This window comes from Carcharhinus amblyrhynchos, chromosome 29 (assembly GCF_965287045.1).
Source record: "Carcharhinus amblyrhynchos chromosome 29, sCarAmb.v2.hapA, whole genome shotgun sequence".
In the NCBI taxonomy this organism is placed as follows: Eukaryota; Metazoa; Chordata; class Chondrichthyes; order Carcharhiniformes; family Carcharhinidae; genus Carcharhinus; species Carcharhinus amblyrhynchos.
The window spans coordinates 6829050-7037246 of record NC_137352.1 but is presented as its reverse complement, the minus strand read 5'-3'; the positions used below and the strand labels follow the sequence as shown (position 1 = coordinate 7037246).

The following is a 208197-nucleotide window of genomic DNA, read 5'->3' as shown; positions in this document are numbered from 1 at the left end:
TATATATATATATCCAGCCGCCTCTTGAATACATTCAATGTTTTGGCATCAACTATTTCTTGTGGTAATGAAATCCACAGGCTCTTTAGCTGAAGAAATGTCTTCTCATCTCCATCCTAAATGATGTACCCTGAATGCTCAGACTGTCACCCCTGGTTCTGGACTCCCCGACCATCGGCAATATCCTCTTAAATTGCCCCATAGAGTACAAAGGTGTGCGGGCTTGGGAAATTAGCGGAGTAAATCTTCAAAAGTGAAACTTCCACTTCCTGTTTCAGGAGGGACTGGAGGAACAGCACTTCATCTTCTGACTAGACACTTTACTGCTTTCTGGTCTCAACATCAAACTCAACAACTTCAGTTGATTAACTCTACTCCACCTCGGCCCCTTTGTTTTCATTCTATTTTATCTAATTTTTCACTGTTCTCTACTTTTTATTTCTTCATTATCTTTCTTCAGTGATGTTATGGGGATAGGGTCTGGGTAAGATGCTCTTTGGAGAGTTGGTGCAGACTTGATGAGCCGAGGTAAAATTCCAGCCAAAGTGAATATGGCACTGGGTGTTAGTTAGGGAGGAGGCAGACATATGTAATGTTGCATTCTGTAAATAAATCTAGCATGAAATAAAAGATTTGCATCTGACTTTCTATTTCACCATCTGGCTTCAGAATTGATTAACGTATGGGTCTCTGGAATGGAGGTCATGATGTGGAGATGCTGGCGTTGGACTGGGGTAGGTAAACACACAGTAAGAAGTCTCACAACACCAGGTTAAAGTCCAACCAGTTTATTTGATAGTAAACCCACAAGCTTTTGGGGTTTGCCCCTTCATCAGTTGAGTGACCTGACGAAGGGTCAAACCCCAAAAGCTTGTGGGTTTACTATCAAATAAACTGGTTGGACTTTAACCTGGTGTTGAGAGACTTCTTACTCTGGAATGGACACTTTGGAGACCGAGGTGCTAACTGCGGAGCCACAGTTAACACACAGTTCTCATGGAGAATGACAGCAGGTTATTTGCTCATATCTGGCAATAAGCCCATGACCTTCTCCATTAAACATTTATACAGTCCACTAACCAAAGTTGCTTGATACAAATAATCTGATAAACTAATTACTTTTAGCAATTAAAATCCGATGTTTCCTGTTAATTACATTGCTTAATTAAATTACTCAATTATTTCACTCCTTTCATTGCAAATTTTCAGTAATCTGCAATAGATTCACAAAATGAAGTGCTTCCACCATAAATTATAAGCTCAAAGGTTCTTTGAATTTGCAGATTTTATCTTATACTGTGATATCAGTTAAGAACAAGCAATGCTGTAATTGAATATTCAAAGTCTTTAGACTTTGCTGAAAGTAAACTGATGTGATGTTTGCAGCAATCACTAGTGGACTTGTGTCCAGCAGCAGCAAGGCATCTCACACTCAATCAAGAAACTTGTTCATTGAAACTGGCAGACGGTCAGGCACAACCAAGGGCAGCTCCATCTTTGAAAATGAAACTTCCACTCCCTGTTTCTGGAGGGATTGGGGGAACAGCATCTCATCTTCCGGCTGGGCACTTCACAGCCTTCCAGTTTCAACATCGAATTCACCAACTTCAGATGATTAACTCTACTGCACCAAACTCTACTCAACTCAGTGGCAGATGGCACAACGGTTAGCACTGCAACCTCACAGCGCCAGGGACCTGGGTTCAATTCTGGTCTTGAGTGACTGTCAGTGTGGAGTTTGCACATTCTCCCTGTGTCTGCATGGGTTCCCTCCACGTGCTCCAGTTTCTTTCCACAGTCCAAAGATCTGCAGGTTAGGTTGACTGGCCATGCTAAACATAGAAACATAGAAGATAGGAGCAGGAGGAGGCCGTTTGGTCCTTTGAGCCTGTTCCACCATTCATTATGATCATGGCTGATCGTCTAACTCAATAGCCTAATCCTGCTTTCTCCTCATAACCTTTGATCCCATTCGCCCCAAGTGCTATATCCAGCCACCTCTTGAATGCATTCAAGTTCCTGTGGTACTGAATTCCATAGGCTCACCTCTCTTTAGGTGAAGAAATGTCTTCTCACCTTCATCCTAAATGGTCTAACCCTGAAACCTCAGACTGTGACCCCGGTTCTGGACTCCCCCACCATCGAGAACATTGCCTCTTAAATTGCCTCTTAGTGTGCAAAGATATGCAGGCTAGGGAAATTAGTGTGTTAAATACGTGATGTTATGGGGATAGGGTCTGGGTAAGATGCTCAGTTACAGCGTTGGTGCAGACTCGATGGGCCGAATGGCCTCCTTCTACATGATAGGGGTTCTAACTGACACAACCATAAAATGAACTAACTGGTTATCATTCATCTCCTTTTCTTATTTTGTGAGATTTAGCTACAGGCAAACTGGTTGGCACATTTGCCTGCATAATAATGACAAGCTTCCAAAAAAGTAATCATGGCTATGAAACATTTGGCTCTTTCTTTTTAAACGTCTTTGAACAGTATTGCGGTAAGTTTAGACTCTGCTGTTGAAATAGAAAATGTCGTGAACTACAGAACTGTACTTAGTTCCTAATATTTACTGAGTTAACTAGTTATACACAAAAACATCAGATTTTAGTCGTAACAATTGCACTAAAGATGGAAGGATTGGTTCCATATATGGAGTTAACAGAAAAATCTGACATCAACAGTTCAAATGAGTCTTCCACTGGTCTAACTTTCCAACATCTGCAGTGAGAGCTGAGAATTGCAAAGCCTCTGTTCGCAAACAAGTTACAATACAAATAAAAGCTTGCATTCTCTATTATCCAGCGTTAATCCCTGAAAGAACAAGATTTAATACCAGTGGGAGTCATCTAGCAGAGAGTCATTAATACATACAAATCTGGACTGCAGTTCCACAAAACACTTTAAAATTATTCTCTGCAAATCTTAGCTTACAAATGTGCATTTGTGTGTAATCTTTTTATCCTCTGTTTTAATGGAAATGTAAATCATATTTTAAATGGATCAACTGCTCAAGTGAAATAGCACCAAGTGCTCAGACTGCAAAATTTCACAATCAAATAGCAACGGACCTGTGGAATAAATTGCTTCTGAACTAGACGATGTAAATTGATTCAATGTACAAGTAAATGCATTTTTGCAAACAGTAAAAATTGAGGATAAGGCAAGAATAATGGCAGACGAGGTGAGAATATATAAAAACAAGACAGGATTATAAGGTTAACCAGTCTTTTCTTTGATAAACTGATGCATTATCTTTAAAATTATAAAACAAGATAATCATAAATTAAGATTGATTTTATTTTTTAAATTGCGAAACCCAGTTTAGGCACTGTGGTGTTCAGGATATTATAAAGATTGGAAAACACACAACATAGATTGGGCAAATCGAAAAGAAATATTAGCTAAGATTAGAAATATTGTAGATAATTGGCTGGATGGGATGATAATCAAGGGAAAACATTGAAAATGAATAAATGAGAAAAGGGATTGTAGCAATGAACTCTGGTCAGAGCACAGAGTGAAGCAGTGAGCAGGACTTTGCGAGATATTGATCTTACAGCTTAGAAAGAATAAATCTGTAAAGTTATAGGAGTATTGGCTGTAGCAACATTGATGAAATTAAGTCAGGGTGCATTAAATGTTAACGAGCTTGAGGTTGAATCTCTTTGACTGCAATTAATCCACGTTGGAAAACGCCCATAAACGTAACCAGTTTCTTTTGTTAGTCCCCAAGAGGCATTGTCTTCAGATAGGTAATCTCTCTGAGCCATATCTGGTAACAAACATTACATCCTCACTTCATGTACTTCATGCAGGTCGTCAGAATTTGCAATCCATTTAGTTCCCGGAGTTCAGCCTTGTGCCTGAACACAGCAAGATAAATGTTACAGCAGAAGGAAAACCCATTTGTCAATTTCACCAAAAGCTGTTTGTTGTCAAAATGTAATATTAAAGTCAGGGTCTTTGGCAGCTTTTTGCTCTTTAAGACAATGGTTGTATCAAATGTACCAACTCGAGATAGTGCCTGATCTGAGCAGCTCTGCGGATGTCAGTGCTCACCAGCCAGGGGAATTTTGTTTTTATTCATTCATGGGATGTGAGCAAGAGCATGTGGGACAGTTTTTTTCAAAATGGTGTCGGAGCGATGCGACTTCTTACAAGCTGTGCCCAGCATACCTTCTAATTCTATCTTTTACTCTTGTTCTATGCTTCTAAAACCTTATTCTAACTCTTTTAAATGCTCTAACAATGCTTTAATTCAACTTCTTACAGATTTGGCGATCCTTAAGATATGACTGTAACACTACATTCTGCACTCTCTCGTTTCCTTCTCTGTGAACAATATGTTTTGTCTGTATAGCACACAAGAAAAAATACTTTTCACTGTATGTTAATACATGTGACAATAATAAATCAAGTCAAATCCATTTATTACCTATCCTATGAAGGTATTCACACAAATGGATGGGATAGGTAGAGACTCACAGTCATAGAAAAGTTACAGCAAAGAAGGAAGTGATTCGGCTCATCTTACCCTTGCTAAGCCAGGAACACCCAGATACCCTTTATAATTCCACCTTCCTGCACCCGGTCCTGTGCTTACAGCACTTAAGGTGCGGATCCAGATTCTTCTTAAAAGAGTTTAGGGTCTCTGAATGCATCATCACCTTAGGCAGCAAATTCCAGACACCCACAACACTGCGTAAAAACATTCATCCTCAAGTCCCCTCTACAGCTTCTGCCACTTATCATAACAGCAGAACAATCAAATTGAGCCCAATGGCTTGGCTCCATGCAGTCAACTTGATGTAATGTTTGTAACGAACCATCTTAAGAACTTCACTCAAAAGGTTGGCTAAACACTAATGTTAAAGTGTGAATAGCATGATCAGATTTCTGGAAATATTAAATGGTCAGTTTAAATGATTTGCATGATTATGAAGATGGATCACAATGATGAAATGGGAATTTTTAAAATTTGAATCCAATCAGTTTCATTTACACTGCCGTCCATATGAAACTCAGATATAAGAACATAAGAACTAGGAGCAGGAGTAGGCCATCTGGCCCTGTGGACCTGCTCCGCCATTCAATAAGATCATAGCTGATCTTTTTGTGGACTCAGCTCCACTTACCTGCCCGCTCACCATAACCCTTAATTCCTTTACTGTTCAAAAATTTGTCTATCCTTGCCTTAAAAATGTTCAATGAGGCAGCCTCCACTGCTTCACTGGGCAGGGATTTCCACAGATTCACAACCCTTTGGGTGAAGAAGTCTTCCTCAAATCTGCTTCCCCTTATTTTGAGGCCATGCCCCCTAGTTCTCGTTTCACCCGCCAGTGGAGACAACTTCCCTGCTTCTATCTTAGCTATTCCCTTCATAATCTTACATGTTTCTATAAGATCTCCCCTCATTCTTCTGAATTCCAATGAGTATATGTGCTAATCCCTGAATGTGGAGAGTTAATGTTAAGCTTTACCTGGGTTCTGCCAAGCAAAGTTTACCCAAAGCGATTGCTGCATTCTGTTGAAGACCACTTTCCTTGGCATCACCACCAGCATGTTTCAGCAGTGTTCTGACAATGTCAGACTGGAGTAGAGATGTAGCAGCTCCCGGGATCTCGAAGCAGTTGGAAAGGGAAAGAGCAGCGTTCCCCACTACCAGCTCATCATCCGAACACAGCAGCTTCCTTAGAGCCCTGAACTCTGGGACAATGGAACAAAAGAGACAGGAACCTTTAGTGAAAGTGGATGGGTTTTCTAAAAAGATAACACGTAGTACATAACTCCATTCTGCTAAATTGAGCTGAAAGATTTATAAGTTCATAAGATATAGGAGCAGAATTAAGCCATTCGGCCCATTGAGTCTGCTCTACCATGCAATCATGGTTGATATCTTGTCATTCCCATTTTCCTGCATTCTCCCCATAATCCTTCAACCCATTACCAACTCCTGCTTAAATTTACTTACCATTCCAGCATCCAATAGAATTCCTAGAGTGCAGAAGGAGGCCATTCGACCCATCAACTCTGCACTGACAACAATCCCACCTCAACCCTATTTCTGTAACTCCACATATTTACCCTGCTGGTCCCCCTGACACTAAGGGGTAATTGAGCATGGCCAATCAACCTAAACTACACATCGTTGGAGTGTGGGGGGAAACTGGAGCACCCAGAGGAAACCCACGCAGACATGGGGAGAATGTGCAAACTCCACACAGACAGCCATCCAAACTGGGAATCGAACATGGTCCCCAGAGTTGTGAGGCAGCAGTACTAACCACTGTGCGGCTTGGTTCCATACAGTTAACTCTATATAATGTTTGTAATGATACATCTGAAGAGTTCCACTCACTAGTGTCAAAAGGTTGACTAAACATTAAAGTGTGAATTGCATCATCAGATATCTGGTAATAGTCAATGTTAAATTTTAATGATTATGAAAATGGTTTAAATCATTAAATGGAAATTTTTTAAATGTCACATCCCATCAGTTTCATTTACACTGCAGTCAATGTGAACCGCAGGGAAAAATGAAAAGGAGTTTCACCATCAGCACTAGTCTGGAGTCCTTTTGAATCACAGAATCATAACGGTGCAGAGAGGGCAGTCATTTGGCCCATCATATCTGCACTGGCTCTCCAAATGAGAATCATGACTTTATGCCATTCCCCTATCTTTCCACCTCCGCCTAAACATTATTTCCATTCAAATAATCATCTAATATCCTCTTGAATGTGTCATTGAACCTTCCTCCACCACATTTCCAGGCAAGGCATTCCAGACCCCAATCACTTTGTATGAAGAGGTCTTTTCTCACATCACATTTGCTTCTTTTGTGAATCACTTTAAATCTGCGCTCTCTCATTCTCGATCCTTTTAGGAGCAGGAACAGTTACTCATGGTCTATTCTGTCCTCATGATTTTAAACATCTCTATCAAATCTCCTCTTGGCCATCTCTTCTCTATGGGTAACAGTCCCAACCTCTCCAATCTACCCTCAAAAATCCAAGACCGCAAGAAACTACAAAGGGTCGTGAACAAAACCCAGTCCATCACGCAATCCAGCCTCCCATCCATTGACTCTGTCTACACTTCCCGTTGCCTCGGAAAAGCAGCCAGCATAATCAAGGAAACCACGCACCCCAGACATTCTCTCTTCCACCTTCTTCCGTTGGGAAAAAGATACAAAGTCTGAGGTCATGTATCAACCAACTGAAGAACAGCTGCCATCAGACTTTTGAATGGACCAAACTCATATTAAGCTGATCTTTTTCTACACCCTAGCTATGATTGTAACACTACATTCTGCACCCTTTTCCATATGCACTCTATGAATGGTATGCTTTGTCTGTATAATGCGCAAGAAACAATGCTTTTCACTGTATATTAATACATGTGACAATAATAAATCAAATCAGTAGCCGGCGATGCCAATAAAGTAGTATTTTTAAAAATCCATACCTGGTACTCTGCAGGCTGTAGGGATGGGTACCAAACATTGTTTCTGTTGACTTCAGCCATTATCAGACAACATGCAAAATTAGGCTGATAATTGAGTTATCTTCCTTTTTCAGGTGCTTATTAAGTGCGCTCCATCTCCACATTGCTTTTGCTTCCGATTACTGCGGTTAGTGTTCTTTTTAAATCATGATTAGACAATGTATTAATAATGGTAGTGTACAGACCCACCATTATAATAATGTTCTGTTTACTGCTGATGCTGGGAACAACACCAGAGTGCTGTAATTATTATAGATTATAAATAGATTGTGCTATGTTTCAATATACGGAGTCCACCCACTCAGCTCGATGCCCCAAGCTTAGTGACAAAGTCATTTTTTTGAAAAATTGCTCAAAGCAGAAACTAATTATCACGTACTTTTATCACATTTGACAATCTCTTCTCGGGCCTGTTCGCTATTGCTGCTGCAAATTGCCAAGGTCTTTGCAGCATATCGTGTTGTTGTCTTCCCACCCGCCTGAAACACAAAAAAAATCAAAGTGTGGGAGTCAGGCAAGCATGTGAACCAAAACTCTGATGAAGCATCATTCTTTCTCCCTCCCCACGCACCCCCTTGGTCACTGCCAAACACAACATTGCTCTTACCTGATGCTCACACACAACAGTTCCCAACTGGGTAGGGGAGGGGGGTAACTGAACAATAATCGGAGCACCAAAAACAAAGGTAGCCCTAAGACCAGCAGAACAATCAAACCTGAGAGCTGACTCTTGCTTCTCTTTTTGCATGTTATTTACCTTGGGGTGGCATGGTGGCACAGTGGTTAGCACTGCTGCATCACAGTGCCAGGGACTCGGCTTCAATTCCTGGCTTGGGTCACTGTCTGAGTGGAGTCTGCACATTCTCCACATGTTTGTGTGGATTTCCTCCAGGTGCTCTGGTTTCCTCCCATAGCATGAAACAAGTGCTGGTTAGGTGCATTGACCCAAACAGGTGCCAGAATGTTGCAACTAGGGGAATTTAATGGTAACTTCATTGCAGTGTTAATGTAAGCCTTACTTGTGACTAATAAATAAACTTTAAACTTTTGTTTTCCATTGTCCAGCAGGAAAGATACCCAGCTGAAGAAAAACTAAACCATTGATAGACCAGGACTAAAGTTGTTCATGTTGAAACATAGAAGGATAGGACACAGAAGACAACCTTATGGCATCATGCCAACTGTTTGGTATTATTAATTAATCTCCTACTCCTGCTCTTTTCCCATATACTTGCAAGTAGTGGTCCAGGTCACTGAAGTAGCAGAGCACAAACCTAGAGCAGTGTTCGTGGGTCTTTGGCTTGAATCCCACCTTGGTAGATAGTAAAATCATCCTGTGGGCAGCATTGTGGCACAATGGTTAGCACTCTGTCTCACAGCGCCAGAGACCCAGGTTCGATTTCCAACTTGGGTCACTGTCTATGTAAACATGCACGTTCTCCCCGTGTCTGCATGGATTTCCTCCGGGTGCTCCAGTTTCCTCCCACAGTCCGAAAGACGTGCTGGTTAGGTGGATTGGCTGTGTTAAATTCTCGCTCAGCATATCCAAACAGGTGCCGGACAATGGCAACTCGAGGGTTTTCACAGTAACTTCATTGCAATGTTAACGTAAGCCTTATTTGTGACTAATAAATAAACTTTAACTTGTGGCAGTCAGGAGTGAGCTGGAAAGTATGTACCTGCAAACATTTTCCCTTAAAGCTATTAACTAGTCTTAATTTAAAATTTACTAATGAATCTGCTTCCGCTTTTAGGCTGGGCATTCTAGGTCAGTCATTGAGTCATTATGGTATAGGAAGGAATTCAGTCCACCGAGCTTACAATGCAGCAAACAAAAACTCCCTTATGTCACCTATAATTATTTTTCCAATCGTTTTAAATCTGTGACCTCCGGTTACTGATTGCCACTGGAAACACAATTTCTTGATTTGCTCAATCCAAATATATATTTTAAAAGTTGATTCGTATTATGTACTAAAGTTCATCAGCGTTACTACCTTTACAAATTTGAGCATCTTTTTCACGATTCCTGCACCCACTGCTTTTTCCACCGCTTCAGCGGACTGATGGAGCACATGGCTCAGAAGCCCAGCTGCTCTCTGCAAAATAACCAAAAAAAAGACTAACTCTCAAAGCAACAACAAGATGATCCTAATGATTCATTAGCAGCACGATAGGCCTCTGTCCTAAAACACTATGCAAATTCCTGTCAGGGTAACTGTATTCTATTAGTGACTGAAACACAGCAGCAATTAGGCCAGGAATGGACTGTACTTACTGTGAGAATGCCACCATCTGTGCTGTTCAGCAGGAACATGCACCTTTCTGTAATGGCTGGAGCTTTTGCCTGAAACACATAGATAGGATGTAAGGAAGGGAAAGCCAGACACCATAAAAGGATGAAGTGAAAACAAAAAAAAGTTGAAAGAACTCAGCAGGAGAGAGTTAAATCTTGAGTCCGTATGCATCTGCAGAATTTTGCTATAATATCATGAAAGGGTGATTTATTTACTGCTTTGATCTAATTTTCAAACATTCTGATACAGATTCCTTTATTCCTTCTATCCTTTTGAGCTTAGGAATTGCATGCAAACGCTGCAAAGTGATTTATCTTTCATATAATTTAAAAAATTAAATTGAAAGATGCACTTAAGTTGACTTAATTTAGTCAATTCTGTACCATCGTATCTTTTAATGCCTTAACCAATATATGGTAATATACTAGAGATTTTCCATTCAGTAGTAATTATGCTAATAGTAGGGCTTGCTGCCAAAATTACCACTCTGTATTAAATGTTGTGCAGCTGCTGGCATCGCTGCAAGCAGAGCAAGCTTACTTAATATCTTTTTTTTCAAAAATCCCACTCATCCAAGGAAAATAGGGAGAGCCAACATTCGATTCCCAGTTGATGCAGAATTGGCTAATCTTCGTACATTAAAGTGTCCCAAGGACAGGAAGGATCTCATTCCTGACTACTATCCAAATAGCCTTGTTGGAAAGTGTACATGTGAATATCAGCTGCAGCCTGGCTCAGAATTGACTCTGATGCCCTACGGATGAATAGCCTGCCAAATGAATCAGTCACACAAACACATGAAGCTCAGTTGCGCTTATAGGAATCAAACTGCCATTGCCTTCAGAGCTAATGCGAGCAAATGGTTTAAAAACAGCAACTAAAGATGAGCATTTGCTGACCTTGTCTTTAAATTCCTACCTGGATGGTGCAGCATTGCTCTATGGAAATATTCATCATCAGGCCCAGAAGAGCATATAGCATTTCCCTGTACTTCGCCTCGGTGACAGATGATATAGCCTCATCCTATGTGAATGGAGAAATGTTGTTCAAAATTGGGTGACAAAATATTTCAGAGCTTCAAGTCACAGGCTCAGAAATCAATGGGATTGATGCCATCAGAAAGAAAACCTCAGTTTTATAATCAAACTAAATCAAGGTAGCTTGAAATAAATAAAGAGTATTTTTATTATCTATTCTAACCCAGTCATTCCACTATTTCAATCGGCCTTTCAATCCACTCCTCCAATCCTATATTTCTGAAGTTTTTCCAATTCCTGTGAGAATCAAACATTTTAATTACAGGATTGATCCTGCAACCCACCACTGCCATGACACAGCTGGACCGTAACAGTACGACAAACTGGTTAAAACTGATGTTAGGAAATCATAGAATGCCACAGGACAGAAAGGGGTTGTCTGAGCCAGCACAGACAACAATCCCACCCAGGCCTCATAAACCCATGTATTTACCCTGCTAACCCCCGGCACTAAGGGGCAATTTACCACGGCCAATGAACCGAACCTACACACCTTTGGAGTGTGGGAGGAAACTGGAGCACCCGGAAGAAACCCACACAGAAACGCAGAGAATGTGCAGACTCTACACAGTGACCTGAGGCTGGAATCGAATCGGGATCCCTGTGAGGCAACAGTGCTAACCACTGTGCAACCACGTCATCCTAAATGCTTTGTCATGCAGAACGGATAGAGTGTCTGAGTGAAGTGATGGAAGCAAGGAGCTCATCAATGAAACACCTGGATGATGTTACTGGAGAGGGGAGGGTAAATCTGATGGGTGAGCTAAGATGACCCTCTACATTCACAATGTGCGCTTGTGTCCAATAATCTATCCCACCCAAACCCACAGCATGTTTGTACATTAAAGATTAATTTCAGCAACATAAGGTGCAATTTATCTTTTCTGATCACAGAAGAGAGAGGTGATGGCGCTAGACTATTAGTCCAGAAACTCAGCTAATATTCTGGGGGCCTGGATTTGAATCCTGCCACGGCAGATGGTGAAATTTAAATTGAATTTTTTAAAAAATATCTGGAATTAAGAATCTACTGATGACCATGTCAATTGTCGGAAAAACCCATCTGCTTCACTAATGTTCTTTAGGGAAGGAAATCCGCCAACCTTCCCTGGTCTGGCCTACGTTTGACTCCAGAGCCACAGCAACGTGGTTGACTCTCGCGGGTGACTAGGGGTGGACAATAAATGCTGGCCAGCCAGTGACACACCCATGTCCCATAAATGAATTTAAAAAATCATATTCACCCTGATTATAACCCAAACGAGAAAGAAAGACTTGCACTGATTCAATAACCTTCACAATCTCAGAATCACAAACCAAGACCTTTTCTTGAAAGGTAGATGCTATTAAAATTCTGGCAAACACTAAATGCACAAGAAGGCCCAACATGCAACAAGATAAATGACCAGATAATCTTTCTTTTAATGGCGATGTTGGCTCAAGGACAAATATTGGCCAGGACACAGGGAAACCACCCTTACATCTGGAAATATTGGACTTTAAATAAAACCCCAAGTCTTTTCAGTACACACAAGCCACTGGCTGAATTACTGCAGAGAGAATGGAGCCCCACTCTGTTGCCAGACAAGGTATTTCTAAAAGCATCCAAAATCTAACTGCCAGCTTCAATTAAGACAACGGGTTCAATTAAGACAATGGGTTAAAAGCCAGCTGAAAGCCAACCAGATGTGTGCTCTGTGAGAACAAGTCATGGAAGCATAACACAGAAGTGAAAGCCAGCAAACATGCTCACACTTCGCCTCACAGCCAGGGATATTGCTATCTGCAAGTATATTCATGATCTCTCTCTGACCATTCAACCAATATAATTCGGGAGTCAACAGTTAACCTCTTCACTATCAACTACATGGCCAATTCTTGAGTCATCTTCAAATTTCTCAATCATACCTCACACATTTAAATCTGAATCATTAATAACAACAAACAGCAAGGACACCAACACTGAGCCGCTGGAAACCATTTTCCATTCACAAAAACATTCATGTCCTTTGTTTCTTATCACTGAGCCAAATTGGAATCCAACCTGCCTCATTCCCTTGTATTCCATGAGATCTCACTTTTCTGACCATTTTGCAATGTGAAACTTTGTCAAATGCCTTACTGAAATACATGCAGACAACATTCACTGCACTACCCTCACCACCTCTCATGTTGCTTCCTCAAAACATTGTTAATAAGACACAATCATCACCTAACAAAAACTATGATGTCTATCCCTGAACAGTTGGTGCCTTTCTAAAAGGCAGCTCATTCTGCCTCTCAGAACTGTTCCCAATAATTTGCCCACCACCAAAGTCAAACTGACTGGCCTAAGGTTTTCTGGTCAATCCTTTTATTTTTATTCATTTATTGGATGCGAACATCACGGGCTACACCAGCCTTTACTGTCATCCCTACATGCCCTTGAGAAGGTGGTGAGCTGCCTTTGTTAATCGTTGAGGTCACTCAGATGTAGGCACACCTACAGTGCTGTTAGGGAGGGAGTTCCAGGATTTTGACACAGCGACCCTGCAGGAATGGCGATATATTTCCAAGTCAGGATGGTAAGTGACTTGGAGAGAAACTTCCAGGTGGTGACATTCTCAGGATCTGGTGCTCTTGTTCTTCCAGATGGTAGCGAACGTCAGTTTGGAAGGTGCTGCCTAAGGAGCCGCAGTGAGTTCCTGCAGTGCATCTTGTAGATAGTGCATACAACTGGCACTGTTTGTCAGTGGTGGAGGGATTGAATGTTTGTGGAAGGGGTAGTAATCAAGTGGGCTGCTTTGACCTAGGTGCTGTCAAACTTCCTGATTCCTGTTGACTCCAGTTTTGCTCGTACACTTTGATGCCATACTCAGTCAAATGCTGTCTTGATGTCAAAGGTAGTCACTCACATCACCTCAGGCATTTAGCTCTTTTGTCCATGTTTGAACAAAGGCTGTAATGAAATCAGGAGCTGAGTAACTTCTGAGGAACCCAAACTGAGTGTCTGTAAGGAGTTTATTACCGAGTAAATGCTGCTTAGTTAGCGCTGTTGATGATCCCTTCCGTCACTTTACTAATAATCAAGAGTAGGCTGATGATGCGATAATTGGCCAGGTTGGATTTGCCCTGATTCTTGTGTTCAGGCCGTAGGTAATTTTCCACATTGCCAGGTAAATGCCAGTGTTATAACTGTTTGAACAGCTTAGCTAGGAATGCAACAAGTTCTAAAGCACAAGTCTTCTTGCTGGAATCTGAAATAAAAACAGAAAATGCCAAAAAAACTCAGCTGTTCTGACGGCATCTGTGAAGAGAGAATAGAGCCAACAGTTTGAAACAACATTTTCTGTTTTTGTTATCTTCAGTACTACTGTTGGAATATTGTCAGAGGTCATAGCCTTTGCAGTATCCAGTGTCTTCAACAGTTTCTTGATATCATGTGGACAGAACCAAATTGGCTGGAGACTGACAACTGTGATCTGTGACCCCTGGAGGAGGCTAAGATGGAACATCCACTTGGCAGTTGGTTGCAGATTGTTGAGAATGCTTCAGCCTTATCTTTCACACTGTTGTACTGGGCCCCTCCATCATTGAGGATGGGGCTATTTGTGGAGCCTCTTTTTCCACTAAATTGGTTAATTTTCCACCACCATTCATGACTAGCTGTGACAGGACTGCAGAGCTTAGCTCTGATCATTGGTTGTGGGATCATTTAACTCTGTCTATTATTTGCTGCTCATACTGTTTCACATTCAAGTAGTTCTGCTTTGTAACTTCACCTGCAAGCCTGGTGTTGCTCCTGGCATGGCTACCGGCATGTCATTGAATCAGGGTTGATTCCCTGGCTTGGTGGCAGTGGAAGAATGAGGGGTATGCTGGGCCATAAGGATACAGATTATGGTTGAGTACAATTCTGCTGCTGTTGATTGCCCACAGTGTTTCCTGGATGCCCAATTTTAAGCTGCTATATCTGCTCAAAGTCCACCCCATTTAGCACAGTGGTTGTGCCACACAATACAATGAAGGTACTCCTAACACGACTGCCTCCTACCTGTATACCACTGTGCCAGCACCTCAGCTGGATCTGTCTTATTGGTAATACCCAGGATATACCCAGGAATGGTGATGGTGATGATATAATTCCATATGACTTATGTCAGCCTGTTGCTCAACTACTCTGTGGGACAGCACTCCCAATTTTGGCACAAGCCCTCAGATGTTAGGACTCGCTGTTGTAGTTTCTAGTGTCCAGGTCAATACCAGGTGGTCTGTCCGGTTTAATTCCTGTTTCATTTGTAGCAGTTACAACTGACTATCTTACTTGGCCATTTCAGAGGGCAGTTGGGAGTCAATCATTTTGCTGTGGGTCTGGAGTCACATGTGGGCTATACCAGGTAAGGAAGACAGATTTCCTTCCCTAAAGGACATTAATGAACCAGATTGGTTTTTTACGACGATAGTCATTTTAGACTTTGAATTCCAGATATTTTGTTGGGTTTTTAAATTCCACCATCTGTCGTGGTGGGATTTGAAGCCGGCTCCCCAGAGCATTACCTGAATTTACTAGCCAAGCGACAATACCATTGTTATACCACCTCTCCATATCCCTTGCAACCTTTTTAAATACTGGTACTACCAAACAAATAGGTGACAGACCACAACATGCAGTGTGTTATGCCCTTGCTTATATAAATCAGGGCCCTCACACCAATTCCAGACAGATGCCCCAGGCAAATACAGGAAGTGCAGGGTGCAGTGTAGAATGGGCATGTTGTATTGAGTCTTGCAATGCTCACATTTGACCCAAACAAAATGGACATCATAAAATCAAACCGTCTGACTCTGAGATAAGAGTGCGTCACAGAGCCAAGGCTGATGCTTGTCATATAATTCCTCTAAACTATTCTGCCATCTGTCACACGATTCATATTATTTCAGGGTTAACAGTGAAAGCCACTTTCAAATCAAGACCATACGAAATATGTCACATTTCCAACAGCTTTCCATGTGAAAAATTAAACAAAGTCATTTTGAATATGTCAACCCCTGATAACGAGCATGGTTGTGTGTCACAGAAGAGATTCTCATTAATTAGGTGTTAATGTCCTAAATGGACACTGGACATTTCTGACTCAAGACAAAAACGGAAACATCAATATGGAAATTCAAGTTGCTTCACGTTCTCAGGAAACTTACGACTGCAATTAGACACGATTCCCAATATTCTTCACTTTGTGCTATTTGTCCAGATATTATCTTGTCAGATGCAATAGTTCCGCTGACTGATATGCACTGTGGAAACACCTGCTTGTTCACCAACTTCAGGTTTTTCTGTAAGTATCAAACCAGCAAAATTAGGATGTGCGTAAGAAACAGTAAAATATGAATGAGTTAAATGAAAAATACTTTGTTTGAAATTCAAATATTACTTGTACTGAGCACTTTTTTAAAAAAATCATTTATGGAATTTGGGCATTGCTGGCTAGACCAGCATTTATTGCCCATCCCCAATTGCCCTTGAGAATATAGTGGTGAGCTGCTTTCTTGAATCTCTGCAGTCATGTGGTGTAGCTTACACCCACAGTGCTGCTAGGGAGGGAGTTCCAGGACCTTTACCCAGCGACAGTGAAGGAATGGTGATATATTATCAAGCTAGGATGGTGTGTGCCTTGGAGGGGAACTTCCAGGTGGTAGTGTTCCCATGTGTCTGTTGCCCTTATCCTTCTAGATGGTAGTGGTCGTGCGTTTGGTAGGTGCTGTCTGAGGAGTTCCAGTGAGTTCCTGCAGTGCATCTTGTAGATGGTACATACTGCTGCCACTGTGTGTCTGAGAAAGGAGTGAATGTCTGTTAATGGGGTCCCAATCAAACAGGCTGCTATGTCCTGGATAGTGAAGTTTCTTGACCATTTTTGGGACTACAATCGCCCAGGCAAATGGAGAATATTCCATTACACTCCTGACTTGTGCCTTGTAAATGGTGATGTGAAGATGCCGGCGTTGGACTGGGGTAAACACAGTAGGAAGTCTTACAACACCAGATTAAAGTCCAACAGGTTTATTTGGTAGCAAACGCCACTAACTTTCGGAGCGCTTGCTGCTCCTGATCCTTTCGGAGCAGCAAGCGCCCCGAAAGTAGTGGTGTTTGCTACCAAATAAACCTGTTGGACTTTAATCTGGTGTTGTAAGACTTCTTACTGTAAATGGTTGCCAGGCTTTAGGGAGACAGGAGGTGAGTTACCTGCTGCAGGACTCCTAGCCTTACTTGCTCTTGTAGCCACAATATTTATATGACTGTCCAGTTCAGTTTCTGGTCAATGGTAATCTCCAAGATGTTGACAGTGGGGGATTCAGCGACGGTAATACCAATAAATGTCAAGAGCGATGGTTTGATACTCTCTTGGCATTGACTGGCATTTGTGTGGTGTGAATGTTAGTTATCACTCGATAGCAGCACAAGCCTGGATATTGTCCAGGCCTTGCTGTATTTGGACACAGACTGCTTCAGTATCTGAGGAGTCATGAAAGATGCTGAACATCATCTATCATCAGCGAACATCCCCATTCCCGGCCTTATGATGGAGGGGAGGTTATTGATGAAGCAACTGATGATGGTTGAACCTAATCTACTATCTGAGAGACTCCCGCAGTGAAATCCTAAAAAATGAGATGACTGACCTCCAACAACCATGTCTTTTGTGCGAGCTAAGTGTGATTCCAACCCACCCAACTCTTATTGACTCCAATTTTGCAAGGGCCCTTTGATGTCGTACTGGGTCAAATGCTACCTTGATGTTAAGGGTAGTCACTCTTATGTCACCTCTGGAATTCAGCTCTTTTGATCATTTTTGAACCAAGGCTGTACTGAAGTCAGGAGCTAAATGAATGGCTCTATCCAAACTGAGCATCAATGAGCAGGTTTTTGCTGAGCAAAAAAACTCCACTCACCTGATGAAGGAGCAGCACTCCAAAAGCTCATGATTCCAAATAAAGCTGTTGGACTTTAACCTGGTGTTGTGAGACTTCTTACTGTGCCTACCCCAATCCAATGTCAGCATCTCACACTGCTGATAGCACTGCTGATGACCCCTTCCAACATTTTACCAATGATCAAAACTGAGGAACTTGTCCTGCTTTTTGTGTACAGGACATAGCTGGGTAATTTTCCACATTGCCAGATAGATGTTAATGTTGTAGCTATACTGGAACAGATTGGTTTAGGATGCAGCAAGTTCTGGAGCACAAGTCTTCAGTACTATTGCTGGAATAATGTCAGGGCCTATAGCCTTTGCAGTATCCAGCGTCTTCAGCCATTTCTTGATATCACATCGAATGAATCAAATTGGTTGAAGGCTGGTATCTGTGATGCCGGGGACCTTTGAAAGAGGCTGAGATGGATCAATCACTTCTGGCTGAAGATTGTTGCAGATGCTTCATCCTTATCTTTTGCCCTGAAATGCTGGGCTCCCCCAAGATTTAGGATGGGAATAATTATGGAGTCTCATTACTCAGTGTGTTGGTTAATTGTCCACTGTCATTCATGATTGAGTGTGGCAGGACTGCAAAGTCTAGATATGATCCATTGGTTGTGGGGGTTGCATAGCTCTTTCTATCGCATGCTGCTTACGATATTTGGCACACAAGTAGTCCTGAGCTGTAGCTTCATCCGGTTGACACCTCATTTCTAGGTATGCCTGGTGCTGCTCCCAGCATGCCCTCCTGCACCCTTTATTGAAGCAAGGTTGATTCCCTGGCTTGGTGGTAACTTAGCAATATCAACAAATAATCCTGGATGAATTCTAAATATATTGTCAAAATATACCTTCAAACACACACAGATTAAGTTTAAGTGGCTGGTGAATGTCAGAAGCCTCAACATTAATTCCTTACCAGGAGACCTTCAAATGATGGTAACACATTGACTGCAAACTCACTTCGACAATGCTTTTTAAATCTAAAAGGGAAGAAATCAAACATGTTATTGTCAAGAATGCTCATCATTTTGATGTCTGTGTCACCTTTCAATCTGAGGTTTTGGGCCCAGGAAAGGTTTTTAATAGTCCAAATTTATCAATTCATCCAATCACAGAATTCGTCTGGTGCAGAAGGAGGCCACTCAGCCCATCGAGTCAGCACCGACCACAATCTCACTCAGGCCCTATTCCCGTAACCCCCACATATTTACCCTACTAATCACCTGACACTAGGGTCTATTTTGCATGGCCAATCAACCTAACCCACATATCTTTGCACTGTGGGAGGAAACCAGACCACCCAGAGGAAACCCACACAGACACAGGGAGAACGTGCAGTCTCCACAGACAGTGACCTGAGGCCAGAATTGAACCTGGGTTCCTGGCGCTGTGAGGTAGCAGTGCTATCCACTGTGCAACAATAGTGTCCCAATGTATAATGTTGAGTATTCAATACCAGCAATCATTGTGGAATAAGCATTCATTACAGTTTTAATTGGAGCCTTTCAACTGTCCATCACCAAAGTAGCCAGATAATACTGGCCTGGCTAATTTGAGACACTCACCACCCACCCTCCCTTCTTGAATTTTGGACCTCAGCTGTCTTAGATATTGTGCGTCTTGCTGTTTCTTTGCCTGGCTGTGGCTATGGAATGTTTAGTGAGCTGTGCTTCAGTGTTGTTCCTCCCTGCTTTGCAACAAACATTGCAGTTGCTGTTAGCATATCTTCACAGCCACACGGTTTTCTACTCTTTGGGGAATGTTGGGGTCGGGGTGGAGGGGAATGCTGGGGTCGGGGTGGAGGGGAATGCTGGGGTCGGGGTGGAGGGGAATGCTGGGGTCGGGGTGGAGGGGAATGCTGGAAGGAGCTCGAACTGATTATCAACCTGTTCAACCGCACTGAACGCTCCTTCTGTACTAGCATTGCATTCAAACCCAGAGCCTCTGGTCCAGCGGTAGGGGCATGACCCAAATTGTGTATACTCTAACACAATGATGAAAGGACACTAAGAACTTGTTGTCCTCATGCATCAATTGCTGAAACTAAGCACACAGGTACAGCAAGCAATAAAGAAGGCAAATGTATGTTGGCCTTCATAGCAAGAGGATTTGAATATAGGGATAGGGATGTTTTGCTGCAACTGTATAGGATGTTGGTGAGGCCACACCTGGAGTATGGTGTACAGTTTCGGTGTCCTTATCTGAGGAAGGATGTCGCTGCTATTGAAAGAGTGCAGTGAAGGTTTACCAGGCTGATTCCTAAAATGGCGGGTCTGTCATATGAGGAGATACTAAGTAGGTTAGGATTATATATATGGGTTGATGGGTTTTTGATAAGCGAGGGGATTAAGGGTTATGGGGAGAGGGCGGGAATGTGGAACTGAGCCACGACAGATCAGCAATGATCTTATTGAATGGCGGGGCAGGCTCGAAGGGCTAGATGGCCTACTCCTGCTCCTATTTCTTATGTTCTTATATTCACTGGAGTTTAGAAGAGTGAGAGGGGGATCTCATAAAAACTTATGAAATTCTAACAGGATTAGACAAGGTAGATTCAGAAAGGATGTTCCTGATGGGTGGGGGAGTCCAGAACTAAGGGTCATAGTTTGAGGATAAGGAGTAAATCTTTTGAACTGAGGTGGAGAAATTTCTTCATCCAGACGGTGGTGAATGTGTGGATTTCACTACCATAGAATGTAATGGAAGCAAAAATGTTGTATGATTCAAAAATAAATTAGATATAGCTCTTGGGGCTAAAGGGATCAAGGGATATGAGGAAAGGGGGGATCAGGATATTCAATTTGATGATCAGCCATGATCAAAATGAATGGCGGAGCAGGCTCGAATGGCCGAATGGCTTACTCCAGCTTCTAGTTTCTATGTTTAACCGGGGTTATCCGCGTCTCCATGCAGCAACTGAGATGGTCTTAAAATAATGGATTTATTGGTCCTATTGTTTTGTTTCGCTCTACCTGTGAGGAAATAGCTAGTCAGATTCGATAACATAGCACAGTAACAAAACTGAAATATAGTCCCATTATTCAATGAAGAACTTCCAGGGGATTGCTAATGGTGAGTACAGGATATAGAACATTAGGATGATTGGCTATACTAAATTGTTCCTTAGTATCAGGGTGACTAGCAGGGTAAATACTTGGGGTTAGGGCCTAGGTGGCATTGTTGTCGGTGCAAGTTCGATGGGCTGAATGGCCTTCTTCTGCACTGCAGGGATACTATTCTATTCTGTGACCACGTTTACTGTGTGTATTTCTGGTCTCCATTTTGGAAGGAAGGGATATAGAGACATTGGAGAAAGCTTTAAAAAACTTTACAAAGCTGATACCGCAACAGAGAAGCTGTATCTTTTAGGAAAGATTGACAGTTGAGACTTTTTATTTTAGAGAAGAAAAGGCTAAGAAATGATAGAGCCTTTCAGATTATGATGGGGTTTGGTATAAGGTAGATGTTTCACTTGTGGGGAAATCAAAACTAGAAGCATAAATATAAAATGACTAATAAGATCAATAAAGAATTCAGGAGAAACTTCTGTACTATATGTCTAGAATGTGAAACAAGCTATCACAAGAAGTAGTTGAGGCAAATTGCACGAGTGCATTTGAAGGGGAGATAGATAAGTGTAAGGGGGGGAAGGAATAGAGGGTTATGTTGATGACATTCAATGAAGTAGGAAGAGAGGCAGTTTATTAGAAGGACAAATGCTAGCACAGATCTGTTCGGCCGAATGGAGGGCGGCACGGTAGCACAGTGGTTAGCATTGCTGTTTCATTGCTGACCTGGGTTCAGCTCCTGGCTTGGGTTACTGTCTGTGTGGAGTTTGCACATGCTCCTTGTGTCTGCATGGGTTTTCTCTGGGTGCTCCAGTTTCCTCCCACAGTCCAAAGATGTGTGGGTTAGGTTGATTGGCCATGTTAAAATTGCCCTTAATGTCCTGAGATGCATAGGTTGGAGGGATTAGTGGGTAAATATGTAGGGATATGGGGCTAGGGCCTGGGTGGGATTGTGGTTGGTGAAGCCTATTTCTGTACTATAGGGATTCTAAGTCTAAGTAAGTTTCTGTGCGGCAAATACTATGTAATTCTATGTAAACTGTCAACTTTCTATGGCATGGATCGTGGATTACAAATAGGAAATCTCAATAGTGTTCATGTCAGGTAGAAACACCAACAAAAACAGATCCATTAGTGGACACTGGAGAATAATGGTCTCTGTTTCTGTAATCTGACTGGTCAAATTACTCAATAACACAACACTGCACAATGCTTTAAGAAAGCAAGATGTAAAAATTCTAAGCAGATAAACAAAAGAAGATTACTTATTTTCTGGCACTAGGCCGGTGAGGATTCCCATGGCTCTGTCAGCAGTTCCATCAGTACAATACATGAATCCAATTAGGATCTGCATCAACCTACAGAAAAATACAATTAATATCTACCAGTCAGGAAAGAATGAAGTCACACTTATTTAGTTTCTCATCACAATCGCAGAACATCCATACATGTCTTAAAATCAATGGATGAACATATTCACATGCGGTACAGCGGCACAGTAGTTAGCATTGTTGCTTCATAGCGCCGGGGACCCGGGTTCAATTTCAGCCTCAGGTGACTATCTGTGTAGAGTTTGCACATTCTCCTCATTTCCCATTAATAAATCCTTTTTTGCATCATCAAAAGGATCAATGTTTACCTTAGCCACTCTTTTTCATTTTATGTATTTGTATACTTATATGGGGATCGGGTTGGGTGGGATTGTTGTCAATGCAGGTTCGATGGGCCAAATGGCCTCCTTCTGCACTATTACGGATTCAATGGTTCAATGATGATTCTATGCTTACATGTTACATGATACTGTTGCTATAATCTAGGGTGCAGTGTTTTTACTTGATGAACTAGCAGTAACAAAACTTCAACTCTTTTCACACTAAAGTTTAATATTAAATGGTTTGACAGGGTGGATGTTGGGAGATTGTTTCCCCTGCTACAGAGTTTAGAATTAGGTCATTGTCTCAAGATAAGAGACATTTAGCATTGAGATGAGGAGAAATTCTTCACTCAGATGGTTATGAATCTTAAGATTTCTCTATCCTTGAGGAATTGAGAATGCTCAAGCATTGGGTATATTAAAAAAATAAGTAAAGAAAGACTTGGACTTATGTAGCACCTCTATGCAGTACCTTCCAAAGCACTTTACAATGAAATACTTCTGAAGTGTAGTCATTATTGTAATGCAGCCAATTTGCACACAGAATACTCTCACAACCCACAATGTGATAATGAACAGATAATCAATTCTTTAGTGATAGTTACTGAAAGATAAAGATTAACCAGAATAACTTTCTGGTTCTCCTTTGAAATAGCACTGTGGAATTTTACAGGGCCACCAGAAAAGAATAAAAGCATCTTGGTTATTGTCTCATTCGAACAACAGAGATTGATAGATTTTGGAGCATTATGGGAATCAAGGGATATGGACAACAGACAGGAAAATAGAGTTATGCACAATACCAACTATCATCTTACTGAATGGTAGACCAAGTTTGAAGGGATGTCCAACCTATTCCTACTCTTATTTTTTAATAGCTTTCAAAATAGTCCTAGTGCTGAATGAAAAAAAATTATTGTTTTTTATTTGATGTACTCCTTTTACAGCTTAGGTACAAAGCAGAAAAATGCTAGAAAATTCTCAGCAGGTCTTACAGTATCTGTGGCAAGAAAGTAGAGCCAATGTTTCGAGTCTAGATGGCCCTTTGTCTCCAGCATCCACAGTATTTTGCATTTTGCGTAGGATCCACTTTTATTAACAAGATATTAATTAGATTTCCAGCAGGAAAGCGGAGGAAAAGGAGCTTTCTTTCCTGCTAAACCATTCATGCAAAATTAACACAGTAACGTCTTGGAGCCACTCCACTGGAGGGGGAAGGGGTGCCGCAGGAAATGGGTTTGAGATTCAGGAAAGAATAATGTCAGACTGGTCATTCCAGTATATTTCAAGGCTGTCATTCTATGATAGGATTTTCCTTCAGGTGAAAAAGCAATGAACTCTTGTTTCACTAGGTCAGATTTCCATGACCAGCATGTTGCCACCTGCTTCAAAGCACATTTGACTAAGTGAATTTTTCACACTCATTTCAGTGGTAATGGAAAGAATTCTAATAATGATTAAACTCATAGATATTCAGAGAATCCTACAGTGCAAAAGGAGGCCACTCCATTCATCAAGCCTACATCGACCACAATCCCACCCAGGTCCTATACCAATAACCCCTCACATTTACCCTGCTAATCCCCCTGACACTAAGGGCCCGATTTTACCAAAAATATGGTAAATTCGGGCATCGGGCCTTTAATGCGATCTGCACCCGAACCCGAGCAGTATGCGGCTTTACTGATATCCGATTCGGGCACGGATCCGGTGCATTTAAATCAATTTAATGAACAGCGCGCCCAACTCTCCCACCAAATCCCGTTAGCGACCTGCTAAATGGGTGGGGGGGGAGAGGAGGAAGGAGGTGGGTCAGATGTATCTCTTGAGGGAGGGGGGTGGTGAGAGGGCTGATCATAGTCTGGTGGTGGGGAGGGAGGCCCAATTGCTCACTGATGGGGGGGGTAATGGATGTCTGGTGGGGGGGCATTCGTTCCTCCGGTGGGGAGGAGCGATTGCCCACAGAGTGGCAGCGGAACCACCCCACCCCCGCCAGAGATACATTTGACTGGAGCTCTAGGTTCAGTGAATTGCATTAGACAGGACAGCAATCAGATTATTAACTCTGCTTGAAAATCCTCTCCTCTGCCCAGGATTAGCATGGATATTTTGATATAGATCGATAAGCAATCTCCTCTCCATGAGAAATGCCTGCAAGATTCATTTGTCTGATCAAAGGTTTATAACAGTGACCTGAGACAGCTAGCTATTGTTTTCTGCCTTCTTTACAGCAGAACCTCTTTAAAACTCACAGGCTCTCTTTCACCTAATCATGGAAGTCATCACAGGGTTACAAGATTCCATCTTTCTGTGACTACCAGAACAAAATTAGCACAAGAACGACTTCCAGTGCAAGGCACATCAATGATCCGTATCACTGACGTGCCTCCTCCTCTCCACCCCCAAGGATGATGTGTCAGAGAGCCACTCTCTCCACTTTCTGCTGTATTTTTCTTTCCCAACCTGGGCACACTTTTTCAAATTTTTTTCGAACTGCCCATGTGCAGTTCAGCGCTCCGATCGTTCCAGCAATGCTAAGCCCCGCCCACAGCGCAGATCAGACCAGAGCCGGCAAAAAGCATATGGCTGTGCTGCAAAGCAGATTCCAGGCTTGGATCTGTATTACGCCCGGATCTGGCCCTTAGACTCCAAACGGTAAAATCAGGCCCTAAGGGTCAATTTAGCATGGCCAATGCAACAAATGCGCACATCTTTTAGACTCTGGGAGGAAACCGGAGCAAACCCACACCAACACAGGGAGAAGTGCAAACTCTGCACGGACAGTGACCCGAGGCTGGAATTGAACCCGGGTCCCTAGTGTTACGAGGCAGCAGTGCTAACCTCTGTGCCACTGTGCCTCCCATCAAGACTCCATCAAAAATCTTTGAAACTGATGGGATTCAGAATTAAGAAAGTATCTTAGTAATTCAACCATCTCTCCCCATGTAATAAGACTTCAATGCACTGGGAAACTGAGATCACCAGGTCAAGTGAAAGCATCAAAATTGATGCTTGAATTGATGAATTGAAAATTGATGAAAGACCAAAAGACATCGGAACAGAATTAGGCCACTCGGCCCATCAAGTCTGCTCCGCCGTTCAATCATGGCTGTTATTTTTCTCATCCCCATTCTCCTGCCTTTCCCCCATAACCCCTGATCCCATTGTTAATCAAGAACCTATCTATCTCTGTCTCAAAGATGCTCAAAGAGCTGGCCTCCACAGCCTTCTGTGACAAAGAGTTCTACAGATTCACCACTCTCTGGAAGAAGAAATTCCTCCTCACCTCTGTTTTAAAGGATCGTCCCTTTAGCCTGAGGTTGTGCCCTCTGGTTCTAGTTTTTTCCTACTGGTGGAAACATCCTCTCCATGTCCACTCTATCCAGGCCTTGCAGGATCCTCTAAGTTTCAATAAGATCCTCTCTCATCCTTCTAAATTCCAATGAATACAGACCCAGAGTAGGTATATGCCAATTATCCCTTTATTAATGCAATGCCTTCTTGAAGTGCATTTGAACTGCAGTCACATTCTGACAAGTTCACCATCTCTTTCTTCTTTAACCTCACCACAAAATAAAATTTCTTTGCTGATTTACATGGGTAATGGAGAGAATTACCTGGTTAAATTCAGATTGCACAGCAGTAAACCTTTTCCATATTCTGATGATAAGTAAATGGATAGCAGGGTTAGACACTCCTTGTAGATTTCACTCTCCTTACATGACAACAGATCCAGTAACTGTTCACTTGTACCAGAAGAAGTGATAAGTAAACGCTGGTTTTCCTCTATAAACAAAAGAAAACATTCCAGATTGAAGAGGCAAACAAAGTTTGCTCGCCACTTTATTAACCCAGAAACTCGTAATATGAATGCCATTTATTTCACATTATTTGTGTCCTCTATTATTAAATGGTGTGGGTCCTGGAATTATTCTTATCTCTTGTTTACTGGAAGACCTAATTCATAATTTCACCCTGACCCCAGAGAGACAATAATTTCAGTTTGCAGATTATTACAAAATATGAGAATATTCAATATATGAGAAATAGAAGCTACTCAGCCCATTGAAAAGTCACTTTAGCACCCTAACTCTGCTAGGCTGGCATGCTGAACATATATCCAAGTCCTTATCTGTCAAATTGCTTCAAAAATCTACCACCTACGGAAAAAAAATCACAGTTTTAAATGTACTTCTTCTGATTTATTTTCTAACAATTATTTTTGCTGCACCAGTTAATTTTTTTATATGCTGAGGTTCCACTGCCTTAGCCCTCTTCTCTTCTGGGCTCTGCAGCTTAAGGCCTTTGAATATTCAAAACATGATTTGCAATCAACAGCTTCACTTTTCATAAATAAAAATAGAAAGTGCTGGAAAAACTTAGCAAGTCTGGCATCATCTAAAGATGATGTGGGTATGCCGGCGTTGGACTGGCGTAAACACAGTAAAAAGTCTGACAACACCAGGTTTTAGTCCAACCGATTTATTTGATAATAGACTCACAAGCTTTCGGGGTTAGTCCCTTCGTCAGGTGAATGGAGATTTCAGTAATCTCTAAACTGTCTGTGTTTCATATGCTCTGTCTGAGGCCAGAACTCTCCATTCACCTGACGAAGGGACTAACCCTGAAAGCTTGTGAGTCTATTATCAAATAAATCGGTTGGACTAAAACCTGGTGTTGTCAGACTTTTTACATCATCTAAAGATGGCATCATTATGAAGACATAAACAGAGTTAAGATTTCAACTCTTTTACTTTTTCCTCCTATCCTTTCCTCACTTAGACGCAGTGAATGAACAAATTAAAATAAATCAAGTGCTGATCCATTACAAAAAATAACTTATTAATTATAGACATAAAGATAAATTTAATTACCGTTTCCACGAGATACTGCCTGCCACAGCACAAGGACACAAACACATAGCTCCACCTCAAATGGTTCCTTCGTCGTGCTGGTGAGACTCCTGTTAAAGACATGAATTATAGAAAAATACATATTTCTGGCCTTTGCAAAATCATGCAAATAAAAAAACTTTGGATGCTCAAAATGTCAGAAAAACAGTGATTCCTTAAGTAGTTTCCAAAAGGAAAAAACTAAATAAATTCAATTTGAAAATAGCTACACAAAAGTAAATTTATGTCAATCTTTTCATTAAATATCGTGTACTTTTACAATTTTTCAAAGTGCACTTACTAAAGTACATATAGGGAAAAAGCGGGAATATAGGGGCTTTTATCGATATCTGTTGCATATGGTTAGTTCACATCTCAGTTACAGCTTCTGAATCTAAACTGTATGTGTGCTCACTAAAATAAAGGCAATTGAGTCTAAGTGGGAGATGGGGAAGCTGATAAGACTAAGGATGCTAAGGATGCTTGAAAGCTCAAGCTGTATGTGGCCTACCTGCTATGATTTATTATAGCCATATATATTAGTATACAGTGAAAAGTATTGTTTCTTGTGCGCCATACAGACAAAGCATACCAATAATAGAGAAGGAAAGGAGAGGATGCAGAATGTAGTGTTACAGTCACAGCCAGAGTGTAGAGAAAGATCAACTTAATATGAGGTAGGTCTATTCAAAAAAGGCTGAGAGGTCATATTACAATGTTTGTCAAGTCTTGTCCTGCTGTCAAATAAACAGTTCTTTCACTGGTGCAATGCAGAATGCACATGGTCCTTATTACTAATTTCTATTGACCCCAAATAGCAGGCACTGTCATACCAGGACCAGTGTAAACTGTAAAGATTAACAGGTGCAAAATCTACTTCAATGTCGCTTTGCTGTTCTTCATTTTCAAACCTTTGGTCAGTCTCAGTGTTGGTTTTATCTGTCCCTGGTACTGAGAATAGTCTAAGTCCCTTACCTCCTTATAATCTCATTGTCATTGATGATATTGAATCCATTGTTTGTTCTAAATAAAGTCTGTTCAGTGCCTGCAACAGCAAATAAAGGACATACTCATGTCAAAGTTTAAAAATAAACAAATGTCCTTCGAACTTTATTACAGGCAGTAATGCATCAGATTCAAAAAACAAGGAAAGTCGCAAAGACTTTTTTCAAAATTGCAAATTTGAAAGCTATCCCCAATTGTAAATTTAAAAAATGAATTAATATTCTAATTATCAGGACCATACTCAGAGATAAGCAAGCCATTTTATGGGCTCAATTGAACAAACAAAGGTGGAGGGGAGAGGTGGGGAAAGACCAAGTTAAAGTAGAAAGTCAGGGTACAAACCTCCTATCACAAAGAAACAATTACAAACCTTATTAGGCTGTTAATAAGTTTTTAAAATCTTAGATGTATCAAAAGCCCAAACTGGGACTTACAGGTGTTGGGAAAGTAAAGGTTGTTTTAAGGGATATATATTTGTACTGGTAAACATTGGCAATAAGGTATAGTCTTAAGTGGGTTTAATTTAATGTTTCTGTGCCTGGAAGGGTAAAACGTATAGTTAGATTCATGCTGGACAAAGGTGTTTGCATGCATGGAGATTGGTTAGATTTAAACAATGTTTCTATTGTGCTTAGACAGGGCTACGGCTGGGAGAATAAATAGACCAGCAGTTGTTCCTCAGCAACTGGGAACTTGTAAGGTAGAGAAGCTTTTAAGTTTTAGTTTAGCTAATCTGATTGTTTTAGAGGTAAGTAGCAGGAGAGAAGGCAGCTCTCAAGCTCTGCCAAAGGCAGCTGTTTTAGAAGGCTGAAGAAGAAATATCTCTCTCAGCCTTGCTAGAAGAAAAACCATACTATTAAATAATGGTTGAGAAAATATGCTGGAAGCCTTACATTGTGAGCCGCCCTGACTCCCTTGAACTCCGGCTTCCACAAGGATAATTCAAATTTGCTTTCAAAAGTCACACTTTCAGATCTTCTTATAAATCATATTTTCTCTCCAGTGCTTTCATCAAAGTTTCACTTTCAGGTTTTACATGTCTCCCTTCAAGTTTCCTTTGTCTTCAAGATTTTTACGCAGACTCTGAGGTCCAACAACTGATTTCCACCATTCTTTTAAATAATGTCTCCCAAACTGTAGTAACTTCTTACAAACCGTAGCACTGCTGTAGATATTTTTCTGGCCTCATATGATCCAATGCCTTTTCAACCCTCAATGACTTAACAGAATAAAGGAAACTAAGAACCAGAACAGATTACTGTTCAGTAAAATCCAGACTTCTTGGAAACTTCTCTTCATTTCTCTTGTATCCTTAACTGCATTTTGGGATCTACCTGTCCAGTTATAACAACAATTGGGATCATAATACAAGTCACAACCTTCTGGCTCAAAATTGAGAGTGTTGCCTATCCAATGAGGCAAGCTGCTGCTTAATAAAGCAAGATTCCACAAAGTGACCAATGTCCATGAAACTGTTCCCCGCCAAAGAAGGCACAGCACAGGGAATGGACAAGAGTTTTTTCATCTACGCTTGCATAGCAAATAGGTCATTCATTTTGATTAGTTAAAACTCTCAAATTTTTTTCCATCCGCATGTTTTTCTTTGTATTTAATACTCTACAAAAAATGATTAAGGGTGACATTGTAACCACACTGAGAGGATTAGGTAGTGAACAACATAAATATGGGATAATAGTAAATTACTGCAGATGCTGGAATCTGAAACCAAAAGAGAAAATGCTGGAAAATCTAGGCAGGTCTGGCAGTATCCATAGGGAGAGAAAAGAGCTGACGTTTCGAATCCAGATGATCCTTTGACAAAGGACTTGAAACTTCAGCTCTTTTCTCTCTTACAGATGCTGCCAAACCTGCTATCATAAACATGGGGACTGGTTATTGGGATTATTTTTATGGAATTGTTAGAAAAGACTGGTGCCTTGGCAGATGTGAATCTGGAGGTGATAGTATTGCAGTCCTAGGATTGCTTTTTACTTGAACTTGTATACCCAAGTCAGTAGAATCTTCTCAGGTGGATTCCCCAATGCATGATAAATTCATTGAATCTTGCAACAGAAAAGGCCATTTGGCCCATCTTTGGTTGGCTCTTTGAAAGAGCTCTTCCGTATAATCCGTACACAAACTTTCTCTCCCTAACCAGGCAAATGAGTCCTCTTCAAAATAGTAATTTCAAGTTGTCTTTTGAAAGTTTCTGTGGATTCTACTTTGCAGGCAGCATGGTACCACACAGTAGCACTGCCTCCTCACAGCATCAGGAACCCAGGTTCAATTCCTGGCTTGGGTAACTGCCTGTGCGAAGTTTGCGCATTCTCCCTGTGTCTGCGCGGGTTTCCTCCAGGTGCTCCAGTTTCCTCCCACAGTGTGAAAGATGTGCTGGTTAGGTGCACTGGCCATGCTAAATTTTCCTTCAGTGTACCCGAACAGGAGTTGGAGTGTGGCGACTAGGGGATTTTCACAGTAACTTCATTGCAGTGTTAATGTAAGCCTTCTTGTGATACTAATACCTAAACTTAAAATATGATATGAAATCGAGACCCACACACCAGGAACAGGTGAGCTTCAAATCCACACTTTATGCTGAGTAAGTTGATCTCAGCTGTACCAGTAGTAAAGGCTGTACGACAGGATTCAGCCCCACAGGAGAGAGAAGAAAAAGATCCTGAAAACTATTCAGAGACATATGTAGAACAGTAAACACGACTGAATATAATTATAGGATTATAGAATCCCTACAATGCAGAAAGAGGCCATTTGGCACATCAAGTCTGCACCAATAACAATCCCATCCAGGCCCCCTATCCGTGTAATCCCATGTATTCACCCTGCCAATCCCCTGACGCTAATTTAACATGGCCAATTCACCTAATCCGCACATCTTTGTGCTGTGGGAGGAAACTGGAGCGCCCAGAGGAAACCCACACAGACACAGGGAGAACATGCAAACCCACACAGACAGTCACTCGAAGCCAGAATTGAACTCAAGTCCCTGGCGCTGTGAGGCAGCAGTGCTAACCACTGTGCCACCGTGAATATATGCTATATTCTTTGTTTATAATGCCGTCTCCCCTAGAGCGGGGTAGCCAAATGCAGAACGACTTACTGAAACCTCCATTCAGTCTGCAAGCATGATCCTGAGCTTCCCTGGTCATTTTAATTCTGTCACCTATGCACTATGTTCTCTCTATCCTCTGCCTATTGCAACAGAAGCTTAAGCAAGAGTGCCTCATCAACCAATCAGGAAAGAAAAAACTCGCATTTACATAGTTTCTTATTATAATCACAGAACAACCATAAGTGTTTTAAAATCAACAAATAGAAACATTTTCAATGTATATTACATGGACACCACAGGCAGAATTTTCTAGCCATTCAGGCCAGCAGGGTTTCTGATCCCAGTGCAATGAACGGGGATTTGGCTGAGCGCCAAATTCTCCAACCTCACTTAAGGCGATGGCGGGGCTTGAACAGACAGAAAATCCCGGCTACATTGTTGAATGATACTAGAGTTGTGACCTCCCAGACTCAACACTGAGTGCAACAATTTCAGATCACTGCCACTTGTTTTTTGACAAGGTGTGGCAGGTCCTGGTTAGGATCCTGCTATTAATTTATTCACTCCTGCTTTCCGCTCTGTCACAGATCTTAACACTTTCCAGCACTGACAATAGATCACAGGCTCATAAAGTTAACTACTCACAGATACTTGGCAGTACCGACAGTATTTCCTATATATATATAGATATACACACATGTATATAGCACCAAATATGCCACTTATTTGGTTGTATAGATAGCATTTAACCAATACTAACGCTACCATGATGGGAAACCATCTCAAAAATAAGTGCATCTATGTCGTTCTATGACAGTTAAGGGTATCACTGCACCTTCAACTTACACTCCTTCATCAACTCAGTCAGTAATCTCACACCACCAAGGTAGAACAGCGGAATCTGATTAGGGCTGGATAGTTTTTTGAGCACGTCGTGGGCTGTTGTAGTGTTCACATTGCCCCGTTCAAACTCTTCCACAACTTCTTTCTCCTGTTGCTCCTTTTTCTGAGCCAGCTCCAGTAAATTTGTATACTCTAAATTGTAAAAGATTTTCTAGCAGTTAGAAATGTTAAATATTATAAACTACAGTACATAAATCAAAACAACCTGTCCTGGTTTCCCCCACCCCCCCTCCCATGCTTACATTATAGTTAAGAAAGCCCACTAATGCCTCTAGTTTCTCAGAAGATTAAGGAAATTTGGCATGTCAACTAAGACTCTCACCAATTTTTACAGATGCACCATCGAAAGCATTCTTTCCGTTTGTGTCACAGCTTGGTATGGCTCCTGCTCTGTTCAATACCACAAGAAACTACAAACGTTTGGGAATGAAGCCTAGTCCATCGCGCATTTCTCAAACAATAAAGAGACAGAATTCAGAAATGAGATAGAGAATCTGGTGAACCAGAGTAGTAACAATAATCTCTCCCTCAATGTCTACAAAACGAAGGAGATTGTCATCAGCTTCAGGAAGTGCAAAGGAGAACATGCCCCTGTCTACATCAATGGGTACAAAGTAGAAAGGGTTGAGAGCTTCAAGTTTTCAGGTGTTCAGATCACCAACAACCCATCCTGATCCCTCATGCCGATACTATAGTTAAGAAAGCCCACCAATGCCTCTACTTTCTCAGAAGAATAAGGAAATTGGCATGTTAGCTAGGGATCTCACCAACTTTTATAGATGCACCATAGAAAGCATTCTTTCTGGTTGTATCACAGCTTGGTATGGCTCCTGCTCTGCCCAAGACCTCAAGGAACTACAAAAGGTCATGAATGTAGCCCAATCCATCACACAAACCAGCCTCTCATCCTTTGACTCTGTCTACACTTTCTGCTGCTTCGGCAAAGCAGCCAGCATAATTAAGGACCCCACACATCCCATACATTCTCTCTGTCCAGCAGGAAAAAGACACAAAAGTCTGAGTTCACATACCAACTGATTCAAGAACAGCTTCTTCCCTGCTGCCGTCAGACTTTTGAATGGACCTACCTCGCACCAAGTTGATCTTTCTCTACACCCTTGCTATAACTGTAACTCTCCCCTCAATCTGGTTTCCAATGTAGAGTGCCATAAGGTAGACAAGGGTCATGGGTGGAGAGGGGACTCACAATGTTGAAATGGCGGCGCGGGCTCGTTGGGCTGTGCTGTGTTGTTCTTTGTTCTACATTCTGCACTCTCTCATTTCCTTCTCTATGAACGGTATGTTTTGTTTGTACAGTGCGCAAGAAACAATACTTTTCACTGTACACTCATACATGTGACAATAATAAATCAAATCAAATAAGGTTGTTCATATAGTTTTCCCAATGGTTCAATAGGTAAATGCATTGTGCATTGTAATAAAGGATTTTGAAAAATCAATTCAAGGGATGTAGTCTTCGCTGGCTCGGCCAGCATTTAATCCACCCCTTACTGTACTTGGGCAATTCCCAGGTTTAATATCTGTTCTCTTCCAAGTGGCAGTAAATGGGACTCAATGGTTACAGTGCCGGAGAAACTCAGTCAGTCATGGTTCTTGCTCCAGGTTACTATCCAGTGATTTTATTGAAAAATGTGCCTGTTTTGGGATCAGTAAGGCTGAGATCCTCAAACGGCCCCACTGAGCATAAGTTTCTGAGTCAAAAATTAACGCAGCAGTAGAGACTGGATAATGATCCCGAGTCAAAGATCTACTGATTTTTTTCATTCTGAACTCCGGGGCACTAAAACTTTAAAGACCATTACAGGAACCCTCTAACCACTATTTCCAAAACACGAGACAGGCAAACAGGAATAATACAGTCGAAGCAAATAAGTGCACATGGATCATTCTTTATATTTTGGAATGTATAATTGCTCAGTGCTTCTTAAAAAATAGCAAACATTTCTCATACCTTTAACCAGCTTCTCTCGGTTTGGGTCAATTTCTAAAATCTTCTGATAGCACTGCCGAGCCTGGTGAGGAACAAAGACTCATTCACATTACAGTATTGCCCACTTTCAGCAATACCTTCTGAAGACACGGAACAGGAGGGTGGGGAGGTGGTTGAGGGAGGGAGTATCACTGTGGAGGGAGACGAGAGGTTGGGGGTCGATGGGGAGAGAACTTTGGGGGAGCGTAAGAGGGGAGTTAGCACTTTTGGACAATTACTGTGCAAGTGCTTACCTGGGGACATCTAAGAAAGATTCCCCAGTGCAGCAAATCTGACATTGGGGAACTCGGAAGCAATGACCCAATGTATTTCTCTATTGCAAAAGTCAAGCCATGTCCCTTCAAACCACAAAGACTAACCCCTGTTGAGTAAACACTGGGTGAGCTCAGAGTTCAATTGCTTTTCAGCCAGCAGGTCACAACTAGCTTTCTTCCCCTTTTATTGGGTCTGATTGGTAAGACCACATATTATATAAACAAATATGGTCACATACTAGAGTACTAACAATGAGTTTTGTCACGTTTGAAACCATTTTCAGAGTATTTCTATAAGCTGCAGTTTTGATCAGTAATTACAGTAATTCCTAATTATAGGTTTAATTTATAATTCAGATAAACAAACAGAAATCCTTTCTTTCTACTTTCAATGCTTTCCCACAAAGTGGTTACACTTTGGAAATGCATTATGGACACACTTGACAGTAAAATGATTATAAACCTTAATTGTATGGAGCACTGAAAAAAGATAGTCGTGTGCTCTCCAAAACTGGAAGTTATAATTAAATAAATGTGAATGGTTAAGTGGCTCAAGTCTATTTGAATCCGAAACATCTGTCTAGTCTTTATTTAGCTGCGGCTGATTGGAGAATCAAAATGACAAAGGAAGATTTATCTGTAGCACGCAGTCTACTGTTTTGCAGGCCAGAAGTAAAATACAAAAAGCAACTTCATTAATTTAAAGCAATTAGATTTTTAATCTCAGATTCATTGCATTAAACATCTACAGAAAGCAGTGATAATAAAAGTATATTACTGAAACAATCTTACCTCCTCATACTTCTTTAAACAGAGGTTAGCCTTTCCCATATGGACGTATGCCTTTATACAGTTCTCATTGCACTGCAGTTGTAAAGAGCAGCATGTTAACTGACCAATTATTCGATTCCAATAACCCGCCCAGGCCTATTTAACTGCAGCAATCACCCATTACGTTGCAGTTGTACAATGGCACAGTGATTATCACTGCTGCCTCACAGCACCAGGGTTAGATTTTCAGCTTGAGTCACTGTCTGCGCGGAGATTGTGCGTTCTCCCCATTTCTGAGGGGGTTTCCTCCCATAGTCCAAACAATGTGCTGGTTAGGTGCATTGGACATACTAAATTCTCCCTTAGTGTACCCGAACAGGCGCCAGCACGTGGTGACTAGAGGATTTTCACAGTAACTTCATTGCAGTGTTAATGTAAGCCTACTTGTGACACCAATAAATAAAATTTAAAACTTGTAGGGTTTCTTTCAGAAGAGCAAAATTTCAATTGGCACTTCAGTGCAGCACTGAGAGGGTGCTGCCATGTCAGTAGTGCCATCATCTGGCTGAAACATTAAACAGAGGCCCTATCTGGCTGTTCAAATAGTACAGCTGGGCATCTGAGATCTTGTGGCAATTTTTGAAAGACAAGTATGGAACTCTTCCTCAATTACCACCACAAAAGCCATGAATGATCGAGTCGGTCATCTCTCTGTGAAACTGTGCCCATATAAAACCTGACTATCATAGTTATCTACAGATCAGCAAAAGTATTTCAAAGTAATTATTGTATGTCTTATTGTAATGTTTTGAAGAAACATATAATAATGTTATATTGATGCAAATCTGTCCTTTAGTTTAGCCATGCAAATTGGACTCTTGAATAATCATTCACTGCATTCAAGGGATCAAAGCAAGTATATAGTTCAGGATAAAGTGGAAGGTTACTGTGGAGTCATGAAGTCATAGAATCATAGAATGCCTACATTATGGAAGGAGGCCATTCAGCCCATCAGGTCTGCACTGACTTTCTGACAGAACATTTTACCCAGGCCCACCCACTCCCCTATCCCTATAACCTCTATATATTTACCCGCTAATTCCTTTAACCTACACATCTAGGGGCACTAAGGGACAATGGCCAATCTACTGCAAATCTTTAGACTGTGGGAGGAAACCGCAGCACTCAGAGGAAACCCACGCAGACACGGAGAGAAGATGCAAACTGCACACAGACAGTCACCCAAGCAGGAATCGAACACGGGTCCCTGGCGCTGTGAGACAGCCATGCTAACTACTGTGCCACAGTGCGCAATGAGTGCCCAATCATTCTCAACATGATGAAGATTTATGGAGCCAAGATGGCAAAACATTGCTTTATTTATACAACACATCCTGTACTGCTCGGTGGTTATATAGTTCATAAATAATAAGAAGAATAATTGAAATAAGAGCAGGAATAGTCCAATAAGCTCCTCCAGCCTACTCTGCCATTTACTCAGACCATGGATGATCATAGAATCATACAATCCTTACAGTGCACAGCACCCGGAGGAACCCATGCAGACACGGGGGAACGTACAAACTCCACACAGGCAATGACCCAAGGCCAGAATCGAACCCAGGCACCTGGAGCTATGGGCGGCAGTGCTAACAACCACTGTGCCACGTGCTATCCTATCCCCGTAACCTCAACATAGCTACATGACCTCAACGCCACTCCCTTCCCTTAGCGCCATACTCCTTGATGTCTAACAAAACACTTCTGATTTATCTTCTAATTCATCCAATTCAGATTTGAATTTGAGTGTTTCATGATAATGCAATATTTAACCCCGCTGTAATGAAACTAATGACAGATCACCAATGGAATCAATGGATCTAATGACAGATCCACCAATGGAGTGGGCCTATACTTTTCTCAGCCATAATTGGTTTGTGAGCCGGGGGAGTAAATAAATGTTGTAGTTTTATTGGCGGCCATCTTTGAAATACTTTATAAAAATGTGAAATAAAAAAGTGTACTGCAAACACTTGTCAAACATTCCAAGGCAATTCACAGGAGCGATTATCAAGCAAGATGTAACAGAGTCAGATTATTGAAGGTTGTGCTTCAGATACAGCTTGGAATGTGAACGGTTGCCGAAAACTGATACCTGATTGTTGAGTATATTCATAAAATTCGCTGCAAAATTGTGGAAAGAAAATGCATTTTCAGAAGAACCTGAAATTGGAACAGTTAGCCACACACACATTAGAAACATTAAAAAAAAGATCATATGCTTAAATTTGACTATTCTCACCTTCAGGGCCCACTCACAATCTGTAATTGCGTCTTCATATTTTCCTAATTTGATATATGCCTAAAAATAAACAAACAAGATATTTGGTCACAATGAAGGAAATTGAACTAAAGTATGGCAACTCGGTCAAATCCTAGGGACACATCAAAATTAGGAAAATGAAGCACAGCCTATACCGCACAGCTGGGAATATCATCCCTCAGGTGCGACTGGGGGTCCCATCTACCTGTTTTGGCCTTTTAAAATAGCATTAAAGATTCCCTGGTAAAATTTGAAGAACAGCAAGGGATTACCTCATATCATAGTTGACAACCCATCAAATTAAAACCATCGAAAATAGATTAACTGGTCCATCACCTCACTGCTGTTTGTGTGATTTGGTGTGCAAAATAGCAGTCATGTTACCAATCCAACAATCACTAACCTCAAGGTAATTATGCCTTGAAACAGTTCTGGCAAAGCACTGTACCTAAGCCTTACATCTCTGACAAATCAGCCTGTAACAGTAGCAACAGAGGCCAAAGGAGTGGGCCTATACTTTTCTCAGCCATAATTGGATTGTGAGCCTGGGGAGAAAATAAATGTTGTACTTTCACAAAAAAATTACAGACTAAAACACCCACCTTTCACCAACATGCATATTCATAAACTATTTTCATAAAGTAACAATTCCAGAGCACAAGTGACATTGAATGGTTAAATATACCTGTGCTCGATTGGTGTACAGGGCCTGAAAATCTCTCAGCTTTTCCAAGCCATCTGTATAGTACTGCACGGCAGTTTCATAGTCCCCCTTGTCGAACGCTGCATTCCCCTTCTCTTTTAATGCTGCAAAAGAAAATATTAATGTTCAAAACAGAAAAGTAGAATGCTTTTGTCTTTATGTCGACTTTTACAGAGTGAGTTAAGGACCTTAACAGGCGGTGGAAACTTCTTTGGCCTTCAAATGCTCCCTTAACCTATCCTGTTCCTTCCATGCCTCCAACAGCCTGTAGCTTCTATTCAATGTATATTTCCTCCTCCCTTTCAAGAAACACATTGAGTCATTTCACTGCATTAAGGGCTTTATTAGTACAAGTTACAGTGTACAGGAGCGCAGAGTCTGCATGTTCTCCCCATGTCTGCGTAGATTTCCTCCGGTTGCTCCAGTTTCGTCCCATAGTCGAAAGATGTGCTAGTTATGTGCATTGGCCATGTTCTTCCTCAGTGTACCCGAACAGGCACTGGAGTGGGGTAACTAGGGGATTTTCACTGTAACTTCATTGCTTACTTATTACATTAATAAATAAACTTTAAACTTTAAAAACTAGATCTAACTATAAATCTGTAGTGCAAAGATCCACGAGGGAAATTTATAGAATCATAGAAGTGAGTCAAGTATATTCAATTGGTGGCTATTAAACACTCCTTAATGGAAGACTTTTTAATTTGTGGTTGGGCTTGACTGCGGAGCAGACTTGACGGGCCAAGTGGCCTAATTCTGCTCCTGTGTCTTACTGTCTTATGTGTTAGGCTTCTATATAACTCAGAGTACAGCAAGAATCTTGGTTTGAATAAAAATATTATTGATGATAATAATACAGAGACAGAGCAATAAAGTGGAGTTCAAGTAAAAGGTCAGCCAGGAACTTATTAAGTGACAGGCTAGGCCCAAGGGGATGTATGGCTTACTCCTACTCCTGTTTCTTGTCTAATAACAGTTGCAGTATTCAAAATTGCTTACCACTGGCGAGCTTTTGACTTCTCATTCGTCTCTTCATTCTCGCCTCTGCATCCTTCTCAAGAATTGTCATGAAATCCTCTGAAGAAAAAAGTCACCAATATTTAGCAGAATCAAAAAAAAATCCCAAATCTAAACCTGTTACTATCTTGTAAGTGGTGTTTTCCAATGGTGAATCTTTTGTAAAGATGTTAATGCTGAGGGATGGAATTCTTTTCAATTTTGGCACTATATCAGTATTTAGCACCATAGGTTCATATAGCATCGTGTGCCTCAGCACCGACCTCAGAAAACACCCCCTACTACATTAACCATCCCATAACAGTGGCACAGTGGTTAGCACTACTGCCTCACAGCGCCAGGGATCTGGGTTCGATTCCCAGCTTGGGTCACCATCTGTCTGGAGTTTACACATTCTCCTCAAGTCTGTGTGGGTCTCCTCCAGTTTCCTCCCACAGTCCAAAGATGTGCAGGTTAAGTGGATTGGCCTTGCTAAATTGATCCTTAGTGTCAGGGGGACTAGCAGGGTAATTGCATGGGGTTCTGGAGATAGGGCCTAGGTAGGATTGTGATCAGTGCAGACTCAATGGGCCGAATGGCCTCCTTCTGCACTGTAGGATTCTGTGATTCTATGATTCTATAACAGACTCCCCAAAACTCATTCCGGTCGTGGGAAAACCAATAGAATTGCCAATCAAGATTCAAAGTCAAGTCTTAAATCAGAACCTGCCACACTTTGGAATAAATCACTTATCATTTATACATTTTAGTTTAGTACAGCCTCAAAATTGTTTATAAACTTATGCTATAACTTATTTTGTGAGTGCATTACCTTGGCTCATCTGGCTGTTCTCCATTCCCTGCAAGAAAAATGTTTTTAAAATGTCAGTCATGTGATGAATAAGCAAACCCTCAGCTGAAAGAGATCGGTTCAAAGAGGATAAAAATTTAGTGATCCTGGAAAACACAAAATGGAAAAATCTTGACTGTTGCCTAGTGACAATGCGTAAGTGACACAGGGCCAGAGAAAGACAGGGAGAGTTCAGAGAATGAGGAGAGGAACTTTCAACTCTCTGAAATAAAAAATAACTATAAGGCTACCCAAGACTGAGTTTAGGAAACTCGTGTTCACTCTGCAACTGATGCAATAGAGTATGATATTGGACAGATACAAGTTGGGTGAGAAGTGTCTAGTGAATGTTCAAGAATTCACTGGAAGAAAATCATTTGCACATGTGCCAATTCCAAGCAAAGAGCCTCTGAGTCAAGCTTATGGTAACTCTTATGTGACAGTAAAGATACTGCAGGGTAAAGGAATATTGGGAAATTGATTCTTCTTGTGTTGTATTGAGACCTTTCCAGTCTTTTTGTCTAGTGTAATATATTTCATGTTACTTGTTTTACTAAATAGTGATCAAAGTTCATCAGCTGATTCCTATGAACTTGTTTAGTAACTTTCCTCCACTGTTTCTAAAACAAAGTTAGGATCCACCAAGTCAAGTTTCATGTGGGGATCTGACTTGTACAGTATTAATATCAGCTGGGATCGAAGCAGTATTCCATCATGTGGGCACTCTGGAATTACAGAAAGAAACTGCTCCCAGAAGTGATTGCAATCCACAATTGTAACTGAAGGATTTATTCATAAGAGAGATTTCTAATCATCCATTGAACCTTACATAACGTCCAATAAGCTGTCATGAATCCAAATTAATTGCTTTTGGTATCAACATTCAGAAACACAACATGACAGATGGTTTAAATGGAGTACCCAATTTCCCAATACTCAAACGCTGGAAACATACTGAGCACTGTACAATATAACAAAGGCACAAACAGTTTTTGTTATGCAATTCTTATCGATTAGTATTTCTTCCTGACACAAACCAAAACTTTTAATTATTTCATGGCTAAGCTATTCAGGATGTTAAAAAACATTTCTACACACAGAAAGTGGTGGAGGTTCGCCACTCTCTTCCTCAAGTGGCGATGGATGCTGGTTCAATTGTTAGGTTTAAGTCTGAGAAAGACAATTTTTTATTGAGCAGGGATATCAAGGGATACAGGTACATGGAGTTAGGCCACAGATCAGCCAAAATCTTATTAAATGGTGCAGAGAGCTTGAGGGGCTGAATGGCCTATTCCTGATTCTATGTTCCTAAGCATGCAAAAATATAATATTTCCAGTTCTACTATGATGGTAATACTTCCTCTAAACTTTCTCTTCATTCTTCCATTGCAATCATCAGCAAATTTCTCTGCTTCACTGAGACTTCAGTGTATTAAATTCAACAATGTTCACACTCACTCATTACTTTCAAAGTTCTGGGATGTACTACCGAATGCAACCTGACACCCACCCCTGTACAGGGTTTTAAACCCAAGACTTAAAAATCTCATTACCTATTTGTCTGCATGGGTTTCCTCTGGGTGCTCTGATTTCCTCCCAGATGTGCTGGTTAGGTGCATTGGCCACACTAAATTCTCCCTCAGTGTACCCAAACAGGCTCTGGAGTGTGGCGACATTATTTTTCACAGTAGCTTTATTGCAGTGTTAGTGTAAGCCTACTTGTGACACTAATAAATAAACTTTAAAACTTTGATTCAACTTGTGTATTATCTTGACACATAATCTGCTTTCCTCCATTGTAAGTAAAATGCTAAAAAAAGACAGCAGGTCACTTGACAACTATAAAAGGAAGAGACAGTAATGGCATCACACCCAAAATGTAATTTCTGTCTCTGCTCTAGAAAGGTCCTGATCCCAATGCATTAATCTACTTGGGTGAGATTGCTAAATGGGGAATTAGTCTTGCATGGCACAAACCCTGTTCACAGTCAGCACCTCAGGCTTTCAGTTTTTGTCCTGTAGTGCCAGAAGTGAAAGGCCAACATTCAATTACATTTCTAATGAGCAATCTGATGGAAAACTCACATCTTTTCCCGGCTGATTTGGAGGCCGGGGTGGTGAAGGGTTCGGGTTGATCAGAGTCCGGTTCTGTTTTGTTCTGCATCCTTCCACTACCTCGGCTCCTCTGTAACCTTTCTCCAACTTCTCATCCGCTTTCTGAAAAGCTTTATCTCGTATTTCAGGGTCGTCAGATTTAAGTCCTTCAACCAGATCCGCTAAACAAGGAGATTCAATTACAAGACATCTGAGGTGGTAGGAAGATCAAGAAGCCTTTAGAACCAATATGCCTGTTCCTTCCCTGTAGCTCAACCCCATGTTCTCACTATCTCCTTTCTGAAAAACATCTAAATAACTCTTTGGTTTATCAGTACTATTGCCCATCTCAATTGCCTTCTTTGGTATTTCATCCTCAGGGACTTATTCCCTCCATTTCAATCCTGTGGTTATCAAACCCTCCTTAAAAAAACTCTTGATCCTTTCTGATTTTACAAATTATCAGTCCATTTCATATCTGTGATTCCTCTCCACAGTCCTTGAACATGTTGTTGCCTCCTTTTGCCCTATAATGTCACTTTTGAACTTACCTAATTAGATTTCCACACTGCTAGAATACGAAAATGGTCCAAAACAACATGCCAAATGACATCCTCTATGTGACCATGACTTTGCAATCCTCTCCCTTCACAGCCTTGCCTGAAGCTGCACCTGAATGCTTGCAACCTTGGTGTCATACTTGATCATGAGGTGAGCTTCCAACCAAATTGCACCTTCATTAAAGCCACCTAGTTCCACTTTTGTAACAACACTAGACTCTGTCGTTTCCGCAGCTGAAATCCACATCCATCCACCTGTTACCTCTAGATTTAAATATTCCACTGCAATTCTTATCTGCATCCAACCTTTCGCCCTCCATAATGGGGTGGCACGGTGGAACAGTGGTTAGCACTGCTGCCTCACAACATCAAGGACCCAGGTTCGATTCCTGGCTTTAGTCACTGTCTAAGGAGTTTGCAATGCTCCCTGTGTCTGCATGAGTTCTTCCCACAATCCAAAGATGTAGGGATGGATTGGCCATGCTAAATCACCCCTAAGTGGAGTGGTACTAGCTAGGGTAAATGCATGGGGTTATGGGGATAGGGCCTGGATGGGATTGTGGTCAGTGCTGACTCGATGGGCTGAATGGCCTCATTCTGCACAGTGGGATTCTATGTTTTCTATGATAAATTTATGCTCATCCAAAAATGCTGTGCATGTCATAACTCACACCAAGTCCAATTCACCCCTCATCTATGGCATCACTGAGCTACCCGAGCTCCCGTGCCTCAAATTTAAAATTATTAACTTTGCTTTCAAATCTATCCATGGCCTCTCCCCTCCACATCTCTATAATCTTCTCCAGCCCCACAATCCTCCTAGATATCTGCACTCATCTAATGATCTTTTAATCCCAACTGTAATCTTTCCATCAGTGGCAATCATGCCTTCATTTGGCTGGGGCATGGATTCACTCACTAAACAACTCAATTTCCCTACCTCGCCTCTCTCCTGAGTTGCCTCTTAAAACCTACCTCCTTGATCAAGATTACAGTCATGTGCCCTAATGTGCCCTTGCTGTCAAATTTGGATTGATAATGTTCCTGTGAAATGCCTTGGGGCATTTTACTGCATTGAATAAAACATGTATTACTGCAATGTAGGAATACATATATTCATACACAAGATTCAATAAAGCATTTCAAAATTACATTAAATGTAAACTTAACATAGAGGTTATATATGCTTACTGTATAAAAATTCTTATTATACATAGAATCATACATAGAAAATGTACATTGTGTCAGAAGCAAACTATTTGGCCCTTCGAGCAGCTCCACCATTCATTTTGATCATGGCTGATCATCAAATTCAATACCTGATCCCCCTTACCCCCATGTCCCTTGAGTCCTTTAGCCCCAAGAGCTTGAACTGTTGCAGAAAAATTTGAGTATTATGCGACCAGGACTTGATGGTTTGAGTTATGAGAGGCTGGATAGAATGGGGGATTTTTTCTCCAGAGCTTTGGAGGCTGAGGGGTGCTCTTATAGAGATCTATAAAATAATGAGGGGCATAGATCAGCTAGATAGTCAATATCTTTTCCCAAAGGTAGGGGAGTCAAAAACTAGAGGGCATAGGTTTAAGGTGATACAAAAGAGTCCAGAGCGGCAATTTTTTCACATGGAGGGTGATGAGTGTCTGAAACAAGCTGCCAGAGGTAGCAGTAGAGGCAGATAAGATGGCTAAAGAGGGATATGAGCCAAATGCGAGCAATTGGGTGTAGCTTAGTGGTTTAACAAAAAGGGGTGCCATAGACAAGATGGGCCAAAAGGCCTGTTTCCATGCTGTAAATCTCTATGACCTCTATTTCCTTTTTGAAGTCACACAATGTTTTGGCCTCAACTACTTTCTATGATATTCACCACTCTCCTCACCTTAGTCCAAAAAGGTTTACTCCTTATCCTCAAACTATGACCCCTAGTTTGGATTCCCCCAACATCAGGAACATTCTTTCTGAATCTACCTCATCTAATTATATTTGTTCACAGTGGGGGCAATCTTGAGCCCCATGTGAGCCATCCATGGGAATGCCGGAGGGGGCATAAGATCCAGCATAACCCAGCAAGCTTTAGAAAGCATGCAAGACCCTGATCCACCATGGGCTGACCCACAGACTGACTCCCAATGTGCATTGTGTATTTTCTTCCCAGCTTAATATTGTTTCTTCAGTAGCCTTTTACTTTCCCACCTCCTTCACTTTGCACTGATTTCACTCCAATCTCCAGAATCTCTCCCCACTTCTCTCCCCCTTTCTTTTCCTCCCTATCCTTTGCTCCATTTTAGAGCTATGTGGCAAGAGTCCTCTTCACTTTAAGGGACCACCACTAGTAACATTTATAAATTTGTTTTTATTTGTTTGTGGGATGTGGGTATTGCTGGCTAAGTCTAACATTTATTGCCCATCTCCAATTGCCCTTTGTGATGGTGAGCTACCTTCTTGAACTGCCGAAGCCCGTCTGGTGAAAGTAAACCCATAATGCTGTTAGGAAGGGAGCTCCAGGATTTTGACCTAGTGACATTAGATGAATGTTGTTATTGTTGCAAGTCAGGATGGTGTATAACTTATGACTTGAAGGGCAGCATGCAGATAGTGGTGTTCCCATGCATCTGATGATCTTGTCCTCCTAAAGGTAAAGGCTGTGGGTTTAGCATGTGCTGTCAAAGAAGCCTTGGAGATGTGCTGCAGGGCATCTTACGGATGGTACACTGTGCATCAATGGTGTAGGTAGTGAATGTTTCAGGAGTGGAAGGGAAGGCAATCAAGTGGGCTGCTTTGTCCTAGATGATGTCAAGATTCTTGAATTTTGTTGGAGCAGCACTCATCCAGGCAAGTGGAGAGTATTCCACCACACTCCTGACTTGCGCCTGTTAGGTGGGTAGGTTTTGGAAGTTCAGTTTCTGGTAATGGTATAATGGGGAACTGAGCACTGCTGATGCTACTGAATGGGGCTAAGAAGTCTCACAACACCACATTAAAATCCAACAGGTTTATTTGGTAGCAAACGCCACTAGCTTTCAGGGCTCTGCACCTTCGTCAGGTGAGTGGGGAGTTCTGATCGCAAACTGAATGCCAAGAGCAATGGTGAAATTCTTTCTTGTTGGAGAAGGCCATTCCCCGGCAGTTGTGTGGCACAAAGGTCACTTGCCACTTATCAGACCAAGCCTGAATATAGTCCAGATTGTGCTGCGTGTGGACACAGACATATGTATAATACACATGTATGCGTGCATAATATATATGCAAAATAAACATGTATTGATGCATATATAAATAAATATATATCTTTTTTATTCATTTATGGGATGTGGGCATCACGACTGGGCCACCATTTATTGCCCATCCCTAACTTCCCTTGACCTGAGTGGCTTGTTAAGGCATTGCAAAGGATTGTTAATAGTTAACCATATTGGTGTTGGTCTGGAGTCACATGACCAGGTAAGGACAGCAGATTTCCTTCCCTAAAAGACATTAGTGAAATAGATGGGTTTTTCCAACAATTGACAATGGTCATCTGTAGATTCTTAATTCTGGATATTTTGTATTGAATTCCAATTCCACCATCTACTGTGGTGGGATTCGAACCCAGGTGTTCACAGCATTACCCTGAATTTCTGGATTACTAATCCTCTTACAATATCACTGCACCACTGTTTCCTCCAATACCTCTATTTAATATAAATTATATAGAGGACATCTTATACATAAGCTCTAATATACATGATCAGATAATGTATATCCAGTGCTTTAGCTTTCACCCTGTCGATCTACGTGACTGAACCCTCTCCCCGCCTCACTGATCTCCCCAACCCTTCTCACTCGCTGATCTCACTCTCTCATTCACATACACACATCTCACTTGCTCTCTGTCTCTCTCACATCTTTCTCTCTCAGACACTCTCTCACACATACAAATCTCTCTCACTCTCTTTCTCTCTCACACACACACTGATCTCTCAGCCACTCTTTCTGATCACTATCTCCTCCACCTCTTCCACTGATATCTTACACATTCTCACTCTCTCACTCACTGATTTCCTCCACCTCTCTGTCATTCTCTCTCTCTCTCTGACCTCTTTCTGTTTTCTCCCACTGATTTCCTCCACCTCTCTCTCTCTCCCTCTCTCACTGATTTCTTTCTCTCACACACTCTGACATCTATCTCTCTTACACACACACACTGATTTTCTCCATCTCTCTCAGTCTCACTCGCTCTCTCTGTCGCTGTCTTTCCTCACACACACTATCTCTCGCACTCACTGACTTCCTTTATCTTTCTCTCTGTCTCTAATCTCTCTCTCACTGATCTCTCTGTCTCTCTCTCCTAGTCACACATTCTCACTCTCTCTATCTCTCACTCTCACACTCACTCAGTTTCTCCCCCTCTCACTCACTGATCTCCTCTCTGTCTCTCTCTCAGTCACACATTCTCTCTCTCCCTCAGTATCTCTCACACTCACACTCACTCAGTCTCTCCCCCTCTCACTCACTGATCTCCTCCACCTCTCTCAGGAACCGCTCCAGGTCCGGGTTTTCAGCGGCCGCCATCTTCCAGCCGTTCCGACCGCCCGACCAATCAACCGCGTCCTTGCTGCGCTCCCGACAACAAGCGCGGCGCCCATTGGCCGGGCGGTCGCCATGGAGCCGGGACGCCGTTGCCCCTGGTGACCAGGAGGCAGCAGCTGGACCTGCCAGAAACCCAGCAAGGTCCACATTGTCCATACTATATACAGTGTTATATATAATAACTGAAACCCGGCAAAATTCACATTGTCCATACAATATACAGTGTTATATATAATAACTAAAACCCAGCAAGGTCCACATTGTCCATACAATATACAGTGTTATATATAATAACTGAAACCCAGCAAGGTCCACATTTTCCATACAATATACAGTGTTATATATAATAACTGAAACCCGGCAAAATTCACATTGTCCATACAATATACAGTGTTATATATAATAACTAAAACCCAGCAAGGTCCACATTGTCCATACAATATACAGTGTTATATATAATAACTGAAACCCGGCAAAATTCACATTGTCCATACAGTAAACAGTGTTATATATAATAACTGAAACCCAGCAAGGTCCACGTTGTCCATACAATAAACAGTGTTATATATAATAACTAAAACCCAGCAAGGTCCACATTGTCCATACAATATACAGTGTTATATATAATAACTGAAATCCAGCAAAATTCACATTGTCCATACAATATACAGTGTTATATATAACTGAAATCCAGCAAGGTCCACATTGTCCATACAATATACAGTGTTATATATAATAACTGAAATCCAGCAAAATTCACATTGTCCATACAATATACAGTGTTATATATAACTGAAACCCAGCAAGGTCCACATTGTCCATACAATATACAGTGTTATATATAACTGAAATCCAGCAAGGTTCACATCGTCCATACAATATATAGTGTTATATATATTAACTACTGTAGTAACATAGTGTAATAACACAACAGTTATTATTTACCAACATAATTAATACATTTTAATTATATGGTAATTCGCTATAAATTAATCATATTATACAATCATAGAATCCCTACAATGCAAAGCAGTAGACTGATTATTAGAATTATTTATCTATTATAAATATTTGTCTAAAATTCTTTAATTGTAATTATGATTTAGGGCTAAATCTTAAAAATTATTTGATTTAATTTTGTTTATTACAGTCCCATGTCTTGGTGCACAGTGTTTCTTGCGTGCTATATAGGCAAAACATACCATTCATACAGTACATAGTGAAGAAGGAAAGGAGAGGATGCAGAATGTTGTGTTACAGTCATAGCTAGAATGTAGAAAAAGATTAACTTAATATGAGGTAGGTCCATTCAAAGGTCTGATGGCAGCAGGGAAGGAACTATTCTTGCGTCAGTTGGTATGTGACCACAGACTTTTCTATTTTTTCCCAACAGCAGAAGGTGGAAGAGAGTATCATCATTTCTGTCATTTAATCTCTCCTGCCTTCCTCTTTACCAGGGATTTACCTTTTTATCCTTCCCTCCCCTTCACCTTCCCCTGACTTTGTACTTGCTTACCACCTCTTACAGCCCAGTTCCGCGTAAGATCATCAGCTTGGAACTTTCTCCCTCCTCAGATGCTGCCCAAGCTGCTGTATATTTTTCAGGATTAACCCTTCCTACTGCTGCTGGATAGTTTCAGCTTAATGGTGGGCTTCCCTCTGGCAAGTATTAGAATCATAGAATGGTTACAGAATGATAGGATTCCAATAGTGCAGAAAGAGGCCATTCGGCCCATTCAAACCTGCACCTGCATTCAAACCTCCAGTACCCTATCCCTGTAATTCCACATATTTACCCTACTAATTCCCCCTGACACTATGAGGCAATCTAGCATGGCCGACCCACCTAACCTACACACCTTTAGAGTGTGGGAGGAAACCAGAGCACCAGGAGGAAACCCACACAGGCATGGGGCGAATGTACAAACTCCAAGCAGACAATCACCCAAGGCCACAATTGAACCCAGGTCCCTGGCGGTGTGAGGCAGCAGCGCTAACCACTGTGCCACCCCTTACAGCATTGAAGGGGGCAATTCAGCCTATTGTGTCTGTGCTGCCCTGCAACTGTTTCTTTTTTAAATAATCATCTATTTAAATCCCCTTTGAATGCTCCTTTTGACCCTGCCTCTACCACAATCTCAGGCAGCACAATCCAGTGGAATCCTAATCACTTGCTGTGTAAAGGATTTTCCTGATGTCGCCATCGCTTCTATTGTAATGCAAGGTAATACAATGAGAAAGCTTTAATTGTGATTTATTTAACGATGGCAGTAAAACAATATACATAAGCTGAACACTGAAACAGTTCATGTCCTGTGACTCTCTCTGACTTGAGGGTTTCTCCTCCCCAGATCTGCACTCTACTACGCCAGAGGTCAAGGTTCACATGCACCATTCCGATAGTTCTCGGGCAGGTCATGCGACCTGTAAACAATCACCCCTTAGAGGAGCCATAGCATCACAGCTTCTCCTGCTAGTTGCCTTAAATGTATGTCCTCTGGCTCTCAAGCCTTCTGCAATTGGGAGCAATTCCTCCCTACTTAGTCTGTCCAAAGAACCCATGATTATAAAAAACATCTATAAAATCTCCTCTGAGCTGCCTCAGGAAAACAGTGCCAAATTTTCTAGCCTTTCTACCTGACTGAATTCCTTCCTCTCTGAAACCATTCTCAAGAATATTTGAGACACCCTCATTAATGTCTTCACATCCTTTCTAATGTTTGGTACCCAGAAGTAGACTCAATTCTCCAAGGAGATGGAGCCATTGTTTATTATTAAGGTCTAGCAATTCACTAACTCCTGGTCAGGCATGAGGTGGAAAAGCAGCATTAAAATAAATATATCACAGATTCTGATCTCAAATAAATATTTCTTTTAATTTATTATTAGTGTCACAAGTAGATTTACATTAACACTGCAATGAAGTTATTGTGAAAATCCCTTAGTCGGCTGTTCAGGTACACTGAGGGGGAATTTAACATGGCCAATGCACCTAACCAGCAGATCTTTCAAACTATGGGAAGAAATGGGGAAGTCTAGAACCAGGGATCATAGTTTGAGGATAAGGGGTAAACCTTTTAGAACTGAGGTGAGGGGAAATTTCTTCACCCAGAGGGTGGTGAACGTTGGGATTCACTACCACAGAAAGTAGTTGACCAAAGTGTTGCCTGATTTCAAGAAGAATTTAGATACAACTCTAGAGGCTAAAAGGATGAAGGGATATGGGAGACCAGGATATTGAATTCAATGATTACCACGATCAGCTCGAAGGGCCGAATGGCCTACTTCTGCTTCTAGTTTCTGTGAGACGATGCAAACTCCACACAAACCCAAGCCAGGAAATGAATTCGGGTCCCCGGCGATGTGAGGCAGCAGCACTAACCACTGTGTCATCATGCCACTCATAATGTAAGAAATAGGATCAAAATTAAGTAATAAGTGTTGGAACCATCCATTTTGTCACTTGGGAAATCTTGTTTTATTCAGACTGCCCTCGCCACATAGAGGCATGAATCAATTGAAATAGTTATTCCTAACAACATCTGAAATTTTTTGCGTGGGCTTCATCATCTGTCCGAAAATCACAAAAATGACAAACTAAATTCTTCAATTTTCAGGCGAGGGCATGGGTATTGTTTGGCTATTCAATTGTATTGGGATGTCTCAATCGGGTCAGTCAGGTTCTCACCTAAATTAATATATTAAGGCTTTCCACCAAGCACAGTGATTAGCAAAGCTGCCTCACAGTAAGAGGTTCGATTCCTGGTTTGGGTCACTGTCTGTGTAGAGTCTGCACATTCTCCCTGTGTCTGCGTGTGTTTCCTCCAGGTGCTCCAGCTTCCTCCCACAGTCCAAAAGACACGCTCTTAGGTGCATGGGCCATGCTAAATTCTCCCTCAGTGTACCCGAACAGGTGCTGGACTGTGGCGACTAGGATAATTTCACAGTAACTTCATTGCAGTGTTAATGAAAGCCTTACTTGTGACTAATAACTAAACTTTACTTATCAACCTTGATTAAAATCAAGCTTACCTTTCAACCAGCTTGGAGAGTGTGGAAGAGAGAACGTCCAGGGTGTGTGGGGTCCTTAATTATGCTGGCTGCTTTTCCGAGGCAGCGGAAGTTACAGTATCTCTGCTTAAATCAACTGGCTCAACACAGGAGATCAGTATTCAACACAAAAACAGAAAATGCTGGGTAAACTCAACAGGTCTGACAGCATTTGTAGAGAAAGAATCCTGCCATTGTTTCAAGCCTGGGTGATTCTTCATCATCCTGACTCAAAACGTTAGCTCTGTTCTCTCACCACAGATGCTGTCAGACCTGCTGAGATTTTCTAGCATTTTGGCCGGAATTCTCCCTCCGTTAATGCCCAGCTGCTGGAGCAGGCGAGGACAGGGAATTTGGCACTTGGCCAAATCTCCATTCACTGCAGCGGGAGCAGAGAATCTCGTGAATGGCCAGAAAATTCTGGCCTTCCTGTTTTGTTTCAGGTTTCAGCATCTGCAGTATTTTGCTTTTAGCTTAGATCATTATTTAAATCTGGTTCTATTCCTCTCTGACACAACATTACATCATAAGTTGTATTTACTCTTTCAGCCGCATCTCAAATGCTATGAGTATTTATTTCTCTCCTTATTTAAGGAAGGATTAAATGTGCTGGAAGCGGTACACAGGAGATTCACTAGACTGATACCCAGGATGAGTGGGTTTTCTAATGAAGATTGATTTGATTGGATTTATTATGGTCACATGTATTACTATACAGTGAAAAGTATTGTTTCTTGCGCGCCAAACAGACAAAGCATATCATTCATAGAGAAGGAAACGAGAGTGCAGAATTTAGTGTTACAGTCATAGCTAGGGTGTAGAGAAAGATCAACTTAATGTGAGGTAGATCCATTCAAATGGCAGCAGGGAAGAAGCTGTTCTTGATTCAGTTGGTACGTGATCTCAGACTTCTGTAAGTTTTTCCCGATGGAAGAGTGTGGAAGAGTGAATGTCTGGTGTGCATGGGGTCCTTAATTATGCTGGCTGCTTTGCCAAGGCAGCGGGAAGTGTAGACAGAGTCAATGGGTGGGAATCTGGTTTGCATGATGGACTGGGCTTCGTTCACGATCCTTTGTAGTTTCTTGTGGTCTTGAGCAGAGCAGGAGCCATACCAAGCTGTGATACAACCACAAAGAATGCTTTCTATGATGCATCTGTAAAAGTAATATGAAACTTGAAACACAAACAAATTAGTCTTGATCGTATTGAAGGGCAGAGCAGGTTAAATGGACAAAGTGGCCCTTTTCTGCTCCTATTTTATATGTTCATATGATTGTAGATCAAGAATTTGATTAAAAATGTTGACTCATTCTTTTTAAACATATTTCCATTTGGGAAATGCAAAAATATTGTAATTTGGATTACTGAAGCTCTGGAGATGCCAGACTATTGGATTTTTTTATTTGGTTATTAGAAATTGCTGACTTATAAGATGTACCCTACTGACAAAAATCATGGTAGTTACATTTAATATTGCAATAATTCTCAGCAGAGTGAAAGAGGATGATAGATGCATCACGAATCTCTAATATAACAAGGATAGTTTTGCTGCCTGGTTGAAATTGTAGCCTAAATCTTTATCTGAGTCTTAAACCAGTCATCTTTCAGTGCCCACTGCATGAAAGAAATGCCATCAATTGACCATTCTGATTCCAACTCTCATTCCCTCACCTGTACCCCATCTCACCCTTATCCCATCCCAGCAAAAACTTAGCAAATCTACCTAATTTTAGCTTGGCAGCAACCACTTCAATTTAGTCACAACTCACTTAACTAAGAAAAGTAACTTCAAGATGATGACTCCAGCTTAACTGCAAAGATAAAAGCAAATTACTATGGATGCTGGAATCTGAAACAAAAACTGAAGGGTCATCCAGACTTGAAACATTGAAAATTTTCCTGCCCTCCTGCCGCGGAAATCGTAGCCGGCGGAACACAGGCCATGCAAAGGTCTGTTGACCTTGGGTGGGGTTCTCCAGTTTTGGAGTGAGTGGGGCTGGAAAATCCCGCCCTTTAGCTCTATTCTCTCTCCACAGATGCTGTCAGGCCTGCCGAGATTTTCCAGCATTTTCTGTTTTTTGAACTCTTCGCATTATTGCTTTCCAAAAAAAAATAAAGAGAAGCATGACAGTTGGATGTAAATATAATAGTTTTAGACATTCTAATTGCTGGAATACATCATTACACCTCTCCACTTTTCTCTTTAGCATTAGGTTTGCTTGTCAAGCAATATTGAGACAACATGAATAAATACTAAAGGAATAAAATACTTAAGAAAGCCACCAACACCACTGCTTTCTCAGAAGACTATGGAAATTTGGCATGTCAGCTATAACTCTCACCAACTTTGGCAGGTGCATTCTTCCTGGTTGTATCACAGCTTGGTGTGGTTCCTGCTCTGCCCAAGACCGCAAGAAACTACAAAAGGTCATGAATGTAGCCCAATCCAAACCAGCCTCCCATCCATTCACAATGTCTACACTTCCCGCTGCCTCGGCAAAGCAGCCAGCATAATTAAGGACTCCACGCACCCCAGACATTCTCTCTTCCACCCTCTTCCAATGGGAAAAGATACAAAAGTCTGAGGTCACGAACCAACTGACTGAAGAACAGCTTCTTCCCTGCTGCCATCAAAGTTTTGAATGGACTTACTTTGCATTAAGCTGATCTTTCCCTACACCCTAGCCATGACTGTAACGCTATATTCTGCACTCTCTCATTTCTTTCTCTATGAACGGTATGCTTCGCCTGTATGGTGTGCAATAAACAATACTTTTTGCTGTATACTAGTACATGTGACAATAATAAATCAAATCAAAATCAAGAAAGACATTTGCGCCTTTGAAGATTTTGTAACTTTTACTTCTCATCATGCTGAAATATTTGAATCATTCAAGAAATGAATTGTTGCCTTACCTATTATTACTAATGAGATTTCAGCTAAGGGCATTACCACTCGCAGCTCTTTAACCTCCTGAAATATTAATTCCTCTGACACTGCCCTCTATTGGCCTCATTTGGCAGTGATGCCTCCTGTTAGGTTCCCCACATTCTATTTCCGCCCTAAGTTAAAACATTCAGAAATACAAGTCAATGTTGCTTCAGTTTCATGAACAAAATAATTCTGCATTCAAGAGAAAGCTTTAATATGAATTTCCCGATGAGTATGAGGACCTGAGTAGCACTTACAGTCAAGAAAGCAAACTTTTAAATTGCACCTTTTAGAACTTGGCTAATCAGTCATCAGATTTATAACCATCTACACAGACCTCAATGAATAACAACCATTTCACTTGACTTTCATTCTCTAATCAAAGTCTGAACACCACCGTTTATTCAATGAAGTTTGTGTCCTTGGAGAAAACAAGCTGATTACATCAATCAGCCAACAACCTGACCAGCAATAACTGAACAGGAAGCGACACAGTACATTGAAACAATGACATAATCCTGTAGGTTGACGGTCTGCAAGTCCAAATCTGTATTCTGTTCCACTTTTAATTTTGATTACATTAGCACGTGCAACATTCAACAGAAACCAGCTTTTCCCTCATTAAGTCTGGAGTTGAGAGGATTGGTTTATGAGGAGAGACTGAGTCGATTGGTGCTATAACTCATTGGAATTCAGAAGAATTGGGTGGGGGGGGGAATCTAATAGAAACATATAAGATTATGAAGAGAATAGAAAAGATAGAAGCAGGGAAGTTGTTTCCACTGGTGGGTGAAACTAGAACTAGGGGCATAGCCTCAAAATAAGAGGGAGCAGATGTAGGACTGAGAACTTCTTCACACAAAGGGTTGTGAACCTATGGAATTCCCTGCCCAGTGAAGCAGTTGAGACTATCTCATTGAATGTTTTTAAGGCAAGAATAGATAAATTTTTGAGCAGTTAAGGAATTAAGGGTTATGATGAGCAGGTGGGTAAGTGGGGCCAAATCCACAAAAAGATCAGCCATGATCTTACTGAATGGCAGAGCAGGCTCCAGGGGCTTGATGGGCTACTCCTGCTTCTAGTTCTTATGTTCTCCTGTTCTTAACTTCTTATGAGAACACCCTCGATATAAAAACAGATATGCTAGAAATACTCAGCAGACCTGGCAGCATCCGTGGAATGGGAGACAGGGTTAACACCTAAGATTGATCACTGTTCACCAGAACATTTGGATACTGGATACTTTTCCCACAGATACTACCTGATCTGCTGAGTATTACCAGCATTTTCTATTGTTACTTCAGATTTCCAGCATCCAAGCAACTTCTGTTTTATATTAAAGGCTATCCTTCAGTTATTTCAAATAGCTATTTTAATGCCTCCATTCTGGAAATTTCTACGGAGAATAGGAAAATTTGGGGAGAATCTCACCAAGGCTACATTAGGGCTGAATACCTTACATTGTGTTTTCTCAGGTTTGCTTTTGATAAATCTGCTCTTTTTTCACTCAAGAAAACTTCATTTAATTGAATCCTATTTATTCAGAGCTGAAATAAGTAAATACTCTGATTTGGAAAAGGCATATCCTTGTGAAACAGAAACTTAAGCCTTTGATGTTACTGATTGAATAAATTGGTAGAAGGGTCACCCCTTCTCATCTGGTCATAATTAAATTCTACCTGAGGATAGAAGACCGTGTGTGTAATGCAAGCCGATGTGTGACAATAATAGATTAAACTTTCAATTCTCCTCTATCTGAAAGCAAGCAAAGCTCAGCCACTTTAATGTTCCCGCTCTGTTTAAATTTCTGTAAGTCCGAATAAACTTTGCTTCCTCAAGGCGAAAATCTTCGAGAGTGGAAGGTTAAGAGTTCTGGCCTATCAAATTCCCAAACCATCTGTTTATACAGCAGCAGCAATATTTTCTGCTGAAATTGCCCTCACTCCACTGTATCCTCAGGTGCCTAAGTTGTCCAATTAATTTTGATTTTTCAGCTGCCTGCTGATCAGCTAATAGTTCTACATGATCACTCAGCTGGTTTTCACATTCTGGGGTCACGCAAGGTTAAAGCAAATGTCATAGATGCATTCAAGAGGGAGCTAGCTAAACACATGGGGGGGGGGGGGAGCAATAAAAGGATTTGTTAACTGGGTGAAATGAAGTAGGATAGGTGTAGGGTAGAGTAGGGAACGCGGATCCTAAACACCAGCACAAACCAGTCGAGCAAATGGCCTGTTCCTGTGCGGTAGATTCCATGTAATTCTATGTTAGATTATAAATCTTACATTGAAATAATTCAAATTTGAATATTCTTGTCCTTTTACAAAAAATATGTTGTGTGTGTTACTCGACTGCTCCTACCTCCACAGCTTTAACATATAGCGACACTGACAGAATGTTCAGGTTTACCCTGTTGAACGCATGGAACCACAGAGTGCTAGCGGACAAACACACATTCAGGGATATGGAAACAACTTTGCTCACAATTCAACCTCATAACCTATGATTTATTTAAGATCATCAACTGTGTGTTCTAATTGAAGCTGACATCGTATCACCCCTGTACAACAGACACGCCAGTGATGAGAGATCAGACCTGATTGCTTACCTCCTGTAGCCTCAGGGCAAAGTATTTCAGATGCATTTGCAGCACAGCATCCTGCAATCACTGTTACATGAGCTGCAGAAACTTTGAAACTAGTCTTAGTTCATGCAGGGAAGTGTTCCCCCACTGGGAACAAATAAGTTTCAATAGTGAACCAGCCAATCTCAGCTGAGGCAGGATTTACTACAAGTGGTTCTCAAAGCCATTAGATTCGAGAGGTGCCTGGGTTCCAATCCCTGATAGCAGTTTTGACATGAAAGCAGAAAGTGCCAGAAAAACTCAGCAGCTCAGGCAGCATCTGTGGAGAGGGAAAAAAAGTGAACATTTCGAGTTCATGTGACTCGTCTTCAGATTGCTGGGTCAGCTTCCAAGTGCCTACTTTCTCCACCCACACCACCCTCTCTCCCCCCACCCTCCTCCCCATCACCACCCTCCTCATCTTGCCCAGCTTCCTGGTCCATCACCACCCTCCTCCCCGCCACCCTCCTCTCCCCACCACATGCCTCTTCTCCACCACCCTCCTCCCCATCACACCCTCTCTCCTGCCACTCTCCTCCTCCGTCACCCTCCTCTCCGCCACCATCATCCCCCACCAGCCTCCACCCTCATCACCACCCTCTCTCCACACCAGCCTCTTCCCCAATCATCATCCTCTCTCGACACCACCCTCCCCCCGTCAACCTCCCCCCACATCACCACCCTCTCTTCATGCCAGCCTCCTCCCCCCCAGCCTCCTCCCCCATCATTATCCCCTCTCCACACCACCCTCCTCTCTGTCAACCTCCCCCCACTTCACCACCCTCTCTCCCGTCACCCTTTCCCCCACCCAACCTCTTCCTCCACCAACACCCTCTTCCCCTGCCACCTTCCTCCCCCATCACCACCCTCTCTCCATGCCACTCTCTTCCCTGTCATTTTCCTCTCTCCACGCCACTCTTCCCCAGTGACACGTGAAGACTGAAAAGCTTAAGAGATGTAGGGAGTTGGATTCCAGGAAAGAGAATAATAGAGTAGAAAACAGAATAAGAAGCCTTGATAATCTTGTTGAGTCAGATGAGACCATTTCATCTGTCTGATCTATCTTTGAGAATCAGTTATCTGTGTCCCATCAACTGGTCATCATTAACCGGTACATTGAGCAGGAGTTGAATCAACTCGTTCAATCTTTTGGACACTGAACAGCACTTATCGCTGACAAAGAGAGAAAATATTCATTGCACAGGAATGAAACAGAAAATACCTAATTTTTCAATCACTAAAACCAGCACTGGCCAATCAACATCCGGCAATCAAATTGCTTAATATTTTCATGTAAATTTGCAGCAACAAGACTTTCAGTAATTAATGCAAAAGGAAAATCCTGTGGATGCGAGGAATTCTATGGAGAGAGACTGGCTGATGGTTAATGGATGGGCGATGCTTGGACATTGAGACTGCAATCCTGATGGTGCCTGAGGACTGCTTACCTGCTCAATCTACCTGGAGGTGACCCATTAATATGTGGATTAGAGTCGTACCAAGGGAGGTACCGCCTTTTGGATGAGAGTTAAACTGAAGCCCTAATCAGATCCGAAGGCAGTATTCAAAGAGTAGCCCTAGTCAACATTTGTCCCACAATCAACATCAATACAGACCACCCAGTCATTGCTTGTAAGACCTTTGCTGTATTTTCTAATTTACAATAGTTCCAAACGTACTTCATTGGACTACAGGGGCCCCTGAGGTTGTGAAAAGCACGACACAAATAGAAGACCTCCTCTTTCGTTGCCTTTTATTTACTGTCCTGGTCTCTTGCTTTTAAAAATAATTGTTCCCCACTGTAATCGTTAATCTTCACTGGCTCCCGCTCCAGCAATGCCTCAATTTTGATATCCTCATCCTTATTTTCAAGTCTCTCCATGGCCTTGTCCCTCCCTATTTCAGTGAACCCTCTTGAGCCCAACACACCCTCGAGCATCGAAACTAGGAGCAGGAGTAGGCAACTCAGCCCCTTGATCCTGCTCTGCCATTCAATACCATCATGGTTGATCTTTGCGATCTCTGATGAGTCCTCGAATCTTGGCTTCCTGTTTTTTATCATCCACCACATGCAACAATGCCCTCAAGGGTGGCATGGTGCCACAGTGGTCAGCACTGCTACTTCACAGTGCCACGAACCTGTGTTCAATTCCAGCCTTGGGTTGCTGTCTGTGTGAACGTTGCATGTTCTCCCCGTGTCTGCGTGGATTTCCTCCGGGTGCTCCAGTTTCCTCCCACAGTCCAAAAGTATGCAAATCAGGTGGATTGGCCATGTTAAAAGAAAACTGCACCCCCCCCCCCGGCAACATAACTGTCCAATTGCCTATGTCTTAATCCATGTAAATCTTTCCTTAAATATCTCTGCTTCTCTCCCTCTCTGGTAGCCATGATGTGGAGATGCCAGCGTTGGAGTAGTGTAAACACAGTAAGAAGTCTCACAACACCAGGTTAAAGTCCAACAGGTTTATTTGGTAGCAAATGCCATTAGCTTTCAGGCCTCTGACCCTTCATCAAGTGAGTGGTCACGTCACGTCAGGTTAGAACTCTCCACTCACCTGACGAAGGGTCAGAGGCCCGAAAGCTAGTGGCGTTTGCTACCAAATAAACCTGTTGGACATTAACCTGGTGTTGTGAGATTTCTTGCTGTCTCTACCTCTCTCCCATGTTTCTTTAAACCTATCTCTTTGATTGAGCTTTTGGTCACCGGTCCTGATTTCTCTTTCTGTGGCTCAGTGACAAAAGCAGCAGAAATCCTTTTATTGATATCACTCTTGATTTCATTTAATGTATTATTGTCACATGTATTACTTGACAGTGAAAAATACTGATTCTTGTGCACTATACAGACAAAGCGTACCGTTCATTGAGAAGGAAAGGAGAGGGTGCAGAATGTAGTGTTAGTTATAGCTAGGGCGGAGACAAAGATCAACTTAACATGAGGTAGGTCCATTCAAACATCTGATGGCCGTAGGGAAGAAGCTGCTCTTGGGGCAGTTGGTACATGATCTCAGACTTTTGTATCTTGTTCCCGACGGAAGAAGGTGGAAGAGAGAATGCCCGGGATGCGTGGATCCTTAATCATGCTGTCTGTTTTTCTGAGCCAGCAGAATAAGTCTTCTCAAGAGTAAAAGAATTACTAACCTGCTCACTATTAGTTATGTTGGCCGCCTTTCTGAGGCAACAGGCTGTGTAGACGGAATCAATGGATGGGGAGGCTGGTTTGTGTGATGGACTGGGCTTCATTTGTGACCCTTTACAGTTTCTTGCTGTCTTGGGCAGAGCAGGAGCCATTCAAGCTGTGATACAACCTGAAAGAATGCTTTCGTTGGTGCATCTGTAAAAGTTGTTCAGTTGTAAAAGTTTTAAAATCTTGTTGAGCACCTTGGGACGTTTTACAATGTTGAATGTGCTACATTAATGTAAGTTGCTCTGATGATAAATTTTTGATTGACAAAAGAGTTGAAGGCTATGGGGAAGGGGGGGGACGCAGAGCGTAAGTGGAGTTGAGGCCATAATTAGATCAACCATGTTCTTATTGAATGGAGGAGCAGGCTCAAGGGGCTGAATGGCCTATTCTTGTGTTTTTTTAGTCAGTTTAGGGTGAAGTTTAGGGAGACTGGAAGTCAGCTAATGCCTGTGGAACTGTAGAAGTCCCAACCCTCTAGGAAATGAAAGAAAAATGGGGGAGAAATCGGAGGAAATTTAAACTGCTCTCCAGAGGAATTGACTAACAAATACCTGAATGCTTAGTAATGCTCGGTGAAGCCTGTATTGACCCTGTCATATTAGCTCTAGAAACACTAGGGACTGTTGGAAAGCTGCATCAATCTTTTATTACAGAGCTGAACACGACCGCAAAACCAACTGGGATTCTCGACATGTAAATATGACCTGTGAGTGCTCCTTGGTCGTCAAGAGCCTCTGTACTCCCTGTGACATAATGTTCGTCATGTGTCACCCTGGGTAAAGGGTTTTAGTTCAGCCTGTGCTCTGTGATCACAAAAACACACAGTGCACCCTGTGTGCTCTCCATGCCTCCACGTTGCTGATCATAACTGTGCTTTGTAGGTAGGAACATTACACCATCACTTCAATCATACCTGGAGTGAAACACCTTGTGCTTACCCATGCCAAATTCAAAGTGCAAACCTGTGCTGACTTCACAAAATACCTTGGAGTTTCTGACCTGGATTATAATACTACTTGTGTTATGTTAGCACAGCGAGGCTTCACACATCTACTTGCTCAAATGTCACATTTTGTCTCAGGTGTAAAAACAATCTCCTGATCAGTTATTTTCATTTTCAGTTTGTGCTCCGATTACACCGAGCCATGCCACGAATGGATCACAAGTGATTAACAAACACGTTGACGTTTTATTTTTGGAATCGAGACAACACAATTATTTTCTATTTTGCCTTTGCTATGTCTCAGATATCAAACAACGGTGTAGCTCAATTCACACCTCAAAAAGCACTGACAGTCAAAGCAGAGATGAACAATCCAAATACCATTATTAACACAATTGTTAGCAGCAACATCGAGGAAATTAAGCCTGCTCTCCATTAAACAGCTGTTCCTGCCACAAAGATTCCAGGCACTTCACACTTCCACTTGTTCAACACAAACTGTCGTTTTAAAAGGAACTTTCATGTGACATGCTGACACACACAAGAGGCTATGAAGCCTGGTGTTCAGTCTAATTTGACAGAACTAATCATGACCCTTTCCACACAAGTTAAAAGAGCAGACACTTGTTTGACAATTCCAGGCACCTGCTTATTTACACGCAAGTCTGTGGAACATTGAATTTCTAATATTAAAAGCCACTGACCTTTGGATTATGAATTGCTTTCATGTTCTTCAACTGTGATTCACTCCCCAAAGTGCTAAAGAATTGCAGCTCGCTCTAAAAATAGGCATTTGTATAAATGCTGTTTTACAATTTTCTTCAGTGTTGGCTTTATATAATATCCTCATTCATTTTCAAATTGCAGCAGTATAGCTTGTTCTTATATTACGTATGTACAGAACAGATACATCTAGATTATTGGATAAATATAAGTTACATCAGCAATATTGAGTTGACAGGGTTACAAGTTCCCAGGCTTCTGGTCACAGCCAGAGGGAGAGTGTAGGAAGGAAAACCCGTGGCTATAAAAAGGACATGTCGCTATACAAACCATGCATCAAAGGTTTTGCCGTGGCAGAAATCTTACCTTCCCCAAAAGCTCATGCACCATCTCCAGGACTCTTCCAAGCTGGAGATCAATGCGTTGAAGAGAATTAAAATCCCGCAGAACCAAACGAGGGTCAAAGCTGTCATAAAGTGTTGCTGTGAAACTGTCCTGTACCATCCTCCTGTGCCTGCCTCACCCTTTAGTTTGGCAAGTCAACACAGGTTATTTGACACCTTTCCTCACTTTTTCTTCCCCTTTGCTTCCTCTTTCCCCCTTTGCCTAATTTTACCCCTCCCCACCCATTCCTCCCCCCTCCACATCTTCATCTGTCACAGTTTACCCTCTGATTTCAGCTTCTCTGCCATTTGGTCATTCACACCTTTTATTCTCTCTATGGGCTGCCATTAGCAGACTTTCCCCTGGTTTCTGTGGCTATGACTCATCTTTCATTCCCTCACCCTGCAGTATAAATATCTCCCACTTTATGTGCCTTTCAGCTTCAACAAAGGGTCACCTGGACTCGACATATCAACTCTTTTCTCTCCCTGTAGATGTTGCCAGACCTGCTGAGATTTTCCAGCATTTTCTCTTCTGGTCATGGGTTACTTTTCAATTCATTCTTCCTTATGGAAAATGATATTTGTTGCCCGTCCCTAAATACATTTGAACTGTGTGGTTTGCCACATCATTTCAAGTGTCAACTGCATTGTCATGTGTCTGGGTTCATATGTAGGCCAGATCAGGTAAAGATGGCAGATTTCCTTCCCTGAAGGGCATTTGTGACTCAGACAGGTTTTTGTGGAGTCATGTCACCATTACTGAAACTAGTTTTTAATTGCAGCTTTATTTATTAAAATTAAACTCCACCAGCTGCCATGGTGGGATTTGAACCCACGGCTCCCGAACATTAGCCTGGGCCTCTTGATTACTAGGCCAGTGATATTACTGCTACGCCACCATCTCCCCTTAGTGTCAGCTCCAGTGTCAGCAGATCATGGGCTCTCATGTAAAAACAGAAATATATGGATCACTGACAACTTTACCTAGTCCTTCACTCAGTGGGCAGCATGCTGATCTCTGTGTCAGGGAAGTCCTGGTCTCAGGTCCTGCACCAGACGAGGAGGTTGCAGGGATGGCATGGTGGCACAGTGGTTAGCACTGCTGCCTCGCAGCACCAGGGACCCCGGTTCAATTCTCAGCTTGGGTCACTGTCTGTGCGGAGTCTGCACATTCTCCCCATGTCTGTGTGGGCTTCCTCCGGGTGCTCCAGTTTCCTCCCACTGCCCCAAAGGACGTGCTGGTCAGGTGCGTTGGCCACGCTAAATTCTCCCATAGTGTGCCCAAACAGGTGCTGGAGTGTAGTGACTAGGGGATTTTCACAGTAATTTCATTGTAGTGTTAATGTAAGTCTTCTTGTTATATTAAAAATAAAATGGTAATACTAATGAATAAGAAAGGCTGAGGCTGTGGAAAGACGAAAGTGAGGCAGAGGTTGTATATTGGGGAAAGGGGAGTCAGTGGAGATTCGCAAGAACAGGATGGGCAGATGTCAGTATACTGTATGGGGTGGGGTAGCTGTCACTGAGACTTGGGTGATTGTCGAGTGGGAAGGGAGTGGGGAGCAGGAGGAGGCAAGGCTTTCATGGGGAAGTTATGAAGTTGACAGTATTACAAATACTACCAAATGTTAAATCCCACCGATAGACTCAGCCTTGGGAAGCAACCATAAACACAAACAAGTGTGAACTGAATCCCAAAATTTAAATGACTTGAGGCTCATTTCAGGGGACGAGATCTACAAGAGCTGAATCCTATCTGTCCTTATAATGACAGTGAGCTAAATCTCCTAGCAACTGCGAGCTAGGCTGTTAGTGAGTGGCACTTTGGTAATTACCTTTGACTTGCTTTCTCCCATTTCTTCCTTCACTGAAAATATTACAGCATCATGTGTCCTTCCTGCATTTTAAATGATGCTTCATTAACACTTGTGCAGCAGAATTGTCAGAGATAAGTTGACTGGCGTAAGGTATGGCAACTCATTTCTATTAAAAATGCTGCAATAATTTCAGCTGAGCCTATGAATATATATTAACTTCAATAGATGTCGTCTACCAGGCAGCAAAATGGAATTGACGCCCCGAAGAGATCAGCCATTATCTTATTGAAGGGCTGAATGGCCTGCTCCTCATCCTATTTTAAATGTTATGTGCCTGAATTTGTTACATCTTAGTAAACACTCTGACTTCTAGGTGCCCAGTGATATTTTTTGGCTAATTGTTCCCACGGTGTGCGTCCAGATATCCATAACACCAACCCATTTCAGTTGTTAACTGAGGTTATAGTTGAATGAAAGATAGTCTCATTCCCAAGGATCCCACATGCAGGAAACAGGATCCTCCTTCACCTTAAGGAGGTGCGTTGGCCTATTGGTATTATCGCTAGACTATTAATCCAAAAATTCTACTAAAGTCCTGGAGAGCTGGGTTCGAATCCCGCCATGTAGAATTTAATTCACTAAAACAAAACCTGGAATTAAGAATCTACTGATGACCATGAAACTATTGTTAATTGTTGGAAAAATCCCATCTGGTTCACCAATGTCCTTTAGGGAAGGAAATCTGCCATCCTTACCTGGTCTGGCCTACATGTGACTCCAGAGCCACAGCAATGTTGTTGACTCTCAACTGTCCTTAGATGACTAGGGATGGGCAACAAATGCTGGCCAGCCAGTGATGGCCATGTCCCATGAGTGAATAAAACAAATACAACCAAGGATAATTGAGTGTTCAAATTTCAAATCAACTCTGAGCGTAGTTAGTAGGCCGCATATTGGCACAATGGTTAGCACTGCTGCCTCACAGCACCGGGGACCTAGATTCGATTCCCTGCTTGGACCACGCTGCTGTGAGAAGTCTGCACATTCTCCCCATGTCTAACATGCTGGTTAGATGCATTCGTTATGCTAAGTTCTCCCTTAGTGTATCTGAACAGGCACCAGACTGCAGCAACGAGGGGACTTTCATCGTAACTTCATTGCAGAGTTAATGTGAGCCTACTTGTGACACTAATAAATAAACATTATATTGATAACATTGGGCGTTTGGTGATAAATAGCAACCTGTGTTGGTGCAAACTATCTTGTCCCTTTTCCCATCCGATCCATCCAACCTCCCCTGCTCTTCCTCCACCATTCAGGACAGAAGGCCTAATTCCACCAGCCCACACCTTACCCCTTCAAGGTCATTACAACACCAACCATCTTTCAACAGTGAGAAAACTGGAAAGAACTGAAAATAAAATTGTTGAAAGTTTATTTTTCAGTCTATCAACTAAGAGGAGAAACTAATAAATCCATAGAAAAGAAAATGATTACATAAAAGGACAGGAAAAAGGGCAAATGAAATATAATCAGGAGTAGATGACTTCACATTAAAAAGGAGTATTGAGTATATTGTGCTGTAACTTTTATGATTTGTTCATGAAACTTTGCTGGTTAAATTTTGTTTTTCTACTCTTTGCACTTGGGTGAGTTTGGACTTTTAGGTTTCAAATCTCTCCAACACATTTCTTCATGACATGTATAAATCTACTATAGAATAATTGACAGATCAGTCGCTATGATTAGTCAACAACTCCGTTCTTATCACATAATACAACCACCAAGATGGTAAAGGGCTTAGTAAGGTGGCACTGGTTAGCATTGCTGCCTCACAGTGCCAGGAACCCAGGTTCGATTCCGGCCTCGGCTGACTACCTGTGTGGAGTTTGCACATTCTTCCCATTGGCTATGCCAAATTGTCCCTTAATGTCAGGGGTATCAGCTAAGGTAAATATATGGGGTTACAGGGATAGACCTGGGTGGGATTGTTGTCGGTGCAGACTCAATGACAGAATGGTCTCTTTCTGCACTGTAGGATTCTACAGATGAAATTTGGTGATTTTTCATCTAGCGATAACTGTGAAGGGGAAACTGTTAATAGTGGATTTTGTTAACTGGTTTCTTGATTTCTAAACAACAAGTACAAATGGAGGTTTATTGTTTCATCCGAATAGTGGCTAAGAATCAAAACAATAGCCCTGTTTGACCTCTCAGGTAAACATAAAGGATCTAATGGCACTTTTTGAAGAGAATCAGTGTAGATCTCTCTAGCGTCCTGGCCAATATTGATCCTTCCAGCCATAACTGCTAATTAATGGCCATTATCTCATGGTTGCCTGTGGGATCTTGCTGTGTTCAAATTGGTTTCCACATTTCCGACACTAGGGCAGCAACTACGCTTAAAACTACTTCACAGGCTGTGAAGTGCTTACATGTGTGAAAGTCCGGAGGTCACGAATGGGTCGGCGTAAATACAAGTTTTTTTTGTTAACCTACGAAAAGTGGCAGAGAGAAGGATGAGGAATCTATGCTGTCGTGTGTTCCTATGTCTCTTTTCCTTGTTCTCGTTTCAAGATGTTGCACTCTTTTTGAATTATCTTCTCTATGCCCTCTTCCCCGGCCTATAGTCACTTAACTGTCTGTTCTTCTCCCTTTCTCCGCACCTCCAATTTTCTGATCCGCCATCAACGACCAATTTTAATTTCCTGTTCTGATGAAGGGTCATCTGGACTTGAAACGTTGACTCTAATCTCTCTCCACATGCTGTCAGGCCTGCTGAGATTTTCCAACATTTTCTGTTTTGTTTTGAGATTCCAGCTTCTGCAGTAATTTGCCTTTATATTAATTCTCAGCTGCTGCATTCCTTTTCTTCAGAATTTCCTCTCTAAATGACTTTGCCTGTCAACCTGCCTTCAAAAAAAATCTTAATGCCGTGCTCTTTGACTGCTTTTAGTTTCCCACATCTTTGCGTTTCAAAAAAAATATTGTTATCGTGTTTGTATTTGCATAGTAATTTATCCCCCAATGGAATGTGATTTGATTGGTATCTGCTGCACTGAGTACAAATAAATTTTGTTGGTTCATGGCTGATGAGCAAAGCTCGCTCTCACTCTTTTGATGATTTTCACAAGTCGATAGCTTGTGGCAGAATTTTGCATCTCACTTAAGTATATTTGAAAGCAATAATCATTCCACTCAGACATACATCAATTTGGGACGGGAACCTGGTGGTAAGATTTGTTACGGGGCATTAGATCTGCTTAATCTCCTTGTTGATAGAAACAGCAGGCTGAGAGTAAAATGTTTAGGAACCTTTTCTGGGGATTTCATCTCACACACCAAAAGCTTTGACGCTTTAGTCTCATTTGCAGAGCTTCAGTAATTTGATTCATTGGCGAAAGGCAAAATGAAGTTATCCATTGGTGATAAAAACAAAATACTGTAAAACACTCTGCGGGCCAGAAAGCATCAGTGGACAGAGATCATAGAATCCTTACAGTGCAAACGGAGGCCATTCGGATCATTGAGTGCGCAGTGATCACAATCTCACCCAGGCCCTATTCTCGTAACAGCACTTACAAACCCTACTAATCCCTCTGACACTAAGGGTCAATTTAGCATGGCCAATCCACATAGCCCACACATCTCTGGAGTGCAGGAAGAAACTGGAGCACCCGGAGGAAACCCATGCAGGCACGGGGAGAATGTGAAAACTCCATACAGACGGTGATCCGAGGCCGGAATTGAACCCGGGTTCCTGCTGTGAGGCAGCAGTGCTAACCACTGTGCCACCCTAACAGAGATAACAGAGAATCATACAGCACAGAAGAGGTCCTTCGGCCCATCGAATCCATGACGGACTTTCATCAGAGCTGGTAAATGTTGCAGATTTAACATGTTTTAAGGGAACACAGAGGCCAGGAGAAAGTGGGGGAGTGGGACAACAGTTAGGAGGGTCAGTGATATGGTGGAAGGCAGGAGCTGTAAGATGACATAAGGGGTAATGGTGCAAAGCTAAAGGGGTTAACGGGACAAGAAAGAAACAAAAGGATAGGCGTGGGGGGGATACAGTTTTAGCTCAGGATGAAGCTATTTGGCCCATTGTGATTATGCCATTTCTTTGAATGTGATTCCCATTTGAATCCCACATTTTCTCTCTAACACAGAAAATGAGACCTCTTTTTAAATCTTTTGTCTTCAATTGTCTTTTGAAAGTTCCTATGAAAGCTGATTCAAGCCTGATCGTGCGTTCCAAATCTCAACAACTCAATGTAAGAAAAAAGTTTCCTTAGTGTTCCTCTTAATCTCTTGGCAATTCTTTTAAACCTATGACTACTGCTAACTGATCCACTTTGCAGAAGAAACAGCTTGACTTTACTTGTTCTATCAAATACTCTAAATTTCTTATCAACTTGCCTAGGCATCAGTATTTATCTGTGAATATGTAATTCTAGATCCATTTCATATAACCCCCAGACGTTACCATTTTCATGATAAAACAGGAAGTATTGGAAATTCTTGGCAGGTCTGGCAGCATCTGTTGATATTTTGAATTAAATATGATTTGTTTGGAAACATTTCTTCCCGAAGTACATCACTTCACACTTATCCACGTCAAATTGAATCTTCTGTGCATTTCATTTCAATAGTCAAATTGCTATCACTATCCTCCTTATGTATTACAATGTTTTGTACCATTCACAAATTTTGAAATTACAACCCCTATACTCATGTCCTGTCACAGATATAAAAGAAAAAGCGATGATTCTAATACTGACTCCCAGCGGATGCATTGCATAATTCTCCATGGTCAGAAGATCATTGGTTCACCACTATTTTCTGCCTTCCATCCCTTAAACAGTTAGTATTCAAGTTACCATTGTCCCTTTAATCACATGTACTAGAAACCCAGTCTATCACACAAACTAGCCTCCCATCCACTAATTCCGCCTATACTTCCCACAGCCTCAGAAAAGCAGCCAGCATAATCAAGGATCCTACGCACACCAGACATACTTAGTTCCACCTTCTTCTGTCGGGAAAAGATACGAGGTCACATACCAATCGACTGACGAACAGCTTCTTGCCTACTGCTATCAGACTTTTGAATGGATCTATCTCATATTAAGTTGATCTTTCTCTATTGTATAGTACTTTCCTCACCCTCTCCTTTCCTTCTCTATATACAGTATGCTTTGTCTGTATAGCACGCAAGAAACAATCCTTTTCACTGCCAATACATGTGACAATAATAAATCAAATCAAGATTGACATCAATAAGAGGATTTCTGCTTTTGTCACTGAGCCATAGAAAAAGTGGGTAGCACAGTGGCACAGTAGTTAGCACTGCTGCATCACTGCGCCTGAGACCCTGGTTCGATTCCCAGCTTGGGTCACTATCTGTATGGAGTCTGCACATTCTCTGTGTCTGTGTGGATTTCCTCCAGGTGCTCCGGATTCCCCCCACAGTCTAAAGATGTGCAGGTTAGGTGGCCATGCTAAATTCTCCCTCAGTGTATCCGAACAAGCGATGGAGTGTGGCAACTAGGGGATTTTCACAATATCTTTATTGCAGTGTGAACGTAGGCCTACTTCTGACTAATAAACACAGGAGATGCTTTGATCCAAATCTATGCTGAAATATTTTGTGGCACCTTATCATGTGTCTCCTAAAAGTCTAAATATATATTTTCCATGCTACCTTCATCAACCCTGTGTTATTTTAAAGAATTTAATCAGGTTGATCAGACAAGTCTCTTACTAACTTATTCTTCTCTAAACAAGAATTAGTTTTGACCTTGCCAATAATCTGTACCTTTGGACTGAACAATCTGTTATCACCAGGTTTATCCCTGAGGGATGCTTCAGTCTATGCAAAGACTTCATTTTAAGATATTTCTACCAATGCAATTACATTTAAATGCTAGACTGTAAGGGTCAACTAACACTGCTAACTTGACTACATTTTAAAACTCGGAAGGCATGCTGGGTTAATTAAAAATTGACTGCATTCCTGAATGCAGGCAAAACAAATTTTTCATAACAGCAGCTGCAAGATTTGTTTTTCCAACCGGAGACAGCATGTGAAAGACACGTTCAATAATGAGATAAAGATTGAGAGAAATCGTGAATTTTGGTGAGTGTTTTCAGTTCAGTGTTCAAGCTCAGTTCAGGGATTGGCTTAGCAGCCAGTATCCCAGTTTACTTTTTCTTTTTGCTTCTGTTATGCTAATTTTCTTAAGCTCTGGTCAATAAAAGAAATTGATTTTAAAACCCCGTATCAGTGCTGTCCCCTCGTCTGTTCAAAGGAATGAATGGGCCCAACAGTTCCTTCTCCATTTCCTGAACTGGGTGTAACATTTGTAATCCTCAGTCCTCTGGTATCACCTCCACCCCCCTCCCATATCCACGCAATATTGAAGGATCTTAGAGCTCTGCTCTCTTCACCCTGCTTCCCTCAGCAAGCTAGGCTGAATTCCATCTGAACTAGGTGAACCTTTGAGTGATGCCAGCCTATTTAGCACTCATATCCATATTTTATCTTATGCAATGTTTCTATTCTCTTCTCCAACAACATTAACTTCACCCTCTTCTTTTGTGAAGATAAATGCAAATTACTCACCTCAGTCCTACCAACTACCTTCACAAGACATGGTAGTACAGTGGTTAGCACTGCTGCCTCACAGCGTCAGGGATTCAGTCTCGATTCCCAGCCTCGGGTCACTGTCTTTGGGAGTATGCACGTTCTTCCCGTGTCTGTGTGGGTTTCCTTCGGGTGCTCTGGTTTCCTCCCACAGTCCAAAGATGTGCTGGTGAGGTGCATTGGCCATGCTAAATTCTCCCTCAGTGTACCCGAACAGGTGCTGGAGTGTGGCAACTAGGGAATTTTCATAATAACTTCATTGCACTGTTAATGTAAGCCTACTTGTGACAATAATAAGTAATTTTTAAAAAAATCCTCTCATTCTTAATAGGCCCCATCTTACCTTTAATTATCACTTAACGTTTTATGTTTATAAGGATTTTGGAGTTCCCTTTAATGTTTTTTTTCCCCACATACTCTCTTTGTCCTTCTTGTATCCTTTTTATTTTCACCAACATATTTTGCATTCTATATATGACATTCATCACAAGCTTCCTTCTTGTTTTATCTTCGTCTCCATTTTCTTTGTCATCAGGGAACCCTAGCTTTGGATACCATGCTTCTCCTAATGGACGGCCTGCCATTGTTCTTTTACACTCTTCTGAACAACCATTCTTTACAGTCCGCCTGGATCCCTTTTCAAATCACTGTTCCACATTAGCGGAGAACAGTTATAAACCCCTCAAATCACTGGTTTCTTTTCAGTTAGGTATTGCACTTTTGAATTTTCTTTGTCTATCCAAAACTAATTTTAAAATGATCATTATTAACACAATGCTCTCCTAAAACAGGCTAAACATGACCTATTTTGTTTCATAGAGCATGATCCAACATCCCATTTCCTTCCTTGTTGGGCAAGATTGGTACTGATTAAGTTCTCCTGTACACATTTTATTCATTTCCTTGCTTTTTACACTATTTATGTCCATAATTATTTGCAATGACTTTCATGACACCAATTTGAATATCCCCATGTTCATGTGGCACCAGATAGTGGGTGGTTGGACAAGGGGAGATTGTAACATGGAGTGAATGCCTAGCTGCCTCCCCAAAAAGAGGAATCACTGGCACCGTGACAGAGGACAGCAATAGAGTCATAGAGGTTTACAGCATGGAAACAAGCCCTTTGGCCCAATTTGTCCATGCTGCCCCTTTTTTTAAAACAACTAACCTAGTCCTAATTGCTTGCATTTGCCCATATCCCTCTATACCTATGTAACTAACCTACCATTATATCCCACAGTACAAGAGAAAGGGAAGATGGCAACCCAACCCCCTGTATCAACCTGAACATCCCACAGAGCTTAGGCTTTTAACTTGCCCAACAATGCAAACCTGCAAGACATCAGAAAGTGAAGCACTGTGTGAGCACAACATAAATTAAGCCTATGATGATGGAGCTATTAGTTCAGTGAGCGAGAAATCAATCAAGTTAATGCCCCAGGGAGACGATAGAAATGTGGTTGATGCAAATCAGCTGCTTCAGAAAATAACATTTTTGAATCCAGTACATGATTAATCTGAGACATAACTTATGTTGAGTGTAGCATGACTCGAGAGGAGCAGATGACTTTGGACCTCAGGTTCACAAAACTCTTCAACCACTGGTGATTTATCTCATCACATTTCTGGGTCTGTTGTAGACTACTTGATGGAGATAATTATGATTCGTCAACAACTTCATCATTGTAAAATACAGCTATCATGATGGTAGGTGAACACTGGATCTTCCATTCAGCCATTCCTACATTCAAATTAAACTAAAATAAACAAGCTGAAAAACAAAATTTCCAATCTGTTCAATCCCAAGCCAAACAATCCATCAACCAGTGAACCCCTCAATAATGAAAAATAATTAGGATTAAAGAACTCTGCATATCTTAATTATAAAACACAAAATCTAAAAATCAGAAAATACTTAGAATCCCTATGGTGCAGAAGGAGGCCATTTGGGCCCATTGAGTCTTTACCGACACTGACAGAATTTTCTTATGATGTGGCTACCAAATAAACCTGTTGGACTTTAACCCAGTATTGTGAGACTTCTTACAGAATTCTCTTACCCAAGCCCTCTCCCCCCACCCTATCTTCATAATCCCACACATTTACCATGGCTAATCTATCTAACCTGCATATCTTGGAGCAACTTCATCATTACCAATCCACCTAGGCTGTACATCTTTGGACTAATTGTAACTCATTTCTGCAGCCATTTTAGGCTAACTTCATGATGGTTATATAATTCCATTATAAACCGACTCTCATTCTTGAGAGCTACCTACTGTTGCAAGCTTGCAATACCCTCTGCTGGAGAATGTTCAGAACTGAACAATGCTTTTAACATAGGATTGGATATAGAAAGAACCTCTCGGTATCCACCTATTCAGCCCACTTGAGGATCTTGCATGTTTCAGTGAGATCACCTCTCATCCTTCTGAATTCCAGTTACCTTTATAACTTCAAAAAGCCAGGATGAGGCTACGTTGAATCGTGACTTTGGAAATCACTTCTCCTTACATTCCAGCGCAGTCCAGCAGAAAATCGCCATCTAGCCAAAATGTGGTGCTATAGCAACACGCTTTTAGTTAGGTGAAAATTTAGGCAGAAAACACGTCAGAAACAATAATTCATATCTCTCACTACTTGATAACCAAAAAAGGAAAGTTCCTATAATGATCAGAAGACTCTTAGGCATCCTTTACTTTCACCTTAGCATTTTGCCAACAAGAGTTAAGGTTCACCTGCAAATGTGAGTATTGAGATCAAAGACTCTATTAATCACTTCTTGTTTATTAACTGCAATTTGCTATACCTGGTTTCCCAATTAGCCCACAGGAGTAGCCAATATATTGGATAACACTGGTGTATATACACATACACAATCAATAGGATGTGCTCTACATTAATTCAAACTTGCTTCAACATTACTTTATAGCCTCATGAGGAACCAGGGCAAGAACAATAAAATCACAAGAATCTTGGTTCGCCTTAAAAGTGGCATACCATCCTTGGAAATTTCCTGCCATTGCCATCACTGAGTCATCTCCTTAAAGACACATCGAACACTGAGGACTGCAGTAGTGCAAGGCAGCAGCTCACCATTACCTTCTCAGGACAACCTTGCCAGTGGCGCCCACATCCTAGAAACTTTCACTAAAATGATTTCAGCTTTCATCAGTTTCTGGTTAGGAAAGACTGAACCAATTTCAGCTTTTCTTCTGGTAAAACGTGAAAAATTAAGAATTGTCTCATTTATTTCAGGTTAATATGTATCTTATTCAAATAGTCAACAGACAGTAACCACAGAGCTTTATCCTGCTGTGAATCTTATCCATTGCACAGATAACTCACAACACCAGATTAAAGTCCAACAGATTTATTTGGTATCACGAGCTTTCGAAGTGCTAGTCCTTCATTAGGTGAGTGGAGCAGCACTCCGAAAGTTCGTGATACCAAATAAACCTGTTGACTTTATCTTGTGTTGTGAGACTTCTAATTGTGCTTACCTCACTCCAATGCCAGCATCTCCACATCACAGATAACTCAGGTATGAACATCTCAAATTCCATCATGCCATTAGCGATGCCTAGAATTTTATTTTGATGACAAATCAATCATTGATCAGACATTGTACTTTTGTAGGGGCGGCGCAGTGGCTAGGGGCCTGGCTTTGATTCCCGGCTTGGGTAACTGTCTGTGTGGAGTCTGCACATTCTCCCCGTGTCTGTGTGGGTTTCCTCCAGGTGCTCTGGTTTCCTACCACAGTCTGAAAGATGTGCTGGTTAGGCGCATTGGCCACGCTATATTCTCGCTCAGTGTATCCGAACAGGTGTCTGAGTGTGGTAACTAGGGGATTTTCACAGTGTTAAACGTAAGCTTACTTGTGATTAATAACTAAACTTTAACTTTGAAGCAATGCACATTACTGACAGCAGCCTGCAATTGTATAGTGTCTTATTTTAACGTAACAAAGCGCCATGAGACATTTCACAGGAGTTAGCCAACAAAAATGAGCCACATAAGGAGATATTAAGGACGTGTGATCAAAAGCTTGGTCAAAGAGGTGAGTTTGAAGGAGGAGAGAGATGCAGAGCAGTTTAAGAAGTGAATTCTTGAGCTTAAGGGTTAAACAGCTGGAAGTACAGCTGCTAATAATGGAGTGATGGAAATCTTGGCTAAGATGCCACAATTCGAGGACCACAGTGATTTCTGAGGGTTACAGTGCCAGTGGGGGGTCCAAAGACAAGGAGAGGGTGAAGCCACGGAGAGAATGTGAAAGCAAGGATGAGGCTATTTGCTCTGTAACCTCCAGGAACCAAAGGCCTGGTGAAATTAATCAACCACAAACAAATATTGACAGATAACATTCTCCTGCTATTTGTTTCAAAGCATGCTCTGAGGAGCCAGGAGCTTGTCTGCTGATTAGACCAACTCTTTAAATACTGTACTTGTGTTACTTCACAAGATCTTTGGATCCCTGGCAAGATGCCACAAAAAAGGCAGTACTTGAGGACTGTGCCCAGAGCAGGGCATTAACCAGATCTTCCTCCTTCGTAGAGTGGAACAGATTTGAGGGACTGAATGGCCTACTCCATTTTATTTTATTTATTTATTAGTCTCACAAGTAAACTTACAAAAACACTGCAATGAAGTTACTGTGAAAATCCCCTAGCCGCCACACTCTGGCACCTGTTCGGTACACTGAGGGAGAACTTACCACGGCCAATGCACTTAACCAGCCCATCTTTTAGACTGTGGGAGGAAACCGGAGCACGCGGAGGAAATCCATGCGGACACGGGGAGAACATGCACAGGCAATAACCCAAGCTAGGAATTGAACGCAGGTCTCTGGCGCTGTGAGGCAGCTGTTACTTCTGTCATTAAATTTATTCCATCTGTGGAAGCTTTCATGATTTTTGTTAAAAAAAAACATGCAAATGCTCATGAAAAAACGTACCTGAACACCACAGGCAAATAAAACACAAAAGGGTTTTATTGCACAACAAATACAAAATAAAAGGTCACATGAATATAAAGGCACGCAATATTTCATAGAACCATTGCTATTCTGTACCCTCCCACCCCCCTGAGTCCTGATGTAACAGTGATTGACAATTAACCGCAGGGTCAGTGCTCCTGATGGGCTTTGGTAGGCAAAGACCTCACAATCTAACAGGTCCAGTGTTCAGAATTCTACCCTTGCGTTGTTATCGGGCGGAGCGGCTATTTGACTGTGACAGGCGATGTGCTGTGAATTGACTCCATCACTGCAGCAAACCTGTTACAAAGGTCATGGGGTGAGTTTGGCCGGATCTTCGGTGGTTCGCGCAGGATTCGAACCTCGGCAGAACAGTCCAAAAGCCTCGGGAGGAATTCTGTGAGTTGCTCCTGTAGCCGGGCTGTAAAATAAATGTACATTTTAGCACAACTTCATGCATACTGAGGGCATAAAGAACAACGCCGCATTCGTAAAAGTTTAAAAGGTTTATGTTATTAGTGTGTCACAAGTAAGGCTTACATTAAGACTGCAATGAAGTTACTGTGAAAATCCCCTAGTCGCCACATGCCAATGCACCTAACCAGCATGTCTTTCCAACTGTGGGAGGAAACTGGAGCACCCGGAGGAAGCCCATAAAGGCACTGGGAGAATGTGCAAACTCCACACAGTCACCCAAGCCGGAATCAAACATGGGTCCCTGGTACTGTGGAATAGCAGTGCTACAGAAAGAAATCTCACAACACCAGCTTAAAGTCCAACAAGTTTATTTAGCAAACAATAAACAAACTTGTTGGGCTTTAAGCTGGTGTTGTGAGATTTCTTTCTGTTTTACCCCAGTCCAACGCCGGCATCTCCACATCATGAGTAGCAGTGCTAATCATTATGCCACCTTAATAAGACATAGTCACAGATCATCACCAAAGCATTAAGCCCAACAAATTGCAAGTCAGCATGGACAAGTTGGGCCGAAGGGCCTGCTTCCAAGCTGTAAACCTCTAAGTCCAGGTGAACACAGATACCAGTTTTGTGTGAACAAGATGAGTGCCAATTATTTAGGTTCTGGTGATGGTTGGTGTGGCGATTGTCCCTTCGAGGGCAACACAGCACAGTAAGGGTCATCTGGCCTGGCTGACTAGTCAAGACTCAGCACGGGCAACCACCCCAGAGGGAGGTGCTCTCCGAGGCAGAAGTATTTTGGAGCTAGCTGCAAACATGCTGCTGCCCTGGAAGATCAGTAAATAAATCCCTTCTTGTCCATAATGAAGTTTCTGAAAGTGTAACACTGCAGCTGGCTGAAGGGTGAATGTTGGCCAAAACACCAGGATAATCTCTGGCTCTTCTTCTACAGGGACTTATGGATCCACCCGAACCATTTCAGCAGGCACACAGGACCTTGATTTAACACTGTACCCAAGAGCAATGCAGCATTGCCTCAGTACTGCACTAGGGTGTCATTTTAGATTACTTACTCAAGTCTTGCAGTGAGACTTGAGGCTAGTTTCCAGATTTAGGAGACAAACAACATTTTGGGACAGGTGACTCAAGGCTTGGGCAAAGCTACAAGTTTTGAGGTGCATCTTAAAGGAGAAGTGAAAGGTAGGAAAGGCAGAGTCGTTTGTCAAAGCAATTCCAGAGTTTTGGGCTTAGGCAGCTGGAAGAACAGCCAGCGACACTGGAGTAGTTAAAATAGGTGATGAGCAAGAGGCCAGAATAGGAAGAGCACAGAGATCTCAGGGAGACGTAAGCCTGGATGAGGTTAGAGATTGGGAGGGGTGAGACTACAGAGGGATTTGAAAACAAAGATAAGAGTTCTCACACAAAAACAAAATAATGAGGATGCTGGAAATTTGAAATAAAAGCAAAAAAATGCTGGAAATATTCAGCAGGTCTGGCAGGATGGGTAGATTGGGAACAGAGTTAATGTTTCAAGTCAATGACCTTTTACCGGAATTGAGAACATGAATAATTCTCACTCTTGTTTTAGATCATCTACTCTTCAGATCCTGCCCACGTACAAATTAAAGGGGACGATTCTTCCAGTCTACTGCTCTGCTCAATAGCACAACAGGCCAGGGGACATCAGCAGAGGCCATTTAGCAGGCTTCCTGCTGGGCATCGCACATCTCTGGCTCCAAGATTTTTGGAATAATATTGGAGTAATTGGTTAAACTATTTAAGTTAACATTAGCATTTCATTAGTGGGCCTGGCACTGAAGTCTCCAGGCCCACCAGCACTCCTCATCCCCAGCGATCAGGGAGTGGGAGGGTGGGGTTGGAGTGGCAGCAATACGGGTTCATGCAGCTGGCCAGCAAATGATTTTCAGGGTGAATCCCAATAGGGCACCGTGCAGTGCTCAGAGTGTGGGAGATTCGTTCTGAAAATCCTGCTAAAAAAGCAGCTCCAGATTTCATGCACTGAGCACTGGGAATGTTTTGGGGAGAATCATCCCCAAAGTGTTCTTGTCATGTAGATAAAAGCAAATTACTGTGGATGCTGGAATCTGAAACCAAAAGAGAAAACGCTAGAAAATCTCAGCAGATCTGGCAGCAGCTGTAAGGAGAGACAAGGGCCGACTTTTCAAGTCCAGGTGACCCTTTGACAAAGCTTTGACAAAGGGTCATCTGGACTCGAAACGTCAGCTCTTTTGTCTCCTTGCAGATGCTGCCAGACCTGCTGAGATTTTCCAGCGTTTTCTCTTTTGTGTTCTTGTCATGGGCTGATCTTTGTTTGTGAACAAGTTGCAAAGAACCTGACATTTACAGGTGGTTAACAAGATACAGTCATCATCAAGGCTAGGATATACATAATTAGATTCCGGCTTATTGGTATATTTTTAATGTTAGGCGTTTTAATAAGTCACTAGTCCATATAGTCTAGTAACTGGCATAGGTCAAGCTTAATCACTTTGAAGAATGTTTGGACACCAGTTGTTACTAATACTGCTGTATAAAAACAATATCTTGATTTGTCAACATTTTAAAGTTTGTTTAAAATCATTTAGGTCCAAAATATATGTCACAACAGCAAACATGACAATAAATCCATGGATACAATCGAAAACAAGACTGAGATCAGCTGTAATGCCCCTTATTGCTACACTCGTAAGAAAAATGGCCCTTTTGTTGCCCAGATTACCAAAACTCTAACAAGGATCAAAAATAAAAGAACATTTTATTGAGAACAAAGATGCTCAAAAGTATTGGGAGTCTTCAAGGATAGATTGACAGAACTGCTTCCAACAAGAGGGTCAGTGACTGGTGGACACAGGTTTAAATCAGTTGGCAAAAGGTTCAGGGGAGGAATAAGGGTGATTCTTTTGTGCGATGTATTGTGATCATTTGGAATGTGCTGCCTGAGAGGGTGGTGGGAACAAATTCAATCATAACTTCTAAAGGGGAATTGGATCGATATTTGAACATTTCTTCCACAGTGTTGGCACAGGTGTGGTGGGCCAAATGGCCTCCCCTCTATACTATCCGACCGTAAGAACAGATGATTCATTAAGGACTTACAATCCATGTCTTCGCCAAGGTAGGAACACCAGTGGTTTCTCATCATCTCCACCGCAGCCAGGTCTTCTTTGGAGAGCTCATTGGTGACTATCAGGTGCATGCACGGAATGACCAGGTCGTTCATTATGCTTAAGCCTTCCGCGACATCATTTTCATTGCCACTTTCAAACAGGTCTGCTGCACAGGCATTCAGCTCCTGCAGTGATAGGCGTGACAGTGTTAGCAAAAGGGCAGCAAAACTTATGGAACCATTGTATGAAGCGTTCAGGCAGAATTGAATTCTTTTTCCCCATGTTGTTGCTGTTGCTGATACTCGTTTGTGATCACAGATCATTACCTGGCAAAAACAGCAGGCAAAAAACCTGCTTCCAGGTTGCTGAAGCAGCACTCTCTGTTCATCCAGCAGAAGGCACTCTTCAGTTATAGGCAATAAAATGACACAAAACTTACTCCAACTGATAAATCAAAGAAAAGGATTTAATAAAGAAACTTCATTACTCCAACACTTGAGGCCTCACCCTGGGCCATTTCAAGCTCCCCCAACAAGTTCTTACTTATACTGAATCAGCTGATCATCACATCATTTTGTCATTGGTTACATAGTTTATTGGGTCAGCTGACCTTTACAACTTGTTACCATTGGTCACACTACAACAGACCCACTGTTATCATTAGTTACATGCTATCACTCTCTAGCCAGCCACCCAGAGAAGAGATGTTTGCCAAAAGTGTTCCCAGGGAAACACTGTGTAGACTTCCTACCTGGTTTTCACTCAGTATTTGTATTCATGGGTACAAACAGAATGATCAGGATAGATTGAACAGGCTGCGGCTCTTCTTTTTGGGTGGGGGCAGATCAAGACTTAGGGTTGACCAGACAGCGGACTTCTCTATGAACAATATGCTTTGTCTGTATGGTGCACAAGAAACAATACAGACACTATATCCCAATACATGAGACAATAATAAATAAATGAATCAATCAATTAAATAGGGTTGATAGGGTGGACATAGAGATTATATTTCCACTTGCAGATGACCTAAATGAAATTCAGGAGCAAGCTCTTTATCCAGAGACTGGTTAAAATGTGGAACTTTCTACCACATGAGTAGCATAGGAACATTCAAAAGGAGATGAGGACAGGGAGAAAGAGATGGAAAGTGATGTTATGAGGTAGCGTAGGAGAAGTTCATGGTTCTTATGAACCATGAACGCTAACTGTGGGCAGAATGGCCTACTTTGTGCTGTAAATTAACACTTCAGAACTGTTGCCACATTACATAAATATGCATCATAGAAACAGGTCTTTGGTCCAAGAAATCTTTCCCGGTGTTTGTACTCTACACACGTCTCCAACCATTCCATCTACTTTATCTGGGTCTTCAGAATGATTTTTTATTCCTTTTTCTCTCGTGCATTCATTGAATTTCATTCTGAAACCACCTAAGCTATTTATCTCAATTATTCCCTGAGGTGGTGAATTCTACATTCTAAACACTGGATCTAATTTCTAGGAACTGCACGGTAGCACAGTGGTTAGTACTGCTGCTTCACAGCACCAGGGACTCAGGTTTAATTCTGGCCTTGGGTGACTGTGTGGAGTTTGCATGTTTTCCAAGTCTGTGTGGGTTTCCTCCAAGTGCTCCAGTTTCCTCCCACTATCCAAAGATATGTAGGTTAGGTGGATTGGCCATGCTAAATTGACCCTCAGTGTCTGGGGGATGAGCAGGAGTAAATACATGGGGTTATGGGGATAGGGCCTGGGTGAGATTGAGACCGGTGCAGAGGCAATGGGCTGAATGACCTCCTTCTGCACTGTAGGGAGTCTATGATTCTATGAACTGCCAGTTATTGGCTTATCCTGAAAACACCAACAAAACTTCTCAATTAATTTTTCTTAATCATCTTTGCGCCAGAAATAAAAATAGATTCAACAAATGAGAGAAGCTGAGGAGAGATTTGAAGAAAACAAAATAGTTAGAAGTCAAATTAAGTGGCGAAAGAGAAATAACAAGGGAGAAAGAAAGATTGGTTGTGACAGAGAAAAAAGACAAAAGAAAAGCAAGAAAGTAATTTACATTATAAAAATCTCCAACAGTATTTTATTACCTGTCAGAGTAAGACAACATTTTTTTAATTGTTCGTTTCCTGCGTAAGATGGTATTAGAAGAACTTAAATATCATCAGTAAAATGGTCCTTATATTGATAAATACCTAAGGTGGGCACAGTAAGAAGTCTCACAACACCAGATTAAAGTCCAACAGGTTTCTGTGCAATCACAAGCTTTTGGAGTGCTGCTCCCTCATCAGGTGAATGGAGGTTAATTTACTAAAATGGCATATATAGGTAAAGACACAATTACAAGTTAATTGCAAATTGGAAAGTGAAGAATGGTTGGAATGCGAGTCTTTACAGGTCATCAAGGCTTTACAGGTACAAAAGTGTGCAAGGAGAGGTGAATAGTCACAGAATAAAGAGTTGTGAATTGTCTCAAGCCAGGACAGTTAATAGGATTTTGCAACTCCAGGCAATATGGTGGGGGTTACAAGTCATGTAACATGAACCCAAGATCTCAGCTAAGGCTGTCCTCATGAATGTGGTACTTGGCTATCAGCTTTTGCTCGGCGATTCTGCATTGTGTGTCTTGACCACCTAGAACACTTACCCAAAAATCAGAGGCTGAATGCCCTTGGCTGCTGAAGTGTTCCCCAACAGGAAGGGCACACTCCTCTCTGGCGATTATCTCATTGTTTCCGTTCATCTGTTGTGGTAGTGTCTGCGTGGTCTCGCTGATGTACCACGCCTTGGGACATCCTTTCCTGCAGCGTATGAGGTAGACAACGTTGGCTGAGTTGCATGAGTATGAACTCTGTATCTGGTGTGTGGTGTTCTCACATGTGAAGGAGCAGTGCCCCAAAAGCTCATGATTCCAAATAAACCTGTTGGACTTTAACCTGGTGTTGTGAGACTTCTTACTGTGCCCACCCAAATCTAATGCCAGCATTGGCACATCATATCCTAAGGTGAGTTTAGTAGACAATTAATGTGCAACAACAAAAACCTCTTGAAACTCATGGAGAAGTTGGTAGTGAGCTGACATTTCTACAAGGCTAATGATGGAACTGTGCAACAACCTGTGCTGACTCCTAAATCAAAGGCTTCCTTACCACAAGATGCTGGATGGTTTACGAATTAATAATGGCATCCAGCATTACATTGCAGTTATTGTAGCAGCGAATTCTGACCCGATGCTTCTGACAAGAGCTTCCTCGTGTCCAGTTCAGGACAAGACAGAGATGATGTCAGCGCTGCTCAGCTGCAACCCTAAGCCTTGAACGTACTCGAGACATGTGGAGCTCACCAAGATTTCTTTCAGCACCCTGACGATAGCTGAAGGCAACAAAAATTATTAAAAGCACAAGAGCTGAAGATCTGAAATGGAACTGGAGAACAGTCGAAACACATAGCTGCTGGAATGAGGAATAATTAACTTCTTGAATAATGAGTATTTCAAATCTGACAACACGGCTACACCTGAAATATTAACTGGCCTGTCTGCTTTCAGAGGTTGCACATTTCCTGATTTTTAATTTCAACAACAGTGCCAAACCTCACCCCGTGTATTTTGTTTTGTAAAAAAAATCCTCTTTTAAAAAAAAGTAACTGACCAAAAGGCACTTTCTCCTATAGTATGCAATTAGTGTCTCATCAACCCCTCTGTTCTTTCCGTTCTTCAGTAGTTTCAGGTTGCTGTGGTATGCATGAACCAAGTAAGTCAGAGATTCACGACACCTGCAAGCAGATACAAAATATTAGTTCAAGCACTTAATTTAGTACATCCATGAATGAAGAGGAGAGGAAAAGATCACTCAGCCCTTTTCCCTATTGTGTACACCTTTTCCAGTGCATCTCAAGCCTATGGTATTCTCTTTCTTCCATTAGGACTCTGTGGTGACGCTCTTGAACCGACAACAATCTGACAAAGGCAAGTCCCACTCCAGAGTTCTGGGCATATAAAACAAGTTGACATTCTGTCAGCAGTACTGAAGCAACGCTGCTCTGCAGAAGGTGCGCTCCTTCAAATGAGCTATTAAGCATCTGCCCTCTCCACGGGACATGGAAGATCACCATGGGCAGCGCAATGGCTAGCACTGTCGCCTCATGGTGCTAGGGACCCAGGTTTGATTCCTGGCTCAGGCCACTGTCTGCAGGGAGTTTGCATATTCTCCCCGTGTCCGTGTGGATTTCCTCTAGGTGCTACAGTTTCCTCCCACACTCCAAAGGACATGCTGGTTAGGTGCGCTGGCCATGCTAAATTCTCCTTCAGTGTACCCAAACAGGTACTGGAATGTGGTGATGAGGGGATTTTCAGAGTAAATTCATTGCAGTGTTGATGTAAGCCCATTTGTGACAATAATAAATAAATGTGTGAAGAGCAGGGGCATTCTTCCTAGTGTCCTGGATTTATCCCTTAACCAAAATTATTGAAATAGATTATTTGATCATTATAATACATTGTGGGAGTTTGCTGTGCGTAAATTGGTTATCACATTTCCTACGTTTTAACACTGTCTAATACTTCAAAAATTAATTTACTGGCTGCAAAATACGTTGCACCATCCTGAAATCATGGAAGGCGCTACAAAAGTCCTTTTATTCTGCCTTTTACTGTACCAGCTTGATCCCATTCACTGTGTATTAAAGGCAGACATTCCATTTGGCCAACGTGTAATACTTAATATTTATTAGCACCGAACTGTATTTATAGCTTGCATTTTTCCTTCAGCTCTTTTGCTACACCTACTCTCTCTCTCTCTCTATATACTGCTTTCCTTCTTCAGGATTTGTCAGCTACAGATACAATGAACTTTTTGAACTGGTTACCAAAGGCTGGTCAAAAGAGGATAAAATTAACCTGATTCCAGTCCATAATCTAATCTCATATATTGTCAATATGATGGCAAAAAAACCCTGAATTACCTAGAAAATATTGGACTTTAAGGAAGATCTGTGCATTTTAGAAAATGGAAATATAAGTCAACAATGGCTGAGGGTGTAAATTCCATCACTGGCTGAATTACTAGTGTTTGGTACTGAGAGAGACAATGGAGTCACACCCTGTTTCCAGACAAAGACACATCAAAAGCACAAAATTCACCCAAAGACTTATTGTTATCTCCTGTGGAGACAATGGGAAATAATAGGAGTGAGTACCCTCTCATTGAGATATCCTGTGCTTAATGTCCAGATGGATTAGTGGATTTCACCTTCCAGGCATATACAAATACTGGCTTGAATGTCAGTTGAAAAGCTGCTGCGTTTGTGAGTGGGCACAGGTTTAAACCAGTGTTGGGATGTCAGAGGGAGTGCAATACAGAAGCAAAAAACCAGCCAGCAGCAGCAGCACCCCCTGCAAAAGTTATTTTGCCAGTCTCTCCATCTGACTGGGGGAGTAAGCGAAGTCAGCAAAGACCATAGCTGCGAAGGAAACACGGAAACTTCTCTGCCAAACCGCAGAACACCCAAAACTGAAGTCCAACCACTTGTCTGAAGTCAGTGCTACTGGAAGCTCAAAACCAACTATCACCTGAAGTTTGTGGACTGGAATCTCAAGTTACTCAATCAGCTACCCCTCATAAGTCAAGGATTATTTTGTATACATTTTTTTAAACTCACTTATTTTGGACTCAATTCTCACTTCTAACATGTTTGAATGTGCATGCTTGCGTTTTATCATTTTCTTGCCTATAAAAATTAATAAACTTATTCTGAAGCACATAGACTGCAGTGATTCAAGGAGGCAGCTCACCACCACCTTCTCAAGGGCAACTAGGGATGGTCAATAAATGCACCAGTCAGCAATGCCCATGTCCCATGTTTGAATTAAAAAAAACTTTCACTCTAGGAAATCTAGTTAAATTGGTTCCTTTTCGAACACAAATATTGGGACTGGGAACCTGTATTCACAAAGGGAGATTAATCTTCTTAGATCAATCTTGTTGCGAACAATAGAGGGGGTTGAATAAAGAAAGGGAGCTAGTTCATCCCTCCTCACCTGGAGCATAACAGTTTGTGGTTATCCTGGCTGGATGGTAACAAATTGAGGGATCACACATGGATTTACAAGTTTGGGAACTTCAACTGGGGATCAGTTGTAACAAGAACCTCAAGAGTGGCTGGAGGGAAGAATTTGGCTTCTACCTTTTACCTTCTCTCCATTTCCTCACCCTAGTAAATGAAGCCATGCCTCTGGAAAGGCATTACAAATCATTCCCCCCAGGACCCAGGAAAGATTTTCAAATTCCTCATGTCGCAATTACAGCCTTACATTCAGCTTGTGTCACTACTCGCAAAGAAGTGGGAGGCACTGTAGATTCAAATAGGAAGACCCAGAACACTCAATTAACTCTTCAAGCATTCTGAAAGAGAATCATCCCGTTTTTGGAACATTCAATACATACTTTCCATTCTGGTAGCATTCCAGTCCAGTCAGGAGATAAACAGAAACTTTCCGGAACAGACTGTAGTCTTCATGCCAATCCTGTGAATGAAATGAGAGACGTGCTGTTGAACTAATTATTGAAATGGTGAGAAAAGATGCTGAGAGCCTACTAACCCTGGTCATTTTGGCTGCCATTATAAGGTGGCATTAGTGCTCACTCACTGCATGTGAGAGCTAGTTTACAAGGCCAATGTGCAACTCCAGGGATTCTTCACAACCCAAACACAGGGGCAGAAAGATAAGGCACTGATTTTTAGGGAAGCCCAAAAATGGATTTCCTAGTTAGCAATAATAGGGACATTACTGTAAAAGCTGAAAAAATGTGGCCGCAGATATACTGGATGTATGCGCTCAATATACGAACATATGATTCAGGAAGAGTAGGTCACTCGGCCTCTTGAGTCTGCTCTGCCATTCAATAAGATCATGGCTGATCTGACTATAACCTTAGCCCCACATTTCTGCCTAGACCTGATAACCTTTCATCCCTCATCCCCTCATTAATCAAAAATCTATCTAGCTCAGCCTTAAAAAATTTCAAAGGTTTTGTTTCCACTGTCTTTGGAGGAAGAGACTCATGACCCTCACAGAGAAAAAGAAAATCTCCTCACCTTATCTCAAATGGGTGACCCTTTATTTTTAAGTAGTGACCCCTAGCTCTAGATTCTCCCACAAGAGGAAACATTCGCTCGACATTCACCCTGTCAATGCCCTTCAGGATCTTAAAGGTTTTGATGAAGTTGCTTCTTACACTTTACTCCAGTGGATAAAACCTAACCTCTTTAACCTTTCCTCATAAGACAACCTGCCCATTCCTGGTATTATTCCAGTAAACATTCTCTGAACCTGTTCTGAGAGGTAGTAATACAGGCAGGTACAATTTTGACTTTTAAAAAGCATTTAGACAGTTACATGGGCAAGGTAAGTATGGAGGGATATGGGCCAAACGTGGGCAAGTGAGAATAGCTTAATGGTAAAAACTGGGCAGCATGGACAAGTTGGGCCAAAGGGCCTGTTTCCATGCTATAAACCTCCATGATTCTACAACTGCTTCTAATACAATTTGTCCCTTCTCCTTTTTATTAAGAAGTATAAAAATATTTCTGTAATAAGGCTCACACAATAGGCTACGTAATCACACCTTGTATTCTTGCATGTCCATATCTGAAGGTCCAATGAGTTTCAGCTTTGTCTGTGCCACCTTCATTATACTTATGGACCTACAAGTTGAGCACAAAATGGTCAATTACATTTTGAAGCAATGCTCCTGTTTGAAGGTTGTTAAATACATTTTCACTTGTTAATCAGTGGATCAGACTGTGCCCTTTCACCTGGGGATTTGAAACCTGGCAAGGGTAAGAGAAAGAAAGGTCATTTCTCTGTAAGCTGCTTATATTCCAAATGTAATCACGTATACACAGCTCCCAGTGCGTAGCAGCAGTTCACAACATAAAGCTGCGCAGCAACTTGCAGCTAAAAACCACAAAAATGTGCAAAACAGGAAATATCAGAATACTGTTTTAAAATCTGAAGCCTTTGCCTATATCTCTGCTGTTCATAGAATCCTACAGTGCAGAAGGCGGCCATTCGACCCATTAAGTCTCCACCAACCACAATCCCACCCACTCTATCCCTGTAAACACATACATTTACCCCAGCTAGTCCCCCTGACACTAACAGGCAATCTTAGCATGGCCAATCCACCTAACCCATACAACTTTGGAGTCATCACCAAATCATCAATGGAAACAGAGAACGTATTATTGTTTCTTACGCTCCAAGGACGTAAGGCAAAAACAGAAAATGCTGGAAACTATCAGCATGTCTACAAGAGAAAACAGAGCTAACATGTTGAGCTTTGCTGATGCTTCTATGAAAGTGCTTTGAGCATTTTGTTCCGTTGCCAGATAAATATATATAAACCGCAGTTGTTGAGGATCTATGAATTGCAGCAAACAAGACTTGGAAGGCTGCAGTTGTATATGTGACATATGCGTGATTAAATTGATCTCTACCTTTCATCGTAGCTGAGGTTTTTATCTGCAAACTGCTCCAGGAGCGTCCGCTCGATCACCCGCTTGGAAGCTTTGTTTTGGAAGAAGTAAACGAGGACGTGCTGGAGCCGAGGGTCATTGTGGGGTGTTGGTTTATCCTTGGCCAAATCAAACAGTCGGGAGTACTCTTCATGGAATGCCTAGACATGGTGTGGGGACAGGGCAGGGCGGGTTAAGGAGAAATGAAAACACAACTCAGCACTAAAATATTTTAAACAGGAAAAGCAAAAAATGATTTTAAAAAGTGCTAGGAGATACTCAACAGGTCCAATGCACCATGTTAAAACAAGAACAACCTATTGTGCAGCAGGCAACATAGCTTCTTTATGGGAATGAAGAAGTCAAAAAGGGGGGAGAAGTGCCCTTTCACCAACTCTGATAATGGGTTTCCAGACAGATCATTAACTTGTGAGGTGCTGTGTCTGTAGTTTTGGTCACCACATTTAAGGAAGGATATACTGGAGTGGCACAGTGAAGGATCATTACATTGGTTCATGGGTTGAGGGGATGCCCAGTGATAAAGTGGTCGAGTAAACTTGTCCTATATTCTCTGGAGTTTAAAAAAAAGAGGTAATCACATTGAAACATGCATGATTCAGGCAGGATTTGACAGAGTAAACACAGAAGTTGGATCCCCCAGACAGGGGAATCTAAGACATGGTCTCAGGATAAGGGTTCAGTTATTTAGGACTGAAATGAGGAAAATCATCTTCACTCAAAAGGTTGTGAATCTTCAAAATTCTCTGCTCCAGAATGTTTCCATCGTTGAATGTATAGGTCAAGTATCTGTTACGTGAAGTCCTCGGGGTGGCGCAGTGGTTAGCACTGCTGTCCCACAGCACCAGGGACCTGGGTTCAATTCCCAGCTTGGGGAGTCTGTACATTCTCCCCTTGTCTACATGGGTTTCCCCGGGTGCTCCAGTTTCCTCCCACAGTCCAAAAAGACGTGCTGGTTAGGTACATTGGACATGCTATTCTCCCTCAGTGTATTCAAACAGACGCCGGAGTGTGGCGACTGGGGGATTTTCACAATATCTTCATTGCAGTATTAATGTAAGCCTACTTGTGACACTGATAAAATAAACTTTAAAACACGTTTCGGGTTTCAGGTAATTGTGTTTACGGGCATTGCATAAATGACTATGGCTATCTGTATTACCGTGGCCTAAATTGGCTACGGTCTGTAAAGAAAATCAAATAAGAACATAAGAACCAGAAGCAGGAATAGGGCTTCTGGCCACTCGAGCCTGCTCTGCCAATCAATAAGATCATGGCTGATGCCTTCGTGGACTCAGCTCCGTTTACCCACCTGCTCACCATAACCCTTAATTCCTTTACTGTTCAAAACTTTTATCTATGCTTACCTTAAAAATATTCAGTGAGGTAGCCTCAACTGTTTCACTGGGCAGGGAATTCCACAGATTCACAACCTTTGTGTGGAGAAGTTCCTCCTCAACTCAGTCCTAAATCTGCTTCCCCTTATTTTGAGGCTATGCCCCCTAGTTCTACTTTTACCTGTCAATGGAAACAACTTCCCTGCTTCTATCTTATCTATTGCCCTCATAATCTTTTATGTTTCTATACGATCTCCCCTCTTTCTTCTGAATTCCAATGAGTATAGTCCCAGTTTACTCAGGCTCTCCTCATAGGCCAACCCTCTCAACTCTGGAATCAACCGAGTGAATCTCCTCTGCACCCCCTCCAGTGCCAATATATCCTTTCTCAAGCAAGGATGATTTGAAAAGTGAGATATATCACTGAATAATAAATGTAGGGTACCTGTAAATAAATTCCCATTCCTGTTGCCATCACTGATTCTGCTGCTAAGTGAGGATTCAGAGTGTCAATGTGAAGAAGAAAAAAAATCATAAAGTAAACAGTGCAGACAAATCACTAGACTTCCCACAGTAAAGGTCGGGTGAGGTTGGCGAGGTTTGTGCCAGCTCAGGGACCTTGTGCTACCATGGGGACGACATGGTAACACAGTAGTTAGCACTGTTGCTTCACAGCGCCAGGGACACGGGTTCGATTCCCGACTTGAGTCACTGTCTGCATGGAGTTTGCACGTTCACTCGGTGTCTGCGTGGATTTCCTCCGGGTGCTCTCGTTTCCTCACACGTTCTGAAAGACGTGCTGGTTAGGTGCACTGACCTGTATGGGCGACAGGCTGTGGGGACTTGGGAGATTTCACAGTAACTTCATTGCAGTGTTAATGTAAGCCTTACTTGTGCCTAATAAATAAACTTTTACTTTGTGCGCTAAAAGTTACTGAGTTTGAACCAAGAGAGAATTTTGGATGCGTTTGGTTTTTAGATGTACGGATAAAAGGTATTTGGTCAGCATTTAAGGTTGAGGCAGAGTGATCTTGGTTTCACAGGAAACAAAGGGACGGGGAAGTAGCCAGTGAAGCTGAATGAGACACATCCACCATGAGCACATTTTATAGTAGAACAGGCTCAAGGGTCCACATGGATGACTCCAGCTTGATTTCTTATGTTCTTGCCTTCAAGATGCTGAGATATCTAGTGGTGTTTTTGTGTGTTGACTGGTGACCCAACAATCTAGGACTGTAATTTGGCACACAGTCCTTGATTTTAGTGACACATCATTTTACGTTCCAATTTCTAACACGTCAGAAGACTTTTTTCGTTTCTAGATAATAACCTGCCAACCCCTTAAATTAAGCCACTTTGAGACAGCACGGTAATAAGAGGGCTGATGTATCAATGTCAAAAAACATGTAATGAAGCTGCATCTTAGTTACTGCCCACCAAATTCATTAACACCAGAACTGTTGTGGATCAGAATACATGTTTAATCTCTTAATAGGGCTGAATTACTGTCACCTTCAGATGTTTATAGGCGTGTGATGTGATCACTCACTGCAAGTGCTGATTTCGGAATGATTAGTTAGAGGAAATGGTTCTCACATAAAGTAAAAAAAAAGCTCCTAACTGCAAGTTAAATTAGCGTAAAATTTAATGACACTATCAGCAGCATAGGTGGAAAAAAAGGAGGCTCTCAGAGTGTCAAAGTCTGACTAGCTCATTCATGTTACGGCTGCTGTGTCTGTACAAAGTGATTTCGCTTTACTGTGTTAAATGGCTTCATGTGCAGCCCAAGTCCAGAGTCAGGACTCAACTGGACGAGGGACTGAAGCAAAGCAAGATTCACTGGCATGAGAAAATCCCATTCATTTCAGGCCCAATGTGGGTCTTGACACTGGCTACGTCAGTGCATCGTAGAAACGGCACTTCGAATCAACTGTATCTGGTACTGGTCACCCATTATAGAAAGGATATTATTAAACTAGGAAGAGTGCAGAAAAGATTTACTAGTATGTTACCAGGACTTGATGGTTTGAGTTATAAGGAGAGGCTGGATAGACTGGGATTTTTTCCCTTGGAGCATTGGAGGCTGAGGGGTGATCTTATAGAAGTCTATAAAATAATGAGGAACATAGATAAGGTAGACGATCAACTTCTTTTCCCAAAGGTAGGTGAGTCTAAAACTCAAGGGCATAGGTTTAATATGACAGGGAACAGATACAAAAGGGTCCAGTGGAGCAATTTTTTCACGCAGTGGGTGGTGTGTCTGGAACGAGCTGCCAGAGGCAGTAGTAGAGGTGGGTACAATTTTGCCTTTTAAAAAGCATTTAGATAGTTACATGGGTAAGATGGGTATGGAGGGATATGGGCCAAACACAGACAACTGGGACTAGCTTAGTGGTTAAAAAGAAAAAGGGCAGCATGGACAAGTTGGACCGAAGGGCCTGTTTCCATGTTGCAAATCTTTATGACTCTATCTTTGACTCTAACCCCTGATTTTGCAGAACTAACGAATCATTAGATTAAGTATTCAATTTCCAAAGATTAACATTGTATTCACTGGAAAAGTCACCATGGTCAATGACCACCAAGCCTGTTTCTCCATTCTATCAGATCTCAGCTGCATCTTAAACTATATCTACTCCCCTTGTTTCTCCAATGCTCAATGCCCACGTCTAACAAAATTCTATCTCAATTTTGAAATTTTCAATTAATTCCCAACCTCAAAAGTTTTAGGGGCTCTAGATTTCCACTACACTATACATAGAATAGAATTGTAGAATCTCTACAGGGCAGAAGGAGACCATTTGGCCCATCAAGCCTGCACTGACAATAATCCTATCCAGGCCCTATACCCTTAACCTCACGTATTTATCCTGCTAATCTTCCTGACACAAAGGGGCAATTTAGTATGGCCAATCCACCTAACCTGCGCATCTCTGGAGTGTAGGATGAAACCACAGCACCCAAAGGAAACCCATGCAGACACAGGGAGAATGTACAAATTCCACACAGGCAGACAGCCAAGGCCAGAATTGAACCCAGGTCTCTGTGAGGCAGCAGTGCTAACCACTGTGCCGCCCCTCCTGACATGATCTCTGAATGACCTAGTTCTAATGTTGAAGTTTGGCCTCCTCACACTTGACCCCTTCCACCAGAGGAATTAATTTCTCTTCATCTACCTAATCAACACATTTGATCACTTCCTAATCTGCTTTATTCATGAGGACACAAGCCTATAATAGGAGTTGTACTGCAGGAATTATTGATGGCTTCAAATATCTCCTATGTGCTTTACAAAATGACAATTTAGTTATTACTTCAAATAATAGTGACATCTCGAACAGTGTTGAACTGGGGTGGACACAGTAAGAAGTCTCACAAAACCAGGTTAAAGTCCAACAGGTTTATTTGGTAGCATGGGCTTCCAGAGTGTTGCTCCTTCACCCGGTGAGTGGAGAGTTGGGTTCACAAACGTGGCATATAATCAAAGGCAAGATATCTTTATTGCAATTGCAATATTGCAATCCATATCACAACTGCAAGATATCCTTTGTGAACCCAACTCTCCACTCAACTGATGAAGGAACAGTGCTCCAAAAACTTGCAATACCAAATAAACCGATTGAACTTTAACCTGGTGTTGTGAGACTTCTTACAGAAAATATCAAAACTATAACATCATTGTCTAAATTGTCAGCCCATTTTGTTCTATGATATCTAACTACCAATCACCTTTTCAGTAATTGAGAATCAGTGAAAAACAACAGCGGTGGGTGGAGAGAGGGATGTCATGGTTCCCGATCATGCACATTTAGAAGCGCAAAGTACGATTGTTATTCCAGTAATTTTACTCAACGGGTTATTTGCTCTTCTTCATTTTAGGCATCACAACTACCTGTACTCCTAGCAGACGCATAGGCCAGTAGATCTGGGTGAGCAAGCCTTTATGGGTCACTTAGGTATATATCCAAAGTTTAAATCTACGTTTTCTGAGATGTGTATGTATCTTGAGTTGCTAATACTAACTTATCTGCCATTTGGGCGGCCTGATGGCACAGTGGTTAGCACTGCTGCCTCACAGCATTATGGACTAGGGTTCAATTCTGGCCTTGGGCGTCTGTGTGGAGTTTGTGTGGGCTTCCTTTGGTCGCCCTAGCTTCCTCCCACAGTCCAAAAGATGTGCAAGCTAGGTGGATTGGCCACAGTAAATTGCCCCTCAGTATCCCAAGATGTGTAGGTTAGGAAGATTAGCCACGGTAAATGTATAGGGTTACAGGGATTGGGGTGGGTGGGGTTCAGCCTGGGTAAGATTCCCTTTTGGAGAGTCGCTGCAGACTCGATGGGCTAAAATGGTCTCCTTCTGCACATTCTCTGATTAAATATGACCCTTTCCAAAACCACCATATTCAAAAGAGGACAACCACTCAAAGACGACACCTAAGGACAACAGAATGTATTCATGGGCTGGAGTGCCAAATACCTGAGATAATGAGTTGGCACTAAGTCACTGGCCCATCACCTCCTGATATTTACTGTGTCAGTTAGTAGCACAAAGTCAAGAACAATGATGCAATCTCCCACCGAATAACTTGTTAAATCACTGCCAGCAGCATGAAAATGAGCCATACTGGCCAGGAAGGTACAACAGAATGGATGACCTCCTCTGGTGTTGTAGGATTGTGTAGGATGTGTTGTCTTATCATGAGGAGCTTATAAAAGTAGAGGAGTGGGTGTTGAAAGATATAAGATGATGTTAAATCCACACAGAATGTACACAACCAAGGCAGAAAGTCAGCATGCAAAAAATCTGCAAAGTTGCATTCACAGCAAAGCATTAGATCTAGTAAAGCACAAAATCAGTATGTACCTTTATTAGCCCTGCCTCAGCACCATCCCGATCATAGACGTCTCTGGACTTGGCAATAGCCAGGATGATGCCTTGCATAGCTGGGCTTAACATTTCCTGCCACAAGAGGGCAGAAGGAGGAAAGACATCCGAAATAGACAAAAGAGAGAAAGGTCATCAAACGCAGAGAAATACAGGACCCAAGTCTTACGTACTCTACAAAACCATTAATTAACAGTAACTACACATGGACAACAGTGAGGGAAGTCTTGGGCTATTAATGGTTGGAACAGGACCGTGAAGGTGGGTTTTAAAGTGGGAACGAGCAAAATAAAAGGATGGGGAGAATTTGAGCCCCTTCTCCAGAATAACACAGATTGAGAATCAGCAACAAAAAGATAAAATGCTGGAAAATCTCAGCAGGTCTGGCAGCATCTGTCAGCTTGTAGGGAGTCAAAGCATTGTTATCTGGACTCGAAATGTAACTCTTTTCTCTCCTTACAGATGCTGCCCAACCTGCTGAGATTTTCCAGCATTTTCTCCTTTGGTTTCAGATTCCAGCATCCGCAGTAATTTGCTTTTATTGAGAATCAGCAAGTATTTCATAGAATCAAAGAATCCGTACAGTGCAGAAGGAGGCCATTCAGCCCATGGGTCTGCACCAATCACAACCCTACCCAATCCCTATCCCCATAACCCCACGCATTTACCCTGCCAGTCCCCCAACACTGGGGTCAATTTAGCATGGCCAATCCACCTAATCCACACATTTTTGGATTGTGGGAGGAAACCCACGCAGACACGGGGAGAACGTGTAAACTCCACACAAACATTGGCCCAAGTCGGGAATCGAACCCGGATCCTTGGTGCTGTGAGGCAGCAGTGCTAACCACTGTGCCACCGTGCTGCCCCAAATTTATTTATAATTAGGGTAGATATTTATTTGGAAAGTAATGATATTGGTGGATATGGAGAAAAGAAGAAGAATAATTGAAGCTACAAATAGATATCCAATTGCCGAAAATGCAGAAGAGGTTTCAGGACTGCATTGCCTGTCCCAATATCTACATTCTCAAGAGAGTTAGTCACAACTTTTTTCCTGTGGCAACATGGACTATGATGCAGAGATGCCGGTGTTGGTCTGGGGTAAACACAGTAAGATGTCTCACAACACCAAGTTAAAGTCCAAGAGGTTTATTTGGTAGCAAAAGCCACTAGCTTTCAGAGTGCTGCTCCAAAAGCTAGTGGCTTTAGCTACCAAATAAACCTGTTGGACTTTAACCTGGTGTTGTGAGACTTCTTAATATGGACTATGCCAGCAGTTTAGGGGAGAGGCAGGGTTTGTGCCAGTATGTTTAAGGAGCCCTATGGAATCTGCACTGGCAGAAACAGCAATGAATGAATGTTCCTCAGTGGCTTTTCAAAAGGGAATGGAAACTGTTTGAGGAAGAAAATAATGCAATATTACAAGGACAGGTGTGGGGGAGGGGAAATGAGATTTAACAAATAGCTCGTTCAAATTCAAACAACATACAACACCATCAGTTGCTCCGAGATTTAACATGCACTGTTACTCAGTGGTAAATTACCAATTCATTCCAGAGCCATTGCGGAAGAATATTGAGGGAAATTGAAGCATTTCATTGATTCAATTCCAGGATACAGATTGGGATGGAAGGAGGAAATGGACACTGCAGGAAAAAAACTATCTTCTCCCTTTACAGAAGGAGCAGCAGTGATATAATTGCAGAAGCAAGTCCCAAAATCATTGGTGCACATCATGTGGTGAGGCATTATCATCTGTTAACATATTTTGGATGGGATTCTCCCAAAAAAATTCTAAGCATCAAACTCGCATAAAACCTGGAGTAAATCCCGCTCGTTATTTCAGTGGGATTTTCAAAATGAATTTCCAACACTCTGTGCACTGCAGAATGCATGAGCATGAATATCATTAAAAATTGTGGAGGGAACCTATTCCCACTGGAGAGGCCAGCAGCATAGCGTTGAGCGGACCAGTGTGCATGCGCCAATCTGGGCGCATGTGCAGTAGCCTGCATTGCCAGTCTCACGATTACTGGTCTGCTCGATTCCCTCAGCAGCCCTGGTGGGCAGCGCCAATGTGCCCCCGGGCATTGCCACTTTGCCCCTTGGGCAGTGCCAGGGGGCAAGGAGCCACGACCTCCTTGGGGTGGGGCCTCCAAGGGGGTTGGACCGCCAACTCCCTGTAAGTGGGGAGCTATTGTAAACATCCACTGGCAAGGAGTGAAACACTCCCAGCGAGGGGGAAGAGGCGCTAGTGGGCCCAGAGACTTCAGTAAATTCTCAAATGTAAAATATATTATAATGAGTATCAGCATAATTTAAATATCCCCACATCTATCCATGACAGGGAGTTGGTACCACTAGAAATCCTGTGCCGAGACTCTCCCGGAGGCCGTGGCATCCAACTGGGAGCCCTTTACACGCCTCCGCTTGAGTGTCCCAGCCCACTGCATAGGCTGGGAGAGTCATCCCCTTTAGCTTGCACTGGAGTAAAACATAGCATCGTTAATAATAAAAAAAAGATTTTTTTTACAAGAAATCTTTCTGCATTTCCTTAAAAAAAGTCTCCTAACTTTTAAGATGTACTTTTGGTACTTTTAAAACTTCCAAAGTTCCACATTTGCATCATCCAACTTGCAGCAACAGTACAAAAGAGCCTCACTTCACCATGGCACTGTCATTGCAGTGTGAACACAGACAAGACCCAGCACAACAGCCCCAACCTCTTACAGGAGCAGCAAGGAACCCTGGAGGAGGGAGTCTGCGGCTGGGCTCAGTCACACGTCATCGACACAGCACAGAGTTAGCACCGGTGCAAAGACAGAACAGGCTCGCACTGGTGTTAAAATTTTAATTTAAGTCACTAATTCGGGAATCACAGGTGACACCACACTCCTTGAGCAAAGAACGGTTAATGTTGCTCAGCTGTTTATATGGTCACCCGTTGACTTGGTACCTCTTCATTGTAGCCGTCGGCATCATGTCGAACCATAACCTTGCCAACATTAGGTATCTCCACCTCAGAGATTTGGGTATCAGAGATTTCAGGCTGTTGTTCTTGTTCTCTGGCTGGTGCTGGCTCTGGCTCAGGCTCAGGCTCAGGCTCAAGCTCAGGTTCAAGCTCAGGTTCAGGTTCAGGTTCAGGCTCAGGCTCTGGCTCCTCTGCAGTGTCCCTGGTTTCCTGCTCTGTATCTGACTAACTCAGCCAACATTGGGAGGTAGTGGGAGAAGGACAGAAAGGAAAGTGGACAGGAGGGAGGGAGGGAGGGAGGAAAGAAAGATGAGGAAAAGAAAAGACAATAGAAGCAGGTAAGAATGATATTCAGGTTAAGCATGACAGAGTGCACCTGTTAATACTTGTGCTAAAATATAAACACACTCTTTGTGCAAAGGAAAGTTTCAGCACAACTGTGTTGTAGTTGTTACTGGATTAGTAATCTCGAGGCGTGAATTAATGATCTGGAGATGGGAATTCAAATCCCACCATGGCAGTTTGTGAATTCATTCAAAGTAATGGTGACCACGAAGTTAGTAAAACAAAAATCAATTGGTTCTCTAATATCCTTTAGGAAATCTGCCATCCTTCACTGGTCTGGCTTATTTGTTGCTCCAGAGACAAAGGAATGTGGTTGACTCATAACTGCCCTCAAGTGGCTGAGAAGGCTGTTTAGTTGTATCAAAAGCTACAAAAATCTATAATCCACATGGACTTCAGTGGTTCAGGGTGGTAGTTCACCAAACCTTCTTCTGCAAGGAAATTGAGAATAAATGGTGAACTTGCCAGCAACATCAACATCTCCAAGAAAAAAATAAGAAGAATGCATGTGGATGTTAGATGGGGGCAACACTAGACTGAAATACGTTGCTCCCACTGTATAGTTCGTACATAAAGGAACATAGGAACATAGGGATGAGGAGCAGAAGTAGGTAAATTCAGAACTTTGAGCCTGCTTGGCTACTCAATTAGATCATGGCTGATCTCTCCCTGGTCTCAAATCCACCTCCCCATCTGCTTCCCATATTCCTTTAACCTGTTTTTAATCAGAAATATATCTATCTCCTTCTTGAAACCATTCAACAATTCAGACTCCCACCGCGCTATGGGGCAGTGAGTTCCACAAATTCACCACCCTCTACAAGAAATAGTTCCTCCTCATCTGAGTTTTAAATCTATTGCCTCTTAACCTATACCTGAACCTCTTGTTCTAGATTTCCCCACAAGGGGAAACATTTGGTCTGCATTTACTTTATCAGTCCTTTTTAGCATTTTACATACCTCAATCAGATCCCCTCTTATCCTACTAAATACCAGCAAGTACAAGCCCAAACTGTTTAATCTCTCCCCATACATCAACCCCTTCATCCCCAGATGGATAACAGGACAGGGTTGTGAAGGGATATGGTGCCAAAGTACAGTTTAAAGAAAAGGAGGAAATATTTATTTGAGCAGAGTGGAATTTACAACAACATCGTATCTGTCAAAAGAGGTTTCTTGGAAATTAACTAGATGATGATTAGCTAGGCTTTGCTCATCACTCCTCAATGTAGTCAAACCTTGCCTCAGAAGAGATTTACCAGGATGTTGCTTGGTTTGGAGGATATGGACTATGAAGAAAGGTTGAACAAACTTGAATTGTTTTCATTGGAGCGTCAGAGGATGAGGGAGGACCTGGTAGAGGTTTACAAGATTGTCAGACTTGGGTAAAGTGAATAGCCAAGAGTCTTTTTCCCTGGGGATAGGATCAATTACTCAGGGGCATAGGCTGAAAATGAGAGGGGGGAAATGTTTAAAAGAGATTTAAGGGGCAAGTTTTTCACACAGAGAGTGGTGAATACTTGGAACATGCTGCCGGAGGAGGTGGTGGAAGCAGATTCTATAACAATGCTCGAGGCATCCAGATAGATAAATGAAAAGACAGGGATAGATGAATATGGACAATGTAGAGGCAAAAAAATATTAGAGAGGCATCTGTGTCAGCACAGACTTGGTGAGCCGAAGGGCCTATTCCTGTGCTGTACTTTGCTCTTTGTTACTTACTCCAGTCACTCATTAATCCTTGCTTAAATGGCCCTAAACATACAAATGATGGTTCATGTGGAGGTGGAATCTAGTCCAACTAAAGTAATGTTTATTTATTAGCCACAAGTAGGCTTACATTCACACTGCAACAAAGTTACAGTGAAAATCCCCCCCCCCAAACCATGCAAGTTCAGTGTTCTGTGGTCCTGACCTCCCCCATGTACACCTACTAAAACTGCCATCTCTATGTACCAACGCACTGCATTAAGATTTGTACGGTATTTACGTGAATCTTAGTCATATTCCTCTGAAATATCACAAGATACTTCACACACAATTGCTTTTTCTTTTTCCTTGAAATGAATGACTCTGGACAGAAAATCTCACAGCCCATTTGCCCAGATTGTCAATAGGACGAATGACCAATTAAGCAGTTTTCACAGTGCTGGATGAGAGGTAAATTCTGCTCAGGGCACCAGGGGAAGCTGTCATTGCTGCAAAATTCAGTCACATGATTCTTAGAATTAGAGCACAAATTGCTACACTAATGTGCTGCCACATTGCACAAAGCAAGATCCCACAACCAGCAATGAGATAATCAGCAAGTTAAGGGGAATGATAGTCAGGTATTGGGAGAAAGTCTCCAAGAATGCAGTAGAAGCTTTACTGCCCATCTCTCAATCACAGGAATGGATAGACAGCTCTTCAGCTTAACAGCTTGACCAAAGGCTTTGTGGATCAGTCCATTGTGGTGCCCATGGACATTCTCTTCATTAAAAAGATTTTTGTTTTAAAGATTTGTTTTAAAAACCACCAAATTATCAAAGCATGATGTTACTTTCCAAAAAGAAGTTAATACTTCCCCTCCAAGCGCACAGTCATGAAGAATCAAGAGGATTTTTACAAAGAACAATCAAAAAGGATAAAAAAGATAAAATGAGCAAATACCCAAAGTCCATAAGGAGGCCATTCAGCCCATCGAGCCTGCACTGACAATAATCCCACCCAGGCCTTATCCCCGTAACCCCACACATTTACCCTACTAATGCCCCGACACTCAGAAACAATTTAGCATGGCCGCACATTTTTGGACTGTGGGGGGAAACCAGAGCACCTGGAGGAAATCCAAGCAGGCATGGGGAGAATGTGCAAACTCCACACTGATAGTCACCGAAGCCCGGAATCGAACCTGGGTCCCTGGCAATGTGAGGCAACAGTGCTAACCACTGTGTCTTACATTGCCTTTATCCCAAGGGATTAGAATACAAAGGAAATGAGACAGAGTTGGAGGGAACACAGTTTAGATTTACCAGGATAATACCCAGACTCAAAGGGCTAAAATAAATGGGGAAATTACACAAAATAGGGTTATATGCCTTGGAATCTAGACAATTAACAAGAAATTTCATCAAAGGTTTCCAGATATCAAAGGAAACAGGTAGGATAGAAAGAAATAAGCTACTGGTTGGGGATTCTAAGGTTAGGAGACCTAGCCAAAATATTAGAACCAAACATTTCAAGAGTGAAATTAAAAAAATGTTATATGTACAAAAAGCTGGTAGAAGTTTGGAACTCTTTCACAAATGGCAACTGATGCCAGGTGAAGAGTCAATTTTAAATCTGAAATTGATATGTCTTTGTTAACCGGAGGTATATGGAAATATGGAAATATTAGATCAGCCATGATCCCACTGACCGGTGAAATAGGTTCAAGGGGCTAAATTGTCCCATTGCTACATTCATGCCTAATTTGCTTAAAACTGTGCTTGTGTTTTTCTTTCTATTACAATTCTACAGTAGGGCAGATGCCAACAAAACCAGCTGCGTATAGCTCAGTTGCTCTCACCTCCTTCAAAGCAGCTTCTGCACCAGCGTTCTCGTAAGAGTTTGCTGCTTTCTCAATAGCCTGGGCAGTTTGCTCCTTCACCATGACAGCGTGCTTGGCAGAAGCAGAGCATGTATTCTGCTGACAGGCAACAGCCTCACCTGTGTGGATACAGAACAAAATAAAATCTAGGAGGGGGAAACCATCAGACTCTACCTACAGTAATGCAGCAATAATTCATTTACCAAAATAGAATTAAGAACTAAGAATTTTGGTTGAAAACTTTAATTCATAGCCTTAAGATTACAGATGTACAAGGACAAAACATGATGCTTTAGAATTGCAGAATGCACTAATCAGCATCAAGGAAAAAAAATATATAAACTGCCCTTCCAGAAGGCCTGAGGAACAGTATCTCAATGCAAGAGGCTGCTTTAAGCTCCAATAAGCCATTGCATGCGCTTCTGCAATTGAGACACACAAACTCAATCTTTGCCTGTTCCTCAGAATTATGGATCTCCTTCAGTCTTCCAATCTTCCTGTTGGTTTTCAGAGCTTCGTGAAACCTAATCACTACTTCTTTATTTTGGCAGCTCCCTTATTCTTTTCAATATGGGTTATCTTACCTCTGCCAGCTCTTTGAAAGAACTACCCAATTAATCCCACTTCCCTGCTCTTTCTCCATAAACCTGAAAAAACTCCTCCAACTATTTATTCTTATGTTGAACCATAGAATCCCCACAGTGCGGAAGGAGGTCATTCAGCCCATCGAGTCTGCACCAACTCTCCATTACATCATCTTACCCAGGTCCTATTCCCATGTCCGTTCACCCTGCCTATCCTCTGAACCTACACATTTTTGGACACCAAGGGGCAATTTACCATGGCCAATCCATCTAACCTTCTCATCTTTCGATTATGGATAGAAACTGCAGCGCCTGGAGGAAACCCACGCCGACATGGGGAAAATGTGCAAACTCCACACAGAGAGTCACCCAAGCCTGGAATTGAACCCAGGTCCCTGGCACCATGAGGCAGCAGTGCTAACCACTGTGCCACCACTCCACCAATTCAACTCCCTTTTGAAAGTTACAATTCAATCCACTTCCGTTGCCTTTTTCTGGTAGTACTTTTCAGATCATAGAAACTGCTGCATGAAAGAAAAATCTCATGTTCCTCCCTAGTTCTTTTGCAACTAATTTAAAATTGTGTTTGCTTGTTACTGACCATCCTGCCAATGGAACCAGTTTCTCAATATTTACCCTCAAACACCACCATGTAATTTGGATCAACTCTATTAAAGCTCCCCTTAGGCCTGTCTGCTCTAAAGAGAACTATCCAGCTTCACGAATCCATACATAAAAACATGTTGTCTCTGGGGCCATTTTAGCATATCTCCTCTGCATTCTCTCCAAGATCTTGAAATCCATCTGACGAGCTAGTGTCCAGAATTGGATACTGTTCACATCCTGCATGTAGCCTTTCCTCCGGATTACCCAATAAAAAGACAAGTACCTTCTTTAAGAGTGACCACTGGTTCCTGAACCTCTGCTGCGGGGACAAGCTCCTTTTGCGGGATCTTCCGAACCTGCTCCTCATTCCAATCGTCCAGTTCTTGCATAAAGTGCTGGTTGTCTTCACGGACATACTGCCTGAGTTCCGGAGGAAGGGCATGGATGGCTTTCAAAATCTGCCCCGTTTCCACATCCGTTTCCTCTGTAATTTAGATAAAACAAATTACTTCTCAGTTAAAAATAATAGGACAAGAACATTTCAACTGGATTTCATTCTTGGCCGAACTAAGAGTTGGCCATTTAGCACGGAGGTGAGAAGAACCATCTTTACTCAGAGAGTGAATCCTTAGAAATTGAACATCCTATAGGCATGTCAGTGCTCAGTCATTGAGTCTACTACAGACGGAGGTTGACAGATTATTCAAGGCTAAAGGAAATTATTGTACTTGAGTAAAAGGTGGTGGCGTAGTAGTATTGTTGCTGGACTAGTAATCAGGGTAATGCTCTGGGGACTCAGGTTCAAATCCCACCATGGCAGATGGTGAAATTTGAATTCAATAAAAATCTGGAATTAAAACTCTACTAACGACCATGGAACCATTGTCGATTGTCATTAAAAACCCATCTGGTTCACTAAAGACCTTTAGGAAAGTAGATCTGCCATCCATACCTGGCCTACATGCGACTCCAGACCCATTGAAATGTGGCTGATTCTTCAATGTTTTCAGGGATGGGCAATAAATGCTGGCCCCTGCTAGCGAAGCCCACATCCCATGAATGAATGAAGAAAAGAGGGGACAGCGGAGTTGACCTAGAAGGTCAGCCATGATCTTGTTGAACGGTGCAGGATGCCTGAGATTTGAATGGACTATTGTCATTCCTATTTCTGATCATCTTTGAAGCACAAATGCATAACATTCATTGGTTTTACAGGGATATTTTGTCTAAGGATGGCAGTTCCATCAGCTACTTTGCCAATTTTAAACTAATTTCAACTGTCAAACCATCAATACAGGAGTAGGCGGCACCCTTTCTGTGCCTGAAAACAGGTGATGTGCCATCATATGTCTAGGTCAACATGGCTGTGTTTGATGGTTTTAACAGGGGGAGGAATGTTGGGCAGGGCACCAGAAAAGTATTCTGTTCTTCAAAGAGTGCAGTGGATCCCTAAACCACGGGGTAAATGGTGGTTAGGCTCAGACAGTGGAACACTGGATTGAAACATTAATCCAGGGTGCTTAAGGTCTCCATTGGAAGTTGATCCAAAAGGACTTTCAGCGAAGGAGAATCTGACACCACAATATCTTGCTTTTGCGAAGCACCTTTAATGTAACAAACATCCTAAGGTGCTTCACACAAGAATTACTAGCTAGTATTTGACAACGAGCCACATGAGGAGATTGTCAGCTCAGGTGATCAAAGACTTGGTCAGAGAGGCAGGCTGTGAAGAACCTCGGGGAGCGAGAGTGAGGTGCGGGCGGGGGGGGAGGTGCGCATGGATGAGAGAAAGTGGGAGACAGAGATTTCCAGTGTTTAGGCAACTGAAGGCATCAATAGTGGAGCAATTAAATCAGTAATTCGCAAGGGACCAGAATTAGAAGAATGCCAATATTTCAGAGTTTGGAAGGGGTAAAGGAGGTCATAGAGATCAGGAGACATGAGGATTTTAAAAACAAGGATGTGAATTTTAAAATCGAGGTGTTGTTGGAGTAAGAACCAATCTATTTGATTTGATTTGTTATTGTCACATTTATTGGTATACAGTGAAAAATTTTCTTTCTTGTACACTACACAAAGAATGCTGTTCATAGAGTACAAAGGAGAGAGGGAAAGGAGAGGGTGCAGTGTTATAATTACAGCTAGGGTGCAGAGAAAGGTCAGTTTATTATCAGATAGGTCCATTCAAAAGTCTAATGGCAGCAGGTAAGAAGCTGTTCTTGAGTCGGTAGTTATGTGATCTCATTTTTGTGTCTTTTTCCAACGAAAGAAGGTGGAAGGGAGTATGTCCAGGGTGTGTGGAGTTCTTAGTTATGCTGGCTGCTTTTCCAAGGCAGTGGGAAGGAAGCATGGACAGAGTCAATGAATGGGAGGCTGGTTTGTGTGATGGTCTGATCTAAATTCATAACACTTCAGGTCAGAAAGCTACAACCGTAGCACCAATGACTATTCACCTGGACAAGCAAGATCAGCAAATGGAACAAAGGATAGTGGAAAGGTCCATCTTTTACCTGCAATGAGTTGTGGTAAATTATCATTGATGTACATCAGACAATAAGCGCTGGCGTTCCGTGATCCTCCATATGAATCTCGTTGCAGCTCTTCCCACGATGATTCTGCTACTGAGACATCATTGTACTTGAGCCACATGTTCTGGCTGTGGTCATAGATGTATGCCCAATAATGCCCAGCTGAAGCCTGACCTTCGTGCACAAGCACTGCATGAAGTCGATAAGGAACCTAATTGACAAACAAGGAGGCATCATTTCATTCTAAGGCAAAAACCCTATCTGTAGAGAAACAACCAACACTGCAGAAATCGACCGCAATGTACCATGCTTGCTCAACCATCTCCACAGTTACAAAAAGTGCATTATGAACCCAAAGCCTTATTCCAATCTAGTGGAGTAACTAATGCTAGAGTACAAATCACCAGCGCTAGGGCTAGGATGTTATCAGGATCTGTGGCTTTTGCTGCGTCCATTGGTGTACCCGACCATTTCTCAATATTATGGGGGGTGGATCAAACTGATCCACTGACACCTGATGGTGACTTCATCAGGAAGAAGCAAAGGCCATCATGATGATCGGCACACCTAGCTGAAGATGGCTCCGAACGTTTCAGGCTTGGCTTTGGCACTCGTGTAAGATTCTCCCAACATTGAGGATGAGGCCAGCTCTTTCCATTGCTTGCTTAATTATCTACTCTTATTACCTGAATAGCTGTAAGTTGGGAAAGGGGAGTGTGCAGCGGGACCAGGGTGCCCTCATGCCTCAGTTGCTGAGGGTGACCATGCAGGTGCAGCAGGCGATAAAGAAAGCAAATGATATGTTGGCCTTCATTCGAAAGTTGGCCTTCATTTGAGTATATAGCAGGGATGTGTTGTTGCAATTATACAGGGCCTTGGTGAGGCCACACCTAGAATATTGTGTGCAGTTTTGATTTCCTTTTCTGAGGAAGGATGTTCTTGCTCTCAAGGGAGTGCAGCGAAGGTTTACCAGACTGAATACGGGGATGGAGGAACTGATGTAAGAGGAGAGATTGACTCAGTTACGATTGTTTTCACTGGAGCTCAGATGAACAAGGGGTGATCTCAGAGACTTATAAAACTTTAACAGGACGAGACAGGGAGGATGTTCCCGATGGTGGGGAGTCCAGAACCAATGGTAACATTCTAAGGCTACAGGGTAGACCGTTTAGGATGGAGATGAGGAGACATTTCTTCACCCAAAGAGTGGTGAACCTGTGGAATTCATTACCACAGGAAGTAGTTGATGTCAAAACATTGAATGTATTCATGAGTACTTGAGGTGAATGGAATCAAAGGTTATGGGGAGAAAGCAGGATTAGGCTATTGAGTTGGACAATCAGCCATGATCGTAGTGAATAGTGGAGCAGGCTGGAAGGGCTGAATGGCCTCCTACTGCTCCTATCTTCTATCTGTCTATGTTTCTATGTTACTGTTCGTGAGTGGACCTGACTGCGCTTTTGAGCTGCCACAGCTCTAGCTGAGACCAGCTGATTCAGCAAGAGTTAAGGGATCTGAATCCAGGACCTCCCAAATCTGATTGGCAATAATGTGATGTTAAAATGACCAAACACACTGAACCAAAAGAGGAGACCAGCATATCTTTTTTTCACCCAAGGCACTGACTGCTACATGCACCGAAGAAGTAAATTGTGAATTTGATCTTTACCTGACACATTGAGCTGTCCATGTACATCTGCTCAATTGACTGTGAGACCTGTGTGATGCTGTCCTTTAGATCTTCAAAAAAAAGATACAAACAAATTAAAAGGCTGGTTGAGTGAAGCGGAGCTGCAATTCTCAAAGTCATCTGGTTCTAGTGAAGGGTCAAGAACCCAAAACGTTAACCCTGTTTCTCTCCACAGATGCTGCCTGAACAGAATTACAAAACCCTACACTGCAGAAGAGGCCTTTCAGCCCATCGAGTCTGCACCAAAGCACAAAATGCCCTGACCTGCCCCACCTAATCCCACTTGCCAGCACTTGGCTCATAGGCTTGAATGTTTTGGTGTGCCAAGGACTCACCAAGGTATTTTTTAAAGGATGTGAGGCATCCCACCTCCAACACCTTCCCAGGCAGTGCATTCTAGACTATCACCACCCTCTGAGTAAAAGCGTTTTCTTCAAATCCCCCCTAAACCCCTCACTTTTAACTTGTGTCAAAGAACAAAGAACAATACAGCACAGGAACAGGCCTTTCGGCCCTCCAAGCCTGCACTGATCATGTGTTCCTAACTAGACCATCTGTTTGCATCCCTCTATTCCCAGTCTGTTCATGTGGCTATTTAGATAAGTCTTAAATGTCCTAAAATTAATAACTGACCCTTAAACTAAGGGGAACAGCTGCTCCCTATCCACGCCCTTCATAATCTCAATCAGGTCGCCCCTCAGTCTTCTCTGCTCCAGTAAAACCAACCCAAGCCTATCCAATCTCTCTTCATAACTTAAATGTTCCATCCCAGACAGCATCCTGGTAAATACAGCTGAACATTTCCAGCATTTTCTGTTTTTACTTCAAATTTCCAGCATCTGCGGTATTTCACTGTTACATTGGATTGCAGCATGTCTCATGAACCATTCCTTCCAGTTGCAGTCACGCAGAGATTTCTGCTTGGCTCTCGGTCTGTTTACCCGCAATATCATGTTCAACCTCTGCCCTCCAGCGCTGAAGGCAGTTCTCGAAGAAGGTGAGCTCTTCTTCCGTGATGTGGCGAGGTGCAGGGTGTGCCGGCATTTCCATGGAAGGCCGGGTCTGGGTGAAAGGCTTGTGCACAGTTGCACGTTGTGGTTGGGGTGTGTTCGGGGGGCTTGTAGCTTCAGGGGTCTCAGCAATCGACAATTCTGAGGAACTGAGGAGAAAATGAAACAGTCATCAGCATATACGTATTATGAAGTTCAGCGCCACTTAATTCAGTTGTGGATGAGCGCAGATGCAACAAGATGGGGTGATGGTGCAGTGGTATTATCGTTTGACTATTAATCCAGAAACTTAGCTAATGTTCTGGGAACCCGGATATGAATCCCGCCACGGCAGATGATGGAATTTGAATTCAGTAAAAAAAACAATCTGGAATTAGGAATCTACTGATGACCATGAAACCATTGTCAATTGTTGGAAAAGCCCGTCTGGTTCATTAATGTCCTTTAGTGAAGGAATCTGCTGTCTTTACCTGGTCTGGCCTACATGTGACTCCAGAACCCACACAACCATATGGTTGACTCTCTACTGCCCTCCAAGGGCAACTAGGGACGGGCAATAAATGCTGGGCCAGCCAGCGATGCCCACGTCTCAGGAATGAATAGAAAATTAAAAACTCAAGAAGCTCAACACCATCCAGCAGAAAGCATTTTGCTGAATTTTGGCACCCCATTCCCACCACCTTAAACACAACATTTCCTCCCCTATCAATGCAACATTACAGCAGCACAGGCTGCAGCAACCCACCAAGGCTTCTAATATCAGCACATTCTAAACCCATAATCTTCACCACCTAAAAGCATAGGGCAAAAGGTGCATGGAAATCATCATCAGTTTCTCATCCTTCCACAAGTCACACATCATCCTAATTGGGACAAATAGCACGACGTTTGTTTATTGTCATGAGATCAAAGTCTCGGAACTCCCTATCTAACAGCACTGTGAAAGTGCTTTTGCCAGACAGGCTGCAGCAGTTGGCTAAGTTAACTCACCATTACTGTCTCAGCAATGCCTGGAGAAAGGCAATAAAAGCTAACCTTACCAAAAATGCCCGCGCCCGGAGAATTAATTTTTTTAAAAAAGTCAAGTTTCAACTTCCTTCCAAATGATTTCTCATTCCCCGCCCCCCCCCCCTCCCCCCCCACCTCTCTGTACGCTTGTGTCCATTGATTTTACATGGCAAACTCAAATTGAAGGCTGTAGACTCAGCACACTGAACCTCGCCCTGGCTGCTTTGTCACTCGTCTGTGAAGCTTCAAGGTTCTTAACAGTAAAGGCATGGCATGAATACATTTGGCCACACTTGTCCCGACTGGAGTACCTGGTTTGCATCGCTGATGCCACGTTAGTGTTAGGATGAGATCGTGTTGAGGACATTGGCAACGTGCCCACAATGTCCTGAGTGGGGGGCACACATGATGGCTTGGTCTTGGTAAACTCCCAGACATACTGTAGCATGTCTGCCAAGGGGTAACGTTCAGGACCAGATCCATAATTCATATATCTAAAAATGAGAAGGAAAAATAGGGAAAATATCAACTCCTTTACACAGAATTTATAGGCCATTTGGTCCAACTGGTCCATGATACTGTTTATATTCCACATACACCACCTCACACCATACTTCACCTCACCTCATTCAGATATCTTTCTGTCCTTTTTACCCTCATCTACTTTTCTACCTTCTCCCTAAATGCATCTATGCTGTTTGCCTCAATTACTCAATGCGATTGCAACTTTCACATGCTATCTAACAGCTCCGATTAAGGAATTTAACACAATTAGTAACTGGGTTAAATATTTATTACCCTTTGTTTCAGATTACCTCAAGTGAAAATACTTTCTCTGCTTATACCCTATCAACCCCTTTCATAATTTTAACTCATTTCTCATATCAATAATGATTTACTAATAAGATACTGTCGAGAGATACAGAGCAGAACTATTTTTCTCTAAAATAACAAATGCTTTTGGACCCTACATCTTTTCAATGATGTTAACTTTAAGAGGGATGTCAAGGCTTTAAAGAAGTCAGAAAGAAGATTTACTAGAAAAGCAATTGAGATGGAGGGTTTCAATTATGCAGTAAGGCTAGAAAAGCTGGGATTGTTCTCAAAGCAAAGAATGCATAGGGGAGAATTAATAGAGGTGTTCAAAATTATGAAAGGTCTTGATGGGGTAAATAAGGAAAGATTGTCTTCGCTGCCAGAAGGGTGAAATGATGCACTTTCAGTTTCATTTGTGAATACAAAAAGGATTAATAAGAAAACAGCAGTCTCGTGGCTCCCTACATTTCTTCTGTCCAAGAGACTTCAACCCCATTCTGAATCACATGGGGCAATTACCCCATTCTGAGTCTCACTGGTCCCCCAAGCCAGGTGACCTTTACTCTGCTGCGTTGCACTCAAAAGGGACAATCACCACAGGGAGTCAGTAAACAGAGGTAATTGGCAAAACCAGCAGGGGAGTTTTTTTTAAACAAGCGAGTTGTTATGGATCAGGAATGCACTGCCTGAAACAGCGGTGGAAAAAGATAATGAAACAAATATATCTGTGAGGGGCAAAGAGTTTACTGTCATAAAAAGAGAACTGGGTACATAATAGAAAAGGAAAATATTGCAGGGCTGCAGAAAGAACACTGGAATGGAACAAACTGCATATCACTTTCAAAGATCCATCACAGACTAGGTTGAACAGCCTCCTTTTGTGTTGTGTGCTTCTTTAGTAACATCAATTAATATTCCAGAAGACTGAGCCTATAAATGCTCTTGCCTGAGGCAAGGTGAATGCTCCCGGGTTGCTTGGGCTCACTTTGAGACAATATATTCAGTGATTTCTCAGTTTGTGCACGTTGCAGTTGTTCTTTATCATCATGTCACTTCAAAAGGGGAAATGCAGAACATTCTTTATGGTGGTGTAGAGGAAATATGAGCAGCAGAATGGAAAAGATGCTGCTGATACAAAATTATTTCACTTCAGACTATTAATGATTCAAATTGGAGAACTTTCTCATTCCCGAGTTGGTGAACGTGACTGCATAGCTCTCTGTCAGATTGAGTGGCAGTACCTCTCCAGTCGCTGCTGTAGGACAGTTGACTGTTCTTTCAGCCTCTTAACCTCATCCCTCCTGCTGCGTGTAAGTTCCTTGTTCTTATGTAGATACCTGAGCATATATAACCAGAAGGGTATCATTGTACAGTAAAGATTCCAAATGGCTTATTCTTTATAAAGAGGATGATGGCCACCATTGGTATTCAACTTCCTCCCCCCTCCCCAGATGCGCACATCATAGGCCTTTCACAACTTAAGGATATTCCAGAGCATTTCCCAGCTAATGAGTTACTAATGAAGTCACTGTTGTAATGCAGTGAAACACAACAGCAAATCAGTACAGCAAAGTTTCACAAATAATGAGAAGGTAATGACCAGATAATCTGCTTTAGTGTCAGCTGAAGGACAAAAATTGGCTCGGACACTGGGAGAATACACCTGTTCATTTTTAAATAGGGTCACAAGATCTATGTGTCTGCTTTAGAGTCCAAATGGGGCTTCAGTATGACATGCATTCTGAAATACAGGAGGGTATTCTCCTCAGCGTGGCACTGGAGTGCCAGCCTGAATTACACATAAATTTCTGGAGAGGGCTTTAAACTTGCAACCGTCTGACTCAATGTTCAAAAGAGAATAATTAAAACAATTTGAAATGTGTCCACTGGATTCACACCTTGACACCACCCCACCACCCCCCCCCCCCCCCCCCCAACCACTGAAGTCACACCCACCTTCAAGCTTCTTCAATAGGATGAAGATTTCACTCCATCGCCAAGTGCACAAGTAACAGCAACAAGGAGGGACAGGATTCAACCTCACATCTGTTCACATTTCAGATGAGAAAGCTGAGTTTAGTAGATCTAATTAAAGTCTAAGAACAATTGGGAAATTGGGAAACAAATTTAGACCTCCTGTAGCCCATAAAAATGTGGGATCTGATGTCTGGCCATTTTAATTGTAAGCTCAGTTAATGCAATGCACACAGTCACATGTAGACCAGACCAGGTAAGGATGGCAGATTTCCTTCCCTTAAGGACATTAATGAATCAGATGAGTTTTTTTTGACAATCAACAATGATTTCATGGTCATCAGTAGTTTCTTAATTTCAGATTTTATTTATTGAATTTAAATTCCACCATCTGCCATGGGGGATTCAAACCCAAGTCCCCAGAACATTAGCCGAGTTTATGGATTAATAGTCTAGTGATAATACCACTAAGCCATTGCATCCCCTGGACCCGCATTAGCCAATTTCAAAGACTGTAATTAAACCTCTGAACTGTGCTGAACAATCATCATACCATCTGCAATGTTTCCTACATTCCAGAACTGATCAAACTTGTAAAAGAAATGACTTCATTGGCTGCAAACCACTTTGGTATTTCCCAAGGTTGTGAAAGGTGGTTATGTAAATTCAGGTCTTTACATTTTTATATTTGCAGATGTAAGTCTATCCATCTGCAACATCAGATAATTCACTCTACACAGAAGATTCTCTCAAGGGATTTGCAAGTTATCCAAATTAGGTTTAAAATTTCATCGATTCCTATTACACGTTTATCATTGCTCAGCAGATTGACTCACCTGTCCATATAAATAATGTGAGGAAATTCCAGTTTCTTGTGAATTTTTTCTGGTCTACCCAAAGACTGATTAAACTCAAATCTAGAGAGTTCAAAAGTCAATACAGGAGGTAGCTTTGTAAACCAGTTCTGGAAAGGAAATGGGCAGAATTAAATACATGAGAGAGTTTAAAGTTCATCATGTATTTGCTAAGTTTACAACAGTATTACAGAAAATCCTCAGGTAATTCACAGATTAATCTAGAAGGTAATGGGCAAAAAAACTTGCATATTGATAATGTCCCTCATTGCATCTCTTTAAGAGATTGAATTGCATAGGATTGGGACAGGTGTATTGACATGGATAGAAAAGCGGTTGGCAGAGAGGAAACTAAAAGTAGCAATTAAGGGGTCCTTTTCAAATTGGCAGGCTAGTGGGGTGCCACAGGGATCAGTGCTGGGACCCCAGCTATTCACAATATACATTAATGATTTGATGAGGGAAAAAATGTAACATCTCAAAGTTTGCAGATGTTACCAAGTTGGGTGAGAGGGTGAACTGCGACGAGGATGCAGAGATCCTTCAGCATGATCTGGATAGGTTGGGCGAGTGGGCTAATCAACGGCAGATGCAGTAAAATTTGGATAAATGTGACGTCATTCACATTGGAACCAAAAACAAGGCGACGGATTACTACCTAAATGGCTGTAAATTAGGAGAGGAGAGTGTACAGTGGGATCTTGGCATCCTTGTGCACGAATCGCAAATGTAGCGGGCGGTAAAGGCGGCAAATGGTATGTTGGCCTTCATTGTGAGAGGCCTTGAGTACATGAGCAGGAGTGTGTTGCTGCAATTATACAGGGCCTTGGTGAGGCCACACCTAGAATAATGTGTGCAGTTTTGGTCTCCTTTTCTGAGGAAGGATGTTCTTGCTCTCGAGGGAGTGCAGCGAAGGTTTACCAGACTGATTCCAGAGATGGCCGGACAGATGTATGAGGAACGATTGACGAGGTTAGAATTGTTTACGCTGGAGTTCAGATAAATGAGGGGGATCTCATTCAGACTTATAAAATTCTAAAAGTACTAGACAGGGTAGATGCAGAGAGGATGTTTCTGATGGTGGGGATGTCCAGAACCAGGGGTCATAGTCTGACGATACAGGGTAGATCATTTAGGATGGAGGTGAGGAGACATTTCTTCACCCAAAGAGTGGTGAGCCCTTGGAATTCATTACTACAGGAAGTAGTTGACACCAAAACATTGAATGTATTCAAGAGGCAGCTGGATGTAGCACTTGGGGTGAATGGGATCAAACGTTACGGGGAGAAAGCAGGATTGGGCCACTGAGTTAGTTGATCAGCCACGATCGTGATGAATGGCAAAGCAGGTTTGAAGGGCCGAATGGCCTCCTCGTGCTCCTACCTTCTACGTTTCTACATGATTTGATTCCACCGTCGCTGTTAAACAGGCACATCTACAACCACAAACAGCAGTGTGATGCAAGATCAGTTACGGGCTTAGAAATTTAACATTGATTGGTGGATGCGGGGGGACGTGAAAGTCAGAAGCAAGGTAATCCCTGCACCCTTTCATCCCAGTGTTTCTTTAATTTATCCTTTCATGGGGTATGAGAATCACTGGGTATTTAATGCTCATCACAATTTTTCTTTGGAAAAACATGTTTATTCATAGAATATTTGAAATAAGCATCTCAAATGGTCATGACAGTAAAATGCAATGATATTCACATTTTCTGCAGAGATCAAGATGCACTCTGAGGTGCTTGAATACAGGAATGAGAACATTACAAACATTTCAATACTTTTGTTACAAGGAGTACAATGCTGTTCATAGGAGATCGGAGCAGGAGGAGGCCAGTCAACCAGTCAACCCTGCTCTGCCATTCATCACGATTATTGCTGATCGCCCAACTCAACAGCCCACAGAAAAATTATATACATCAGTCATGTTGCACTCTGACGTGCTTCAACAGTTACATCAACTAGATACAGTCAGGTTTAAGCTTACAATCTCTAAGGGGTTTTACCTGGTTACCAGCCCCTCAGTGTACATCGGCTGAAAGTCCTTACACGATAGTGACATCTCCCCCATTGTGCCTTGGTAGCAGCTGCATCACTAATTGCCCTTGAGAAGCTGGTGGTGAGCTTCCACATGTGGTTCTTCACTGTAGTTGGTCACAATTCTGGAACTCCCTCCCTAACGGCACTACGAATGTACCTACACCACATGGACTACAGCAGTCCAAGAAGGTGGCTTGCCACCACAGTCTTGAGGATAATTTATAATGATGCCACACCCCATGAACAAACACTGGGCCCCAGGCCTCAATTCTATGAAGACAAGACTTTGTCATAATAATTTAAGCTTGGTGCATTACATTGGTGCCATAAAGGAATCTTTGATACAGGTTTCTCAAAAATTGGAAAGGATGTTCCCACGAATAGGAGAAACTAGAACCAAAGGGCACAACCTCAGGCTAAAGGGACAATCCTTTAAAACAGAGATGAGGGGGAATTTCTTCAGCCAGAGAGTGGCAAATCTGTGGAATTCTTTGCCGCCAGAAGGCTGTGGAGGCCAAGTCATTGAATGTCTTTAAGACAGAGGTGGATATGTTCTTGATTAATAAGGAGATCAGGGGTTATGGGGAAAAGGCAGGAGAATGGGGATGAGAAAAATATCAGTCATAATTGAATGATGGAGCACACTTGCTGGGCCACATGGCCTAATTCTGCTTCTTTGTCTTATTGTCTTATGGTTAGGGGCCTTTCTTTCTCTCTCAGGTAGGCAGGGTGGAGATACAGGGCCAAGTCCAGTAAAGACTATGCACACGAGCTGCCAGCCACTTCTCATCCCCAGCACGTACCATTCAGAAGACAGCTCACCTCTTGGCCAGATGTGACTGACTGATCCGAGTGCAGTGTCTCTATCTCCCCAACCACCATGGCGCCTTCCAGACACTCATGGAGATCATTGAAACCATTAACCTGCAGAGGATACTGTCCAAATGTTTCAATGTTGGAGAACATTTTGCCTGTAACAGTGGCAGAGGGAAATAAAGAATCTCAGCCTGTTTCACATGATCCACTTGTTTACAATGGCATGATGCAACCCAATATTCAGAAGCAATTGGTTCATATTTTGTCAGGAACACAGTGAGTGCATTTTTGGTCACATCAGATAAAACTAGTGTTAAAAACAAAGTTAAAAAGTTATAAATGAGCATTTGCAGAAAATGTGGTCAGTCAACTGTCTGCCATTTGGAGGACTTAGTTTCGAGTTTATTTATTAATGTCACAAGTAGGCTTACATTAACATTGCAATGAAATTACTGTGAGAATCCCCTAGTTGCCACATTCCAACGCCTGTTCAGATACACTGAGGGAGAATTTAGCATGGTCAATGCACCTAACCAGCACGTCTTTCAGACTGTGGGAGGAAACTGGAGCACCTGGAGAAAATCCACACAGACACGGGAGAACGTGCAGACTCCTCGGAGGACAGTGATCCAAACCAGGAGTTGAACCTGATGCTGCAAGGCAGAAGTGCTAACCACTGTGCTACCGTGCTGCTCTCTTAGAAAATATGTTCTTCCTGTACAGTTAAAAATATAATGAATATATTACTGTACTACTGTTACAGAGAATTTTCAAATATCACCATGGCATTGTGGAATTTAAACTCAGTCAATTAAATAAATCTACAAAAATAAAGCTTGTATCTGTGATGCTGACTATGAAACTTCCAGATAGTCATAAAAAAAACAAACTGGTTCATTAATGCCCTTTGGGGAAGGAAATTTGCCATCCTTACCCAGTTTGACCTTTCTGTGACTCCAGACCCACAGTAATGTGGTTAACTTTAAGCTCTCTGAAAAGCGTCTAATGGTCTAAGCCAATCAGTAAAATCCAAGAAGGTGGCTGTTCTCCACCTTCATCAAGGGGAATTTGGGATAAGCAATCAACATTGGCCTTGCAAAAATGTCCACATCTCATGGATAAATACGCAAAAATCATTAGCCCATCAGGGGTGGGTTGGTGATCAATTTCCCAATAATCTCAGGACAAGCTGCCAACCCAACCTCTTGTGAGCCATTTGTAATGATATGACAGAAAGAATAACTACCAATAGTTTTAGACTAGTAATGAAGCCCTGTTGACAAATCATAACACGAAGCTAGTACCTTCATGAATGCCTTCGGCCAAGAACGTTCCATAGAAGAGTTCCACCATTGGGTTTTGCGACTTTTTCTGTGAATTCCTGTAACGTATCAAAGACAATTAATATTTTTGATTTCATCCAACAGCTTCCTTTTAATAGTTAACTGAGATGAAAGACAGAATAAAGAGGTGGGAGTGTCATATAGTAGACTTAAGTAAAACGAAGGCCGTCGGATGAATGAGCTATGGGCAGCAGGGTTACAAAGTTGACTAAGAGGCAAACAGCAGAGAGAAGGGGTGGATGGTTGTTTGTCAGAATGGAGCTCAGTGCACAGTGGTATTTCCCAGGACAATGTTGATGATAGAATTGGAGAAACTGGCCAAAAGGAATTACTACCTAGTCGCATGGAGGAGCTGAACAGTGATCAGCAGATACAAATCGTGCCGCCTAAGAAAATGTAAAGCAAAGTTAAAAAGTTTATTTATTAGTCACAAGGAAGGCTTACATTAACACTGCAATGAAGTTACTGTGAAATTCCCCTAGTCGCCACATTCCAGCGCCTGTTCGGGTCAATGCACCTAACCAGCATATCTTTCAGACTGTGGGAGGAAACCGGAGCACTGGGGGGAGCCCACGTAGACACAGAGAACACGCAAACTCCACACAGACGATGACCAAAGCCAGGAATTGAACTCAAGTTCCTGGTGCTGAGACACAACAGTGCTAACCAATGTGCCACCATGCCACCCCTCCCCTTTGCACCATTTTTTCCAATAACTTGAGGACATTATTACCAGAACATGATAATGTCCCTTTTTGTCAAACATGATTGCTAATTGCTGCAGAGCCTGATGCCCACTGCAGGTAACAATGCTCCCAACAGAGTCCCTTCAGTGAGCTGAACTTACTTCCTATTTGCTGCCATCTGGAATGCATCCTCCAACCAGTCCAGGAGTTTGTGGGTAAACTCACTCACATCCTAGTTAAAAAAGAAAGAATAATGCAGAGAGCATTAAGAGGTTTTTGCAGACAAACATGGCTCTTAATCTGCTTTCATTGTCCCCAATTCCAGTTACACTAACCCAACATTTTCACCTTTAACTGTAAGTCTAAGGTAGGGTTAACATCTCATCTGAGGGGCAATGGCACCTCCGAAAGTGCAGCTGAGCTGAAGTGCCAGCCTAGGCTGTGTGTTCAAATCCTGGCATGGAGTTCAAACTGAACTTCTTCAACCCACAGAGGTAATGCCACCATAGAATCCTGCAGCGCTGAAGGAGGCATTCAGCCCATTGAGTCTGCACCAACCACAATCCCACCCAGACCCTATCCTCATAACCCCATGTATTTACCCTAGCTAGTTTCCCTGGCACTAGGGCAATTTTAGCATTGCCAATCCACCTAACCCGCACATCTTTGGGCTGCGGGAGGAAACCGGAGCACCCAGAGGAAACCCACGCAGGCACAGGGTGAATGCACAGACTCCGCACAGTGGCCCAAGCTGGGAATCAAACCCGGATCCCTGGGACTGTGAGGCAGCAGTGCTAACTACTTGGTCACCGTGCCGCCCCGAACAGAATCAAGCTGACAAGAATCTAGATCGAGGAGTCAGCGTACAGTCTTAGAACAAACTTCCCAATGTTCAGCATTGGATGGCGAAGTTAACGCACGTTCTCAATATGCAACTGAACTACCTGAACAAATGGGCAGGCCCTCCAACCGAAGAGAGACCATTATTGACAATTATTAATATTATTGAATGGAGGAGCAGATTCAAGGGGCTGAATGGCCAACTCCTGCTCCCACTTCTTATGTCCTTATCTTATTGAACACTCATCAGATATTCTTGCAACTCTCTAACAAAACCATTAACATCTCTTCCACATGTTCACAGACCTAAAAGTAATAAATTAACTTTAACTTTCTCAAGAAGGCTTACATTAACACTGCAATGAAGTTACTGTGAGAACCCCCCCAGTCGCCACACTCTGGTGCCTGTTCAGATACACTGAGGGAGAACTTAGCATGGCCAACATACCCTAACCAACACGTCTTTCAGATTGTGGGAGGAAACCGGAGCACCCGAAGGAAACTCACACAGACACGGGGAGAGGATACAGACTCTGCAGTGACTCAAGCTGAGAATCCAATCCAAGTCCCTGGCACTGTGAGGTGGAAGTACGAACCACTGTGCCACCGACCTATAGGAAAATTCTAGAATTTTCCATTGTTACCAGCATTTATGGCTTTATGTTGAAGTTATTTTGTTCTACACCTCTATTGATGTTAGAATCTCAATACTTTTTTAGACATAAGGAGTGATTCTCTGACCCACCTGCTGTGCTTCACTTGATCTGAAAGCGTCCTTTAGAAGATCGACTGCATTTGATGGATCAACATACTTCCGCTTAGAGGCAACCATTAAGGCAAACAGACACCGCAGTTCTTGCATAAATGCCAAGTTTCGCTGCTCCTATTCAATGAACAATATGAAGTTGCAAATGACAATTAATATAATCAATCCAAGTAGTCCATGCTTGTGTTTATGTGGTACACAAACCTCCTCCCACCCTATCAGTATAACTCTATTCCTTTCTCCCTCCTGTGCCAGATAAACATATCTATGCTATCTGTCTCGACGTTCAAATTCTCGCCAGTCTGAGTTTCTCCCAAACTCTCCATCAGAGTTATTAATGAATATCTTATACTTGAGACCCCCAAAATTGGCCTTCCCCATAAGTGGAAACATTCTTTTTTTTATCCTATTGAAACAAAATTCTTTCTAATTTGAAAAGCCTCCATTAGGTCACTCCTGAACCTCCATAGTCTCTCCCAGTAGTTCTAAAATTTCAGTTCTGGAATCATCCTTGTAAATCCATTTTTTTTGTACTTTCCGATCGCTCCACAGATGAACTTACTGCGTGGCTTCTGCAGTTTTCATGTGTGTTTTCTGGAACTGTGTAGTTCAGCACTAGCCGTCGAAATTCAGGCAGTTGGAATAGGGACTAAAATCAAAATAAACAAAAAAAAAGAGTTAGAAGCGTCACAAAGAAGTCTCTAGAAATTCCAAGCAGCCTCAACCCAAAGGTGCAGAATCAAAGTGAACATCTGTCACACAGAATTCACCTGGTCTTGTTCCTTAGGTTACGAACATGTCATTGGCTGCACGGTGGTACTGTAGCTAGCACTGTGCCTCACAGCACCAGAGATCCTGGTTCAATTCCCTGCTTGGGTTTGTCTGTGTGGAATCTGCATGTTAGACCATGAGACCATAAGACATAGGAGCAGAATTAGGCCACTCGACCCATTGAGTCTGCTCTGCCATTCAATCATGGCTGATATTTTTCTCATCCCCATTCTCCTGCCTTTTCCCATAACCCCTGACCCCCTTATTAATCAAGAATCTATCTCTGTCTTAAAGACACTCAATGACCTGGTCTCCACAGCCTTCTGCAGCAAAGAGCTCCACAGATTCACCACTCTTTGGCTGAAGAAATACCTCCTCATCTCTGTTTTAAAGTGGCATCCCTTTAGCCTGAGGTTGTGCCCCTGGTTCTTGTTTTTCCTACTAGTGGAAACATCCTCTTCATGTTCACTCTATCCAGGCCTTGCGGTATCCTGTAAGTTTCAGTAAGATCCTCTCTTCATTCTTCTAATCTCAAATGAATACAGACCCAGAGTCCTCAACCATTCCTCATATGACAAGCTCTTCTTTCCAGAGATTATTCCTGTGAACCTCCTCTGGACCCTTTCCAAGGCCAGCACATCCTTCCTTAGATATGGGGCCCAAAACTGCTCACAATACTCCAAATGGGGTCTGACTAGAGCCTTATACAGCCTCAGAAGTACATCCTTGCTCTTGTATTCAAGCCCTCTTGACACGATGCTAACAGTGCATTTGCCTTCCTGACTGCCAACTGAACCTGCACATTTTCCCCATTTGCCTGGGTTTTCTCCGGTTTCCCCCCACAGTCTGAAAGACGGGCTGGTTAGGTGCATTGGCCATGCTAAATTCTCCATCAGTGTACCCGAACAGAAGCTAGAGTGTGGCTACTAGGGGATTTTCACAGTAACTTCATAGCAGTGTTAATGTAAGTCTACCTGTGACATTGATAAATAAATTTAAACTTCGTCCCATCAGTTAATCATGAAATAATCCCCATATTTTCACTGCTCAAAATTTCACTAACCATTCCCAAAACATAAACATTGGAGCAACGGCACTTGGCAGCACTTCAATCACAGTCTGATGAGCTAACAAATCTCGGGTGCACTGAACCAAGGATATCAAGTAATACCTTAATCTCACGGCTTGCTATTGTTATCATTATTTCTAGTGGCAGTCCAATTATAGCAGCATACGACTTGCTAAATGAAAACAATTACAAGGTTTACCTACTTCACCTTCTAGCATCCTGATCGTTGCATAATGCAATAATAATGGACTCATTAGAGCACAACTATTAGCCAGGGTAGGAGAATTCCCCACCTCCCCTTTGAAATAATGCCGTGGGATCTCTTACATCCACCCTTAAGGGCAGATGGGACCTCCCTTTTAACTTCTCACCCAAAACAGCACATTGAAGCATTAGTCACGATTACGTTCTCAGGTACAGAACTGGGACAGGATTTGAATCCTCATCTTCTGAATCAGAGCAAAATGTGCTACCTACTCATCCACAGCTGATACAAGCCATCCAGGAACAGCTGGAATAAAGCTGATAAGCACAAGAACCTGACAGTACCTCAGCATTGGGGAGAGCTATGCCACTGTCAGCACCGAGTTATGCAACAGTAAATAGATATCATCAGTGAATTGTCAACAAATCTGTAATTTAAAGGTCATTGTGTGAACAGATGTAGCTAAAGAGAAAACAAACATTGGCACTGTTTCTGTTGCTATACTGTCTTAATATCAACAGCCAAACCATTGCTCATCATCCCTGACCATTTTGCTTCCATGAGTTGAGCAAGTAAACACAAGCCATGTTGTGACATTCTGCGGAATGCTCCCATGGGGGGTGGTGGGGAGGAACCATTCAAAGGTTCATTGACCTCAGGTGGGTTTTTTTCCAGTTTTGGGATCAGTGCAGCTGGAAAACCTTGCCCATTAAGTCACACAGACCAGTAAAACCCAAGGTTCAGTTATAAGTCCTTTCTGAATGAAGCAATCTGTGATTCTGTGCCTGCGCTACAACCGATCCCACTATCTAGCCCTGTGTTCACTGATCTACTGTGGCTCATAGTCCAGCGTCATTCTCAAAATTCTCATCCCTTGCTCCAAATATCTCTCCATGGTTTTGTCTCTTTTAATCTCCTTCAGCTCTTTGACTCCTGAAGATTTCAAAGTTCCTCCCAAACTAGGGTCTTGTCTATGTTCGTTTCTCAGTCATTTGCAGCTGATAGTTCTGCTACTGAGGTTCTAAACTCTAGAATTCCCTTCCTAAACCTCCCTGACTCTTTCACTCCTTCTTTAAAACCAAGTCATTAAATAAACATTTCCATTTGTGTCCCGGCATTAGCTCCCTCAGTGTGAAAGTTAGTCTGATAACAACCTATCATTAGCTGCATTTTAATTGTGTTGAATTATGAGGATTGAGGGCATTGATTAGGATTTCACTTGAGCATGTATAAAGAGACTCTTCTTGAAACTCTGGTGTCACTGAGCTAAGAGGTGTACACTTGTAATGTATCACTCTGTAAATAAATACAAGACCCATGAAGATCAGCTCCACTACAATCCTTCACCAGCTGGCATTCCAAATTAAAAGACCAGCAAATGAATTGGGAATGGCTTGTGAAATTTTATAATGTTAGAAGTGATCTTGAAATGTGTGTCATGTTACAATCCCAGTTGGTGTTATAATTGGATGGGAAGATCTCAAAATGGAACACTGACTCAAAAGACAGTAACTTTTACCTTTTTTTAATACAATGTGGAGTCACAGGGCCACTAATTAGTTTTAACAAGAAAAAGAAACATTTATTAAATATGAAAAATTGGAGGATAGAATACGCATTTACTCCCGCCTTAGCTTAACAATTGGATACAGATTTTAAGATTAACACTGATTACGACGTACATCTTAAGCTGCAATTGTCTCACTAACACACAAAGTCCCTTTTAAGCACACAGGATGACTGTGGTCACACACAGTCCTCTCTAAACCCAACTGAATGTCCTCAAAATCCCTCCAGATGACTCTTATGCTGTGATTCATCAATCTTATTGAACTTCAGCTTCCACGCGAGTGTTTTCAAATTCCACTTTCAAAGTCATACGTCCAAATCTTCTTTTAAATGATACTTTCTCTTCACTGCTTCGATCCAAGTTTCGCTTTCAGGTTTTACACTTCTCCCTTCAGGTTTCCTTTGTTTTAAAAGCTTTTACACAAACTCCGAATTCCAGCCATCGATTTCTACAATTATTTCAAACAGTGTCTCCCAAACTAGAGTAAGTTTCTCAAAAAATCTTAGCAGCACTGCAAATATACTTCTGGCCTCTTACGATTGAGCGCCTTTTCAACTAACAATTAATACAGGATTTCTTCATAGCAGGACAATAAAAAAAAACTCTTCATTAAGAAGGGACAAGTCTGATGACAAATTTCTTTCAAAGATGTATTTCTCATTCTGTTTAATGAACAATTAATTTTTCGAGTGTTAAACCATTGCAATTTTAAATGGGGGATGTCATTGTATCTCCGGATCTCAGCTGACCCCTTTTCACCTGTTTATCTATCCCTTGCTAAGATTGGAGGGTTAGCTCATCTGTCCTGACAAACGACACAAGATACCAAGTCTGCCTCAGCACATTAGCAGCCATCTGATACCAACCTACTAACGGTACTCAACGTGAATTACGTGCTCGATGCCAAGTTCAAAGTTATATGGTTTGCTCTGGGTGTCTTAATTCTGCAGCCAATTTGGCTGGAGCTCAAGGAATGAATCATAGCGAGGATTGGATTCCCAATGAAAATGCCATTTAACTGACCTCTCCGTTTGCTACAGTGCCTTCAGATTAGTAGACTTGAGCAGAAAGAACCATAAAATCCACAATGTGCACTGGCACATCGACTAGATCCTCATCTAAAAATCTGGTGTACATTTGCAGAAATGTCATACTGCACAATTGATCCTCAAGAGTTCAGAGAACCAGTCAAAACTTCACACACTCAGCAGTATTTGGGCATCATTTTCCATGAGAATATTGAAACAGGTGTTGACCGAAATAGCTTAGGTCAGGGCATGGCAGACATTTACTGGTCCAAAAAAACAAACTTCGTAAACAATGAGATAAAGGATGATAGAAGATGTGACCTAAGTAGAAAAGTTTCTCCTGAATCCCTTATAGGATTCACTGGACAATCTTACTTTTCATAGCCTCTACACACCACACAAGTGGAAAGACTTTCTTTATATAGGCTGACAAATGGACCCCTTCCTAATCTTAAAGGCCCCCATCAAGTCACCCTCAATAGGTGGAGAAACCCCTTGCACAGTGTTCCCCAAATTGGTGTAATGGGTAAAGCCAAATAAACTTGTGGTCAATTTATGGATAAACTTTGAGAAATTTCTCTCCAGCCCCATAAGGCAACTCAGTAAACTCAAGGAGGACCTGGGTATTCATAGCCCATCACAAGGTGAACCGAATTAACCAACATTCACCCTGGTAAGCCAGCAAGGAACGCCTCCAGCCCCAATCAAGTTTCATCTTGTAATTAGAATCACTGAATCCCCACAGTGCAGAAGGAGGCCTTTCTGCCTACTAAGTCCACACCAACTCTCCAAAAGAGCATATTATCCAGTCCCTCTCCCCTGCCCTATCCCCATAACCCACACACTTACCATGGCTAATCCATCGGACCAACACATCTTTGGACACTAAGGGGTAAATTAAGATGGCCACTTCACTCAACCTACATATCTTCAGACAGAGGGGAAACCGGAGCACCTGGAGGAAACCCTCGCAGACATGGGGAGAATGTACAAACTCCACACAGACAGTTACCCAAGGCTGGAATTGAACCTGGGTCCCTGGTGCTGTGAGGCAGCAGAGCTAACCATTGTGCCACTGTGTCACCTCACAAATCACTTTTTATGGGGCAAAATGATGCAATCTGATGTCAAAGCTGAATCAAAACCTAAATCAATTCCTGTGAGATGCAGAGGAATCTCTTGACTTGCAAAGACCAGGCCAAAAATTCTAATCCACATGAGAGCTCACAAAAAAAGCACAAAAGACAGAATTCCAGGATTTCTTCTCCTATCCTCTCTGCCCATCTTGTCCTACTGACCACCTATCCTCCCATTTCCAATCGGCTGGGTTGGGAGACTTCAGACCTCCTTCTTTCCAACCTCCTTAAAGAGTCATGGCATAGCTGGGAGCACGCTTGCCTCTGTTTTGGATTTCAGCACAAATATCAAAACCAAATGTTCCAGTGCAGTACTGAGGGAATGCTGCACTGCTGGAAGTGTGACTTTCAACCAAAGCCCCATCTGCCCTTTCAGTAAAATATCCTACGGGTCTTCTGAAGAAGAGTCCAAGAGTTATCTCCCCTGAGACCGGGCTAATATTTATCCTTCAATCAACATCACAAAAACAGATTACCTGGTATCTATTATGTTTCTGTTTGTTGGAGCTTCATGTATGCAAATTGGCTGCAATGTTTTCGACATTACAACAGTGGTCACACTTCCAAGGTGCTTCACTGCCAGTAACATGAATTGACCCACCCAATGGTTGTGAAAAACACTGTAAAAATGTGAGTCATTCTTTTTCCTTCTTTGACAAAGGTATCTAAATATCTCTATTGGAGAGGTTGGGGTTATTTTTCTTGGAACGAAAAAGGTGGCAGGGTGACTTGATAGAGGTGTACAAAATTATGATGGGAAGAGATAGAGTGGACAGGATAAAATTGTTTCTCTTGGCGGAGAATTCTAGAGCCAGGCGGCATAGATTCAAGATAAGTGCCAGAAGGTGTAGCGGGAATATGAGAAAGAACTTTTTTATGCAGAGGGTATTGAGTGTCAGGAATTCATTGCCTGAGTTGGTGATGGAGATAGAGACTCTAAACTCTTTTAAAAAGTACTTTTAAGTGCTATAAGCTGCAGGGCTATGGGCTACGTGGGTTTAAAAAGGTTGGTGCCCTCATTGCAGCGTTAATGTAAGCCTACTTGTGACTTCTAAATAAACTTTATGGTTATCTTCTGTGCTGTAACTTTTCTATGTAGCTTGGTGTCAAATTTAGTTCCATATTTGCTTCTATGAAGCAATGGCCTTGGGATGTTTTGCCACATTAATGGTGCTTTAGATATGCAAGTTATTATTATTGTACTGTGACAAATAAGGATAGCCCCAAGGCAGAAAAATGATAGATGTTCGCACAGGCTCATGTTCTCCTTAGTATTCAGGCTCATTACCTGTATTACTGCACTGAACCAGCAAGTGTTTCCAACATTCTTGAGCCCCACCGGCCACGTATCCTCGCGTTTCCTATCGTGTGGGTTGGGGGAATCTCCCCATACTTCGCACCTCTTCCTTTTCAACCCAACTTTACTCTCACCGGCATTTGCGTCACCCACTCTGTAACAAGAGAGACAATTCTAGCACCTTCAAACCAAGAGCCCAAAATCACATAGGAAGACACACAATTAAATCTATATCATGCTGAGAGAAAAGAAAATATTTGTTTACATAAAGTAGATTTGCCAAATAAACCAAAGGGGGTGAGGGGATGGGTGGGGAAGAGTGGGGTGAACAGAATCACTCAGGTTTACAATCTATTATTCTGAGGAAGGATTTAACAAAGACCATGTGTCGCCCATAAATGATCCATTGGAAAGTTTCAGCTAAGACCCCAGTTCTCAATGAGACCGTGACTGAGACAGACAGTGACTTGAAAAGTTATGGGGAGACAATGATCTAGCGGCATTATCACTAGACTATTAATCCAGAAGCTCTGCTAACGTTCTAGGGACTTGGGTTCGAGTCCCACCATGGCAGATAATAGAATTTGAATTTAATAAAAAAATAAATATCCAGAATTAAGAATCTACTGATGACCATGAAATCATTGTTGATTGTTGGAAAAACGCATCTGGTTCATTAACGTCCTTTAGGGGAGGAAATCTGCCATCCTTACCCAGTCTGGCTTACATGTGACTCCAGAGTCACAGCACGTGGTTGACTTTTAAATGCGCTGGAGCAACTAGGGATGCCTATGTCCCATGAATGAATAAAAAACACTCATGAGATGCAAAACATGCTAAAGGATGAATGTGGGGTGAAGGCTGGAAAAAAGAAAGACAAAGAGTTTATTTTCCCTGATGAGTTCAGGTTACAGGGGCTTCACTAACTTGGCCAGTGTTTATTGCCCATCTCTAACTGATCTTCAGAAGGTGGCAAGAAGGAGCCTGCTTGACAACTGCGTGGCTTACTCGGCCATTTCTCAGAGCAGTTAAGAGTTGACCATTTGTTGTGGATCTGGAGTCACATATACACCAGACCAGGTTAGGATGTGAGATTTTCTTCATCTCATAGGAAAAGAAATAGTGAAACAGATGGTGTTTTATAATAATCTGTAGTTGCATGGTCACAATTAGAGATATTTTCTTGATTTAAATCGATTTATTTAACTAACTTAATTTAAATTCCCCAGCTGCCCAGGGTATTGAATTCATATTGCCTGGATCATTAGTCCAGTAACATAACCACAATGCAACCATCCCCCACAGGTTCTATACTTTCATACTGGGACATTGTTCCCTCCCCCCCATCAATAAAGGACAGTTGAGTTGAGCTCTATAGAAAAAAAGCCTATTGGATGGCCAAACCCAAACATCAAGCCAAGAATTGTGAATAAAAACCACATCTTCCAGAATCTTTAATGGGACTTGGCATCGAGTCAAACTTCCAATGCTCATCCCAGATTCCTGAACAGTACTGACTATTGTGACTTGTACCAAAAGGGGGAAATAGAGGGCCCATTCAATTCTTAAATCCAATAATTATGCAGCACTATACTGGTCAGTTTCCCGATTCTCTGCAGCAATTTCAGCTTCTTTCTGTAACTTCTCGCTTTCTCTCAAGCTCAGTGCTATCGCCTTCTGGAGGTCCTCCTTCTCATCGTTGGTGAGGTCAATGACACCTGAAAAAAGAGTTACCGTTGGTGCGGGTCGGAAACCGGGCTAAAATAATGACATTCAAGTTGCTGTCGATAGTTTTAAGATGGTCGTTGAACTCTTTAGCTTGCACAATGGGTAGGCGGGGGTTTTCTTTTGATTAGCATTCCCATTGGTGGTGTGACCGATACAAGTCACAGACTCAGTGACTTGGGGTGGTTTTGGGGATGGGGAGGGTAATGGACACTGCACTTAGTGTATTGCAGCATTCACAGTGCACAACGCAACCTGTCTCTCCCCTTGACCAGCTCCTTCCCTCAACGCCAGCTCCCGCTGCACGCAAACCAACTGGCTCCACATCAAAGCGAGGTCAGCGTCAGGCTTAAAGTACTCACTTCCACGTGACTGGCTGCCCATGACTCCGCTGGACTCGTTATCTGGTTCATTGGTGGTTGTTCCGAAACCTGGTTCCCTGGCACTTTCATCAGTGAGGAAGCTCACTGCCTGATTTATGTCCCTGTTGCTGACCTGCGGTTAAGAGGACAGACAATAATCGGATTAAAATGTTACATGAAATTCAGCATGCTCATCAATGTTATTTTAAAGTAAACAGAAAACGCTAACTTCTTCCAAGGTATTTTTGTCTAGACCTCTGAACATATCGGTTGGGGCGGGGGGGGTTGGGGGTGGGCGGGTGGGAATTGGTTTAAGGAGGAACTGATTAAATACAGCGCGTCTTTCCACTTTTCCCTTCTTTAAGGCACACCTTAAAACCTACCCCTTTGACCAAGCGTTTTGGTCACTTGCTCTAATTTCATACATAGTTCATGTGATGATGTGTGTCTGAGTGTGTTGTAATGTAAAGCTGCTTGGCAGAGCAAGGGTTAATATGGGACTGGAGACTGGGGCCACGATTGTCCCATCCTGCTGCGCTAATTTTTTAGTGCAACGGGCCGGATGAATTGGCGCGGGCCGATTCGCAGGGTTCCCGTAAGCGTTCGCGTCTCGCTTGCATCTATCAGTGCTGGAATATGGGCGCGGTCTGCTCCTCGCTGGAAATTGACGGGGAGACGCGGAAATGATTTAAATAATCATTTCCCTACCATTTAAATGAGACTACCAAGAATGAATTGTCCGGCCGCTGGGCTCTCCCGCCGCACCAGAGTCTCTCACTCCAATGGAGATTACACGAGCTCCCTACGTTCTGGGAACTAGTGGCCCGAACCCATTAGAGTGAAGGAGGAGGTAGTCAGAGCCTTCAGAGGGTCAGGTGGCGGAGGGGGTGTGGTGCCCCCTGGACATGGGCACCCTGACAGGGCCAGCCTGCATGAATTACTCCAGTTTTCCCACAAATTCAACACTCAGAATTTTTGAGGGAGGATTCCACCCTGACACTGCCCATGGTGTGATATCTGCAGTCACATGGTAGGAGAGCCTCAGAGAACAGTTAAAGCCGCACTCTGTAAGCAGCTAGCCTGCATGGTGGAACACCATGTAAGACCATACTTGGAACTGTAAGTAGTTAAAACCCATCAATAAATGTGTTCATGGTTAAATACACAAGTGGCAAGATCTCACCCATGAGAGACCACCACAGCAACACAAAGAACCCATATTATAAAAGTTCAGGGCTAAAGAGGTTTTCTGATTACATTTCCATGATGCACCTTGGGATGTTTTACCAATAGTACAGGAGGTATACAAATGCAGGATGATGGAAAATCCATGCTTAATACATGGCACTGTTATTTGCTGCTCTGAGCAGGACATGAATGGGAACAGAACAATTGCACTCAAGGGCAGCACAGTGGTTAGCACTACTGCCTCAGCACCTGGGAACCAGGTTTGATTCCAGCCTCGGGGGACTGTCGCACATTCTCTCCGTGTCTACATGGGTTTCCTCCGGGTGCTCTGATTTCCTCCCAAAGTCCAAACATGGTGGATGGGCCATGCTAAATTGCCCCTTTGTGTCTAAAGGTGTGTAGGTTTGACAGATTAGCCATGGTAAATGCATGGGGTTACGGGAATTAGGTGGGGGGTGCAGGGTAAGATGCTCTTCCGAAGAGTCAATGCAGATGCAATGGGCCAAATGGCCTCCTTGTGCACTATAGGGACTCTACAATTCAGTGCCTTGGGCATAAACACAAACAAGCTTTTATTTTTATAGTGTCTTTCACAACCTCAGGATGCCCAGTGCACATTACAGCCAAGGAAGTATTTCTGAAGTGCTGTCACTGCTGCTATATTGTAAATGTTTGAGGTCAGGGGGTGGGGGAGTGGAGAGGAGAACAGTGGGGGGTGTGGGGAGAGCAACACCTATATCTGACTGCTATTTAATAGCCAGAGGGCACTGAGTGAGGGTTGAATGGAGCTGGAAAACCTACAGTTCCCCTCACTGCCTTGACTCACAACATGAAGACCAGTCAGTGGATAAGATACCAGATGACTGCATTAAGAAATCTTGCACTTGTGAAGAGAAAAGAGGGGTGAAAAACAATGGCACACAAGAATTAATGACCCCACTAATACAAGGAAACTGAGTCATCAGCAATGCACCTCGACTGTCCGCTATGTTGGGCTCCATATGTGAAAAGATCAATGCCATCCCATGTGCCCCGATATAAAATCATGAGGGCACAGAAAGGATGAAAACGGACAATCTTTTTCCCAAGGCAGGGGAGTTGAAATCTAGAGGGCATAGGTTTAAGGTGAGAGGGGAAAGATTTAAAAGGGACCTGAGGGACAACTTCTTCACATGTGGTGCGTATATGGAATGAGCTGCCAGTGAACGTGGTTGAGGCAGGTTCCATAGCAACATTTAAAACCATTGGATAAGTAGATGGATGTTAAAGGATTAGAGGGATATGGGCCAAGCATGGGAGGGCACCATGGTTGGCATGGACTAGTCAAGCCAAAGGGCCTGTTTCAGGGCTGTACTGTTCTATAAGTCTATTGTAAGCCATGCCATTTAGCTGTGGTTTCAGAAGTTTGAGGGGGTGGATTGCAAATCAGGGGCACCAGGTCAGGAGGGAGGATATGTTGAATTAGGTAGAAAGTCACCGATCAAAAAAGTGTGCGTGGGGTGACAGGAGACAACATGGAGAAGTGAAGGACCCATTACAGAGAGTACATCAGCTGAAACTCTAGCTGTGTACTAAGGAAATGTTGTGTAACTCGATGAGTTTTTCTTTGGGTGAGGAACTAAACCAAGTTCTTGTTTGATATTGAGAATCTCTACAGTGCACACGGTAGCCATTTGGCCTATCAAGTCCATACCAACTCTCTGACAGAGTACCTTTCCCAGGCCCACCTCCCCATCCTATCTCACAGCTAATCCATCTAGCCTACACTCTTTGTACATTAAGGTGCAACTGAGCATGCCAATCCACCTAACCTGCACATTTTTGGAGTGTGGGAGGAAACCAAAGCACCCAAAGGAAACCCACGCAGGCACTGGGAGAACGTGCAAACTCCACACAGACAGCCACCCAAAGTCGAAATCAAACTGCGTCCTTGGCACCGTGAGGCAACAGTGCTAACCATTGTGCCACCATGCCACCCAATGAAACATTCAAAGTAGAGTTAAGAGTTCTCTTGGTGTCTGAGCCAACATTTGTCCCTCAGTCAATGGAGCCAAAAAGCAAACTATTTGGTCACTCCCTCTCGTGCTAGCTGTGGGATCCTGCTTTTTGAAAAAAAATTGTTGCCATATGAACTAATATAGGAATTTCATTTCAAAACAATTTATTACATGTGTAATGTTTCTGAGATTTTGAAGAGGTGTATTAAAGTGCTAAACAAGAGAGTTCTTTCCTTTCACCGATTCACTCAATAATCCTGGCTGCAGTTTCAGACTTCTGCCATTAGAGGCCACAAGTCAGTTAAGTAAATTATACCATGTCTTTGTAGAAAGATTGTGGAGATGCCGGCGTTGGACTGGGGTAAGCACAGTAAGAGGTCTCACAACATCTCACTAACTGTCCTGGCTGGAGACAATACACACCTCTTTAACCTTTGCTTGGCTCTCTCCCCATTCACATTGCCTGTACTTTTAAGACTTGATTACCTGTAAAAACGTGCATTCTAACCATTATCTTGTACATTGAGTTTGTATATGCCCGGTTTGTGAAGACAACTCCTCACTCACCTGAAGGAGGAGATAGAGACTCCGAAAGCTGTGCTGCCAAATAAACCCGTTGGACTTTAACCTGGTGTTGTGAGACTTCTTACTTGTAGAATCAGCCAGGTTCTTCAGTTATGGAGAGACAGTGTGGCCGTGCTGTTTCAGAGGGCACACCACATCCCTGCCATTAACCATCTTGCACTTGGCATCTCAGTGTGGGTAACCACATCCCCGATCACACTTACTGGGGAAAGTTTCAGCAGGTTTTGCTGCTAAGTTAAATGTAAGGTCCACTTTGCAATGTCATCAAGAGAGGCAGCTACCTTGGTGTTGCCTTGGGCTTGATCAGAACACTGAACAGTGGCACTTTTCCCAAGCCTGCTGCTCTGCTTTTCCCAAGTCTGTTGCCTCCATTACTTCTACCAGTCTATGGTTTCTACTCCATCATGCAAAACCACACAGAACGTGCAGGCCATTTGGCCAAACCTGTTCATAGTGTGTACAATCCAAGTGAACTTCCACCCACCATATTTCCTCTCACCCTTTCTCCCTCACGTACTTATCCAGTTTCCTCCTCAATGCATAGAACTACTTCCAATGTTAAAAAATTGGTTCCTTCGTGCTTGGGCGTGCCAAGGGTGGTGGGGTGTTCTAAGATGGCACTAAAACCATGGCTAGCACTGATGCCACCACCTCCCCCAATCCTCCTCCTCGTCTCATGCCCATCCAAGATGCATAGACAGGAAAAACCATCAATGTTGGCAGCAAGAAAATATACCTCCCTACAAAAAGCTCCTTGTACTTCAAAAAGTGAATTCCAGGCTTGTTGGGCACTTCAGAGCAAATAATGTATCACAACCACGAAAATGCTAGAGAGTCAGAGTGATTTCTTGGGATCAGGAGAATGAGGTTCAGTTTAGAGATTGGGATGGCATGGTGGTTAGCACTGTTGCCTCAGCACCAGGGACCCAGGTCACTGTCTGTGCGCGCGGAGTTTGCATGTTCTTCCTGTGCTTGCGTGGGTTTCTTCCAGGTGTTCCGGTTTCCTCCCACGGTCCAAAGATGTGTGGGTTAAGTTGAATGTCCATGCTAAATTGCCCCTTAGTATCTGGGGTACTAGCATGGTAAATATGTCGGGCTATGGGAATAGGAGCTGGGTGGGATTGTGGTCAGTGCAGATTCAATGGACCAAATGCCTCCCCCTGCACTGTAGGATTCTATGACCAGCAGTGCGACAGATTCTGTTCTTTTGGATGTAGCCTGAAGTGGCAGACAAGAGATGGAGTAAGGGTGAATGGAATCCAAGTCAGATTTATCTGTTAATTCATTCATGGGAAGTGGGCGTCACTAGCTGGGCCAGCATTTATTGCCTACCCTTGCCTACTGAGGTACTTGCTAAGTCATTTCAGTGGGCATTTAAAAATCAACCACATTGCTGGGGATCTGGAGTCACATGTAGGCCAGACCAGGTAAGGATTCCCTAAAGGTCATTAACAAACCAGATGGGTTTTTGAGACAATCAACAATGGTTTCATGGTCATCATTAAGCTTTTAATTCAAGAATTTCTATTCAATTCAATTTCACGATCTGCCATGGTGGGATTTGAACCCAAAAACTTGGGAGCTCAAGACCTATTGCTTCAGGTTTTTTTTTTATTCATTCATTGGTCATGGGCATCACTAGCTGGCCAGCATTTATTGCTCATCCCTACTTGCCTAAGGACAGCTGAGAATGAACCACATTGCTGTGGATCTGGAGTCACATGTAGGCCGAACCAGGTAAGGACAGCAGATTTCCTTCCCCAAAGAACATTAGTGCAAACTCCACACAGACAGTGACCTGAGGCTAGAATTGAACCCAGTTCCCTGAGGCTTTGAGGCAGCAGTGCTAACCTCTGTGTCACCGTGCTGCCCATAATTTTGAAGTGGAATATATATATATGTCTGTCCAGTTTTGTTTGTGAATCTTAGTGCCAGGAAGTGTGGATGGACTCATGACTGAAAGATCAAGTCTTCTGGATTTGTTTGTACATTTACATTTTATAAACCATGAGGTTAAAGAGATGGATTAAAAGCAATTGAGAGTTTAGTGGCTGCAGAGGAAAATCGAGAGTAGAAAAAACTTCAGTCACCTAGTAACATTAGTCCAGGGATTTAGAGAAAAGACAGAAGAATTCAGTGTGTGTCAGAGAGAGGTGACAGGAATTCTAAACTCTCTAATAAGAAAGGCTTCAAAGCTATTGGGGATAATAGTTGACCGAATAACCAGTTGCAAAACTCAATATAGTGATAAGTTTAACAGAGATTCTGCTGGAAGATTGAGTTTAGGAAACTCACCTGTTTGCTCTGCAGTTGTAGAAACTGAGAGTTTAGGGTGCAGTTTTTGGATGTCCCAGGGAGATGAAGGAATTGGGTGAAAAGCATCGAGTGAATTCTCAGGAATTCACCAGAGGAAAACCATTTGCAACTGTGCCAGTAACAAGCTTGACGCCTTTGTGTCAAACTAGAGGTAATTCTTTATTGGTTTGCCTGTGTGTAAAGACGTAGCTGGTGTAAAGGAATAGCATGAATTTGAATTGTCTTCTCATATTTGTATCTTTCCAACCTTTTTGTCTGGTGTAAGGTGGTTCACTTTTCTTGTTGAATAAATATTTTATTCCATGTGCTAAAAGTTTATCAGCTGATTCCTGTGAATTTGCTCAGTAGCTCTCCTCCGCGGTTTCAAAAAAAGTTAGGAACCATAAAGCTAAGTTTCACCCTTGCCTCGTATTAACATCAACTGGGGATCGTAACACCAGCTGTGACAATGATCTGAAACTTGCTGCCCCATGAGGGTGGTGGAAGTGTAGATAATGAACAATTTCATAAAGAAATTGGATGGACACTTGAGGGAAATAAACTTGCAGGCCTCTGGAGGAACAGAGTGGGGAAATGGGACTGGCTCGATTCCTCTAGAGAGCGCTGGAATGGAGTCGATTGGCTGAATGCTTTCTTCTGCGCCATTATAACTCTACATAATATAAAGAATTATTTCAACTGCATCCAAAGAATTTTTTTAAAAATTCTGCATTGGGCGACACGGTGGCACTGCTGCCTCACAGCGCCAGAGACCCGAGTTCAATGCTGACCTCGGGTAACTGTCTGCATGGAGTTTGCACATTCTCCCCGTGTCTGCATGGGTTTCCTCCAGTTTCCTCCCACACTCCAAACATGTATGGGTTAGGTGGATTGGCCACGCTAAATACAGTCTTAGTGTCAGGGGGATTAGCAGGGTAAATATGTGGGGATATGGGGATAGGGCCTAGGTGGGATTATTGTCGGTGCAGACTCGATGGGCCAAATGGCCTCTTTCTGCACTGTAGGGATTCTTTGATTCCATGATCCATTGCCACCATTATTACTGATCAGGATTTCCAATAAGGAGCTGTTCTAACAAGTAAGCAAAGTCGAACAGTACTTTATTAATCAAGACATTCTCTTACAGACTTGAATTAAAGTATCATGGGAGAAGGGTTAATTGTTCCTTATGCTCTATAGACACTAAGCTTGTGCAATTCGCTAAGTTACCAACCTGAATGGCTGACAGAGGAATTTAAAGCATAGAACTAAACCAGATGCTGTAATTTCATCTCATGATTTCAGTAACCAGACACTGTAATTACAGTTAACCTTCTCACTTCATAGTTTAAAAATTTTTGAAGATTATTTATTAGTGTCACAAGTAGACTTACATAAACACCGCAATGAAACTACTGCAAAAAGTCCCCTAGTCACCACACTCCAGCGCCTGTTTGGGTACATGGAGGTAGAATTTTAGAATGGCTGATGCACTTAACCAGCACGTCCTTTGGACTGTGGGAGAAAACCAAAGCACCCGGAGGAAACCTATGCAGACACGGAGAAAACATGGAGAGTTCACACAGACAGTGACCCAAGCTGGGAATCGAACCCGGATCCCTGGCACTGCTACCCACGGCACCATCCAGATTATTTCATCACAATGACTGACACACTGGATAGCAGAAGCATAACCCAGGCATCCAATCGGAAGCGGTTAGATGGTGGGCTTGTTGAGGACAAGGTGTCTTTCAGGCTGGATGGGCTAAGATCGGTCAAATGGTTTTGCTCATCCTGACCTGCCATACAGTGCAGCTTGCATTTAGATACACTAATCAGCGGTAACTGACCTGGAGTGCTTTGTGCAGCAGTTGATTGTCGTGAATCCCCGTGATTTCACGCAGCTGGCTGATGATGAAGCAAATGTTCTGCAAACAAAATGGAGAAAAGTGAGTAAAGGAATAGCAATCAGCACGTTGCTCGTGTTGTACAGATACTGAGACCATGAAGTTTGTCAGGTTACCCACCTGAACCCACTGGTTGAGAATCAGAATACACAGAACTCAGCCCAATCAAGATTTCTGCACCCAAATACTACCACTTCGGTCCAACTTCTCTTTTTAAAGTTTATTTATTAGTATCACAAATTGGCTTTACATTATCACTGCAATGAAATTACTGTGAAAATTCCCTAGTCACCACAGTATGCCGACACTATAGTTAAGAAAGCCCACCAACACCTCTATTTTCTCAGAAGACTAAGGAAGTTTGGCATGTCAATTATGACTCTCAACAATTATTACAAATGCACCGTAGAAAGCATTCTTTCTAGTTGTATCACAGCTTGGTTTGGCTCCAACTCTGCCCAAGACTGCAAAGAACTATAAAAGGTCATGAATGTAGCCCAAACCATCAGGCAAACCAGCCTCTCAACCACTGACTGCCTACACTGCCCTCTGTCTCAGCAAAGCAGCCAGCATAATTAAGGACCCCACACCTCCTGGACATTCTCTCTTCCAGCTTCTTCCTTTGGGAAAAGATACAAAAGTCTGAGGTCACATACCCATCAACTCAAGAACAGCTTCTTCCCTGCTGCTGTCAGACTTTTGAACGGATTTACCTTGCATTAAGTTGATCTTTCTCTGCACCCTAGCTATGACTGTATCACTACACTCTGCATTCTTTCGTTTCCTTCTCTATGAACGGTATGTTTTGTCTGTATACGCACAAGAAACAATACTTTTCACTGTATGTTAATACACGTAACAATAATAAATCAAGTCAAAACAAACTCCAGCACCTGTTTGGGTACATTTGAGGGAGAATTTAGCACGATCAACACACCTAACCAGCATGTCTTTCAAACTGTGGGAGGAAACCCATGCAGACACAAGAAGAACATGCTGACCCCTCAAAGTGACCCCAGGCCAGAATTGAACCCGGGTTCCTGGTGCTGAGAGACTGCTGTGCTCACCACTTTGTCACCCTAATAATAAAGATTAAAATTGTGTAATTTGCCTGAACACATTTACTTTAAAGAGAATTTCAATTTCTATGGCACTTTTCAAGACTGTCGCAAAGCGCTTTACAACCAATGAATTACTTTTGAAGCATGATCATAAGTTGTACATTGGGAAACAGAGGAGCTAATTTGTACTCAGCAAGATCCCACAAAAAGCAAAGTGGTTACAATCAGATAATGTTTTTGGATATTGGTTGAAGAATGAATATTAACAAGAAATGCTGCAAAAAAACTCGGAAGATTGCCATGGAATCTGTTATGCCTATCAAAGTGGGCAGATGGACTGTCAGTTTAATATGTCATGTGAAAGACAGCACTTTGAACAGAGGAGCAACTTGGAGTGGGACTCTTTTTTTGCAGTTGAGTATCCTGCCTTTGGGGACATCGCAGGGATCAACACACCCAAAGTGCAATGGGGCTAATCTCATCCTGGGTGAATCACTTCTCTTCATTCCATCCAAAACAAAAGATTCAAATTGAATCCAATTCACGGACCCCACAAGAGGGATAAACAAGATCCAGGCTGACAAGATGAGGCATTGCACCCCATCCTTCACTTCAGCCAAAAGGTCATGATGGCTTTGAAAAATTGCATGAAGTGATGTCTCAGTTTGATGTCATTGGTTTACTTACTGATCCCTTACTACACCCTAACCTGGGCAAAACCCACAAGGCAGGCGTCAGCACACAGCAAGTGCAATGGGGTAGCCTCGTCACCTGCACGATCATAGTTTCACCCCCTGCCAGGTAATATTTTGACTCGGTGCTGACCCAAATGAGCCACAGCTGACACTTTAAGAGTCACTTGATCAAAGCTCAAATGTACAATATTTACTGCAATCCCATCATCAAATAAGGCTGAAACTTCCTCAAAAAATGTAATTCATTAGCTGAGCACCAGTTTCCCTTGACAAATCCAGGCTGGCTGTTCCAATTAGCCCTAAGTGCTCAATTTCCTTGCGGTTGTCTTGAGTTAAAGATCAGAAACGTCTTTCATTGAATCGAGTTTTCCCAGCCCCTGAGGCACAATGATAGTGTTGCAACTCTTGGTGTTATTAAAAATCAATCTTCTTTTACAGCCGCTATATTGTCTTTCCAATGAGGACAAAAATCTACTCCCTAAACTTTCCTTCACTTCGAATTAAGCTTCTTGCATTTTACGTCTTTCCACATATCGACTTGTTAATTGGATAAAGGGACTGAGAACATTGTTTTCTGCCCCCACATTGAAGAAGAGGGTATTGTCAAACCATTAGAGAGTGTTTTCCAATGGCTCTGGTAGAACAGAAAGTGGAGCTTTTGATCTGTAACAAATGGTCACCACATACAAAAGTTAAATGCTCCTGTGAAGGGTTTGAGCTATTTCAACAATGTGATATTCAGAAGAAACTTAACCCAGAAAATGGTAATAATGTGGAAATTCACAGAATCGTTACAATGCAGAAGGAGACCATTTGGTTCATTATATCTACACCAGTTCTCCGAATAAGCATCATGAATTAGTGCCATTCTCCTGCCTTTTCCCCATACCCCTGCACACTGTTTCTATTCAAGTAATCATCTGATGCCTCCACCACACTTCCAGGTAGTGCATTCCAGGCCCAAACTACTCGCTGTGTGGAAAAAAATTTTCTCACATCACATTTGCTGGTTTTGAAAATCACTTGAAAACTGTGCCCTCTCGTTCTCGATCCTTTTAAGACAGGGGACAGTTTCTCCTTGTCTACTCTGTCCAGCTCCCTCATTATTTTGAGCATTTCGATCAAACTGTTCTCGACCTTCTCCTCTCCAACCTATCCTCATAACTGAAGTTTCTCACCTCTGGAACCATTTTTGCCACCACAGGGTTTAGTTGAGGCAAATAGCATAGATGCACGTAGGGGAAACTGGATAAGAAGCTGAAGGAGAAAGGAACAGAAGGATAAGTTGATGAGGTGGGATGATGTGAACAAACACTGGCACAGAACTGTGGGCTGAATGGCCTGCTTCTGTGCTGAATATTATTCTGTGATATGACACTATACAAATGTAAGGTCATTCTTATTTCTTCGGCACGTTATCACATGGTATGATTCTCCTGCCAATAGTGCAGCCTCCCACACAGGTAAAACAACAATGCGGGTGATTCAACATTTAGAAGGTATTTCTGGGAAGGTGCCACTGTTTGAATGGGGCCCTCAGAAGTGTGCCAATATTTACAGAAATCCCTCCTATTTTGCCGGTATTTGTAGGGCGTCCTCTCCGCAAAAGAATGATTTGTTGTGTGGAGCAGCGGGCTATGTTATTTATTTAACTTGCCAAGTATTTAAATACAGTAGGGTTCAAGAGGACAACGGTCATCAAACTCCATGTATGTGCACTCAGGAGTGGGGACGGGGGGGGGGGGGGGCGGGTGGTGGTGGTGGAGGATAGAATTAGGTGGTAATACTAGACAACTCTGAGGCTCTGCCTCCCAATGAATGATGAAACAGTAACCAGATTTGTTTGCAGGAAGAAACTTTGCTTGGTGTGACCAGGTGAAGCCAGATGCTGACTTTTGGAGTTGGGGATTGTTCATAAAATCCCTAAAGTGCAGAAGGAGGCCACTCAGCCTATCGAGTCTTTACCGACTCTCTGACAGAGCATCTTACTCAAGCCCATCCCTGTAACCCCACAAATTTACCCCACTAATCCCCCTAACCTATATATCTTTAGGCAATTCAGCATGGCCAATGCATCTAACCAGCATGTCTTTCGGACAGTGGGAGGAAACCGGAGCACCTGCAGAAAACCCATGCAGACATGAGGAGAACTTGCAGACTCCACACAGTCAGTGACCCAAGGCTGGAATTGTACCTGGGTTCCTGGCACTGAGAGGCAGCGGTGCCACAGTGCCACCCTAAATTAGAGATGGCACTTCCTTCGAATGGAATTTCACCAGCGACCGAACGATGTCAATTTTACTCTACCAGCTGAGCTATCGAAGGAGCACAGACACTTCAGTTTCAGCTGCACAAAAAGTTAAATGCACAGGGATTATTTCTACCTTATCCTGACAATCATCAGATAGTTGTCAAGACTGGGCAATAGTCAGAGACGTAAACCATACGGGGGAAGAGACCCAAGTTTTCCACAGGCGACAACCCATTTGAGGTTCAGTTGGGTAAGGTTTTCTGTGAAGGTAATCCCCATCATAAACAAGACACTTTAAGTTCCTAATACACAGCAAAACAGCAGTCATTGGCCGAGTACTACATGTCCTTTGCAGCAGACGTGGTGCTAGATCCTTCCATGAAAAATTGCAATGTCAGTGCATGAGAGGCTAAGAAAAGAACAGAGGCCAGCATATATGCAGAACCTGTTTACTTCTTTTCAGGAGCCAAGGCATGTGCTATCAGACGTATATGGAGGTAAGTCCGGCACTGTCCCAGCAACAGAGCTATTTTCGGCAGGGCCTCGAATACCACTCCACTTTTCACATGACACATTGCCAAGGAACTGTTCATTTTCTTATTCATGGGAAGAACCAAACACAGGCCTAAAACTTTACTGATTTGTCATTCTTCTACTCTTCGAAAGGGCCTATTCTTGTTAGAGTATAAGTGTAATTAATGGTAGGCACCTTGTTGTTCCAGCATGTCCAAGCTGTAAGTAACAACTTCATCTTCTGTGGGTCCTCCCATGACACAGACATCCACAGAACTTGAAGTTCATGTCATCATTGTTGGTGCGTGGGGGAGCTTCTGCAGCGGTGTCAACCCCGGTCCTAGGGGCAAGCCAATGTTAAGAGTCTGGCATACCCGGTCAGAACCAGGCCATTCATTCCAACCTGTCCATTCTGGACTTCATGCTTCCCTACAGCCTCCGCCCATCTTTCCGCATCCATTCTCTTCTCCCTCATCTGACTGTCTAGTTTCCCCTTGCATCAATAATACTTGCCTCAACCACCCCCTGTGGTAGCAAGTTCCACATTCTCACCACACTTTGGGCAATGAAATTGCTTCTGAATTCCCCACTGAACTGATTAGTGACTGTCTTATATTCAGGATCTCCAGTTATGCTCATCCCCATAAGGAAACATTCTCTCCATACCCACTATACCAAGCGTTTCATAATTACAAAAGCTCCCTAAGGTCATCCCTCAGCCTTCTGTATTCAAGAGAAAAATAAATTAAGTTAATTCTCAAAACTTAACAGCATAAAACAAACTGGTCTATGAGGTGTTAATATTCCAAACCAGTAAACTCCCATTCCACTTCACCGAACTGCATCACCATTGCCTTCCCCTGCTTCCTGTGCTCATCCAGCTTTCCATGAAATACATTCACGCTATTCACCAAATGAGTAACTCAGTTGTTGGCACAGCGCCAGAGTCCCTGGTTCAATTCTGGCCTTGGGTGACTGTGTGGAGTTTGCACATTCTCCGGTTTCTTCCCACAGACCAAAGATGTTCAGGTTAGGTGGACTAACCATGGTAAATGCGCAGGGTTACGGTGGAGATTCGGTCTTAGATAGAGTGTCATTTGGAGAGTCGACACAGACTTGATGGGCCAAATGTCCTCTTTCTGCACCATAACGATTTTATAGATTTTATGGAAAACTACTCCATCTGGTTGCAAGTTCCACATTGTCACGTCTCTCTGGGTAGAGGTTTCTCCTGAATTCCCTACTGAGTTTATTAGTGACCATCTTATATTTATGACCCCTAGTTATGGGCTTCCAGAAAGTGGAAACATTTCTCTCTGTCTACCCTATCAAACCTTTTATAATTTTAAAGATCTTCATTAGATCACATCCGCTGGACTACTAGCTTAGTAAGATAAACACTACACTATTATATCCACTGAAAACATTTTTTACTATAGAGAGGGCTGCATTGATAAGAGAAGTGCTTTCAGAAGAAGAATTACAAGGGCAACAGAGTGCAAAGAGACTGTGAATTCTAATCTTAATCTGTAATGTTGACATGTTCAGTATTTTCCATTGCACCACAACAACAGATAACGTGAATGAGGGAGGACATTGCTAACCCACTATAAATAACTTCAGCAATAAGGGCATTAGACCATTCTCTGGTGGGGTCACCCAATTTGGAAAGGACTGCATATCTCTCTGAATGGATGCATTGAGTGTACTCACAGCTGTGACATACATCTGCGTGAATGGCATAACAATTCTGGGACTATTAAAGAGAAACTCTTAACTTCTTCAGTTGCCAGAAGGATTTTTATAATTAACAGTGATCACGTATCAGAGGTGCACTCCGTCAGCACAAAAATGTTAAGTCCTGTCTGCCTGTTCAACAGGATGTTAGTGATCACATTGCACAACTCTGTGTGGAGTTTGCACATTCTCCCCATGTCTGAGTGGGTTTCCTTCAGGTGCTCTGGCTTCCTCCCACAATCCAAAGATCAGAGAACAGGAACAGGCCCTTTGGCCCTCCAAGATGTACTGGTTAGATGGATTGACCATGATAAATTCCCCCTGAACAGGCACTGGAATGTAGAAACTAGGGGATTTCCATAGTAACTTCATTACAGTTGAAAGAAAGCCTACTTGTGACTAATAAATAAATAAACTATAACTGGAGATGCAAGGATTTAGGACAAGTGGCGTGGATAACATTCCTATTTTGGGTAAATCTAATAACCAGTTAAATTAAGTCAAATAAATTGAGAAATGTAATTAGAGGGGCAGCCCTTTAAAGGAATACTGCCTGAAACAGAAAGCAGATCATAAATGAAACTGAAATGTTAAACTGAATCGTGAGTAAGGGAATCGACAAGGCACCCCACCGAGCACAGAATGCCCGGGGAGAGACAGCTGCAAACGCAGCCACAATAGAGGGGTGGCCAGTCGGGTCAAACAACCCTCTCGGTCACCCGCTGCCTGGGCCTATGGCGAGTTTGGCCCAGAAGTTAGGCCTTCTCCTTCGCTGCCCCTTTCTGCACTAAGTGCCTGTAGGTCAGGAGCACGGAGCTGAAGTGCAGACAACGCCGTAGCAAAAGATTTTCCTTTAAGAAACCGAAAGAGTTTTCTTTTCATTTTGAACTCTCATCCTGCTAATCAAAAGAATAATTGTCACTGTTATCTGCACGCTGTCACAGAATAGTGGCATAAATGTACCTACACTCAAAAAACGCGATCAAAACTTTTGACACGATAATGAAGAAGGAATTTCATAGGAGTGCTGCCAAAGATGCAATCACACAAGGGCAGGTAAGCAAATTCTGAGTCAAACGGAATATTTTGATGAATATCTTAAAGGATGGAGAGGTAGCGGGGCAGAAAGGGTTAGGGAGGGAATTTCAGGTCATGGGCTGAGTGCAGCAGGGTTACAGTACAGTTCACTGGGATGCTGCTGTGAAGGTGTTTACAAATAGAGATTTATAGATAGAGTCATAGGTTGAAATTTTATCATCCTGTCCACCATGGGAATCAGAGCAGGTGAGGGATGGAACATGGAAAGATTCATTTACCTTAGGTGGGATTTTGTAGTTTCAAGATGAGCAAAGCCATAGGATTCCACCCATTGAATCATACAGAGTAGAAAAGGCCCTTCGGCCCATTGAGTCCTACCACTAAAGGCACGCTAAACCCCATTTTCCTGCACTTGTCCCAGATCTTTGAATGTTATAATATTTCAAGTGCCCATCCAAATATTTTTTAAAGATTGTAAGGCTTCCGGCCTCCATTACCTTCCCAGGCAGTGCATTCCGGATTCATCCATTGGACATGGGCATCACTGGCTGGCCAGATTTATTGCCCATCCCTAGTTGCTCACGGCAATTGAAAACCAACCAAATTGCTGTGGCTCTGGAATCATATGCAGGCCTGGCTGGGTAAGGATGGCAGATTTCCTTCCCTAAAGGACATTAGCGAACCAGATGAGTTTTTCCATCAATCAACAATGGTTTCATGGTCACAAGTAAATTGTCAATTCCAGACTTTTTTTTAAATTGAATTCAAATTGCTACATCTGCCATGGCGAGTTTTGAAGCCAGGTCCCCAGAACATTAGCTGAGTTTCTGGATTAATAGTCTAGCGATAACACCACTGAGCCATCGCCTCCCCCTGCGACCAAAGTAAAAACGTGTTGGAGGTGGCAACTAACTCGATGATTGGGAGCTGCAAGTGTTAGCATCAACTGATGTAATTGGCCTGATATGGAGAATGACAGCAACGTGTTCACAGGTTGTTCTGTTCCATCTGTGCATCGTGTCGTTCTGAGAAAGGAATGAGAAGTAATCTGTTCTGCGGTTTCACCCACTTCGCTTTGACAAATATCTCAGGCAACAGAAACGGAGATGGAAATGCCAGGAAATCCTGGATTTGGTCAGCAGTGCCTTCGATCACTGCCCAGGAAATGATCCTCTCTTGAGAGCAGCGCAATATTAGAAGCACTGAATAATGAGGTGTGAGAACACACAGGACATCTCCTCATCACTAAATTAAGCACAGAATCAGAGACAACATACATATAGTAAGACTCAAACTGAAATTCCACAAAGGTATAACATAGTGTTCCATGAGTTTGGTTGTCTGAAAGAGCCAATGACATTCAAGTCCACAGATCTCGAAAAAAAACACCAAGTGCTTTAAGGCTGTTCAATGCAATATTTGTAACATTACATTTGTTATTGATTTTGCACAGCACAGGTTAGCAGAAGAGAAGTCCGAACGTGATTTAGACACTTGTAAAATACCACTGGTCACATGTCTCTAACATGTCAAATAATGCAATATAAGTTTTGCAACAATTACAATAGCAATTCACAGTTGCTAATTTCTCCCTCCCCACACTGCTCAATTCAGTAAGCTACTTTCCAGCTCTTTACCACATGACCCTGAAATGCTCAGAACGTGATCTATTTTGAAATGCCACACTGCAGTTGTTGAGTGAGCAACAAACCTGAGCTGATAACGCACTGTAAACATCTCCCCAACAGCAACTTGGTGATTGTACACTAAGGGAGGAATGTTGGTCAGGGACGGCACAGTGGTTAGCACTGCTGCCGCACAGCGTCAGGGGCCTGGGTTCAATTCCAGCCTCGGGTCACTGTGTGGAGTTTGCACATTCTTGCCCATGTCAGTGTGGGTTTCCTCTGGGTGCTCCAGTTTCCTGCCACAGTCCAAAGATGTGCAGGTTAGGTGAATTGGCCATGATAAATTGCCCCCTAGTGTCAAGGGGATTAATAAGAACATAAGAAATAGGAGCAGGAGTAGGCCATCCAGCCCTTCGAGCCTGCCCCGCCATTCAATAAGATCATGGCTGATCTGTCGTGTCTCAGTTCCACATTCCCGCCCTCTCCCCATAGCCCTTAATCCCCTCGCTTATCAAAAACCCATCAACCCGCGTCTTAAAAATATTTAGCGAGGCAGCCTCCACCACCTCAACGGGCAGAGAATTCCAGAGATTCACCACCCTTTGAGTGAAGAAGTTCCTCCTCAATTCTGTTCTAAACCACCCCCCCTTTATCTTGAGGCTGTGCCCCCTAGTCCTACTGTCCTTTCTGAGCGGGAAGAGCCTCTCCACCTCTATCCTATCCATCCCATTCATCATCTTATACGTCTCAATGAGATCTCCCCTCATTCTTCTAAACTCTAACAAGTACAAGCCTAGTTTATTCAGCCTCTCCTCATAGCTCAACCCCCTCAACTCCGGTATCAGCCTAGTAAACCTCCTCTGCACTCCCTCCAAGGCGAAAATATCCTTGCGTAAGTGCGGCGACCAAAACTGCACACAGTACTCCAGCTGCGGCCTCACCAATGCCCTATACAGCTGCAGCAAGACCTCCCTACTTTTATATTCAATCCCCCTCGCTATGAAGGCCAGCATCCCATTCGCCTTCCTGACCACCTGCTCCACCTGCAGGCTGGGCTTTTGCGACTCATGCACAAGGACCCTGAGGTCCCTCTGCACCGTCACCTGCTGCAGTTTTTCGCCCCGTAAGTAATAGTCCTTCCTACCATTATTCCTACCAAAGTGGACCACCTCGCACTTGCCAACATTAAATTCCATTTGCCATTTCCTGGCCCATTCGCCCAGCCTATCTAGATCCTTCTGCAGACTCTCCACACCCTCCGCGCAATTTGCCGTTCCACCATTCTTGGTGTCATCAGCAAATTTCAACACCATACACTCGGTTCCCTCCTCCAGATCATCTATATAAATGGTAAATAGCTGAGGCCCCAGCACCGACCCCTGGGGCACTCCACTAGTCACCAACCGCCAATCTGAATAGCACCCATTAACCCCCACTCTCTGCCTCCTATTTGAGGACCAATCCTCTATCCACGCTAACACCCTACCCCCAACTCCATGCCCCCTTACCTTCTGCAATAACCTCTTGTGAGGTACCTTGTCAAACGTCTTCTGAAAATCAAGAAAGACCACATCCACCGGCTCTCCTCTATCCACCGCCCTAGACACATCAAGATAAATACATGGGGTTTCAAGGATAGGGCCTGGGCGGAATTGTTGTCAGTGCAGGGTGACTGACCTTCTTCTGCACTGCAGGGATTCCATGCATCTATTCTATGATTCTGAAAGCTTTGTAAATTCATCCCAGTTCTTCAAGTTGTACCATAGTGTTTACTTTAACCACACTAACAAGCCAGTGTCTATCAACTTAACGTGTCGGGTACAGGATGTTACCTTCAGCATGGAGAAATCCTTCAATCCAGCTCTCTTATATTAGCCCAAATTATCACTAAAGAAACAGACTATTTGGTGACTACCACATTGCCATTTGTGGAACCTTGCTGTGAGTAAACAGGCTGCTGTGTTTCCTACATTGCAACAGTGACTAGACTGCATTGGCCGCAGAGCACTTTGAGATGTCCGGAGGCTACAACAGAACACTAAATATCAGCAGCCTTTCTTTTCTTAAGCACCCAGGTTTAGCAGTGGGACTTGAACTCATGGCATTCCTGGATCAAAATCCGGAGGCTCCCTTCTGAAGAGCACAATGGGTATAGCTACACCACATAGGCAGCAGTGGTTCAAGAAGGCAGCTCGCCACCAAGCCTTTTCAAGGGACAATTAGGGGTGGGCAATAAATGCTGATATAGGGATGCCCACATGCAATGAAATGAAGTTCTGACTCTGAGGCCAAGCGTCACCAACTAAGCCAAGTTGATGTCTGGGCAGACAGAGTGGCACTCCTTTCAGACAGCCCAGCTGTTAACTTTTATGACTGCCACCAAGAAAAATAGATTTCCTGCAGTCAACAGTCACACAATCACATTTATCACTGACTTATGACAAATCATAAACTCAACGTTTTTATCAAAGAGGTCACTAATTACACAGAATCTATTACAATGAGTGAGTTTTACTTTTTGAGAAAACATCAGCTAATAATCCCATAATCCTTAGGAATGTTTGTTCAAACACAAAGTGATTATCTGTAGCAAAAGAATCCACTTTCTATCCAGGAAGCAACTGTGTACACTGGTCTTTCCTCTGCCTTCATTTCCTTGGCTTTTCATGAGTAAACAAAACCTATTTTTGTTTAGAACTGTGCTCCATCACACAGAACCAAAAGAAGCAATTATCATTAAATTGTTGTGTGATCCAAGAGCGAGCCTGAATATCTGCTGTTTAAAATAAAAGCAAATTACTGCAGATCCTGGAGTCTGAAACCAAAAGAGAAAATGCTGGAAAATCTCAGCAGGTCTGGCAGCATTTGTAAGGAGAGAAAAGAGCTGACATTTCCAGTCCATCATGGACAGCATGGTTAGCACTGCTGCCTCACAGCACCAGGGACCCTGGTTCAATTCCTGGCTTGGGTCACTGTCTGGATGGAGTTTGTGCAAACTCCCCGTGTCTGCGTGGGTTTCCTCCAGGTGCTCCGGTTTCCTCCCACAGTCCAAAGATGTGTGGGTTAGCTGGATTGGCCATGCTAAATTGCTCTTTAGGGTCAGGGGAACTAGCTAGGGTAAATTCATGGGATAATGGGGATAGGACCTGAGACGGACTGTGGTCAGTGCAGACGCAATGGGCTGAATGGCCTCCTCCTGCACAGTAGGATTCTATGATTCCTACGATGAAGAGCTCAAAAATGTCAGCTCTTTTCTGTCCTTACAGATGCTGCTAGGCCTGCTGAGATTTTCCAGCATTTTCCCCTTTGGATCCACTGTTTAAATTCACACAGCAGCTTGTGCTTGTGGACAGCCTATAGAAGAATGCTCCAAGGTGGTCTGCAGCAACAGCCCTGTTCAGTGGGTAGCAGTTTCACCGCAGAGTCAGTAGGTTGTGGATACAAGTCCCAATCCAGAGAGTTGAGCACAAAGTCTAGGCTGGCACTCCCAGTGCTATTCTGTCAGGGGTGCCATCTACGGGATAGGTGGTGAAAACAAGACTCCGCCTATTCTTGCCAGAACGCACATAGGACTCGACTAAGCCAAAAGATATATCCCCAGTACCCTGACCAATATTTATCCCTCAGTCAGCATCACACAAACACTATTTGCTCATTCTTTCACTGCTGTTTGTGGGATCTTGCTGTGCACAAGCCAATTACCACATTTCCTTACTTATAAAAGTGACAACACTTCATTGGCTGAAAATCCTTTTAGAATGTTCTCTATCAATGCAAGCCCACTCTTTTTCAGAAAGGACAGAGTGCGGGGAAGTGGGGGTGCAGGTGAGGCAGTCTAAGATCCAATGAATGGCCACTTGGAGAAGATTCAGAAGTTTAGGAACCTGGAAAGGAAGAAGTGAAGAGAGAAAAATTTCTGATTGAGGTGCAAAATCAGGGAGTCAGACAGCCCTGTGACCACAACATCTCCTGCGTCAGCACCAATACTTTGATCATTGTTCCACTCAGCTACAGCTGCCATCCTGTCACCAGCTGTTCATTTACGTATGAGATGCAATATTCATGCAAACCACCTTTTAATTTGAAGATTATCTAACTGACATACGTCATCGTGCAGAAGGCGGCCATCTGGCCCATCGAGCCTATACCATCCGTCAACAATCCCACCCAGGCCCTAACCCCATATATTCACCCTGCTAATCCCCCGACACTAAAGGGCAATTTAGCACGGCCTATCAACCTAACCCGCACATCTTTGAAGTATGGGAAGAAAACAGTGCATCCGGAGAAAACCCACACAGATATGAAGAAAACGTGAAAACTCCACTGATGGTTACCCAAGGCTGGAATTGAACCCGGGTCCCTGGCGCTGTAAGGCAGCAGCGCTAACCACTGTACCATTACGGAAAATCTGACATCAATGAGTTACTTTGATTGCTTGCAGGTGCACTGTGCTGAAACCTGAACAACTTAAGGCCAACTGGTTTAATGCCCCCAGAAATATCTCTGTTGCCATGTATTTAACATGAGGAAGGTTCAGAAATAGAACCCGCCGAACAGCTGCTCGAAGAGGTAGCGATGCAAACAAATATTTATTTTCTCCCAGGCACATTCAACATTGAGAGATTCCAGGACTCGGCTGGGACATAACAAATTAGAAATCAAAAAGTCAATTTCAAAATTTGTGGATGACATTAAATCAGAGGGGAGGGTTACACTAAATACAGAAAGACATTTATAAATTCTCAGAATGGGCATGTAATTGCCAAATGAATTTTTATATAGATATGTTAAGAGGTGCATTTTGTAGGAAGATTGAGGAGGCCACATATGCGTTGGAAAATAAAAGTTTAATCGGAATAATGAAGCAAAGGGGTCCCAATACACAAATCACTAAACAAAGCTATTTTGATTTGATTTTTTATTGTTGCATGTATTGGCTTACAGTGAAAAGTATTGCTTCTCACGCACTATACAGACAAAGCATACCATTCATAGAGAAGGAAAGGAAGACAGTGAAGAGTGTAGTGTTACTGTCAAAGCTAGGGTATATAGAAAGACCATTTTAACGCGAGGTAGATCCATTCAAAACTCTGACAGCAGCAGGGAAGAAGCTGTTCATGAGTCAGTTGGTACGTGACCTCAGGCTTTTGTCTCCTTTTCCCAAAGGAAGAGGGTGGGAGAGAGTACGTCCAGTGTGCATGGAGCCCTTAATTACGCTGGCTGCTTTTCTGAGGCAACAAGAAGCATAGACGGTGTCAATGGATGGAAAGCTGGTTTGAGTGATGGACTGGGTTTTGTTCACGACCCTTTGTAATTTCTTGCAGTCTCGGATTGAGCAGGAGCCATACCAAGCTGTGATACAACCAGATGGGACATATTCTATGTTGCATCTGTAAAAGTTGGTGAGAGCCATAGTGGACATACAAAATTTCCTTAGTAGAACATAGAACACTACAGTGCAGAAAGAGGCCCATCAAGTCTGCACCAAACACAATCCCACCCAGGCCCTACCCCCATATCTCTACATTATTGTGCCTACTAATCCCTCTAACCTACGCATCCCTGGATGCTAGGGGGCAATTTCTTAGCATGGCCAATCAACCTAACCCACACATCTTTGGACTGTGGGAAGAAACTGGAGCACCCAGAGGAAACTCAAACAGACACAAGGAGAATGTGTAAACTCCACACAGACAGTGACCCGAGCCAGGAATCGAACCCAGGACCCTGGAGCTGTGAAGCAGCAGTCCTAACCACTGTGCTACTGTGCCGCCCATTTATTTTGATTTTGAAGAAGTATTTTGAGGAAGTAGAGGCATTGGTGGGCTTTCTTAACTATTGTGTCAGCATGGTGGGGCGGAGCAGGACAGATTGTTGGTGATCTGGACACCTAAAAACTTGAAGATCTCGACCATTTCTACTTCATCCCCAATTATGTAGACAGGGGCATGTCCGTCTTCAGGAATCATAGTGGAGATGACTATTTTCTTCATTTTGCTGACATTGAGGGAGAGTTTATTGTTGTTGTACCAGTTCACCAGATTCTGTATCTCTTCCCTGTACTCTGTCTTGTCATTATTTGAAATCCAATGATGTCACCAGCAAACGTGAGAATTGAGTTGGAGGGGAATTTGGTCACACAGTCATTGTGGGGCACTGGTGTTGAGATGATCGTGGGGGAGGTGTTGTTGGCCATCATTACTGATTGCGGTTTGTGGGTTAGGAAGTTCAGGATCCAGTCACATTTTAACGAAGGAGGAGGAGCCAAACCCCAGGCCACAGTTTTGTAGGAATAATGTAGTTGAAGGCTGAGCTGTAGTCGATAAATAGGAGTCTGACATAAGAGTCTACGCAGGTTACAGGGGCTCTTTTCTCCTGAAAATAGACGCTTGAGCTTTTTGATCAGGTAAATGCAGAGAAGACCAAAAATAGGGATTTTTAAATACACTGCAAAATAGTCACTATTAAATTCAATTCAGGAGAAATTTATTTACTCCAAAAGTGATTGGAATGCAGAATTAGCTGTTGTGGGTAATTGTTGCAAACAGCATGTATGCATTTAATGATTCTTCAGAAGGAACTCTTTAAAATGCAGCTAATGAAAATATAACAAAACTTACTCAACTTATAAATCTAAGAAAGGGTCTAATAAAGAAACATCATTACTCCAAACTTGGGGCCTCACCCTGGGCCACTCCAAACTCCCTACAATTCTACATAGTTCCTTATTGATAGTGACTATTACATCACTCTAATTGGTTCCGTGGGTTACTGGATCAACTGATCCTTACATCTTGTTCCTATTGGTCACATTACATCCAATACAAAGTTGTCACTGGTTACATTCTAACACTTAAGGGGAAGTTGGATAAACACATGAAAGAGAAAGGAATAGAAGATTATTCTGACAGGATGGTGCAACTTGTTTGAACATGGACCAGTTAAGCTACATTGTGCATTTTGATGTACTTTCTATGCAGCAGAAGCATGTGAAGATACAGATACAAGGGCAACAAATACCTCAGAGCACTATTGCTTGCACTCCAAGTAACGCACCATCCTTATTGAAAATATTTCTCTGTTCCTTTACTGTGGCTGGGTCAAAATCCTGGAGCATCCTCCCTAAAAGCACAGGGGGTCTACCAACACCTCAGGGACTACAGCAGTTCAAGAAGGCAGCTTCACCACCAGCATCGAGGGTGGCACAGTGATTAGCACTGCTGCCTCACAGCGCCAGGGATCCGTATGCAATTCAGTCTTGGGTCACTGTCTGTGTGGACTTTGTACATTCTCCCTGTGCCTGTGTGGGTTTCTTCTGGGTGCTCCTGTTTCCTCCCACAGTCCAAAGATGTGCAGGTTATGCTGAATTGCTCTTTAGTGTCACAAGATGCGTGGGTTTGATGGATTAGCCATGAGAAATGTGAGGTTACGTGGTTAAGACAGGCGAGAGGGCCTATGTAAGATATTCAGAGTCAGAGTCGGTGCAGACTCGATGAGCCAAATGATCTTTAGGGATTCTATGATTCTATACCTAGAACGGGGCAATAAATGCTGGTCTAACCAGTGGTACCCACATCTCATAATTTAGTAAAAAACTGCTTCTCCACAACAAAAACAGGCAAACATCACAGTGACTCATGAAAAAATCTGCAAAATTCATTGAGTAATACAGACAAGGAAGATTCTTGGTCTTATCGGGGCCCCATTACTTTTCAGCTGTGAGCAGGATGGGTCTGGGCTGACGTGAGGGAGGAGAGGGATGGATGGAAGAGGAAACTGACACTGGTGTTGCTGGTGAGGAGAGGAAGGAATAGCCAGCCATGAATCAGTGAATACTCCAAATCTTATTGCTGTGAAGCCTGCTGGACGGGTCTACGTAGGACCTGATGTCAGACTGGGGCAGAATCACTTTAACCAATGATGTCCCCCATGTTCCATTGCCTGTTTAGACTCACCACCCAGAGTCACATTAGTAATGTACGCAATGAACCAAGTACATGAGGATACGTACTCGGAGTGAATTAGTACTTCCAAGAGATGAAAGGGAAAACACTCAGAAAATGTTAAACTCCAGATTAGATTATAGGCTTATTAGCGCCACAGAAAGCTCTACATAAATATCCCCTAGACTGGAACTAAAGAGCAAACTCCAACCATACACTCAAAACACACACATACATACATAGGAACCCCTTGTTCAGTACTATCTGACACATTTTCCAGTCTAATTCACAGGAACAAAGAGGTAGTGTTCTAACAGATGAGATTCAATTCAAAACCAGTGCTATCCAGTATACAATATAAAGAGTGTAAGAACTAACTTGGTGTTTAACGGCAAGACACAAAATGGGAGGAGAGAAAGCATCATACAACCTAAAAACTTTTTGTCATGATTAGATCCATCATGATTAAATTCCAATGGGAACAGGGTGACATACTGGTATTGTCATTGGATTCACAATCCAGAAAGCCAGGGTAATGCTCTGAGGATCCAGCTTTGAATCATATCATGATGGAATCTGGAATTAGACTCACGGAATCCCTAGAGTACAGGAGGCCATTCGGCCCATCGAGTCTACACCGACAACAATCCACCCAGACCCAATCCCCAAAACGCCACATATTTACCCTGCTAAACCCCCTAACACTAAGAGACAATTTAGCATGGCCAATCCACCTAACCAACACATCATTGGAGTGTGGGAGGAAACCGGGGCACTCAGAGGGAACCCATGAAGAAATGGGGAGAAGATGCAAACTCCACACAGTTAGCCACCCAAGGCCGGAGTTGAACCCAGGCCTCTGATGTTGTGAGGCAGCAGTGCTAACCGCTGTGCCACCCAAAGGAATTAAAAGTCTAATGATGACCATGAAACTACGGTCGATTGTCATAAAAATCTGTTTCACAAGGTCCTATAGAAAAAAAAATCTGCCAACCTACATGTGTTTTCAGATCCACAGCAATATAGTTGGCTCTTAAATGCCACCCTGTTGTATCAAACCAGTAAAAAATCTAAAAGGAATAAAACTGGTCAGACCACCTGGCTTTGGCCAAGGCACTGGAGACAACAACCTCAAAATCAACCCTGCAGGCCTCCTTAGTAACATCTGGGGGCTGGCACCAAGATTTGAAGAACTGTCTCAGACTAGTCAAGCCTGACATTCATACTCATGGAATCATATCTCCTAGATATCACCATCCATGGCCATGTCCTGTTCTACTGGCAGGACAGGCCCAGTAAAGGTAAAGGCATAGAGTCATACAGCTGGGAGGGAGTTGCCCTAGAAGATTTCAACATCAACTCTGGACCCCCATGAAGTCTCATGGCATCAGGTCAAACATGGACAAAGAAACGTCCTGCTGATTACTATATCCTCCCTCTCCCCTTATTGAACACAACCTGGAGGAAGCAGTGAGGTGGCACAGGCTCAGAATGTACCCTGGATAGAGGATTTTGATGTCCACCACTAAGACTGGCTCAGAAGCACCACTCAACCACAATCTGTAACCTCATGGCCCAGCATATCCTCAACTCTACCCTTACCAGCAAGCCAAGGGATCAACCTGGCTCAATGAAGAGTGCAGGACGGCAGGCCAAGCATAATTAACAACTAAAAATTAGATGTCAACTTGGTAAAGATCCAGCACAGGAATATTTGCATGCCAAACAGCGTAAGCATCAGTAACGGGCAGAACTGAGTGATTCCGCAACCAATGGATCAAATCTAAACTCTGCTGCCCTGCCACATCCAGTTGGTGGTGGACAATTAAACAACTCACTGGAGGAGGAGACTTCATAAATATCTCCATCTTCAATGATGGAGGATGATAGCACATCAGCTCAAAAGACAAGACAGGAGTATTTGCTGCAACCTCCAGCCAGGATCGCCACGTGAATGAAATCGGCCTTTTCCAGATTTCAACCAGTTTTCAGCTATTTCAATTCACTCCACTTGACATCAAGATCCAGTTGTAGATACTGGATACGGCAAAGGCAATGGGCCCTGACAATATTCCAGCAATGGTACTGAAGACTTGTGTTCCAGAACTTGCAGCATCTCTCACTAACTTGTTCCAGTACAGGTACAACACTGGCATTTATCCAGCAATGTAGAAAAATACCTAGGTATGGCCTATACACAAAAAGCAGGACAATCTAACCCGGCCAATTACTGCCCCAGCAGTCTACTCTTGAGCATCATTCAAGTAATGGATCATGAATAGTGCTATCAAGTGACACTTGCCTAGCAATAACCTACCCACTTATGCTTAATTTTAATTCTGTCAGGGCCACACAGCCGAACCTCATTCCAGCCTCAGTTTGGACATGGACAAAAGAACTGAATTCCAAACATGAGGTGAGACTGACTGACTGCCCTTCTCATCAAAGCAGCATTTGACTGACTGTGGCTACAAGGAGCCCAAACAAAACTGGAGTCAATGGGAATTGGGGGAAAATTTTCCACTGGTTGGAGTCATACCTGGCACTCAGTAAGATAGTTCTGGCTGTTGGAGGCCGATCTTCTCAGCTCCAGGACAAAACTGCAGTTCATCCAGAGTGTGTTCTAGGCCAAATCATCTGCAGCTGCTTCATCAGTGACCTTCCGTCCGACATAAGGTCAGGAGTGGGAATGTTCATTCATCACCGCATGATATTCAGCACCATTCGCAACTCCTCAGATACTGAAGCAACTCATGTCCAAATGCAGCAAGACCTGGATAATATTCAGACTTGGGCTGAGAAGTTGCAAATTACATTCGTGCCACACAAGTGCCAGGGAATGACCATCAAGAATAGTAGAGAATCTAACCATCACCCCTTCACATTCAATGGCATTACCATTGCTGAATTTCTGAACTTTGACATCCTGGGGTATGATTACCACTGACCAGAAACCTACCTGGACTAGCCTTTTAAATACTGTGGCTACATGAGCAGATCAGAGGGTAGGAATCCTGCAGCAAGTAACTGACTTCCTGATTCCCAAAGCCTGTCTACCAGCTACTGAGCAGAAGTCAAGAGTTTGATAGAATACTCCCCACTTGCCTGGATGAGAGCAACTCTAATAACACTCAAGAAACTTATACCATTCAGGGCAAAGCAGCCCACTTGATTGGCATCCACCTTCAAACATTCACTCCCTTCACATGCATAGTGTGCATCATCCTCAAGCTACACTGCAGGAACTCACAAAACCTCCTTTGATAGCACCTTCCAACTCTACAAGCCGTTCACCATCCTGACTTGGAGCTATATTGCTGTTCCTTCACTAGGCCAAAATCCAAGAACTCTCTCCCTAATAGCACTGTGGGCATCCTACACCACATGGACTGCAGCGGGTTCGAGAAGGCAGCTCATCACCACCTCTTCAAGGGCAGTTAGGAATGGGAAATAAATGCTGGCCAAGCCAGTGATACCCACAGCTGCAAAAGACCAAAAAAACATTCAAACTAAATGATTTCCAATTGATGCCAATTTCGCAAATATTCTAGCTTTCACTTACAGTCATGTATATTGCCTCGCCAAGTAAAGGTTAACCTTCCATTAGCTGCTGGTCCCTTGTCCATGAGTTGCAGACTGTTCCTGTTAACTGGAAACCTTCCCGAGTCATGAAATTCTTATCTTGAATAAAAGTGATGGAAATGTTGTACTTGGTGCAAGAATCAAGACAGGATTTGTATTTGCTCAGATATTTGTACTCAAATGACATTCAATGATAAATCAGATGATTAATCTTGAATTTAACACTTCCATAATCAGTCATCTTGCAAATGCCCAAAAGCAAAATACCATAGATGCTGGAAATCAGTATTAAAAACAAAACATTGCTGGGAATACTCAGGAGGCGCCTATGGAGAGAGAGAGAGTTGTATAGCCTTTCATGAGGACAGAGGAAGATAGAAATGTGAAGGTTTTTAAACCAGTAGAAAGAGGAGAGGGCAGAAGAGAACAAAAGAGAAGGCCTCTGATAGGCTGGAGGGCAGGAGAGATTAACATGATATAGAAGCCAAGAAGAACAGCAATGGGTACACTGGGCGGCATGGTGGCACAGTGCTTAGCGCTGCTGCCTCACAGGACCAGGGACCCAGGTTTGATTCCGGGCTTGGGTCACAGCCTGTGTGGAGTTTGCACATTCTCCTCATGTCTGTGTGGATTTCCTCCAGATGCTTCAGTTCCCTCCCACATTCCAAAGATGTGCAGGTTAGGTTGATTGGCCATGGTAAATTGCTCCTTAGTTTCAGGGGCCCAGCAGTGTAAATACATCGGACTACAGGTTTAGGGTCTGGATGGGATTGGTGATGAGTGCAGGCTCGATGGGTCAAATGGCCTCCTTTTGCACTGAAGGCATTCTATGATGATTCTATAGGTAAGAAAACAAAGGTTGTGCCCAAATGAGGCATGAACGGTCTGGCATTTGACTTTCCCCCAGTAAATAATTGCACCACTCTTTTGGAAAACAAAGCATAGTATGTTCTTCTGGTACTCCTGCCCTCCCAGCAGGTGTGCCACATAGCAAGATCCAAATCCTTGTTTCTGGGGAATTAGCAAAGATGTCTTGCCCCAAATATGCAGGGCCTTGGTGAGGCCACGCCTGAAATACCGTGTGCAGTTTTGGTCACCTTATCTGAAGAAGAATGTTCTTGCTATAGAGAGAAGGCTTGCCAGACTGATTCCTGGGATGGTAGGACTGACATAGGAGGAGAGATTGAGTTGGTTAGGATTGTATTCATTGGAGTTCAAAAAAATGAGGGGGGGGGGTTCTCATAGAACCCTATAAAATTCAAACAGAATTAGACAGGGAAGATGCAGGAAGGATGTTTCCGATGACGGGGACATCCAGAACCAGGGGTCACACTCTGAGGATAAGAGGTGAACTCTTTAGAACTGACATGAGGAAATGTTTCTTCACCCAGAGAGTGGCAAGCCTGTGGAATTTGCTACCACAGGAAGCAGTTGAGGCCAAAACATTGCATACGTTCAAGGAGGAGTTAGATATGACTCTTGGGGTGAAAGTGATCAAAGGAAGGGCCTATTTCCTGTGCTGCGTTGTTCTTTGTTTTGTTGATATGGGGGAGTGGTGGGGAGGTGGGGAGTAGGGCAGGGAATCAGGTTACTGAGTTGGATGATCAGCCATGATCCTGCTGAATAGCAGAGCAGCTCGAAGGGTAGAATGGCCTACTCCTGCTTCTGTTCTCTATGTTTCTCTCACTGGCTTCTTCAAGAGACGCTGCCAAAATAGCCAAACAGGTTCAAAGTCTAAATAAAGCCACCTCTTGCTTGGCTGCAGCAAATACACACAGTGAATGAGTAATTTGAGACCTGATGTGTGATGAACGTTGCATGGCTTTGGGGTCACAGGCAAGTACAGACCTATCATTCCCAATACTCTCTAGCTATGGGTCTTTCCTCATTTCATGCCTGGGTCTACACACTAACCTGTAGATACTGTTTGATTAGTCAACAACCCCATTATCATTTTAGAATATGATGACTGGAATGATAGATGGTATTTTTCTCTTTCTCTGTAGATGCTACCTGACCTGCTGACTATTTCAAACATTTTCTGTTTTTTATTTATGTTAGGTGAGCTAGAGGCACAGCACTTATTTTTCATACAGCAATTCCAAAATGAAATAGGATTCAGATGAACTGTTGATGGCTTGAATTTCAATCTCCCCCAATTATTATATAATCCAAATCCTTCGTCACATTACTGCCTTGTAATCAAGGGATATGACCTATTTACTACATAACTCAACATTCACAACTGAACTCTATGGCAGGTGAACTCAAACTGCAATTAATGTGCTAAATTGCAACCAACATTCGAATAGCTTGCACAAAATATGAAGTAATTAAGGAATATAAGTACAAATACCACTGCAAATCCCTTTTAAAAACAGCAAATTTAGACTTTTCCTTTTCATGGGGCCTCAGTGCATTTCCAAGCATTCGGTAAAGTCGCCATAATCTGAGATGACCATAAGATGTTTTCCTCTTTGGGGCAGCACGGTGGCACAGTGGTTAGCACTGCTGCCTCACAGCTCCAGGGACTTGGGTTCGAATCCCAGCTTGGATCAGTGTCTGTGTGGAGTTTGCACATTTTCCATGTCTCTGCATGGGTTTCCTCCAGTTTCCACCCACAGTCCAAAGGTGTGTGGGTTAGGTGCATTGGCCATGTTACATAACCTACACACCCCGAGATACTAAGGGGCAAGAAGGATTAGTGGGGTAAATGTGTGGGATTACAAGGATCGGGCCAAACTGGGATTGTTGTCGGTGCACCCTTGATGGGCCGAATGGCCTCCTTTGCACTGTTGGGTTTCTATGATTTTGAGGGGGAGAGCTGACTGGTGGTGATTTAACCTGAGGATCACCACAACTCAGGCGAGGGTCAAGGCTGAGAAGGCCGGGCCTTCACATATAATCTCAGCTAATACAGGAATTGAACCTGTGCTGTTGGCATCGCTCTGCATCACAAATCAGTCATCCCGCTAAACTGAGCTAACAGTCCATAAATGTGTTGTTCCACAGCAATTGATAGGACCTCAGGAAGAAAGTACCAGCCTTTCTACCATTCCCTTCCTGATATGCTCTCATTTCCAGCCCACCAACAATCAGATATCCCATCCAGTGACCAAGATCTGACATCTCAAATTAACCCTCTGAGACCAGTTTGATCAGGGCACAAATCCTTCCTCAATACAACCGCAATAACTTGTATTTCTGCAGCACCTTGTAACATAATAGAACGTCCTGAGCTGCCTTCCAGGGGCACTGTAAAACAAAATTTGACATCAAAATTTGAATGGCACTGTGTTTAGCACTGCTGCCTCACACCGACAGGGACCTGGATTCAATTCCAGCCTTGGGTGACTGTCTCTGTGGAGTTTATACATTCTGTCACTCTCTCTCTCTGGGTTTTCTCCGGTGCTCCAGTTTCTTCTCATGATCTGAAGATGTGCAGGTGAGGAGGATTGACCTTAAATTGCCCCTTAGTGAGCTGAGATGTTAAAATTAGGAGGATTAGCAGGGTAAAAGCAGGGGGTGGACATTGGGTAAGATGCTCTGTCGGCGAGTCAGTGCAAACTTGATGGGCCAAATGGTCTCCTTCTGCACTGTAGGAATTCTATGATTCCATCAAACCATATAATGAAATATTAAGACAGATGACCAAAAGTTTTGTCAAGGGTTTTAACAAGCATCTGAAAGGAGGAAAGACAGGAAGAGAGGCAAAGGGAGGCGTTCTAGAATTTAGGGTCCTGGAGACTGAAGTCACGATCATAGATGGTCGGTCAGAAGCGTTTTCCAAAAGTGCAAGAGTCAATTACTAGAGGGCATAGGTTTAAGGTACAAGGGAAAGGTTTAAAGGAGATGTACAAGGCAAGTTTTTTTTACACAGAGGGTGGCAGGTGCCTGGAACTCGCTACCTGGGGAGGTAGTGGAAGCAGATACGATAGTGACTTCCAAGGGGCGTCTTGACAAATACACGAATAGGATGGGGATAGAGGGATATGGTCCCTGGAAAGACATTTTAGTTCAATCAGGCAGCATGGTCAGTGCATGCTTGGAAGGCTAAAGGGCCTGTTCCTGTGCTGTAATTTTTTTTTGTTCTTTATGCTGCTGGTTTTAAAAGGAAATCAGGAGCTGATTCTAATTTGCTAACATTTTATTCCAGAAAGCCAATTGGTGAAGGACAGAACTGGAGCCAATCTTCACTCACTTTTGTATCTATTTTTAAGTTCCACAGTACAAGAAAACTACACCTAGCCCAACAACGACAGTCGTGTTGCATTATCAACTGAGTAAACTTGATGGCCTCGATTTCTGCAGAGGCATGTTGCAGAACACATCCCACGAACTGCAAAAGATTTCCCAATGGGGAAGAAAGATAACAAGGGCTAATATTTTATTAAATGCTAGTTAAATAAATAGAAGGAAGGGATGATTGACCAGCAGTTTCTCAGCCGCAACTAAATCACCAACACTTTTAGATACAGGCACTGGATGACCTTGAACACCGCAAGATACACTAAACTAAAAATAGCATTAAAGGCCACTGTCAGCTTCAAGGGGACGTTTCAGAACCAGCTGAAGCTGACTACAGATTTTCCTCTCAAATTCTGCAGTTCTAGTTGCTCTGACAATTTGAGGTTCCAACTCATTCAAAGTTTATTTATAATCGTCACAAGTAGGCTTACGTTAACACCACAACAGAGTTACTGTGAAAATCCCCGAGTAGCCACATTCCGGCACCTGTTCGGGTACACTGAGGGAGAATTTTACCATGGCCAAGCACATCTTTGGATTGTGGGAGGAAACCGGAGCACCCGGAGGAAACCCACGCAGACATGAGGACAACATGCAAACTCCACACAGACTGTGACCAAGACCAGAATCGAAACTGGGTCCTTAGCGCCATGAGGCAGCAGTGCCTTCAGGTTTACTTTTTAAAAAACACATCTTCTTTTGTATCATTTTGAAACACTTTCTGCTCTCAGAGTGGAACCAGAGTTATGCCCACTGCTGCTCCCAGGTTGGGGGGGAGGGGTTTCATGCAGGGTCAGTGACCCCTGGTCCAATTTCCTTTACACTGGAAGTGCCTGGTCTCCACTTGTCAGCACTGACACAATCATCAATCCACAGTAAGGAATCTCACAACACCAGGTTAAAGTCCAACAGAATTAATTGAAATCACGAGCTGGTGGGGTGGAGGTGGCGGGGGTGGTGGACTTCATTCATACGGTGGTGAATCTGGGGAATTCTCTACCCCAGAGTGCAGTGGATGCTGGAAAACTAAACAAATTTGAGGAGATAGACAGGTTTTTAATTAGTAGGGGGATGAAGGGTTATGGTAAACTGGAAGGAAAGTGGAGATGAGACTGAGATGAGATTCGCCATGATCATATTAAATGGTGGGGCAGGCTCAAGAGGCTGAATTCCCTCCTCACGCTTCTAATTCCTAGGAAATCCAGAATTTATGGAAGGTTGAGAGAGGGGGCAGGGTGGGGAGGGAATGGGACAGGAAGTGGGGTGGCAGGATAACAGTGAGAGGAGACTGGCAATCCAGGTTTCTGTCCTATCCCTTTTATGTAATGCCATACACAAAGCCACATTAATGACAGTAACTGCAGCAATAATTGGGGTCCCCTGCCATGTGGAAGGAGGGAGAGGCATGTGCAGGAGGGAGGGGGGAAGGTGAGCAACTCATGAGGAATGGGGCAAGAGACGGCGGGGTGATGGGTGCCACTGAGGGAGGGGATGAGCTGGAGGGGGGGCCAATGACACAGGGAGGTGGGGAGATGGGAGGGGAGCTGGTGAGTTTGGAGGTGGGGAGATGGGAGGGGAGCTGGTGAGTTTGGAGGAGGGGGGTGGGGTAGCTGGTAAGGTGGGATGAGGAGGCAGGGAGGTGGTGAGGAGGGGGAGGATGGACGGAGGGGGACCAGCCAGTGAGGTGGGGAGGCAGAGGGAAAGCTGGTGGGGTGGAGGGGGGTGGGAGTGGGGGTGGAGGGGGGCGGGGGTGGGGGGGGGCGGGGGTGGGGGGGGGCGGGGGTGGGGGGGGGCGGGGGTGGTGGGGGGCGGGGGTGGTGGGGGGCGGGGGTGGGGGGGGGCGGGGGTGGGGGGGGCGGGGGTGGGGGGGGCGGGGGTGGGGGGGGGCGGGGGTGGGGGGGGGCGGGGGTGGGGGTGGGCGAAGGGGGGGTGGGCGAAGGGGGGGTGGGCGAAGGGGGGGTGGGCGAAGGGGGGGTGGGCGAAGGGGGGGTGGGCGAAGGGGGGGTGGGCGAAGGGGGGGTGGGCGAAGGGGGGGTGGGCGAAGGGGGGGTGGGCGAAGGGGGGGTGGGCGAAGGGGGGGTGGGCGAAGGGGGGGTGGGCGAAGGGGGGGTGGGCGAAGGGGGGGTGGGCGAAGGGGGGGTGGGCGAAGGGGGGGTGGGCGAAGGGGGGGTGGGCGAAGGGGGGGTGGGCGAAGGGGGGGTGGGCGAAGGGGGGGTGGGCGAAGGGGGGGTGGGCGAAGGGGGGGTGGGCGAAGGGGGGGTGGGCGAAGGGGGGGTGGGCGAAGGGGGGGTGGGCGAAGGGGGGGTGGGCGAAGGGGGGGTGGGCGAAGGGGGGGTGGGCGAAGGGGGGGGGCGCAGAGGGGGGGGGGCGCAGAGGGGGGGGGGCGCAGAGGGGGGGGGGCGCAGAGGGGGGGGTGGGCGAAGAGGGGGGGGGGCATTCAAGATCCTGAAAAGTATGAAAAGGATAAATAGGGTTAGAGGACACAGATTCAAAATAATTGGTAAAAGGAGTAAAGGAAAAAGGTTTTTCACCCATTGAGTGGTTAGAGTCTGCAATTAACTTCTTGAGGATGCAGGAAACAGATTTTATGGAGTTAATCAAAAGGGAGTTGGATTACTATCTCTATTGGATCTCTAAGGTAGGGACATGTTCGGCACAACTTTGTGGGCCGAAGGGCCTGTGTTGTGCTGTAATTTTTCTATGTTTCTACTATCTAAAAAACAAGGATGTGCAGAATTATGAGGATAAAGTAGGGGAGTGGGGCTGGATAGAATGCTCTTTAAGAAAGCCAGTGCAGACTTGATGAATCAAACGGCCTCCTTCTGCACTGTAAAGATTGTGATTCTCTGAAATGCCAAGACAGCTTGGCAAGGTGGGTGCTGAGAGGCTGCTTTCCATGACTGGCGAGTCTGGAACTAGTCTCAGTGTAACGATTTAGCAACTTGCGATTGAGGGGAAAAAATTCCTTTACCCAGGGGGTTGAGAATATGCAGCTGGTGGATCATTTAAAGCATAGAATGAGACCAGTCAGCCCTAACTGTATTGATGGAATTTTTTTAAAGTTTATTTACCAGTGTCACATGTAGGCTTACATTAACACTACAATGAAATTACTGTGAAAATTCCCAAGTCACCACACTCTGGCATTTGTTCAGTTACACAGAGGGAGAATTTAGCATGACCAATGCACCTAACCAGCACGAGATACAAAAGTTTGAGGTCATGTACCAACTGACTCAAAAACAACTTCTTCCCTGCTGCCAGACTTTTGAATGGATCTACCTCACATTAAATTGATCTTTCTCTGCATCCTAGCTATGACTGTAACGTGACATTCTGCATTCTCTCCTTTCCTTCTCTATGATCAGTATGCTTTATCTGTATAGCATGCAAGAAACAATACTTTTCACTGTACACCAATACATGCGACAATAATAAATTAAATCAAATCAAACAAAAGGAAAGTCTTTCTGACTGTGGGAGGAAATCAGAATACCCAGAGGAAACCCATGAAGACACAGGGAGTACATGCAAACTCCACACACACAGTGACCCAAGCCAGGAACCTGGATTTCTAAAGAACAAAGGACATGGAAATAGGATTGATGCAGTGAGTCAGATGTGATCATATTGAATAGCAGAGCAAGATCGAAGGACCATTGAGCCTACCCCTGGGACTATGTCCTCCTTTACATCCCATTCCAAGTCTCAGTTCTATATCACAAAGAACACTGGACCAAGACAAGTGGATGGACTTAAGATACAGATCAGTTGTGATCAAATTGAACAACAGCACAGGACAGTCTGAAAGGCCTCCTCTGCTTCTCATATGCCATACCTTAAAGGCACAATATGGAAATGCCGGCGTTGGACTGGAGTGGGTACAGTAAGAAGAATCACAACACCAGGTTAAACTCCAACAGGTTTATTTGGTAGCACAAGCTTTCGGAGCACTGCACCTTCACCAGATGAATCCTGAAGGAGCAGTGAGGGAGCATGAAGGAGCAGCACTCTGAAAGCTGGTGCTACCAGATAAACCTGTTGGAGTTTAACCTGGTGTTGTGAGGCTTTTTTTTAAACGGTGCCCACTTTAAAGCTACACATTGCTGCAGACACAGATAGCATCTTCCTGAACGGCAGCCAAATCTGACCGGGGGGGGGGTGGGGGCGGGCAACACTCAGACACTTCTTCATTTTAAAAGACAGATGATAAGAGTAAACAGGATATTTGATTTAAAAAAAACAAATAGTAGGTTCCAGTCAGAGCGTGGGAGCAGACAATCACTCAGGACATCACACAACTTTCAAAGTTCAGACAAACTTTTTGTCGCTATTTGTTGCCACCTGAGGAGGGGAAAGTGTTACAAAGTGTCCCTGGCCGCGCTGGCTACCATTAAAGCTTGGTTACATTGTAGCTGGCCTTCTTGTTACCTTCTCCTCGCTACTCGCTCCGGCTTGACTCTCCCCCGCCGTCATCCTGCCCTCTGATTTATCTCCTTCAAAGTTGGAAACCTCTAATCAGATTTCTGGGGAGGTTTTTTTCTCTCTCTCTCTCTCTAAATGATTCCAATTTTGTTATTCCTTATTCTTTTTTTTCCCCCTCCTCTTGTCTTCCACCGGCCGGGAACTTGCAGCGAGGAAGCGGAGCCACAGCCGCTGCCGCCACACAGGGACTCAGCGACAACCCGGACCCCGTCCCGCTCGACAGCCCCCGCCCACCACCCCCCTCAGGGCGCCTAGCGTGCGCGCGACCGGTGGCGTGCGCGCCCCCGGGGTTGGGCGTGCGCGCTGCAGGCGTGAAGATTCTCATTCCTGCTCCTCCCGTTAGGGTCGAATCTTTTCACTTATTTCTTCTAAATCCTCCCACCCCCTCCCCCCACCCCCCAGTTTGTTTCCCTCCCTCCAGCAGCAATCTCAGATTTGCACCAGAAATGTAATGTTTTCGGTTATATTTCACTTTGTAAAGTGTTTGATTTATTGTTGTCAAGTCAGAAGTCTCACAACACCCGGTTAAAGAATCCCCACAGTGCAGGAGGAGGCCATTCAGCCCATCGAATCTGCACCAACCACGATCTCACCCAAGCCCTATCCCCATAACCCTAGCCAGACCCCCTGATACTAAGGGGAAATTTATGGAGTCATAGAGGTTTCTAGCAGGCCATTTGGCTCAACTTGTCCTTGCCACCTTTTTTTAAACCCCTAAGTTAATCCCGATTGCCTGCATTTGGCCCATATTCCTCTATGCGCATCTTACCCATGTAAAGTCACGGGTAGATAGGTTTCTGATAGACAGGGGAATTAAGGGTTATGGGGAGAAAGCGGGAAAGTGGAGCTGATCCACTTCAGTTCAGCCATGATCTTATTGATGGTGGGGCAGGCTTGAAGGGCTAGATGGCCTATTCCTGCTCCTATTTCTTATGTTCTTAAATATCTAAATTTTTTAAAGGACAAAATTGTACCCGCCTCCACTACCATCTCTGGCAGCTTGTTCCAGACACTCACCACCCTCTGTGTGAAAAAAATTGCCCCTCTGGACACTTTGTATCTCTCCTCTCTCACCTTAAACTTATGCCCTCTAGTTTCAGATCTTTTGGGAAAAGATATTGACTATCTAGCTGATTTGTGCCCCTCATTATTTTATAGACCTCTATAAGATCACCTCTCAGCCTCCTATGCTCCAGAGAAAAAAGTCCCTGTCTATCCAGCCACTCCTGAATTTAGCATGGCCAATTCACCTAATCCGCATATCTTTGGACTGTGGGAGGAAACCAGAACACCCAAAGGAAACCCACACAGAAACAGGAAGAATGTGTAAACTCTACACAGGCAGTGACCCAAGCCAGGAATCAAACCCAGGTCCCTGGTGCTGTGAGGCAGCAGTGCTACCCACTGTGCAACCATGCCACCCTTGCCATCCAGCAGGTTTTTAAACCCAGTGCGGACAGGAGGCCAAACAGAATCTGATAGCCAAGTTGTGCATACGTGAGGACAGCCTGAACCGGGCTCTTGGGTTCATGTCACACTACATGTACATTTGGCCTTGGCTTGCAAAATCCTACTAACTGTCCTGACTTGAGGCAATTTGCACCTCTTTAACCTGTGGTTATTTCTCTCTCCACTCGCACTGTCTGTACCTGTAAAAACTCGCATTTCAACCATTATCTTGCAATTGTGTCTTTGTCTATATATGCCATGTTTGTGAAACCTACCTCTCCACTCACCTGTTGAAGGAGCAGCGCTTTGAAAGCCTGTGATTCCAAATAAACCTGATGGACTTTAACCTGTGAGACTTCTTACTGTGCCCACAAAAGTCCAATGCCAGCATCTCCACCTTATTGTCACATGTATTGGGATACAGTGAAAAGTATTGCTTCTTGTGCACGATACAGGAAGACCATACCATACATAGAGAAGGAAATGAGAGTGTGCAGAATGTAGAGTTACAGTCATAGCTAAGCTGCAGGGAAAGATCAACTTAATAGAAAGTAGGTCCATTCAAATTCTGATGGCAGCAGGGAAGAGGCTGTTCTTGAGTCAGTTAGCACAAGATCTCAGACTTTTGTATCTTTTTCAAGACAGAAGAAGGTGGAAGAGAGTATGCCCAGGGGCATGGGACCCTTGATTATGCTGGCTGCTTTTCTGACTCAGTGTATAGTGTAGACAGAGTCAATGGATGGGAGGTTTGTTTGCATGAAGTGTTTCATTAACAACCCGTTTTTCTTGCAAAAATATACTTTGTTCATATAAGATCTGAAAGGCACGTCACAAAACATTTCAGGTTGTTATAACAGTAAGGTGCAATGATATTCACATTTTCTGCAGAGATCGAGATGCACTCTGAGGTGCTTCAGTTCAGTAATGAGAACATTACAAACATTTCAATGTTTTAATTACAGGGAATGCAATTCTTTTCAAACTATATTTTATGTCTTGAGAATTGAGCCAACGTTTCAAGTCTGAATGACCCTTCGCAATTCAATACCACTCATGTCAAAGCATCATCCAGACTCAAAACGTTGGCTCTATTCCCTCTTCACAGATGCTGTCAGACCTGCTGAGATTTTCCATCTTTGTTTCAGATTGCAGCATCCGCAGTATTTTGCTTTTATATACATCAGTCATGTTGCACTACGCAGTTCTTCAATAATATTGCATACAGTTAGAATCAAACACATAATCTGAAGGGTTTTACATGGTTACTAGCCCCTTACAAAGTGGCCTTTCCCCATTGCGCCTTGGTGGTGGGCAGCTGTAATGACCCCCAGACTTGCATAAGGTATTACTGATTGACCTCCCTATAGGACTCATCAAAAACAAGCTCCCTCATGATTCGCAATTCCTTCACCAGGTGGAGCTTGTATACCGAGTCCTTTATAAAGCAGGCCCCTGAGTGGGTCCATTGTTCCATTGTCCCAGTTGGAACTTGTTTGTGTTCACCACAGGCTTGTGGTTTTTACTTTGTTGGACAGTAAAGCACTGTTCCTTTATAGCTGACTCCTGGAGTTATTATAGCAAGTATATAATCCCTACACACCCACAGCTTGACACAATAAAGCAGAATGCTGAGCCACCCTGTGATTAGTTAAAAAGTAATCACTTTGCTTTGGGACTTGAGTCACACACAGGCCAGACTAGATAAAAATGGCAGATTTCCTTGCCTACAGCACCTTAATGAAACAGATGGGTGTCGACCTCAGGCCAACAGTCTCACTATAATTTCACTGATACGTGAATTTTACATAACACTTCATGGGTTGAAACATTTGAAGGTTATGTATACAATTAATTAATAACCTATTCTACTGACATCATGAAAAAGAAACAATTGTACAGCAGCTTTACAGAACAATATTTTTAGGATGGTGAAGAGCTGAGATCCATTAGTCAGACATCATTCAGGTTGATGGTCAAATAATATTCAGCTATAGTAAGAACAAAGAACTGTACAGCACAGGAACAGCCCCTTCAGCCCAGCATGTCTGTGCTGATACAGATGCTCTCTAATCTCATATTTACTTGCTTCTACACGGTGCATAATCCTCTATTCCCTGCCTATTCATGTGCTTAGAGTTTCAAGCTAACATGGATCTCTTGTGCAAAAGAGAAACTTAGACATAACTCTGATCCCCACTGTATAAGGTTGAAAAAAGTAAGGTTGAATCATTGAATCCCAACAGTGCAAAAGGAGGCCATTTAGCCCATCTAGTTTACACCGACTCTCTGACAGACATCTCAACTAGCCCACCATCTGCCCTCTCACTGTAACCCCATGAATTTACCCTGTTAACCCCCCCAATCCTGCAAATCTTGAGACACTAAGCAGCAATGTAGCTAGGCCAACCCACTTAACTTGCACATCTTTGGACTGTGGATTGAAATCGGAGCACCCAGAGGAAATCCATGGGGACCCAGGGAGAACATGCAAACTCCACACTCACAGTGACCCAAGGCTGGAATTGAACCTGGGTCCCTGGTGCTGTGAGGCAGCAGTGCTAATCACGGTGCTACCATGCTGCCCCCAGAAGATGTGGTAAAGTGACAGGTAATGAGTGATTGGATGACCTATAGATTGTAGGGAGAATATCTGGGGCATTTTCAATTAATATAATTATAATTGTATATTATTGTCATTATAATTATATGATAAGGGTCTGACACGTCATGGACAGTGGTTAGTACTGCTGCCTCACAACTCCAGGGACCCGGATCAATTCCCAGCTTTGGTCACTGGTGGAGTCTACACATTCTCCCCAGTGTGTGTTTCCTCCGGGTGCCCCAGTTTGCTCCCATAGTCTGAAAGGCATGCTGGTTAGGTGCACTGGCTGTGCTAAATTCTCCTTCAGAGTACCTGGACAGGTGCCGGAGTGTGGCAACTAGGGGGATTTTCACAGTAACTTCATTGCAGTGTTAATATAAGCCAACTTGTGACACTAATAAATAAACTTCTTTTAAAAACTTTAAAATCATAATCTAAATCATACATATTGTAAAGTATAATCTGCATTCAACGTCATACACTCCAAAGGGTTGAATAACGCTGCTAAATATTCCTCGTTCCAATGGGGTTTTTTTGGTCCTGTGAGCTAAGTGAAAATATGTTTGAGATAACAACTAACTTGATGATTGGGGGCTAGACGAATAGCATTAGATAGAGTAATTAGCTGTTTACAGTAAATGATAGCAGTGGGTTCATGGATGACACAGAACTTGTCCCAATCTGTCAGCTTGGCTCAGTAGTAGCATTCCTGCCGCTGCATCAGAACGTGCTGATTCAAGTCTTGCCTACACTGGACTGACACACATCTGCAGCACTCAGGGAGGGTTGCACTTTGGGCAGCATGGTGGCACAGTGGCTAGCACTGCTGCCTTACAGCGCCAGGGACCCGGGTTCAATTCCAGCCTTGGGTCACTGTCTGTGTGGAGTTTGAAGGAAACCCATGCAGACATGGGGAGGATGTGCAAACTTCACACAGGCTGAGCTGGGAATTGAACCCGGGTCCCTGGTGCTATGAGGTAGCAGTGCTAACCACTGTGCCATCTTATCTCCCTTCTCATAGTTTAAACTCTTCTCAAACAATTCCTGGACTTTAACTCAGCAAAGTTGACAGATTTACTGATGCACCAACCTGGCTCTCTTGTTTGTGTTAGAATAAATTGTTTTGCAGAAAAAGCTGTGGAAAGTCAATGTTTGCCAATGATATTTTGTCAATGTTACAGGATTATTAGAGGTCACGATGGATTTCCCAGACACTGTGTATGATAGGCAAGTCCTGTTCATATGAATGTACCTGCAATGTGCCATGGGGAGTACATATCGTTCCTGAGATAAGATGTTCAGAACTGAATGCAACATCCAGATGGACTCTGTAAAACTGAAGCATAACTTCTCTTAGTAATCCAACTCCCTTGAACTGAAGGCCAACATTCTGCTGGCCTTATTTGATTATTTACTGTTAAAAGACTGACTAAATTATCCAGGTTTTCTTGACAAATAACCTGCCTGTACAATCTCAAGTTGCGATTCTATAAAAATAATTGATTTTAACGTTACTCAGAATCAATGCATCTGAAAAACAGACCGAAGAGTAGACAATTGTTGATCATACACTTGTGAAAACCATGTGATTCTGCAGAAAGAACCAAATGTCTGACATTGCAATAAGCAACAATGCCACTTTACCGAGGGTGTGAGGATATCACAGGCTTCAACTGGCCCATTTCAGCCTGTATCAAACCCAACCTATCACCAGAGGGGCTGCCTTGTCGGAACAAGACAATATCTTGGCACCGTGTTGGCATCTGACCCCAGTAGAACTGTCAGGGGAGCTTTGAGATGAAATGAGAAATCCCAAAGGAGCAACTTGCATTCCAAGGTCATTAGTCAGAATTTTATGTTGCTTGAGCAGGGTGTGTGCCCCATCTGAAAGCACACAGAATCATGTGAAAAGACATTAGCTGGACTTTTACCACCTCGCTCGTCTGAGGCCAACCGAGAATGCCATTCTCCGAGCCTCACCCACCCCGACTTTGGGGTCGGCGTGCCGGTAAAATTCCAGCAATTGAGTGTGCGTCCCAGCATCATCTCACACTCATGCAACATTTCTGTTGGCGGGTGCGCGTGAGAGTCGGAAACACATATGCCAACAATCCAGCAAATGATTTAGTCCAACAAGGGGCAGATTGAATACAATTTTAAATGACCCATCTGCATTCATCCATCTTACATTTTAGCTTCAACCTTGATCCAGGGTAGGATGAACTGTCCAGGCTGAAATAAGATTGAGAAAGGTGTCTAGAGACTGAGGTTTATGTTTTAATGTGTGGCCTACTGTTATATATTTAGAAGGATGGCAAGGTTGCTTTAAAAGCTGATCACATGATCTGATGCAGTACCAGAGCAGCTCCTCAATAAAACCTCATGTGTTTGTTTGAATCCACATGTGCAAACCATGTAACCTTCTTAGAAACATCGAACATTACAGCATAGCACAGGCCCTTTGGCCCTCAATGTTGTGCCGGGCTATGTCCAATCCCAAGATCAAGCTATCCCCTCCCTATAATTCTGAAGTGCTCCATGTGCCTATCCAATAATCGCTTGAAAGTTCCTAAAGTTTCCGAGTCCACTATCGCAACAGGCAATCTATTCCACACCCCAACCACTCCCTGAGTAAAGAATCTACCTTGGACATCCCTCCTATATCTCCCACCATGAATCTTATAGTTATGCCTGAGCCTTATAGTTATGCCGAAAGTTTATGCTTTCAGTGTGTCTGTGTGGTGTTTGCACGTTCTCCCCGTATTTGTGCGGGTTTCCTTCAGGTGCTCCTGTTTCCTCCCACAGTCTGAAAGATGTGCTGGTTAGCTGTATTGGCCATGCTAAATTCTCCCTTAGTGTGCCCGAACAGGCGTGAAGAGTGTGGTGATTAGGGGATTTTCACAGTAACTTCATTGCAGTGTTAATGTAAGCCTACTTGTGACACTAACAAATAAACTTAAAAACAGCATCAATGGAGAGAGAATGGAGCCAACAGACTCAAAACATTGGCTCTATTCTCTCTCCACAGATCTGCTGAGATTTTCCAGCATTTTATGTTTTTGTTTCAGATTCCAGCATCTTCAGTAATTTGCTTGGAACTTCAAGATGCTGGTTGTATATTCTCTAAGTCACTTGGCAGGCTTTCTAAGCAGAGATTTCACAATAACAGTGGAATCCTTTGCCATCAGAGCTTATGTTGCGTTTATATTGTAGATAACGGCTTTACACAATTTAGTAAATATTGGCAGGCGGTACTCTACAAAAACAGTGAAATGAGGGAAATTTCACAGGATGATGAGAAAAAGAACAGTACATGTAATGAGTGTAGCATGTTCCTGTGGAACGTGGTGACGTCTGGTTTCCAAAGATTGGGACATGGTCCCCAAAGACCATAGCAATCAACTTCTATCAATTAATTTGCAACAGATTATTGTGATTGGTCAACAATTCCATTATCATTGCATCATGTGACTGCCAGGATGGTAGGAGGCAAATTAAAAAGATCTTGGCTCAGTAATTCCTAAGCGCAGTTGCTTTTTCATAAGGTACCTTATTTCTAAAGTTTATGTATCAGTGTCACAAGTTACACCGCAATGAGGTTTTTGTGAAAATCCCCTAGTCGCCACGCTCCAGCACCTGTTCAGATTCATTGAGGGGGAACTTAGCATGGCCAATGCACCGAACCAACACATCTTTCGGACTGTGGGAGGGAACCCACGCAGACACAGGGAGAACATGCAAATTCTACGTAAACAGTGACCCAAGCTGGGAATTGAATCCAGGTCCCTGGCATTGTGAGGCAGCAGTACTAACCACTGTGCCACCGTGCTGCCCTCTGGTGGATGAACCTTTCTCACTGACCGACGAACGCACATGCAGCAGTGATGGGCAGCTTAGACAAATGAGGGGGCCACAGTATTGAAATCGGGCTTCTTCACTAACCTTGACCTCACAAATAAGATGAAATACACTTAATACATGCTGAATATTTCATAATGAGCTATAGAAAATGCTTAATCATTCATATATTAATAAAACTGTCAACTTTAAATGGTATGAAAAACTAAGTATTTACACTTTGATTGGACACAGGGGGAACATGCAGCTCTCAAAATCAATGTTCCATGCAATTGTCACCATAGCAGTCTGAATTGTTGAATTCAGTTTCAAAAGGGAGTTAGGCATATTTCTAAAGAAAAAAGCGAAAAAGGGATATGGGGAGAAGTTGAGGAGGTGGATTTGAGACCAGGGAAAGATCAGATATGATCTGACTGAATGACGGAGCGGGCTCGAATAGCTGAATTTGCCTACTTCTGCTCCTAATTCCTATGTTCCTATGTTCACATATGTATCACTTTATTCATACAGTAGGATAAAAAGCCAAATGGATGGAAACCACCAGAATGCAATAAAATGTCAACAAAATGTCTCGTGGGTCACACTCAGAACCCAGTTTGGCCGCACGTGGCTCTCAGGCCACAGGTTGCTCAACAATGCCCTAAGGGAAAGCCATAAGAACTAGCAAGGGGCTGTGCCTGGAGCTCTGACAGCATTGAGTGAAACCTCCTCTTGAAGTGGTCCTTCTCTCTAATTCAAAAAGGGAGACATGCTGCCCACCAATGATCATCTACAAATTTGCTCCGTGTTATCTTTACTCTATTAAGCAACAGGTAAGTAAGAAGGCAAATGAAATGTTGTCCTTGATTGCTAGAAGCATGGAGTCCAAAAACAGCAAGGTTATGTTGCAGTTGTGTAAGGTTCTTTTGAGGACACACCTAGATTACTGTGTACAGTTTTGGTCTCCTTACTTGAGAAAGGATACACTGGCACTGGAGAGGGTGCAGAGGAGATTCACTACGTTGATTCCAGAGTTGAGAGGGTTGGCTTATGAGGAGAGTCTGAGTAGACTGAGGCTATATTCATTGGAATTCAGAAGAATGAGGGGGGATCTTATAACAACATATAAGATTATGAAGGGAATAGAAAAGATAGAAGCAGGGAAGTTGTTTCCACTGGTGGATGAAGCTAGAACTAGGGGGGCATGACCTCAAAATAAGGGGAAGCAGATTTAGGACTGAGTTGAGGAAGAACATCTTCACACAAAGGGTTGTGAATCTGTGGAATTCCCTGCCCAGTGAAGCAGTTGAGGCTACCTCACTGAATGTTTTTAAGGCAAAGATAGATAATTTTTGAACAGTAAAGGAATTAAGGGTTATGGTGAGCGGGAGGGTAAGTGGAGCTGAGTCCACAAAAAGATCAGCCATGATCTTATTGAATGACGGAGCAGGCTCGAGGGGCCAAATGGCCTACTTCTGTTCTTTGTTCTTATATTGGTGGGATCATTGAAGTCACAGGTTGCACAGCTGGCAATAACAGCTGGAATTCTCTGTTCTTGCAACCAGTGAGAATGGACAAATTGCCGCTCTGCCAAATCTCCATTCACAGCAACAAGACCGGATAATCCCTGCAGTGGGCAAAGTTTGAAGGATTCCAGCAAACATGTTGAGGTAAATTCAGCAAAATCCCTGCCACCGATGTCTCCTAAATCACAACTGTTTTATCAGTATTGATCCATGGTTTGTGAGAGTTACCAGCAAGGAGACCAGTTTATGTTCACTTCATCTGTTCCAAGGGGCTTGTCAGGACATTTCAGAGAGCACTTTAATAGATCAATAACATAGAATTACCTGGAGAGATCACTCAGAAAACTGAACTCTCCACTCAAAATCCAGAGCGGCGACAGGTGAGAAGATTGGACATCAGCCATGTCAGGGGTGACATTACGCCTGGCTGCAGACAATTGTAGGAAAGTGTTAAGTGTGTTTCCTATTGCTCAGTGTAGGTATTACAAATCTCAGGAGATCCACTCCCATTAAACCCATTATCCACTTAACTTCTCTCATTCACAGTGAAATCAAATTGCAATCTATACTCAGAAAACTGGAGGCCAAATTACAATCTTTAGCTTCTCTCCTAGCTTTGGACTTCTGCATCAAGATAATGTCAGAGATCAAATTATAATGGAAAGAAATAGATTGATAACCTTAACGCGAGACTTGGGATTAATTAACCAGGCTGCTATTTAAACCATATAAAAGTCACCCTGCCGAGATTCACTAAGTAATTTTCACCTGGTTCCAGTGTGTACATAGGCAAATCAACAATGGGTTCCAATATCTGCAGGACAGAAATGGTACTGTTTCCACTCATCTTCTACCTATCTTCAGGTAAGCTCTTGTCAAAACTCTTCTTGTCTATCTCTGAGCCCTGTGAATGAGATTGTGTGCATTTTGAAAAACATTTAAATGCCTCTTAAAAGCTTCACCCAATTATATCCCATTTTACTGAGCCAGCGTAACAATGCAGAGTGCCGAATGTTTTTGTCATTGCGGCTTGGTGGTTTTTATCAGTAAATTTGCAGATGCTATTCTGAGGATGAAATACAAATGAGGAGATTTATTTTGGGGCCAAAATACATTTGATACCAAAGCCCAAATATTTCAATATACCAGTGCTTCCAAATTATTAGATAATTGCAATGATATTTCACACAAACAAGGTACAATTTTTTTAATCAATAATTTTCATCTATGGTTCTATTATACATTCCTAAGTCTACTTTGGAAGAATTTGAATTGAAACAGATTATGGCAAATATTTTATTTTTAACCACTTGCATTCCAGAGAGGTTTGGACAATGAACATGACTGGAATATAACAATTTTTCTGTCTTTACATTAATGAGGAAATCAGTTCAAAAATTCCACAAAACCCACAACAAATGCTTGAACCCATGGATTTTTAAGTTTAAGTTTATTTATTAGTCTCACAGTAACTTAATTGCAGTGTTAATGTAAGCCTACTTGTGACTTATAGATAAACTTTAACTTTACTTTTTAAGTTACTGTGAAAATCCCCTGGTTGCCACACTCCAGCGTCAGTTCAGGTACACTAAGGGAGAATTTAGCGTGGCCAATGCACCTAACCAGCAAGTCTTTTGGACTGTGGGAGGAAACCAGAGCACCCGGAGGAGACCCACGCAGACACAGGGAAAACGTACAGACTTCAGACAGACAGTGACCCAAGCTGGGAATCAAACACAGTGCTAACCACTGTGCCACCGTGGATTTAAGAAATAAATAGGAGCAGGAGTAGGCCATCCAGCCCTTCGAGCCTGCCCCGCCATTCAATAAGATCATGGCTGATCTGTCGTGGCTCAGTTCCACATTCCCGCCCTCTCCCCATAACCCTTAATCCCCTCTCTTATCAAAAACCCATCAACCCGCTTCTTAAAAATATTTAGCGAGGCAGCCTCCACCACTTCAACGGGCAGAGAATTCCAGAGATTCACCACCCTTTGAGTGAAGTAGTTATTCTAATGCTAGAATGCAACTCATTATTTCATATGAAGGAATGCTGTTATTTATATGATAATTATCGTACTTGCAATTTTCATTTCCTCTGACAGTCACCATACTTTGAAATTAATGCTTGCGCAGTTAAACAGTCTTTGTCTTTCTCTTACCCTTTGGAAACTTAGCCCTTTGCTCAAGTTTCTCAGTAATGATAAGTTTCAGGCTACTGCTGATGGATTGTTTTAGTAATGTGTTAATGTTGTTGAATTAACTTGTGCTCCCTTAACAGCTGCAATATTGTTGGATCACGGGCAGAATTACACATCCTGTTTTATAACAGTTTGGAGAGTGAACATTCAACTGTCAGTGAAAATTCCTGAACCCTGCCAACATTTAACTATCTCAACTGATGGGTTTTTACAAATTGGCATTTCTTTCAATTCATCTGCAACTTTAGCTTCCTCTACAAACACCTTAAAGTTAAAGTTTATTTAAGTGAGCTTACATTACAGTGCAATGAAATTACTGTGCTTGCCTCTCATTATTTTACTAATTGTCCTACACTGGTAACTCCCTTGACTTTCTTCTCTTCTCCTTTACCTCCTTGCTGCATTTTTCCTGTGTTGTACATTGAATCCCAGGTTATGTGTGTTTTGTATGTTCCAAGTCATTTCTTTCCTGGATTTCAAGCTGCGTCTGTTTTACTCAGACTTGTGTGAAATAATGACACACACAAGAAGATTCTAAAAGTAAACTTGTTAAGTATTTACAACACAGAAACTGTCCATGCGATCGAACAGATCTATGTTGCAATTTATTCACAGGGCAGCATGGTGGCACAGTGGTAAGCACTGCTGCCTCACAGCTCTGGGGAGCTATCCCATCTTGAGTAAATTTGTGTGGAGTTTGCATGTTCTCCACGTGTCTGCGTGAGTTTCTGCCAGGTGTTCAGTCTCCCTCCCACAGTCCAAAGACTGGCAGGTTAGGTGGTTGGCCATGCTAAATTGCACCCTAATATTCCAAGGTGTACAGTTTAGATAACTATGTGGGGAGAGGAGGGCCTGAGGGGGGTGGGGGGGGGGGGATGCTGTTTCAGAGAGACGGTGCAGACTTGATAGCCAGGTGGGTTTCTTCCTGCGCCAGGGATTCTATGGTGCATACCCAAAACCTCCTCCCATCCTTCTTCAACTAATCGCACCAACATATCCTTCTAGTCTTTTCTCTCTCTTCTGCTTACCTAACTCTCCCTTAAATGAAACTACATTATTTCCCTACTTCATTTGATAACTGTGCATTTGAATTGATGCCAAAAAGTTTTGTTCTCCACATTGTTGTGAAAACATAATCTTACAGGAACACTTTTTCCCAAAGTGGGTTTCATGAACACAAAGGTTCACTTATTTGAGATTGGAAAATCACAAGAAATCTTCTCATCATTGGGGAGATGGTTGGCATTGTGGTAATGCCACTGTACTTGTAATCCAGAGGCCCAGGCTAATGCTCTGATGCAGGCGTTGGATTGGGGTGGGCACAATAAGAAGTCTCACAACACCATGTTAAAGTCCAACAGGTTTATTTGGAATTATGAACTTTCAGAGTGCTGTTCCTTTATCACGATTCCAAATAAACCTGTTGGACTTTAACCTTGTGGTGTAAGACTTCTTACAATACTGTGAAGACATGGATACAAATCCCATCGCATCAGCTGGTGGAATAAATCTGGAATATCAATCCAGTGACTGCGAAATTACCATTGATTGTTGTAAAGACCCATTTGGTTCTCTAGTGTCCTGTGAGTGGGGTGGAATATGTTGTCCTTACCCTGGTTTGGCTACATGTGACTCCACACCTACTGGAATGTGGTTGACTCTGAACTGTCCTATAAAATCTTCAGTTCAAGGGCAATTAGAGATGGTCAACAAATACTGGCTTTGCCCATGAAAGAATAAAGGTAAAATATCTCCCTGCCCAAAAGCGCACATAGTTTGAAATTTGTAGTTTAAGCTTCTTCTTGCCTTTGTGTCTGATAGATATTGTGGGCTCTTCAAATTGGACAAATTTCCACTCATTAAAAACAATCACTCAAAGGTTAACGTTACAAGGAAAAGGGGCTTAGGCTGAAGAAAATCTTGTTGTTCCACGTGAACTCCCTCGATTGGAAAATACCAGACTGCAGGCTTCATGATCGAAGCATTAATTACCAAGGAGAAAATCTCTGCAGTGATCATTTGCACAGTAAGTGCCTTTTCACAAACAGCTCTTCAGAGACACAATTACTTTGGAAATCAGGCCCTTAACGCACAGCCATTAACAAGCCATTGTGGTGAGGGATAAGTGCTGAAAATTGATTTTGAATGATGTGGGGCCTCAAATGAGAATCTAAAACAAGGGCTATGTTATACCAATCAACTGATATCATAAATGTCATCATGATTGAGCCTGGTGGGATCACTTGGAGATCTGAAAGCAAAAACTAGTATTGCCGTTAAAAAAAGATTTTGACCTCCCCACCCCCATAGTGGAAGGTGGGTGTGTGACATACTCTCTGGGGCAGTCCATTATAGTTTGAGGCTTCCCGCTCAGAAAGGACAGTAGGACTAGGGGGCACAACCTCAAGGTAAAGGGGGGGTGGTTTAGAACGGAGTTGAGGAGGAACTTCTTCACTCAAAGGGTGGTGAATCTCTGGAATTCTCTGCCCGTTGAAGTGGTGGAGGCTACCTCGCTAAATATTTTTAAGACGCGGGTTGAAGGGTTTTTGATAAGCGAGGGGATTAAGGGTTATGGGGAGAGGGCGGGAATGTGGAACTGAGCCACGACAGATCAGCCATGATCTTATTGAATGGCGGGGCAGGCTCGAAGGGCTAGATGGCCTACTCCTGCTCCTATTTCTTATGTTCTTATGTTCTTATGTTAAGTCAAACTTTATAGATCACCATCTGTCAGTGTTGGAAGAGGAAGAATTTTGTTTGGAAGAGCTTTCCAATTAATCCCATCCTCATATAGTGAGTCCTTACTCACACAGTGGGTCATCCTCATACAGTGGGTCTGTACTCGTTAGAGTTTAGAAGGCTGAGGGGGGATCTTATAGAGATTTACAAGATAATGAAGGGGCTAGATAAGGTAGAGGTAGAGAGATTCTTCCTGCTTAGAAAGGATAGCAGAACTAGAGGGCACAGCCTCAAAATAAGGGGCGGGGACGGGGGGGGCGCAGTTTAGATCAGTGTTGAGGAGGAACTTCTTCACTCGAAGGGTGGTGAGTCTCTGGAATTCTCTGCCCATTGAAGTGGTGGAGGCTGCCTCGCTAAATATATTTAAATCACGGGTAGATAGGTTTCTGATAGACAGGGGAATTAAGGGTTATGGGGAGAAAGTGGGAAAGTGGAACCGATCCACTTCAGATCAGCCATGATCTGATTGAATGGCGGGGCAGGCTCGAAGGGCTAGATGGCCTACTCCTGCTCCTATTTCTTATGCTCTCATCTGCTCTTTTCCCAGATCCCTGCACATTATTCCCTTTGGAGTATTTATCCAATTCCTCTTTGGAAAGCTGCTACAAAATCTGCTTTGATTTCTCTCTCAGATAATATCTCTCACATCATAACAACTTGTTAGGTTAAAATATATTCTCCTCATCTCTTCCCTTTTCTTTTATCAATTGCCTTAAATCCAAGCACATCAGGGCAGATAAATCCCCGGGACCTGATGAAGTCTATCCCAGGACACTGTGGGAGAAATTGTGGGTCCCCTAGCAGAGATGTGTGAATCATTGATAGTCACAGGTGAGGTGCCTAAAGATTGGAAGGTGGCAAATGTTGTGCCTTTAAGAAGGGTTGCAGGGAAAAGCCTGGGAATTACAGGCCGGTGAGCCTCACATCCGCAGCGGGTAAGTTATCAGAGTCATAGAGGTTTACAGCATGGAAACAGGCCCTTCAGCCCAACTCGTCCATGTCACCTTTTTTTTTAAACCCCTAAGCTAATCCCAATTGCCCGCATTTGATCCATATCCTTCTATACCCATCATACCCATGTAATTATCTCAATGCTTTTTAAAAGATAAAATTGTACCCGCCTCTATTACTACCTCTGGCAGCTTGTTCCAGACAGTCACCACTCTCTGTGCGAAAAAATTGCCCCTCTGGGCATTTTTGTATCTCTCCTCTCTCACCTTAACCTATCTTCTCTAATTTTAGAATCCCCTATCTTTGGGAAAAGATATTGACTATTTACCTTGTCGATGCCCCTCATTATTTTGTAGACCTCTATAAGATCACCCCTCAGACTCTGACGCTCCAGAGAAAAAAGCCCCAGTCTATTCAGCCTCTCCTTATAACTCAATCCATCAAATTCTGGTAGCACCTTAGTAAATCTTTTCTGCACTCTTTCTAGTTTAATAATTTCCTTGCTATATTAGGGTGACCAGAACTGCACACAATATTCCAAATGTGGCCTTACCAATGTCTTGTACAACTTCAACGAGACGTTCCAACTTCTGCCAAATGCCTTCTTCACCACACTGTCCACCTGTGACTCCACGTTCAAGGAGCTATGAACATGTACCCCTAGATTTCTTTGTTCTGTAACTCTCCCCAGCGCCCTACCATTAGCTGAGTAAGTCCTGCCCTGTTTCAATCTATCAAAATGCATCACCTCGCATTCATCTAAATTAAACTCCATCTGCCATTCATCAGCCCACTGGCCCAATTGATCAAGATAACTTTCTTCATTGTCTACTATGCCACCAATCTTGGTGTCATCTGCAAACTTACGAACCATGCCCCCTATATTCTTATCCAAATCATTAATGAATGACAAAACAGCGGGCCCAGCACTGATCCCTGAGGCACCCCACTGGTCACAGGTCTCCAGTTTGAAAAACAACTCTCTACAACCACCCTCTAGCTTCTGTCAAGAAGCCAATTTTGTATCCATTTAGCTACCTCACCCTGGATCCCTTGAGATTTAACCTTATGCAACAATCTACCATGCGGTACCTTGTCAAAGGATTTGCTAAAGTCCATATAGACAACATCAACTGCACCGCCCTCATCTACCTTCTTGGTTACCCCTTCAAAAACTCAATTAAATTTGTGAAACATGATTTTCCACTCATAAAGCCATGTTAACTGTCCCTAATAAGTTCTTGCATCTCTAAATGACTGTAGATCCTGTCTCTCAAAATATCTTCTAAAAATTTACCCACCACAGATGTGACGCTCACTGGCCTGTAATTCCAGGCTTTTCCCTGCAGCCCCTTTTAAACAAAGGCACAACTTTTGCCACTCTCAAATCTTCAAGCACCTCACTGTGACTATCAATGATTCAAATATCTCGGCTAGGGAACCCACAATTTCTTCCCTAGCCTCCCACAACATCCTGGGATATAATTCATCAGGTCCCCGGGATTTTTCTATCTTGATGCACTTCAAGACTTCCAGCACCACCTTCTTTGTAATAATTTCACTCCTCAAGCCATCACTATTTATTTCCCCACGTTCCCTAACATCCATGCTTTTCTCAACAGTAAATACCAATGAGAAATATTCATTTAGGATCTCACCTGCCTCTTGTGGATCCACACATAGATTACCTTGTTGATCCTTAAGAGGCCCTACTCTCTCCCCTGTTACTCTTTCGCCCTTTATGTATTTGTAGAAGCTCTTTGGATTCTCCTTTGCCTTATCTACCAAAACAATTTTGTGTCCCCTTTTTGCCCTCCTGATTTCTCTGAACTCTACTCCTACACCTCCTATACTCTTCAAGGGATTCATTTGATCCCAGCCTCCAATGCATGATATGTGCCTCTTTCTTCTTCTTGACCAGGGCCTCAATATCCCGAGTCATCCAGTGTTCCCGACTTCTGCCAGCCTTGCCCTTCACTCTGAGAGGAATGTGTTTACCCTGAACCCTGGAAAGCATGCCACTTACCAGACATCCCTTTGCCTTCCCATAGACTCCCCCAATTAACTTTTGAAAGTTCCTGCCTGATACCATCAAAATTGGCCTTGCCCCAATTAAAAATTTTAACTTTTGGGCCAAACCTGTCATTCTCCAATACTATCTTAAAACTCATAGAATTATGGTCACTGGTCCCAAAGTGATCCCTCACTAACCCTTCTGTCACCAGCCTTTCCTTATTTGCCAAGAGGAGGTCAAGTTTTGCCCCCTCTCCAGACGGACCATCCGCATACTGAATGAAAAATTCCTCCTGAATACACTCAACAAATTTCTCTCCATCCAATCCTCTAATACTATAGCTGTCCCAGTCAATGTGGGAAAATTAAAATCTCTGACTATTACTATCCTATTTTCAGAAGGTATTTTGAGAGACAGGATCTACAGGCATTTAGAGATGCAAGGACTGGTTAGGAACAGTCAGCATGGCTTTGTGAATAGAAAATCATGTCTTACAAATTTGATTGAGTTTTTTGAAGGGGTAACGAAGAAGATAGATGAGGGCAGTGCAGTTGATGTTGTCTACAAAGCCTTTGACAAGGTATCACAGTAGGTTGTTGCATAAGGTTAAATCTCACAGGATCCAGGGTGAGATAGCCAAATGGATACAAAATTGACTTGATAACAGAAGACAGAATGTGGTTGTAGAGGGCTGCTTTTCAAACTGGAGGCCTGTGACCAGCGGTGTGCCTCAGAGATCGGTGCTGTATCCTCTGTTATTTGTCATTTATATTAATGATTTGGATGAGAATTTAGTAGGCATGGTTAGTAAGTTTGCAGATGGCACCAAGATTGGTGGCATAGTGGACAGTGAAGAAAGTTATCTCCGATTGCAACGGGATCTTAATCAATTGGGACAGTGGGATGACAAATGGAGATGGAGTTTAATTTAAATAAATGCGAGGTGATGCATTTTGATCGATTGGACAAGGGCAGGACTTATTCAGTTAATGGTAGGACATTGGGGAGAGTTATAGAATAAAGAGATCTAGGGGTACAAGCTCATAGCTCCTTGAAAATGGAGTTATTGGTGGACAGGGTGGTGAAGTAGGCATTCAACATGCTTGATTTCATTGGTCAGACATTGAATATAGGAGTTGGGATGTCTTATTGAAATTGTACAAGGCATTGGTAAGGCCACACTTGGAATATTGTGTACAGTTCTGGTCACCCTATTATAGAAAGGATATTATTAAACTAGAAAGAGTGAAAAAAAAATTTACTAGGATGCTACTGGGGCTTGATGATTTGAGCTATAAGGAAAGACTGGATAGACTGGGACTTCTTTCTCTGGAGTATGGAGGCTTATGGGCAATCTTATAGAGGTCTATAAAATAATGAGGGGCATAGTTCAACTAGATAGTCAATATCTTTTCCCCAAGGTAGGGGAGTCTAAAATTAGAGGGGATATGTTTAAGGTGAGAGGAGAAAGATACAGAAGTGTCCAGAGGGACAATTTTTTCACAGATGGTAGTGAGCGTCTGGAACAAACTACCAGAGACAGTAGTAGAGACGGGTACAATTTTATCTTTTAAAAAGCATTTAGACAATTACATGGGTAAGTTGGCTATTGAGGGATATGGGCCAAACGCAGGCAATTGGGACTAGCTTAGTGGTTAAAAAAGGAGCAGCCTGGGCAAGTTGGGCTGAAGAGTCTGTTTCCACGCTGTAATCCTTTATGATTCTGACTATGACTCTGTGCCCTGACCTTACTGACCCTCCTGCCAATGGAAATATTCCCTCCCCAATTTACTCTAGCAAAACTTTTCACAATTTTGAACACATCTGTTAGATCCCTGCTTAATATTCTCTCTCTCTGCTCAAAGAAAAATGATCCCAGCTTCTTGAGCCTCTCCATATAACTGAAGTTCCTCAGGCCTTGTGCCATTGCAATAGATCCCCTACACGTCCACTTCAAGGCCTTTGACATCCTTCTGAAAACTTGTGCCCTGAATTGGTCACAATACTCCAGCTGAAACCTAGCCAGGTATTTTTAAAGATTCTGCATAACTCCCCTGCTTTTGTACCAATCTATACGGCGGCTCGGTAGCATAGTGGTTAGCACTGTTGCCTTACAGCTCCAGGGACCCAAGTTCAATTCTGGTCTTGGGTAAGTGTTTTGTTGAGTTTGCACATTCTCCCCGTCTGCGTGAGTTCCCTCAGGGTGCTTCGGTTTGCTCTCACACTGCAACGATGTGTAGGTTAGACGGATTAGCCATGGTAAAGGTGTGGGGTTACAGGATTAGGGCAGGGGAGAGAGTCTTTGTCTGTGTACTCTGCCAGAGTTGATGGGTCTCGTCTGCACTGAAGGGATTCCAAGAATCTATTCTATGTTTCTATAAAGCCAAAGGTTCTATGTGCTTTTTTTTGAACAGGCTTACTTTATTTGTCCTGACAGTTTCAAAAATCTCTCTACTCCTTCACTCTCTGTAAAAATGTACAATAAGTAGTCTCACAACACCAGGTTAAAGTCATTTGATGAAGGGGCAATGCTCTGAAAGCTCGTGCTACCAAATAAACCTGCTGGACTTTGACCTGGTGTTGTGTAACTACATACTGCACCTGCCCCAGTCCAAAACCAGCAACTCCACATCATGTAAAAATGTTTAGTTTGTATTGCTTCTGCTCATTCCTTCTTCCAAAGTGCATTAAGTTTCACCTGTCGTGTGTCTACTTATTCCTTCGGTTTGTCCATGTCCACCTGGAATCTGGTCCTATCCTCCTCACTGCTGACTACACTTCAGAGATTTGAGTCATCTGCACTCTATGAAATTATGTCCTCTGTATCCATGGAGAGGTCATTATTGTAAACCTAAAGAAGCAGCAGACCAACAACAGCGTCCTAGAGAAAACCACAGCACATCTCCCTCCATTCTGAAAGCAATGATCTACCAATCTGCCAGACTCAAAACATTGGCGCTATTCCTTCCCCACAGATGCTGTCAGACTGCTGAGATTTTCCAGCATATTCTGTGCTTATTTGCCACTACTCTTCAACTTCTGTCCCTTAGCAGGTTTTTAACCACATGAATTTCAATTGCTTCATACAGATGTGTTAGTAGTTGCGATAGAAGAACTCCAGAGATCACTGCCTTTCAATGTTTGAAATGGGTAGCACAGTGGTTAGCACTGCTGCTTCACAGCTCCAGGGACTTGGGTTCAATTCCCAGCTTGGGTCAGTTTCTGTGTGGAGTTTGCACATTCTCCTCATGTCTGCGTGGGTTTCCTCTGGGTGTTCCAGCTTCTTCCCACGATCCAAAGATGTGCAGGTTAGGTTAATTGGCCATGCTAAAATTGCCCCTTAGTGTCCTGAGACGCATAGGTTAGAGGGATTAGTGGTAAATGTGTAAGGATATGGAGGTAGGCCTGGGTGGGATTGTAGTTGGTGCAGACTTGATGGGCTGAATGGTCTCTTTCTGCACTGTAGGTTTTCTATGATTTCTATGAGAAGGTGCTCAGTTGGTCAATATGTTCAGAACAGGAGGAAACCTATTGGTTAATATCTGTTGGTGGTTGGGATAGGAGCAATTCTATTGATCAATGTCTAAAATGGTTGGGACGGGAGGAAATCTATTGGACAGTATCTATTAATGGTCGGGACAAGAAAAATTCTACAGGTTGATGAATGTCAGAGATTGTACAAGACAAATCTTTTTGGGTAGAAATTCAGATTGGTAACAGTGGATAACTTGTCTCACCACATTGCCCATTAATGTACCATAAATATTCAGTTCCATTCAAGTGAAACTGCTGATAATGAGTATAAAGAAATTCAGAGTCAATAATCTGAGTATAAAAATCAATCAACTTCCACAAATCGTTTCTGCTCTTAATTTGATTTTTTCAAATATAGTTTTAGATCTTGGATCTGTTACAATTCCCACGGGAGTGGGGGGGGGAGCAGGAAGCTAAAACAGAAATGATCAAATTCACCAAATTAAGAAATTAACAAGAAGATAGCACAGTGGTTAGCACTGCTGTTTCACAACTCCAGGGACCTGGGTTCGATTCCCGGCTTGGGTCATTGTCTGCGTGGAGTTTGCACATTCTCCTCGTGTCTGCGTGGGTTTCCTCTGGGTGCTCCAATTTCCTCCCACAATCCAAAGATGTGCGGGTTAGGTTGATTGGTCATGCTAAAGTTGCTCCTTAGTGTCCTGAGATGTGTGGGTTAGAGGGATGAGTGGGTAAAATAATATAGGGATAAGGGAGTAGGACCTGGGTGGGATTGTGGTTGGTACAGACTTGATGGGTCGAATGGCCTCTTTCTGTACTGTAGGGTTTCTATGATCTATGATTTCAATTTTTATAACTTTTACTTTAACACAATCAGAATCAACGTCAACTAAACATGAATTAACAGGTGACTTTCACTGTAAATAGTCGATACATCCTTCACATTCACAAGTATTCCTCTATGCTATCAGGTAACGCACTCCAAATCATAACAACTTGCTCCATTAATTCTCCTCATCTCCTTCTGATTCTTTTGCCAATCAACCTAGCGTGTTCTGTTATTTTCAGGAGGTTTTGCTTACACTGGATTCCTTCAGAATTCAACACAACACCAACTAATGGAGAAATTACTGACAAACTACAACAAAGCAGTTCGACCGGTTAAAAACTGGACACAGCCCACAACCATTTACATTGATTTCATCCTTCATGCTGTTCTGGAAGTGGTAAGTGTTCACCTTAAAGAAAGCTATTCTCAAGGCACATGTACATGTATACCAGCTTATATATTTTTTGCATTTAATTGTTATAGCTTGACAACACAATCATACTTTATAGTTCGGACGATCCTGCGTGTAGTTATGAAGAAACTGCATACTTACTTGCATTAGAGCCTTGGGATGTCCCAAAGTGCTTTACAACCAATTGGTTATTTTAGACATCGTTGCAGTGGTGTAGGAAATGTGGCTACTAATTCGGGGTGCACAAGCAGAAATACTTAGCAGATCATCAGTTTTAGTACAGTTGAATCAGTTTATACTAAGACACCAGAAAACTCCCCTGCCCTGCTTTGAAGCAGCCTTATGAGATATTTGACGTTCGGCTGAGAAAACAGGAGTAATCTCAGGTTATTATCTAATCTGAAAGGTATCCCAACAGTGAAGCATTCCTTCATCATTACAATGAGGGATGGGGAGGGGGTTGAGGGGGGTGGGTGACAGTGATGGAGTGGTAATATCACTAGACTGGTAATTCAGAGGCCCAGGGTGATGTTCTGGTGAGATGGGTTCAAATTCCACCATGGTAGCTGGCGAAATTTAAATTCAATTTGATTAATTAATTAAGAAAGTCTCATAAATTGTCAAAAAATGTCCTCTAGGGAAGGAAAGTCTCCATACTTACCTGGTCTGGCCTACAATGACTCCAGACCCACAGTAAAGTGGTTGACATAGTTCAATTCCCGGCTCGGATCACTGTCTGTGTGGAGTTTGCACATTCTCCCCATGTCAGCATGGGTTTCTTCCAGGTGTTCTGGTTTCCTTCCACTGTCCAAAGATGTGTGGGATAGGTTGATTGGCCATGCTAAATTAGTGTCAGGGGACTAGCTAGGATAAATGAATGGGATTATGGGGATAGGGGATGGGTGGGATTGTGATTGGTTCAGACTTGATGGGCTGAATGGCTTCCTTCTGCACTATAGGATTCTTTGATCTATGACTCTTAACTGCTCTCTGAAATGGCCTAGCCATTTCAGTTCAGGGGCAATTAGAGATGGGCAACAAATTCTAGCCTTACCAGTGATGGTCACATCCCTTGGAAGTATAAAAAAATCAGCTTGGACTTTGCACTCTGGCTCTGTGGAATGAGGTTGAACATATAATGTTCAGCCTCAGAAGCAAGTCTGTTACCCATTGAACCGCCAATGCTATGGGGTTAATGACTCATGCACCAATATAATCCAATCACAACAACCTCTGACAAAGCTGGTTAGACGTATTAGATATTGATCGATTGAAACAAAACTCGACTGACATTGACGAACATCCTCTTTACAGATTTGCATCAATATTGATCTGAATTAACAATGTCCCTGTTAAAACAAAAGTCTACATTTCTTTTATTGTTTTTGCAGGATGGCCAGAACCAAAAACTGAGAACAAATATCTGGTACCAGCAGGTATGCTTAGTATGAATCTATTAACTTCGAACAGCCCCATAACATGTGCAATGCAATGATCTAAATATTCTTGTGGTGCTTCCAGTGCTTGTAGCTTGATGACCCGGCAGCACAAGTGGGGTCAGGGGTCAGAAGGACAGATGCTAGCATCAGTGAAAGGCCTGCTGTCTGTCCTTAAAGCAGCTAACATTTCCCTTTTATAAAAACAAAGACCCTTGTGAAGAATTAGAATCTAGAGGTCTAGGAAACTCTAAGGGGTGCTTTGGCTCAAAGGAGAGGGCTATGCACAAGAGAACAGTCCTAGAGTCCCTGCAGTGCAGAAGGAGGCCATTTGGCCCATTGAGTCTGCACTGACCACAATCCCACCCAGGCCCTATCCCCATAATCCATTTACTCTAGCTAGTCCCTATCACCATAACACCATTTACTCTAGCTAGTCCCCCTGACACTAGGGGGCAATTTAGAATGGCCAATCCACCTAATCCACACATCTTCAGACTGTGGAGGAAACCAGAGCACCTGGCAGACATGTGGAGAACGTTCAAACTCCACACAGACAGTGACCCAAGCTGGGAATCAAACCCAGGTCCCTGGCGTTGTGAGGCAGCAGTGCTAACCACTATGCCACCGTGCCACCCAAGTCTGTAAATTTGCTCTGAAGTGCATTGTTAATGAACAGTTGGATATCAGCTGCATGGATCAGCTGCCTGAGTTGCAATTGCTTGCTTCTGTCTCACTTTAATATAGGCTGTGGCATTTGTGGGGCTTCCTAAACCACAGGGACCGCAGCTGTTCAAGAAGGCAGCTCATCACCACCTTCTCAAGTGCAATGAATTTAGTTTTAAAATTTAAAGTTTATTTATTGGTGTCACAAATAGGCTTATATTAACACTGCAATGAAGTTACTGTGAAAATCCTGTTGCTAGGGATGGACTATAAATGTTGGTCCAGTCACCAACACCCACATCCAGTGAACAAATATAAGCAAACAGTCATAAAGTGGCTCATCCACTATCAGGGACACATTAACAGGTGAGTATTCTGCATGCATTAATCCCAGACCAGCAAGCTACAGCATTATGAACCCTAGGTGCAGAGTCATAAAGGTTACAGCATGGAAACAGGCCATTGTCCAATGCCGTCCCTTTTTTTAAACCCTAAGCTAGTCCCGTTTAGCTATTTCCCTTTACAACTATCTTACTCATTTAACTGGCGAAACACTTTTTCAAAGACAAAATTGTGCCAGCCTCTACAACTGCCTCTGGCAGCTTGTTCACCACACCCGCTGTGAAAAAAAACTGCACCTCTGGGCCCTTTTTATATCTCTCCCTTCTCACCTTAAACCTATGCCCCCTAGTTTCAGACTACTCTACCTTTGGGAAAAGATGTTGACTATCTAGCTAATCTGTGCCCCTCATTATTTTATAGACCTCTATAAGGTCACCCCTAAGCCTCCTACGCTCCAGGGAAAAAAGTTCTAGTCTATCCAGCCTCTCCTTACAACTCAAACCAGCAAGTCCTTGTAGCATCCTAGTAAATCTTTACTGCACCCTTTCTAGTTTAATAATATCTTTTCTATAATAGGGTGACAAGAACTGTACACAATTCTGTGTAAAAATGCACCTGACTTTTTTGGTTATTCATTTATAACGTATCATTTTTTTTCTTACTGCGGCAGTGATTAGCACTGCTGTATCACAGCTCCAGAGACCCAGGTTTAATTCCAGCTTTGGGTGACTGTGTGTAGAATTTGCACATTCTCCCCATCTGCATGAGCTTCCTCCAAGTGAACCTAAGAACTCGGAACAGAAGTAGGCCATAATACTCCTCAAGCCTCATGGCTGATCTTTTTGTGGACTCAGCTCCACTTATGCACCTGCTCACCATAATCCTTAATTCCTTTACGGTTCAAAATTTATCTATTTTTGCCTTAAAAACATTCAATGAGGCTAGCCTCATTGCTTCACTGGGCAGGGAATTCCACAGATTCACAACTCTCTGGGTGAAGAAGTCCCTCCTCTGGTTTCCTCCACAGTCCAAAGATGGGTAGGTTAGGTGCATTAGTCATGTTAAATTGTGCCTTGGTGTGTCCTAAGATGTGCAAGATGGAGTTAGCCATGGTAAATGTGAAGGGTTACAGGGATAGGGTGGAGGAGAAGGCCTGAGTAAGATACTCTGTCAAAGAGTCGCAGACTCGATGAGCCAAATGGCCTCTTCTGCACTGTAGGGATTCCTTGATATACCCAGCACCAACACCCAGCTGCCACAGTTTCCAAACTTCCACAGTCTATTATAAAGAGTGTCACATCACAAGTTTATCAGTGCCTCCTCACATGGCTTCTTTGTACTCTTGCGGCAGATATGGATGGATGAGTTCCTCGTGTGGAATCCTAACAGTTTTGATGGCATCAATGAAATCTCGCTGCCCGTTGAAATGATTTGGATCCCTGATGTGCTAATTCAAGAATTGTGAGTAACAATCGTTTTATGAATAATAGTCAAGGGAACTCATTCCTATTTGCTCATTATTGAATAGATTTTTCACTTAGTCAAGATAATTCAAAAGAAAGTGTGCAGTTATATATCACATTTCACAACCTCAGAACATCCTGAGCCAGTTTTAAGATGGCATCAATTTTGCAACATAGAAATCTTGCTTTCTAAGTGATCCATTAAGTTCCCACAAATAGCAATGTGATTAAGACCGTCAGTTGCTCAGGGTAGTGTCCCAGGCCAACCATCTTCATTTGCTTCATCAATGACCTTTCCTCTATCATAAGTGGGGATGTTCATTGATGATTGTACAGCATGTTCAGCGCCATTTGTGACTCTTCAGAAGCAGTCCATGTCCAAATGCAGCAAGACCTGGACAATATCCAGGCCTGGGCTGACAACTGGCCCGTAACATTCATACCACACAAATGCCAGGCAATGACCATGTCCAGCAGGGGAAAATCTAACTATTGCCCCTTGACATTAAATGGCATCAAATACCATCACTGAATCCCCACACTACCAACATCTTATGGATTACCATTGACCAAAAACAGAACTGGACTGGCCATATAAATACTATGGTTACAAGAGCATGTTGGTGACAAGGAGTCCTGCGGTGATTAGCTGACCTCCTGACTTCCCAAAGCCTGTTCACAATCTATAAGGTGCAAGACAGGACTGTGGTGGAATATTCTCCACTTGTCTGGATAAGTGCAGCTCCAACAATGCTTATGATGTTTGATACCATCCAGGGCAAAGCAGCCCACTTTATTGACACAAACATTCATCTCCTCCACCACCGAGGCACAGTGACAGCAGTGTGTACCATCTATAAAATGAACTGCAGGAACTCACCAAGGCCCCTTTGATGCACTTTCCAAACCGACAATCACTGTCATCTAAAAGGACAAGAGCAACTGATTCCTGGGAGTACCACCACCTGGAATTTCCATTCCAAGCCATTCACCATCCTGACTTGGAAGTATATTGGCTTTTCCTTCACTGTGGCTGGGTTAAAATCCTGGAACCCTTTCCCAAGCAGCACTGTGGGTGTACCTATACCACATGGACTGCCGCGGTTCCCTTAACAGTTGTCGTGATGTTGATTGCATGATAAATATTGGCCAGGACACTGGAGGAAGCTCGCTGATTTTTTTCAGAAAGTGCTGTTGGAATTTCCTCCCCATCTAAGACAACTTACCCTCAGTGCTGCCCTGAAACCTAAATTCTGATTTGATTTGATTTATTATTGCCACATGTATTAGTATACAGTGAAAAGTATTGTTTATTTCATGCCATACAGACAAAGTATACCTTTCATAGAGAAGGAAAGGAGAGAGTGCAGAATGTAGTCTTATAGTCTTAGCTAGGGTGTAGAGAAAGACCAACTTAATGTGAGGTAGATTCATTCAAAAATCTGGTGACAGCAGGGAAGAAGCCATTCTTGTGTCGATTGGTACATGATCTCAGACTTTTGTATCTTTATCCTGACGGAAGAAGATAGATGGAAGAGAGTATGTCCGGGTTGCGTGGGATCCTTAATTATGCCGGCTGCTTTTCTGAGGCAGTGGGAAGTATAAACAGTATCAATGGGTGGGAGGCTGATTTGATTGATAGACTGGGCTTCATTCACAATCCTTTATAGTTCCTTGTGGCCTTGGATAGAGCAGGGGCCACACCAACCTGTGATACAATCAGAAAGAATGCTTTCCATGGTGCATCTGTAAATGTTGGTGAGGGTCATAGTGGACATGCCTAATTTCCTTAGCCTTCTGAGAATGTCATGACATGGAGATAATGGTGTTGGACTGGGTTGGGCACAGTAAGAAGTCTCATAACACCAGGTTAAAGTCCAACAGATTTATTTGGAATCACGACTTTTCGGAGCACTGCACCTTCATCAAATGAGTCAACAGGGATCACTTGATGAAGGTGCAGTGCTCTGAAAGTTTGTGATTCCAAATAAACCTGCTGGACTTTAACCTGGTGTTATGAGACTTCTTTCTGAGAAAGTAGAGGCATTGGTGGGCTTCCTTAACTATAGATTTTTGGAGACGGACTTGAACCTACAACCTTCTGACTTCTACCCACTGAGCAATAGCTGGCACCGTAGGGCTACATGTCTGCTTCACAATTGATAAAGAGAGAAGCAGAGCTATGAGAGCCCAGTTTCCCATCTCCTCATTTATTGTGCTGGCTATCAACACTTCTAATGACAAATTATATACTTCACGAGGGTAAAAGTTTAGAACTGTTTTGTTCTGAAAGGTTTTCTCAGTGAGAGCTCAGCCATGTGGTTAGGTAGATTGATCACGCTAAATTGCCTCTTAGTGTCCCATGATGTGCAGGTTAGTTGGATTGGCCATGGCAAATGTGTGGGGTTACAGGGATAGGATGAGGGAGAAGGCCTGGGTGAGATACAGTTGGTGCAGACTCAATGGGTCAAATAGCCTCTTTTTCATCGTAGGAATTCTATGTGGGTGGGATTGTGGGCAGGGCTTGAGGGTCTATATTAGGTCCTTTGGTTAATTTTGCCTCATGAATTCTGCCTTTACTGGACTGTTTTTTAGACTCTGTGGGCGGGATTTTATGGCCTCGCTCATCCCGAAACCATAAAATCCCACCCGAGGTCATCAGACCATTCCATGTTCCGCCTCTCACCTGTTCAGATTACCATGGCGGACAGGGATAAAATTCAGGCCTGTGTGTCCCTGATTTTTATCTATGGCGCTCAGAGTTTGTGAGCAACCTGAGTCATATTATTTTTTTTTTCCCCCGCAGCATTGATGTGGGCAGATCGCCATACCTGCCTTATGTGTACGTGAATTCTTCAGGGGCCATTAAAAACTACAAGCCAATACAGGTTGTCTCTGCCTGCAAGCTGGAGATTTATGCCTTTCCATTTGACACACAGAACTGCACCTTCACATTCTGTAGCTGGCTGCACACAGGTAAGGAGAGCAAAATCAATAACAAACTGCATTTATACAGCGCCCTTAACACACTGAAACATCAACAAGTGTGCTATCAGACAAGATTTGCCACCAAGTGACATAGGAGAGATTGGGTCACCGACCAGTATCCTAGTCAAAGAAATAGCTTTCAGGAAGCATCCTAAAGGTTTCTTTTATTCATTCATGGAACATGGGCATTGCTGGCTGACCAGCATTTATTGCCCATCCTCAGTTGTCCTTGGAAGGCAGTTGAGAATCAATCACATTGCTGTGCCTCTGGAGTCACATGTAGGCCAGACCAGGTAAAGATATGTTTTATTGAACATATTCCACTATTTGCCATGGTGGGATTTGAACCTGGGTCCCAAAGGTGAGGATAGAAGTAGAGATGGAGGTTCAGGGGAACGAGCTCCATTGAGTTGTCATGTGAATTCGTCACTTAGAATGTTTTTGGGAGAATCACTCCCCAGGGATTTGATAGGGAGAAACTGTTTTTCGCCGGCAGCTGGCTCAGTAAACATAGCACTGAAAATAATTGGCAAAATATTTCAGGGGTGTGATGAGGTACCCTGGACTATGCAAATAAGTCTGTCAGACACTCAACATCAGTTGGAATTGTTGGACTGTCACTGGATTAAAGTTCTACGAATGTGGGTTCATATCGCACAATTAAATTGAATTTAATTTCAATTAAAAGAACGTGGAATATTAAGTTAGCTTGATGATGAAGCTATCATGAGTTTCTTAAAAACCCACCTGGTTCACTAATACTCCTTTAGGGAAGGAAATCTGCCGACTTATGACTCCAGATCCACAGCAATGTGGTTGACTCTTAACTGCCCTCTGAAATGGTCGAGCAAGCCATTCAGTTCTAGGGATGGAGAACACGGAGGTGACAAGGAATTAAAAAAACATTTTGCATCAGTCTTTACGGTAGACAATACTTCAAAGATCCCATTAATGTGAAAGAATACATGGGAGGAATTAAGTACCATCACCATCACTGGGGAAATAGTATTAGACAAATATAAACAGGGCTAAAGGAAGACAAGTCCCCTAGCCCTGTTGGCTTGCATCTTAGGATCCTAAAAGAAGTAGCTACAAAGATAGTGGATGCATTGGTTGTAATTTTCCAAAAATCTTTGGATTCTACAGAAGCACTGGAGGATTGGAAAACTACCAATGTGACATCCCTATTCAAAAAGAGAGGTCGGCAAAAAGCAAGTAATTGGTTAGCTTAACATCTGTTGTTGGAAAAAATGTTAGGATCAATTATCAAGGAAGAAATAACAGCACATTTGGAAAATCATAATCTAATGAAATAGTCAGCATAGCTTCATGAAAGGGAAATGGTGCCTGACTATTTTGTTAGAGTTTTTCGAGGAAATCTCAGCCAGAGTGGATAGAGGGGAACCAGTAGATGTGTTGTATTTGGATTTCCAGAAGGCGTTCGACAAGGTACCTCAAAAGTTTAAGTCATATGATAAGAGTGCATGTTGTTGGAGGTAGTATATTGGCATGGATAGAGAATTGGCGAATGAGCAGGAAACAGCGAGTGGGGATAATGGGTCCTTTTTTAGGTTGGCGACCTGTGACCAGTGGGGTTCCACAGGGCTCAGTGCTGAAACCACAGCTGCTTACAAAATATATCAATGAATTGGAGGAAGGAAGCAAATGTACTTTAGCCAAATTTGCAGACAACACGAAAATAGGTGGAAAGGATAGTTGCAAAAGGGATACAAACAATTTACAAAGATTTTGATATGTTAAGTAAAGGCACCAAAAGCTGCAAATGGAGTATAATGTGGGAAAATGTGAAGTTGTTCATTTTGGAAGGGAGAACAGAAGAACAGTATTATTTACTTGGAGAAAAACTGCAGGAAGCTGCAACACAAAGGGAATTGGGGATACTTGTGCATGAATCACATAAAGCTAGCACACAGGTACAGCAGCTAATCAGGAAAGCTAGTCAAATGTTGGCCCCTATTTCAAGAGAGTTGGAATATAAGTGTAGGGAAATCTTGCTGCAACTGTACAGGGTACTGGTGAGAGCACATCTGGAGTACTGTGAGCTGTTTTGGTCCCTTTATTTAAATAAAGATCTGGAGGCAGTTTGGAGGAGGTTTGCTGGGATGATCCTCCATATGGAGGGATTGTCATATGGAGACAGGTTAAACAGGCTGGGACTCTAGAAGATTTAGAGGTGATCGCACTGAAAAATAAAGCACGATCTTACCTTCCGTTCACACCATGCTCCCTTTGCAGCAAGGTCTGGGAATTCAGTGGCCAGCCAAATCTCCGTTCACTGCAGCGGGATGGGAAAATCCTGTTGACATGGACATTGATAAGGTTCCGGCCTTAGGATTTTTAAGGGGCTTGGCAGGGTAAATGCTGACAGGATGTTTCCCCTTGTGGAAGAGTCTAGGACCAGAGGGCGCAGCCTCAGAATAACAGAGCATCAGTTTAAGATTGACGTGAGGAGGAATTTCTCCCTCAGAGGATTGTGAGTCTTTGGAACCCCTTACCACCGAGAGCTGTGGGGACAGAGACTTTGCCTGTATTTAAGGATGAGATAGGTAGATGTTTGATCGGGAAGGGAATCAAGGATTATGGGGAAGGGGCAGGAAAGTGGACCTGAGGAATGTCGGATCAGCCATGATCCTATTGAATGGCGGAGCATGCCTGAGGGGCTGAATGGCGGACCAGGCTTGAGGGGCTGAATGGCCTACTCCAGTTCTATTTCTTAAATGCAGGCCTTGCCACCGGCACCCACAACCCATGAAGGAATAAATAACAGTCTGTGGTTGTATTGTACAGCAGATTTAATTCCTCCTTTAAATATTCCTTGCTCTGACTAAATTGAGGTCGAGATAAAATGATGCTGGGAGCGTGCATTTTGTGAAATAATGTCAGGGGTTATCAAAAGCTCATGCTTCAACAATTAGAGAGAGATGAGGTGAAAGCAAGCAGCAAGAGGATAAATGTTCTGGAGATAATAATTCAGACATGAGCTGTGGCTTTGCGGTGGTCTATCTATTCCCCATCTCTTCTCATCTGGCCTTCATAACGTAATTATTATCACTCAGACATTCACATCCACATTAAACATTATCCAATTAAATATCTTTTTTATGATCAATTTTCCATTTCCATGTCAATGACAGAAGCCTCCATTATCTTGTCTTCCCTGTTTACAATCCATGGCACTTATCACAGCTCTTAAAAAAACAGCCTTACTCTTATCAGTGCTTTGAGTGAAAGGAAAAGGACATTTCCATGGTAAATAGAGGATGAATAACTCATCTGCTTTGTGCAAGAGAATCTTGCCGCTGTGCTTAGAAAAGGGTGTTATAAACTCTTTATTCAAAGACTTAATGGTCATGAAAATCTTGGTGAGAAGTCTCACAAAACCAGGTTAAAGTCCAACAAGTTTATAAGTAAACCTGTTGGGCTTTAACCTGGTGTTGTGAGACTTCTTACTGTGCTTACCCCAGTCCAATGCCGGCATCTCCACATCATGAAAATCTTCACAGGCCTTCGCTGTTCTTGGAAGCCTGAAGCCTAATTATTTTGTACCATCAAGGAATAAAATCATAGCATGATTTTGGATTGTCTTGGATATACAGCAAGCATCATTGCATCCGGGAAATTAAATTCCATCATAGAATCATATGAAGGTTATAGCACATCAGCCTATCATGTCCATGCTGGCCCCCTGAAGAGGAAATGCACTTACTGTCACGTCCCTGCCTTCCCCCCATAGCACTGCACATTTTTCCTTTTCTGATAATGACCCAATTCCCTTTTGAAAGCTTCAGTTGATACAGCCTCCACTATGCTTCCAGGTAACACATTACAGATCTAAACCACTCGTTGCACGATGAGATTTCTCCTCACGTCATTATTGCTTCTTTTACCAATTACTTTAAATTGTGCCCTGATGTTCTCGATCCTTCCACCAATGGGAACAGTTTCTCCCTGTGTACTCGGTCTACACCCCTCATGGTTTTGAACCCCTCTATCAAATCTCCTCTCTATCTTCTCTCCAAGAAGAATAATCCCAACTTCTCCAATCTTTCTACATAACTATAATCCTTCCTCACTGGAACCATTCTCGTGAATTTATGCTGTACCTTCTCTAATGCCTTTACATGTTTCCTAAAGTGGGTTGCCAGAACTAGGCAAATACTCTAGTTGATGCCAAACAAATGTTTTTTTTATGGATAGTTTTGACATAACTTCCTTGCTTCTGTAGTCTATGCCCATATTGATAAAGCCCAGAATGTTATAAACATCGCTGTATATGCCACCTGGTTCTCAGTTGTGTCATCCTCCTGACATTGGTCATTTCAGCACTACTTCATCTTCCTATTTCTTTCAACATTCTAGGAGCTCTGGATTTTTTCTCCCTGTAAGGTAGCACAGTGGCACAGTGGCTAGCACTGCTGCCTCACAGCGCCCAGGGACCTGGGTTCAATTCCTGGTTTGGGTCACTGTGTGGAGTTTGCACATTCTCCCCATGTCTGCGTGGGTTTCCTTCGGGTGCTCCAGTTTCCTCTCATAGTCTGAATGATGTGCTGGTTAGGGTGCATTGACCCGAACAGGCATCGGAGTGTGGCCACTAGGGGAATTTCACAGTAATTTCACAGGAGTGATCTTATAGAGGTCTACAAAATAATGAGGGGCACCGATCAGCTAGATGGTCAATATCTTTTCCTAAAGGTAGGGGAGTCGAAAGCTAGAGGGCACAGGTGTAAGGTGGACAGAGGAGAGCCGGTGGATGTGGTCTTTCTTGATTTTCAGAAGGCGTTTGACAAGGTACCTCACAAGAGGTTATTGCAGAAGGTCAGGGGACATGGAGTTGGGGGTAGGGTGTTAGCATGGATAGAGGATTGGTTGTCAAATAGGAGGCAGAGAGTGGGGGTCAATGGGTGCTATTCGGATTGGCGGATGGTGACTAGTGGAGTGCCCCAGGGATCGGTGCTGGGGCCTCAGCTATTTACCATTTATATAGATGATCTGGAGGAGGGAACCGAGTGTAGGGTGTCGAAATTTGCTGATGACACCAAGATTGGTGGAACGGCAAATTGTGCGGAGGGTGTGGAGAGTCTACAGAAGGATCTAGATAGGCTGGGCGAATGGGCCAGGAAATGGCAAATGGAATTTAATGTTGGCAAGTGCGAGGTGGTCCACTTTGGTAGGAATAATGGTAGGAAGGATTATTACTTACGTGGCGAAAAACTGCAGCAAGTGACGGTGCAGAGGGACCTTGGGGTCCTTGTGCATGAGTCGCAAAAACCCAGCCTGCAGGTGCAGCAGGTGGTCAGGAAGGCGAATGGGATGCTGGCCTTCATAGCGAGGGGGATTGAATATAAAAGTAGGGAGATCTTGCTGCGGCTGTATAGGGCATTGGTGAGGCCGCAGCTGGAGTACTGTGTGCAGTTTTGGGCGCCGTACTTACGCAAGGATATTTTGGCCTTGGAGGGAGTGCAGAGGAGGTTTATAGGCTGATACCAGAGTTGAGGGGGTTGAGCTATGAGGAGAGGCTGAATAAACTAGGCTTGTACTCGTTAGAGTTTAGAAGAATGAGGGGAGATCTCATTGAGACGTATAAGATGATGAATGGGATGGATAGGATAGAGGTGGAGAGACTCTTCCCGCTCAGAAAGGATAGTAGGACTAGGGGGCACAGCCTCAAGATAAAGGGGGGGCAGTTTAGAACGGAGTTGAGGAGGAACTTCTTCACTCAAAGGGTGGTGAATCTCTGGAATTCTCTGCCCGTTGAAGTGGTGGAGGCTGCCTCGCTAAATATTTTTAAGAAGCGGGTTGATGGGTTCTTGATAAGAGAGGGGATTAAGGGTTATGGGGAGAAGGCGGGAATGTGGAACTGAGCCACGACAGATCAGCCATGATCTTATTGAATGGCGGGGCAGGCTCGAAGGGCTAGATGGCCTACTCCCGCTCCTATTTCTTATGTTCTTATGTTCTTAAGGTGAGGGGGAGAAATAAGAAAGTGTCCAGAGGGACAATTTTTTCACACAGAGGGTGGTGAGTGTCTAGACAAAGCTGCCAGTGGTAAAAGTAGAGATGGGTACAATTTTGTCTTTGAAAAAGCGTTTAGACAGTTACACGGGTAAAATGGGCACAGAGATATCAGCCAAATGCGGGCAATTGGGATTAGCTTAGAAGTTTGAAAGAAAGGACAGCATGGACAAGTTTGGCCGAAGGGCCTGTTTCCATGCTATAAACCTCGATGACTCTATAACTTAATTGCAGTGTTAATATAAGCCTATGTGTGACTAATAAATAAACTTTATTTTCCCTTTAGAGGGACTGCACCCTGACTGTACTTATCTCCTCTTTTCAAGCAACCCATCGTTTAGTTACAGGGTGCCAGCTAATTGTAGAATCACAGAACCCCATCAGTGCAGTAGGAAGCCATTTGGCCCATCGAGCCTGCATCGACAACATTCTGAGCCAGATCCTATTCCTGTAACCTCACGTATTTACCCTATTAATCCCCCTGACTCCAAGGGTCAATTTAGAATCCACCTAACACGCACATCTTTGGGAGGAAACTGTGGGAGGAAACCACAGCGCCTGGAGGAAACCCACACAGACATGGGGAGAATGTGCAAATTCTACACAGTCACCCAAGGCCAGAGTCGAACCTGGCTCCCTGGCGCTATGAGGCAGCAGTGCTAACCACTGTGCCACCGTGCCGCATCTTCGGTTCCAAATTATATGTGTCAAATCTGCTCTTACCTCATTAAAGTTGGTTTTTCCCCAACCTGTTTTTCTTCTTATTTAATTAAATAAAACTCGAATAAAAAGGTCAGTATTAGTAATGATGACAATTAAACTACTGGGTTCTTAACCCTATTTCTTATGTTCTTATGTTCTTATGTTCTTATGAAAAGGTTCACTAATGACCTTCAGGAAAGGAAATCTGCCATCCTTACCTGGTCTGGCTTACAGGTGACTTCAAAGCCAGAAAAACATGACTGACTCTTCACTGCCTTCTGAAATGGCCTGGCAAATCACCCCAGTCACATCAAGAACCAGCACCATGGTGGCACTGTGGTTAGTGCTGCTGCCTCACAGTGCCAGGCACCCAGGTTCAATTCCGGCCTAGGGTGACTGCCTGTGTGCAGCTTGCCTGTGTCTGTGTGGGTTTCCTCCAGATGCTTTGGTTTCCTTCCACAGTCCAAAGCTCTGCAGGTTACAAAGGTTAGCCATGCTACATTGCTCCTTGGTGTTCCAGGATGTGTGGGTTAGGGGGAATTAATTAGGTAAATACGAATGGGCTGATTGGCCTCCTTCTGCACTGTTGGGATTCTATGGAAGAATCACCTACTAAAGGGAAATTAAGGATGGGCAATAAATGCCAACTTTGCAAATGATGCCCCCATCCTGTGAATGAATGAAAGAAATATACAGAGAGTGCCAGCCTCTGTCAATGGGGAGGGAAGGGGATGGGAACAGGGTTAGTTCATGCTAGTGAAAGCAGAGTTCCTGTTTCTTTTCACTCCATGAATGAAAGATTTGAACTTAAGCCTCTTCAATCTGCCATCAGCTGCCACCTCAGCACCACCTCTTCCCCCATCTCCCTCTTCATTTTGCAGTTACTGATATCAATCTCAAGCTCTGGAGAAGCTTCGAGGAGACGGAGAATAACACCAGGGCATTTTTAGATGACGGCGAATGGGAATTAATTTCTGTTCCTTCCAGATATGCAAAGATGTACGATGAGGGCGGGGAATACGCACAAATTCAGTTCAACGTAAGTAGTTGCGAGACTTCCTGTTCAAGCTGTGTATCTAAAGATCGACAAGGTGTCTTTGTTAAAATTAATACATTCAGTATGAATAATTTCAAAACCATCTAGTCATACTGGAGGCTCTAGACTTCCCAGGCTTGGTGCAGGTATAACTTTGCAGTTACACGCAGAGTTTAAGATAGATGCAGTTTCTCCAGGATTGCATTTTTGAGGGCTGAGGGTTGGGGAGGGTCATGGACAATCTTTCAACCAACCACGTCACCCCCTCCACACACACACACACACACACACACACACACACACACACACACACACACACACACACACACACACACACACACATTGGCCTCTTTATTGGGGAATGTCTTTGGCTAGGGGAGTTGTTTTGCAAAGTTGCCTCAAGGAATTCCCTTCCTCTAACTTCCTTGAACTCTTAACAGATCCCCATGGTTTGAGTCTCATTTCATAAGACCAAAGACATAGGAATAGAATTAGGAAACTCAGACCATCAAGTCTGCTCCGCCATTCAATCATGGCTGATATTTTTCTCATCCTTATTCTCCTGCCTTTTCCTCATAACCCCTGATCCCCTTCTTAATCAAAAATCCATCTCAGGATATGTAAAGGTCTACAAAACTATTACTATAGGGTATCATAGAATGCTACAGTGCAGAAGGAGGCCATTCAAGCTATCGAATCTGCACTGACCACAATCCCACCCATTCTCCATCCTCGTAATCCCACATATTTACTCCGCTAATTGTTCTAACGCACGCATCCTAAGATGCTAAGGGGTAATTTAGCTTGGCCAATCCACCTAATCCGGACATCTTTGAACTGTGGGAGGAAACCCTGGAACACCTGGGGGAAACCCACGCAGACACAGAAAGAAGGTGCAAATTTCTCAGGAGCAGTGACCCAAGTCGGGAATCGAACCCAGGTCCCTGACATGTGAGGCAGCAGTGCTAACCACTGTGCTGCCCTACCAGTCAGAGAATGGATGCTGGAGGGGTAATCTAAGATGGCTCCAGCTTGAGGGTGGGGAGATGGATCTAGATTGAAAGAATAACTTATTCTTCAATCCATTGGCCTTTGGGAGGACCCTTAACTAAATTGCAACAGGAGATTGGGTCAGGTCAAGGAGGTCATTGCTGAGGCATTTTGGGACACGTCTGGAACTGGCTGTGGCAAATCTCTCATCATCTCTCCTCTTAAAAAGGGCAGCAAAAATAATGACTACTTATAACTTTGTAAGTTCATAAGATATAGGAGCAGAATTAGGCCATTCAGCCCATCAAGTCCACTCTGCCATTCGATCATGGCTGATATGCTCCTCATCTCCATTTTTCTGCCTTCTCCTCATACTCCTTCCACCCATTACCAATTAAAAATCTGCCTAACTCCTCCTTAAATTTACTCACTGTCCCAGCATCCACCGCACTTTGGGGTAGTGAATTCCACAGGTTCGCAACTCTTTGGGAGAAGTAGTTTCTCCTCAACTCTGTCTTAAATTTGCTACCCCTTGTCCTAAGACTATGAACTCTCGTCCTAAAATGTCTCACAAGAGGAAGCATCCGCTCCAAGTCTACTTAATCCATACCTTTTATCATCTCACATACCTCAATTTGATCCTCTTCATTCTTCTGAGTTCTAAATACTCAACGAAGCTTTGCATTGCAGGTTGTGATAAGACGGAGGCCACTGCTGTACGTGGTCCGTCTGCTGCTGCCCAGCCTATTTCTGATGCTTGTAGATGTGACCAGCTACTTCCTGCCCCCGAATAGCAGTGGGCGAATAACATTGAAGTCCAGCATCCTGCTTGGGTACACGATGTTTCGGATGAACCTGAGTGACGACATTCCCGCCACTGCGATGAAGACGCCTCTCATTGGTAACATTCTCTTTTCTTTTCTACACATTAGGCCATTCTTTAAAATAAACAGCAAACATAAATGAGCAGTTTATATCTGCACTCAAATATCTCAAACTGCCAGAGTCTGGGCCCTTGTAGTGCATTATTCTTTGACCCTTCGCCTCCCAGACTCAGGGCCCTATTTTACCAGTTTGATTCTAAGTGTTGGGCGGACTTGAAACTGGGAATGTCTCAGATCCGATTTTTAGACTTGTTCTCAGGCGCCCCATACACACTCTGCTTGCAAAAATATCAGTGAGTCTGAATCGTGCTACACAAGCCTGTGGGTGTGGCTGAACATGCCCGAGGTCCTGCAGCTCCGATCAGCGCCTCCAACTGCGCACGTGCAGAAGAAAATGATCAAATACGGCTCCCCATCGCTCCCGGGCCGGATAATGCCTCCCCAGCCCCCACAAACATTGCCCCACCCCCACAACATTACTGACCCCTTATCCCCCCCACCACCCAGACCAATCGCGACCCCCTTCTCTCCGTTTCCCCCCCCCCTCCCACCACTCAGGCAGAGTGTCAGCTGACCCCCTTCCCTCTCATTGATCTCAGGCAGAGTGGCAGTGGACACCCCAATTTAAATGCATGCAAATCTATTTAAATGGCTGTCGCATCCATTTCGGGTGTGGTCCCTATCGCAGCCATTTTTGGACCTTGGTAAAGGGGGAGCTGGTGCGGTGGTGGGCGTGGATCGCATTACTCGCCTCATCCCGACTTTGCCAAGTTTTTGTGGCTAAAAATGGGTGCAACATGATGGTAAAATCAAGACCTTGGGTTCAAATTCAGCCCAGATGTTGAGATGAAATGGGAACAGAAAATGCTGGATGGGGAAAAGGCATTAAACTGCTGTCAGGAAATGCATCAGTCAGTAAAATCTTGTGTAACTCCTATTTAACAATATTTTTTGGTTAACTGATGTCAGCCCAGTTTCCCGGGCCTCAGGAAACCTGTCAGGTTAAAGGAGGCTGGAAAAGCTAGATCCTTAGAACAGTTACATTTACAGCACTGCTTGTGGTCCAAAAGCAACAGGAACGCTGCCCTACACCATTCTCCACATCCCACTGAACAACCTCACCCGTAAACTGCCTGCCTGCTTACCCCTCTGCCCTGACCACACTCTCATTGTCTGACCACCCCTTGCAAACTCTCCCTCTCCCCAAGACGTCTTGCTCAAGATAGCGATCTCTCCTTCCTGTCCCCCTCCGCTATTGATACCATCAAACAGGGGGACTGTCAACAGGAAAAACTGGGGAAAGAATTTAAAAATTACAACCTGCAGTCATGTATCCGACAGAAAACAAAGAGTAAAGTGCCAGGAAACAAGTGTAAGCTTTTCCGTACTCACTGAAACTAAGCATCTACCATTGATCTGCCCTTCCTCAGGAGTGTTCTTTGCTGTCTGTATGGCCCTGCTTGTGATCAGTTTAGCGGAATCGATTCTAATTGCAAAACTCCTGAGCACGAATAAGGAATCCAAACCCAAGACTGTTTTCGCCAAGTGCTGCCCCTCCAAGGTTCCCATGTCGAATCAGAGGACCACCGACAGTCTCTGCTCTTCACTGAGGACATGGGAAGGAATCTGTGAAGACAGTGGTGAGAACTCATTTACTGCTGCAAATATTCTTCCTTCATTTCATTCCTAGTCCCTACATTAGCTCCCAACAGTTAATCCTTTTGTTTTTGTCCCTTCTCATCTTTCTTTGGGTTCCACAGATGCAGCTTCTTTCCATTAACACCCTCACGCGGTTATTCTCATTGTGAAGGACCAACTTTTCAATCTGTGAGAGCAATCACAGTCAGGCTCCATCCAGTCCACACCTACTGCTGATGTAATGGGTCCCTTGTATTAATGATCCCTAGATAGGAATCAGGACTGGAAACCTGACCCATCTTTAATCTCCTGAATCCTGGCTGCGTGGGGGTAGAGAGGGAAAGATGGGTGGAAAGAGAGCTTGGACCAACTGTAGAAATCCCACTATTGCTTCTTTTGAGAATTGCTAACTCGTCAGAGAGAAAGGGTGCCCTCCCAATATTCATAACACAAAATCTCAGAAAAAACTATGGCACCACAAAGCAGGAGAAAGAATTAAAGCAAGCATCAAGTCTTGTTACGTCAAGACTACTTCCCAAAGGCAGGGTCATTGAATCATAGAAAGGTTACAGCACAGAATCATAGAAAAGAATCCCATAGAATCCCTACAGTACAGAAGGAGGCCATTTGGCCCTTCGAGTCTTCATCAACCACAATCCCACCCAGGCCGTTTTTCTGTAGCTCCTCATATTTATCCTGCTAATCCCCCTGACACTCGGGTTAATTTGTCATGGCCAATCAACCTAACCCGCACATTTTTGGAGTATGGGAAGATAATGGAGCACCTGGAGGAAACCCATGCAGACACAGGGAGAATGTGCAAACTTCACACAGACAGTGACCCAAGGCCGGAGTTGAACCTGGATCCCTGGCGCTATGAGGTAGCAGCGCTAACCATTGTGCCACTGTGCCACTATTTGGAGGAAGGAAACCATTTGGCCTATCTTGTCCATTGCCAGCCCGAGGACACCCTTTCTAATCCCATTTGTCTGCACCCAGCCCATAGCCCTGTTGTCCACAGTACTTAGGGTGCAACTCCAGATAATTTTAATAAGAGTTTACAGTCACTCCCTCCATCACCAATCCAAGCAGTGAATTCCAGACTAACTATCCACTGTGTAAAAAAGTTCTTCCTCAAATCCCGGCTACACCTTCTTACACTTATTTTGAATCTATGTTGTATGTTCTCGGATTCTCCGCCAAAAGAAACAACTTTGTCCCATCCGTTCTATATCTTCTCCTCATAATTTTATACACCTCAATTACGTCACCTTTCTTTGTTCCAAGGAAAATAACCCCAATCTATCCAATCTCTCCTCATAGCTACACTTTTCTGGCTCTGGCAAAATCCTTGTTAGGTATTAGCTGTTAATACCTAATGCCAGGGCATTGTGGGCCACTTCAACCAGAAGCTGTGAAAACACTTGAATAGTTCATAGAACATGATGGCCTCTGCACAGCGTGGATCTGGGGAATATCATGCTAAGAAAAAGCAAGTTTGTCTTTCCTGCCTTCACACTTGCACTGTGGAGAATTGGATTAAATAACAGGAGGGATTCACGGGCTGATTAACAATCTGACAGATTGAGAAAATCTGGAATTAAAAGTCCAATGAGAATCATAAAACTGTTGTTGATTGTTGGAAAAATCCATCTGGTTCACTTATATCCTTTTGAGAAGGAAATCTGTCGTCCTTACCAGGTCTGGCCTGTATGATCCCAGAACCACAGCAATGTGGCTGACTCTGAACTACCATCTGAACAGGCCTGGCAAATCACTCATTTCAAGGGCAACTAAGGATGGGCAATAAATCATGGCCAGCTAGCGATGCCAATGTCCCACAAATGCCAAGGACAATCGAGAGTCAACCACATTGCGGTGACTCTAGACATGCAGGCCAGACTGGGTAAAAACGGCAGATTTCCTTCCCTAAAGGGCACTAGTGAATCTGATGGGTTTTTTTCTGGCAATTGACAATGTTTCAATGGTCATCTGCAGATTCTTAATTCCAGATTTTTTTTATTGAATTCAAATTCCACCATCTGCCATGGTGGGAATCGAACCCTAGTCCCCCAGAACATTAGTTGAGTCTCTGGATTAATAGTCCAGTGATAATAAGGCTGAGGGTCAATTATAAATTTCAAAGCAAAGATTATGAAGATTTTTGGTTGGCAGATGTAAGGGTGCAGAACCTGGGCAGGTAAATGGTGCAAGTGCTACACCAGGAACTAATCGGATGATAGAAGAGGCTGAAGGGGATGAATGGCCTTCCCCTGTTTCTATAACTCTCAACACTTACTTGTGTTTCCTCTTACAGTTTCTGACAGTGAGACAGAAACTCCTTTGCAACAACAGGAGGAGGTTCTTGAGGAACTGCCCATGAAAGAGGTGCTGAAGGAGATTTCTTCAATCAAGCTCTACTTGAACCAACTGGATGATGACACCAATCCCAAGAACGATTGGCTGGCATTTTGTTTCAGATTTGATGTGTTCCTTTTCCGTTTGTATTTGGTGACACTTGGAGTTTACACTGTTACGATGACCGCTCTCTGGCTAGTATGGAGTAGCCCATAATCCTCAAATTTCACAGCCCCGAGACTGCAGACCGTCTGCACCAAACATTGCACCACCCAGCTATTTCTTGTCCCTTTGCTAAATATCGGCCTACCTGGGGTTTTGGGAGGAAACCAATCTTCAGGATTTGAGAATTTTTAGTGCTGACTGCAAAACATGCCAGTTAGAATCTTACCACTCTTAATGCCCGCAGGATTTTCCCATCCCACCACAGTGAACTGAGATTTGGCTGGCCGCCAAATTCTCCAAACTCTCTGCAGCGGAAACATGGCATGAACAGTAAGGTCACACTCATCAGGTCTAAACAGTTCAACTGTGTCGTGAAAAGTTGGTTCATCACTTCACTTGATTGGGATCAACCAGTAATTGAATGATAGGCTGAGTGGACTGCATCCCTGCTGTACTGACTCACCTGATGAAGGAGCAGTGCTCCAAAAGCTCGTGATTACAAATAAACCTGTTGGATTGGTGTTGTGAGACTTCTTACTGTGCCCATTCCAGTCCAATGCCAG

The 208197-nt window shown here is 43.0% G+C and overlaps 3 protein-coding genes across 4 annotated transcripts; 1 reads left to right on the top strand and 2 right to left on the bottom strand.

Moving 5' to 3' along the window:
- Positions 1-3279: 3279 nt before the first annotated feature.
- Positions 3280-47512, bottom strand: ttc12 (tetratricopeptide repeat domain 12). Of its 2 annotated transcripts, none has more exons than XM_080214798.1 (21): positions 47441-47512; positions 42382-42572; positions 40279-40306; positions 39450-39527; positions 38433-38554; positions 37727-37786; positions 35446-35517; positions 34361-34421; positions 32332-32520; positions 28386-28455; positions 27393-27481; positions 26136-26304; positions 22130-22222; positions 18713-18776; positions 16022-16156; positions 10725-10829; positions 9788-9856; positions 9507-9608; positions 7889-7988; positions 5484-5709; positions 3280-3866 (listed from the first exon to the last, which is right to left on the bottom strand). In XM_080214798.1, exons 1-21 carry the CDS (start codon positions 47496-47498, stop codon positions 3797-3799), a joined length of 2151 nt encoding a protein of 716 aa, XP_080070924.1. In that variant the 5' UTR covers positions 47499-47512; the 3' UTR covers positions 3280-3796. The 2 variants fall into 2 exon arrangements, with proteins under 2 accessions (XP_080070924.1, XP_080070925.1); XM_080214799.1 differs by having other exon boundaries at positions 3280-3775.
- Positions 47513-75798: 28286 nt separating this feature from the next.
- On the bottom strand, positions 75799-165093 carry usp28 (ubiquitin specific peptidase 28). Its single transcript, XM_080214688.1, has 26 exons — positions 164828-165093; positions 135644-135721; positions 127729-127861; positions 127236-127359; positions 125633-125795; positions 119128-119214; positions 118545-118682; positions 117121-117191; positions 116235-116311; positions 114937-115085; positions 112055-112182; positions 110486-110581; positions 108740-108922; positions 107352-107569; positions 106390-106460; positions 104703-104931; positions 102476-102676; positions 100982-101121; positions 97072-97311; positions 94092-94187; positions 87855-88033; positions 86981-87059; positions 85799-85878; positions 83006-83129; positions 79336-79531; positions 75799-76222 (listed from the first exon to the last, which is right to left on the bottom strand). Exons 1-26 carry the CDS (start codon positions 164870-164872, stop codon positions 76047-76049), a joined length of 3501 nt encoding a protein of 1166 aa, XP_080070814.1. The 5' UTR covers positions 164873-165093; the 3' UTR covers positions 75799-76046.
- On the top strand, positions 162972-207685 carry htr3b (5-hydroxytryptamine (serotonin) receptor 3B). The gene is made up of 9 exons (XM_080214560.1): positions 162972-163034; positions 186761-186918; positions 188325-188369; positions 190729-190838; positions 193647-193816; positions 201445-201602; positions 203280-203490; positions 204904-205113; positions 207429-207685. The coding sequence occupies exons 2-9, from the start codon at positions 186811-186813 to the stop codon at positions 207683-207685; spliced, it is 1269 nt and encodes a 422-aa protein (XP_080070686.1). The 5' UTR covers positions 162972-163034; positions 186761-186810.
- Positions 207686-208197: the final 512 nt, after the last annotated feature.

Excerpts from the sequence above, each read along its gene's own strand:
- ttc12 (XM_080214798.1), bottom strand. The coding sequence starts at position 47,498 with ATGGCGGCCGCTGAAAACCCGGACCTGGAGCGGTTCCTGAGAGAGGTG. Across the intron at positions 27,482-28,385 it reads GACAATGAGATTATAAGGAG|GAGTCTCACCAGCACGACGA; the intron begins GTAAGGGACTTA and ends TGTCTTTAACAG. Across the intron at positions 10,830-16,021 it reads AATCGTGTCTAATTGCAGTC|GATGAGGCTATATCATCTGT; the intron begins GTAAGTTTCCTG and ends CCATTCACATAG.
- usp28 (XM_080214688.1), bottom strand. The coding sequence starts at position 164,872 with ATGACGGCGGGGGAGAGTCAAGCCGGAGCGAGTAGCGAGGAGAAG. Across the intron at positions 107,570-108,739 it reads GCATCAGCGATGCAAACCAG|TTCCTCAGAATTGTCGATTG; the intron begins GTACTCCAGTCG and ends TTTTCTCCTCAG. Across the intron at positions 102,677-104,702 it reads TTTACCACAACTCATTGCAG|AGGAAACGGATGTGGAAACG; the intron begins GTAAAAGATGGA and ends TCTAAATTACAG.
- htr3b (XM_080214560.1), top strand. The coding sequence starts at position 186,811 with ATGGAGAAATTACTGACAAACTACAACAAAGCAGTTCGACCGGTTAAA. Across the intron at positions 186,919-188,324 it reads TTCATGCTGTTCTGGAAGTG|GATGGCCAGAACCAAAAACT; the intron begins GTAAGTGTTCAC and ends TTGTTTTTGCAG. Across the intron at positions 201,603-203,279 it reads ACGCACAAATTCAGTTCAAC|GTTGTGATAAGACGGAGGCC; the intron begins GTAAGTAGTTGC and ends TTTGCATTGCAG.